We start from the raw sequence: 236,492 nt of genomic DNA, 5'->3' as shown, positions 1-236,492 counted from the left end.
TGAGCGCTCCTGCCCAGGGTCCAGGGGAAGCAGCGGCTGCTGACGCTCCTGCCCGAAGCTCCGGGGAAGCAGCGGCTGCCAGTGCTCATGCCTGGAGTCCTGGGGAAGTGGCCACTCGACCACTTGCAAATAATTGAATTAGCAAACATTAAATTCGCAAATTGTGAGACCCTACTATAATTTTATGAATATGGGATCCCACATTAGGGCTAATGAGCACACTGGGGAATTGTTCAGACACATTAACTGGTATTAGAAAATGGAATCTGTCTAATACAGAAATGTAGGCTCTGGAGTTTTCTTTCTGTTTTTCTGTGTAACCTCTGTGTCTATTTTTCTTGCTCTTTCACCTTTGACTCTGTAGTTTTTCTGTTAAATAAACCTTCTGTTGAATTTACTACTAACAAATATCTGTGGTGCAAATTATGTGGAGTGTGTGTTGCAGAATGAACTAAAAACTGATGATCAGGTTTCACTTCTTGAAGGGGTGACAAACCAGAGGAGAAAAGTCCAAGCACTTGCTCTTAAAATCTCCAATCTCTTTGAAACAATAACTATTCATTTAGAAAAAATGGTCTGTGTCTTTTATAAAAATAATAAATATTAACAGATAAGCAAAATTTCCAAGGAAATGTCTTTTAAGCAGACTACATCATTAAATTTTTTCTCTGGCTCACATATCTTCCCATCAGATTACAATGTTCTAATTGTCTACGACTCTGGCAACTATTGCTACAATAACTCCGTAAACCCTAACTATGCTGGAGGGAGTAACATAAGTGGACTACAAGGTCTGTGGAATAACATTGAAGCAAGAAGAGCAATATAAATGCTCTTGCTTAGGACATTTCAAACTAAATTATGCAGAGAACCAGAGATTACACTGTAGGCAGTCTCCAGTCCTGTTCTGGCTCTAACTTTTATTAAATTACTGTAAACTAGGCTCACAAGAAACTTTGGGAGCTGATCTCTGGGGATAGCCAGACAGTTAGGGACAAAAAGCCATGGATTAGAGTGCAAAGTGCCATGTATTATCTATCTACCTTCCTACCTATCTAGGTAGATAGATAAAAATAAATATATAATACATGGCTCAATGCACTCCACCTCCCCCAGAGCCAGGCACTCTCAGCCTCATCGTTCTAACCCTATACCCCTCCAGAACCAGGTACCTCCAGCTCCCCACTATAAGCCAATCACCACCCTTCCCACATAGCCAGGCACCCCAGCTCCCTCTCCTGCTCTAAACCAATGCCCTCCCCCAGAACCAGGCACCCCCAGTTCCCCACTCAGACTCAATGCTGGCAACTCACCGGAGTCACTGCAACCACCAGGCACATCTCCCACCAACTGTTAGGGTACGTGCACAGAGCGGCAGATGGCACTCCTGACATGTGTCTCCAAGCAGGAGCTGCATTTAATTGCTCAAAGAGCTGCATGCAGCTCAAGAGTCACGGATTGGCCACCCCTCCTCTAACATAACCGTTAAGCCCACTCTGATGAGCATAGCTATGACCTCATATCCTACACCACTTAGTTTTTATTGGTGGCTTCCAATCCAAGCATTGACCCAGTTCCACTTAGCAGGTGATATTTAGCAAGGCCACAGGCCAAAGTGGTACAGTTGCAGGGATAAATAAATATTTATTTTGGGTAATCCACTAAATAAAATCTCCCTTCTTCTGCCTCCAGTCACCCATAATTAGCATGCAGATGTGAGAAGCCCCAGAGCCTCTACACTGGAACATTCACAGACTGAAGGTTTTTCAGCTCTCTGATCATTTTTATAGGGTTATTTGGGCACATGCTCCTATGTTTAATATTTATTATTAGTAAAGCATTGTTCATTTGGATTGATGACCCTTTGTCCAAAGCAGTTAGCCAATATTTGGGGCCTTGGATTGTTTTTAGGATGAAAATTTGAAGAGTTGGGTACTTCTTTGGTACAATACTGTTCATTTGCAAAAATGTACATAAAATGCTGTTTCTCTAAGCACAATATGAATAAATAAATGAAGGTGGTTTCCATGTTCAGAAAGCTATGTGTGTCTTTCCAGCAAGTACTGTACCCAAAAAGAGTTCTATCTCTTGGCTGCCTCCCACAGCCACACTCACCATTGCTTCTCTGGCTGTCTCCTGGCTTTCTTATTTCTTTCTGACTCACACCCAGCTGCTGCACACAATCAGTCATTCAGACCTTGTGTGTGCAATCAGTCCTGATGAATCCGTCCAACCTATGTAGCTTAGCTTCTTCACAAACCTTGACATGTTGGCCAATATCTTGGGTGATAACTAGTATTGTTTCAGCTACTGCTATGCAAAGGGGCATGTAATTGCTCTTATTTACCCTTGAAAGAAAAGTACATAGTACACCCATCAGCTTTAACTAGTTCTGTGACTGATAGCAGCCATTAACCTCATCAAGCACAATAATATTCTGGTAGGACAAGCAAACAGGCTATGTCTATATGGCAGGTGCTATTTCAGAACACAAAGGTATGCAGCAAGCCCGTTGTCTTGAAACAGGTTTCAAGATCATGGGCACACTGTTCTGGAATCCCTGTAAACCTCATAGCAGGAGCAGTACAGGGATGCCTCAAAATAGGGCTTTATTTTGGCATGTGGCACCATTTAGATAGCACCACATGCTGAAATAACCTATTTCGGTGAGATTAGGGCACCATCTAGACATAGCTTCAATGTGCTAGGCACTGGTCTTTTGCACACAAGAAAACAGTCCCTGCCCTAGACAGCTTCCAGTCTAACCAAACAGACAAAGGGAGGGTAAGAGGGATATTTTTTAAAATATCAACCAACTTCATCATTTGATTATTTTTTTAGCCTTGGCAGCAGAGATAAATCTTCAGGAGGAATATGAAAGAGCAGAGAATTCTAGCTTTACAAACTATTATTTGTATTAAAATGTGTTACCTTTATAGCTAGATAGATTTTTTTATTATTAGTGGTTCAATCTTAGCTTGTAATAAAGTAGTGCAACAAGAGTAATCAAGCTTGATTGTCTTTATTACTAAAGTTCATTTTATTGTTTAAGAATAGTGCACAATAAGAACAGATACCCAATACTCAGTCCTTATGGGAGCAAAGCTTGAAGTTAATGACAGTCTGATCCTAGTCTTGTCTGGTTCAACCAATAACTCAAATTTACAGTTATTTATCAATTGTTGACAGCATATAACTTCCTTTTTTAAAACACACAAGATAGTTGTGCATATCCTCTTTTGTCTGTTTCATATTGCAGATTTCCAAACATATTGAAATATCATCCAGATTTTCCATACAAAGGCAGTTAGTGCGTTTATGGACAACACTTATTCTGATCAACAAGCTATGATATTAAACAGTAAGTCTACTGTGCGACTTTGAAAGGCACCTTCTGAAAGATCGCCTTTCGAAAGAGAGCATCTACACACAAAAAGTAGATCAAGGTCATGAACCACTCTTCCAAAAGCTACAGGCACTCAGCTATAGCTACAAAGCTACAGGCACTCTTTCGAAAGAATGGGCCAGAAAACACTGCAGACGGGATTGCATAGCAGACAATCCCTTCTTGGCCCTGAAACCAGCTGCTCCCTTAGAGGGCTCCTGCCAAGCACCCTCGCCCTGCACATGCTGTGGGCTGCTTTGCCACACACCACACTGCAGAGCCAGTGCAGGGACCAGACACCCTTCACAGTGGCAGATGGAACCCTAGCAGCTCCCTGTTGGGGATCTCTTCGAGGCTGTGGTCAGCCTGCAGGCCATGGTGCTCATGGCTGTCCTACAGTGGCTCTGGGGTCCACATTGATAGTCACCATCCTGCAGGCAGCCCTCACGGGGCAACATCTGCACCTCCTCCCCCATGTGATCCAGTGTCTGTGGGGCTATCCCACCAGCACCAAGGAGTGGGACTGGCTGGTGCTGGAGGACTGGGATGACAATCTCTGCCTGCAGAATTTCTGCATGACTAAGTGAATGTTTCTGGAGCTCTGTCACTATCTCACCTCAACCCTCTAGCACCAGGATACCTGGTTGTGGCCCATCATCCCCATGCAGAAGAGAATAGCCATCGCCCTATGGAAGCTGGCCACCCCAGACAGTCAGTCACCCACCAGATTGGGGTGGGCAAAGTCACTGTTGGGGCATCCTCATGGAGGTAAACCATGCTTGGGTCATACAGCCACTAAAGGGAGGGGAAGGGACTCCCTGGCAAGGGGAACCCTCAGGGACTGGGGGCAGGGTCCCTATAGGGGACAGGTGAAGTGGTGTTGAACACCCAGCCACGCACTCACGGAGGGGGTTGGCCCCCAACCTAAGCAGGTCATCAGGGCAATCAACACCCTCCTTCTTTGCTGGGTCACTTGTGCTGGGGACCTCAACGTCGGCCTCAAAGGCTTCCTGGAGCTGGGCTTCCACAATTGCTTCAGGGCACTGGATGGGACCCACATTGCCATCTGGGCCCTGGACCACAGTGCAGATGCATTTATCAACTGCAAGGGGTACCACTCAGTGATGCTCCAGGACCTCGTCGACTCCAAAGTCTGGTTCATGGACATCTGCCTGGGCTTGTTGGGCAAGGCCCATGATGACTGGATGTTTAGGAACTTTTGGCTTGGCCGCAGGAGCAGCCTATACCCGCCCATGGGACCTCCCAGTTGGGGACACCACCATGTCCCTCTGCATTATGGCCGATGCTGCCACCCCCTACCCCCATGGCTCATGCGGCCCGACACCGGACATACTGACCCCACCCAGGACATTTTCAATGAGCACCTGAACTGAGCCTGGAACACTGAGGAGCAGGCATTCGACCATCTAAAGGAGTGTTTTCAGTGCCTCTTAAAGTGCCTAGAGGTCAGCCTCCACAATGTGCTGGCTGTGGTGGGGGCATGCTGCACTCTCAACAATATTGTGGAGAGAAAGCACAAGCCATATGTGCAAGGATGAGCTGCCAAGGCCGGCCCCGGCTATGAGCAGCTGGCCACTGCCCCATGCCTCCAGGAACACCAGGATGGAGTGCAGATCAGGGAGGCCTTCATGTGGAGGCACCATTGACCCTCTCCCAGGCACCCTCCACCATGACCCCTCACACACACCGCCCTGCTGACCCCACGCATGCCCCTCACCACTGTGCCCCACACACACCCCCTCACTGCTGACCCACCAATCACACAAGACACAGGGTAATTGAAAATAAAATCTGTAAATAACTTGTTGAAATATGTTTAAACCACAAACTAAACAAGAGGGTATATACAGGGAGAATGGTGGGGGGACTATGTACAATGTGTTGGGTGGGAGCAGGAGCAACAAACTTGGAGGGAGGTCCTGGGGCAATGGTGGGGGGCCTTAGTACTCCACAGGGGGAGAGGGCCATGAGCCTTGCTGGCCACAAGACCCCTTCTACCCCAGGTCCAGGGTCCCCATTGGGGCTGAAATGGGGATGGGACTACAGGAAGGTAGAGGTGCAGCAGAGGTTCTGCATCCATGGGCTCAGCAGGAGGGCATGAGGGGGAAGGAGTGGTGGGGTGGCAGGGGGAGCTGGCTCACCCTGGCCCACACTAGCCATGAGTCACTAGCCAAGTGCAAGCTGGGTGGCTGGGGGGGAGGTTGGGAGGGGGCAGGGCAGAGTGAGGTCAGGAGCAGCCAGGGAGGGGGCTGTGGAGGGTGGCTTTGAGGGGAGCTGTGGGGCTTGGCTGGCCCCCAGATGGTAGAGCTATGGAGAGAGAAGGGGACAGAGGGACAACCCATCAGTCCTGCAATCTGTCCCCACAGACCATGCCCCTTGCCCCCCATAGCTTCTTGACCCCCTGTCTGGTGGCCTGGGGGCCCTGAGGGATCCCAGGCACTGTGGGCCCCTGCATGGGTGGAGAATGTGCAGGGTTTGGTCAAGCCCTCCCAGCTTCCCTTTCTGGGCATGCAGCCTGTGGTGCTTTCCACGGGGCGGGCACTGCATGCTGCACTTGGCCCCCTCTGTGGCCCGTGGAGTGCAGCCATCTGGGGTGCATCCACACCTGGGCCAGTGGCTGTGTGAGTGGCCCACTGCTGGCTGGGCAGAGGCAGGTGCCCCATCCCAACACACCAGGGCATTCAAAATGCCAAGGACCAACCTGAGGGTCCCTCCAGGAACCTGGGGGAGGCCTGAGTGGAAGGGGCCTGGCTGGATGTCTCCGAGGGTATAGCAAAAAGGGTCCTGTCACTGGAGCCATCATCATCGCTGGTGGGATCAGTCTCATGGCCTGTCTGCTGGGGGATGCTGGTGCTGGGCTCTGACTCCAGCTTCAGCCTGGCAGTGTCCAACACCACGACAGGCACGTGCCAGGCCTGGCAGTACATCTGACATGGTTCTTTAACTTTGCTGTGTACCTGCTCTGGCATGCGGTGGGGTTGCCCCCATGTGGTGGGGTTGGTCCCAAGTGCTCTAGCCGGTGGATAGATGGCCAAATGCTGCAGCATTCCAGCGCCATCTGCCTGTCTGCAGAAGGACCTCCTAATTGCCCCAAAGCCCTACAAGCTCCTTCACCTATGCATCTGTCTAAGAGGGGGGCCTCTTCTTGGGGCCCCAACTGGGCTCCTGAGAGCCCTCCACCAGCTCAGAGGGGGACCCCTGGCTAGTGCAGAGGTTGTAGCCACTGGCCATGGGGGCAGTGTGGTAGCTCTTGCAGATAGAGTGTCAGGAAGAGGGCATGCTGCTGGTGACTTGTGCCTCTGCTGCTGCTAGCACGCTCTCAGCTTCCTTCCACAGGGTTTCTGGGTCCATGTGGTTTTAAACACGGCCGGACACAGAGACCATAGAGCTCCACTGGTGCTGGCAGTGGCCTCTCTGCACTCTAGCTGGCCAGCACCATGGAGCACTGCTCTTTCGAAAGAGCGGCCCACGGACTGTCTACACACATTTTCTTTTGAAAGAGTCTTTCAAAAGGGGGTGCACTTCCTCATATGGGAATGGAAGAGCGATTTTGAAAGGCAGGCCACATTCTTTCGAAAGCCTTCTCGAAAGAACAGATTTTGTGTGTAGACACTCCACAAGATCTTTTGAAAGAGGCCCTCCTTTCAAAAACTATTTCAAAAGGAGTTGCTAGTGTAGGCATGGCCTAAGAGTAGAAAGTTTTGTGACTAAATAAAGGTTAAACAACTTTATACCATTATTACAAAATATTCCCAAAGCTTTCTAGGAATTTGATTCAGTTAACAATAGGTCATTCATTACTCAGCAATAATCACTTTGGTTTAATGGACAGCAAGTGGTGCCTAGAAGCTTCAACTGAAATCAGGGTCCCATTGTTCTCTGCACTGTAGGAATACATATTAGTGGGCGCAAGGTGATTAATTTATGAGTGGCATTGTAAAAATGGCCCAGAAATCCTTGTGGAATTACTGATTTAATTATTGAAATTATAAATATGCTCTTCAAACTCCCTAAGCACGTTTCCTAAACAATAAAAAAGATGAGCAAATGGTCTTCATGTCAGTTAAAGGAGTCAGAAAAAAAATCCAGTGACGTGACTTATGAAAATCCCTACCCTGTAGTATTAATGAATTCTCAGGAGATGGGTTGATTGCTGTGAAAGCATGGTACTTTTTATTAACTACTGCACTCAGCTTGGTTAGCTTACTCAAGCTCCAGGCAACATCTACATCATGCTGGACACAACCCTTAGCTTAAGTCACTCCCTATGCCAGTAGATTGACACTACTCATTAAATATCCCCTTAAAAGAAACCTCTTTCACCTCAACTCACTACATCAAGGAAAAGCTTTGGCAAACAGGTAGGTCTTGCAGTTATACTCTGAAGGTCTACAAACTTCAGGGGAGTAATGGTTAGGGTCAAATGCCTTTCACAGTCAAGAACCTACCAGAAGTTATAATCTGGCTGCTATTAGCACAAGAATTTTAAGCATTCTCAGCTGATGGAACAGGTCAGTAGGAAAGACACACATTTCTGAAGTAGCCAAGAGTCACACCATAAAGTTCTTCAAATTTAATACCTGAAGTTGTACCCAGATATCTTATGTCAAGTGCCTATTTCACTCCTAATATAACAGAAGCAAAGGAATTTGCAGTACCTTTGAACATTTCTATTCTTACTTAACTCATCTGGGTTCTTTACGGGTTGTTACAAGTTTTCTTTTCTGTCCCCTTGGGATGGTAACCAGAAGGAACATAAATGGAGATCTGATGTGCTCATGTACATAGTGTTCTCATTTGGAGTCTCAGTAGGCAGCTGGAATGCTACATGCATAAGGACTTAGGTTTCACATGATTCCCAGAGCCTTAAAGTCGAAATATAAATTGCTGAAAAAATCCTGAAATATTTTTCCTTGCCCTAGATCATAGATGTAGCTTTTAAAATTGGTGTTATCTTCTTAGCTCAAGAAGGAGCCTGCATTAAGAACAAAGCTGTTATCTGCTTAGCTCAAGAAGGAGCCTCCATTAAGAACGAAGCCCAAACATTGGCTATCCTTGAGTTCAAGCCCCACCAACGAAAATTGGCCTTTTCTGTGACAGCAAACTGGAGGATACTGTCTGAATAGTTTCTGTACACACTATCTCTTCAGAAAAGAAAAGGCAACATCTTCAAAAGTACTTAAGTACCAAGTGAGTAACCCTTCTCTGCTGGAATGAGGCCCTGCTAATGATGCAGAGAAGAAAAACAGCCATTTCTGGCAGAGCCTACAGGATCTCTCACGCCAAACAAAAAAGTCTAAAAACTCCTGATAAAAATAAATATTGCTTGGAAATTCTGGCATAGGAAACATTTCTGACAGCCAAGGCTTAGCTCATCCTGGGGGGTAACCTAAGAAGGTCTGTACTTTTCATTCTTCATTCTTGACTGTTGAATATTCCCTGCATCCCTCAGCAGCCTGGACTGAATATCTGCTCTGTGTGTGTGTGTGTGTGTGTGTGTGTGTGTGTGTGTGTGTGTGTGTGTGTGTGTGTGTGTGTGTGTGTGTGTGTGCGCGCACATGCACACATGAAAGAGATACAGAGAGAGCGTGAATGCGACTGTGTATGAGAGAGATTCAGCTTCTTGGGTTGTAGTAAGGCAGTAATTCTGATGGATTATGCAGCCTGTCTTGGAAAAGAAGCCTGTTTTCTACATACAGAATGGAGAATGCTTAACAATGTAAAGAGGACAAAGTAAGGAATGTTCATTGCCTCTCCTGCGGGTTACCCAGCACCTGAGACAGTTTCAAGAATGACAATATTTGTAGTGCTATATGGAGAGAAAGTGGGAGCCAGAAAGTTTGATATTAGCAGTGGAACTTAGAAAAAAGAAAGTAATCTGCACATGCAAGAAAGAATAAGTTGTAGATAAACAGCTATTCAGAAAAGAAACTACAGTGATAGGTAAGGGAGCCAAGAAAGAGATACTTGAAAAATAATTCTAAAATGGAATGCGAAAAATAGATTTCTCATATGAAATAGAGAATCATTTTTATGGTTTATTTAAAATTAAAATGAAAATGTTGGCAATTGTATTTAAATTTCTCCTTGTGAACTCAACTGGACAATTAAGGTAGCTCCAAAAACACAGAAAATGAAACTGACTAGTGCAATCCTCTTCCAAAATTGAGAGTAAAATACAAAATAATAAAGAAACCCCATTGGGGTGAAAAGTCAGTCCAAAGTTTATAATCTTTCTGTGTTAAGTCTCACAAAAACAGAGGTAACATAAGAACATAAGAATGGCCGTACTGGGTCAGACTAAAGGTCCATCCAGCCCAGTGTCCCATCTGCCGACAGTGGCCAATGCCAGGTGCCCCAGAGAAGGAGAACAGAAGACAATGATCAAGTGATTTATCTCCTGCCATCCATCTCCTGCCCTTGTACTGAAGGCTAGGGCACCATACTTTACTCCTGGCTAATAGCCATTTATGGACCTAACCTGAAAAAATTTATTGAGCTCTTTTTTAAACCCTAATAGAGTCCTGGCCTTCACAGCCTCTTCCGGCAAGGAGTTCCACAGGTTGACTGTGCGCTGTGTGAAGAAAAATTTCCTTTTATTAGTTTTGAACCTACTACCCATCAATTTCATTGATCAGTGTACAATATATAGATTATGGCAATACTTCTGTAGTTAATGTATGTGAAACAAATAGACTGCTTGAAAAACACTCATCAATTCCAATGATGAGTATTCATTCCTCCCTGGCTGGAGATGAGTCGAAACAGCTTAAAAATTGGACACAGGAAGCAGCGAGTTACTCTTCAGAAAGAACAAGTGAAGTTCAAATAAACTGTGAATTTGTAGAGAAAATCAAAGATAGATGGGTAGTTCATCTTTTTGATGAGCAAGGTATGATACCCGGGGATTTGATTAATGAAACCTTTGCAGTGAGAAAAGACTCTCATTCAACAGGTAAGAATTATCAGGTGATCAATATTACCATGCTAACCCATTGGGACCCCTAAGCAGGAATATTTTTGGTGCCTGCCTCGATACATAGAGGTCACAAAAATAGGGGCTACCCAGAGCTCTAAGCAATTACTCAGTCTGCTTATGCATAAAGTGCCAGGTCTGCTGATCAGTATCTATGGTGCTGTGCAAAACAGAAAAGATACAGCTCTGCCTTGAAAGCTGGCAGTTTGCACTAAGGGATTGATCTTGTTCCCACTAAAGTCAATGGCAAAGCTCCCACTGATTTCAGGATCTAAACAATATATGGAGATATACCTACCTCATAGAACTGGAAGGGGCAGGTCACCAAGTCCAGCCCCCTGCACTCACAGCACGATCCAAGACCAAGCACCATCCCCAAGATCCCTAAATGGCCCCCTCAAGGATTGAATTTACAACTCTTGGCTTAGCAGGCCAGCTGCTCAAACCACTGAACTATCCCTCCCCCCAACAAGCAATGCAGCACACACACACAGACACCTGCACACACAGAGTCTCGTATTGTCAGACTTGCAGTACATGTTTTAAGTATGCAGTTTTCACCCACCACCCTGACCAAAAATATAATGGGAAGGATTATTTTTGCGCTCTCCTCATTCTCAAAAGCAGGTCAATTACTTATGTTTAAACAAGCCAGAAACACCACCTTTGGAGATGAGGCAAAACATGAGTATTTTGCAAAGTTATGAGTGCCTAACATAGGGCTTCATAATGGAAACCTTTCTGTGCCTTTAACTACAATGGCGACTGACTCTCCAACTTTGAGTTTTATGTGACAGGATTTGTATGGATTATGCAGAGGCCAGGAAAACTTCTCAGCCACAGAGAACAGACCAGTAACACAAAAGAGAGAGTTCAGATTTGTTAGTACAGATTGAATCTCTCTAGCCTGGCACCCTTGGGACCTGACTGGTGCCAAACAAGAGAATTTGCCAAACCATGGGAGGTCAATGTTGTTTAGCAGCATTACCAAAATTTCCACTGATTATTGGGCTCTTAGAAGAAATTTAGAGGTAAATTACAGCTAAACAAGAGCACAGAACACTGAGCCAGGTCTGGTTGCTATAAACAAACTTATGAGACTACAGGAAACTTGGCCACAATCATGATAAGTGGACATCCAGCTAACTAAAATCATGTCAGACCATAGATGTTACTGGATAAGAATGTGCCGGACTAGGGAGGTTCAACCTGTATTAGCCCCCTGCCCCCATAATAGTTTTATTAACCATGTCATGTTTAGTCTTTCACCCCAGGTCACCTGTTGAATTGTAGTCCAGATCAGTAATCAAAATTTACCATTGGTATTCAGTGGCCTGTATGAAATAATGCGAACAGAATAACCCCACTGAACAGGTAGCCCAATCACAAAATCTTACCACTATAATCAACATTTTAGCCCTCCTGTTGCAGAGAGACAAATAACCAAATTGAGCCATGGAGAATGATTTTTTCCCCCGTTAGAGGTGGGCCTACTCTCCTTCAGGGTTCAGTCATGTTGCCAGGGGAGTAGAGGTGAAAAAATATGCATTACTGCCGCTGTCTTTTCTGTAGGTAAGCAAATCATCCCACCTCTAGGGTTATCCAGATGGTGCCTTGCATGACCGCTAAACTGAAGTACTGTATATTTTAAATAATAACAATCAGACGTTTTAATATTAACCCACTAGTGATCTCATGTTTGCATGTAATGAAGTCCCAACTTTGCATTGCCTTGTATGAACAGAACATACTGGACGCAGGTATAAGTGGGTGTGAGGGTGGTTTGATATGTGGGGTGAGTGGCTGATCTCAGAGTACTGTGGAGACATAGCGGGAGTGTGCAGTTGTATAACTTACCTTCATTCATGCCTTCATGCAACTCCAATTTAGCGCAGGCAAGAAGCAGTTAGTTGGTTCCGATCTTCCCTCAACCACTTTTGTCAAGAGCTAAGGTGACAAATGGGAGAGATATGAAAAGGCATCTCTGAGACAACTATCTGATAGGGAGGCAGAAGCTTCACATGCTACATTTCTATCAGACATACCCAAAGGTTCCGTGTTTTACACGGTGTTAATCCTTTCTTGTGTACCATGCCAAAAAAATAAAAGGACTGATACTTCTCCAAGAAAGCAAACACCCCTCTCTTTCTGTCTACATTTTTACATGTCCCTAATCACCGAGTGGCTGAGCTCTTGCTAATAAGGGAAATAGCTCTATCTTACACAGCAGATTTGTGGGGCTGAGAGAGTGACATGTTTGTGTCGTTCACATACCTTTCCTTCCCTTGTGGATTGATGGAGCAACCATTTTCCTCTGAGACCCAATTCATATGCATTTTGGGAATAGGGAACGCTTTCTCAACAGGCATAAGTGCACCCTGCATCAGGTGCTTGCTTAGGGTATGACAACCCATCTTCTCCATGCAATGTGATAGGAATTCTACCAGTTAGCTTTTCAGACTACCACTGTGACCAACATTTACAAACTAATTCAGTAGGCTGAAATTCAAGAGACTTCCAGGTGCTCATCTCCTGAGAAAAATCAAACCACTTTTCTAGGTGCTCGATACTGGAGTTCGAAGACCAACTTTATTGCCATACATTTGAATGCATAAGTCTGAAAGTTTAGGCACAGTTGGGCTACAGTTACACTACAGCAATCTGTCAACAGAAGTCACTGTTGGAAGAGATTTCTCAACAGCACTTCTGTCAACAGAATGTGGCCACATGCAAAGGCCAATCGGAAGAGCTCCTCGCTCTGTTGACAGAGTGGCGGGACTTCCTGTCCGCGCTCTCAACAAAACAGGCACCAGGAAGCACAGAATACAGGGCTGCCCATCGTTCTTTATATGTCCTGTCTGTTTAAAGAAAGCCCCCCCAGCATGTCCACACAGCTTTTTGGCCAACAGAATCTATAGATAGCAGCATTATGCCTCATGGCTGAGAGGCAAAATGCTGCCAGTGAAACTGCTGAATTTTGTCAACAAACTGACGACAAAATGCATTTTGTGTATGGACATTCCACCAGTTTTGTCAACAAAACTCACCAGTGTAATCATAGCCTTGGTTATCCATTCCTAAACCTAAGTTCCCAGGGTATCACTGCTACCACTTAAAGAGACACCACTTCCTTATTCACTCTTCTCTTTTTGCCAGGGTCAAGTCAGTCACTTCTGTTGTTCCTGAGGCTAGACTTCAGGCTGCATTTGCAACTTTGAAGAACCTGAGTAATCATCACTTCACTGCAGGGACGAGTCTAATCAGCCATACTAGAGGGTTACATGTAGATTATTTTTCACAAATAATTTAAGGGAACAAGTGCTAGAAGGAGAAGAGAACCAGCCTGGGAAAGAAAACTTGGCGACAAATAAAAAAAGCCTGTGAAGAATTTTTTTATTTTAACATTCAATCTGTTCCACTTCTTTGTGGTGACCATAGGGTGAATGGGCTGGTGGGCTTGCCAAAGCCCCATATTTCCATACAGCAACAGATGGATAAGTTCACATTAATTCTAGCATTTTGGTTATTAAGCTGCAAAGCTCTGTCTGTAAGATTTATTATATCTCAGACTGTGAATAAATACACTTAATACATGTTTGGAATTGCAGCTCTGCACTGTAAAATTTAGTGATGGCTAAAAGTAGTACACAGGAAAGTAGTAGAGTTTAACTCACATCCAAAAGCACATCTGGGTAAAATTAAAAAAAAAATGGTTAGAAAACTTCAGGGAAAGCAATCAAGAGAAAGGCAAATCCACTGTATAAAATATTCACATGAAGATGTCAGAGTCTTATAAATTTCACATACTCCTGGAGGAGTGGAACTAGAACCTTGCCTCTTTAGCTCCAAAAGCCTAGGCCACTCAAATACGATCTGCTTGGATTACCAGATATGTCGTAGGCAAAGGAGTGAAATGCGTGTTGTAGTAATGCAATAATTATAAATAATACTGATAACAAAAGTAATGCAAGAAATTTTGCATTTTGACTGTCTAAGAGCCAGATCACTTTCTTGACCCATCTGCCCTATGTGGAACAACTTTTTTCTTTCCTCATAGACTCATAAACCTCTCAGTTAATCAGTGCCCCACCCACTGAGGAACTGCTCATGACAAGTCACAATATAAGATTTCCTAATAGCCTATCTAATTAGCTACATATATAGGACATATTTATTACCATTCCAGGAAAGGTTTGTACACATATTCCAGAGTGAGACCTGTAAAAATATTTTGCCAGATAAAACAACAACAAAAAATACCTACTTCATCTCTTCTTTCCCTCTTCTTACCAAGATTTCTCTGTAAAGTTCTTACTTATTTGACAATGTTTTCCATGGTGCTCTCATTTCTCTGGCAGCGGCCTAACCTTGTTATGGTTCTGTCCTTTCTTTCCAAGCCCTGGAGATTACCCTCTTAAGCTGTGTCTACGCTGCAAAGTTTTGCCAACAGAAGAGGCCTTTTGTTGACAAAACTAGGGAGTGTCCACACTACAAATGTGTTCTGTCTAGAGAATCTGTCAACAGAATGCAACCTTTTTCCAGGCAGAGTTCTGTCTTGAAAGTTTGAGGCATAGTGCCTCTGTAGACAGATTCTGTCAACAGAAAAATAGTGTAGATGCTCCGAGGGCATGGGGTGTCTCTGTCGACAGAGAGGGCTTCTGGTTCACCAGGCAGCCCTGTTTGCAGAGCTTCCAGTTGGTTGTTCTGTCGACAGACGTCTGGGAAGTCTGGCCGCTCTCTGTAGACGGAGGGTGTCAACAGAGGGAGCCTTTATATGCTGGGTCTACACAGAGCCGCTCTCCTGCCAGCTCCGTGCTAATGAGCAGCCTCGTAATTGCAAATGGCTGCTCATTAGCATGGCCCCATGGGCTCATTAGCATAGCCACAAGAGATCTCGCTCTTGGCAGAGTGGGGGTGCCAGCAGTAAAGAGGCTGTCTGGACATGGCCCTGCCAGCAAAAAGCCCCCCTGTCACTAGCCACTTATGCCTGTATGTATTTCCTAAAAGGATTTGGTTTCATGCACAGGAAAATGCTTTCACCTCAAGCTTTAGGAAACTATTATACAGCCAGATGCATATCGCCATCAGGAAGTTCTACGTCCCATCTACGTACTTTTATGATTCTTAGCATCTTAGCGCCTTGCAAACTTTTGTGGACCTGTAACAGAGAGGGAGCCATGCTGGTCTATATACTATCAAAACAAAAAAGCAGTCAAGTAGCACTTTCAAGACTAACACAATAATTTATTAGGTGAGCTTTCATGGGATAGACCCACTTCTTCAGACCATAGCCATAGCAGAACAGACTCAATATTTAAGGCGTAGAGAACCAAAAACAGTAATCAAGGTTGATAAATCAGAAAAAAATGATCAAAGTGAGCAAATCAGAGAGCAAAGGGGTGCAGGGGGAAGTCAAGAATTAGATTAAGCCAAGTATGCAAAAGAGCCCCTATAGTATCCCAGAAAATTTGAATCCCAGTTCAAACCACGTGTTAATGTGTCGAATTTGAATATGAAAGAGAGTTCAGCAGGTTCTCTTTCCAAAGCAGAGTGAAAATTCTTCTTCAATAAGACGCAAACTCTTAAGTCATTAACAGAATGGCCCATTCCATTAAAATGTAGACTAACTGGTTTGTGGATCAGGAATGTTTTGATGTATGTATGTGTAGGGAATGTGGCAGAAGGAATGCAGTGCTGCTGAAGGCTGGGAGGAATGAGTCTCCCAGAGGTCATCTGCATAAGAATGCAAAAGGTGTGCATGTGTGATACCTTTTCAGGCAAAGCCTAATGGGTAGCAAGTAAGCCATGAGATTTGGTCTATTGTAAAAATGTAGTTGTAAAATCACAATTTAAGCTGACACTTAATGCGGGAGTTGTGAGATCTCACCAATGCTCTGGGTTGTTGTGGGGGACAGGGCAGTCGCCTTAGCTGTGTAAGACATTGATTACACAGGGCTCCCTGGTTTAAAGCATTGTGAGAGAAAGGAGAGGGGTATTGGTTGAGCCAGCTTGCTGAGTGCCTTGGCCCTGCCTATGCCTTGGCCATATAGCTATAAGCCTGGCTTGACTAAGCCTCCCCACCTGTTAAAAGATAGAGCTGGATACTAGGGTGTTTGTGAAACCCCACACTAGAGATACTGAGAGCTGAAATCACAGAGTGGCAGCTGAGGCCACACAGAGCTGAAATCACTGGGTTCTGCCTTAGGGCAGTCCCAAGCAGTGGGGTTAGGACCGGCAGACAACAGCAGGACTAGCGGGCGGCCGGTAGGAGCGGCGGTAGATGACGGCAGGCGGCTGGTAGGAGCGGCGGCAATGGTAGATGACGGCGGGCGGCTGGTAGGAGCAGCGATAGACGACGGCGGGCGGCCGGTAGGAGCGGCGGCGGCGGCGGTAGACGACAGCAACTGGCGGGCGGCCGGTAGGAGCGGCGGCGGCGGTAGACAACAGCGACCAGCAGGCGGCTGGTAGGAGTGGCGGCAGACGACAGCGACTGGCAGACGGCTGGTGACAGCAAGGGGAGGCTACAGACAAGTGGACAGCTAGTATTGCCCTGGTGATGTATCTGTGGGCTTTGAGTTTGGGACTGCACCGCAGAGGGTACACCCTGTAACTGTGTGTGTGTGTGTGGAAAAGGGCCAAGAGCCCCAGCAAGAGACTGGGTTCTACTGCATATGGGGATGGTATCTGGGTAAAAGGGGTTTTGTCTCTTCTGTGCTGAGATATGCTGCATCTGTCGCTGTAACCTTGGGGTAGGTTACGGTCATTAAACAAGCCATTTCTATCTCAGACTCTGTGCTTGCAAGCGGGGGGGGAGAACCGCCTTACAGGCACCCAGCACGGGGGTGAAATTGTCCCAGGCCACTGGGTGGGGGCTCGAGCCGGTTGGTTGTATCCTTGATAGGAAAACCCCACAAGAGTTGAACCCGGCCCTTCTGGCAGGCATCTGGCGTTAACAGAAGGGTTACATATGTACATATGGATGTAGAGGCTCTGTACACTAATATTCCACACACAGATGGATTACAAGCAACCAGGAATACCATCCCTGATGTCACCACAGCCAATCTGGTGTCTGACCTCTGTAACTTTGTTCTCACCCACAATTATTTCTGATTTAGGGACAATTTATACCTCCAGATTAGTGGAACTGCTATGGGCAGCCGCATGGCCCCACAACATGCTAATACATTTATGGCTGACCTGGAACAACGATTCCTCAGCTTTCGTCCCCTATTACTCCTCCTCTACTTAAGATACATTGATGACATCTTTATGATTTGGACCCATGGTATAGAGACTCTAGAAGAATTCCACAGAGACTTTAACAATCTACACCCCACCATCAACTTATGCCTCGATTACTCCACGCAAGAGATACATTTCCTGGACACTACAGTACAAATCAACGATGGCCTGATCAGTACCACACTGTACCGGAAACCCACTGATCACTATACTTACCTACACCCTTCTAGCTTCCATCCTGCACACATAACTAGATCCATTGTTTACAGTCAAGCCCTTAGGTACAGTCGCATTTGCTCTGATCCAACTGACAGAGGCCAAAAACTACAAGATCACTACCAAATATTCATAAACTTGAATTACCCACCAGGAGAAATAAAAAAACAAATCGACAGGACCAGACGAATACCCAGAGACCAGCTACTCCAAAATCAGCCCAAAAAAGCCAAGAACAGAACACCACTGGTCATCACCTACAGCCCCCAACTCAAACCACTGCAATGAATTATTAGAGACTTACAACCTATCCTTAATCAGGATGCCACACTCCAGAAGGCCCTAGGTGACAGGCCTGTTCTCTCCTACAGACAACCACCCAACCTTATGAGGATTCTAACCAGTAGCCACAGTCTATACCACAGGAATACCAGTCCTGGGACTTTCCCTTGCAACAAAGCCCACTGCCAGCTTTGCCCACATATCTATTCTGGTGATACCATCACTGGACCTAACTAGGTTATTCACAGAATCACAGGCACATTCTCATGTTCCTCAACTAACATTATATATGCCATCATGTGCCAACAATGCCCACATGCTTTGTATATTGAACAGACTTCAAACTCTCTCAGACAAAGAGTTAATGGGCACAAGACAGACATAAAAACACTCCCGATCCACAAACCTGCCAGCCAGCATTTTAATGGAGTGGGCCATTCTGTTAATGACTTAAAAGTCTGCGTCTTACTGAAGAGGAATTTTCACAACAGTCTGGAAAGAGAGGCTGCTGAATTCTCTTTTATATTCAAATTTGACACATCAACACGTGGTTTGAACTGGGATATGAATTTTCTGGGACACTATAGGGGCTCTTTTGCATACTTGGCTTAATCTAATTCTTGACTCCCCCCCCACCCCCTGATTTGCTCACCTTGATCATTTTTTTTCTGATTTGTCAACTTTGATTATTATTTTTGGTTCTCTGTGCCTTAAATATTGAGTCTGTTCTGGTATGGCTATGTTCTGAAGAAGTGGGTCTGTCCCACAAAAGCTCATCACCTAATAAATTATTGTGTTAGTCTTGAAAGTGCTACTTGACTGCTTTTTTGTTTTGTGGACCTGATCATGGAAGTCAATAGAGCTATGTTGATTTGCGAGCTGAGGCTCTCATCCTATAGATCCTTCAGGGAAGCCAAACATAAATAAGCTTTAGGTCAGTTCTGTCATGAAGTGACCAGAATTTAATTCAGTCTTTCAGGTGAAGTTGTACTAGACCCACACAGAGGGAATGTATACCCTCACTGCTCAGGGCTGTGTTGCTTTTACGAATATAGGCAAAACTTGCATTGGACCATGTAGTAGCCACACCATATTTAAAACTTGTCTGACTTGCTGCTTACTGTGTCTCTCAGCCACTCCTGCACCTTAGTTTTCTCCTCCCTGTTGGAGATCTTATTTAGATTAAGTCTTTTAAGATGTATTAGCTTACCTTGAGCAGGATTAGTATGTTTTTTTCTTTTCTTACCAATTTTCTAGTATTCTTTCTCCTCACTGTTTCCCCCACCTCCCCCAGTTCTTTCTAATTTAGCATAATTGGCACATTTCATGGTTATGCTGGTTACTTACCGTGGCAGATCACTAGGTCTTGATCCTTAGAAGAGTTGAGCATCTGCAGCTCCCACTAAATTGATATTAACAATGCTGAAGATGTTAAATAAGACCATTCAAACTGTTGATCCAGTGATACTAATTTGACACATCTCTCACCCCAGCCTGCAGCTCAGACCCTTTGTTTGGGGTCTCTTATTAAGTTATCCATTTGCATTAATGCCTTAAAGCCAACTGAGATTGATTTTTGAACTAAAGTTTCTTGTATTGTCAATCCCATGTGTTTAAAAACCCTGAGTCAGGCACCCAAACCATGAGATTTGATTGAACACTGAGTTTTCTTCTTCTATATTTTGGGTCTTTAGTGGGCATTTGGACCGTTTTTAAGAATTTCTCCACAACTGTGAAGGCTAGAAAGATATTTATTTTAATGAATCTCAGATTCTCACTTCTCTAGGATTTGGTGCTCTAAGAAAAACACTGAATATCATTAGGATTACCATATAAAAAAGAGGACAGCCCTGAGAAGGAGTGTATCTTTATCTATTAACTCATGTTGTGTTAATTTGTATTAATGTGTATACAGAATATATTAATACAACAAGAGTTGGTAAATAATGATACAGATACACTCCTTGTCAGGGGTGTCCTCTTTTTTGAAAGGTCAAATATGGAAACCCTAAATCTTATTAGATTCACAATAGAATAAGAAGATTTGGCAACACAGAGTTTCTTGAAACACAGTATCAGATATTTCCCATGAGGACATTGGAGCACCCACTGGGTAATGGGTCTGTGAAAGGAATGTATGGGAAAGGGATGGAGAGGAATATTCATCCTACAGATGGCACAACATTTGGTGAGATGCACTGCGGGACACAGGGAGAAGTGGCATGATTTTGCAAGATAACCCAGATAAGGGTAGTATAAGTGCACAAATCTCAAAGCATATGGGATATTGCTGTGATAGTAAGATGGGGCTCTGAGGGATGGAGAGACAAGGCAACACACTCATAAACTAGAGATGCTCTGTGGAAGAGCTGCAAAGACTGCACCATAGAGAGAGCTCAGTGCTCTGGAGGATGGGAGGTGCCCTGAGAGATGCACTGTTGGAGGACTAAAGGGAAGCAGTCAGGGGGTTGCTGGGGACTGGAGATACTCCAGAAGGCTAGGGAAAATGAGGATTAAGGCATGGGGTTTAGCAGGGTAGACCTGGGAGCTTTCCTGCAAGGATAAGGGTGGATGGGGACTGCCCCAGGCCAGGGACTGGGCTCTACCACCCGCTGGGGTGTGTGCTGAGGAGGTGCGGCGGAGGCTAAGGCCTGCTGCTGTGGCGCGGGTCACAGGCAGCCTGGGAGCAGGGGAACTGCCTTTTGGGCGGATACGAGGCGATGGTAGCGATGCGGGGCTGCCCGCCCTAGGAGGGTAATGGGGACACCGGGGCCCGCCTCGGAGGGAGGCTGGTGCGGCGCCAGCGCCATTTCCCGGGTGACTGGACGGCGCCTGGAGACCGGCTCTTTGGGGGCTGCCAGGTCCGCCGCAGCCCGGGGACTCGGCAAGTTGATGAAGTTGCCCAGTGCCGCAGCTGTGGGGCTTTGGTCTGGGAGAGCGCGGGCAGGGGCTGCCCCGGCAGGGCTCCGCCTCTGAGGGCAGGGCCTGGGCCAGGGGCGGGCTGAGCTGGGAGCCCCCAGCCCTGGACTCCCTCGGCTGCGGTCGCGCTGGAGGAAGCTGCACGAGCGAACGCAGTCGGGAGCGAGACTCTAAGCCAGCCCAGTTCCAGTGCCTGGTCCCAGCAGAGCGCGGCCGGCCGGGGCTGCAGCTAGCGCCCAGCCCGCAGGAGGAGCCGCGGCTGCTGCGGAGCGACCCGGAGAACTTTCTGTGCCCCCGAGGCCGGCGTGGGGCTGGAGCTGCGGCGGGGGGGCGCCGGCATGAGGCGGCTCAGGGGCTCCCTCCTGCCGCTGTTGCTAGGAGCCCTGCTCTGCGCCCGAGGTAAGCGCTTGCTTGGGGATCGCCTCTTCCCCACCCCCCTCGTGCGCGCGAGGCCCCTGGCGGAGGGCAGCAGCGGTCGGTCCTCCAGCGCAGTCCGGGCGCGGGACTCCCCCTGCGGGGCGGCGCAGGTGCTGGATTCCAGTGCCCAGCTTCTCGGGCCGGGATGGGCTGTATACCGCCCGGGCGTAGCAGCTGCTCCGTCCCCCGGTGGCTGGAGCCCCGAGCACATGTGCAGACTCTGGAGCCCCTTTCCCTCCGAGCCGCGTGCCGAGTTCAAGGGCAGCCCCTCGCTAGAGCGCTGCAGGTACCCCGCACCTGCCCGCCTGCCCCGGGCGGCGGGGAGCGCGAGCGGTGGATTTCAGAGGCGCTGGAGGTGGCTGAGAGTTTGCCTGACTCTGGCGCGGGGGCATCCGACGGGCTTGGATACCTGGGAAACCTCGTCGCCTTTTCCCCAAATGGGCTTTGTCTGCTGTGTCCTCGCCCCATCCCCCGCCCGCCTGCCCCAGAGACAACGGGCTGGTGACAGTCTGCAGGGAGCCCTAGGGCTCCTGAAGCCCACTGGGCCACTTTCCGAGTAGATAATGTTGCAGCCGTGGAGCCAGGCGCTTCACAAAACCACAGGCAAGGAGCCCCGCTCCCTTGATCACGGCTTTCCAAAGGCCCCCCTCCCTTCGGTGGCACATGCAGCTTCCTTCCTCCTCTCTCTGAAGTTTGGTCTCTAATGGATTTAGCCCTTTGTTTTTGTCGCGCCTTCTGTTTCCTCCATTCTGTGTGTTTTGAGTGACTGTGTGACATACAGGGTGAGTTCTGAACTGGAAGGTTGTATGTTTGCCGGTTATTTCCAGCTTCTCCTGCATGTTGGGACAGCAGCCCTTCCTGAGCAGGAATGCAGCTGCTCATCCTCTTACACGGCCCCTTAAAGGTACAGTCGTGCTTTGGCGAAACTTCTCCTAACTAACCCACTCTGCTCTTGAAGGAATTAAGGTATTTCCCCCGCAAACATGCCTTCTTGGAAACACCGAGATAGAATGTCAGTATAGGGGAACTGCCAAACTAGTGAATGCAAAACTGTGTGTAATGCCACCCTCTGTAGTTAGAGATTGTGGAGCAGCTTGAGAATTAGCCATGAGAATTGTGTCCACCTAATTACTCTGTTTAAATCCAGTCTAGCGAACAGGACAAAATTCTCATGAGTACTTCCTACCCTGTACAAAGATGTATTTAAAGAAAGCAACTGAGGTAGCACTAGTGGTGGTGAGGAAAGGGCCTCTGAGTATCTTTCAGTGCTCTTTACAAGGGAAATGTAAATGTTATGAGCTGGAGATTATGGTAGCCAGAAAGCATCTTACCTTATTTCTTTTCCTCTACTCTTTTGGCTGCTACCAAGCATTTTTCTCAGATGATGCGTTGGAAGTTGTAAGGAATCATTGCAGTCATTCTGCATGCATTGTCTCTGGGGTTCAATCATTTTTAGTTTACTTTTCAGGCAGTTTTAGTTTTTAGTTTTCCCTTTCTATCAAGAACAGTAGTTGAAAACTATTTGAAGAAGATGCTAAAATGGTTTGAAGGTGCTAGGTAAACAGGGTTGCAGCTTTATACCTCAGAGAATCTGGTATTAGTCACCAGAGACGACAGACGTTCCTTTGGAATTGCCCTACAGGTGTTCAACTGGAATCCACCTGGAGTGGAGAAAATCTTAACCGTACAGATTTACATAGGTAAAAAGCTGAATGGAATTTTATTTTGTCCATTACCAAGGTGCTCCTGGTTAATGTGTATTGGTTGTTAATGGCTCTGTAGGGGGATGTTTCACCATAAAGTTCAAGTCGGTTGCTTTTTTTGCTCTCTCTGTGCTAGTATGTTGATGCCCATGGGAAGTTTTATGGGGCAGTTTGTAGCTGCACAAAATAGTATCTGATACTGAGGTTCCATGCCAGTGTTCATTCCTGGGTTTCCATATGTTGATGAATGCTGGCATTTATGATGGATTGTGCCAGGTGGAGTTATGAAGAGTTGTATCCTCTTTACCACATGAACATAGACCATATTTGTTTCAATAAGGAAATACTTCCCAAATATTTTCCCTCTTTATGGGGTAGGTGTGAGGAAAGGTGCAGATGCTTACTTCTCAAAGGTCTGTCCTGCAGTCTCTTTCCAGCATTGCATCTGAGCAGTATCTGGGTGAAAGGCTTAAGTTTCAATCCTTTTATTTACAAAGCAACCACCCCGAGGTGCTCAGGGTGCCACACAGTTAAAAGTACAACAGCAATTAAAACAGCACATTTACTGCAGCGTCTCAGCACAGGGACAGGAAGAGGGGCTCTTATCCAAACAGTAAGCATGTCAGATTGAACTCTGACCTGTTATTAATGGAGAGTGGCTAAGGAATCTTGGAAGGTTTTGCACCAAATAAGTGTGTATGGATATGTTTGACTCAGGTGAAGAGAGGAGAGGCATAAGGAGAGATGCTTGCTAGTTTATATCATACGTTGATACTATTGTTGGAGAAGGAAGGATCTGATGAAGCAATAGTGTATTTGAGAATCTTTCTGAGTGTTGTGTCTGTAGGTTTATCTTTGCCAGTAGAATAATATCTTCATTTAAAAGTTTTACTTCACAAACCCACTCACTGATCACATTTTGAGTTCCAAATTAAAATGAAACTTTCCATTAGATGAAGCGAGGTTTGAACACAGAACTTGGAGTCAGGATCCCTAGTTTCTGGTGCTGGCTCTACTATTGACTTGTGTGATCCTGGATACATAACTGAAACTAACTGCTTTACCTGCCTACCTCACTTGCAGGGTGTGCTGAGTGTACACAGGGATACTGTTGGCTTCATTACTTGGCACTGGAAGTTGTGAGGCAACCTCCCTGAGGCAAGGATATCTGTAAAGGCTGATGTGGTTTGTAAAGGCTGCTTCTTTATTGTCAGAGTAATGAAAAATGTTGCAGGTACAATGAAATAATTCTCCCCCAGCTTTTTCCAAATGAAGATTAGGTGCTGCACAAAGAACAGGGGTCTATTTTTATGTACTTCTGACAGCAACAAAACTTCCTAATGGTAGCAAAGAAACTTACATTTTCATGGTGAAGTGAATATGGTTGGACAGTTAATACAGGAGACCACAGTTTGTTTACATTAAACAAACATTTTGATTTAGTTTTGTGCCTTCACTAACATTTTCTTCAGTGGAGACTTCGCCTTTCCCTAGTTTCATACCATGGGAATTAGGGTGTATACTCTAACAATATTAAAAGTACTTTAAAGACACTAAGTATTTTCATCTTAAAATGGGAATTGGCAGGCCAATTTAGGCCCCAAACTAGATTCTATAAAAAGAAGGCTTTACAAAACCTTAAGGGTGATAAGTGTTTCCATACAATTTCTTGGATATTTGAAAAGAGAAGCATTCAAAAGCTCAAACCTGAGAAGTAGTACTTTAAAATATCCATGAAACGGGAATACTGACTGATTGTATGGGGAAATCAGTGAACCTGACTATACTGAAACTACAGGAAGTAATTAAATTACAGAAAACAGATAATTTGTTTCTTCAGTTTCCTGTCATCTTTACTTTAGCTATTGCATGTAGTAGGTAAAACATTTTCAGACAGGTGTGTGTGTTTTAAATTTATAGTCTCCCTTTAAGGTGTTTTGTCTTTGCCTGGTTTTAGAATATAGCAAGAGTTTTGGCATGTAGTGTGTGAGTGAGCAAGCTTTTTACATCAGTCACCTTTTTTTATCCTTACAATTAACAGGCCCCCCCCAGCCTGTATAATGTGATCCAAAGCGATGGAAATTTTGTTTATGTTCGTATAAAAAAAAAAAACCTTTTGGCATGTGTAAGAAAAGGGGTAAGCAGAATGTAAAAATGTCATTAACTGGTATATAAATTTGAATGCACATACCTAAAAACAGTACCATATTTCAACATTTTAATGAGATGGATGAGCCTGAGATCCAGCAGCCGATAGTGCTGTGCTCCCCTTTGGAAATTTCACCACCTTACCACACTTTGCACACCCCGATGTAAAAAACCAACTGCATCAATTGTCATTCTGTGTTTAGTGTATGTTTGTATTTCATGGGGACCTTTGCGATATACAGTAATAGCAGCTGCCATCTATGACTTTAAAGTGCCTGACAGGCTCTTAGAATTGGGTTTGGTGGGGTGTATGGGGTGTCCAGGGAGGGGTAGCATCTCTGGTGTGGGGACTTGTCGTGTCTCTTCGGGGCAGTTCGTGCACCTTTGGTCCGCACCTGGCACCCAGCTCTCACCTGTGGCTCCAAGATGCTGTAGCATGCAGTGGCCACACCCCAATAAACCTCTTCGACACGCGGGCTGAACCAGGTGAGGGTAGCTGGCAGGTCTGAAACCTGCGGTGAGATAGGGAATTGCCTATCCCAGCATGCACAGTTGGCCCTGCCGGACTGGGCGGATGAGATCAACAGCAAGATCCAACAACAAGGAAGGCGGTTCTGCAACGGTCTGTGGAGAGTGAAGGACATGACAAGGCACCAAAGGCTACGTCTACACGTGAAGCCTACATCGAAATAGGCTATTTCAATGAATAACGTCTACACGTCCTCCAGGGCTGACAACGTCGATGTTCAACTTTGATGTTGCGTGGCACCACATCGAAATAGGCGCTGCGAGGGAACGTCTACATGCCAAAGTAGCACACATCGAAATAAGGGTGCCAGGCACAGCTGCAGACAGGGTCACAGGGCGGACTCAACAGCAAGCCGCTCCCTTAAAGGGCCCCTCCCAGACACAGTTGCACTAAACAACACAAGGTACACAGAGCTGACAACTGGTTGCAGACCCTGTGCCTGCAGCATGGATTCCCAGCTGCCGCAGCAGCAGCCAGAAGCCCTGGGCTAAGGGCTGCTGCCCACGGTGACCATAGAGCCCCGCAGGGGCTGGAGAGAGAGCGTCTCTCAACCCCTCAGCTGATGGTCGCCATGGCGGACCCTGCTATTTCGAAGTTGCGGGACGCGCAACGACTACACGGTCCCTACTTCGACGTTGAACGTCGAAGTAGGGTGCTATTCCTATCCCCTCATGGGGTTAGCGACTTCGACGTCTCGCCGCCTAACGTCGAAGTTAACTTCGAAATAGCGCCCGGCGCGTGTAGCTGTGACGGGCGCTATTTCGAAGTTAGTGCCGCTACTTCGAAGTAGCATGCACGTGTAGACACGGCTAAAGAGAGCATGGCCATCCACTGCAGCCTAGGAAGTCCCAGCCGTGATGACTTTTCGTACCACTGGAACCAGGCTTCTGAGGTCAAGAGAGTGGAACTGCCCCTGTTCAGTGGCTTTTCCACTTCAAACATTTCTCCCGCACAGGTTCTTCTTTGGTTCTCTGTCACAGCTGGTATGTTAGGGTCATCCATCGATGGGATTTTGTTGTCTGTACTGGCCAGAGACTATCTACAGTAATATTTCTTTAATCCCTTCTTTTTGTCCCTTCAGCAAGGAATTGCATTTACCAATATTGAAGGCAAAAATGAACAGAATTTTTAGGTCAGGGAATTTCTTCAATCTCTTACGATAGTGAGCTTATTCATTCTGTGAATCTGGTGGTTCAGTGACAGTGTTATATTATTTTAACCACACAGCACTACCCATTAAATGCTGGGGTGCTCTGGTTTGTACACCTAGCCTCTGAGAGCTTTGACCCCAGACAATTAGTTCTATTCTTAACAGAACATATTTTAAGTGTTACAAATCCAGGTGAAAGGTGCATCACCCTGGAAATGGAATGCGTATATTTTGACTTTATTTCAGGTACTTGACATTCTCCAAATCTGATTATTTTCTAGCAACATCAGAGTTTTTGAACTGACATGAGACTTACTTTTAAATGGTAGACTGTGTCATAGGGCAGGCACAGGCCTGAACATGGGGTTTGTAAGTGAGTTCAGCTTTAAAATTCTAATAAATTATATTGGAGCTTTCAGATTTCTTTTGCATGTTGGTCTGGTAGTTCTCAAATATTTGGGTTTTTTTAGGTTTATGGGCAATCAGCAGATCCACAGTCTAATGGTGTTCATTTAATGGCTAACATATATGTGTATTAAATGTGTGGTTTATAAATTGCAATTTAATAGTATGTCAATTAAAAATAGATATGACCAAAGACAGTATGCTTTTGCTCTCGAAATATTCCTACATCTCAGTGTAGCTCGCTGGCGTATCAGCTGTGAGGCATCTCACAACATCAGTTCTGCAGTGAATTATGTTTGATTCCTTACCCATCTCTGGTTTCATGGAACAGGCTTCAGCCAGAAGCTGTGCTGAGGCAACAGGTTGCACTGAGCACAATTCCACATGCTATAACCATTGACTGAGTCTTGTGTCTAAGAGTAAAGTTATCAGCAGTCCCTGGGACTATGGGCATTAGAGACCCCTCCCTTGGTTACTAGTATAGTGAGTTCTTTAGTATGCCCAAGTAGGGCATAATTTTCTGTGTCCTTTTGTAACTGCCTGACAGCCACTCCCGGCTGTTGGAGCTGTCTGTCCTTGTTGCGCTGAAGCAGTTCTTTAATCAAAGATCTTGTTAGTATTCAGGGATAATTGATCCGACTCTGTAGTAGGGGGGTGGGTGCCTCTTTTTCCTACTTGCCTCCCCCACTCTGACCCCTGTTGTCTCTTTGTTTTCTGCTGTTAAATTTGTGCCAGTGATGTAGTGTGTGTGTTGTTTTTCCAAGCAGCCTGAAGTTGGCTGTAACCAAGAGCCACAGTTAAATGGAGCCTGATTTCCCTGCTTCCTGGAGTTCAGTTGTTTGACTCCATTTTCTAGTCTTCTGTGTTTTTGATTTACAGGGAAGTGAACCTCCTTCTTGCCCCTGGGCATCTCTTAAATCCAGTAGAACAAACTCTGTTATTTCACTATACTTAGAAATTCGCCTCTTTAGTCCCAGCATCCATCAAAATAACATATCATCTGTAAGACCCCTTGAAAAAAGTTTAATAGGACCTTTTCAAACTCAAGGACAGTTCCAGGTTAGAAGGGGGAGGGGATCCAGGAGTCAGACTAATGGAAGGAATGATTCTGACTTGCAATGAGCTGTTTGGCTTGTCAGCAATCCCTTCACCTCTGTGCAGAGGGAGTTGTATACTGAGCAAGTCCAAAACGGGGATCAAAGCTGGAAACAAGAGACTTCCGGAGAAAAATTTCCCATCTGGCTAAGAGGCAGCTGCACAAGGGTGCTGCATAATGTATCATGCCAGGTGTTTTTCCCATGCTTCTTCTGGAAAGGCAAAAAAGTGACTGGTTACTTTTTGAGGGAAAAAGTGGTGGCTGTAGTCCTGCTAGCGAGAACTAGAGAGGCACAAGGGGAAAAAAACCTTATTTAAGTAAGTCCAGTCTCAATCAACCTCTTTCCCCACTAATGGAGCCTCTTCTTGCAATGGAAACTGCCCTCAGCTGGGAATCTACTCTTGTCTTTGGACCTAGCAGAAGAGCCAGTTTCTTTTCTTTTCCCACCCATCCCCAAAAATTGGTGTTCAGAATGAAACTGGAGTTTGCAAAGCATAATATTTTTTGGTCTCATATATATTTTTTAACCAGCAGATGAGGCAGAGAGCTGTGGTTTTGCACAATACAGGGGAGAATGTGGTGCCTGCCCGAAAGCAGTTGTGTTCTAAATCAGTGTTCCTTAAACTTTTTGAGACCATGAAACACAGAGCAATAGTATTTTTAATGCAGATCACCTATGAACATTTTCTTCAAAAAATACAGTTGTCAGGTGAAAAAAAAAGAACAAAAAAAAACCCCATCGACATACATAAAGCAAAGACAAAATGAAGGAATTTATTCCGCTATCATAGCAATGAAGAAGTAACATTGTATCTGGTTTTAAGAACAGAAAATATATGCTATCAGTGTATGATATCAAAAATCTGTCAGATGCTTGCGACAAACCTGTGAGTTGTTTGGAACATGAGTGTTCCACAGAGCATAGGGTAAGAAACACTGATGTAAATTAGGTGATACAGATTAGACACAAAGGATGCTGATGGGGCAGATAAGGTTAATTATTCAAATGGCACAGCCTTTTAATTTTCTCTGGGTTTTGGATTAATGGAAGCTGTGTTTTAGGGTGGGGTTGGAATTGAAAGAGCACTCTGTTGGCAAAAGGGAGGCGATTCCAAGGGTAGGAGGTGCCATGGAAGACAGCGCAAAGCTGAGAGTGGGAGTAGATGGATGGATGGAGGGTTTTGTTAGGAGGCCAGTTTAGATGCAGCATCTGCAGTGAGACAAGTCTTAGGTGGGAATAAGAGCGGAGGGGTAAGCAGCAACCAGGATATATACAGTCTTGAAAGTGAGGACCAGAACTTCAGCATGAGGCTTGAAGTGGGAAGTCAGTCAAGGTGATCCAATCTTAGGGGGAGATAAAAGCCTATGAATGGCAGAAGAAGGTGATTAAGTCACAGCATTTTGAAGGATTGTATGGGACTTAGGTCGGAATCAGGGAGGACAGAGAAGAGGAGGCTGCAAGCTGAGAATGACTGAGATGTGGGTGATGCCAACTGCTGGGCTGGAGGGACAGAGCTGATCTGAGCAGTGGTTTAAAGCAGGGATTCTCAAACTTCATTGTACCCCTTCTGACAACAAAAATTACTACACAACCCCATAAGTGAAAGATCAAAACCTGAGCCTGTCTGACCCCTGCTGCCCTGGATGGTGGCACACCTGGAGTGCCATCACCCTGGCTGGAGTGGGATGGTGGGCTAAGCCAAAGCCCAAGGGCTTCAGACACAGGTAACGGACCTGTAACCTGAGGTCTGCCCCCCAAAGCTGAAGCTCTTGGGCTTTATCTTTATCCCTTGATGATGGGGCTTGGGTTTTGTCTTCAGCCCTGGCCCCAGCAAGTCTAAACCAGTCCCTAGTACCCCAATAAATGGCGTTGTGACCCCTCTGGGGTCTGACTCCTGGCCCATACCTTGAGAACTGCTGCTTTAAAGGAAAAAGTGACAGTGACTGGCAGCTGAGCAGAGAATGCATCTCTATATTTATGCAGCACTTAGAGCAGTGGCCCCCCTCCTGTTTGGGGCTGTGGGTGATACTGTAAAATAAGTATTAAGAACTGGGTAGTGGGGATGGAAGGAGAAACAGATGTTGACTATAGAACTGAAGTTGTGATTGAGAATTGGTGGTGGAATTGTGTGGTGGAATTACTTACCAAGGTAAAGTGAGGAAGGCTTGGCAGGATCAAAGAGAAGTTAAGTCACAGCCATATAAGGTTTGGGTTGGTGGCAAGATGTTCATTGGAGGGTGTTTGGAGGACAATTTCATCTGTAACACTGAGTGGGATGGGGTGGATGGGAGGCACTGGGTGGTGGTGGGGTAATCTTGCATGTGATCATTTTTGGGGAAAGGCCTGTGGTGCTGAAGAGTGGGGGGGAAAGGAGAGAGGTCTGCAGGATAATCTGGACGTAGAAGGGTGGTAAACAGTCTTGGGTAGAAGAAAGTTGCTTTTCTTCATCCCCACAGCTTGGAAACATTCTAAAAAGGAGTACACAGGAGAGGGGACTACTGTGGAAGGAATAGTATCGGAGGGGTAGCCATGTTAGTCTGGATCTGTAACAGCAACCAAGGGTCCTGTGGCACCTTACAGACTAACAGACTCAAAACTTTTCTGTTAGTCTATAAGGTGCCACAGGACCCTTCTTTGCTGTGAAAGGAATGTGGTTCATCTCAACCTCTTTCTGTAACAGGGACAGGATGGGGTTGTGAGCACAGCAGAGATGCACACCTTGCTCTGCAAGCCTGAATCGCCGCTTCTGTTAGCTCTGTTGGTTTGGTGAAAGCTGTTGCTGCCCAGGTGTTGCTTTTGCCCCTGCACAAAACAATAATCATGCTAGGTTTGTGTAGATAGTGTTCCCTGAGAGCTGTGTGCTTGAGTGACTGCTCAGGAGAGGTTCAAATGCTGCCCAACATTTTTTTTCCTAGGTAGTTATAGTGCCTGTCACCATAGACCTGGAGCATCAATATGATGAGAACCTAGGCTTCCCTGGCCAGGACAGAAGTGTGAACAGGTTGGAGGAAGGGTGAAGGTTGTCATTCCTGGCACTAGAATATAAAAAATCAAAACAAACAAACAAAAACAAAAAAAACACCCAACAACTTGTGATAGATGGAGAAATATACACTTGAGCAAGTAGCGATGCCAACAACTGTGCCTAGAGTATGGCCAATGATCTCAAGCCAAGTGTAGAATCGGTGGAACTCCTTGGAAGTGTACAGTGGAAGAAGGTAAGGAGAAGGTTATTCAGAGTTTGAAGAGGCCTCATTGAGCACTAGCTGACTCCCACAGCTGTCCAGACTGCCTGTCTGAATGACAAAGAGCAATTAGGAATACTTATCACCAATAGGGTGACCATCCATCCTGTTTTAGGCAGGATGGTCCTGTATTTGGGGCGCCAAAAAGGCATCCCAGCTTATTTTTTAAAAGGGACTCATTGTCCCGTATTTGGGCCGTTTCCTCTGTTGACCTTTTCTGCTAGCAGCTGCGCAGGTGCAGGTGTTAGTGGGACTCACTTCCCAGAACTTGAAAACAGCGTGAGTGTGGGCAGCTGCCATGTCCGTGCCGCTTCCCCAGGGCTCTGGAGGAGTGCTGGGGGCTGCCACTTTCCTGGGGCTCCTGCGAAGCACTGGCAGCTGCAGCTTCCCTGGAGCTCTGGGGCAGGGCTGGTGGCTGCTGCTTTCCTGGGGCTCCTGGGAATTGCCAGCGGCTGCCACTTTCACGGAACTCCTGAGGAGCGCTAGTGGCTGCTTCCTTCTTCCTGGCTTCCCAGGGCTTAGTGGAGCTGGGAGGAGTTGCCCTTACCCCTGTATATCTCCCTGTCCTGTATTTGGGACAGGGAGATACGGTTGTCTTACTTATCAGGGGAAGACAAAAGAATCTGTTCCCTTCCTTCCCATTGCTTTGCTATTATGCTTTATGCCCTTTATCTGTATTGATTGTGTGCCCACCCAGTAATATGCCTAGGGAACAAACTCTCTAAACAAACAATATTCACTCATTCACTCTACCTATAGCGGGAATTTCACTCAGAGAGGCAGAGTCTTTTGAGGGAGTCAATTAATGGTCTTCCTGCTCCTGAGCAAACCAGGGTTTGATGGTGTGAAGTGAAGAGCTTGAAGTTGAGAAAGAGAGGAGCAAGGCTGAAACGGGCTTGTCGTGGCAGTGCAGAACATGGGAGAGGTTTTTTCATTCAGCTGCTGTCTCCATCTGGTCTGCGTGTTCATTTATTCTTTCTGCTACTTTAGGATTTGCTTTAGCTCAGAGTGCTGAAACTTCCAGTCATCGTTTCTCTAGCAAACGCTTATTCTCCACCAGTGTTTCCTATAATGTTTTTCCATCCAGGGGCAGAGTAAATTTTGATATGTGCGCTGAGGCAAGGCACCTGCTTACTGAGACATGAACTCTGATCACATCTTTATATTACAGGTGCTCATTAACAGATATACATATATGTGGTGGTGGAGAGGGGAGAATCATAACAATGGAAGATATCTGCTGCCCTGGATTGACTCATTGTAGATCACAGGACTGCACCTTACTGTTCTCCAGAAAGAAACTGCTGGGAAATCATGGCATGACTGCATCCACATACCAATCCATCAAAAGCAGGATAAAAATAAACAATATGCCAACAGGCTTTAAAGCAAGGAAGGGGAATGAGACAGAGATAACAGCTTCAATTTGTACAGCATGACTTACCTCCTCTAACAGAGCAGCTTCTGAGCTGAGGACTCATATTAAATGAGTGTGACAGCTGCTAACACACCTACACTTGCTAGAAATGTACTTTGGGGCATGGGTAACCTGGAAAATATTTTGAGAAAAACCTCAGAACAAACAAAATGGATACAGCTACACACTCTACACCGTACATTCCAGGGTTTTAAAATAAATGTGATGGGAAATTTCACACTGGCTATTAGGTTTTACTAGGAAAAAAAGGTCTTGTGAGCCAAAGCATCAAATAGTCCCTCTGCCTAAAAATACTTGAGGACTGCAAATTCAAATGAAATGAAAAAGTAATCAGCTTCTCTTATATAAACATTGCATGTGGGATTTAGCACTCCTCTCTTGGTCAATGGAGCAAGTAACTTCTTCCAAAATCATACAGAGCTTCGTAAGACTCTAGACTAAACCTACCTTAGTTACGAGGAACAGATCAAAAACAATAGCCAACTAGACTGTGACAAATTCTTATGCAAACATCAGACTGGCAGATACTTCAATACAGTGGAAAGTTCACAACGAAGGCTGTCTCTCACTAAATACAGAACTGGTCATGGGAAAGTGAAAAATGGAAGCTGGGGTGCAGTGGGTGCTAGAGCACTTTCCAGGTTTTGCACCCCTCACCAGGATCGCAGACATCAGCCTTTTCGCAGGGGCCTGCTGCTCCCCAGAGTCCCACCTGCCAGCTCCATGGGATTGCAACAACTGGTCCCACTGCTTTTGGGGGTGCCAGCCACCACGGATCTACTGCTGCCCAGGAGGCCGGATGTTGGCCCTATGCCCAGGGTTTCACAGCCACCCACATTTGTGGCCCCTGCCTAGGTCAATGAGGGGCATGAACAGGTTAAAGCAAGAGTAGGGCCAGCTCAGCACCCACCCTAAAAATCGTTTCATCAGCACTTGGGAGGAAAGCTTCATAAGCCCAGCAAAAAATGATTGTGCTGCTGAAGTGACAGATGAGAAATTGAAGTTGAGACAGACTTTCTGTTCATGTGTTCAAAGAGAGAAATTCCCTTCCCTTATCAGAAGTAAGACTCTTTCCTTTCCCCTAGACTGTGTTCTGAATGGTTTCCTCATCATGTGTCAATGGAGTCAGAATCCATAAATCCCTTTTTATGTATCATGTTAGGTAGCCTCCTGTCAGCAAACCCACCAACACATTGAAGCACTGGCCAGGGCAGATACTCCGTGTATTAAATCTGTCTCTTGACAAAATTCCACTGTTCTATCTTTTACAAGTGCGCAGCACTTGTGTACTTGTCTTGCCAATAACGTATCTTTGGATGGAGTTTAGTAGGATGGGGGTACAAGTTTTGAGACAGTTTGTGTGTGCACAGGGGGACAGATTTTTATGAGAACTTTTAAAAACAGTTAATGGAGGTTTTACTCTTATCACTCTAGTAGCGCTTTCTCGGGACCTCTGTTTCATGGCTTATCCAACAAGTTTTCCTTCTTTTGAGGAGACGTACCTGCAGCAGATCACTCCTTTGCTCTCCCCCATCACTTGAGCTCTGTTTGGTTGGCTTCCCTCCCTGGTGTTCTCTTTCTACTTACAGTTAAAAAGAGTCTACTATATTATCTTCAACAGGGTTTATCTGAAGGTTACTGGGGTTGTATATGGGTATGGAGTTTGGTCTTTATCTCATACCTCAGTGTTGCTGCTCAGGTAAATATGGAATTCACTTGCAAATTGCTTGTGAGATTGACTGACAACAGGGCGCAAGTTCCAGCTGAAACACTACCATGACTAGGTGTTAGTGCAATTTTTGTTGTGGCTAATGTATTTTAAAAAAACATGTCTAGAAAGGTACAGGTCTCATATTTAGTGACCCAGCAATGGGAGCGCTATTCTGTTTCTCCTATCACATACCTGGTATCTGTGTCTACATTTTTAAAAAGTGAATTTCTTATTGTTGAGGGCGTCAGGCTGACTTTGCTGAGAACTATCAGGGGGTAGCCGAGTTAGTCTGTATCTTCAAAAACAAGAAGTCCTGTGGCACCTTATAGACTAACAAGTATTTTGGGACTCCCTCCTTTTCATTAGCCTTTATATTTAGACCCTCCTCTGGAGCTGTGTCTACACGTGCACGCTACTTCGAAGTAGCGGCACTAACTTCGAAATAGCTCCCGTCGCGGCTACACGCGTCGGGCGCTATTTCGAAGTTAACTTCGACGTTAGGCGGCGAGACATTGAAGTCGCTAACCTCATGAGGGGATCGGAATAGCGCCCTACTTGGACGTTGAACGTCGAAGTAGGGACCGTGTAGACGATCCGCATCCCGCAACGTCGAAATTGCTGGGTCCTCCATGGCGGCCATCAGCTGGGGGGTTGAGAGATGCTCTCTCTCCAGCCCCTGCGGGGCTCTATGGTCACCGTGGGCAGCAGCCCTTAGCCCAGGGCTTCTGGCTGCTGCTGCGGCAGCTGGGGATCCATGCTGCAGGCACAGGGTCTGCAACCAGTTGTCGGCTCTGTGTATCTTGTGTTGTTTAGTGCAACTGTATCTGGGAGGGGCCCTTTAAGGGAGCGGCTTGCTGTTGAGTCCGCCCTGTGACCCTGTCTGCAGCTGTGCCTGGCACCCTTATTTCGATGTGTGCTACTTTGGCATGTAGACGTACCTTCGCAGCGCCTATTTCGATGTGGTGCCGCGCAACGTCGAAGTTGAACATCGACGTTGCCAGCCCTGGAGGACGTGTAGACGTTATTCATCGAAATAGCCTATTTCGATGTTGCTACATCGAAATAAGCTATTTTGATGTTGGCTTCACGTGTAGACGTAGCCTGGAACTCCCACTCATGGGTCTGATGAAGTGGGTCTTTGCCCTTGAAAGCTTATGCTCCAAAATATCTGTTAGTCTATAAGGTGCCACAGGACTTCTTGTTTTTGCTGAGAATTGTACTGTTTATCCCTGGAATACATATTGTACAGCCGATTGCCATGCAAACTTCCTCAACTGACTGTGTCTCAAACTTAACCTGAAAGGACTAGACTGTGAGGGGGAATTCAATCACCATTTAAGTATTCACCTGTCATTAGTATTTATATATAGCAGGAAAAAAACTGTTATCTTATTGATGCATTCTACTATTCCTCTGAGAAAGTCTAAGGATCCTTACATTTCCTTGTTTTCCATCAGTATGTTCATTAATTTATTGGTTTTAATTACTGGTTATGGGGCATTCCTATCTATGAACACAGCTCTTCGGTAAGTTCTCTTTTCTAGCTGTAGTGGCTCTGATAGAATGGATCATTGGATGGGCCGGAAATTGTGTGTGGAGGCTATACCGTTTGACTCATTTTGTGGCCTCCAGGTGTTAAACCTAACTTGGAATCTTATGGCTGCAGTAAAGGTCAAACAATAACTATTAAATGGCCCCTGAGTTCTTTGTAGCATTAAACTAAATTTTTACTTTAAAGGTCTGTAAATAAGTGATTGGCCTTGGCAGCCATATTTACTCAACAATTTAAATGCCGTTCTCTGGAGTCTGAGGATTATTTGCGCAAGACCTATTTTGAGAATGCTTTATTTGCAGATTTCCAATTTGATGGCTCTGTAGGGCTGTTTTAGTGATAGTATTGATGGGGCATAGGCCTAGATCTTGTCCAGGCTGTATAGTCTTTTCCCTGCATACAGGGAGGCAGAAGGCGTTATTATTTTGGAGGATGCTGGAGTTTTCCCCAATCAGGGATAAAGAATTCCAGAGCCGGAGTTGGTGCTTTCCTCAAGTTCTGTACTGAAGTTGGAGGTTTATTTCAAGATTAGAAGATTAAATTTTTAAACATTCACTGTATTGAAGTGTAGAATGAACTAATACATGTGTATCTGTCATCATCGTAATATCAGGCTTTACAACAAACTCCTCCTTTCTCCATATTCACAAACATTTGGTAAACAGAATGTAAGAAACCAAATAGCTCTTGGGTCATTGCAGAAACACATCTGTGAAAACTTGGACAGGAAATGACCCTCTGCTCTTTGTCCTGGCACTTAGTTTCTGTATAAAGTTCTACTCCCTCACAGCCTCCTTCTCCTCTATTTATACACCACATTTTTTGGTGACCTGGGAGCTGTTTTGTCACTTAGGCATATTCAAGTCAGTGTTATTCTCCCTGGGTGAGGAAGGTTTGTCATGGAACAGTATCTTGCACAGAAACCAAATGCTGGGATATGGAGTCAGGAGTAAAGGATTGTTTCTTGGCCATAGAAAGTAAGTCTGCACAACATTGGTGACTGAAGAGCTAATTCGTCTTCTGTATTTGTTCAAATCCAAGTTAATTTTTCAAATTACTGAGCATTTGTGCTTGAGGGGGATGGGGCATATGAAGTATGGGGAGTCATGACAACAATTTCCAGAGCATGCTAAGAAGTAATGCGTGTAATTCAGTATCATTTTAGTACTTCCATTTAGAAAAAATAAATGCAATTTGAAGAGGGATTAGGTTACCAAATTGAACCTATGGATAAGAGACTGGGAACAGGGAAAAATGACTTGAGTTCAGCCAATAAGAAGGAATGTGTGGCACAGCTTGAAAGGAGTGATAAGATGATCCTACCTCTATCTTGTGTCTGGTTTAGTGGCATCCCTCTACTTAATTAGGTTTGACCCTGACCTCACAAGGTTCACTTCCTGCAAGTTTAGCCATTGCACATGTTCCTATACAACAGAAGGTGCTAGGCTTACTTTTTCTTAGACCATTTCTGTTGTGAATTAATTTCTAAATGTATTGTTTTAATTAGAACCAATCACAATTTGGGATGAGAGGAGCTGTAGTTACGTAGCACAGAAAGCACTTCACAAAGTTAATTGAGATGTGAACTGCACATAAAGGTCTCTGTCCCACCATGGAAATACAGCTGCCTCTAAGTGAAACAAAACAGCCTTTTTAACAGCTACGTGGTACTCTTAAGAGTGGAAGTGAAGACAAATCCGCACCCAATTGAAAAAGCAAGAAGGATTTAGAGAGATAGAATCTAATGACTTGAGTTGGAATGTTGCCAGGACATGAGAGTTAACACCCCAGCTAGAGTAGGCAGAAATGCCAGGGGATCTCTAATGATCACAAATCAGTTTTGTTTCCTTTGAAAGATAGTAAGTCCAGCAGTATAGTGCCTTGTAAGACTGGAGAGTGGGGGAAGGGGAGGGAAGGAGGAAAGGGAGTGCTTGGGTCATTCTTGGCTCACTGACAGGAGTGCACTCTGTTAAACCACTAGCACCACTTTCTTTTCAGCATCTTCAGTTTCTTGAAGGCTTTTCACCCAAGTGTTGACTCCGGCAGACCCAGTCTAATATGTGTGGCCTAATGGGGTTGCAGCACAACGTGGTATATCCACAGAAGTGGGTGAGCTTTCTTTTCTCTGAAAAGGTTCGTAATGAGAAGAGATGAAATTGTTTAATAAATGAGAAGAAAATTGGGTCTGGATCCAGTGTTCTTTGATGCTAATTGGAGTCTTTATGTAATATACACCTATGTGTGGTTGGTTCATTGTCCCACGTAGCAGCACCTAGACCACTTACACAAAGAAAGAAGAAGCTTCCTCTACAGCCTTAGCTGAGCAGCAGCTGGCTTTTAGCTCAAAACTGTAGAGGTTCATGCATTAAGCTCCCAAGGGCCCAGGTTTAAGTCTGCCTGTGAGTGGTTACATTAACATTTATTTAAATGGGCTTTTGATTATGCCCAGGGTTCTTTAAAAAGGAGAGTCTAACCACAGTGACTATGGCCTTATCCATTGGTGGGGGTGGGGGTGGGGGCTGCCTGCCTTTTGGTACTCCAGTTTGCAAGTCAGAGGGTTTGCTGGATACCTAGGTGCTTATAGATTCCCATGTAGAAAAAGTGGCTCCGCTTTAAGACCCGAACTTACTGTTCTAGTTATAAAAGCTGTAGGAGCTGCTGGTTTGTGCCCAGGTGAAATTGGTGACATTTTAATTTTAACCTGTAAGGCTCTAATCAGGTTGGATCTTACATGTCTATTTAATTCCTTGCACTGTTCTTATCATGGAATAATCCGAGGGACTCGGTCAATTTAGCTTTCCCAAGTAAAGCAATGGCCTTTGGAAACTTCTAAATCACTAGATAGATCATTGTCCCATTTCATTTGGGGGAAGGCTGTGATGGCACAATGCTCTTTTCCCTACTGGAACTTACATTAGTTGATTTTTGGGTCACCACACAAGGCCTGCTTCTTAGCTTTTTTTCTGGGATCAGTGCTGACACCTCAGTTAGAGTAGGGAAAAGTTATTGTGGAAGTGGGAGGGCTTTTCCTCTTCCCTCCCCAACTCTAAACACTACATCTGTGTGGTGACCTGTAGTTTTAAGACTGTGCCTACTCTCAAAGCCTTAGATGAGCATATATTGAAACCAGCTCTGAAGGTGGGGTCCCTGAACACACAGTGAGTGTTGCAGTTGCAAAAGACTGTGAAGCTTTATTGCTATTCATGATAGATTTGCTGTATTTTACTTTGGCACAAGGTACGGCTTGTTTTCCTCAAGTCATCATCTGTGTCTGGTTTGCAGGGTCTCTGGTCTGTCTGTCTGCCTTCCCACTGTGGCAATGTGACGTCCCTTCTTTGCTTTCTGAATTCACCTTCCAGGCTTGGTGCTTCCTTAGAATCTCTCATTTTGTTTAATACTGTGAGAAAAGGTCCTTCTGAAAGCAGAAGAATTAACTCTCAGCAGTATCTGCTTGGAGGAGGAAGTGTGTTTGTATGTAAATGGAGAAGATTTAAAAGAGTCCTATTGGCAAAAGAGCAGTTTTTGTGGAATTTTTAAAGGAATATTGTTGTACCAAGTTGGCACTTGGAGGCCCTTTGGAAATGAGGAGATGAAGAATTCTTATTTGCTTTTTGCTTAATCAGAGAGGCCCTGTACTCTCATGAGCTGCTGCACTGTCCTTTCGAATCATTGTTTCCTCTCCCCTGCCTAGATTGCAGAACAGTCACTCTTTTTTTGTTGTTGTTTATTAGAGAAAAGAAACATTCCGGATTTTTTGACCTTTAAATTCTGTACTTTTCTCTTTTTGTTGTGCTTCTCCCCTGTCGAGCATTGTGGGAGAATCGTCCCCTCTGCAGGGGATTGTGGGAACAGTTCTGGCCTCACTTATCACCAGTGACAAATCAATGGAAGCCTTCAGAAAGCTGGCCCCCAGGATTCCAGCTCAGCCCAGCCCTGGAGCAGTGGGAGGCTTCCTTGGTGGATAAAGGACTCCTTGCAGCTCTGACTTGTTGCCTTAAATCTTAACTGAGGAAACCTTTTCTCTCTCTCTTTAGAAGCAGCCCCCTCCCACCTCGATTTGTCTTGAGGAAGGTGGCAGCTGAAGGGTGGGAGATACTAAGGGGGGAAACTTGAAGGGGGTTGGGGCAGCATTTGAGTTTGTAACAGCTTTTCTGTTTGTTTCTCTTTCACAATAGTCTGGCTAGTGCATACAGAGCTGGGCTCATAAAGCCTCCCTGAAGCTGCTGGAGTCCTGCCGTGCTCCTCACAGTGCGTGTTTGTTGTGTGTATTCCCACCAACAATACAGCCGGTCCCAGCAACGGGCTCCAGCGTTGGGCAAATATTTCTACAGCTTTTCCTTAATCGCTCTTGAGGTGCGGGGGGGAGGGGGGTGGGTGAAGATTTGTTGTGTGTGGGAGGAGACGGCGGGGATGAGTGGAGGGGCTTATCCCCATCCTTTTGGAGACATAGGCCTCTTAAGTGGGCTTTAGTCAGCACTTGGCTTCACAGTTGATTCTGTGGGTGAGTGACTTTTTTGGTGCATTAGCTGAGAATTTATACCCTGTAGTTGGAGCTAGCTGTGGGCAACCTGCGCCCCTCAGGGTTGTATGTGTGTCCAGCGAGATGTTTTTTTTTCCCATTGCCCATGCTTAGGGTTGCCAGATTCCACTGGTTTCTATCCGTATGTTTTTTATCCTACTGGTGTTGCTGAAGTGACATGCATGTGAAGCAAGGGCACGAGAAGTGGGTGTATGCTGGTTGTACACAACTCTGACTATAAGAGCCATGTGCTCCCTCTGCCTCCAATCAAAACACTAGGTAGGTTCAGTTGCCTCATCCCGCAAATTCTAGATATTCAAGAACAATTAACAAAACTGCCCTGTTTTGGGCGACTTTTGGTTACAGCAATATTGTGGCCCATTGAGTGGCCCTTCTTCCTCTCTTGCAGTGTTCTCAGTAGCCAGTGTGGCCCTTCACTGAATTGAGCAGTTTGGACAGAAGGTTTGGCAATGATGTAATGTCAAAGCCTGATGTTTTGACTGAGAACCCTATAAGCCTTGCTTCTCCCATTCCTGTGTGAGCATGTTTCTTCCAACCTTCCTGCCTCCTTTGCTCCTAGTTGCTTGTCTTTCGATTCCTGTTTTTCTGTGTGTGTGGGCTTCAGAGGCTGAAGAAACAGCAAAGGTGATTATATATTTAAAGCAGATGGTTCCAGAGTGGCTGTAAACTGCTGAGCTTTACACTGCAATGGGGTACTGGTACACAGCTGTGCTCAAGTGGGTGGAAGTATTTAGCTGGCAAAAGTGCACAAGGGTAGGGAAGAGAGTAAGGGTATGTCTACACAAGGTGACTTTTAGTGACAAGTGTCAACATAGCCTTGTCACTAAAAGCTGCAAAATAGAGACATGCCCTTATTCTCTTCCTATACCACAGGGGTGGGGAACCACCAGATCCAGCGGGTGACTTGCCTGGACCCAGCTTGCAAGGCTCAGGGTGTTGACCTCCCCATATTGCTGAGAGTCTGCACTGGCACTCTATCCCCACAGACTCCCTCGCATTGCTGGCACACAAGTGCTGGCTCCTCACTGCAAGGAGGAAAGACTTGAGCTTCGTGGGCTGGATCCAGGCAAGCTGGGGCTGGATGCAGCCTGCGTATTCTGCTTAGCAGGAGAAGGAAGTGGGTCTGTGTGGTGCTGCTCCCCTGCCAAGGCTGGGGGAATCATACCACGGAGAACTGCTGGCCTGGAGGCTTTTCCCCACTTCTCCTATTGGCCACAATTTGGCAGGGGAAGAGAGGGTGTTCCTGGGCGCTGTGTGTGGGAGCGTGGAGCCATGTGCACCCCATGGGAGCCACTCAGGTAAGTGCTTCATGCCTACCCTCCTGCTCAGACCCCATACCCCCACTCCCAGCCCTCCACCCTCCCTCCCACCAGAACTCCCCACAACCCCATCCCTATCCTGTTCTGTGCTTCTAACCTGGGACTCTTGCTGCCATAAAGCTCCATTTTAGCCCTTCTCTGCACAGACATCCCCAAAGAGGCTAACAGGACTATCATTTGGATGGCCTGTTTGGGTCATGCTATTCCAGTCATGCTGTAGGGTAGGGAACAAGCTGAATATGTAAATAATATTGGGCTGGATTCTAACCTTGGCTGCTCCGCATGGCACATTCTGTGAGCTGTGCATTACAAATTACAACGTCTTTTTACATTGTTTCTCTGAACATTGTGGGAGTGATGCAAGGGGCTTATTTCAACTCCTGACACATCTTAACTAAACCTGACCAGGAGAAGCGTCGGAATGTGGCTAGTGGAGAGGTTTCTGTGGTATATGGACACTCCCTCTGTAAAGATCACTATTGTTAATTTCCTGCCCAGGCTCAAAGAACTCAAATTTTCAGCTAAATAAATTTGGAAAAAAACAAACCCACAACACAATGCTGATCTTGGGGGTCTGTTCCGATCAGCTGAACTAACATGCACTAACAATAAGCTGATGGACACTTGAGAAATGTCAGAGTGAGGATGGCAGGTTTGTGACTTTTGAGCAGGCTTGAATCCCAGACCAGGAAAATGCATCTTGTCTCTGGAGTTTTCATACCTAGGCACCCACATGTTGTGGTTATGGGAACTGTGTTCCCTTTCCATTCCCAGAGAGCCCAGGAATTGCTGACAAGCAGCCTGTACATAACAAAGAATTGTGCATATGAGTTCCAGGTTCCTCAGTGCAGGCACTGGAAGGTACTTTGCGGGGAACAGTATCTGCAGTTGCTTGAAGGGTGAAGTTTGATGCTTTTTGCATGTATTGGCTGAGCTGGTGTTGATAGAGCCCCAGGAAAGGTAGCTGAGCTTATGGTTTTAAGCAGATTGAAAGGGGGGAGTCTATCAGCAACACGCTTAAACCCCTTCTCGGTCTTACATACCCATTTTGTGATGGGGGAAGTATGCGAAGGAATCAGTGAAAAACAGCTTTGACAATTAATGTGTTCCAGAGTCTGCGTTTGTTAACTGAGACTGAACCTAAATGTGAAGGGTGAGGAATATTGTTTGACTTAGATTGTAAGATTCTCAGGCAGAGATTTCTTTTTTGTGTTTATTCCTCACACACTGTAGCCTGGACTATGATTTGAGTCCCTGGATACTACCAGAGTACAAATACAAGTTGAACATCTCTGGTCCAGCAACATCCATCGTCCAGCCTGGTTTTAGTTAGCCAAATGTCCACTTATTATGGGTGTGGCGAAGTTTCCTGTGGTCCCATAAAGTTTGTTTACAGTCATCAGTCTTGGCTCTCAGTATTCTGTGCTGTTCTTTAGATCTGATTTACCCCAAATATCTTCTAAGAGCCCAGAAAGCAGGAGAAATGTTGATAATGCTGCTGGACAATATTGACCTTCTGTGGTTCGGCAAATTTTGTGGTTCAGCACTGATAAGGTCCCAAGGGTGCTGATCTAGAGAGGTTCAGTCTGTAATACTGCAGAAGTATTTTGTGGATAGTCAGGTGCTCCCTCTGTCTCTGGCTCTTTGAGTGATTGATGCATTTGGTTTCTGGGTTACTCACATAGTCAGAAGAACACTTCCCACCTTCTTTCATTGTGCCTGGTAATGGTCACTGAGCAAGGAGACTTGTGCTGTGTCTCTCCTGGTTAATGGATATGCTAGTGGTAAAGAGGAGCAAATTCACTTTGCTGCCAACCCGGCTCTTCAGAATCTTGTGTCGCGCTGGGATGTGAGAGGAGGCAGACCTGGTACCTTGGTGGCTGTGGAAAATGCATTTGTCCTTCTGCCCGCTGATGTATGTAGGTGCAAAGAGACCAGTGGAAGTAGAACAACTGCTAGTGAAGTTTTACCTAGACATGGTACATTTGTGCAACTCCTTTAAAAAAAAAGTCTCCATTTGTTATTATTTTCTATGGCGGAACCTGCTGCCTCTGATAATAAGATGTGAGTAGGAGAGCATACAAATATCACAGACAGGAGATGGGTTCTGGGGAAGCCTAAATATTGAATCTACGTATGTAGATTGTGTTAACACTCTCACTATTGCTGTGCAAGTGCCTTACTGAGAGATGGTAAGAATTTACTCCTCCTTGTGACCTCCCTTCCCTTATACATTATGAACAGAACTTGCATCCAGACCTGAAGGTAAGGTTGTTGAACATTTTCCATTATAAACCCTTCTTTTCAGTTGCTTATCATCTTGGCAAACTAACCATTCAGGCAGAAATTTCACAGGCTGAATGTGTGCCTCAGGTTGAATCTTTCTGGAAAGTTTCAGCTGAAAATGGCTCAGTCATCTTAGAGCAAGGTTGGGGAAAATGTTTAAACCATATGAAAAATCTTACAACTGTTTAGTTGAGAAGTGGTAGGACTTCCATGCTCTGCAGCAGAGACTAGAAATAGCCAGGGGGATCAGCATTATATTAAGGAGGCGGGGTCTTGCTGTCTTTGTGAAAATTCATACATATTTGGCCAAATTATAAACATATAAACATTACCACTTGCATTTGCTCAGTAGTTTGCTAGAGGCTGGCAGCAAAAATCTCCAGGAATTCAGTCTGCACTGAGCATGCCCTGGGCTAGGGCTTCAGGGCTGAAGGGGACTTTAGTGACAATTGTTTGTTCGGGTAGGTGTAGGCTACAGTGGTACCATGCACTAGAATTGAAGGCTGGGAGGCTTTCTCTACTGTGTTGGTACCCATGGAGCCTAATAGAGGAGGAGGAAGCAACCTGACTTGAATGAAGATGAAGGAGCAATGAAAGGACAGGCTGTGGGTCAGAGGGTATAGGAAGAGTGGAGGGCAATGAGAAGGATGAGGAAGCACGGAAGCAAGGGACAGAGCAAAAACAAACTAGGCTGTGGGTGATAGATAGAAGGTGACATAATGAGGAAGAGGGGCAGAATAAAGGAGGCCAGTTCATGCTCTTCCAAATCTTCCATTTCTTCACTCTCCTCCCTTCAAGCTTTCCTACAATCTGTTCCTGTTTCCTCCTAAGTTCTCCAGGCTCCCCAGTCTCTCTTTATGTCCCATATCACTCTGCTTGTGCATGGGACTATGTCATCCTGGGATGGGCAGGAATAAAGGAGCTGTTTCTTATAGATGAGAAACATCTTATGGAAATCTTTGTTTCTGTTTTTCTTTATTTCTAACAAACTTGATAGATCTGCTGCATGAAATATCTAGGGACTGATTTTTCTTTTCAGAATACTTAGCATTTTGAGAGCACTGTATATTCAGAGTACAGGCCCCAACCCTTCTGTTGCAGTTCTGAGTACTCAGCATTTATGCAAATCATTCACAAAGCTTCTCAAGTTGAGTACCAATTGGTGGACATTTGGCCATAATCTTTCTGTGTCTCGGTTCCCCACTTGTAAAATAGCCACAACAATACTTCTCTACTTTGCAGGGGTGTTGTGAAAATAAATCTATAATGGTTGTGGATCACTCACATATTGTAGTACAGAAAGCTCACGAGGAAATGTAGTAATTTACTATTCCTTGCAAGGGTTGGGTAGTATGCAGTAAATCGGGTATGGAGACATACATTGAATGATGAAGCTAAAAAGAAATGTTCAGTAACTGCTTATTCTGGGCATACCATCTGTTGTATGTATTAAAGGAGGCTTGAGTACAGTGGAAACATAATGTATGTTATCCTCTAATGACATGATAATTGTGTACACAAACACAAAGAGGCCAGTTAAGACTGTACTGGCGACCCTAATCTATCCCCTTCTTAATTTTTTAGTTCCTGATTTTGCAGTCTGGTTCTTTTGTACATAATCTACTATGTAGTGTAGAGAGTTGGACTGTTTGATCAAGAACTCTTCTTAACAGTAAGAGCTAGGACCACGAAATTCAGTGTACAGCTTCCTCTTATCATAACTTAAGGGTTGAGGCTTTGGCTGTGGCAGGAAACTGGGTTGTGCCTGGTATGGGATTGCTTCTCATAAAACCAAACAGAAAAGAGACAGAATCACCAACTCAATTACCATCCTAAAAACTGACATAACTAAGTGAAGGTTGTAAAAGACTGAACCAAGATGAGCCAGAAAAATCGGATGAACCTGGAATAGGATTGCTTTTCAATAAACCTTACAGAAAAGAGATAAAACTGAAACATTTGGAATAGTGCTCTGTTTTGGAACAGCTGAATCAGTGCTTAAGGTTTGAAAACTAGAAGAAAATGGCATTGGAAACTAAACTGACTAGCATTTTTTTTGAGACATAGCAAATGATAAAGAGTTTATAGGGTTGAAATAAAAAAACACTTGATGGACTTCCCATTTTAAAAATTAGTAAAAAAATTAAACAGACAAATTTTATCACTCCCTTTTTAAAAGAAATCTGAAATAAAAATTAATTTAATAAAAATAACACTTTTTGAAAAATACAACCATTTAAATAAATCATGTATGTTTTCCTTTTGCTTCCAAAATCCTCCCTCCAACCCCTTAACTGAGCTAAGGACCCAGACAATGCCAGGTAAATCTGCTAGTTTTATATTCAGTTCACTATTAATAGCAGTTTGTTTCGATTTCTCTGAAGCATGCAATGCAAGATACCAGACTGTCCTGCTGTGGCAAGTACTATGTGCTAAAGAGAGCACTTCTAATTCTCACTTATGAAGAATTATTCTACAATCTAATGAGTTCTTTAGCCAGGACTCCAAGCGTAATAGTTTTTGTTCTGTTGGGAGAGGCTGATATTGGGGAGCTCAGAGTGGCTCCATACTCAGTGATTCTGGTATGCTGTTCTCTACAGTGCCATCTCCATGGTCTGGGTGACTAATTTACTGCTCCTGTTAAAGTGAAGTAATGGTGGTGCCTGATGTTACATGGGCAACTCCTATTCTAATGAATGGAGGTGGGGCTTGTGTTGTTTCTCAGGGTCTTGTCTGCTATTTTTTCCTTTTCCATTTTTGAATTGTCCTGTAGCCTCCTATTTTTGCTGCTTTAATGCGTAGAGAAGGTTCTGAGTCTTCATTTACCCTGTGTTCACATCCTACATTCCCTTCTCTGGCCTGAGGCCTGGTAAGGGATGCGGGGAGAGGATTAAAGGCTACATGCCTGCATGAGAAATACACAGAGAACATAAGCTGGGATCCACATGGATTTCCACCAGGAAACTGCTTTTCTGCAATTATAGCTCCAACTTCCTACAGAATAAAAGTGTTTTGTCCCCTCACCCCAGTACTCCCTGCAGCAGGCTAACAGGATAGGCAGTGGACTAGGTCAATGGGAGCCTGAGAATGTTTGGGTTTTGTGTCTTCATTGTGCTACATTGTGGAAGGGGGCCTGTTCTCTTCCCCTTGCCCCCCCAACCAAAAATAAATTTGATTTTATTTCATTGCATTGCAGTTGGTTTTCATACAAAAAAGGGTGGAAGGGCAAGGAGGAACGAAAGGCTCTGGCAACAGGGGGAGATGAATTGCTGGAGAATGACACTGGCAGGGACTATTGTTCATTTTAACGCTGGAGCAGGGGCAGAGAGGAACGTTCACACGCCATTCTTGGGCATCCTGCTGGGCAGGCTAGGAAAGGGGCATTCCAGCTGGTCATGAGATTTGGCCAGCCGGATTGAATCAGGCTGAATAGAGTGCTGGCCGTTCATTTTATTTTTTAAAAAGCAGCTCGCTGATTAACTGCAATGGAACCTGATTAAAGCGAGACCCTGAAACCCGCATAGACCATTACAGACATAAAACTGTCAGCCTACCAGCATGTGATAACCAGGCCTTAACTCTTTGCAGGCTAAGAAGTTTGCAGTGAGAGCCAGCATTGGGCAAGAGATGTGTGTGTTTGAGAGAGAAGAGTGAGAGAGAGGAGTACATACTAGCATTTGGGGAAGGGGCTGCAGGCAGTGTAGGAGGCCTATAAACAGCTGCCCCCCTCATGGAAGGCAAGGGGCTAGGAAGTAAAAATGGGGCAGCAGACGGCTTCACAAAATAAAGGCTGCAGATCAGAACCAAACTCCCACTATGGTTTTAATTGCTGAGAACTTGTTTTAGTAGCTGTGCAGCAGTCTGGTCCCCTAGCTGTGTCCTCCTCCGTAGATTCATGAACGCTTCAACTGCAAAAGGTAAGAATTCATAGAAAAAAATTCCCCCTTTGGTACCTTTACAGGGGACCCATACAAGACTCATCTCTTTATGACCTTGGATATTACCACAATGCATTTAGCATAAAAACGGAGAAAGACAGAACACATACTAGTGTCTTGTAAGGAGGGCACTTCTTTAAATGTTTGGATCTCCCCCCCAGCCAAGAACACAGGAACAAAGCTGCGTTCCAATTAAGCCTACTGGTTGAGAGGGGTGACTTCAGGAGGGCTGCTTGAAACACAGCTCCCTGCTTCTGCTTACAAGTGTCTAGTCTGTTATAAGGTATGGCCTCTTTACTGATGGGACTGGGCTCTAGATCAGTGGTTCCCCACCCTTTCAGTAGCAGGGAACGCTTCAATGAAACAAACTTTTCCATGGCAAACCTGCTTTTTTCAGCTGAATTGAGTGCTTGTAAACATCACATTTACTTACATTTACTATGGTTGCAGTCTTACTAGAGAGGTTTGTGACATAGTAGTGCATATGACAAGCTAAACAAAGATCAAACACATTAATGCTTCCATTTACCACAGAATACACTGTCTTAGACAGTGAGCACGGACACATTGTCAAAATCCGCTCAATTACGTGCTAGGAATGTTGAGTAAACAAGTAACTCCTGAATGCAGGCTCTTCTCCCCACCAGCCAGTTTGAGCGAGAATGCTGCATTTAACCCACACCCCAGCTCCAACAGGCTTCTGAACCTCTCTCCCTTCTCCTTGCCACAGCAGGGAGTGGGGGCTGGCTCCCTGCCAGCTTGTTTGGGCTGGGAAGCAGCATTTCAGCTTCCTCCCAGTGCAAATGAGGTCCTGCAGGGTCGGCATTTCTCCTCACATTAGCTCTGCAAATACCCACTGCGAGGGGAAATTCACAAAATTTCAGGGCACACTTGAAAAGTTCTCGCGGCTTACCAGGGTGTCACACACTGGTTGAAAACCACTGCTCTGGGGGTATGTCCACTCTGCAATTAAATGCCCGTGGCTGGTCTGTGGCATTTGGCTTGGGATATGGGCCTGTTTAATTGTGGTGTGGATGTCTGGGCTTGGGGGGAAAGGTTCCAGAGCCTGTGCTCCAACCTGAGCCATAACATCTACAGTGCAATTAAATTGCCCTCTAGCCTGAGTTGTGTGAGCCTGAATCAACTGACAGGGGCCCACCATGGGTGTTTAATTTCATTGTAGACATACCCTGTGCCCTTTACCATTGGCTCTCCAAGCAGTCCTGTGGAACTGGATGTTATTTCTGTCCTGCCATTGTACCCTGGGGAGTGTGCTCTCCTATTTGTTGAACCTTTCCCCCACTTCATTTGAATTCAAATAGGAAAAATTAGCCATAAGAATAGTTCTGGGGTTCTTGCTTGTCTTGTTACCATTTGAGTGACATATTTGGTACTTCTCCCTTGAACCCTCCGTTAGCAAGCTGATGCTGTGTCTGTAGGCGTCCTGAGTCAGCAGGTGTCCTGTTCTGCTCACCCTGCTGCTTGTTCAATGTCATGGTTTTTTTCCTTTTGAGCAGCACAGCTGATGTCTCCCAGAGCCTGTAAGGGGGACTCTGTGCTCTGGTGTGGGAAGGGAGGGGGATATAGGACATGCTGGCCCACCCTCACTTCTCAACGTGCAATAAGGAGCAGGGAGGTGGTAGGCAGCCTGAGTGTAGAAACTCTTATCAGTAAACTCTTCAGCCATTTTGCCTTCCCCTAGGACAGCCTTGCATGTGCAAACCCACTGGCTTGGAAGTATTCCTGCGGCAAGGTGAAAGGACTGGAACACGACTGGGAGGAGAACAAAGGACTGCTTTTTGGGGACTGTTTGGGAATGCACTTGAGGGCTTGCTTTTCAGTAGCCTTGCTTGGGGAGGGTAAGTGGATGTGGTCAGGAGGCGGATGGGGGTTTCTGCCTGGGTGCTGGTCTCTTCCCCCTCCCCCTATACTTGCTCTCCTCCCTCTGCTGTTGCCCATCCAAAAGAAGTAATTCAGCTCGCTCCCTTGCTGCTTGGTTCCACAGGAGGCAATGTCCTCGCACTTAACCTCTTTCATTGGGCTATATTTGTTGTGGGAAAAAGTAAAAATTTCTCAGATGGGTAGAAGAAATATCTTCCTGCCTGCCCCTCTACTTCATCCCCTTTGCTGTGGGTTGGACCTATACTCTACGGAAATGCTATCTTTGCATGCTATAAGGAGCATCTTGGACGGAGAGGCCCCCTTCAGCCTGGGTCATTGGATCAGTAAGCTGGAGAACAGCATGGTGAGAATGTGTTCTGGGGGAGAGGGACTTCTTGTTTCCCCCCATCCTTGGAAAAGACTGCTCTGTATAGCTCACTCCAGGTGCCCTCGAGAGATTTAAATCCTAGTGAATGAGATTGAAGAGAACAAGAATTTGTCATTAACAGCATTATTCAGTCTGAGACTGGGAATAACCACCCTGCTTGTGGGTGCCCTGGAATTCACTGTCTGCATGGTTAAGTATTCAGGAATAACACAGTTTCCTCTGACTTATGCTCTGTCTTCATGGCAAGTGAGGAAGGAGGGGGTAGAGAGCCATGTAAAAGCAGCCAGCTGTAAGAGAACCTGATCTGGAGTGTTGCTCCCCGCAATGTTCCCACCTTTCTGTTCTTTTTTCTCTTGTCCAGGAGACCTGCTTCTCAGTCCCAACCCTAAGGTCTCCCTACCTAGGAAAAACGCTCTTCATTTCTGATGGCTGGTTTCCTCCCCCTCCATCCCACACCCAGTAGTCCCCTCCTGTAGTTCTGTTAACATTTAACAAATTTCCCTCCATGTTTCTTTTGGCTGTGGATCAACGCAAACTCCCTAGATCCAAAACCAATTTAGGGCTCTGGGCAACAGTAGCGTTTAAGCATTGGCTTCGTGCCAGCAGGCCAGACAGCCTCTTCACTGAGAAGAAATCTAATTCCAGTATTTATTAGATCAACAATGGCTTCAGAGCAGGGCTTGCTTTAATGCTAGCCTCTTGATAATCATAAGACTACTATAGGAATTTGGAACCCCAAGGAGTGACCCAAGAGCCTAACTCAGGTCTTCATTTGGATCAGAAGGCATAAGGGGAGAGGGTTGGTTATATCTCAGCTGCTGAAGTGGAGGAGGAGGCTTTATTTCAGTTTCTCGAATGGACTGTGTAAACCCTGTCACCTCTGTGTGACAGTGATTTGTTTTCCAGAGTGTGTGTGTGGTTGAATCATCAGTTTAGGGGCACCAGCCTATTCTGGGGGAATGGATGGTCTTGTGGTTGAGGTGTTGGGCTGGAACTCAGTTAGGATCTGGGTTGGTTTCCTAGTTCAGGCACAGGTTCCTTGTTTATCACTAAACAAGTCACCTAGGACTTGAGTTTCATAGGGTTTGAGCATTTCCATTGCTGGTTGAAGTCAGTGAGAAATGTGGATCTCAGCGAACCTAAAAATCAGACCTTCCTCTATTCCCTGTCTCTAATGTGGTGGTAATACTTTCCTAACTCCCAGAGGTATTGGAGATAGATTCATTAATATATGTGAGGCCCTCTGATATTGCAGTGACAGAGGACTTAGGAGTATCTAGTACATAGGCCCCTGACCAAATTTAGATCTCTAGCTGGTCAGCCTTTTTTCTTTCATTGTCTGTGTTGCTGTTCTTTCCCTTCAGGTTGATGTGAAATCGAGTTTCTGGGCACAGACGTGGGGTGTGTGAGAGGGCTGTTTAAAGGTACCCCGGTGCTCCTGAGTAGCCTTGGAAGAGGTTCTGAGTGTGAATGAGAATGAATGGGAGAGGTTGCAGGTGTGTGGACACAGAAACCCTGATCTGGGGCAAGGCTGGAGAGATTTTCTTGCTGCAACTGAAGCTGGAGAATTTAATAGCCCCTTTCTAAATATTGCAAAGCACACTGAAGTCTAGGCGCAGTGGGAGTCTTAGGATGGTAGTTTGTGAGTTGCCTAGAAAGCAAGCAAGCGCTTGCAGGGGGGCTGAATTGGGGCTGGTATCTCCTGCTAAGAGCAGGATGCAGGGTATGGGCACCCTGAAGTAACCCCCACTGCTGAGGTTCTTGGTTTTTCCCACTGGCAGTTCTGCTGGAAAGTGCTGATCCTATCTGAGCTGATAGAACATTTGTGTTTGAATATTTTTTGAACTGGTCATGGTTTCTTTTTACTTTTAAGTTAATTTCTTCCAGTTTTCTGGTAGTCAACAGGGTTGCTATGATGTCTTTGTGGCTGTGAGGTGCTGTTTCTGCCGGACCCAGCCCAGCTCTGCCAGAGCCAGCTCAGTGTGGGCAGTTAATAATTGTCCGCTTGCTGCTCACCCTCTGAGGGTCACATCATACCAAGTGTTTGCTTTTTTTTTTAAACAAAACAAAACAAAACAAAACAAAACAACAAAAACAACTTTATGGAGCAACGCTCTCTCCCAAGATAGCTCAGTTTATCTAGTGGTTCTTGCTTTTGAAGTCCCTCTGCCTGTGGGATTGCAAAAATGAGCTTCTGCCTCCTTCTCACCACAAAACCACACTGCGTATCCTATCCTTTCCCTAGAGAGCTCTTTTGCTAAGCTGGGCCGTTGTGGTCTGTGTTCTAGTCTCTAGTGTGGTAGAGAGCTGGGGAGCTACACAGCTCAGATGCTCCACCACCAACATGATGGCCTCTTCAGAAAACACCAAAATAACCCCCTTCCACCAGGCCTCTAAGAGAACAGTCTCTATCCTATCCCAGGAGCCTGGCCTCTCTGTATCATACCATAATGATGGGAAGAGTCTGACTGAAACCCACAAAAGCCAAAATAGGCTGTTTTGAGAGAGAGCCCCTGTCCTCTCCTCACCCTGTGGGGCAGGGGCATTGCAGTCCTTGTGGTGTGTAGGATTTCCACCTCCCCACCCACCCACCCACACATTAAGGGTCCTGTATGATGAGCTTTATCCCCAAAAGAAGGTGGTGGTTTGTTTTTTAAAGTGTTTATGAGGGTAGTAAAACCCGATTTGGGGCTTGAATGGGGTAAAACAATCCATGAGTGTTCCATATTTCTTGCTGTGGGGAAAAGGCAGTCACACGTCCTGAAAGGGAAGACAGTCTTTTAGCATCAAGACCCATGCCTGGGAACACCTGCTCAAAAGAGTCAGCTCACTGTAAGAAGAATTTCCTTTTTCTTTTTCTTTTTTTTTTTTTTTCGACTTAGGATTCCCCAAGGAGCCAGTTTTCACAGATCCATGGGTTCAGTACTATACCCACAGCTCTGGAACAGTCTCTCAAAGGAACCCCTTGGTGTCCCAGACCCACAAAGGGTCTGACTCTTCTGTCAGGGTAGGCCTTACTGAATACCAGGAGGCAGACAGGCCACATCAGGATAGGCCACACAGCCTCATCGCCTTCTAAGAATGAATCTCTGGAGCATTAGCACTCATGCTTCACATCAACTGTTCAGCCAGTCCGGCTGAGATAGCCTCCTGATAGAGGCCTGTATGCTCTCCTGAGACTACTGAACTTCACTTTGTGGCAACACTCCAACAGCATTGTCAGAACAAGGGGTACCTTCAGCAGCTACCTCTTGTCTCCCCGCTCAGACCTTCCCTGTCTTTGGTTCTCAAACTGGGATCTTTGCTGCTGAGATAGGGGGAAATCCGTCCCCTTCTGAGTCATTGGCTGCTAAATGTCAGTGTCCTGGGAAATGGGTTGTCCATTATTGTCTTGACTTTTCCATTGATTTGAGGTTGGCCTCAGACAGTCTTTTTTAGTGATCCATTTAGGCTCAGCCAGCTAGGTGAAATTTGTCCTGAGGGTGAACAGCAGTCTGTTTTCTGTCACTGAGTAACTGTATGAAATTTAGGAAGAGCTGAGGCATGCATAGGTGTCATAAAAATGTTACATAAAATTCCCGTTACATCAGTGTATCTGGAAGCTTGATAGCTTGATCAAAAACTGAGACTCCCCACAGCCTGTGTAACTTACAGATGCTCTTAAAATGCAAATAGAGAGGTGTGATGGCCTGAACATCTTAAATGCAGATTGCTCTTCCACTGCTGAGACCTCCAGGAATGTACCAACAAGTACTGCTGAACTGGAAAACAGGATGAACAGGAGAGAGTGGAAATTTGGGCGGGGGGGCAGGGGGACAGGAAGCTGAAAGTGACAGAAGCCTGTGGGCCTGAAGAAAATGGAACCAAATCTTTCAGAGTGTGTGCAATAAATAACTGCTGGCAAGTGGAATGAATGACTGAGAGAGGTGAAAAACAGATGCGGGCTAGAAATATTAGGCTATACAAATACTCTCAGGAAGGTCCTGCGTTAACCAAAAGGTGAATGAGTTGGTGGGATGTAACACAGAAAAAGAGACAAATCAGTTAGATAAACGTTAAGGTAGAAAAGAACTGGACTGGCAGCACCTTCATTCTCATAATAGGAGATAGGCTGCAAAAAGATCTTCTCCAAGAACTAAATGATGTTACCAGATTTCATGCTGGCAACCACAGTAATAGGAGATTCATCCAAATGCTCAAGAGAGCTAAGAGGAGAAGCAATTTTGAGCCCAGCCAGACTAAGTGTGCTGTAGAAGTATACATTCTGGGAGGACAGGAGTGCCTCCTGGCTGTTGACCAAGGTAACTTGTGAATACCAGAGAGAGACTGGCAGCTTGGAAAAGACGTGTTCGATAGGGATTTTGGGGAACAATTCCATTTTGGAATGTTTGTCTTATAGGCTATTAACAGGTAAGTAAGATAAACCAGCATAGTGATAATACTGCCTTTCAGGCGGAAGTTCTAGAACTATCCTGAACATAAATTCTTGAGTGTTTGAGAAAAAGAGTGGCTGAGATAGGAGGGGGATGAATTCATGTATGTAACTCAAACTGTCAGGCTCCTATAGCTAAAGACCCATCAAAGGGCATTTTCTTGAGTGTTGTACCCCTCTTGCATTCAGTTCCTGAACCTCATGTGAAACAGTGGTGGACCAGAGCTCTAAAGTTTCCTGACTTGTGAAATAACTCTGAAACTGATTTTTAAAAGAGACAAGAAATGATCCAATAATGGATAGAAATGGGAAGTGACTGCTGGTCATTTGGTCAGTCATGATAAAAATAGCTGCTCTGGGAGTGGGTTTAGTCCCTAGGTGGGTAACAGAAGATCAGAGAAATCCAAAACTCAGGATCCTTTTTGGCACTGCTACAAGAGGCAAGTAGTTTTCCAGATCTTTGGTCTATAGTATGTTTGACCTCCAGGGGTTTGCAGAGCCTTTTCTGAATGAAACAGTGAGATCCAAGTATGGGATTTTGAGGTCTGGAAGTAGAGAGGAGTTGGGTCTGCCATAGGTCTTGCAAAAATGGATTAGATCAGTGGCCAGTATCAAACACTATAGAGGAATTTTCTTCTTAACCCATGGCAGTCAGTGGTTGGCTTTTGCCCTGACTTATGAGGGTTCTCAAACTCTTCCATTATGTGAACCTCAACAGAGATTCTTGGGGTATCTTTGGTCCCATTTCCTTCTCCTATTGGTGATCCCATAATCTTCCCTCTAGCAACCACAAATGTTTACAGAGGGACATAAATACAGTAAAACTCCAACTTATGCACAGGTTATGTTCCTGGGAAGCCATGCATAAGTCATATTTTGTGTAAGTTGGAACAGGGATGAGGGAGGGAAAAAGATCTAGCCCAGAGAGCGGGGAGCCCTGCTGCTTTTGGGTCCCTGTGGGCCAGAGCTGAGAGTGGCGGAAGGGCTCAGCAGGCGCGGTGAAGATGGTGGCAGCTCCGTGCGCCCATCACCTGGTGTGGCGGTGCTGCTCGCAGCACTCATCCTTCTGCTCTCACCACCCTGGTCCTGCTCCGTGTATCCACCAGTCCTGTGAGAGTGGCAGGAGGAGTGCTTGCCGTGAGCAGAGCCGCCACACCAGCTGGCGGGTGCACGAAGCCACCACCATCTTCACCACAGCTGCTGAGGCCCTGAAGTTTTCAGATGGGCAGCAGCAAGTAGAAGGAGGTCGGGGTGAGGCAGGGCCTAGTGGGAGGGCGCAGCAACCGGGCAGTAGTTGTTGATTTGGATTTGCATTATTCCAAGAAACGTGCAAGTCGAAATCACGTAAGTCTGGGGTCTACTGCATTGGAAAAGTCTTTAATTTATTTTTATCTTCTAATATAGCTTGTCAGCTAGAATCTGGGGGGGAGATGATACCATGTTTGGTCCGCCCAGCACAACAGGATAAGCACTTCACTGAATCCTGAGAACTTATGACCTTTATGAAGTGCTCTGCAGAATGGAAAGTTTGGAGGAGTTCCTCTGCCTATGGATTATGGGAAACATCTCTGTGAAATACAGATAAGTTGAAAGGTCCTGGGAGTGAAACCTTGGCGCCATAAGTCTAACAACTGGGGAAGCTGGGGAGGGTAGCATGTGGATGGAGCTAAGCGCTGCCCACGTTCTGTTGGGTGGAATAGGACCTGTAAACCAGAAAGAGGGCTCCCTGTATGAATGCCCAACGAATTTCATTCCTTAAGGAGGGAATTCATGAAATTCATTAAGACATTACCCACTGAAGGCAGTAAAATATATCTGAAACACCTCCTCATTCTGGTCTTCTGTTACAGCAGCATGTTGCTTCTCTCTCACTGTCATCTAGCTGGGACTTGAGCAGTTGTCCAGGGTCTGATAAAGTCACCTGCAGTGGAGGTTGGAAGAACAATTAACTGTTAATTTAACTTCACTGTGTCATTTCTTGAATGGGAATGAACAGTGGACATCTTCAGTGTTTGCTGTCCCATGATGGGTGGGAGGCTCTGTCTAAATAAACAGCATTTGAATGGACGAGATAGATGGTCATTGTCTCATGTTGATGAGCTGACTGGCTAACTTGCAGGGAAGTTAGTATTGGGTTAGAGTCAGGAGGCATTCAATTATGTTAAAATTTTCAGGGATTGAGTCATGTTCTGTCTTGTCAGTGATGTTCTGGTCATGAGTTCTCTGGCTGGTGTTTCTTGAGGCTGATGATGACAGCTCTGGACCACATTATACAGAAGCAATCTTTCCATGTTACCTCTTTTCAATTGGTGTTACATTGCCATTTAATATGTCTGAATGGAGTGGTCCTGTGAAAGTCATTTATCATTTTGGGTGGCCATGTTAGATCTGTCCCTTATATGGTCAGTTGAAAGTCTGCGTTTGTGTTCTAGGAAATAGTTACTTGTTGCATTTCCTAGGTGCTTGCAATTAAGCAAGAAAAAGCCATTCAAGACTAAAAAGCAAAAGGTGTTTCTCTGCAGTATCCTTCAAGAGTTGCTGGCGGCTTTGTGTGAGCTGTACGTAATAAAATGATCTAAGCTTAAGTGAATGCAAAGGCTGCAGCAAACCTGATGTCAAAATAGGGATGTGTCTAATAGTAACAGAAAGTACATTTTATATGCAGGAAGAAGAGTGCCCTTGCTCTCTGGAACTCAAGGTTCTATCTAGGATAAAGCAAGTAGCCACCAGCCGAGTCCTTCCTCAGTGAATGGATGGAAGCATGTGGTGTTAAAAGGTTGAAAATGGTAGACCACATTTGTACCTCCAAGATAGTGAGTATCTTGGAGGTACAAAACAAAATATTAAACTTGATACAGAAGTTAATTTTCCCCACTGTAAGTTTTTGAGTGATGCATTCTGCAATGAAACTGTGAGGATATAAACTGCCTTACTCAGGACCTATTGCTATCAGAAACTCTTAAGAAGAGAGTGACGAAAGCGTAGTCTTTAAGACTAGGGTATTTCAGGAATTCCAAACCTTCTCTGAAGGATACAGGTTCTGGTACTAGAACAAAGATGTGCTCTCTGATACTGTCATTGGATTTATAACCCCCCAGGCTCATGATGCTTGAAGGTTGATCCAAGAGACAGGTATCATGTTTGACTGCTTCGATGGGGAGTATTCCTTGGCAAGCATTTGGAGTCAACTGACAAGACCTGGGTTGTTGTTTGTGTGACATTTAGTTGTATTTGGCACAATCAGAATAACAAAGGATAGCGGAGGCTTCTGATCACCAGATAGGAAGAAGGGCTTTCGAAAACTGGGCGGGGGGGGGGCCTTTCAGAAGGTCCCATCTCCACAGGCGGTGCACAATTCGAAAAGCTGCACTTTCGAATCGCCGCGGCCGCCATTATGCTAGTGAGGTGCTGCATATTCACTGCAGCACCTCATTAGCGTCTTTCGAACCCCCTCATTAACATGCCCCTTTTGAAAGGAAGGGGCACGTGTAGACCCAGCCGAATAGTTTTGTTTCTCTCCCCTGTGAAAAGCTGGGCTTCATTTTGCATCATATAATTAGTCTCTTTCAGACAGGGCAGTTCCCTGATTTTTTGAATTGCCTTGAGCTTAGTTAGGCTGGAATGAAATACCCTTCATGGTCTGTGGGAAGTTTCTTCCCTCAATCAGTTTATGTAGCAAATGGCTACACTTTCTTTACTGACCTATCTTGAGTGAGAATGAAAATTTTGGATTTTTCCTCCCTTCCCTAAATAGCAGTTTTTTACTGCAGAAAAGTACAGCTAATCCAGCTTTAGAAGAAGGATTTGCTGACCATTGTTTAGAAAGAGAGCGCTACTGGCAGACACTAGAGTAGGAACGTTACACCAACACATTCTGATGTCCAAAGGGGCACTTCAATAAAGGCCATCAACATATTTTAGTAGTGGGAGAAGCTGAAATTTTGCCTGCGTATATCCTGGCCTCCAGAGATTTGAAATTTGATTAGAATGCAAGTTATGCAGACTTCTTAATGTACCATTTGTAGGGACAGGCCAATAGTTCAAAGATTTCAAGTACCACTGCCTCAATTTTGTGTCCTGAGGTGTGTGTAAGAGACATTCTTGCTGGAAGGATTGCCTCCCTTGTAAGGCAGCTTTTGCTGCATCTACTTTGAGGTTTCCCAATAAGGGATTCAGAGCCTTCAGCTATTTTAGAGTATTATCTCACTGTTGCATCCATGTGCCTCTTCACAGTACGCACAACACTGCAACGGCTTTGCCTCAGTTTCCCTGATTGTGTCACAAGCATGCCCTAGTGGGCTCACTTTCCAGCCAGGTCATTACAAGTGTTCAACCACCATCCAGAATAGCAGAGCTCAAAGTCATAGTTGAAAACAAATATGAAATGAACGACTCTTTTTCTCAGTTGGGCCTAATAATTGAAAAGGGCTGTTGGATTTCTAGCCTTTCAAAATCAGTTGTGTATGGTAGTTCATCATCACAAGCGAAGGTGGTCCTGTCTCTCATTACTGTGACAGTTAGCCTGTGACACACCCTGACATTCTCAAAGATTTATACATAATCTTTTTTTTCAATTTTTTCTTTCCATTGGGGAGGATGTATGTGTATAAAGCCAGATCTGTGTCACTCAGTCCTGGGTCTAAAGAATGATTGTTTTTCCTAGAGCCCTGTGCTTCAAAATGGAACAGTTGATACAGGCAATAAACGCAGGTAGATATTTTCCTCTGGGTCTTGCTCCTGAAAAAGGGCACCTCTAATAAAACAGAGGGCTGCAAAATCTAATCTCGGTGATTTACTTTCTGACTTCCTGAATTCCTCTGCAATGGATGTTGTATTTGTGGTGGATATGGAACTGCTATGTACTAATCCAAGAATACTGAAATGTAATAAGTTTTATGATCACTGTTTGTGACTTGATCAGTAAGGGAAAGTTATTGTATATTGGGGTGTATGAATCTATTGATCTACCTTGATAGGAATCAGGGAGTACAACAAAGACGTGATGTGTGTGTTTGCGCATGTGTGTGCTAAAGTAGTTTTCCAGAGGGACACTGATGACTTTTACTTAAGTACACCCCCCAGCAGCTGTACCTTTACTCAAGTAACTTTTTGGGTACTTTCCACACCTCTGAACCTACCAACACATAGTGGAATGAAATTACAGGATAACAGCATGTTTCCAGGCTTCAGCCTGATGTTGTACCATGTTTTGCGAGGCTGGGTAATTAGAGAGCAACATGATCCTAAGTAGTTAAAAAGCTCCCTCAGGAGAGGAAGAGGGGATCGGTTGTCAGGGACTGTTCCAGGAGATTGGTTGATATAAAGAAGTTCCGAAGAAGCTGGGCCTGCCAGACTAACTTGAGAGTGACAGAATCATAGAAATGTAGGGCTGACAGGCACACTGAAAAGTCAAATCCAGCCCCCTGCACTACAGAAAGATCAAGTAAATCTAGACCATCTTTGGCAGGTGGTTCTGTTATGTAAAACCACCAATGATAGGGATTCCATGGCCTCCCTTGAAAGCCTGTTCCAGAGCTGATCTACCCGTATAGAAAGAGTTTTCTAATATCGAACACTAATTTCCCTTGCTTCAGATTAAGGCAGGTACTTCTGGTCCTACCTTCAGTGGACATGGAGAACAGTTCATCCCAGTTCTCTTTATAAGAGCCCTAACACAGAGGAGGAGTGGAATCAGGTCCCCACTCAGTCTTCTTTTCTCAAGATTAAACATGTCCAATTTTTTGTAACTCTCCTTACTAGGTCAGGTTTTCTAAACCTTTTATTATTGTTGCTCTCCTCTGGACTGTCTCTCCAGTTTGTCCATATCTTTGCTGAATCTGAATGTGGGGCCCAGAACTGGACTCAGTACTTCAGCTGAGGTCTCACCAGTGCTGAGCAGAGTGTAACAATTATATCCAGTATCTCACATATGACACTTAAGTTAATATAGTCCAGAACATCAGACTTTTTTGCAGTGTATCACATTGTTCATTGATATTCAGTTTGTGATCTGCTGTAACCCCAGATTCTTTTCAGAAATACTACCATATAGACAGTTATTCCCCACTTTAGAATCATTTGCTGGTCAGGAACCTCAAGAGTTCCTCTATTCCAGTCCCCTGCCCTCATGGCAGAGCTAAGTATTCTCTTCTAGACTAGTACCTAGGTGTTTGGCTAATTGGCTGTTAAGAATCTCCAATAATGGAAGTTCTACCACCTCCCTAGGCAATCTAGTCTGGTTAATCACCCTGACAGGAAGTTTTTCTAATGTCTAACCAAGACTGCACTTGCTGCTGTGTAAGCCGGTTGTTTGTTGTCCTAGCCTCACAGGTTAACACATTTCTTTTCTTTCTTCCTCTCATAAGGACCTTTTACATACGTGAAAACTGTTATCATGCCCCCTGCGTGTTCTCTTCTCCAGACTAAACAAACCCATTTTTTTTCAATCTTTACTCATTGGTCTTATTTTCTTGAGCCGTGATCAGTTTTGTTGCTCTTCTCAGGACTTTCTCTGGATTATCCACAGATTATGTAAAAGATGGTCCCCAGAACTGAACACAATACTCCATATGAGGGCAAATCAGCATGGAGTAAAGTTGAAGAATTGTATCTTGTCTTTTGCTCACAACATTCCTGATAATGCATCCCAAAATGATGTTTACTTTTTTTCTCAGCAGTCTTACGCTGCTGGCTTATAATTAGCCAGTGATTTGTAGTTGTGCATTTGATTTTTCCTTCTCAAATAAAGTAAAGACAGGTTCAGTATAAGCTTTATTATCTGGCACCACTGGGGAACAGAGGGTGCTGGATAATCAAATTTGTGGGTTATTGGAGCGGATTCTGGGAGCCAGTCCCACGCCAACTGGCCCTGGCCTTGGCCCCACCTGGGCAGCTGGCTCCTGGCCCTGTGGTTGCTGATGCTAGCCAGATAGCTGGTCCCATGGCCACTGGCCCCAACCCCAGCTGGCCCTGCAGCCACTAGCTCTGTTTTGTTGGCCCCAGCCAGAAGGCTGCTTGTGGAGCAAATGCTGGTTAATGGAGAGGTCCGGTTATCTGAATTTCGGACAACACGGCTTTTACTATACTATGTTTGCCATTCTCCAGTCTCCTGGGGCTCTACTCTTAACGTGGCTACCTCTCTGTTACCCTTCCAAGAGTTTTTGACGATAATTACTCTTGGTTTCAAGATTGCTTCAGCTAGTTCCTTAAGTACCCTAGAATGAATTTCATCAAGCCCTGACAACTCAAATACATCTAACTTGTCTCTGCAGTCCTAAACCTGTTCTTCCCCAGTTTTGGTTTGTGTTCCTTCTCCCTTGTCATTAGTATTAATTGTGTTGAGTAGCTAATTATGGTAAACCTTCATTTTACATGTCTTCAGGTTGCGCAAAACTTGCTTTACTGTGAGTTTCACACAATTTGAAGATGTGTGGCTGTCAGCTTGCCTGGCTGCCCGAAGGCGCGAGAAGTTAGATAGGCTAAGAGCCCTTTCCGTACACCTTCCCAGAGCGATGCTAGGTGCCACTCTGGGAAAGTAGGGGGAAGGCTTTTAGCTCACTTAGCTGCCTGATGTTGCGGGCAGCCTGATGGGCTAAAACCCCCTTCCCAGGGTGGCACTGCTGTCAAGCTAACAGCAGCGCCGCTCTAGGAAGGTAGGGAGAAGAGTTTTAGTTCCCGCAGCTGCCCACTGCTGCAGGCAGCTAGGGGGGCTAAAATCACTTGGTCCCCCACCAGGATCTGCTTCCCCACAGTTGTGGCTCAGCCCCAACCTGTGCATGGGGCTCTCAGCCCCTGGTGCACTACAGCCCCGCACAGGCCTCGCGCTCTATCCCCCAGCATGTTACACAGGGCTCGAGCTCCAGCCCCTTGCCCACCACCCTCGCAGACCCTGTTCCAACCTCCGCAGACCTGGCTCCAGCACCTGCACATCTCAGCTCAGTGCCACCTCCCGCCCCCCCCGCCCCGCTTCCCTAATCCACCCCAGGCTTAACCCCTTAGCTCTAACCCATCACCCAACCCCCCGACTTACCTGAAATTCGGGATATGCGAGGGTTGCGTTCCACGCAACCCTCGCGTATCCTGAGGGACTGCTGACTGTTAGCCATTTCAGACCTGGCTGAAGCAAAAGAGTCATTAAATACCTCAGCTTTATTGACAGCATTAGTTTTTTATCCTTCTTTCCCTGATAAGTAGAGGCCTATACTTTCCTTCATCTTTTTCTTGCTCCTACTGTATTTAAAGAACTTCTCACTGCCTTTGTGTCCGTCACTAGGTGCAAATCATGTTGTGCTGTATCTACATGCCTGTGATATTGTTCTGTGCTCCTTACAAATCATCCATGTTTCCACTTTTTGTATAATTCCTTTTGGATTGTCAAGCCATTAAAGATCTCCCAATGGAGTGCTGCTGTCCTCTGACTGCTCGTCCTATCTTTCTGTTGCATTGGGATTCTTTGCAGTGGTACCTTAAATAGTAGCTACTTGGGAAACTGTTAGCTCTCCTGAACGCCTTTTCACCCCAGATAGTCTTTCTATGGGACCTATCAGTTTTCTGAATTTGTTAAAAGCTGCTTTTCAGATAATAAATGCTTTTTTTATAATCTGTTTTTTCGATAATAACCTGCATATAAGCTGGTTAATTGTTGTAAGATCTATTTTCTCTCCAATACTTTTGTTCTAAACAAATAAGTTTTTGCTTTAAGGACTGTAGGCAATGAACAGAAATCAATCACAAGGTCACAGGGACTGCAGTCCAGGTCTGGGAGTGGGAAATTGCCTACAGAAGTGATAGCTTGAGCTGACTTGAGTAGGTGCTCTCAAAGAGAGCAGGAGGGGTCAGAGATGCAATTAGCCACTAACAGAGTCAATATTCTTTTGATCATCCTATGGTGAGGGAATTTCTATGCGCTGCTAAACAGCTTCTGTTTTGCTTCAGAGGCAGGTCAAGTGATTTCTCTGAATAGAGAGTCAATGGAGTGTCTCAGTCTGCTTCACAGTGAAAAGTTTTCTTGGTAAATGTTTAGCAAAGTTAAAAGTGGGTGTGCCAGTGTGTAGTGCCTTGCTAATCTGCAGATATCCACTGCATCTGGAGCTATGGATGAGGATATTCACAGATCATTTTTGTGTATGCAGATACCAGTTTTGTATCTGCACAGGACTCTACCAGAACAGGAGTCTGTTCTGGTCTGGCTATGGTCTGAAGAAGTGGGTCAGTCCTACGAAAGCTCACCTAATAAACCATTTTGCTAGTCTTTAAAGTGCTACTTGACTGCTTTTTGTTTTTATAGGAATCTCAGTGTGTGTTCCTGCTGCAGTCGCCCAAGTGAGTGACATTCTACTGTGGTTATAGGGGGATGTGTCTTCCTGGTTGCTTATTTAGTTGCCGGGAGGGGAGATAACCTGATTTGCAGCTCATTTCCAGATTCCTCTAGCTGATTGGGATTGAAACATGGGCCATGGGATTGAAACATGAGACAGCACATGTTCCAGACCAATGTGCACTTGGTTAGTTTCCTATCACACTTGCCCTATTTTTAGAGGGAGCTCTCCCTAGCAAAGAATGACATTCCATTGTCTCCTCACACCTCCTGTACTCACACTCGCCTACTTTCCCTGAAGGTAACTTGGTGCTTTAGCGAGAACGTTCTCCTAATCTCTTGTGGGTATTTCCTGTTACAGAGGAGAGCAGCAATACAGTTCTAAGTGTGCTGTCTGTGACAGGATAGAACATAGTGTTGGATGCTGAGGCTGAAATCCTGTCTCATTGAAATCCAGAGCAAAACTTTCAGGCTGCATCTACCCTACCCCTTTCGTTTGGACACGTCATGTAAATGCAGCCAATTGAAAATGGAAACGAGGTGCTAATTTGCATATTGACACCTCATTTGCATGATGACAGTCACTCGCTGTTCTGGAGGAGCTGCTTTCGAAATGCAAAATGGCTGTGTAGATGGGGTTCCTTTGGAAGGTGCTGGATATGCAAATTAGTGCCTCATTTGCATTTTCAATTGGCTGCATTTACATGTCCCTTCCGAAAGGGAGAGGTAGCGTAGACACAGCCTCATTGACTGTGGGGTGGGGTGGGGTGGATTTTACCTCTTATACATGTAAATGAGATAGTGTCCATCTGTTTATAGTTAGTTCCTTGACATACATAAATTGTGATATAGTTAAGTATACAAATTCAAGCCTGTTTCTCAGTGTCTACGGGAGGGGGGTGCAGTTTCTGTAAAACTGTGCAATGTCTTCTGCTTGCAGTGTCATCAGGATAAAGCAGGGTTTATATAAGGCACTATTAGAAATAACTACAAGGCCAGTAAAGCTAGAGATAGAAAATTACAGAGTATTAGGCAACTGCCAAATATTAAGGTAATATTAAGATTTCACTGTATGCTGCAACTTAGCCTGCTATATTCCCAGTTGTAGTATTATATTTAAAGTTAACATATGCTATTAATCATGGAACTGCAAAAAAGAAGGGTGAGGAGGGACCCCAAGAAGTCAAGTTCAGCCCCGCCCTGCCACTCTGAGGCAGGACAACATGCACCTCGATCATTCCTGGCAAGTGATTGTCCAAGTAAATGTACTTTGCTTGACCTAAACTGATCCATAAAATAGTAGGCACATGCCTTAGTCCCAATGTACCATTGATGGTTTAGCGGCCCAATCAGCAGCACTGCAATGAGCTGCCAGGCCAGGATCACTTTTCAAGTGGGCATTCCAGCTAGAAATTAGACAGCTGTCAACCCTAGCTGAGCATTGTTTCTGATGGCCTCCTTCGTTTTCTTGCCTACTGAGTCATTTTGAAGTGCTCTATGTGTATGAGAGGAGGCAGAAACATCTGCACTCAGCATTCAGTATTACAAGCCCATCTGTTCAAAATCACACATCAGGATGTGCCTCCCACCTTCCCCACCTCTCCCCACCCCTGAAATTTGTAAGATGAATTTAAAAATTGAGATATTTAACAATGAATAGATTGTCAGTGTTTTTGTCTGTCTTCGGGTCTTTACCTTGGTGAAAAGTACCAGCTCTCAGCCCAATTTGTCTGCCATCATCTTAGGTTCAAAATTCAGCCTTAAGTATATCCCCACCCAAATGCAGGCCTTGCTGCTCAGAAGAAGCTCTGTTTATATGCTCCTGTTGCCGAAGGGATGAGGATCTGCCACTCTGTCCCTCTTGGTAGCTTGTCAGGCTAGGCTGCCGGCCCTATTCACACTCTCTCTGCTTTCCCACAGTCTGGTGTTCCCTGCCTGGAACTACACTCTCTCGCCCCTTCTACACTTCCCTTCCTTTCCCTTCACAGACTTACCAGTTGCATTCTTCTCTGCCATGCTGCGTTCCCCCTAGGTATGGGAAGTAGGGGTGTGGGATCGGCTGCAGTACCTCCAGGTTTTTTCCCTGGCCCATCAGAGGCCCAGCCACGAGATCTGCTGCTGTCTGGGGGCCTGGCTGCCAGCTCTGGGGAGTGGTCAAGGGTGCAGATAGGGATAAGAACAGGGGATGCAGCTCAGCACCTCCACTTGAAAAACTGTTCCAGCACCCCTGGTGTTCTCCTGAGCACACCCCTCAGTTCCTCCTGCTTCCCATGTTCCCCTGACTCCATATAATTTTCAGTACTGCCAAACTCAAATGCTCAAAATCATAAGCCAGGCCCCTACAGATCATGAGACTTGAAAATAAAAGTTGTATTTATATTTCTTTCCTGGTTTGTGAGCCCTTAGGATGCACTTGGGTTCCACGTCAACACTTCGCTCTCCAGAAGGCTGGACACTTCCTTTTTAAATAACTCAAACAGAGATACTCATGTAATTGAGACTCCCAAGAGGGTTTTAAGTAAAATATGAAATATTACAAGAGTAGGTGACACGCTGTTATATAACAGATTCTCCCTCTCTGCTTTCACTGTGGTTTCTTTCTGACCTCCTTTGCCTCCTCCTGGGAGGTAGCGTTGCTGACCATCTTTGCTGGGGGTAACCAGCCTCACTTTTGCACGCAAAGATTAAAGGGACATGGTGTCCAGCTTGCTGAAAGCAGGCTGCTGTGTCACTTGCCATTATTATCAGAGTGCTTGGAGCCCATTTTTGATAAAGGTAAAACGTTACAAGACTGAAGAAGTCAAAAAATCATGTGAATATTTTGCACCCCCAACACTGGTGTGGGACTTGAGATAAAATTGGAAGAGTTACTTCACAAATCATAAAATTAAAGATGCAAATGCTTATGAACTCATCTTGTCTGCCCGTTTCTTGAGATCTAATGGTAGAATGTTCCCTATAGTCTCTTCTCTTGTGGCCTTTGTCTTCCCATTTATGGTCTCAGTGACAGGGATCCCACCTTATCCTTTGGAAGTTGATGACCATGTTTACTTTTGTTTCATTTGATCTTAAATGGGTCTTGTGCTCTCATTTTGTATCCATGAACTCCACAGTGATGTGTGGCAGTAAATGTCAGCAGGTGAATTACACTGCACAGTTTTAGATTCAGAGGGGTCTGCTCTGAGATGAACTAGATTCGAATAAAAAACAAAGATGCACTGGTGACAAGGTGGCAGTTGCAATTAAATTTAAGGAAGCTGAAATATCCTGATCCCTAGCCTGGCTGTTTGCTTTGTGCTTTCACCTCCAGAAAGTCTCCCTGACTCATTGCATGTCATTGAGACCAAAGAGAGACAGTGTCCTGTACCTTGTCCCAAGGGCTTATACAGATGTGTATGTATGTGGGTGTGTGCTGTGTATTTGAGGGATACTTGAGATGTTGTTTGGAAGCTGTTGCACTTACTTTAAAACAAAGGGGTTCTTTCTGCCTCCCTCTGATGATTGGATTATTTTTTTTCTCTTCTCCTGCAGGTGTACCAAGCAGCATTGACTGTTCCTGCGGACGCAATCACTTTACTTGTGCAGTCAGCGCCTTTGGTGAATGCACGTGCATCCCTGCTCAGTGGCAATGTGATGGTGACAATGATTGTGGGGACCACAGTGATGAAGATGGCTGCAGTAAGGAAATAACTTCTCTTCTGTGTACATGTGGCTGCACACACTAGTGAGCATGTGCTGGCAGAAGGTGTTGTGTGAGTTTGTGAGTGTCAAGGCTGAATATGATGGCTTCACCTTTCCTCTACAGACCTGAGATCTCTGTGTCTGATTTTAGAAGTTACAGTGAGTTCACCTTGCTTTATTTCCCAGCCGCTATCTGACCTTTTTGACTAAGGCCTATTTCTGGAATAGTTAGCCGTGTCTACACGTGCACGCTACTTCGAAGTAGCGGCACTAACTTTGAAATAACGCCTGTCACGGCTACACGCATCAGGCGCTATTTCGAAGTTAACTTCGACGTTAGGCGGCGAGACGTCGAAGTTGCTAACCCCATGAGGGGATAGGAATAGCGCCCTACTTCGACGTTCAACGTCGAAGTATGGACCGTGTAGTTGTTGCGCGTCCCGCAACTTCGAAATAACGGGGTCCGCCATGGCAGCCATCAGCTGAGGGGTTGAGAGACGCTCTCTCTCCAGCCCCTGCGGGGCTCTATGGTCACCGTGGGCAGCAGCCCTTAGCTCAGGGCTTCTGGCTGCTGCTGCGGCAGCTGGGGATCCATGCTGCAGGCACAGGGTCTGCAACCAGTTGTCAGCTCTGTGTATCTTGTGTTGTTTAGTGCAACTGTGTCTGGGAGGGGTCCTTTAAGGGAGCGGCTTGCTGTTGAGTCCGCCCTGTGACCCTGTCTGCAGCTGTGCCTGGCACCCTTATTTCGATGTGCGCTACTTTGGCGTGTAGACGTTCCCTCGCAGCGCCTATTTCGATGTGGTGCTGTGCAATGTCGAAGTCGAACATCGACGTTGCAAGCCCTGGAGGACGTGTAGACGTTACTCATCGAAATAGCCTATTTCGATGTAGGCTTCACGTGTAGACGTAGCCGTTGAGAGCTGCTGGGCCGGACTATGTGTACCAATAACTCAGAATGGGAATAACGGAGGCAGCTGTATCAGAGAGGAAGTAAAGGGGGAGGCTGGCTCTGTACTATGCCCATGTTCAGTTTATTTTATTTTTTTTTTCACTTTGATTTTATCCTGGTGAAAATAATGTTGAACTAAAATGTAAAACCTGTGAAAAGACAGAAGCACCAAACGAGCCTACCTCTCTGTTCCACCTTTGCTTCAAATCATTTGCCCATGGGTAGTGTGTCTTCTTTGCCACCTGGCTCCTTTTTGGGAAACCCAGTGGCTCAGAGTGAGCCAGAATCCACTAACTCAGGGTATTGTGCAAGCTCATTCTTGCTTTGGGGTTTGGTTGGGGTGATATGTGAGGAATTTGTGTTTGTGTTGGGGTGGGTGGGGGAGTGTCCTCTTCCACATGTGAAAGGGGCAGCTGCCCACTAAATTGGTTTGTGTAGCTGAACTGTAGAGCTATAGAGGAAAATAAATGTGCTGTGTGAGTATGTTCTGGACTAGTGTGACCCCACCCCCAGTCTTGCAAGCTGCAATTCTACCAGCTCTGGGTGCTCTGTTGTCAGGGGAGGGGAAAGGAGCCCTTCTAAGCTACGCTCCTGTCATTCATTCACCTGTTGCTATGGGATCCTGTGAGCAAGATCATCTTACAGTTGATGTCTGTGTCCATTTAGCTGTGTGCACAGATGAGAATGGATGAAAAGCTGGGCTCCCAGTGGGCCTAGCAGGAAGGAAAAGAACTAGAATGTAGAAGTCCTCTCCCTAGGACCTCCAGCAAATGCAGCTGCTTCCTTTACTCAGCCCATAGGATTGCACAGATGCCACTGGGGGTTCAAAGCTCTACTTGAAAAAATTACTTTTCTTCAAATAACCTTGTATCGAAGGGGAATCCAGACCACTCCCTCTCGTGAGTGTGGTGAAATCTTTCTCCATTGAGATGTGTGTCCCACCCCGACGATGTGCTGGGCCCACTGTTCTGACAACCACACAGAGACAGTTTAATTCCCTACATGGAATGGAGTACTGGGGATTCCCACTGACGCATCTCTGCCCTCTTTCTCTTTTCTGTACATGTGTGGGAGGATCCTGCACTACTATAGGGATGTTCCCTTCGTCCCCAGCCTTGGTTTCTGCATCTCTGGACAGAATATTTAGAAAAATGGAGAACTCACAGAGTGAAAATAGACCCTCAGGAAAAGAAAGGGAGGAGGATTCTGACATAAAGGTGGCCAGTGGGAAGAGAACCTGAGAACCCTATGCAGGAAGCAGGGAAGTAAGCAGAGAAAATTTTTGGAGAGTCCAAGAACAAAGGTGGATGTGGAGCAATGGGGGTGCAATCTGCCCAGACCTGCAGGACTGAAAACAAGAGAGAAAAGCACTGAATTCCTGAGAAGAACCTTCCTGTGCTGCAGGGGTGGGGCTGGATGGAGATGAAAGGAAGACATGTCTACTGGGCTTCACACAAGGAGTGAGGCTTCGCACAAACTGCGGGGTCTTCACACAGACTGTGATCAGACTGGTTGAACTTATGATTCGGAGAGAAAATAAATACATGGGGCAGTTGCAGACAGTGACCTAGAAAGCCTGGGAATCTCAAGCCACGTTTATGAATCAGTCTGAATAATTAAGCATTTTACACTACATTAGAAGAAATAAATCAATTTAAGGTATGCAACACCAGCTACAAAAATTGAATAGCTGCAGTCAATGTATCTTATATTGGTTTTTGGCGCCATCCCCACAGCAGGAGGACTGCCTGATACTTCCATTCAGGGTGGATCCACTGGGCATGCTTAATCAAACCTCAGAAGATCAACTGCCAATGCAACAATCGGTAAGTATAGACATGGCCTCAGAGAAGGAAAATAAAATAGCTGCAACCTGGGGAGGGGAAGGAGAGCTCTCTGGAAGACAGCAAGTCATAGACAAGAGTGATTAGATCCCCTGCTGCCAGACTATTGTAGTTTTGGTCTCCACTATTTAGGAGGAGAATAGCAAACTGCTAAAGCAGGGGTGAGCAAACTTTTTACATCAGGCCCCGCTGTTTGTCCCTGAAGTTAGCAGGACCCCCACAACCTGTCTAATGTAATCCAAATGGATGGAAATTTCTGTTATGTTCATATGAAAAAAAAAACCCAGCCTTTTTGGCATGTGTAAGAAAACAAGAACGTAGAATGTAAAAATGTTATTAATCGGCATATCAGTGTGAATACACCTACATACAAAGAGTAACACTTGAACATTTCTAATGACATGGATGAGCCTGAGACCCAGCAGCCGACTGTGCTGCGCCACCCGTGGGAAATTTCCCTCCCCCCGAGGGGGCCTGCCCCCCACTTTGTGTACCCCTGTGCTGGCGCATACAAAGAAGGGTAACAAAATTGGTAAAATGGGAGAGGAGATGTATAAATTTAGCTCCATCCAGGGTAGAAATAACTTGTGGGGAAGGGTTGGAAAATGATCTGCTTCTGTAAATACCTGCAAGGGAACAGTGTAGATAAAGGGAAAGAATTCTCAGGTCGCAGCCAGGATAGGAAGGAAGGCAAAGCAGAAGCTAGATGCTCTGACAAAGAACTTTAAAAGAACCCACCAATTCTAGGCCTATGTGAGCGTTTTCAGTCACCAGGCTTATGCTTTGTCTATACACGAACGTTTAAAGTGCAGCCACACCAGCAGTGTGGTCACGGTTCTCCCAATGCTCAATGTAAAACCACTTCCAGGAGGGAAATAGCTAAGTGCTACAAACAGCGTAGCCCAGTTCATACAGGCACTTTACAGCATGGTAACTTGCTGGGCTCAGGGTGTGTTTGTGTGTTTTTCACACCCCTGAGCCAGAAAGTTGCAGTGCAGTACAGTGGCAGTGTAGGCTTACCTTAGGGAATGTCTACACTATGAAATAAGGTCAGATTTGTTAGTTGATTTTCTAGCACCTGATTTTAAAAAGTCAAGGGTGCATGTCCACACTGGCACATAAAGTCAATGGAGTGTTTCCCCATTAGTGTTGTCAGCTTCAACTTTATCAGCGATGCTTTGTGGGTACCTATCCTACAGTTCCCTGGCATTGTGGATTTCTGTTCCAGAGTCTGACAGGACAAAAATATGTTGTGGGTGATTGTGGGTGTGTATCATCAGCATCCCACAATGCACATCTCTCTTCCTTTTCCATTTGGAAAGCAACGGCAAAAAGCATTTTCATGCTTTTTTTCGTATCTGTGCAGATGCCATTGCAAGGGCGAGCATGGAACCTATCCAGCTTAAAACTGTTGTGGCAAGTATTTTGAGCACCTCACACATTGTCCTGTGGTATGTGTATAGCCTAAGCAACCGTGAGAGCGATAAAGACTCTGAGGAGGATGTGAACATATACAAATGTGAGACACTGGAGAGGAAGAGTGGGGAGATGCTAGCTGCACTCAGTGCTTTGTACACAGTGGAGCACTGGTTCTGGTGCTGTGAAAACCCTCAGATGGTGGAAGTGCATTGTTTTGCAGGTATAGAATGATCAGCAGTGGCTACAAAACTTCTGCAAGCATAAGAACACTTTCATGGAACTTTGCAAATTGTTTTTCCCCCACCCTGAAGCACTGCAATACCAAAGTGAGACCTGGTCTGACAGTTCAGAAGCATGTGGCAGTTACTGCATGGAAGCATGCAATGCCAGACAGCTACCAGTCAGAGCACACTCAATTCAGAGTGGGCAAATCTACAGTGGGGGCTACTGTGATCCAGGTGGCCAGAGCAATCAATATCCTTCTGCTACAAAAGACAGTGATTCTGGGAAACGTGCAGAGGATGGTTTTTCTGCAATGGGGTTCCCTAACTGTGCCAGGGCAATAGCTGGAATGCACATCTATAGCTTGGCACCAGATCTCCTTGCCACAGAGTACTTAAACTTCAAGTTATATTTCTCCATGATGTCGTGGGCTTGGTGGATCACAAGAGTTGTTTCACCAACATTAGCATGGGATGGTCAGGAAAGATCTGTGCATCTTTAGGATCTCTGGTCTATTTAGAAAGCTGCAGAATGGGGCTTTCTTCCCATCTGGAAAATCACCATTGGAGATGTGGAAATGCCAATAGTAATTCTGGGTGACCCAGTTTACCCCTTACTCCTTTGACTCATGAAGCCATACAGAGGCAGCCTGGACCACAGTAAGGAGCAGTGCAGCTACAGGCTGAGCAAGTGCAGAATGGTGGTGGAATGTGCATTTGGCTGATTAAAAGCCAGGTTCAGGTGCCTCCTGACTCAGTTACACATCAGCGACGGCAACATTCCCTTCCTGGTGGCAGCCTGCAGTGTGCTTCATAATTTATGTGAGAGAAAGGGTGAAAATTTCATGCCAGGCTGGAGCACCTTGCAGAGCCACCCCCATTACAGCTTAATTCTTTCCTTTCTTTTACTTTCTCACAGTTCGTCCAGCTTCTTCAACTCCATCTGTTGTCCCAGTTAGACTGCTACTGCCTCCTCCTCCTCCTCCTCCTGACAAACAATGTTTGGTTCTAGCTCCCTTCTCTCATCATTTCCTATTCTGGACTTGCCCTGTTCCTCATCTGCTCATTTTTATTATGTCTAAAACTCCTGATATCCCAAATTAAAAAGACTGGGACTTTTTAGCTTATAAAAGAAGCAGACTAAGAGAGTGTGGAGTGATATGTTAGAGGTCTATAAAATCATGACAGTATGGAAAAATGAATAAGGACAAGTTATTTACTTGTTCCCATAACATAAGAACTAGTAGTTACCAAATGAAATTAATGGGTAACAGGTTTAAAACTAACAAAAGGAAGGCTTTTTTCATGCAGTGCACAGTTGGCCTATGGAATTCCTTGCCAGAGGATGTTGTGAAGACCAGGACAGGAGGGGGATTACTTGATCATTACCTGTTCTGTTCCTCTGGGGCATCTGGCATTGGCCATTGTCAGAAGACAGGATAATGGGCTAGATGGATGTTTGGTCTGATCCAGTATGGCCAGTCTTATGTTAAGTCATACAACAATGAAAGGGGATGTACCAGCCCAAAGTGCATGCAGGAAAGGGATGCACAGAGGAAAATATGTAATCTTTTAAGAATGGGCATTGTCTCAGACTTTCAGCTCTGATGGTGGCACCAATATCCTCTGTCAAATTTTCCCCTGAATGAGAGAAATCTCGTGGTCACCCCAAACTGAAGTGCATTTATTTTCCCCTTTGTATTTCTAGTTCAAGGACAAGGAATGCTCCAGTGAGTAAAAGTCTTGGAGAAGCCTTTTTCCCAGGGTGAAACAAGTTTGTATGGGTTCTGAGTCAGTCAGCCTCCGTTTGCCCCCCTCCTCCCCCCACTCCCTATTGTTACACTTCCTCCAGCCCTGCCTGCGTGTCCTGAGGACTTGCTCAGTTTTACTTCATCAGAGTAGCTGGTATATCTGATTTACCCAGGGTCTCCCCTGGCCCTGAGAGTTAGCATTCATAGGCTGGGCTAGGAAAACTTTCCCTCTGCCAGCATGTGTTCTCTGTCTACCACTTTGTGGCAGGGACTGCTTCCCTCCCATAGCTGAACCCCTGCTATTATGGGAGCCAATTAGTTCATGTCATATTTGTTTCCTTCTCTGGATCATATTTACAAGCCAAAGCACTGTAGTAATAATAGTAATAAGCATCCTTGCAGCTGTCATACCAGCTTCATAGGCTTTCAGATGGCAGCTCTTTGGCTCTATGACAGCTTCTGTTTTGGAACCACTTTCTACCAAAACATCTCATCTGCCTACACTCCTTGTGCCAGCAGAAGTGGCCTGAGATTGTTGCTAACGAAAGCAAAGCAGAGTGTAGGCAGGAGACTGGTCTTCACATCTGCATTCATTTGCAATGCAGCCTGGCCCTTTCCTAGTTACTGGGAATATTTTTATCTTTTTTGTACACGATTCCCACTTTGTGAGACAGGTGGTAAGAGAACTGAGTAAAGTCAGCCTCAACCCTGAGAAACAGGCTGCTCCTTCACAGGATTTGCTTTGTTTCATCCCAGCAGTTGCCTTTTTCATGGAGTCTTCCTGCTATCATGAATATACTCCACCTGTGTTTGTGTTGGCCCCATACTACCTTTGACTTGTCAGATCTTTGGGACAGGGACTGCTGTGTAACACTCTCTGGACATAAGGAAAGTAGGGTTACTTTTTTTGCCCTAGGTTATTGAAAGTGGAATAGAAGTGCACTGTTCTGAAAACTGGAGGATGTGTAAAGAGCTGCTCTTGAGCTACCTGAGTGTGTACCTTATTTTGTTTGACATATTTTCCTGGCTTCTGTGTCTCCTTTTACTTCTGAGATGTGGGCTGTTTGTGACACTGTTAAATTAATCTGTCCCAGATCAAAATTGTGAGATGATGCCAAGAGTAAAAAATCCTTAAGGAGCCTTTTTCTGTAGCTAGCATAAACAAAAATCAAATAAACACTCCACAAACCACATAACCATTGCTCAAAAGTCAGGAATTTGAAACTTAAAAGAATCCTCTAACTTTTGAAAGTCTGGAAATTCAGAGTAAAGTCCACAACCTACATTAACTCTACTCCTGAAGAGACACCAGCCCCATATCTCCCTACTTTGGGGATTTTGGCTTTGTGTTGGCTTAATTCACATCTTCTAATCTTTGAGACAAACCACATCACAGAAGACATGGAGCTTCCCAGGCACTGACCCTTGTCACTTCAGTACTGCAAAGGATTTGGTGCTGATTTCTGTCTTACCTTTGCACTGCTTGTGTTAAGATTCCAGATGCTCTGACAGTATGTTTCAACATCAGGTTTAGTGGTACCACTAGAGGGAGTATTTTCTGTTTTGGGTTTTGGAGAAATAACAGCAAAATGTAGTGGCTCCTGCTGAGCATTCTGATTTCTTCTCTCTGACTGGATTAAGAGTCTCCACCTCAATCTCGGTCTTGCTGTGCACACTGCTGGTTTCTTTTAGCGAGATAAGCATCCACAACAAACAGAGGCATAGTGTCCCTGGCCTTTGTGCATGGAACAAATCTGCGTGATGGGCTGTTGCCTTCCCTCTCCCACAAATTGCCATTGGTGGTGAACTCCTGGAAAACATTGAACATTTTCCTTATTTTGTGTGGGAGATGTGGCTACCAGCTAATCCTGATTTGGATATCAAACATAGGATCTGTTTTGCCACTGCTGCCTTCAGAATGTTGCTTCATTGTGTCCTTATTGGTGGAGCTCTGTGATGGAAACTAAGATTCTGATCTACAATACATTAGTCATCCCCACTCTTCTTTTTTGGTGTGTGAGATGAGTGACATACCAATGCCATCTTAAGTGTTTGGAGTGGTGTCATCAGTGCTGCCAGAGGAGGATTCTCTGTATTAGGTGGGGAGATTGCACACCAGTGGCAGCATTCTCTTTGCAGCTAACATCACTACTGTTGAGACAAAGATTATGAAACTTCAACTTTGCTGGGCTGGCCCTTATGTGCAGGTGACTGGTACTCATCTTCTGAAGCAAGTCCTCTCTTCTCAACGTAGTCATGGTAGGAGAACTCATGCGGGGGAGACAGAAATGCTGCAAGAATACCCTGAAGGTGTATCTTAAGAAGAGAGGCATTGACCCCGCACATAGAGACGAGCTGGCTGGTGTTGCATCAGACATCAAACCTCATCCTATTTTGAAGAGAATTACCTTTCTTGAGAGGCTAAGTAATAGCAGAGGAGGAAGGAAAGTGTCCAGCGCAATTGTACTCTGTAAATAACCCCCTGTCGTATGTGTGGAAAAACCTGTAGTGAGCGTGGACTGGACCCCTCAGCCATCTTACATCTCAGCAGTGTCTTTTTTTCCCCCAGTAGACATCCATGCTTGTGTCTGCCCATGACAGTGGGTCTGAGCTGGAGAGCAGCATGGTGTGTTATTTGTGGCTCAAAGCCAGCCCGGAGACAGTTACAAAATGTTAATGTAGATTCTGTGAAGAATATAAAATGCAATCTCTTGTTCTTGGTGTCACCCCAGGCACCTTCAAACTGTACAGACAGTACTATTCAAGCAAACAGTCCTTCTGGTAAGGAGGTGAGCCTACGTGCTGTTTTCCCTTACAGCTGGGGATGCTACTCCATGCCCCCACTCCACCTCCGCCTAGGGTGACCATATCTCCCACAGCCACACATCCCCCTCCGAGCCTCAGGGAAGTGGCTGGGATGGACCAGTTGTGGCGCTCCCCCTCCCTTCCCCAAGCCTCAGGGAAGTGGCACAGACTGAGCAGCCATGGTGTTCTCTCTTCCCCAGCTAACCTGCCGGCTCCCTCTGTTGGAGAGCACATACTGACGCACAGTAAGGGCTCTCCGGCAGGCAGCTGCACCTGCGCAGCAGATACAGGGCAATTAGTCCCTTTTATAAAATAAATTGGGAGGCCTTTTTGGCATCCCAAATATGGGGGCATCCCACCGAAAACGGGATGGATGGTCTCCCTACCTCCACCCCAAAGCCCCATCTCCATTCTGCCTCTTCCTGCCTTTGCTCCACGTCCACCATGCATCTTCCCTGCCTCCACCCTCAGCACGCCACATCCCTGCTCTTCCTCTTCCTTCCTGGAACCTCCTGAATGGCGCAAAACCGCTGTTTGTGACAAGCAGGGGGTGCTGGGAGGGAGAGGAAGGAGTTGGTCAGTAGGTCTGCTGGTGGGCAAGAGGCACTGGGGAAAAAAGGCAGTTTGGCTGCAGGTGGGTGCTGAGCACCTGCTAATTTTTCTCTGGGGGTGCCCATGGAGTCGACACCTTTGCCTTTGAGGCACTCGCTTTCCTGGGTGCCAGCCAATTGCTGCCTCAGCACACAGCAGGGTAAACATTGTAAGGGCTGTGGGACAAGATTCAGCCTGTTAGTCTTTTGTGACTTCCCTCCCATGACCACAAAAAGCATCTCTGTGTAATGGGAGGTAGTGGGTATAGCAGGCCTAAGGTAGATCTAGCTCTGCTGAAACCTTGGGTGACTCCCAGTGTGATTGTGTAATAAGGATAAGTACAGGGAAGAAGTCAGGAGTTCAAAGGCCTTTGGTCACTGGCAGTAAGCAGAATTAGTCTGTGGAACTCATTGTTACAAGGTACCAACTAAGGCTAAGAGCCCAGAGGGATTAAAAAAATGATTAGAGGGCCTCCAAAGTAACATTAGAGAGGATGACAAATACAGGATGTAAAATTAATGCATAAAATTAGCTACAAGGAGCAGAAGGGAGTGAGTTTAGGAGTAAGTTTACCCTGTGGAGATGCTTTTGCATAATGACACATCTGGGGTTTCCTACATTTTCCTCTAAAGCCTCGTCTACTAGTCACTCTCAGGGTAGGTCTACACAGCAAAAAAAGGTGTTCTTCACTTGGGTAGCTAGCTAACTTCAGTGCTGGCTAATCCAGGTTAAAATAGCTGTGAAGCTCTGGCAGCTTTGTTTTTAGGCTTGAATTCAAACTGCTAGCCTGAGTGAAAAGCTGAGTCTCTGTTTTTGCTGCTCTTTTAAATTCAAGTTAGTTTATGTGGGTTGGCTAATTTATTTTTTTTGTCATCTAGCCCAGGGTACTGCACCAAATGGTAGGGATATTAAAACAGTTCACCAGTATGCAGGGAAGCGTGGTACCTGGGACAACCCTCCACCCCCTGATGTGGGATCCAGGGCGCCTCTCTGCTGAAGGCTCTACCTGCCTCTGCTCCCCATCTGTTCCACCCCTTTCCCAAGCCCAATCCCTGCTCCATCCCTGCTGCAGAGAAACGGGGCTCGGTGGGGCATAGTGGAGCAGGCTGCTGGGCCACTCTGGCTCCCACTGCTGTGGTGAGTGCGGCGGGGGCAGGACCGGGGGGGTGGAGTCGATCCTTGTTGCTGCCTCAGGTCAGGTCCTCCAGTAGGCCCCTGGGTCCCATCCACGGGACTGTTGAAGTGACCACCATGAGGCCCCCAAAGAGTGGGACCTGGGGTGGCTACCACGAACTGTCCTATGGACTGGGTGGCTCTGCCGCTATGCTTCCCAGTTAACTGGCCCCTACACTTGGCCAGAACAGCCCCGCTTGCGCAGGGCTGGTGGGCTGGGCAGCAGGACCCCCTGGCTGCAACCAGGACAGTAGTGAGACCTTGCAGCATCCGAAAGGCTGGGAGGCAGGACCTAGTTTAAAATGGTTAACCAGTTAAGTGCTGTTAACTGGTTAACCATTTCAGCATCCCTACCAGATGGACTCTAGTGAGCTGAGCTCGCAGTTCCTACATTCTATGAAATTCCAGCCTGTCTTGGGTTTCTTTACAGGAAGCTCTTGTGGAAAGTGGGGCTGTATCCGTGCTCTGGTGTTGTGTGTGCTGGCTGATGCATGTGCTGCCTGTGGGGAATGGGGCCCTTCTTTGCATGTAGCATTTTCTCTTTTCCCTAACATTTTTCATGTTTCAGGAGAGTATGAAGTTGGTTGAACTGCTCCCTGTAGGGGTGAAATTTCATTTTGTGCAGTAAGCTCGTGAAGAGAAGCAGGAGTTGAATGGGATGTTGGTATCAGCTCTGAGCCGATGCTAGTGGCTAAATCTCAGGGAGCCAGAAAAATTCTTCCCTGGAGAGTGTGTATGCAAATTCCCTTCCAGGCAGCTCCTGCACAGCCCTTTGGTGATTAGTCATGCTGAGACTGGGGAGAGCAGACGGTAATGCATATGCTGGGATGGGGGGATGGTTTTAGCCTTGAAACTGTTGCTGAGGCCAGGAAGGGTCTGGTTTGTGTGCAGTTTACAGAGGCTGCATTGAGGGGAGGGGCAGGGAGCCATGGGGTTGTCTTGTCTCTCAAGATCCAAGAACCCACACTTCCTGGTTGGTGTGGGGTTTTTCAGCGGGGGATGCATGTTAAAGTTTGGGGAGGAGGCTGTGATCCTACTTCCTGCCCTAGGGCATGAGGGGAATTCCAGTCTCCATGTTCTGTCAGCACTGGGAATTCTCTAGAAGGAGGTCGTCAGAGGTGCGCAGCCACTCTTTAAAAAGAACGCAAAGGAAACAAGTCAGTAGCTAGAAAACTTGCTCCTCTGTTGAGTCTCTGGGTAGACTTAGAGAAGTGTGTGTGTGCTTTCATCTCCATCCAGGCCTCACAGACAGGTGGGGAGTATGTTTGTCTACACAGGGAGTGGCAACTTGTGGCAGCAAGACTTAGAGCCTACATCTGAAGACTCATAATGGTGCTACAGCACTAAAAGTAGCTGTGTAGCCTTAGAGCTCTGAAGCCTCTGAGAGTGATGGGCATCAGTGCCTGAGTTCCTGTCTGAGCCACAACCTTTATAAAGGTATTTTAAATGCCATACCATGAGCCCTGTGAGTCAGTCTGTTGGCCTGGGCTCAGAGACTCAAGGTGGCAGGCTTTCTAGGTATACCTTAAGAGGCCAGTGTGATTTGAACAAGTTGTCGTGGAATCCTAGGCTGTAAAAATGGAAAAGGCCTTTTGGATCCTCAGGTCTGTCTCTCTGGAGCCAATACAGGACGGCGTATTGAGATTTGTCCAGTGCTGTCTTAAATGCTCTGTGTGGTGGGGCTTCTGCTCCTTTCCTGGGGAGAATGGCCTACACACTGGGACATTCATTGTCAGGCAGTTTCCTTCATATTTGGCAAATTTGTCCCCCTCTTAATTTCAACCCATCGCATCTGCTTGTCTCTCAGTGCATGACTCTAAATCAGAGTGAATGAAATATCAGTAGTGAAAGTTCTTTTCCGCAGATGTCTTGTTTTGGGTCTCCTAAACTTCTGTAAAGGTGTATTATACCTACATCCTTTGTTGAATTATGAAGTATCTCTAAGACCAGTCAGTGGCCATAGGGAGAGTAGAATTCAGATCTTGGGGGCTTTCAGCCTTGTTCCTAATCTGCCATCCCATATGGCTTTTGCTGTAATGGGAGGGGGAACTGTTTGGTTTTTTTTTTTCATTTTGTTCCCTGGAATGGCACTGTCAGCTGGAGGGATTGGTATTTCAGTAGATGGTGTTTAAGGGTGCGGTTGTTGTGATTAGCTCATATAAGAAGCTAAAAGTGGAATGGAAGATGCACGTCTCAAGAGATGGTCAAAAAGCATACTTACACTTTCGTAGCATGATGCTACCTCCCTTAGAAATACTTTAGCTAGAGGTGACAAACAAGCTGGAATGGGGCGGGGCTATGCACTGCCACTGAGGAACCGTGGAAGATTCAGAGAGATGCCCTGTATTAGGAGGTGAGCACTGCCCAAGTGCACCAAGTTGAAAAAGGACCTGAAGTTGCCCTGAGGAAACGGGAACCATGTGTCTGTGTGAGGCAGAACAGGCCATAGGACTCTTGCATTTTTGTGCTCTCAGATTGGGAGCCCTCTGGGACAAGTGCCCACTTCTTTGCCATTGCCCAGCTATAGCAAAGGGACATGCCTGCTTCTGGGTTTATGTTCATAATATCCCTGCAGAAAAGGGAGAATGCTTTGTCACGCAGAGATGCCTCTTAGGAGGGTTAGTGAAGCTGTGGAAGATAAGGGTGCTGGCATTTGCTATGGGGAGTCTGCAAAGCTTCAGGAGGTGCTCTGAATTTAATCCTGTTGCAGTCCCAGGTGGGTATGATTACTAAAAGAGTTCTGGGGCTCCCTGGTCTAATGTGCACTGGTTACACAGGATGTTGGCAGCAGCTCTGAGCTGTGGGGGCCAGAGAATCAAGGGGGCTGGGAACACAGAAAGTGGGACCCTCCAATATGTTTTCCCTAGCATACAGAAGAGCTGCCCCTTCCCTTGTCTATTATGTTGCTGCTGTATTCACTCCCACCCAGCGTGTTTGGCAGGGGAGGAAGGAGTTACGAGCCTAGCAGAACAGGACTGGCCTGGCTGTTGATAGCTGGGAGATGCTATCAGCAGGATGGGCTGGGATGAAAGGGTTTTGGAGACACAGACTCTCCCTGCTCTGCTCCTCTTTGTATCATTAAGGTTACATTGTTCTTTGGAGAACACACCTGTCAGGAGCAGAGCCCTGTGTCGTCTCCTTACCACAGCAGCTGGCAGCACTTGAAAGCATGAGCCTCCCAAGGCTGTGAGTGTTCCTCTCACTGGGGAGGGAAGGGCAGGGTTGGGCATGTGCTCTTCCTCAGACTGCAGCCTGTGGATGTGCACAGACCCCTCTGCAGCCACAGTGCTGTGAAGGTTGCAAGGTTATTGTAGGGGTGGAATTGTTACACTGTTACCCTGACTTCTGTGCTGCTGTTGGTGGTAGCACTGCCTTCAGAGCTGGAGAGCAGCAGAGCTGCTGCCGGCAACAGCACAGTAGTCAGGTGGTATGGTGTGGTATTGCCACCCTTATTTCTGCACGGTTGCCTGCAGCGTTGGGACCTTAGTCAGCAGCTGCCACGCACTGAAAGCAGCAAACAAAAATAAAGGCAACATGGATATGGGGTTGTCACTCTTACTTTTGCAGTGCTGATGGTGGGGCGCAGCTTTCAGAGCTGGGCACTCAACTAACATTATAACAACCACTCTCCAGTTGCCCCGCTCTGAAGACTGCACAGAAGTAAGGCTGGCAATACCGTGACCCTCCTAAACTGGCCCTGTGATTCTCCTGCAACTTGCTCTTGTCAGAACCCCAGTTTGAGAAATGCTGGTTTCCCCAGGGAAATCTCTATAGTAGAAGGTAAAAGCACACTGAGGTCAGATTTCATGAGAGGACACCACATTTCATGGTCCATGACATGGTTGGCATGGCTGTGAGTTTGGTAGGGCCTACTGATAATATTAAATGCATCTTCACTACCTCTGGGGAGTTTGTCCCTCACTAGCAGGGGTGGGGGAAATGGTCATTATAGGAAACCTGCAGCAGGCACATAGTGAATTGTCTCCTTTCTCCTTTGTCCAGTGCTGCCGACTTGCTCACCCTTGGATTTCCACTGTGACAATGGGAAGTGCATCCGTCGCTCTTGGGTCTGTGATGGAGATAATGATTGTGAAGACGATTCTGATGAACAGGACTGCCGTAAGTTAACGCTTCAGTGGCAGGATGAAATGCTGCTGAAAAGATGAGTGCCACGGTCCACACAATTCCATATGTTGCATCTTGCAAAGACCAGTACCTGGTGCTTCAGGGAGGGCGACCATCCCCCAGTGCACCTGGCCAGCCAGATGTGTAGGTCTTAATCCTTGGGAGGGGGGATGTTTCCCAGTCCCAGATGGAGAACAATTTATGCCCTGCAGCCTGCTAGTTAATGTCCCATGAAGCATTTCCCTAAGCTTCCCAGAGAGCTGAGCTTCTCATATGCTCCTTGTTCGTGGAAATGCCTAACCCCTGCTAAATCCCACTAAATTGTTTGTCTGGCCAATTTCCTCTGGCCTCTCGTTCCACTCTCTGACTCCGCTGTTGTGTGGGGCCATCCTCAGGGTCCTCTCCTTTCAAATGGCTTCATTACTGTAGGGACATTGGTCTGGCCAGAGGCCCAGTTACCCTGGGATGCAGCAACCTGGCACCACATAATAGAGCGCAGCCTGGAAAGCACCCGGCCTACCATACTAAATCTGGCAGGACTGAGAGCTGTTGTCATGCCAGTAAAGTGGATAGACTGTGACTGGAAATACACCTGGTCTCTTGCAGCTCCACTCTCTCTCTCTCTCTCTCTCTCTCTCTCTCTCTCGCTTCTGTTCTGGGGACAGGTGTTATTTGGGGATGTCTTTTGTTACTAAAGGCTATTCAGTGATGGAAGTGCCCCTCCCTGCTTCCTGGTTAGTGTCATTGCCCCCATCTCAAGGCTGTCAGCATGTGCCACAGAACCAGCTTTTCCAGCAGCACACATCAGTGACAGCTCTCTGGAGTTGTCCCTGACCTTAGGTCTGGTGTCTGGCTGCTGGGAGCTGAGCTGTGTGCTTTCAGGCTAGTGCTCTCAGCTCCCTGACACACACTTCTTCCCAGTACACTGAGCAATGGGGAAGGAGCGTGCAGGCTCATCCTTGCGCATGTATGTGGTCTGGAGCCCACCTCATGAGCACTTGACTTGATGCTTTCACTGATGACCCCCTTCCACTTCCGAAACAATAGCTGAGCCATTTTGCCAGACCTCAGAATACTTCAAAGGGACTGGAGCTATTTAATGGGTACTGCACCCCGATCACCGTCCCTTGTATAGACTGAGGGCAGGGGTTTGTGGTGCTAGGGCTCTGTTGGTTCGAGATTTTTCTATGCCAGTTTTGTCATCCAGCTTTGCAATATCTTTTCCTTGCCCTTTTCAATCCATAAATCTCAGCAATAAGAGCCAGCTCACATGGACATTCCTCTGGACAGAGACTGAGATGCCCATAAATTTAGTGTGCACATGTTTGTTCATGTTAGGCAGTATTCTCTGGTTCTATCCCCGATGCCATCTTGGGAGATCAGAGCAGCAAGGCATTGGTGGTGATTTTAATGGGAATAGTGAGCCCAAATCCAGTGCCACTGAGAGGAACCTTTCCACATGACTCTTACATGGCAGCAAATCTAGGAGAAACAGAAGACCCAGCAAACCAATATTATGCATAGGACCCAGCAGCAAGCTCCTACTCGGATGTGGGGATAATGCAAAAGAGGGAAGTGTTGAAGAGAAATGTCTTTATTCCCTGTTCTGTGGCATAAGGGTGATTTCTCTGGGCCTGAAGCCAAGACCTTATTCAAGGTTATCTCTGTGGTGGGCTTTGATGCCTACTATTGCTAATTTATTCAGGTCTGAGGCGGCTGCTTACCTTTTGCCTTCATTTGAAATGTTGAGCTGGGTGCTGGGGGAACATGGGCTGTGGACAGGTCTTTTTCAGTGGCAGGAAAGAACAAGGAGGAAGATTTGGAACTGTAGGAAGGAGAAGGACATGGGTTTTGCTCAGCTACTGGGAAGCATAGGCTACGTCAGTGAAATGAACTGCCCAGTACGTAGCACAGGAAATTCTTGTCCTAGCTGAAAGTTTCTGTTGGATTTGGTTCTTCCTCAGTGAGGAAAGGGTCCACTTCCAAAGATGCTGTCCTTTCCTCCTTGTCCTGCAAGGACAGCTCTCGGAGGGGATCTGAAGAGATGACTTGGGCAGAAGCAGATTGACACTCCTAGGCCTGCAAAACTGGGAGAAGTGAGCTTCTGCTCCTGCTTTTCGTCAGCATCTCCTTCCCTGTTAGGGCAGCTTTTACCTGGCCATGGGAGGTAGGTAAAGCTGCAGTTTGACCGGTGTGTGCTTATTTTAACCATGATGAAACATATTAATTCCTTGAGAAGGGAGCCAGTATTGCCCTTTGTTCCATGCCAGGATCATTCAAGTCTCTTGTTGGGTTGTGAAAAAGCCCTAGCACTGGCTGCACACCAGACGTTTCCTTTCCATTTTTCTTGGGGCTGCAGGGTTTGGGAGAAAGTGACAAAACTTGGAAGCGAGTCTCTCCTGGAACCCTGGGCTGGCTTTGACTCTCTCTAACCTCCTCACCATATTGTGTGGTGATGATGGTAGACGAGTACCTCTTAGTGGTGGCACCCCCTTGGAGGGTATTGCTCAAATGGGCCCCTTTGTGCTGGGCTGAAGACTTGGCTCTGTAAGGTACCTAAGCCTGTCTTCAGCTCACTCTCGGCTGTGTACTTGCAGCACCACGGGAGTGCGAGGAGGATGAGTTCTCATGTCAGAATGGATATTGCATCCGTAGCCTGTGGCACTGTGACGGTGACAATGACTGTGGTGACAACAGCGATGAGCAGTGTGGTGAGTGGCATGGCCATGGGAATTCCTTGAAGGGGAATCGGCCTTGGACAGCTTCTTACAAAGGGACTAGCATATGCTCTCGTCCACTGGGCGCTAGTGGTCTCCTAAATGGTGGTAAGCCACACAGGTGGCTTGTCAGAAATGGGCAGGTGGGGTTATGCTTACTAAAGTTACTACTTTGGTCTGAGGGGATGGAGCTTCCCTTCCAAGCAGCCGCCCAGCGTGGTCTCATTTGTCTATGCTGGGACCTGTTGGTCCTTGATGCAGAGCTCTGAGTTCTTGGGGATTCATTTTTAATCCAACATCCAATGCTAAACAGAACGAGCACTGCTGCTGTGCCCAGGCAACAGAGGCCGTGTCCTGGGGGATTCTGTGGCGGGCACCGATGGGTTTGCTTACCCTGGGTGATCTGGGCTCTGATTGCACTGCTGTCTCTGGCCTGCAGACATGAGGAAATGTTCAGAGAAGGAATTCCGCTGCAGTGATGGCAGCTGCATAGCTGAGCACTGGTTCTGTGATGGTGATACAGACTGCAAGGATGGCTCAGATGAGGAGAGCTGCCGTAAGTACCCTCCTTCCCTTATAGCCTTGAGAGCTAGCTGCTTGGTCCTGCTACCAACCTGGGACCTCGTGTGCCTTCTGTCACAGAAGTTGGAAATGAACTGGTCCTGTTTGTGCTAGTAGCCTCACTGCGTTTCATCCCTGGGGCTAGGGTCATCATCGGCCTCATGGTGCAGACAAACACTGTGCGTCTCTCCGTAAGTGCTAACCTAGGCTGGCTGCTTCTCCCTTCTGCTCTCAGGCTGGTGTGCGGTTGAGCCAGAGCCACAGATCCTGTGCACCACACACTGACCACATAGTTAAGTGGAGAAGGGTTTGTCCCCTCTCCAGCTTCGATTCCTTTACAAAATTCTAGGCGGGGCCCCCCACACCTGCACACCCTTGGGGGCCCCACCTGACCTTCATCTCTTCACTTGGATCTTCTGTTGGAGATTTTGTCCTATAATAGCTAAGTGGATAAAAGAGCTGGGAGCAGATCCTGGAGCGTGGGTGAGCCAGCAGTAGCTGTCCACCTTCTGTGAGCCTGGAACAACGGGGTCAGGATCCTGTTACTCCTCTCACCCCCTTTTTCTTCAGTATCTGAGTGGTAGTTGGTCTCAGAGGGGTGGCCATGTTAGTCTGTAGCTTCAAAAACACAAGCAAACAAGCGATCCTGTAGCACCTTAAAGACAAGCAATTTTATTTATTAGGTAATGAACTTTTATTGGTAATGGTCTTACCCACAAAAACTTATTATCTGAAAAACAAAATTGTTCGTCGTTAAGGTGCTACAGGACCGCTTGAGTGGCAGTTACTGACTGCGGAATTTGCTGAGCTTCCCTTCCCCCGCCCTGCTCTCAAGGGCATTTTGCAGAATTTGTTCTAGATAGGAGGAAACTTCAAAAGGCTCTGGTGGGGCGGGGGAGGGAATCAGGGCCAATGAAGGGAGGGAGGGAATATGTGGGGGAGAGGGAGGGGGAGTTGTCTTTTATCTTTCCAGATAATGAGAGCTGGCAGGGAGCCATGGCTGCAAAGATTTCTGAGACGGGAAAGGGCTCTGAGAGGAAGCCAGCCCCCCTCCCTCCTTCCAACTCTCTTGCCTGTCTCACCTCTGTTGGCCCCGGGGAAAGGAGAGGGAGATGCTCCAACATCCCTCTGCATGGCGGGGTGGGTAGAAATAGTGCACTTCCACGCAGGCTCGGTTTGTGATTCCCAAAGCACGTCTAGGCCCCTTCCCTACTCTCTAACCATTTAACAAAGAAGGGCTTTATTTGGACAGCAGGGTCAGCTTCCTGCCCTCCTTCCTTTTATCTCTCTTCCCCTGGCTGTCAGCTGCCCTCTCTTCCCTGAACCCCACTGGTTGCCTGTGCAGCAGCCTAGAGAAGCATCTGGAGCCAGACAGCTGGGCTCATGTCCAGCATCTGGACATCAGACACTGGCATGAGGTAAACCTCTTTTGCATGTCTGTTGCCTTTGTCCCCTGCTGTCAGATGGAGGGGCAGTTCCGTATCAATCCCCAGCAGTGGCAATTTTTGGTCCAGTCCCCATCCCAAAGCCTGTCCATGGTTCTAGGGATCTAGCTGGGCTCCTTAGCCTGAGCTCTGACTGTTGAGTGCTGCCTTTCCTCCTCTGGACAGTGTTCTGCAGCTCCCTGCCCAGGCCAAGAAAGGAATTCAGTCTCCATTGCACTGAACTTGCCAAGAATTCCTTGGTGAGGGCACCTCCCTGTGCAGCACTTGTGGGCTGTCCCACAGCAGGGCAGCAGGCAAGCCCTTGACTCTGAACGTGCCAGGTCCTGCCCAGGGTCAGAGTCTGCTGGGAAGGATTTTAATGATTAGGAGCAGTTTGTTTTGGCAGCATGTCAGGGGGAAGCGACACTTCAAAGGCTTGGCGCCAACCCGGGCACCTTGCTGCTCCACTGCTTAGCTTCCCATCCCATTTCTGAACCCTTAAAGGAGCAGTCCCATACTTCAGACCTGCAGTTTGACCCACCTCAGACCTCGGGAAGAGGAAATTCACTGTGCTCCAAAGGCTGACTGTATTGAAGGAATATAAGGCAGAGTCAGAAGGGGAGAATGCCCTCACTTCTGTGATGACATATTGCTTTGAGTCCAGCCCTCAACCCCCATTCCTTGTGGTATAGTATAAGCCTAGGCGGTATGAACTTTCACTCCGAGCACAGAAGGAGGGAATTAGCATTCCTAGGTGCTGTCCCTGGCTTTCCCTCTCTATACCTCAGGTTCCCCCCCATAACACAGAGCTAAGGTTATCGCTCTGGTGAGGATTAAACTTGGCAGGATGGATCCTGTGTGGTGCTGAGCAGGTTAGTTCCACTGCATGCACCTGTCCACCGCTTTCCAGTGAGTCATCTGAGTCCCTGTCAGTGCTGTGTACACCCGGAGAGCTGGAGAGAGCAAGTCGCTCATGCACATGCACTTTGCCTGCCAGGCCCCTCTTTGTCCCTTCAACATAAGTACACCCTGGTTCGCGCTGTGCCCTTAGCCTTGCTTTCCCCTTGGTTTCCTTGTCAGCATCAGATGTTCCAGCCACAACCTGTAGCCTCGAGGAGTTCCAGTGCGCCTATGGACGCTGCATCCTGGACATCTACCACTGCGATGGGGATGACGACTGCGGGGACTGGTCTGATGAGTCTGACTGCTGTGAGTCAGCAGCAAGGGAGGGTCATCCCCTGGGTCCTTCCAGCTGGCACGTTGATCTAAATGGAAGGATTTGGCTGGAGATGGGAGTATCCCTCCATACGGTCCTGGTTGGGAAGGGACATTGTCTAGAGGGAACGTTTCTGTTGGTGGAACCCAAGCTGGTTTTGTTGGCCTGGGTCCTGGTAGCAGGCTCATCATATAGCCAGGAAGCATTCCTGAATGGGTTAGTAATCTAAGAGCAACCATACTGGGTCAGACCAAAGACCCATCCAGCCCAATGTCCTGTTCCCAACAGAGGCCAGTCCCAGAGCTTCCTGGGCAGTGTGCAGCACCAGCCAGCTGGAGTGATTCACCCAAGTTCCCTTTCTGGCTTCTGGCAGTCAGAGATTTAAGGTTGCCATGAGCATGGGGTTCAAAGTTCTTGCCAGTTTGACGTGCGGATGGCGTGGGTGGAGTTGGAATGCTGGGGGACTAATGTGCCGTGCCCTCTCTGCAGCATCTCACCAGCCGTGTCGCTCCGGGGAGTTCATGTGTAATAGTGGCTTGTGTATCAATGCTGGCTGGCGATGCGATGGCGACTTTGACTGCGATGATCAGTCAGATGAGAAGAACTGCAGTGAGTGTCTGGAATGCGAGGCCAAGGCCTGGTCTGTGGGGATAATATGAAGGGGAAGGAAATTGGGACGTGAAACTGGTGGGTTGGATTATAGTTGTTCTGCCTTGTTGTTTCCCCAGCCACATCCATGTGCACAGCTGACCAGTTCCGCTGTAAATCTGGGCGCTGTGTCCGTCTGTCATGGCGTTGTGATGGAGAGGACGACTGTTCTGACAACAGTGATGAGGAGAGCTGCGAGAACACAGGTGGGCCTTGACAGAAGGAAGCAACACCCTCATAGACATAGATGGCTAAGCATTCCTTCCTCTCTTCCCCATTCTCCACCCTTCAGCAACAGCATCTGGTATGGAGACTGCGCTCCTGGGCACTCTGCCTCTGTCTGCCCAGTGTTCCCACTAATCTTTTCCATCCATGTGTGGAATGCATTTTTGTAAGTGCCCAGGGGAATGTGCGAATGTGCACCACCGGTGGAAACAAAAAGTCCTAGCTGTGGGTGCTCTGCAAGGCTGCAGGACAGAATTTGAATCTTCCCTGACCCCCCGGTGCAGCTTACAGGGAACACTTCTGGAGACTTGCTGTCCTGTGCAGCAAACCTCTGAACTGTTCTTATGTGTACCTAGTTCTGGGCATAGACTTCCCTTCTGTCCCCACAGGGAGTCCCCAGTGTGCCTCTGACCAGTTCCTCTGTGGGAACGGGCGCTGTATTGGCCAAAGGAAACTCTGCAATGGGGCAAATGACTGTGGAGATGGCAGCGATGAGAGTCCCCACCAAAACTGCCGTAAGTCCCCCCCATCCCCATCGCTGCATGCTTGGGCCGGGTGAAGTGTGGTTCTGCCCCTGTGATGTTATTGGGAGCCACGTGCCCAGGGAAATGACCCGAGGGATTGGCAGAGGAGTTACAGGCTGTAAGGAAGAGATCCCGGCAGTGGTACCTGCGTGACTGATGCACAAGCTTTGGGGAGGGGAGGAGCAAGAGGAAGATCAATCAAGTGCTGTCAAACACCTGCCTCCCTTTGCAGCGAGTGATCTTTTTCCAGTCGCCAATGCACAGATCTTGGGAGCAGCTGTTTCCCTTCCTCTGAGCAGAATGTGACTGCCACCTGAGGGGATGCAGGCTTCTGTAGGAGTCTCCTCCCTTCAGACAGGGTGGTTGCTGTCTAACAAGAGCCAAATATAATAGCTGCTGCTTTGCCTCAACTCTGTTCTCTTTACATGTTGTTGCCCTTACAGGTCCACGGACAGGTGAGGAGAACTGCAACCTCAGCAACGGGGGTTGTTCCCAGAAGTGCCAGATGGCACGTGGGACAGTGCAGTGCACCTGCCACACAGGTTACAGGCTTCTGGAGGATGGCCGATCATGTCAAGGTGAGCAGGCAGGGCCACGGTCATTCCATCTCTCCTCACTGCTGCTCTGAGTACTTGCAGCTGGAGGTCTGTGACAGGGTGGAAGTTGGAATGTGGACACAGAAACAGAGCAACAGGGAGATCTGGATAGCTCCTGGTGGGGATGGGATCATGGTGACCTAACTGTGACTTTGTTCCTTTACCTTGTTGTAGATGTGAATGAATGTGCTGAGGAGGGTTACTGCAGCCAGGGCTGCACCAACAGTGAGGGGGGCTTTCAGTGCTGGTGTGAGCAAGGCTATGAGCTTCGCCCAGACAAGCGCAGCTGCAAAGCTTTGGGTAAGAAGGAACCGTCAGCTCTTTCTTGTGTGTGTGTGTGCATGTGTGTGCCTAATAATCACTGATCCGCCTATGTCAGAGATTCAGCCTCTGGATTTACTTCCCATTGTTTGGTAGCTGTGTACCATCACAACTCTCCCTCTTGTAGTGTAAGGCCCAGCTTCCCTCCTTCTGGCTCCTTTGTGCCCCAGACACTGCAGCAGAAAGAATTTGCCCGTCATGCTGGTTGCACAGTTGCTCCTCTATGGGTTTGGAGCCCTGCTTTGTAACCAGAAAAGGAAGTAGACTCGTAATCACTGATTCTTGATTGTCAAGACTCTGCTTTGTATTTGCATACATCATTCTCGGTCGGCGGACACACCATGTCCTTTTAAAGACACATACTGTTTTCACCTTAGCTTTCCTTAGCTCCCCTCATGTGACCTGGTACACCTACTTAGGAGACAAAACAAAGAAAACAAAAAGGCAGCCCCTGTCTGCTAAGCTTGCTCTGTCTGTCTAGGACTGACTGTAACCATTATCTCATCTGTCCTTTCAGGCTAAGCTGCGTGAGAAGCTGTTTTGGAGAGGGGCAGGGTGGAGCACACCATATGTATGTGTGTGGAGAGTGAGGCCAGCATGCTGTGGCAAGTTCCTGTATCTGGGAGAATGGCTGCTGGGGTTGATGGAAAATCGCGGGCATGGGATGCGGGTGATCGGCTCTTGGGGAACATTTGCAAAGTGCTTCAAAGCTTCCCATCACAGCACCATCAGTCTGAACACCCACCCTATCTCCTCTGCCCAGTGGTTTACACCCACCTGTTGGCTGTCTGGTAACCACATAACAAAGTAATGACATTGTGCTCGGGGGAGACCATGCCAGGTTCCCCTTATGCCCTCTTCTGTGTTCTCCTCAGGGCCGGAGCCAGTGCTGCTCTTTGCCAATCGGATTGACATCCGGCAGGTGCTGCCTCACCGCTCCGAGTACACTTTGCTGCTGAATAACCTGGAGAATGCCATTGCCCTCGACTTCCACCACAACAAGGAGCTGGTGTTCTGGTCAGATGTCACACTGGATCGCATCATGAGGGCCAACCTCAATGGCAGCAATGTGGAGGAGGTGGTGTCCACAGGGCTCGAGAGCCCAGGTGTGTGGCCAGCAGCTGAGGCAAAGGCATGAGAAGCTGATCAAACCCCACAATGTGGGAGTGGAGGAAGATAGAAACAGCTGGGATGTGTGCCCCTGTGTATGGCTCTCCCTGGATGGGGATGGGGAAGGGTACTTGCTCCCTGGCTGGGCCTCTTGAGAGATTGAGGGCGAAGAGGAATTGTTCTTAGCAGCATAATCTGTCCTTCTTGGGTTTGGCCTGTGAATAATTCTCCCCCTTGGCTAGGTGGACTTGCCATTGACTGGATCCATGACAAGCTGTACTGGACAGATTCTGGGACATCTCGAATTGAAGTGGCAAATCTGGATGGCACCCACAGAAAAGTGCTTCTGTGGGAGAACTTGGAGAAGCCACGAGCAATTGCGCTCCACCCCATGGAGGGGTGAGTGGAGGGCATGGGGTGCACCTATTGGGAGAACCCTCCAAAGTAGTGCTAATTTGTGCCAGGGCTGACCCTGGGACCTCTAGGCCTGGCAGTTCATAGCCCTGACATCTCTGGGATTGCCTCCTCAGTTACAAAAGTAGAGACATTGCTGGTGCCCTGACATCTCTTTCAGTCCAAATTAGATGTTGTTCCAGGCCAGCATGCATCCATCCAACGAGGTGCTTGTCCTTCCTTTGGGTCCCTGCAACTTGAATCCAAAGAGTGTGGCATGGCAGGCTGTGGCTGCTCTTACACCCCCTGGGTGATCAGACCCAGCCAGTCCCATAGCCTGAGGTTACAGTGCCAGCTTGTTCTCTCCTTAGCTGCTAAGTAAGGCCTGGTATCCTTCTTAGGGCCTCTTCTTCCCTCCTCTAGCACCATCTACTGGACAGATTGGGGCAACACCCCTCGCATTGAGTACTCCAGCATGGATGGCTCCAATCGACGCATCATTGCTGATACGCACCTCTTCTGGCCCAACGGGCTGACCATTGACTATGCCGGGCACCGGATGTACTGGGTGGACGCCAAACACCATGTCATTGAGAGGGCTGACTTGGATGGGCGGAACAGGAAGGCTGTTATCAGCCAAGGTGAGAATTTGGTTTCAGCTGTGGGGGGAGTTATGCTGCATCAGGGAAGATGCAGCAGCACTGTGCACTTGGGCACAACCTGTAGGGGCTGCTATGCTTTAGGGGCCTAGCTACAAGTGATCTTGGGTGGGCTGGGGTCCAACCACTTAGCATACAGGCCCACCCACCCCCAGCCCTGCCACTGCTCCTGCTGGAGTGTGGGGGCTTGCCTCTCTCCACCCAGTGTTCCAGCTGGGCCAGGGGAGTGGGGATTGCCCTGCTGCACTCATCCAGGGCTCTTGATAGAGAGTGGAGTAAGGGGCTAGCAAGCCTCCATGCCCTGACCCTGCTCTCTGGCTGGAGCACTGTGCCGGCAGACCAGTGTAAGCCCCACCACTCTGACCCCACTCCCCAGCAGAAGCGCCTGGCAAGAGAAGCAGAAGGGTAAAGTGGGTGGCGGGTACAGGGTACATATTTTTACAGGGGCTCCCGTTTTTACAGCAGCCCCTGGCCAGAGCATCTACCCCTCCCCATGTCTCCCAGCTGGAAGGGGAGAGGCAGCCCTGCTGCGCCCACCCGTCTCTCCCATTCTGGCTACACCACAGCTACATTTACTTTTCATTTTCATCAACTCCCCAAACACCACCATGGGGTGAGTTGGCCATACTGCTCCCACCCTTTGGGGACAGGCTCTGCCCTCCTCCTCGCCTTGTAGAGAAGCAGAGCTCTTTGGATTTGGCTCTGCTGAGTCTGTTAGGGTCAGAGACCCCTAGATGTGTAGGAATGTGCCCCAAGAACAGGCTCAGGAGCTTCCCTCTGCTTTTCTGCTAGTCTGGCTTTCCTGGGATCTGGATTTACCTTCATGTCTGTGTTGGACTCTTGCTGCAGGCCTCCCACACCCCTTTGCTATCACAGTGTTTGAGGATAGCCTATACTGGACGGACTGGCACACAAAGAGCATCAACAGTGCCAATAAATTCACTGGCAAGAACCAGGAGATCATCCGCAACAAGCTCCATTTCCCCATGGACATCCACACTCTGCACCCTCAGCGCCAGCCAGCAGGTAACTGCAGAGGGGGCAGGGAGACATGTGCAGGGGGAAAGCCAACCAGCTGGGAACATGTCACTGTCCAGCATCTACAGCAGGGAGAGTCCAGACCTGGGCTTCAGGACTCCTGTTCTATCTACTACTCACCTCCCCCATCCAAGCCCAGGCACCTCCTCAAGCTTACTTCTCTTACCAGAGTCCAGTGCAAATGTCTCCATGAAGAAATGCTTGGTTTGATGTTATTTTCAGGCTCTCAGCACCAAGTGCTGGAAGGGTGGATCTTAACTGCCCCGACTGCACTGGGGGACAGTTGCTTTCTGATGGTGACTATTTAGGGCAGTGGTCCCCAAACTGTGGGATGTACCCGTCTAAGGGGTGCAGAGGAACATTTGGGAGGGGGAGCAGTGGGGCCTGGGCTAGCCCCCCACAGTAAGTGGAGAGAGAGCTCAACCCTGCCCTGCTACTGGGATCCACTCTGTCCCTGTCCCCAGCCACCGGTGCCTGACAGCAGTTCTACGCTTGGCTGCCGTCCCAGCTGCAGCTCTGATCCTGGCCACGGTGCAGCTCCCAACCCTGGCTCCCTGCTTCAGCTTCAGCTGCAGCCCTGGCCCTCCTCCTGACCACCATTCCCACCCCTGACTGCAGCTCCTGTGGGGGTGTGGAGTAGGTGGTGGTGGTAGGGAATGCAACCAAAAAAGTTTTGGGACCACTAGTTCAGGGCTTGTGTACATAGAAGTTGTTCTGAAATAGCTGCAACACTTTACAAAAACAACAAGAAGTCCTGTGGCATCTTATAGACTAACAGATATTTTGGAGCATAAGCTTTTGTGGACAAGGACCCACTTCGTAATCTGATGAAGCAGGTCTTTGCCCATGAAAACTTATGCTCCAAAATATCTGTTAGTCTATAAGGTGTCACAGGACTTCTTGTTGTTTTTGAAGATACAGACTAACATGGCTACCTCTCTTACACTTTACAAGCATTTCCTAACCTACTGAATAACTTCCCTGTGTAAGTCCTCTGGGCCCATGTCCTCTGTGAGGCTGGTTTACTTGAATGGGCAGGAGCTCCAAATAGCTACCCCAGAGAAAAACTTTTCCCAGCTCTGATGTGTGTGTGTTTGTGTACTCTCTCGGCCCTTGCCACCTGTCCTCACCCCTGCTACATCTCTTGCTCTCTTTCCTGGTTGCCTTATGTGTGGTTGTTTTTGTTTTTGACTATTTGAGCAGGGAAAAACCGCTGTGGGGCCAACAATGGGGGCTGCACTCACCTGTGCCTGCCAAACAGCAAGGATTACACCTGTGCCTGCCCCACAGGCTTCCGCAAGACCAGCAGCCACACCTGTGCTCAGAGTAAGTGGGGTGGGAACAGAGCCTGCATGCCACAGCCCCAAATGCTCCCCGTCTCGGATGTGCTCAAGCAGCCCCGCATCCCAAGTGGGTCAGAAGTCTGAGCAAGCAGCAGCTGTGTCACTTCCAGGCATGGGGTGAGAGAGGTGCAGCAGAAAAAGCCTTTAGAGGAGAGTAGAGAAACACAGGGGAACTACTATAACCTCCCATCACCATTTTTGCACCTCCTGCTGCGTATCAGGTTGGCGCAAGCTGATGCATGCTTGGTTTGCATACCCAGTCCAGCCTGCTTACACCTGCAGTGATACTAAGGCCGCAGTGTCCACAGTTGAACGTGCATGTCACCTGGGAACTCCCGCATGAGCTGCATCCTTTGGTTTTGTGAGGCATGAATAGCTCAATTCCATTGACTGCAGGGGAGAGTTACTTCTGATTTACAATGTGCTCACTTACGGGAGAATTAGCCCCTCGGTCTCCTGGAATCGTAGATCGTGGCAAAGCTACCTGCTCTAGGTCAGATCTGTGCCGTCTTTTGAGGGCCATGATGGGCTTGTTCCACGCAGTGTGATTTCCCACACTCCAGGAAACAGCTTCCCAACATTATGTTTTCCTCCTTTCATTCCTCCTGCCATACTATTCCCAGCAGCAAGGGCCCGGCCTATGAATCAGCTTTGAGTGGTGTGTTTGCAGTGGTGCTCCGATGTAAGAGGAGAATAGTCTGTGTCTGTTACCATGTTGTTGAACTTAGAGAAATTAAAAGAAGACCTTTCGACCTTTGATCAGGTCTTGACAAGTTCCTGCTTTTTGCCCGAAGGATGGACATCCGTCGGATCAGCTTTGACACAGAAGACCTGTCCGATGACGTCATCCCCCTGGCTGATGTGCGCAGTGCTGTGGCTCTGGACTGGGACTCAAAGGATGACTATGTCTACTGGACAGATGTCAGCACTGACTCCATTAGCAGAGCAAAATGGGATGGATCAGGCCAGGAGGTACAGTATTCTGTGTATGTGGGGACACCAGTTTCTGGGGTTCTGAGCCATCCGTCTGCGTTGTGCTTCTGGCTTGAGATGTCTGTATGATCCAATGGTGCTGTGTCAGCCTTCTTGAGTCTGCTGCCCTGGTGCTGTCCATGCCCTTGCTAACTTTGGCTCATGCTAATCACTGCTGATCCATGGTTAGTGCTCAGACTTTTGTGTGTGCCATGTGTGCACATCCTTTTCTGGGACCCCCTGCAATTAGGGCAAGAAATAACACTGATTTGTAAAGAGCCATTGTCAGCTTTGACTTTTCACAGGTGGAGTTCCAATAAAGCGCAGCTGAAAAAGGCTCTAAATCCCCTTTTCCCTGGCTCAGCAAGAGCAGCGTGTGTGTCAAGCATTGTGTTCGCCCTTTGGCTTATGCTCAAGCTGCCAGTGACAGAGCTCAAGAGTTTGGCAGTGGGGGAATGAAATAATAGTAGAATATGGGGGTGTCCAACAGCTATTCTTTAAATGACATGTTTGAATTCTGATGTCCTCAACACTTCTTCTCCTGTGGATTTTTCCTGCTTGGATTTTATCAGCCTGAATTATTTGCGTTGCAGGCAGTGAACAGGTAGAATTCCAGGCTTTGAAACTTTTCTCACTGAAGTTTCCTGTTTGGTGACTTTTGCTTTGGTTCTTGCTCAGGTTGTGGTGGACACCAGCTTGGAAAGCCCAGCTGGATTGGCTATCGATTGGGTCACCAACAAGCTGTATTGGACTGATGCAGGTACTGGGGTCTTCTGCTTTCTATCAGGTGTAATCTTTGCTGTTCATAAAAACTCAGTATCAGTTAGGCTGCCCAATCTCTGGCTCTCTCAAATTAGTCTTTCTCTATTTGACAAACATGGGTTCTCCTTTCCCACCTTCCTGATGAAGCAGGAACCTGCTGATGTCTGCAAGAACGTGTTTCTGAGAACAATATCTGTGAGCTGCTTGCTGTAGAGTCCACAGGGTGCTCTCATTTGTGCGTTCCAACGAAGCATCTCAGCATCACCATGGTTAGAATCTGCAGGCTATTCCTTCCAGAGAATTAGGGCTTTGAGGTATGTTTGGAAGATATCCTCCTAGACATCCTCAGCGACTTAGCTAGATCCCCGTGATGGCCTGGCAGAGCACTTTCTCCCAGCTGCACAAGGTTTCCATAGTTGAGACATTGAGCATCCAAGTTGTCTGCGAGTAAGTCAGTTTGCTCCCCTCTCTCTTGCAGGAACAGACCGGATAGAGGTCTCCAACACAGATGGGACCATGAGGACTGTACTAATCTGGGAGAACCTAGACAGACCAAGAGATATTGTGGTGGATCCTGTTGGAGGGTGAGAACTTCTTTCCCCTGAGGATTACATGTGTGTCTGAGTTGGGGTTTGAGTCATTGTACCATTGCTATTGGACACCTGGGAGCTTCAGAGAGACCCCAAGGCTTCCATAACTGGTCTACCAAGGTCTGCAAAGAAGGATTGGCTTTCTGATGGCATTAGCAAGACGAGGAGCTGGCATGTCTAGAATAGGCAGCTCTAAGTGATAGCTGTTATTTTGGGCCTTATCCCATTCTCACACAGCATAAATCATGTGTAACCCACGGAAGTCCATATTGTTACGCTAGTGTAAAATGAGCTTGAGAAGAAACTGAGGCTTTTATTGATTTATTTTTTGTTCAGTCAACATCTAAGATGAGTTCTTGTGAGGCCTCTGCTGTTTGCTGGGGTATTAGGTTAATCTGAAGTCAGAAGTGAATTACAGTGGATTATCACCAGTTAAATGAGTGCAAGCATTGTAGGTTGCACATTCTTTGTAGAATCAGTGGGCCCTTGGTCCAGGAATATGCTTTCCAATGAGAATCTCCAAGGTTTCACTCTTCCACAGAAAGCAAATCTCAGAACAAGAGGTTTGTGGGAAGTGAATGTTGTCATAAAAGCTTCTGCCTTTGAGCCACAGCACCTTGCAGAGCCAACCATCAGGCTAAGATGGGTGGCTGAGCCCAGTCTTGGCAGCTCTCCTTCTCAAGCACTGGAAGACTGGAGTAGATATTGAATGTTCTCTTCATTGTTCATTGGGAGGCTGGTACAGAACAGCTCTGCCTCCATTTCATGATTGGAGGGATTTGAAGACAATTAAGAAATCTCTTCTAAAGGCAGTAATAAGCCAACTTGCTTCTGCATCCTATTTGAATCTTACTATCTCCCTCCTCCTTGCTAGGCTCTTGACAGAGGAGTGGGTATGGGTGCTGGACCAGGACAATGTGCATAAAAAGGTGGCAGGGCTCTGGAGATGGAAGTACAGGTCATGTTAGCCTGACACTGTTTTCCATGGGCTGCTGAAGGCACCAAGCCACTTGGCTCTGTGGAATGGTGAGCAGGGGTAGGAGTGCAAGTGCTCACTTCCCTTTGGGCTCTGTTTTCAGGTTCATGTACTGGACGGACTGGGGGGCCAACCCGAAGATAGAGCGTGCTGGTATGGATGCCTCCAGCCGACTGGTGATCATCTCCTCCAACCTGACATGGCCCAATGGGCTGGCCATTGACTATGCATCTCAGCGCCTGTATTGGGCAGATGCTGGCATGAAGACCATTGAGTATGCCAACTTGGATGGCAATGAAAGAAAGGTGAGAGAACCCAGGCAGTAGGAAAGGGAAGGGTGGGGTGCTGCATGCCTGTCCTAGTGGGCAAAGCACTGGCAGGAATGAATGGCATGGGCCAAATTGAGGTAAAGTTCCCAAATTGAGATACTGTCATCTATTTGCACAGAGAGAAAAGAGCCTCATTGATGTGGGCAGCCACCTGCCCCACACCAACCTTTCCCCACCTCAATGCTACCGGTCAATTTCCTTCTCACCTTTGTTGTTCTCCAAGCTTCCTCTGTTCTAAGGGATGTTTGGAGGGGTGAAAGGAAACACCACCATGTGATTTCCTGGGGACTCTTTCTGGTGCGGCTGACAGGTGCTGATTGGAAGCAATCTACCCCACCCATTTGGACTAACTCTTTATGGTGAGCGGATCTACTGGACGGACTGGCAGGCCAAGAGCATCCAGAGTGCAGAGAAGAGGACAGGACAGGCTCGCGAAACACTGCAGCACAACTTGGAGAACCTCATGGACATCCATGTTTTCCACCGGCACAGGCCTACAGGTACAGAGTCAGCCTCCCAACACCCCCCGCTCCACCCACCCACCCACACACACACACACAGAGGGAGCTCTGAACTCACCCAGGCTCTGGCTGCCCTGCACATCTGATGAGAGTGTGAGTGTATGATTAAATCCCTACTGGCCTCTTAATGACAGTGTGTGCCCACATCCCCATCCTATGCCTCTCTTACTGTTGCCCCCATTGATAGTGGCCATCCCTCCGGGAGCCCAGTGCTGAGCTCTCAGGTGTGTGCCTGCGCCTCATGGTTTTCTCCTCTCTCCCCTCCAGTACACACAGCATGTGGCATTAATAATGGTGGCTGCAGCCACCTGTGCCTCCTCGCTCCACTCCCTAAAGGTTATAGCTGTACCTGTCCCACTGGTATCAACCTCCAACCTGATGGCAAGACCTGCTCACCTGGTAAGTGTCCCCTGTAGAGTCTCCTCTGCAGCTGGATTTCAGGCTCCACATTGCATCTCTGGCCCCTGGGCACTAGTTACTGGAACCCACTCATCACGGGACTGGGGTGCAACTCCACCTTCCCTAGTCCCTTGAGAAGCACATGTAGTGCTTGTGCTCTCAGGACAGGTGGTGAAAGTCTGTGGGTTGGATTGGGGTGCCACAGGAACGGTTTGGGGAGATTAAATTGTCCAAAAAGAAAACTTCACCAGCATGATTCCATGTGGTTCCTCTGTGTGTCAGTCTCTCCCACAGATCTGTCTGAGTTCGAAGTGGGCTAAGTCCCTTCTGGGAAAGTTGCTACACTCTATAGCAGTGGTGTCCAAAAGCAATTGAATGAATTGCCACATGCTCCCCAGCCAGGTGACTCCCCACCCCAAGCCAGGCACCCTACCGCCTCCCTACCCCCTGCGCAAATTGCTGGTGACTCACTGGAGCCACCTGAGCCCTGAGCCACATGCGAGCTGTGTTACCCTGAGCCACCCGAGGCCCAAGACAAGCTGCCCGGCCCTGAGCTGCCACGCTAGCCATGCGAGCTGCCTGAGCCCCGAGCCGCTGTGCGAGCCGCACTGCACTGGGACACCTGAGCCCCGAGCTGCTGCACAAGCTGCTCGAGCCCTGAGCTGCCCTGCCTCGAGGTGCCCGTGTGAGCTGTCCCATGGCCCAAGCGAGCCACAGAAGAGCTGCCTCCGCCGCTGCTGCCATGCTTGTCCCACCAAGTGGTAGGGCGCTAGCTAGCGCAGAGAGGCAGAGTGTGCTCTAACGAGCCGCTTCGCCACACTGTGCTGTCCAGTTCGCCAGGTGTGGCAAACAGATAGTGCATTAGACACCACTGCTCTTTAGTGGGGCTGCACAGAACCTGCCCCTCCACCTCACGGCCACCTTCCTCCTTGGTACCATGGAGACTCCTGGCTTCAGGCCTTTGAAGCAATAGCTGCACGGGTCCGTTCCTGCTCTCTTCAGCAAGAAAACTGATTTCCACTCCCTCCACAATTAACACTTCCATGAGGGCTTTGCCCATCTCACCCCACTGGTAACTAGAGAACTGTGCTGTGTTACTCAGCAGAACTCCAGCAGAGTTGCCAAGTTTTTCTGCTTATGGTGTTTCAGGTCTAAGACCTTCCCTCCTCTCTTAAGGCTGAAGCTGTCTCTTCAGTGGCTCAGGGATACGATTCAGCAGATGGTTTCTCAGGGACAGTTGGCTTGACCTTGTCCCTGCCCTTCACTGACACCATTGGTCTGTCCCCAACTCTCTGCAGGCATGACCAGCTTCCTGATCTTTGCTAGAAGAACAGACATCCGCATGGTCTCCTTGGATATCCCGTATTTTGCAGACGTCGTTGTCTCAGTCAATGTCACCATGAAAAACACCATTGCCATTGGAGTGGATCCCCAAGAAGGTCTGAACTGCCTTGTATATCTAACCACCTTCATCATGTTTTGCTGCAGGGCTGCAACTCTCCAGTGGCAGTCTCTCTCTGAGGGCAGGCACTGCCAGTGTTATCACTCAGTGTTATAATCATGGGACAGATGTAGGGCTCTTGTTTCTCCAATTGCTGCCTGCTGCATAGAATCTCTTTCTCCAGCACTGTTGTAATTCTAAGACAGGCCCCAGTTGTTTGACGTGCAGGGCTGCAACCCCAGCTAGCTGGAATAAGTGGCTTGGTCCTCTCAGACAGGCTCACATAATCTGAATTTAAATAATTTGGCCTCCTAGCTAAATTGTGTTAATGTAAAAAATCCTGTGCTAGTGGCTGTTGAGTTACGGTGAGGGCTTGCGTACACTCAAAATGCTACAGCAGCACAGTTGCAGCTGTAATGCTTCAGGTGTAGGTGTTCACTCCAGAGGTGGGAGGGATTGGCCCGTCTGCACAGTTAACCCACGTGGCCAGGAGGCAGTAGCTAGGTTGACAGAAGAATTCTGTCCGTGTCTCTCAGAGATGCGGATTTTTTGCATCCCTGAGCAATGTGACTGGGTTGACCTGGCCTGAGTATCTGGCATTATATGTCTGGGTTGAAGCTCATTTTGTATGGTGTGTTAGAATGTCTGACTTGTTGCCTGAGAGCCTCCTGAAACCAGAGGTGGGTCTGATTATACTTTAGTCAGTAACATTTTAATAATAAACTGTGACGTGCTGTGCAGGGACTGTTTCAAGAGCAGCTGCGATCTCCCCAGAGCCAGGGCTCCTCACCATTCACTCTGGCACCTCCCAGCTGGAATTGGAGGAACTGTGACTTTTCTATCCCTTCCATTGAATTACAGTGCCTCTGTGGCATTGGATTCTGACAGACCACTGATTGCATGACTCTGCTGCTGTAGAACCTCAGGGAGGACTGGCTGATTTAAAGGAGTTTGCGGGTTTTTAATTTTTCCTATTTCCCTCCCAGGAAAGGTTTACTGGTCTGACAGCACATTGCGGAAAATCAGCAGGGCTGCCCTGGATGGCTCACAGTATGAGGATATCATCACCACAGGTGAGGGCTGCTTTGCTGAAGTGCACTGGGTCTTCATGTGGCAGCCTTACGGGGGATTACTTGGGGTTTTCAGCTGTATGGGGGCTGAGGTAGAAATTCTATAGGTATTACAGGAGGACAGCTCCCAGACCTAAGGAGTGAGCAGAGGTAATCCCCTGGGTTATTTGACTGGTGTTGAAGAATGAGAAGTTACCTTGGTACAATTCTACTTTCTCAGGTCTTCTGACCACAGATGGGCTGGCAGTGGATGCTATTGGCCGTAAGGTCTATTGGACAGACACGGGAACCAATCGGATTGAAGTGGGCAACCTGGATGGATCAATGAGGAAGGTGTTGGTGTGGCAGAACTTGGACAGCCCAAGAGCAGTTGCCCTGTATCATGAGATGGGGTTAGTGCTGGCAGGGGACTGTCTTAAGGGAATGGGCCTGGAAGCATTAACCTCTTTACTGTTTCCCTGATGCATGCTTGGTTTTCCCCTTTCCCCTAGATACATGTATTGGACAGACTGGGGGGAGAACGCCAAGCTGGAGCGCTCTGGCATGGACGGCTCAGGACGCCGGGTGCTGATCAGTCACAACTTGGGCTGGCCCAATGGGCTGGCAGTGGATAAGGCCGGATCACAGCTGCTGTGGGCTGATGCACACACTGAGGTTCTCTTTAAAGATTTCTGTGGGATTACCACTGCAGCCCTGGTTTCCTACAGGCTGTTTCTGAAGTCCTGGGGAAAGACTGCAGAAGAGAAAGGGGCTGTGAGGAAGCAGGCTGAAGGTTCCTGTGGGCAAGGGTTGTTGGGAACAGTAGACTGGGAGTCATGTTGCTTGCTTGGATTCTAGTCCCAGCGTCACACATGCTCAAGATACTGCCTAAAGGAAAGGACTGAGCAGAATTTTTGTTCTTCTTCGAGTGTCCCCGTGGGTGCTCCACAATAGGTGTCGGGCTTGCCCGGCGCCGCAGATCGGATCTTCCAAGCAGTTTCTGCCGGACCGCGCATGCGCCGGCGCGCGCCGCTCCCTTGCGCGCTCCTGGCCATGTGCGCGATCCGGTCCCCGCCAGTTCCTCTTAATCGCCGTTGGCTGCAGACGGAATCCGACTAGGCTAAGGCCAAGTTAGCGTATTCAATAGGCTTTAACTGTTTTTCTTTAAAGTTTTCAAGTTCTTAGGCTACTGCAAGTTAGCCGGTTGTTATTTTTCAAAAAAAAAAAAACAAACAAACAGCAAGCGGGACAGCTTTCAGTCCAGTCCCAGTAACAAGCGCCGGAGGCCAGGAGCATAGGGCCATCAGCCCTCCTGCTGCGGCAGGCCATCAGAAGGGGAAAACAGCACAGAGAAGGTGCTAAGTACCCGTTTAACAACTGAAAGACTCACCAACAATGTCCTCTTCAGGATTTAAGAAATGTGAGTCCTGCCGAGAGGCAATGCCAGCATCTGATGGGTACAGTCTATGCATAAGGTGCCGTGGGGAGTCCCATGTTGCACAGAAATGCTCCTTCTGTGCAAAACTAACAGCCAGAGCAAGGAGGGACAGGGAGATGCGGCTTAAAATGCTGCTCTTCGACAAGGCCCTCCAGCCAGATGTGCCGGAGCGGCCGCAGCAGGAGGGACCCTCCGGGGCCCGTAAAAGGAAAGCTGCCTCCCTCACCCCATCAGCGCGAAAACGGAGGAAAGCCTCCCCAGCCCGATCCCTGCCGGCAGCAACAGCGAGCGGGATGGGAGGAGCGAGCAGCCCCAGCCGCAGCAACAGCTGATCGGCGGCGGCACGGAGAGCCACGTGGCAGCGGCTCAGCCTCCGATAATCAAGCAGCTGCCCCGCACCGCAGGCAGGGCGGCGGCTAAACAAGCGCCGGTACCGGCGGCACCGCAAGCAGCGGCACCGACCCCCAGGGAACCGGTGGTGCAGAGCGCACAGGCACGCAGCCTGCAGGCACCGGAGGACACCGCACGTGCGGCACCGCCCTCGAGCGTGCCGAGCACGGCGCAGACGGGGCAGAGATCCCCTTCACGTCAAGGGGCGGAGTTACCCCCTCAAGGGAGGGGGAAGGCTACACACAAGACGAGGCATCGCAGCCCCTCTCCAGACAGGGCTGTGGAGTTGCTTTCTCACAGCCCTCCGCTTATGTTGCAGACTCCAACTAGAAGGCAGGGGTCCCCCCTAGCCTACCCGGAGCCCCCTTCTCCATTTTTGCAACCAGCCTCACCCTGGCTGGGACCACCTTCACCCTTCCTGGGGTTTGAACCGCTGGAATACTATTCAAAATCGCTCTCTCCAGTGTCCCAGATCTCTCGACGATCTCGCTCCCCCAGACGCAGAGGGTATGCACCAAGGGAGTGGTCTAGGTCACCTTCCCAAGAACAGTGCCTATACTGCCATGGTCGCCCCTATCATGCGGGGCATAGACACCATCGGCAATCTACTAGGCAAAGATCCCCACAGACGATCGCGTATCCCCGAGGGCAGTTGCGACCGGGGACAGAGACTCAAGCATCTCAGGGGGGACTGGTTATGGAACCCCGAGATTTTCCCTCGCAAACCTCTAGTGAGAGGGTGTACCATCACCAACAGGAACCGGAAGGGTCCAGAGAGACGTACCCCAGCGGTTCCTCACTCTCCTCCCCCGACGAGGCTACGGCCCCGGGGGACATCCATCCCCCGGACGATCTCAAACAGTTTCAAGAGCTTTTTAAGAGGGTGGCCTTCATGCAAGGCATCCAGACAGCAGAGGTGCAAGAGAAACACCATAAGCTCCTCAAAAATCTGAGACCTCCGGCCTCCTCCAAAGTAGCAATACCGCTTGATGAAGCAATCTTGGAGTCCGCCACTATGATATGGCAGACCCCTGCGACTATTCCGCCTGTCCACAAGAGAGCGGATAAGAAATACTTCGTGTCGGCGAAGGGCATGGAGTTCCTGTTCAGCCACCCACAGCCAAATTCCTTGGTGGTGGAGTCGTCGCAACAAAGATCAAAGACATCTCAATTCAGGACAGGGGGAACAGACAAAGATGCCAAGAAGCTAGAGCTGTTCGGCAGAAAGGTCTACTCCTCCTCCACTCTAATGTTGCGAATGGCAAATTACGCAGCGCACTTAGCGAACCATAATTTCGACAACTATTCTAGGTTAACCTCCCTCATGGACTCGCTTCCAGAGGACAAAAAGCCAGTGCTCAAGGCCATCGTGCAAGAAGGCTACGCAGCCTCGAGGACGGGAGTTCAGATCGCCCTGGACATTGCGGACACAGCAGCACGTTCCACAGCTACGGCAGTGGTGATGCGAAGGGAGTCCTGGCTCCAGACTTCGGGTATACCGAGGGATCTGCAGGCGAAGATAGTTGACCTTCCCTTCGACTCGCAGAAGCTGTTTGCTGAATCAACTGACTCGGTCCTTCATTCCAGTAAAGATTCAAGAGCCACACTTAGGACCCTGGGGATTTACACCCCTCCATACAAAAAGAAAAAGTACTACCCTCAACAAAGACGGTACCAGTACCAGCAACAGCGTCCCCAGTACCACAGGGGTTACGAGCAAGGGCGACATCAACAGCACCAGCAGTACAGAACTCCCAGGCGACGTTCACAACAGAGCCGTGCGTCCTCGGGGCAGGGCCAAAGGCCACAAGTTTGACACACAGATCCAGGGCTGCGCCATCACTACCATCGCACAAGGTCATCTGAAGCGGCTATTCCACCATCGCCTCCGACCATTCTACGACCAGTGGCAAAGGATCACCACAGACAAATGGGTGCTGGAGATCATAGCCACAGGGTACGCTATCCCCTTCCAGTCACTCCCACCGCCACGACCTCCACCCAGGCCCCACCTCCAGGAGGCCTCCCAAGTAGCGAGGCTCAAGCAGGAGGTAGACCATCTCATGCTCATAGGGGCAGTGGAAAGAGTGCCGGAGCAACTGCAAGGAAAAGGGTTCTACTCGAGGTACTTCCTCACGGAGAAAAAGACAGGAGGCTGGAGGCCCATCCTAGATCTTCGCGGCCTCAACCGGTACCTGCGCAAGCAACGCTTTCGGATGATCACAATCGCCTCCATCCTTACAGCACTGGACGATGGAGACTGGTTCGCAGCCCTCGATTTACAAGACGCGTACTTCCACATAACTATCCATCCGGCTCACCGGCGATTCCTCCGGTTCATGGTAGGCAACGAACACTTCCAATACAAGGTCCTACCGTTTGGCCTCTCCTCGGCCCCCAGAGTCTTCACCAAGACCTTGGCAGTGGTGTCAGCCTACCTGCACAGACAGGGGGTATTTATATTCCCGTATCTGGACGACTGCCTGCTCAAAGGGGCCTCGAAGGGGGAGGTACTACGCATGATACGCGTCACAGCAAACACGTTCTCTTCACTCGGCCTGGTTATCAATCTGCAAAATCAAAAATAGACCCCACACAGGACATAGAGTTCATAGTGGCTCGCATAAACTCTGTTACAGCGAGAGTATATCTACCAGAGGCTCGCTTTCGGGCCATCGGCTCCCTCGTGCAGGTCATCACCTTCAGCCCTACGGTGCCGGTCTTGACGTGCTTACAGCTGCTGGGCCGCATGGCATCGGCGACGTTCGTAGTACAGAACGCCAGGTTACACATGCGCAGCATGCAGCACTGGCTGGCGAGCGTATACAAACCGGCAGTACACACCGTTCACAGGGTGGTGTCGCCCACACCGGAGGTGCGCAAATCCCTCCAATGGTGGGTAAACCCCAGGAACTTGCTAACAGGGGTACCCTTCCACCAGCCACAAATATCGTTTTTTCTCACTACAGATGCCTCCCTCATAGGGTGGGGAGCGCACATGGGCGAAGAGGTGACTCAAGGACTGTGGTCATCCACGGAGCAGTCACTACACATAAATATACTGGAGCTCAGAGCAGTGTTCAATGCCTGCAGACACTTTCGAGACCATATACAAGGCAAAGTCGTCGGGATCAGTACAGACAATACCTCCACCATGTTTTATATAAACAGGCAAGGAGGAGCTCGATCCCGTGCCTTATGTGCGGAAGCAGTCCACTTATGGAACTGGTGCATCGCCAACAATATAATCTTGAAAGCCTCATACTTGCCAGGTGCGCACAATGTGAAGGCAGACCAGCTAAGCAGGCATTTTGCACTCACACACGAGTGGCAGATCCGTCCCGATCTGCTACGGCCGATTTTCCGCGCATGGGGTTTTCCCCAGATAGACCTGTTTGCCACTCAGCACAACAAGAAGTGCCCACGATTCTGCTCCAGGGCAGGACTGGGATGGGGGTCCCTGGGGGACGCGTTCGCGATCCCGTGGAGGGGCCCCCTGCTTTATGCTTTTCCTCCCACAGTGCTGATCCACAAAGTCTTGCAGAAAGCCAGGAGGGAAGGGGCCCGGATGATCCTGATAGTCCCAACGTGGGATCGACAACAATGGTTCCCCCTACTTGTGCGCATGTCGGACCGTCCACCGATGCCTCTTCCGGTGGCGCCGGATCTGCTCACGCAAGCCCAGGGGTCCATAGTGCACCCGCACCCCCAAAGCCTGCGACTGCAAGCGTGGTTAATCCATGGCTCAGCTCCCTAGAGAGCACATGCACAGAGGAAGTGCAGCAAGTCCTAGAAAGTAGCAGGAGGACTTCCACCAGGAAGACCTACAAGCAGAAATGGACTCGCTTCACGGCTTGGTGTTCTACCAAACAGCTGGCCCCCCTTTCGGTGCCTATACCTACAATACTAGAGTATTTACTGGACCTCAAGAGAGGAGGACTCTCACTATCCTCGTTGAAGGTCCACCTTGCCGCCATCTCGGCGTTCAGACACGAGGAGGAAGGGCACACGGTGTTCGCCCATCCTATGGTTACCAGGTTCCTCAAAGGGTTGGTAAACCTATACCCCCCTCGGAAACCGATTCCACCTTCGTGGAACTTGGACCTGGTGCTTACCGCGCTAATGGGACCACCGTTCGAGCCCTTGGCCACGGTCCCCCTCAGCCTCCTTACAATAAAGACGACCTTTCTTCTTGCAATTACGTCAGCTCGTAGGGTGAGCGAGCTTGCGGCAGTCATGGCAACGCCACCCTGCACTGTTTTTTCCAAGGAGGCGGTAACCATACGGCTGCATCCAGCCTTTGTTCCCAAAGTTTCTTCTGAGTTTCACATTAACGAACCTATTGTTCTACCCTCGTTTTATCCAAAGCCTCGTAACTCCAACGAAGAGGCGCGCCTACACCTCCTGGACGTGAGGAGGGCGCTAGCCTTCTACGTAGACAGGACCAAGTCCTTCCGGAAAACGGATAGACTCCTAGTCTCCCTCGCTCCCAAATCAAAAGGAGAAGGTCTCTCCTCGCAGAGAATCTCAAAGCACATTGTATCCTGCATAAAAATGTGCTACGAACTCAAAAAGACTCCTTTACTGGCCACGCCCAGGGCTCATTCCACTAGGGCGGTGGCGGCATCAACAGCCTTTTTCAAGGGCGTTGCGTTAAAAGACATTTGCAGAGCGGCGACCTGGTCATCCTACGACACCTTCGCCAAACATTACGCCCTTCACAGGGTATTCCAAGAGGATACCCGTCTCTCTACAGTGGTCCTCTCGGGGACAAGCTGCACATAATCCAATTACCCACCTCCTATCTTGGGTTACTGCTGGGTAGTCACCTATTGTGGAGCACCCACGGGGACACTCGAAGAAGAAAGACAGGTTACTCACCGTAGTAACGGTGGTTCTTCAAGATGTGTCCCCGTGGGTGCTCCACTACCCGCCCATCCTCCCCGCTTCGGATCTCTGTTAGTGTTTTGCAGGGGCATCCGAGGTGGTTGGTCGAGGAACTGGCGGGGACCGGATCGCGCACATGGCCAGGAGCGCGCAAGGGAGTGGTGCGCGCCGGCGCATGCGCGGTCCAGCAGAAACTGCTTGGAAGATCCGATCTGCGGCGCCAGGCAAGCCCGACACCTATTGTGGAGCACCCACGGGGACACATCTCGAAGAACCACCGTTACTACGGTGAGTAACCTGTCTTTTCTTTTTGCCCTTTCTGCAGCGCATCGAGGCTGCAGATCTGAATGGAGCAAATCGTCACACCCTGCTGTCCCCAGTGCAGCATCCCTATGGCCTCACCCTGTTGGACTCTTACATCTACTGGACTGACTGGCAAACCCGTAGTATTCACAGGGCTGACAAGGATACTGGTGCCAATGTCATTCTGGTGAGGGCAAACCTGCCCGGCCTGATGGACATTCAAGCTGTTGACAGGACACGGCCTCTTGGTGAGTTTCCAGGCTGTCTTGGAGCAGGACCATTATGGTTCAAGGGGCCCTCCAGAAGCTGGTATTGAGAGCGCACTTCTGATGTTACATTGGGAGGCCACACATGGCCAAAAAGAAGTTCCTCCTCCAGTCTCACTCCCTTCGCTCTTTAACTAACTGTTTCCCTCATCCACTCAGTTACCCAGGTGCACAGTCTTGGGGTCATTTCTGACTCTTGTGTCCTCTGCTCTCTTCCACTGAGGTTGTCACTCAGTGCAGCACATTCTCAAACACAAATAGCTAGTCTGTAATGCTGGGTGAGGCCTCTTCATTGGGGCCCCAGAGAAATTTGTTGGTTTGAGAAAACACATTTATGGTAGTAAAAACTCTACCTTCTCCGTCCCCAAAATCTCTCTGCTGCCTTTCTCTTCTGGCCACTAAAATCTTGGGTCAAGTCTTGGTCATCTCTTGCCACAGCTACTGCAGCCTTTGCCTCCCACCTGTCAGCACTCAAGCCCGCTGCTGCCTTTTCTCACCCTCTGCTTTCATCTGTCATCCTCCTCCAGTCCCTCCTTGGTAATGTAAAATTCTTCACCAGCCCTTCTTGGGCCTTCACAGCCGTTTCCTGTCTCCAGCTCCATTCTCCTCCTCACTGTTCCCTCCCTCTGCTGCTCTTGTCCTCTTTTCACACGGCTCCCTAGTAGCTGGAACAGTCTCCTTAAAACTGTATACTACGTAACTTCACTCCTTCCTCAAGATCTGCTGCTTTTGGTCACCTGCCAGCCCTATTGCCTCATATTTGGTCCTACCCTGACACCCCTCACCCCCACCCAATTCCTGTTGCCTGATCCCTTGCTTCTTTTGGACTTTGCTCCCTCACACTAAACTCATATAGCCCCATCCATAAAAAAAGTCTAACTACTCCCATGTTAAAACAAAACATATAAACCCACTAAGAAGCCATTTACTTAATGTGGGTCTACCTAACACCCCGACTGCATGTGTCTGACTTAGAATGGAAGCTCCTGGGTCAATCTGGCGAGGGGTGGCTTATGCCACTTCTGTACCCCTCCCAGTTGGGGTCTTGTTGCTGCTATTGCAAATAGCAGAGCTAAACTGAGTCTCATGATTCTCAGCTGGGCAATGGAAACCAGCCACTTGTTGTTTCTTCCATTGGGATGTTCTGATATCAAGGGGTACAGGCTGGGAGACTGACTCTCTTGGACTGCCTGTGCCCACTCCCTGCAGAGCAGTGTTGAACCTTTGGGCAAGTGTCCCTCTGTGGTGATGTACAATCTAGCCCTAGCTGCAGGTGAGTTGCGTGTTTGTGCCCTGCGAAGACATGGAAGGCTCAGGTCCTCTCCCTTCTTCCCAAAGGCTTTAACAAGTGCAGTGTAAGGAATGGTGGCTGCTCCCACCTCTGTCTACCCCACCCTGGGGGCTTCTCCTGTGCCTGCCCCACTGGAATCCAGCTGAAGAATGATGAACAGTCCTGTGACCCTTCTCCGGAGACCTACCTGCTCTTCTCCAGCCGCGGCTCCATCCGACGCATCTCACTGGACACAAGTGATCACACCGATGTGCATGTCCCAGTCCCAGAGCTGAACAATGTCATCTCTCTGGACTATGACAGTGTGGATGGCAAGATTTACTACACAGATGTCTTCCTTGATGTCATAAGGTAGGTGCCCAAGAGTAAGTGGCCACTGGGCACCCAGCCTCTCATGCAGAGTTTGTCTTTGCATTGTTGGCTGCTCTGATAGATCAGAGTTTTCCAGTAGGTTGAGGTACTTTCTGCCTGGAGAGCTGGTGATATGGTGATGCTCACCAACAGCACATGCAGCAGTTCATGGTATTGAATTAAGTGTTGCAGAGACATTTAGCCTTAATGGGAACTAGGATTGGGGGCTGGCGCTAATGATGGGTTCCCACTGACAGAGAGGAGAGGCAAAGGGAGATTTGAGGGTTCATGAGGAAACCTCAAATGCCTTATCCTGTTTGGCACTGATTCCCCCAGGCGGGCAGACCTGAATGGCAGCAGCATGGAGACCGTCATTGGTCATGGGCTGAAGACGACGGATGGGTTAGCAGTGGACTGGGTTGCCAGGAACCTATACTGGACAGACACAGGACGCAATACCATTGAAGTGGCCAGACTGGATGGCAGCTGCAGAAAAGTGCTTATTAATAACAGCCTGGATGAGCCAAGAGCCATTGCTGCCTTTCCCAAGAAGGGGTAGGTCTAGGGGCAAGTGGAGGGGACTATGGGGGAGGGCAGGTGTTACGAGGCCAGTTCGGTAGGAAGGAAGGATGCGTGGTGTGAGTCTGGCAGGTTCCTGGGTCCTGGGCTGCCTGGGTGTGGAGTGTGATGATGATACCGACTGGGAAGTAGTAAAAGGCGATTGGAAGTGACAGGGGCTAAGCTGGGGGGGAAATGAGTGCGATGCATGAACAAAACTGGAACGGTTAGTGGGAAATGTAAGTACAGCTGTTTTGGTCCACAAGTAAAGCTTTTAGTGAGCTTAATAATGGACTTAATAATGTGATGCTTCATACCTGTCCCTCTGTCTCTTGCATCTGTCCTGTGTCTGGTCAGGTACCTCTTCTGGACGGACTGGGGTCACATAGCTAAAATTGAGCGGGCAAACTTGGATGGCTCTGAACGCAAAATTCTAATCAACACCGACCTAGGCTGGCCCAATGGACTGACATTAGACTATGATACTAGAAGGTCAGTGGAAGAGTGGGAGTGATGCTGTCGTACCTTAGGAGAACTGAGTAAGATGTAGTGCACCTAAGCCTTTTTAGCTTGATTCTCTGAAGTGTTTTACCTAATATGAGGCATCTTGGGCTAGGCAGTGACCCAGAAGCGCATTGTGTGAGCATGGGTGAAAAACTAACAATGAGGCTTTGTTTCACTTCTCTTCCTTGTCCCCTTACAGGATTTACTGGGTGGATGCACATCTTGACCGTATAGAGAGTGCTGATCTCAATGGGAAGCTACGCCAGGTGCTCGTCAGCCAGGTGTCACACCCCTTTGCTCTGACACAGGTACAGAGGAGCCCATGGGTAAAGGTGGAATGCAGTGACTGCTGGATATCCAGGCTTCCTGGGGGATATAGCAGATTGCTTGTGTTTATTTAAAGGGTAGTGGGAGATCACATGTGTGCCTCTCTGGTTTGGGATTTACCTAAGGTCATTCCTGGAAAAAGAGTGAGGCCAGGTGGCTTGAAGGAGTGGGGGAGCTGCTGCCTGACATTGAAAAGAAGAAGATAAGGTTGGGGAGGGTCTTTGTCTGGACCCCCAAGGCCCATGAATGCTCTTCATTGCAGCTCCTGTACGTACTTGGTCAAGTGCTCTAATGGCTCTGATTTTTCCCCTCTGAGCAGCAGGACAGGTGGATCTACTGGACTGACTGGCAAACCAAATCTATCCAACGAGTGGACAAATACTCAGGCCGGAACAAGGAGACTGTCCTGGCCAATGTTGAGGGGCTAATGGATATCATTGTAGTCTCCCCACAGAGGCAGACAGGTACATGGGATGATCCTAATTGCTGAATCTGCTAGTTGGAGCCACGCAGGCTGCAGGTACCCTAGGCCCAGCAGGACCAATGGGCATGTTTAATAAGTGCATAGTCTCACCAGAGAGCCCTTTCCCTCCACTTACCCCCTTCTGTGTGCCCTACAAACTGTAACCCTTCTCTCAGTCTTGTGAGGGCACAATCTCTGCCTCTTTGATGTTTCAGCTGAGGAAGCCATGTTTGTAACTTCCTTATAACGGCTTATCTTTCTTCATTCAAGAAGGGCAGGCAAGGAGAAAAAGGAAGAGGCATTGCACTGTACATCCAGAGTATGTATTCTTGTTCTGTGATCCAAAAGGAAGTAAGAGGAAGGACAGCTAAACTCTCGGGTGAGGTTGAGAAGGAGAAAACTAGAGGTAGTGTCATGGTAGGAGACTACTGCACACCACAGAATCAGCAGGAGGAGGAGGTGGTGGAAGCATGTCAAGAGCAAATAAAAGCAATACCAAAATACAACACCTGGTAGTGATGGGAGAATTAAACTACTCCTATTACGTACTACTTTTTCACTACTGTTGGAAAAAGTAACTCAGAATGGCCAGTAATCTCTTTGAATATGGTTGGAAACACCTTATTTCAGAAAGTGGAGGAAGTAAGCAGGAGGGCAGCCAGTTTAGGCTTGTGTCTTACTAATGGAATAATTGGTTGCAAATCTGAAGGTGGAAAGCAACTGGAGCAAAAGTGATCATAAAATGGTGAATTTTGTGAGTCTAAGAGGAGAAGTGAGAGCAGATGAATAATGATGATGAACTTTACCAAAAAAATCATGCTTTAATCATAAGAGCAGCCATACTAGGTCAGACCAAAGGTCCACACAGCCCAGTATCCTGTCTGCCAACAGTAGCCAATACCAGGTGCCCCAGAGAGAGTGGACCAAACAGGTACAGTCAAGTGATCTTTCTTCTGCCATCCATCTCCAGCTTCTGACAAACAGAGGCTAGGAACACCATTTCTTACCCATCTTGGCTAATAGCCATTAATGGACCTAACTGCCATGAATTTATCTAGCCCTTTTTTAAACCATGTTATAGTTCTAGCCTTCACAGCCTCCTCTGGCAAGGAGTTCCCCAGGCTGACTGTGCGCTGTGTGAAGAACTTCCTTTTATTTGTTTTAAACCCTCTGCCCATTAATTTCATGTGGGCTGTGTCTACACGTGCCCCAAACTTCGAAATGGCCATGCAAATGGCCATTTCGAAGTTTACTAATGAAGTGTGGAAATGCATATTCAGTGCTTCATTAGCATGCGGGCAGCAGCGGCGCTTTGAAATTGATGCGGCTTGCCGCCGCGCGGCTTGTCCAGATGGGGCTCCTTTTCGAAAGGACCCCGCCTACTTCGAAGTCCCCTTATTCCCATGAGCTGATGGGAATAAGGGGACTTCGAAGTAGGTGGGTTCCTTTCGAAAAGGAGCTCCGTCTGGACGAGCCGCGCGGCCGTGAGCCGCGTCAATTTCGAAGCACCGCGGCCGCCCGCATGCTAATGAAGCGCTGAATATGCATTTCAGTGCTTCATTAGTAAACTTCGAAATGGCCATTTGCGTGGCCATTTCGAAGTTTGGGGCACATGTAGACGTAGCCATGGTGTCCTCTCAGAGAATAAATAATTTTTCCCTGTTCACTCTCTCCTCACCACTCATAATTTTTGATAGGTATATCATATCCCCCCTTAGTCTCCTCTTTTCTAAGATGAAGAGTCCATTCTCTTCATATGGGACCCACTCCAAACCCTAATAACTTTAGTTGCTCTTTTTTTAACCTTTTCTAATGCTAGTATATCTTTTTTGAGATGAGGAGACGGTATATGTTCGCAGTATTCAAGATGTGGGCGTACCATGGTTTTATATAAGGGCAATAAGATATTCTCCATCTTATTCTTTATCCCTTTTTTAATGATTCCTAACATCCTGTTTGCTTTTTTGACTGCCGTTGCACACTGTGTGGATGTTTTCAGAGAACTATCCATGATGGCTCCAAGATTTCTTTCCTGATGAGTTGCAGCTAAATTAGCCTCCATCATACTTGATGTATAGTTGGGGTTATTTTTTCCAATGTGCATTACTTTACATTTATTCACATTACATTTCATTTGCCATTTTGTTACCGAGTCACTCAGTTTTGTGAGATCCTTTTGAAATTCTTCACAGTCTGCTTTGGTCTTAACTATCTTGAGCAGTGTTGTCTGCAAATTTGGCCTCTTCACAGTTTACCCCTTTCTCCAGATCATTTATGAATAAGTTGAATAGGACTGGTCCGAGGACTGACCCTTGAGGAACACCATTAGTTACCCCTCTCCATTCTGAAAAATTTACCATATATTCCTACACTCTGTTTCCTGCCTTTTAACCAGTTCTCAATCCATGAAAGGATCTTCCCTCTTATCCCATGTCTTCCCTCTTATCACATCAACTCAGAGAACTGGTAGATAAGGTTCCATGGGAAGAGAAAAAGGAGTTCAGGAGAGCTGACAGTTTCTCAAAAAGTTTGCTGCTGTTCTTTTAATATTGTCTATCCTCATGTGAAGGAAGCATAGGAAGGACAGTAAAAGGCCAATATGGCTCTTTCATGACTTCTTTAATAACATGAAACCTACAAAAAGTGGAAACATAAACGAATTGCTAAGGATGACTAGGGAACACTACCACAAACATGTAGGGACTAAAGCAGAAAGGCTACGGAATAAAAAGAGTTACACCTAATGAGGCATAAAAAGCAGTAAGAAGAGATTCTATAAAGACGTTAGGAGCATGGGAAAGATGAAGGGAAGTGTAGGCCTTTACTTAGTAGGGAAGGAGAGCAAATATTAGACAATGCAAAGAAAGCTGAGGTGTTTAACTCCTGTTTTGCATCAGTCTTCACTAAAACAATTAATTATGACCAGATGTTTCACCCAATTACTATTAACAGGGAGGAGGAACGAATACAAGCTAAAACAGAGAAAGATTAGGTTAAACTTTAAAGAACATCTAGATAAATAAGATGCATTCAAGTTGGTCAGACCTGACAAAATTCATTCTAGTGTCCTTAAGGAATTAGCTGAAGCAATTTGGGAACTGTCAATTATTATTTTTTTAAGAGAGTTAGGTCCCAGAAGACAGGAAAAGGCAACTATAATACCTGTCTTTAAAAACAGGCACAGAGAGGACTCGGAATTATAGACCAGTCAGTCTAACTTTAATACTCGGAAAATATACTGGAACAAATTTCAGAATGGTAGGCATGTTAGTCTGTTTCAGCAAAAACAATGACATCTCCTATGGCACCTTAAATACTAACACATTTATTTGGGCATATGCTTTAATAAGCTGGAAATGGGTTCCACCCCATGAAAGCTTCTGCCCAAATAAATGTTAGTCTTTAAGGTGCCATGAGAGGACTCCTCATTTTTTATACAGGAACAAATTATTAAACAATCAAGTTAGACTTTAAGGCCAAAAGGGATCATGCAATTTGACCTCGTGCATATTCAGTCCACAGAACCTCACCCACATGCACAGAGCCCAGAGCCTCTGGCAGAGCTATTGAAGTCCTCACTGTTTGATTTAAAGACTTCAAGTAACTGAGAATCACCTTTTACTATAGCTTAAACCAGCAAGTGCCCCACGTGCCATGCTGAAGGGGAGGGCAACCCCCCCACCCCAGGTTGCTGCCAGTCTGCTCTGAACATTCCTTCCAACTCCAAATATGGTGACCAATTAGATTCTGAGCATGTGGGCAAAACCTCAAGTCAGAGAGCCAGGAAGGAATTCTCTTCAGCTGCACAGAGATTGATTTGTTTGGTTGCATTGGTTGGGGGTCCCCATTCTGCTGATTTCTGGAACATTCTAGTCCCTTTTTTGACATGGTTATTGTCATGCATTGGTGTCTGACTCTCTCCATGGTTCTCTCAGCACTGGGGGAGTGTGGGGGTAGAGGGGATGGTTCATTTGGTACCAAAATTCCCTGACCTTCTGGGCAATGTGTTTTGATTTAGAGGGAATTGAGGCTCCTGCCCTTGTATACTGAACTCCACCATGGTCTCAGCTGCTCCAGGTTTAATGCGGTGCTTGTCTTCCTCAGGTACAAATGCTTGTGGAGTGAATAATGGAGGCTGCACCCATCTCTGCTTTGCCAGGGCTTCTGATTTTGTTTGTGCATGTCCAGATGAATCAGATGGACGACCCTGCTCTACTGGTGAGTTCAGAGCATGAGCAATAGCATTCATAGATGAACCACAGCCAGTGCTCCCATCCTGGCTTTTAGCATCTCCCATTGAGAAGCAGAGTATTTGGGAGGTCTCCACAGCCTACAAAAGTACCTACATTGTTCTATACCCTAAGTGAAGCAGCTGTGAGCTGCAAAAACCTGTCATACTGCTTTCTGATGGAGAGGATAGGCCTGGAGTGTCTGAGTTCTGCATGCTAATTTTTGGTCTCCTTTGTTAGAAAGTGATCTGTGTCTAGCAGACTTCTCCACCTGTCTCACAAAGCAAGGCTCCTGCTTATTTTTCTGTCTGTGTTGTTTAGTTCCTGGCATGGTGCCTCCCATTCCCGAAACAACCAGTGTGAGCCAGAAGAGCCAGACCTCACCTGTCAGATCAGGCTCCTCTACGACAAAACCCCACACATCCCTGGGAGCCAAAGAAGGAAAGTGAGTGACTTTGCAGCTTGTAATCTGGACTTGAGAGTAAAAATGTGCATGTCCCTCCACCTTCTTGCATCCTCCCAAGGTAGAGTGAAACTCTCCAAGCAGCAGACACCCTGTAAATAGTTAGAGGAGACTTTGGCTATGAAGGCAGAGGCCCTTACCAGAGGCCTGCCAATCCATAGATATCCAAGGACTATTTTTACAGGTTGTTTGTGAATACAAATTTTGGCTCTAACTAGGATCTCTGTATTGCAGAGAGGGGGGAGGAACATAGGATCTGAAAGGTGGGAAGCAGTCTCATAGCTTGTGGGCTGCATACAGCTGCTTCCCTCCCTCTGAGATCCTATGTACAGTACATATGTGCACACAGAGATACTGTGAGATGCAGAGACAGATAAAAGACAGAGTCCAGATCCACAGTATTGTCAATGCAGGACTCTGGCCAGCACTCTGGAGTTAGCATGGGCTGCATAGGCCTCTTTGCCCACTTCATTCAAATGTGCATGCTAGCCTGTGCAGGAATCTTCTTGGCCCTCCCCACTGGTGCCCTGTGCTTCACATGTATGACTACTGAAATTGTCACTTGGGAGAATGGTTTCCTGTGGGTTGGGGGGAGCAGCTTTGCTTTGATCATTTTAAACTAGACTGGGAACAGTCCCGCCTTGGCCCTGAAGGGGTGGCTGGGATGGAACCAAACAAGATGTCTGTAGGTGTAACTTTTATGATTCAATGCATAGAAAGTATTTTCTATATTCTCCCATAGCCCACATTTGCCATTCGCCCTTGGCCCTCTTTTCTCCCTGCCTATTGGAGTGTTAACTACAAGCAAAGACATGCCTCTTTCTCTGGCTGGGATTAAAAATCTTCGCAAATTTTTTTTTCTCTGCTGGCTTTTCTCTTATCCATTTCCTAAGAGGTTAGATTTACGAAGTCTCACTGCATTGGGAAGGGGAAGAGGGACTGCTTATCGCTAAGGCCTGTTTTTCAATGTGTCCCATGCACAAGCTGTCCAGGCACCCCAGCTTCACTTTTAGCAAGATGGGTGCCCACACTCCTCTAACTTCCTTCTAAGCTGTGTGGCTGCACAGTCTATTAAGCACTGCTCAGAGCTGTGGCAGGGAGAGGTGTCTCTGCTCCAGCCCTGTCAAGGCAAGGAAGGGAGCCTCTCTTTGCTGGCATCAGCTCAGCCTTGGATCTGCTGCAGCTGGGGGAGAAGTGACTATCCTGTGGTTCCTGGAGTTGCTGCACTTATGAGGAGGTTCCTCTCCTCACAGCCCAGTTGCTGATACAGGGAGAGAGTGCTAGAGGGAGTACTCTCTCCCCATTGTGGCCCTAGGGCAGCTTACATCCCAAATTCCTCATATCTGACTTCATCTCAGAACCTACACCTCCTGCCAAAGCCCTCAGCCTTCCTCCACCCCAACCTTTCGCCCCAGGCCTGAGCCCGTGTCCCAGTCCAAGCCACTCACTCCAGCCTACCACGTGAATTTTTATATGCACATAAAAAATTTATTACACACATGGATGGGGAAAAAATTAGAAGGAACCCTGGTGGACACTCTAGGATCTATGGAGTTAGGTCCAGAGAAACATCTTGCATCTGGGTAGAAGGGTATATGTGCATAGGTAAAGGAAGCTCTTGTCATAGTACCCCTGTTCTACCCCACAACTTACCTTCCATGCCCAGCTGCAGCCTTTCCTATCCTGCATGGCTCCCCCTATACCCAGAAGATGACTGGCTGCTCTGTGAAGTGAGATGGTAACTCTGTGTCTTTGTGCCCTTCAGCTGCTCTGACAATGATGCTGGCCTAGGCCTGTGTACCCGGAAGAATGGGGCAGTACTAGCCACCACAGGTGAGTTCTTCCTTTCCCTCTGCTAGCAGGCCCTTACTTTGAGCTCATGCTAGGGCCTGTCCCTCCTGGGTGTTTGGGACTCTAATGTGACCTTCCCCAAACTCATTCTGAGCAGGACAAGGCATGTCCCAGGATGAGTCAGTCATGCTCTCTTTCAGCCCCCCACAGGGCATTCTGCAGGTGGCCACAGGAGAGGATTTTAGTTTCAAGGACACCAGCATTCCCCAACTCTCACATTCATCACTCGGGTGGAACAAGCTTAGCTGCCGTAGGGTGCTTTCCTGCTTTAGTCTGGCTGGTGGGGAAGACTGACTCCATAGCTGGGAATAACTTGGGAGCAGAAGGGCCCTATCTTTGAGAAATAATATCATGTCTACATCCGAGATCTTCTCCAGATCCACTGAGGGGCAGGGGATGGGCTCAAGTTGTGCCAAGCTCCATCCTAGAGTTGGGCTGCTAATACCCCAGTATATAAGTTTGTACATGCGTGCGTACGCAGCTACACTAGTTTCAAATGTAATTCAGTGGCAAAGAAAGGTCCTTCTCTCACCATGGCTGTTCTTTTTCAGGAGAAGGGCTGCACGTCAGCTACATTACTGGAGGCCTCCTCAGTGTCTTGGTCATTTTGGTGCTTATTGCTGCTCTAATCATATACAGGTATCTGATCCCCACTTCCCTGTTGCTGGTGAATTTAGTTGTTTGCAGAAACCTCTGGCTCTCAGCCAAAGGGTCTTCATTACTGCGGCTACAAGTATCTCACTGTCTGGAAACAGTAATAACTATTGCATTTTATTTACAAACCCTCCTGCCTCACGTGGGCCTTGGGGAGGAGACTGATCTGTTGGGCAGCCTAAAGTTCTCTGACTCCCTAGAAAAAGCATGTGAGAAGAGCAGTCCCCTGCATGTGAACCCAGCCTTCCCTCTCCCACTCTGCGAAACCCTGTTTGGCTCTATATTTTTAGAGAGTCTGGAAGATCATACTGGAGTGCGATGGAATTTGTGTCATTCAGCATTGGACCTCATCTAGTACAAGGAGTTCTCAAACTTCATTGCACCCTGACCCCCTTCTGCCATCAAAAATTATGACACAATCCCAGGATGGGTGACCAAAGCCTGAGGTCATCAAGTCCAGTCCCCAGCACTGAGGGAGGGCCAAATAAATCTCAGAAGTCTAGACATGTGGCTTCTAGGAACAGGTTAGACAAACTTCAGTGATGGCAATTCCTCAACATCCTTTGATAACTTATTCCAGCACTTAACTAGTTTTATAGTTAGAAAGTTTTTCACACATCAAGCTTAAGTCTCCCTTGTTGTGGATTAAGCCAGTTATTTCTTCACCTACCCTCAGAGGGTGTGGAGAACAATCAGTCAGAGTCCTCTTTATAACAATCCTGATCATATCTGAAGATTGTTACCAGATATTCCTCTGAGTTTTCTTTTCCAAGACTAAACATACCCAGTTTTTGAAACCTTTCGTCATTGATGAGGTTTTGTAAACATTTTGATGCTGTCTCCTGGACACTCTCCAATCCAACTACATTTCTTAAAGTGTGGCACCCGAAACTGGTCACAGCTGCAAAGGAAGCCTCACCAGTTCCAATTGCCTCCATCTCTTACAAATGACATTCCTGTTAATAATACACTCAAGAATAATATTAGTAGATCTTGCAGTGTATCACATTAATGTCTCATGTTCAGTTAGTGATCTCCTATAACTCCCCCCTGTCCATTTGCATACTCCCAAAGCTCATTGCCATAGCCATCCGAGAGTTCGGGTGCTGGCACTGCAGAGGCCGTGTGAATGTACCTCTGCTGGCTAAACCCCTTTCTGTTGCCAGTTCCTTATGCTCACTTTGCATAGCTCTGCCAGCAGCGGTGCTGGGCAGAGCTCCATGTAGACATAGCCTAGGAGCAAGAGAAAGACAAAGTAAAGTGTAGGTCTTCCACTTAATGGTAAAGACTTAGCAATGCACAGCTCGAGAAAGCAGAGGTATTTAATGGTTACTTTGCCTCTGAGGCATAAGGGACTAGCAACAGATGGGGGTTTAGCCAGCAGAGCACCTCCAAGTGGCCTCTGCAGTTCCAGCGCCCGCTTCTGCCAGCACCAAACTCTCGTGTGGCTATGGTAATGAGCTTCAGGAGTATGCAAATGGGCAGCCATTTGCAATCCCGAGAAGCTCACTTTGCATAGCTCTGCTGGCAGCAGTGCTGGTAGAGCTCTGTGTAGATCCAGCCCTAGTGTATTGATACACTCTATTTATTGCCTTTTATGTCCCTTGCTATGTGTAACTCATTTTGTGTCTTAACCTTTCAGACTTTGTCCCCACATGCTTGTGCTCTTGTTTTGATTTCCTCCTTGGAAATTTCTTCATATTTCCACTTTTTTGGGTTTCTTTTTGATTTTCAGGTAATAAAAGGCCATATTGCCCTCTTTCTAGTCTTCCTGTCTTTTCTTGCCATTGAGATAGTTTGCTGTTGCTCCTTTAATATTGTCTCTCTGAGAAGCTACCAGCTCTCCTGCACTTCTTTTTCCCTTAGAACTTCTTAACTACCAAGTTCTGAGTTGGTTACAGTCTGATTTTGAAGTCCATCATCTTCATTCTGCTGCCTTCACTTCTTCCTTTCCTTTGAATCACGAAGCCCATAATTTCATGATCCCTTTCAGCCAAGTTGTATTACACCTTCAAATTAGCAACCATTTCTTCCTGTTAGTTTGAAGCATGTCTAAATTAGCTGTCCCCCTAATTACTGCCTTTGTCTTCTGAAATAGGAGGTTGTCCTCAGTACACTGTGTGAACTTACTGGACATTTTGTGTTACCTTGCCAACAGATATCTGGGTAGTTAAAGTTTCCCATTACTACTAGGTCTTATGTTTTGGATGCATATTATTCACTCATCCACCTCCTCCTCCTGCTGGTTTCTCCCTCTACAGACACAAGAAGTCTAAGTTCACAGACCCGGGCTTGGGGAACCTGACTTACAGTAATCCATCATACCGGACATCTACCCAGGAGGTGAAGATTGAAACTATTCCCAAGCCGACCCTGTACAATCAGCTGTGCTATAGGAAGGAGGTAAGAGCTGCCCTTAGAGGCCTTGGGGACCAACTGAAACTGCCCAGGGTGGTGTTAGGGTAAGTGGGGTAGGACAAGGCTCAGCTAAGGAATATGGGTCCAAAGGTACTCTGGGCCCTTTTGAAACACCGTGGCAGTGCTGCTGTGCTCCTCTGTGTGGCTGTGAAGGAGGAGGGAGGCCCAGTGTCATGGTCTGGGCGGCACTAAGGGCTGATTGCCCTAGGCCTTTGCCTCTCTCACCCTTGGCCCTGCCCCTTCCAGGTCACAGATTTGGGGCCCCCTCCTTCCCTTGCCCTGGGGCCCACACTGGCCTGCAGCTGGGCAGTCATGGAGGAAACCAAGCTGGCTAGAAAGGATGCAGCTCTTTTCTATTCACCATGTGGATGGTCAGGGTGGAGAGAACAACTGAAAATCCTGATGACTTGGGCATTGATGTGGGCCCCATATAAGTCTGTATCTAGTTTATCATGTAGCGCTTAGTTTCTCCTCTTTATTTCCTCCTCAGCAACTTTCTCATCCCCCTGATAGCTTCTCATCTTTCTTCTTCTGATTTCTGCTCACATCCTTATGTCAGGTATCACTGCTCTGCATGTATGTGTGACTTCCCTCCCTCCGGCAGTACTAAAGGCTCTAACGCTGTCATGTATTAATTGCTGCTTAGCTGGCTTTCCCATGTATCCTTGTTTGTGCCTTTGAACTAGCTCAAATACGTCCCATTGCTGGGGATACAGAGGGAATTTTCTACTAGGGGTCCTTTGAATGTATGGCTAAGGGTCTGCAGTTTATGCTACTTAAAGAAAATCATTTATTTGGGGGTGTTTGTTATAATTCTTGCAGACCTTGGAGACTATATTATTGACTTCCTTTCCCTGGGGCCAGAATAGGATTGTTCCATATAAGACAGTTTTAATGGTTTTCTTTTAAATGCTCTAAGAAACAGACTCTCAAACCCAGCCTCCAGTTTACTCTAAATCTTTCACTTTTTTTCTTTGTCCCATTCCTTACATATGCTCAAATGTGTCACATAAATAATTCCTCCCCCTCTCAGGGGGTTTAAAAACACCTTGTAGATATCTACACCTGTGCCTCTTTAGTCATTGCTGAGCCACGGTAGACAGAAATCACACTTTTAATCTGTGCTCGTAACTCTGTCCCTCTGGCTTTCTGACCATTTCTTTCAATCTTTTGTATACTTCCTCCATTACTTTAATTGCTTTGAGGGGCTCAGACCCAACACAGTATCTAAGATGGGCTGTCTCAAGTTTTGCATACAGGGCAACTAGCTCCTCCCTGCCTTGAGATATAAAGCTTCTTCACAAGAAGTGCCCAAACCATTACAACACTTTTAACAGCCCTAACCCATTGCAAACTACTGTCCAATTCCCTGCCTACTCCTGCCCTTGAGTCTCCACTTTTTCCCATGGACTGAAGGAGCCTGGAACTCTGGAACGGGAATTCTTTTGGGGAGGACCTAGGTGTGCTCAGCTGAGCATTGTGAAGGGAAGCCTAGAATGGACTCTGCTGCTGTGATGGCAGGAACCGCTTACTTTTCCCCCTTTGCTTGCTTATTTGCTTGTCCTCCTTCCAGCCTCTGCTTTTATTCCTTGACTAGATGTGACTGTGGGTATTTTCATTCTGTTGTCTCCCTGCTAGGCTGGACATGATCATAGCTACACCAAGGAAAAGATTAAGATTGTGGAAGGGATATGCCTCTTGTCCGGTGATGAGTCCGAGTGGGATGACCTTAAGCAGATACGGAGCTCTCGGGGAGGGATACTCCGGGACCATGTCTGCATGAAGACAGACACTGTCTCTATCCAGGCCAGCTCTGGCTCATTGGATGACACTGAAACTGAGCAGCTACTGCAGGAGGAGCAGTCTGAGTGCAGTAGTGTCAACACAGCGGCAGCCACCCCAGAACGGCGTGGCTCACTCCCAGACACAGGCTGGAAACAGCAATGCAAGCCCTCCACGGAGAGCGAGGTTTAAAGTGTGCACTATCTTGGAGATGCCCAGCTCCTCCCCAGCCCCTGCTCCATACGAATGAGAGAGGACTTGTTCTACCATGCAGGGAGAAGCCCAGAGACCAGCCTTCCTGTTACAAGGAGCCCAGCGACTGACTGCCTTTTGGCAAGGACTCAGGGTCCGACGGTGCCCTAATGGCAGGGGGAATGGACCCCCGAGACCCTTTTGGCTTATTCTCACTGTTTTGTGGTTTATTTATATGTTCCCTTTTCCTGGAAACTGCCATGGTAACTTCTGCAGTGACTCCTCTGGGCTGAGTCTAGTTCAGATTCTGTCCCCTCTGGCAATCTTCGAGTCCTGCACTGGCCAGCTCACAATCCATGCCTCTGCGAGAGCAGAGCTCCTCCATTGCCAGCTTCTGATCAGGCTCAGCACCTTTTGCCCCTGATTCATTCAGAGAACAGCTCTGCTCTCTCTCCTTTGGGGAACTGGTGGAAGGTAGATTTCAGGATGGCAAGCTGGGCAGTGTAGCAGCAGGTCACTTCTAAAGGGATAAAGAGAACAACTGCAGCTGCTGTTTCTTGTGAATGATGTCATTAAAATTTACTGCCACTTTCCCCAGAGTGATGAATCCTGGTGCTGGAGTACTATGTCTGTTGCTGGCAATGGACACTGCTCCTATTCACCTTGTTGCAATCACCCACTTAGAAAAGTAACTGAATGCAGACAGGACTTTCCTTAGTGCTTTCAGTGTGTATTGGAGTTGGAGCTGCATATCTGGGCACAGAATATATATTTTGCTGCTCTTAGCTCCACAGGCCTACTGAGAGGAAACTCAGCTCAAAGGGAGAGAGCCTGGAGTTGATTCCTTCTTTTACAGCATCAGCAAAACTGTTTTTAAGTTCCATTCAGAAAGCCAATCAGTTACACTTGTGCAAACCTATGGAAGGCCATGGGGCGGACTAGGTGTTGCTGAGGGTCTGTGGCCATATACCCTTTTATTACTAGAGATATGTGAAACGGGATGATTCGGGGTACTGTTCTCATAGGAAACTGAGCCCATTTGAAATGGGATCAGAGAAAATAACCATGGAGCTCTAGGGGCTACTTTTGAATAGTCACTTGTCAAATAGAGCTGGGCTTTAAGTCCATTTTTTAGCTGGCAAATAATTTTTGATGCAGAGGTTTATGTTGTCTTCAGCGGTATGAGGACCCAATCCTGTTCTGTCTCCACAGGCTATGAGGCCTTTCCCTTATACTTGGCTCCCTATGCACAGTGCCTGGCTTCTTTTCTGCTGGGTCCCCATAACTTTAGGGGGTGTCTGGGACCTGGGTGCTGAGTGGTGTCCCAGGCACAACATAGGCAATAGACATCCACATGGAATTAGGGCCCATGGGAATCCACAGACAAACCATATTTGAACTAGTCTCTGAAAGAAGGGCAGAGGGGAGCAGGGAAGGCAGGGAGTGGAGAACTAATTATTTGAGCTGCAAGACAGACACCCCTGGCAGCATTTGAACCTTCAGCTCACTCTCATCCCCAAACCCCTTTTTTTAATATTCTCTTGACTTGCCACATCTAAGGGGAAAAACAGTCCCCCTTCCAAAAGAGGGTTCAGTCTCCAACTTTCCTTTGTAGGAGTTTCACCTAAGGTGTTTGGGAACAGAATTGTCTGAAGGAGGGATCCCTTGCAACACTTCCAGCCTTTTGCTGTGGAAAGGCAATGTGTAGTCCCCTCCAGGATGCAAGGAGGACATGGCTGGCAGGAGAGGGACTGCATGGAGTGGTGACTTGGAGGAGATACCCAGGCCATTTTTTTCCATCTAGTGAACAGAGGAGAGTCTCTCCTGCTGCTGTGTAGCCTAACTCAAATCCCAGAAGTCCTGGTACTGCCCAGAAAAGCGGCAGTTAGCAACAGGCTGGCAATATGACTTATACCCAGAGATACCACTGCAGTTAAGGGGGTGTTTCGTCTTAAATTTGCAAGCTACGTCTGAAACTCCATCTGTAACCCGCCTCATTAGGCTTTACTGCTGTGTACTTGTGTGGGAAGTGAGTTAGGGCATGTTGCATGTCATATGGGATATTTCCCTGCTCCCAGTGACAATATTTTAAAATTCTATTTTAATTATTTGATTGAATGCAGGCTGAGATTGTGGCACTAGTTGCAGAGGCATTTTGGGAGTAAAGCCCCAAGGCCTAGATTCAATGGGCAGAAAGAGCAGCAGGAGGCAGAGCCGCTTCACACAGGGGCAGGAGCAAGGACTCAAGTGTAGAAGGAAGACCTCAGTTGGAAGGCAACCTGTGTGTAGGGGTTCAGGAGGGAAGCAGAAGCAGGATGGGGAACTAACCTGTGTGGGAAAAGACACTTACATCCTGAGAGAAAAGCCCTCTCTTCTTCCCTGATGAGCTATGTGAATACATCAATCTGCACAGCCCATAAACATCCAGGCGTGTAGGAAAAAGGGACTATACACATCCACTATACACATCCCCCCAATGCCCATAATGGGGACTCACTGGACCTACAGAACTAACAGCTGCTTGAGTTGAGAATGCAGAACAGAAGGGAAAACACCATCAGCCTAACAGCTACAGAATCACAGTCTCTGAACTCTGCCTGAAACTATGCACATTCCTACCCTATGAAGGAAATCTGAACATTCCAGCCGCAAGACCATTATACAGCTGCCCTCTAGAACTTGCCCAGTCCCTTTCCCTCAAACTCTAACAGGGGTCATACATCTGTAACACTGGGAAGAGAGAGCAGTGAAAACTCCGTCAGCCTTTCTTCTGCTACTGATATGAGTGGACCTAAGATTCCCCAATGTGCACAAACAGTCCTTGTGAGATGCTGCATAGGGGATGCATTGAATTTCCCAATGCTGGGGAGGAAAAGATCTTAAGTGCATGAAGGCTGTACAGAGTATAGAAAGACTAGAACTGGGGGATGATCTCTTGAGCACTGATTTACTATGTAAAAAAAAACAAACTTCTTTCTCCTATCTGTCCTGAGCTAATGGCAGTGATTCCCCTGCGTTCCTGTGTAATGATTTTAACAGTACTCACTGGAGAGATTGGACTTTCTGGAGTTATTTAACCACTATGTTCAGTATTTTAGGGGTTGATAATTTAATATAAATTTAGCTTTTCTTAATCATTCTGCTTGGCTTTGGTTGTGAATCATGCATGTTACACTGGCTCCCTCTGGAGGATGAGATGGTCCATGCCCTGTTTGCATAGAACTTTGTGTACTGAGCTTTGTGGTGTGAGGGAATGAGAAGATGAAAATAGAAGCAGTGTTCTGTGGATAATCCAGCTGACTGTGACACACACATTCTTCAGCAGCAAAGGGTGAACAAAGTCCCGCTGCCAAGAAAGAAACAGCTGTGGCTCACTTGCCATTAGCTCACCTTCATTCAGCTGTTAGACAAGGCTGCTAGCCCCTGTTGCCATACCATTCTGAGGAACTCTTTGACCAAATTGCTGTGAGCTGCATATGGGTGTTGTTGCCTTTTCTAGAACTGTGGCAGGAGTTTTGTCTTCATCCATGCCTTGCTTAATGGAGTGCGATACTTTAAAGTCATTCTTGATGGTAGGCGGTGTGTAATAGCTCTAATCATGAGACAGAATTGACTCACACACAGTTTACTGAAAAAAGTGGGATTTCCATCTTTGGTTTTAGTAACATTTTAAAACTGAAAGAAAAGGACACTCAGGATTCTCTATGCAGAGATCCATTTCTGTACCAGCCCCCATATGGTATTCAAGCAATGAGAGCAAAGACATCTGGTCTTCCACAGCAGCCCACAACAAGGTAATTCAGGCTACATCTACACGAGAACATAAAGTGGATTTTAAGGGAATTAGGTCAGTTTTATAATTAATTTGTCTTCACTACAAATATCATTAGGTTGATTTTAAGGGGTCCTAAGGTTGACTTTTGTACTTCAGCTTTTTCCATGAGGAGTAATGCCAAATTCGAATTTTCAACATTGACTTAATGCTAGTGTAGCCAGCATTATTTAATTTTATCTTACCAGCCTCCAGAAGTATCCTCCAATGACTCCATTCTCACCATCACTTTCACCTCCACTTAAGCTAGATGTGTGGAAAAACTTCCACCTCTGCTGCTCTCCAAGTGAGCAGGAAGTAGGAAACAGGAAGCAGGAATCAGCCTGGGCTCTCAAGCTGCCCAGCTCTCAGGGTCGACACCCCCACCCTGCAGCTGCTGAACTCTCTGGCTCAACCCTCCTTCTCCCCCAACCCCATGACAGCTGCTGGGTCAAAATGAAATGAATCAAAATAAATATCAAAATCAAGCATTTCAGCAATACCAAAAAACAACTTTTCAAATTTTTATTTCTGTATTTTACATTTCTCAGGACTGGCCCACTAGCCTTATAATGGCATGTGCCAGGTGCAGGGTATATTGAGGGAGCCTGGTCCAGCAGGACTGATCTTCTATTTACACATATTGGGCACAGTAAGTTTTAGTTGGGGATAAAAGGCAGAATTCTCTTTTGTTATAATGTTGGTGAGTAACAAATCACCTACGATTCAATGTTTGTATGCTTGTTGCTCTGAAATAGCATTCGTAGAGTTTCAGCCCCTAATATCTTGGACTCAGTCCTAAGAGGTTTTATTTTCTCTCTACATTCACCTAAGGTGAACTGTTAAGAGTTTGGATTTGTTCTGAGGAGACTGTAGAGGTATAGGTGTATCACACCTCAGGTAGGTACTCAATTAGATCAAGAGGACAAAATGGGTTCTTTTCTATTATTTACATTTGTTTTCTTAGAACAAAACAGAGAAGTTAAATACAAAAAAAAAAGTGTAAGCTTAGAGATATGGCTTTGAACACTAAGAAATGACCGTACAGAAAGCTCACATCACAATGTTAATTTGTCACATTGCATACTCATATATTTTAAGGTCTTGTTGAACAGGCCTGGCTGCTACAGAAATATATGCTGCTCTAATATCCTTTGATGCGTACAGTAGAATCCTGACTAATAGTAGTTGCACTCCAAGGATAGCTGCCAGAACGAAGTGTGATCACATAAACCCCCGGGCGGGGGGGGGGTTAATTACCATATTTGCAACTTCTCTTGGTTAGGGACATTTAAACTTCTACCATAACCATTTCTGTTAACCTAGAGAACAGCATTTAATAAGGCAGTGCAATAAGAAAGTGTTCAAGAATTCATCAGAAAAAAAATCACAATTTTGTTTATAGTAGGCTTCCCACGAAACAAGAGAGGGAGCCTTAAATGCTTGAACACTGCACTGCAGAGTACAGTATAAACGCTGTATCTACTGATGGTTCTGTCTTTGAATTTATACTGTGGTTGGCAGGAATATTAGAGCACTGAGGGTTTTTGGGAGAAAAGGACATTAAAGCAGGGTGGACAAAAATAGATGTTAAATTGGATTTTTAAAATTTTACTTGGATTTTTTTTATTTTATTAAAATCAATAAAATACTAAAATTTCTCATTTAAAAGTAGCAGTTACAATTAAAGCTCAAAACCTGTAGCACATGTGCTTACAAGTCTCGTAAAAATGAATTAATGGTGCTAGACTGTCCAGCCTAATTACTAGCTTTTTCTTCTTGAAAGTTCTGGGCTTTCAGTTTCTGCTTCTCAGGGGCATCAAAACTAAGGAAGTGGGTCCTTGCCACGAAAGCTTATGCTTCAAAATATCTGTTAGTCTATAAGGTGCCACAGGACGACTTCTTGTTCTCGAAGATACAGACTAACACGGCTACCTCTCGGATATGTGCGAAGACAGTAGCACCTAGCAACGCGGTCTGGAACCCAGCTAACGCCTGACAGCTCCTTAGGGGAGGGAGTTACACAAGCCAATCCTACATCACAAGAACAGCCACACGGGCTCAGACCAATGGTCCATTCAGCCCAGCATCCTGTCTGCCCACAGTGGCCAATGCCAGGTGCCCCAGAGGGAGGGAACAGAACAGGGAAGCAGTGAGTGGCCCCTACATCCAGCCACTGACACGCAGCCACTTAAAGGCTGACAGATTTACTTATCGGGTCCCGCGGGTAAGACAACTACCCCTCCGCGCCTCTAACAAGCAGCTTCTCCGCGCTCTCGCCTGGCCTCTCCCGCGCTGCGCACGTCCCCTCTCCCCAGAACACCACACGGAGCGCGGCATAGTCCGTCCCTTTCTCCACCGCAGCGCCTGCCTCACAGTGCCCGTCAGCCGCGGGCAGGCGCGAGCCGAAGAGCAGGCCGCACGGCCTTCCTACGCCGCAAGCAGCAGCGCGGCCTAGGCGCTGGAGGCGGAGCTTCCCCTTTAATGAACGGGGACGGTACGAGGCGCTGTCGGATTCAAACTACCCAATAAAGTGCCAGGTGGAGGGCATAGGCGGGGCTGGCAGTGACCAATGGGTGTGTAGGACACTGCGAGGTGTGGGGGGCGTTAGTGATTTCAAACCCCGCTGAGGAGCGGCCTGGGGTTTGCTGCACCGGCTCAGGTGAGAGTCTCTAGCGCTTCCCCCGTGGCCTACCTGGGGTTTCGCTGCGCGTGTCGCGAGTCTCTCCCGCTAGGGGCGGCGGTTCCCCCCTCCTGCCTGAGAGGGCTGGGCGGCTTATGAAGCCCGGGGGTATTTTAACGTCTTGGCGGCCCCGGGGCGCGGTCTCGAGGTGCGCCCGGCCCAGCCCAACCCAACCCGGGGATGTTGGTGAGAAGAACAAGGGGAATCTCCCGCGAGCCGGAGCTCGGGCCCGGTCACCCCCTGGCACTGCGGCTGTAGGGATGCGTAGCTGTTAGCCAAGTGGCCTGGCAGCGGCCCTCCCTGGAGTGGCTGGGGGTATGTGCGCTCAGGCGGCGCCCATGGGGAGTGTGAGGGACCCACATTAGATTCCTGCCAACGCTACATGGGGTCGAGCGTGTGGCCTGCAGAGACGAGCGGTTCGGGCTCTGAAGTCGCCGCGCTCCCCTGTACTAACACCCCCCCGCCCCCGTACTAGAGGAGCACATGAGTGAAATAGGCCGTGTTTGAAAGCGTGCAGGATGAAGCCCTTGGGCTTTCTGCGGGTTGTCAATGCTGGACTTGGTTAGCACTTTACATCCTTAGCTTAGAGTGCCCAGGGTATCGGCCATTACTACCTGCCAGCATTAACCTGCACCAGGACCCAAAAGGGCCTTTATCAACTACTCCCCACGCTGAGCTTTATCTGCACTCCACAGACTTCCAAACAACCAATCGCAACTAGATCAGTTGAGTTTTTTCTCTTTAGAATTTAGATCAGGCCAGACTAGTGGGAAAATAGTGTATGTGGTGATGTGTACATGGTGAAGTTCTGCAGAAGTGGGTCTGTCCCATGAAAGCTTGTCACCAAATAAATCATTTTGTTAGTCTTTAAAGTGCTACATTTCTGCTGCTTTGTTTTGTTGGAGTACAGACTAACACAGCTACCTCTCTGTTACTAGTGTATATGGTGATTGTCAAATCCTGCCTGCAGAAGGTATTGGGGAAAAAAACTGGTGTTATGTTTCAAGAACTCCTCTCACAAAACTCTTGGAAATCTGTTCTTTTCAGCCTTTGATACTTGGTTTAAGAGCTGTTGTGGATTCTGGTGATCTAGCTTATAATGAGGAAGCCTGTGGTAACATTAATAATATATTTATTCGGGCATAAGTTTTTGTGGTTTGGAGCTTATGCCCAGACAAATCTGTTACTCTTTCAGGTGCCACAGGACTCATTGTTTTGCTGAGCCAGAGTAACCCTCTGAGAAACAGCTTCAAAATGAGTTTGCTGCTGACTCTTAAGTGGTCACAAAGTAGCCCCTGAAAATAATAATCAGATTTGCATCAAATCTTTGGTATTGATGTTAAATGGAGAAAGATCTTGTGACCCTTATCACATCACCAGCTAGCAAGTTATCTTTTGTTAGTCTCAATTTGTAAGGTCTTTCACCTTTTGTAAGTTTCACTTTGGCTGACTCTCAGTGACAGTCTGAAAATGCAGCACAGATTTGATACTGTGCAGCAGAAGAGGCTGTGAATTGTGTGTGCGCATATATATATAGCATAAGCTAGGACTGGATGCTACTATTGCAAGCAAATCATTCTGCCCTATTTTTATGGAATATGTTTACAGTGCTAGATTGGTGCCTATTTTAATCCCTGTGTAGGCTGCCTCATTATGCTGCAATCTCTTTTCTTGGCTGATTTTTATTTTGTATACAGAGGACCTGACAGTGTTTGAAATGGATTGTGCGTGGAGGTGGTGTTCCGTTTGTTATTAAAACATGGCTAGTTTCTGCAATTGCATACTCTACTTTTCAGCATTGCAGATGTTGAGCAAAATATTTTTACTGTCGATTCACAATTCAAAAGTTCAATTTCTCTTTGGGAAATTGGATTGTCTACTATAGGACAAGTTCTTCAATAATAGAAGGAGGTCACATGGTGTCACCTCTACTAACTTAATTAGGACATTTGTCTTTTCAGGCCATGAAACTTTACCTGCCAGTGTCCTTTTAAAAATGCATCTTAAACATCAATGTTTAGATGTTAAACTATAGAATCTAATACTTACAAGTTAGCTTTTGTTTTGAAAAGCAGATGCTCAAGACAGGAAGATGGTGATGCAGTGTACTGAACGTAAGCTCCAACACTGGAGTAGCTGAGCTTATAAATTCAAAAGGTGATCTAATTCTGTTTTTTCTCCCTCCATCCACATAATTTCTCTTTCCACATTTGGCCTTGTTTAGGTCCTTTTCAGTACAGGTAGTTTACCTCTTTAAAACTTGGTGTTGCAGTTAAATTAAAATGCTTTCGTTGCATTGAAAGAACATGTTTACAGAGAGGAAGATGCCAGTAAAAGTTGATTGCACTAATGTGGCTCTAAGGCACTTAAATTTGTGATTAGTACTTTATTGGTGAGAATTCTCAGCAAGACAAAGTTTAGAACAGTGGAAGGGAGTTCTGATGTGAATAGCTCTGTGTATGAGAGAGAGGTGTGTGTCTACACAATTTCAGGTTAAACTTGAACAGCTGGATTTCTAAAGTATGGAAAATCAGAGAGGAGATCAGACCTTCTCTTTTTCCTGTAGAGATTCAAGAAGCTCATCTTTCCTTTTTGTCGGAACAACAAGTATGTACAGGAGATCCCAGAGTTACATTATTGCAAGAAACACAAATTGAAATCATGGAAGTCGAAATTATGAGTGGTGGGGAGTTGTGAACCAGGCGGCAACCTGGCTCCCAGTTCCTCTCTGCTTATGGGAGCCAGGAAACTGACCAGTGCTTATGCACCTGGCTCTGGGCTCCCTGCTGCTCATGGGAGCAAGGAGCCAGGCGCAGCCAGGACCGGGGGGACCCAAAGGCACCAGGGCCCCTGCCCCATTCAGTTTGAACTTACACAAAAGTTGACTTACTCGTAGTTGCCCATGAGCACAACCTATGCATAAGTCAGAGGCCTACTGTACTCTCTAGAACATCAAACATTTTCATATGTACATGTCTCTTATTTTAAATGACTTATTTCCATGCTTACCTTTCCTGTCTGCAGTAAACCCCACCATACACAATTTTGACTTGTGTGTTCCTTGTATTAACATGAGTCAAAATCAACAATGGAATTACAGTACAGGAAGCAAGGCTAAGTCAGGGTGAAGCAGCACTGGGTTCTTGGTACCCCTGATCTGGTTTCTATGGCTTGCTGATCCTGGTTGCATCACATTCCCCTGGCTGCCGTGCTGAAGTCACTTCCTGCCTCAGGCGCAATCACAGATGGCAAGTCACAGCAGCACCTGGCAGCCCCCTGCTCCACCACTGCTACCTGGCCTAGCCTGTCTCCTCCCCGCGCTAGACCATCTCCCTCCTTACACACCCCTCCCTCTGCCTGCACCTGCGGGGGCTGCAAGTACTGAGCTGCTACCTGCACTGTGCTCACCAGAGCTAGGGGCTCTTGCGGCACATGAGACACACAGCATCACTGCCCCCCTGCCAGAGGGAGACACTGCAGGGAAGGTCGGAAGGGTCCCACCTCTCTGTGGTGGTGGGACACAGCCAACCTGGTGCCAGGGGTGGGTAGCCAGCCCCCGCCAGTCACGGCGCATTGTGTTGTGGGAGTGGTGGAGCAAAGAAGCTAGAAGGTGGGAGGGACAGTTGCGTGCCAGTGGGTGGGGAGTGTGGGGAAGTGGCAGGACGGGATCTTAAATGCAGGGCCAGTCCTAACTAATTGGCAACCCCAGGTAAATGGGTGGGGGGGCCCATGGAGGCCGAGGCAGGAGCCAGCTGCAGCTGTGATTTTTTTGGAGGGGGAGGGGGTGCCTGCCTACTGAACCTCCTGCCAGGCCATGCTGCACCCACAGCATGCCCTGGCTGCCAGGCCACTCAGCTGCAGCCCTGCCCCTCCCTCATCCCTGTCCCTGTGTGGCAAGACTGGACAGAACACCTGCTGGCCCTGCAAGTGCTGTGTCTCCTCAGCTGGACACTTGCAAAGTGGGACCTTGACTTACGTGTGGTTCCCCAGGAACAGAACCTGCATGTAAGCTGGGATTTTACTGTATATTCTAAAGCTTCATGGCCTGGGCATGGGATGTGTTTTGGAAGACATGAAGGCAGAGCTGGATACTTGGATGGAAAAAACAGCTATCAATTTTTTGAAGTGCCAAGTAGCTTATGTTTTGGTCTTGTAATGAAGAATGCAGAATAGTTGGCTTCTGTGTAAGAATGTGTAAGCTTTTTTTTATGTATGACTGAAGAGCCATAAGGAATTGGAACTATGTGTATTGTTGTATAAAAATATGGTTAATGACACTCAGTTATGGCCACAGTCTAAAATAAAGGTGTACATTGGGTCAGCAACCTCTCCAAGGCAGAGTGCTGAAACTTGACTCTTTTGACCTCTGTGTATGGTCAGAGTGCCTGTTACACTTTATTAAGTCATTAACAGTCCTACTTACAAAAACTTAATTAATAAATTAAGATGCAGAGCTTTGCCGTCTAGGTGGTGGTTGGTAGCATTAGCAGGTCTTTTGTTAATCCACAGGTGGCATGGCTTTGAGCAAGCTCCTTGCTGCATGGGGAAGAATGGGAGAGGCTGAGCTCCCAATGAAGATGAGCTCATGTGCCACTCTTGGCACACGTGCTGGGGTTGCTGACCACTGGTGTATATTCTGGATGGATATGGTTGTAGTATGCTTTTCATTCATCTCTCCTTTGGGGAATCATTAATGGCAGAGGTCAAAGGTAGCTTTTTAAAATCTGAATTTCCTATGTTCATAGTTTTATAGAATACTAGATTTTAAACACTGATGTACTTTGATTTTGGTTTATGAATTTTTATGCAGGCTTGAGAGGGAACTGATTTCCTACTAAAAGTCCTGTTGCATCCTTAAGGATTGAATGTCAGTCTTCCTTCCATAGTTGAATGAAACTGATCAGATTTGTATCATTGTACAGTGTAGGAGGAACTGCACAACTGTAATATATCTCAAGATATTCTCTCACAAGGTGAGATGGTATTAGGTCCAGATGTGTGCTGCACGAAAATCAAGTATGTTTGTCTAACTTTAACCCTGTCTGGACCAGGTGGGATACGGCAGTTTTGCTGTGGATGTCTATCCAACCTACGTATCAGAGATAGCTGTTAGTCTGTATCTTCAAGAACAACAAGAAGTCCTGTGGCACCTTATAGACTAATGCTTATTTTGGAGCATAAGCTTTTGTGGGCAAAAACCTGCTTCATCAGATGCATGTGATGAAGCAAGTCTTTGCCCATGAAAGTTTATGCTCCATAATATCTGTTAGTCTACAAGGTGCCACAGGACTTCTTGTTGTTATCCAACCTAAGTCTCTTGAAGTGAGTCATTGCAAAGGTTCTTGCCATTCGGTTGGGATTGTGAGCTTCGAAGCAATGTATCATAGAAGTGATTACTTTGCAGCTTGGTTACAGTGAATGACAAACATTCAACCGAAGAAAATGCATGCTCTTGAGGGATCTGTAACTGTGGAAAGGTATCTTCAGAGACCTGTTCTGTGAGCACAGTTTTGATACTCCAGTGCCTAAAGCAGACTGGTTTCTTCAAGCTACATGAGCAGAAGGCTCAAAATGGCAGCACTTGACTTGCTTCAATACATTTTTGAGGAGGAAACCCTTTACTGCTGACTTCCAGTATACACGGCTTTGGCATAAATGGAATTTTCTCATTCTAGAATAGTGGTTCTAAACCAGGGATTTGTGTATTCCTGGTGGTATAAAGAGATCTTCCAGGGGATAAATCAACTTATCATTTGCCAGGTTTTAAAACATGCTACAGAAGGACTACTGAAGTCAGTACATCCTAAAATTTCATGCAATTATCTGTTTATACTCTTCTGTACACTGACTCTTTGTTTATATGTTAAAATGAGAAGGTAGGCAGTTGTTTTTAGTAACAAGCTGTGACTTGTGTTTTGTTTTAAATTTTTTTTTAAAATGTGAGATGATACACAAGACAGATCATACTACTGAAGGATGTATAGTAGTGTGGAAAGGTTGAAAGCAACTGGTCTGGAACATGCATCTCAATATGTCAAGCAACAAATCAGAAGTGTTACAGGTGAATTTGTGCCACGTGGTAACCAATTGTATGTCCTGTACTAGAGTATGAAAGTACGATCTTGCAAGTTACCACCTTTAATGTCCCACAGCTCCAGCCCTTGGCTGTTACCCTGTTCGTTCTCTGTATCCTGGGGCTGGGCGCAAAATACAGTCCGCAGGTTGGATCTAGCTGGTGGAAGCCTCAGCCACTGCCCCACCTGCCCCTGTCCCTGCTCAGAAAACTTGGCTGTGGGGCTCTGAATACTGTGAGCCCAGAGAGGCAGGGGAAGGGCTTCTCTTGCTGCCCTCACTCCCAGCATAATTTTAGCTCTGACTAGCTGGTTTCCAGCCAATGGGAGATGCCTGTTTGCAGGACAGGCAGCATGTGAAGTACCCCTTCCACTCTTAACCTTTCCCCTGCCAAGTTCCTAGCATTCAATTCAGAGTGGTATACATGGTCCATGCAGCTATTCTGAGCATGTGTGGGGGCATGGAAGGCAGGGAGCCTGGCTAAGGAAGAGCCTAGAGAGCCACCATGGTAAGTGCCTCCTGGCCAGAGCTTGTCTATGGAACCCCAGTCCCTTCCCCCACCACACTGTGCCCCTACTTCACATAATCGGAACACACTACCTCTGCTCCTGTACACATCCCCCTTCCTGGACTCTGCACTCCCTCCAGGTCACAACACCCCTCCCACACCTTATACCTTTCCTCCTTATATACCCCCTTCTGGACCCTTCACCAGGTGATAATTCCCTCCTTTACCCAAATGCCTTCCAAGATTCCACCATCCCTTCTGCAAGCAAGATCCATACCAGACCCTGAACCTCCTCCATTAATGTGGAAGAGAGTGGCCCTTGACCACTTACCAAATTCTTGGAGTGGTATGCCGCACTCCATCAGAATTATTGCCATCTTTGGCTTTAGCAGGGGTAGGCTCTTAGTAAGGAGAGAAAATTGAGGTGGAACCTGATAAGCATTCACATATGTAGAAGCTTCCTTATAAAGAGGAGGATGATAAATTGTCTTTGATATCCAGTGAGGAGAGGACAAGAAGAAGTGAGATTATGTTTAAGCAAGGGACACCTAAGAAGTTCTTCCTAATGTCTGACCCAACTATAAAGGTAGTTAAGCACCAGAATAAATTTTGTAAGGAGGCTATAGAATCTTTCTTTGTCTAAACCAGTTCTTAAAAACCTCCAGATGCTTTTCGTGTTTGGTGCCTTATTTATGACACGGGAGTGCTACACAAATCTAACACACTTAGACTTGTGTGGGCCAAACAGATTCTACACACTTCCTTATGTAAACTAAAATGATGTAAATATGACAATAAGCAAACAAATTGTCATTAGAATATTGTGTTGAAGCAGGCTGCAAGCCTTATGAAATACTCTGGTGAACTGTGTACCGCCTGCAGGTTGTAGACTGGGAGCCCAGGTCTGGAGAATATTTAATTATGCTTCAATTTAAGGGACTAGACTGGATGACCAATCAAGGTCCCCATCTGGTCCTACATTTGTGACTAAATTCCAATTAGTAATTGATACAAAACCATTTTTATTACAATACCTATTCATCATTTGGCCAAGGTCCTGCAGATAAAATGCTGTGACTTGGTATCAGAATTCAGCGTTAATGGACTGGGACCCAGGTTACCTGGCTTCTACTTCCAATCTTGCCACTGGTCTTTTGTTTGAACTTGGGCAGGCCACTTCACAGCTCATATCCATATCTGTGAAATAGGGGTGATATTCACCATTTTATAAGTATACTTTGAGATCTACATAGGAAAAGTAGGATATAGAAACAAGATATTTGTGAAAATCAAGCATCCCAAGGGCCAACCTCCTGGCTCATCCACTGCATGTTGTTGGTTATCTACTTCAGTGTCTGGCTTATTAAAATCTGAGGGGTGCCTAGCCTGCCCCAAGCTTCTGCTGCCAAAGAAAGCAAGTGGCTGGGTGAAGCACATCCTCTCTCAAGAATCAAGCTTTGACTCTTCAAGTTCACAGCAGAGGAATTCAGGCCCTGTAAGGGTGGGAATGGAGAAATACCTCACCTTGTGCCCCAGGAAGGAAAGTGGTCTTGATGAAGAGTTGGAGGAGACTTGGTGCCCTTGGAACTGTGGGCCCAAAGCTCTGCCCGGGAAGGAAGTTTGTGGAGAATCAGGTGTAGAGAAGCTGCGGGCGACTCTAACCTCTGAAGCCGGTGGGGAAAGGGAGCATCGAGTTCTAGGTACGTCGGGTCCTGTTTACGCTGAGCGTCTTTGTCTGGCACTTAGAAGGGGATGCTTCCCTCCCGGGGCGAGAGGAGGCGGGGGCTGATGGCGTCGGCTGCCGCGTTCTGCGCCCCGCCCTTGGAGAAGGAGGTGCCTGGTCGGCGGCCGGGGATGGAGCTCTCCGCTCGCTATTGCAGCTGAGCCGGGTCGCGGCCGCCCGGGTGAGTGCCTGGCTTCCTCTCTCGGGGCTGAGGCCAGCCGAAGGGCTGATTGCCCGGCCGGAGTGATGGCGCGGCTGGCGGGGCCTAGCGTTCGGGAGGGGGCGGAGGAGAACGCGAGGATAAACAATGCCGGGCGGCCTGCTCCGCTCTAGCTGGCCTCGGAGCTGAGCGTCAGGGCTTGCAGCCAACCGGAGCTCCGGACACGGAGACTTTCCATCCGTGGAGCCGCTCAGGCTTGGCTGGAGGGGGATTGCTTTTAAAATGTCTCCGAGCTGCGGCATGTGGAGGAGGTGGACGCTGCTGGAAGGTTTGGCGGGGAGCGCGGTTATGGCCCCCGGGTGCGCTTAGGGTGGGGGAATCTGACGACAAAACGAGTTTTTGGCGGTTGGGGGAAGGTTAGGCCAGAGGACCGGGCAGATTGAGGGTAGATGCTGAAAGGCCTAGGTGAGAGGGGTTAAGAAGTCCAGCAGAGTGACAGTTCTAGCTATTGTGGGAAGGTGGCTGTGAACTAGGCTGGTTAAGAGAGTGTCTCCATATGGGGAGGGGCAGCTGACGATCACTTCGGGGTGATGTTTGTTTGTTTGTTTGTTTGTTTGCTTGACGTATTAGTGAAAAAGGTTTCAGTGCCCTCAGCTTAACACTTTTGAGGTTTTCATGGGCCTTACATTTGTAAGGAATCAGGTTGGAGGGAAGTGGGGAGTCTGTAAGTGAGTGACCCATCAGCATTTTGAGCTCTCCTATCTAGCATTAGAATTTAGCTTACTTTTCCTAACCTTGACCACATTTTGTCCTTCCGTCTTACTGCCCCTTCTATTTATTCTCGTAGCACAGGTCACTTTTTCGCTTTTAGTCTCAGCTCATTTCAGTAATTTGCAGATATTCTTCAAAGAGCGCATATGGAAAGAAATTCAACAAAATGTACCACTTCAAATTCTCATTCTTGAGTGACATAGGTGTAATGTTGATTTCAATTTACACTTTTGCTCTGTTGGTGAGTTTTCTCTTCAAGACCAATGTAGAACAATGTTGTTAAATACTAGAGAGGAGTCTTCTGGTGACTTCTCATTGCTCCTATTGGAAGCATTAAGAGGTCAGGACTGGTAATAGACTCCAGTCTCCCACTTGAGTTGCACAGACCCTGCTAGACATGCTCAAAGAGTTCTAGCTAGTTATTACTTTGGTCTGATTCAGCCGACTGCAGTTCTTGAGTTAGCCAGATTTTTATGCACTTGAATTTTTTTGGTTGCTCATTTTGAGTTGTAAAATGAAAGCTGGGCATTTGCTACTCTGATTTCTTGGGTTTTCTGAAGAACTTCATATGCAGCCATCTTATTATGTTCAGATCTTAGTTTGGGTGAAGCTTGATGTGCTCCGATGCTGTGGTGATGAAACTAAAAAATATTGTAACTGTGGTAAAACTTAAATGTAGTTGAAGTAAAACTTGGTATTTTCAATGCTAGAAGTTAAATGTGACTTGAAACTGCTACAGAACTACAAACAGGAAGGTAATCCTGTCCCTTCTGAAAGGATGACTGCACACTGCTTTGACAAAAGGAAACAACTTGAATTGGCAGGTCTGCTCTCAACTGGTTCATTCAACTAATATTAAAGCTTGCTTTATACAGTAAACTTTCATACCCAATAGCCCTGGGACCGGGAGGTTGCTGGATATTCAAATATTCTGGATACTAGATGGGTATACTTAGCGATGCATAACACTAAAGCAAAACAAGATTTGATATTAAGAAATAAGTGTATGCAGAGTACTTTATTTACCAGCAACAGTAGTACTGTACACTGTAAACTTATCCTGTATTTGCTGTATTTATTTGTATTTACTTTCACTATACTGTACTTATGGAAACCATGACTGAAATTTACTTATGGTTAAAATGCTGGTTATTTGAGTTCCAGATGATAGAATGCTGGATATGAGAGTTTACTGTGGTAGACAAAGCAGTACAGGTTGAACTGTTCTAAGCTGGCATGCTCTGATCCATCAACATCCATAGTCCAGCATGATTTTAGTTAGCCCTCTATTCACTTATGGTTTCCCATGGTCCCATAAAGTTTGTTTACACACACAAGTCCTGGTTCTCTGTGTTCTGTGCTGCTGTTTAGCTATTTACCCCTAAATATTTTTTAAGAGCCCAGTAATAAAATAAAGTACTCTGCGTACACTTTCCTAAGAGCCCAGTAAGTAGTGGAAATGTTGGTAATGCTAGCTGACGATATTAACCTCCCCAGTTTGGCAAAGTCTCTTGTTCGACACTAGTTACCAGAGTGCTCGACTAGAGAGGTTCAGCCTGCACCTCCACTGTAGGACACGCTTTAGCGGGCATAATTATTTCAAGACATCAAGGAGAACATCCTCAGAAATTGACTTGATCTGACCAGTTTTTCAGAACTTGAAATTTTTAAATGAACTTGTGAAAGCACAACAAAACTATCTGCTCCTGTAGAACAATAATGTTGGGGAGCCATATAAATACTGAGTAGCATCCACAAACATCAGTTCCAGTAATATGTCCATTTTGGTTAAGAGCAAATTAGTCTTGCTATTTGTACTTGCTATGGAGAGGTCTTCTGGAAGCTGAGGTGATAGTGCTTATTCAGCAATACTAGTATGTTTCTATACTCCTCCAAACTAAATGTGCTCACTGCTTGCATCTTCTAAACACGGCTCTTATTAAAATTTTGATAACACAACTAAGGTTTTCACTACACTGAAGACTTATGCTAGCCTAATTCTGTTGCTCAGGGAGGTGATCTCTAACTAACATACCCGCATTGGCAAAAGTCTCTGGTGTAGATGCCGTCAACCCAGTCAAGTGAAGTTTTGCCATTATAGTTGCAGCTGCCTGAGGAGCACTTTAGTAGCATACTATACCATGCTGTCACTCCTACTGTAGGTGTGGCTTAAGTTTCTACTTGCATTTGGCAGCCAACTATTGCTCTTCATTGATACTTTACAGTCATCTTCCTCATTATGTCACAACAAGCTTTGTGCAATTTATTTGCAGCTTTGTAATGTTCTCCCAGCATTTCCCACTTTAACACTTTTGACTTTCTTATGTCTCTTTGAATCTTGCGAGTGCCAGCCTTGTGTAATGGATCATAAGATCTGGTCTCTGTCCCAGCCTGTAATCAGCCTCAGGGGGAGTTATGGGGGAGGGCATATAGAATGTTGGACTACGAGGACCCATGCAGTTCCACACGGACAGGCCTTTGCTCTCCGGGATCCAAGACTAGGCCTTTGGCACCAGTTGTCCCTGTCTCTCTGTGATGCCTTGCAGTAAATCCAGCCAAACCAGTGTCCTGCACCAGGCTTTTACTGTACCCCTTCAGGGCATGATGCCCTCACTGAGTATTTACATAAGAAACAGGCAGCCTTTCAAAACCAAGTAACCAGTCACCTGGCATGCACAAGATGAAAGTCACAGAGAAGCAGAAGTTAAGCCGTAGTCCACCCTGATCAAACCAGTGCCAGGATGAGCAAGCCAAGCTGTGATGGACTCCATCTCAGGCTCTCCCTATCCTCTTCATCTTCCCAGGGTTTTCTGCTGTTAAGGGTTCAGTCACTGGAAACTTAGGCCTCTGTCTTGCTGGTTGTTTTGATTTCATCTAGTTGTTGGCTTGGCTAGATTTAGTATTCATTCTACTCAGATCCTGTCAATGCCTTCTGTGCTCTCTGGGCAAGAGACAAACTTTTTAACAATGTGATGTTTAGAGAGAAACTAAGGTATGCAGGTGTCATAAAAATGTTGCAGAAAGTTCCCAGGTTGTCACACTTTCCCCCTCCTCTGACCTATAAACTAACCGTGAGGTCTTTTGACATACTGTTTTCCTTGGTATCCTTTATACATCAACTGCTCTGTGCTATAGGAGCTTGTCCAGCCAGGTGTTGGGAGGGAGGGTTTACCTTTCACTTCTGTGGCATCTGGCATTGACCACTGTTGGAAGACTGGATCCTAGGCCAGATGGACCTTTGGTCTGACCCAGGATGTCCATTCTTTATTCTTAAATGTATAGTAGGGTCTCAACATTCATGAGGGTTCTGTATTGAGTACCCTCACAAGTGCTGAATTTTGCACATATGGCAGCTGCTCCACTTGGAGTCCAGCTGCTGGCGCTTCCCACCCAGGGGAAGCGGCTGCTCACGAATAATTGAATTCGCGAACGGGAGGTTCACGGATGTTGAGACCCTACTGTATTTTCCAAACCCTTATTCGTGCATTGTGGAAAAGGTGGGTTGTGGCTGCTTAGAATATGAGTTGAGAGGCTGTTCAGAAATAGTGCTTGGTGTGTCTTGCTGAGTAGTTCAGACAAGTTTTGATGGGAGGGAGAGTGTGCGTGCATGTTTTAAATAATGTTCCTTCTGTGAAGTGCTTCTTTTATTGGTACCTCTTTAAAACAAACCTTGAAAACTTAATTCTACCTTTTTAGATACAGAATACCTTTTTGTGTTGAAGGTGATGTCTTCTACCTTTTTATGTGCCAAGGGAGGAATTTAGCCAGAAAGTTGAAATTAACCTCTGGTATAAAGGGGTGAATCATAGATGATTATGGTTAGAAGAGACCTCAGGGAGTCATCTAGTCCAGACCCCGTGCTTAAAGGAGGACCAACCCAAACCAAATCATTCTATCCAGGGCTTTATTAAGCCTTGCCTTAAAAACCTCTTCAGGATGGAGATTCCATCACTTCCCTAGGCAATCTATTCCAGTGCTTCACTACCTAGACACCCCTGCCCCTGGCACAACTTGAGACGACAGCTCTGTGCTCTGTCATGTGCCACCACTGAGAATAGCCTAGCTCCATCCTCTTTGGCACCCCCCTTTCAGGTACAGTAGGGTCTCAACATTCACAAGGATTCTGTGTTCAGAAATCACAAATGATTTTTGTGAATGTGAAGGGGGAGGGCTGGCTCTGGTGCCCCAGGGAAGTCGCAGCAGCTGCAGCTGGTGTGGCCAGCTCCAGAGCTCCAGGGCTGGCGCTCCTGGCCCTGGGGAAGTAAGACCACTCATGTAGAATTGAATTCACGAATGTGGCACTCGCAAATGTCGAGACCCTACTGTAACTGACATTTACTATCAAATCCCTGTCATTCCTTCGCAGACTAAGTAATACCAGTCCCTTTTGACCCATGAAGAGAGGCTTATTCCTGAGCCCCCAGATTTTCGTTGTCCTCTGCTGGACTCATCGAGAGGATATGGACAAACTGAAAATGTATAGTGGAGCCTAAACTGGACACAGTATTCCAGATGTGGCCTCACCTGTGCCAAAAAGAGAGGAATGATCACTTTTCTTGATTGACTGGCAATGCTCATACCAGTGCAGCCCAAAATGCTGATTGCCTGCTTGACTCATATCTAGCTTCTTGCCCACTGTAATCCCCAGATCTCTACAGAACTGCTTCTTAGCCGTTTGGTCCCCAGTCTATAGGAGTGCATGGGATTCTTCCATCCTAAGTGCAGGACTTGGCACTTCTTATTAAACCTCATCAGATTCATTTTGGCCCAATCCTCCAATTTGTCTAGGTCATTCTGGACCCTATCCCTACTTTCTATCATGTTTATCTCTCTCTGTATCTTAGTGTTATCTGCAAACATGCTGAAAGTGTAATCTATCCCATTAGCTGGGTCACTAATGAAATGTCCATTTAAATTGGTAGGAGTTGTATCCACTTACAAAAGACTATATGGGCTAAATTAAGCTGGTAAAAGCAAGGTGAAAGTAAACCTAGCCATTGTTGGCCCTTCCCTCCTTGTGCATAAAGAATCAAAATAATCTTGGGATGGCCTCTCTCAAATAATCCTTTTTAGTTTAAAGAACATTATTAGGGTAAGTCCTCCTTCTTTTTTTTTTTTTTTAAACTGGCACCTTGTTTGATTTGTCTGCTTCTGTAAGAACAAACTTGCCCTATTTTCAGTACCACTTAAGTAACTGTGCTGTTGCTGAAAAGGAGGAAAATAATCACATCAGTGTTTGCAAAAGGGGAAAGACAAATCTCAGAGCTGCACTTTAGAATAGGTTTGTTACTTTGATTCTGTACGTAAGTCTAATGTTGAGTCTCTTGTTATGGAAACTGCATGCTAAGTAGTTGGTTTATGTATCCATGTTGAGAAAAATTTAGAGTAATCTCTGTAGAAGCCAAGAGTATTTAAGTAAATCTTCCTGACTTACTACATAATTTTTTTTAATTATCTAACAGATGATCCAACAAGTATTAGCTATTCCTGTTCTGTACATCCTAGTCACTGTTCTGGATTCTTTGCTGCCACTTCAGGTGATTCCATTTCCATATTTATTTCATCTGTTTATATACAGAGCCCTTCCTGACACTGAATTGTCATTCTACTGATTTTCTTTTACTTTGTAACAGTATTCTTGACTATTTGCTGAGCAGTCACATTATATATCCAGGATGGATGTTGCCCTTGAGCTCTGATTGCAGGCAGCACTAGTCTGCATTATCTGAGATGCATTCCTATTAGATTTAAGAAACTTTTACAAATATATGTGAATTGACAGTCTTAACTACAATTTAAAATTTGATCCACTGACAACATAGTCAAATTATGAGGGAAGGATATCTCAATGGTTTGAGCATTGGCCTGCTAAACCCAAGGTTGTGAGTTCAGGCCTTGAGGGGGCCATTTAGGCATCTGGGGCAAGTAGATTTAAGGAGGGGGGAACTGTCCAGGATAGTCCTCCTGTGAGTTCAGGGGACTGGATTTGATGGCCTCAGAAGGTCTCTTACACCTGTCTTATAGACCTGGAGCTCCATATATGCACAGTTTTATCGTTGGTTCAGGGGCACTTGGTGCTAGCATATATGAGGGATGTAAGATCTTGTTTAATTAGTTCAGTGGTTAAATGTTAAGTTTAACCAGTTAACCAATTAAATGGGGGAATTACTGGGGGGGGGCACTTCAGCCTGGCTGTGCTGGAATTCCCCCCCACCATGGGGCAAGGGGGGGCATAGGGCGCTGCTCTGGCTCGGCTGGAGCGCCCCTGCCCACGGTATGCAGTTGGGCCTACTGCAGATCAGGGCTGCTCTGGCCCACTGCAGTGCCTGCAGTGCTCCTTGATTGGGCCCGCTGCAGATGGGGGATTATCTGGCTGGGCCAGAGTAGTCAGCCATGTTTCCCCCTTCCCTGTGGCAGGTGAGAAGCTTCTCCAGCCACCCACCAGTTAACTGTAACCAGTAAGCCTCATCTTTAGGGTGATGCTTACTGGTTAGCCATTAACATCCCAAGCATAATTTGGTCTTCCCTCTTTCGGCACTGTTCAACACAGTCATACTTTTCTGTAAAAATCCCTGAAATGGCTGTCGTTCTTATTCTAATGATACATCTGACTAACCGGATCCTTACCCACGAAAGCTTATGCTCCAAAATATCTGTTAATCTATAAGGTGCCACAGGACTTCTTGTTGTTCTCGAAGATAGACTAACACGGCTACCTCTCTGATTCTTATTCTAGCAAGTCATCTATTTTCAGGGTAGCTATTGTTGACAGGTACTGTCAGCAGTTAATTCAGCTTTCTCGTGGCTGGGCACCTCGTCCTTCCTATCCTTTTTTAATTAAAGCTGGGGCGGGGGGACCCTTTAGTCTTACTTTTTCGTGTGTCCAATTAGAAGCTTTCCTAGACTGAGGTTTCAGTCCACTGGAATATAACAGGTTACAGCACTGATGTTTTTTATCTTACAATAGTTCAGCTATGTACGTTTAAAGGTCATTAATCGAAAGAGCAATGGAAGTTCAAAAGGATATATGTTTGTTTCATCGATTATGAGAAAGCATTCAACAGAGTAAAATGTGAAGAAATGATGAAACTGTTGGAAGAACTGGATATATAGATGGGAAGGATTTGAGAATAACTAAAAACATCTACTGGGAATAGACAGCAGCCATCAGGGTTGGAAAAAACCTTAGTAGATATGTGAAGATAAAACAAGGAGTGAGGCAAAGTTGTGTTCTTTCACCTGATCTCTTTAACTTGTACAGTGAAAGAATAATGTGCAAAATAAAAGGTCTGCCAGGACTAAACATTGGAGGATGTAACATCAACAACCTGAGGTATGCGGATGGTACTGTTTTAGTATCAGAAAGTGAAAAAGATCTTCAGGAACAGGTTAACGTCAATAAAGAAAGCGAGCTGAAGGGACTCAAGCTGAACATCTCAAAGATGGAAGTAATGGTTATTACGAAGACAAAGGTACTGCCAACATGTGAGGTACTAGCAAATGAAACATTTCTTCATCAAGTGACTAAATTCAAGTACTTAGGATCCTATATCACATCGGATGGTGGGTGTTCAACTGAAGTGAAATGCAGAATCACTCAAGCGAAAGCAACATTTCAAAAAATGAGTCATTCTCTCAAACAGATCTTGATCATTGGAGGTTAGGAAAAGAGTGCTGCGATGTTATGTACAACCTGTCCTGATGTACAGGTGTGAATCTTGGACTATAAGTAAACAAGTTGAGAAGTACGTTGAAGCCACAGAAATGTGGGTTTTAAGAACGATGTTGGACATCTCATGGACGACCAAAAGGACGAATGAGTCTGTCTTAAATGAAGCCAACAGCAAAAGAACGCTGTTAAATAGAATAAGAACAAGGCAGTCAAAATTTATAGGCCATATAATTAGAAAGTCCGCACTTGAAAATTTTAGTGACAACAGGAAGGAATAATGGAAAGCAAGGATGAGGTAGACAATGTGAGAAAATAGTGAATAGTATCACGTTATGGTTCCGTTGCCACAGTACTGTGGAGATGCTCCAGAATGCTCATAATATGGAGGAGTGGAGGGCCATGATCGACTTTGCTAAGCAGCATGGCATGAATGAATGAATGAATGGTTCAGCTGTCTGTCTTTCATGGCTAGAAGAATACCATGGTGTTAGTGGTTGGTACCTATATGTAATGACTAGCTTAATAGATTTTTTCCCACTTAGCTACAAGGATTAGAAAGTTCTTATGGGATGCTGGATTTTATTTCTGTTAAAAATAATAACTTGTAACTAGATAACACCTTGTGAAATTGCCTGGCTTGTTGGAGTTAACTTTTTTTTTTTTTTTAATTTCTTTCTCCAGGGACAACTACAACTATAGAAAGAACCTGAGGCACAATGGGAGACGATAGCGAGTGGATGAAACTATCAGTTGACCAGAAATGTGAACACAAGGTAAGGGAACTTGACCCTGGAACTGGCTTGTTCCATGTACTTAGTGTGGATAGTTCAATGTGGCTTCTGTACCTACTGATTGCACCAAAGTGGGTAGTCTCAAAAACTCATGTTAAAGCATATACCCTTATTTAAAACTGCCTCCTTCCCTTCATAATAAAGGGACCTGAATGCTGAATAGGATTTTTAGAGCAGAGTTTAGTTTATAGCCTCTTTTGAACAGGGCAGTCAAAGCATAATGTCCAACATATTAATATTCCATGAAAATGAAATGGATTTCCCTGTGAGCTCCTTTGTAACTGAACTGCTGCTGGCACCCTTGAGGAGTGATGGGGGAGAACAGACATCAACCCAACAGTCATTCTTTTATCAAGAAGAAAAATGGGTATGTTATTATCTTCATGAACAGTAGAATGAATACCAGAATTACTGACTAGTTAACCACACACCTCATTTGGAACTGGAAATACACAATCAGGGAGCAGCAGATATTGGGTTGTGGGAGGAAGCAAATTCAATACTGGGTTAAATGTAAACCACTAAAATAAAAAAAAAAAATCAGCATTTTTCTTTTATATAATAGTTTCAAAGCTGCATTAAGTGAATGTTTTGTTGTAAAGGTTTGAAAGAACCACCATAATAATTTTGAGTTGTAAAAAACCCTCAGAATGGAGGGTGTTCATAACTACATTCATTATATTATTGTCTTGATGCTCTCAACACAGCATAGATGTCTTGATGCATAGAGGAGGGCTGGAAATTTGCAGAATTTAAATTGTTTGGTTTACCAAATACTTGAGCCTGTCAGGTGTTCAGTATGTGCTAGCAGTTGGTGTTTAGGTAGACATGTAGCTTTATGCATATGTGCATTTAGTGGCTATTTTTATTCCTACTTCACTCCTCTCCTCTCAGTCTAATGTGGAGAAATTGGGTCTGGTTCCAGTTGGCTGGCAAGTACACTTGAAATGGGAGGTCCTTAAGGTCAAAGTGAATTGTACTCAATCTGTCAAAATAAAGAGTTTTTGTGCCCTTGCACGTCATCTGCTGAACAAACTGGAAGAAAGGTAACCAAGCACTTTACGGAAATACAAAGGATGATGAACTACTTAAAAGAAATTTTCTTAAAATGAGTCTTCCATGCTTTCCTAACTTTCTGAACCTTTCCTATCTTCAAGAAAAGCTTCATTGGAATATAAAATACTTCCAGATTCTCAGTCCAGGTACAATGGACATAGAACTGAAGGTGGAAAAGACCTGTTAGAATCACTTTGCCTCTAATCCAGGGTTGGTCACTCACAGAGATGACTTAATTTTTAGGTACAGTAAACCCTCAATGTACATTTTGGAGTTGCACTTAACTTGCATTAATGTGAGTTAAGCACAACTCAAAGCTGTTCTGCAGCTGTCTGCCTGCCTGGCTTCTCCTAGCTGGGGGAAGCCAAGTGGGCGAACAGTCACCACTGCTGCTAGGGGAAGCCAGGGAAAAGCAGCACCTGGTTCCCCACTCCCTGCCGTTCCGGGAGCCAGGAAACTGACCACACCACCAGGGCTGGCCAGTTTTCTGGCTACTGCCAGTGGCAGGGAGATGGAAACCAGGCTGCCTCTTGGTTCCCAGCTCCTCTGTGCTGGCAGGACCCAGGGAAGTGACCAGCCATGTTTACCTTGTCCCACTAGCAGCTGGGAGACAGGAACAAAGCGGCAGCCTGGTCCCCGTCTCCCCTGACTTATGCAAAAATTGAGTTACAAGGTATTCAAGCTCCACTTAACTTGAGGGTCTATTGTAGTACACATTTTAGAAGTTGAAACAATGAGAAGACCTGTGGCACTTTATAGATTAGGAACCACTAATTTGGGGTGTGTGCACCCTGCTGGGGGTGAGTAATGCCTTTTCTGAGGGTGAGACATGCCAGATTTTTTTGAAGGTAAATAGTCAAAAACACAAATTAAGCACAGGCACAGAAGTACAACTACTTTGTTTCATCAAATCTGTGTACGAATTCAGTTAGCTGCTAAGTGTTTGCATCAGTTACAGTTTACTTCCACAACATCTGAGTAGTACTTGCGTATTTTTGTATGCCTGCTGTTCTATTTGTGGTGAGTAATAACATAAAGCTATTTTACATATATTTAATATGCATTTAAATGTGTACAGGCACCCCATCTCTGTTTTTGATTTTTGGTAAGGGGTGCCAGAACATATTTTGAGAACCAGAGGGGTGCAGGCTGCAGTAATTATATCTATATAGGAGCATGCATTTTTGTGGACAAAGACCCACTTTGTCAGATGCATATATCTGTTGGTTTGTAAGGTCTTTTTTGTAGATACAGCCTAACACAGCTACCTGTCTGATATGTGTAATTGTAGAATTTTGGTTTCTTGTGAATTCATGAAGTGGAAGGCATCTACACTTAGCCTGACACATCAGTATGTGAATGAGAGATTTCCATAGCCAGATTTCCTCATCAAGACTTGGATGATTCACCATATGTAGTCATGAGTTTTCTTTTATTCAACCAAAATGCCCCCAATTTTTTGGTTTTTATTTTTTTCCTCACTTGGAAGTTTTGAACTGCACTTCAGGTCATGTCTTCACAACAGAGAAGATAGACACTATTGCAGTCCCTCTTCCAGAGTTTAAATTTAGTGCATCTGGTAGGAATGTGCTTAAATTGAATTCCAAGGGTACCCCCATTGGTGCTGGTACACTCATCCCTCGCTGTATGAGCACAATTGGTTCCTAATGCTTTGCTCGTAGCCGAAAAGTCGTAAGAAGGACACTAAAATGCTTGTAAAGGACTCTGATTGGTTCCAAGTGCTCAGAGTGGCAGCAGGTGGCGCTGCTTTTGAAAAGTAAGTGAACCTGGGGTTGGGAGGGAGTTAAAGGCTGGGTGCAGTTTGGGGACATGAGCAGGAGGGAGAGTGGATTAAAACCTGTGCGTGGCTCAAGTGGAGGAGGTGGCGGCTTGTTCCTCCTGGCTGCACCAGAGGTACCTGGGGGGTGCAGGGGAGCCAGGGGTTTTGGAAGGGAACAGGATGGGGGTGGGTATTGTGCGGGGAGCTATGGGCTGAGGGAATGTTGGGTCGGGGCGGGGGGTTTACTGGTCTCCCTGCCCCCCACCAGGAACCCCGTGACTTGAGTGGAGCTAGCCATGGGGCTGCTGCTGCTTTTGTTGTCACCGCGCAGGCTCTGCCCACCCCCCACCCCCGACCATGTGCATGCCAGGGACCCTGCAGCTCAAGCAGAGCCAGCCATGGGGCTGCCAGTCTCTCTGCTCTGCCCCCTGCTGGGGACCCCATGGGGCTGCTGGTCTTTCCGCACACCCCACCCCACCGGTGACCCTGTGGCTGGAGCGCAGCCAGCCACAAGGCTGCCAGTCTCTCCATGCCCCCACCAGGGATACAACGGCTGGAGCGCAGCCAGCCACAGGGCTGCAGGACTCGCTGCCCCTGCCCCCGCAGAGGACCCTGGGGGGATGCTGGACTGACCCACCCCCCACCATGGGGACCCAGCAGCTGGAGCAGAGCCAGCCATGGGGCTGCTGGTCTCGCAGCCCCCACCAGTGGCTGGCTCATATTAGCAGGGGACGTTCACTCATCTGGTGAACACTGGTAGGTATGTCTCCCTCATTTTTAACAAGTACTCGTAAGTCAAGTACTTGTTAAACGAGGGATGAGTGTACTACTACTTCTCCTTGCAAGGAATAAGGGAAGTCAATGGCAGTATTTGTTCCTGTTGGCTTCCTGCAGTGGAGATGGCACAGAAGCTCAAATTAAGGTATCTGGATTTCAGCTATGTAACTAATATAGCTGGAGTTACATATCTTAATTCAACTTTCCCCTTAGTGTAGACCTGGCCTCGACGTTGTTTTGATGTATGTCATCAAACTGCATTCATTTTATGTTGAGATCATTATTGGAAAGAGTGCATCTGGATTAAATTACTGCCTAGTTCATACAGATGGAGAAGTTTTAAAGTACGCTTTCAGAAATACTATTCTAAAATGTTCATGTTTCAGTTTGTCTAGTCTAAGTAATCTTGATATTATTCATAAGGTATCAGTGATTTTTCCCCCCCCCCCCCAAAAAAAAAAAAAGTTAAATGTCACCTAATATATACACTTCACTACATACAGGCTAGGGCAGAATAAACAGTGTCTAACTGAATAAATGTATTCATCATAGCTCTTGTCATGATCAAAATTAAATCAATTATGGAAAGAGAGTACATTGCATATTAGAATATACTTAGGAGCTGAATCTGAACAGAATTCCCATCGAAGGGACATAAGAATTGTGCGCGTGGTGTCCTTGCAAGATTTAGCCCTCTTAAAATCCTCAGGTCAGTACCACGTAATACCAGTGAGGGTAAAAATGATGAACCTACTGTTTCTTAATGAGCAATAGGCAGATTAGCCATAGCTGATGAATCTACACAGATTTTGCTCACAACTTATCTTCTGTCTCTTTGCTATTCTTATCCTGTGTTTCCTGTGGTCAGAGAGAACCACTCAAGCTGTGTACATAAGAACATAAGAATGGCCATACTGGGTCAGACCAAAGGTCCATCAAGCCCAGCATCCCATCTGCCGACGGTGGCCAATGCCAGGTGCCCCAGAGAAGGAGAACAGAAGACAAGTGATTTATCTCCTGCCATCCATCTCCTGCCCTTGTTATGAAGGCTGGGGCACCATACTTTATCCCTGGCTAATAGCCATTTATGGACCTGACCTGCAAAAATTTATCAAGCTCTTTTTTAAACGATAATAGAGTCCTGGCCTTCACAGCCTCCTCGGGCAAGGAGTTCCACAGGTTGACTGTGCGCTGTGTGAAGAAAAATTTCCTTTTATTAGTTTTGAACCTACTACCCATCAATTTCATTTGGTGTCCCCTAGTTCTTGTATTATGGGAAAAGGTAAATAATTTTTCTATATTCACTTTCTCCACACCATTCATGATTTTATATACCTCTATCATATCGCCCCTCAATCGCCTTTTTTCCAAACTGAAAAGTCCCAGTCTCTCTAGCCTCTCCCCATATGGGACCCTTTCCAAGCCCCTAATCATCTTAGTCGCCCTTTTCTGAACCTTTTCTAATGCCAATATATCTTTTTTGAGGTGAGGAGACCACATCTGCACGCAGTACTCGAGATGTGGGCGTACCATAGTTTTATATAGGGGAAGTATGATATCTTTTGTCTTATTATCGATCCCTTTTTTAATAATTCCTAACATCCTATTTGCCTTACTAACTGCCGCTGCACACTGCGTGGATGTCTTCAGAGAACTATCCACTATAACTCCAAGATCCCTTTCCTGATCTGTCGTAGCTAAATTTGACCCCATCATGTAGTACGTGTAATTTGGGTTATTTTTTCCAACATGCATTACCTTACACTTACCCACATTAAATTTCATTTGCCATTTTGCTGCCCAATCACTCAGTTTGCTGAGATCTTTTTGTAGTTCTTCACAATCCCTTTTGCTTTTGACTGTCCTGAACAACTTGGTGTCATCTGCAAACTTTGCCACCTCACTGCTTACCTCATTTTCTAGATCATTGATGAACAAGTTGAACAGGATCGGTCCCAGGACTGACCCCTGGGGAACACCACTAGTTACCCCCCTCCATTGTGAAAATTTACCATTTATTCCAACCCTTTGTTTTCTGTCTTTTAACCAATTCCCGATCCATGAAAGGACCTTTCCTCCTATCCCATGACCACCTAATTTACATAAAAGCCTTTGGTGTGGGACCGTGTCAAAGGCTTTCTGGAAATCTAGGTATATTATGTCCACTGGGTGCCCCTTGTCCGCATGTTTATTAACCCCTTCAAAGAATTCTAATAGATTAGACAGACACGACTTCCCTCTGCAGAAACCATGCTGACTTTTGCCCAACAATTCGTGCTCTTCTATGTGCCTTGCAATTTTACTCTTTACTAGTGTTTCTACTAATTTACCTGGTACTGATGTTAAACTTATCGGTCTATAATTGCCAGGATCTCCTCTAGAGCCTTTTTTAAATATTGGCGTTATATTGGCCGTCTTCCAGTCATTTGGTACCAAAGTGGATTTAAAGGATAGGTTACAAACCACTGTTAATAACTCCGCAATTTCACATTTGAGTTCTTTCAGAACCCTTGGGTGAATGCCATCTGGTCCTGGAGAATGTAATGTGAAGGACAGATCTAAACAAGTAATTAGAGTTAAATGACAAGCTGTTTAACTAAATGCAATGTCTAACTTATGACTTATTTGTTTTTTAGCTGTGGAAAGCAAGGGTAAATGGCTATGAAGAAGCTCTTAAACTTTTTCAGAAAATAGAAGATGAGAAAAGTCCTGAATGGTCCAAGTATCTGGGACTAATAAAAAAATTTGTAACAGATTCCAATGCGGTGGCTCAGTTGAAAGGATTAGAAGCAGCACTTGCCTATGTTGAAAATGCTCATGTAGCAGGAAAGTAAGTCCTTTCTCCTTCCTAATGGTATATTTTTCTGGTAATTAACATGACATTTCTAAGTGCTCTGTTGTCCTCTGCAGCTACCACTTCCCGCATGTCTGCCATATTACCCATTTACTCCGTGATCTGAAGAAACTGTTTGTTTACTGGATGGCCAATTGCTAATGAATGCTGTGTTGCAACTATAATCAAACTCCGACAAAACGTGTTTTAATATTCCAAATCCAAAAAACATTTTTTCAGAAACGGGAAAGACAAGTGAAATACCAATATGAATTGAAGGGATGGATGCCATAAACTGGTATTCCTTTTCTCACTTGATCATAATATATTAAGCAGCATTTTCTAGCTTGAAGGGTGGAAGTGGAAGAAAATTTCAAAGTTAAAAATTCTTCCAATAAAACTGAACTCCTCAGTAGAGTTATATGAAGGGAACAGGACAGATACAGCTGGAGTCAAGTTTTAGATGGCCTGGATTATGTATGATTTTTACTTTTAAAGTACAAAATCCTAGCTAATGAGCCATCTTCGTATTGTGATTCATTGGCCATGTAAATGAAAAATCATTCCAATGCGTTGAATCCTCTAGTTTTATCATCCAGTATTTGTGTACAGTGCAAGGTTAAAAGAAATCAGGAGCTGCATGGAACATGGTTACTGTTTCTAAAACTCAGTAGATTTGAAGTAACTGCCACCTGGGTTAACTTGCTTTCCCCTGGAGGCTAGTAAAGGGCTTGTTTCCTGATATCCTGATTTCTCTTTTATGGAAAGTAAAGTAGATGGATGAAGTGTGGTAGCCTATCTGTTTGTTGATTACACTCAGTTTAAAATGAGTTTGTGTATTTTACTCCTTGTGATAAGGAATTTACAGGGAATAATGTGGGGTACCTTTATAGTTTTTTGATTTTTTTTTTTAATGTAGTGAATTTTATTAGCAAGGTAATCATTTCTAAGCTGGTGCTCTACTGTGTTGTAGAAAAAGTAAAAGTAAATGAGATGGGGGTGGCCTGCAATTAAAGAGACAACTTCGATAATTTAGCTGAATGATTCTGTAGGCTCTAGAAAGATAATAGAAATCAATCAAATGGACTTTATCTTTAGTTCAAATCTAGCAACCCAGTTCACCATGTTTGTTTTTTCTATTGCTACATCTATTAACCTTAACTCAGCATGTTAACAAAGCATACCAATCCATTGTAGGTGATCTCCTCTTGCATACTGGAGAAGTTAAAATTACTGGCTTCTTGGGAATTGCTCCCTCAGACCAGAGAAGAGCCAGAATTGCTTGTATAGTGAACAGTGGTGATCTAATATTGTTTTTTGAATTAAATAGCGCACAAGTCTCCATAATTGTCCTTCGCAACCAAAGTGCAGTATTGCTAGCTGCAATTATATATATCCTGCATCTTATCCTTTTCTTCTAAAGCTTAAGGGTATATCTGCACAGCAAAGGAAACCCCATGCTGGTCCTTGCCAGCCGCTTGGGCTCATGGGGCTTCCACTGTGTGGATGTTTCATTGCTGTGTAGACTTCTCGGCTCTAGTTGCAGCATGGACTCTAGGTCCCTGCCACTCTGCAGGACGGTAGAGCCCAAGCCAGCTACAAGTTTTTATTTGCTATGTAGCTATACAGTTGCAGTACAGATTTCAAGTGTTGCACGCTTTCTCAAGAAAGAGAGCATCTGTGATGGAAATTTTTACTCTAATTTCAAATGATAAAATTGAAGGTGTAAAAAGTTAGCAACTTACAAGTGAGTTGCATGAAAAGTCCTGTCTATCATTCTAGAACAATACTATAATTTACTCCTAAATAGCAGCACTTGGAATATCCTTCCCTAGTGTGCATACCAGTATACTTTACCATACTCTCTTGCAAATCCCTCCTGCAATCTTCCCGATCCCTCAAACCCGTTTTTCTATATCAACTTGCTATATTAAATAATTTTAAAAAGAAAATGAAGGCCAGAATATGTAATAGCCACAATAACTGGTGAATATGAACCTTCCTCTTTTCCCTAGAACTTTTGTGCTGTTTCTTGGGCATGAATTTGCATCTTTATTTTTCTATATGAAACTGTGTACATTTATGACTGGACAGGATGTGTATATGTATTCTTTCCCTCACATACTCAGCTTTTGGTTGGTGCCTTAGAACTCTTAAACCTAGTCTCCCCAAGTGACCTTCCATTCTGCATATATCCAGAGACTGGTGTGCTTGTGTTAGTGGCCCATAGTAGGGAAGGGTCTGATTGTATTAGCACTGCATAGTTCCTGTCATTTAAAAGCTTACGGTCTTGGACTAGGCATATCAAACACATGTACTAGCATAGAGGAGGGGAATACTCTTCAGCAGGTGTAGATCCCAGCCAAGTTCAGTAGTGTATTGGTGCAAGCCTTTGGGAATGTTACTGTGATGGCCTAACCTAAATATGATCTAGCTTTTAGAAAATGAGGCTTGCTCAGTAATAGTGAGACTACTTGGATAACTGTGTGTATCCCTCAGTGTTCACAGAACTGATCACATTTGCTGTTCTGTCTGCTGAAAACTACAATTGTCATTCTATTTTCAGGACAACAGGAGAAGTGATTTCTGGAGTTGTAAATAAAGTATTCAATCAGCCTAAAGCCAGAGCAAAGGAGCTGGGTATAGATATATGTTTAATGTATATAGAAATTGAGAAAGGGGAGCCTGTACAAGAAGAGCTGCTGAAAGGCCTGGACAACAAGAACCCTAAGATCATAGTAGCATGTATAGAGACACTGAGGAAAGCATTAAGGTGAGTTCTCATGTTTTATACTCCATATGCTCTTAAGTACCGCATAATTTACATAAGGTGCTAGGAGCTGGAATTTGGTATTGCTGACTCTTCTAATTGTAATATAACTTCAGTGAAGTGATGATTTTTTTTTAAAGGCAGTATGTGCCCTTGATAGGCAGTGTGGGAATTAGTCAGATGTGAGTATTTTCTCTGCAGTTAACAGTTTTGTATCTCAGTCAGTTTGTCTTGACGATCTGTTTGCCAGACTTTAAGTGTGAAGATTTTGAGTGATAGGAGCAGGGTTATTGCCCAGCAGAACTGTTAATTCTAGGTTTGGGAACTTGCATCTTCTGAACAGATAAAAGCAATTGTGTTGGAGTAATTAAAGATATTACTTACAATTGTTCTAGAGTTTGAAATTTAAAAATGGCTTTCTGCATCCTCCCCCTTGCTCCTTGATAATGCATCAAGTAATATAATATATCAGTGTGATGTTGATGAAACAACAGTCTTCGCTTGGGATAGTCACAGCTTTCACTAAGCAAATTGATACAATTCAGACCATTCCTGAAGTAAACTTTTAAATGCCTTTAATTACATGCATACCCTGCCAAAGAAAATAATGTCTTACATTGTGTATTCAGTTTATTTTAAAGCTAGATCCAATGGGCAAGGAAATATGTTTAGTGTAGCCTTTTTTACTTAAAAAAACAAAACAAACAAAAAAAAAAAAAAAACCTTAAGCTGTAACGTTAACTCAGTAAGTAAAAAGTTACATTTAATTTTAAACCCAAAGCATGTCTTGGGCACAAATGTCATGAAGTATGTTAAATATGTAAAATCTACAGAAAAATTCTAATTGCTTTTTATACTTAAAAATTTGTAATCTAGGAGTTCCATGTTGCATCATTTACTTAGTTATTCCCTTGATGTGTAGAAATCTGACAGTATCCTCTTGAAAGTCTCTAACTTTACCTGTCCATGGAGTTTGCCTAATTCCTGTAGTACAGGTTGAAACTTGTCTGGTAGGACCACAGATTTTGCTGGACCAGACTGTAGACGAGCCCGCCCACAGCAGCCTGGGGGTAGGGAGCTGGGACCAGTAGGGGCAGCCCCTCCATGCGAGCCCTCGTTTGGGACCGCTCAGGTCCTGTGGGAGGTACAACCTGTAGTTCTCTTTGCTAAATGTCTGCTTGTTTGGGTTTTTTCCCTATCCCCTCATCCCCCCCAAGATAGGTTTTTTGTGTTCTTTTTGTTTTCCCCCCTTTGTCAGTCTAATGCATGATTCTGGCAGTAGTTTTGCATGCGAAAAGCAATTTTAAGCGCAGGAATCTCTAGAACAGCTGTAAATGGCCAATATTGGGTTCTTATGAAGAAGGCAGCCCCTTAATAATCTGCTTGTGTCCTGAAGCATGAGGATGGTTTTGTCATCCCATCTAATGTTACTGCAGGTATTGTCCTGTGTCTAAAGCCTTTTTTAATGCTAAGATATGTGCCTCAGAATCCTGTAGTAGTGTCCCAGATTAAGAGTAAATTATCAATTGTACGTTGCATTATTTTAATCATATGCCATCTTGCACAATAAAACAATGTAATTGAGAATCCCGATGAGCCTTCTGTATCACTTAGGCATGTTTCAGCTCTAGCTCCTTTTATAGTTAAGTTCGCTTCTTTCAACCAGTCTGGAAAATTCTTCCAGAGATGAGATGGTAAACTAAAATTCAAGGGAGAACTCTGTTGACCCATAAGATTGGAGAGAGAGAGAGAGAGAGGTTTTTTGCACATTTGCTGTATTGATATAAGAACAGATCTGTGTATTGAGCAGGCATCCTTGAACTTTGTGTCAGGACCTATATATGTCAAGTGGTGTACCAACTGGAATCCATTTGTTTTTAATTAAAACGTTCCTTCAGTTTGCATTCCCTCGCATTTCTAAGGTTTTAATCTATTATCCTGTTTAACTATCTAAATTTTTCCATAGTTATTCATAATCATCACTAGTTTTGACATAATCATGTTGTAAGCTTATGTATGGGCCACATTTTCCCTAGTTGGCTTTACTGGGAAACTCTCTGGTATATAAACCTTTCCTAGCACAAGATTGGTTACTCAGTTGTAATCTGTATTTTAATCAATATTTCTCCTGCAGCTAATGTTTCTTGCAAAGCTTCTTATGAACATCTATAGCATAAGAGTATAATTGCATATGACTACTTATTAGCTGAGTATGGAAAGAGTACTGATGTGCTCCCAATTCAGTAGTGATTTGAAAGCTGTCATGATTGAAAGATGAGATTTTTGTGCAACAGGCACCACACACAATTTGTAGAATTTGCTACCAAAGGCGGGGTGGGGGGGGAAGAGGAGAGAGTGTGTGTGTCTGCGTGTGTCTCTCTCTTTCTCTCTCTCTCTCTCTGTCAAAGAGCATATGTTGAGGTGCCCTATGGCTCTCTAATCTGTGGCAAAATTACTATTGCTTTTCTCCAGTGTGCTCCAAGAATAGTGAAAGGAGATTCTAGGGTGATCAGAAAAATAGGTCACACAGTCTCCAGTCTAAGGAGATTTGCCCCCTTCCCAGGGGGTAGCAGACTTAAGCAGCAGGTTGGATTACAAGCTTTGAAGTGGTTTCAAAAACGTTTGTTTTGTTTTTCTTTTTAAATTCCAAGCTGGGTTCAGGAGAGTAGGACTATTGATAGCGTAACTGTTCCTTAACACAAGAAATGAATGGCTTGAGACTGGTGAATGACAGCAGTGCATGTTAATACTACACACTTATCAGCAATACAGTAAACCCTCAATGTGTGATTTTTGAAGTTTGTGCTCAACTTGCATTAACAAGAGTTAAGTGCAACTCAAAATTCTGCCGCCTGCCCGCCCACCCTGACCCAGCCCCACACAATGTCTGGCTCACCGCTGCGCCTGGCTCTGGCTCCAGCTCACCACCCTTCATGTGCACCTCCTGTTCAAACCCTCTTTGCTCCCAACCCCCTGTGGCCTGGCTTACCACCCGAGTAGGGGTCTGGCACGACCCCCACCCCATACACGACCCCGGCTCAGCTCTACCCCTGCAGCCCTAACCCACCCCAGGCTTAACACCCACCCCCTCCCCAGCTCCATCCCACCACCAGCCTTAACCCTCCCCAACTGCCTCCCCCACACCCTAGGACTCACCTTTCAATAGGAGCTCCAGGTGCTCCTGCTGCTTCCTTGGCTGCAGAATGTGCATTCCACCAGGACAAAAAGCCGCCCCAATGTATGTGAAATTTGGGTTATGCGAGAGTTCATGGGAATGGAACCCTTATGTAAATCAAGGATCTGCTGTAGTTCTGTGTATGAACAATGCTTTGTACCGGACACAGCCTACAAAAGGTATGACCTGTACGAGCAACTCTGCCTAGGAGTCAGCTGTGTTGGGATAACAGCTAGCTAATGTTGATGGTCTGTATGTGTTGTTTTTAACTTTTCAGTGAATTTGGTTCAAAAATAATCTCATTAAAGCCAATTATCAAAGTCTTGCCAAAACTCTTTGAGTCTCGAGAGAAGGCTGTTCGAGATGAAGCCAAACTCCTTGCTGTAGAGATCTACCGCTGGATAAGGGATGCTCTCAGACCACCATTACAGAACATAAACTCGGTTCAGGTAGGCTACAGGAAATGTCTGAGCAAAGTGTTTATGAATGAAGGTTCCAGTGTTCATACTCGTAACCCCTATGTTGCATAGTAGTATGGGATATTTTTTTACCCAATTCTGTATTTTAATGATCTTTTCTGTCTTACTGAAAACTGTTGTGAATACTCTAAATTTATCTTCGTAAAACATAATTCTTTTTTTGCTTCTGTGGCTGTAAAATGGTAATTAAGCATCATTCTACTCAAAGATGCGTAACATCTGTTTTGCTATTTCTGAAGTGAGAAATGGAAAAGTTTGTTATCCAGTTACAGTTAATGGGGAATTTATGTGGGTACAAAGGAATTGCCTTGTTAGGTTCTGCCCACCTCTTCTTAGCAACTACTGTTTACTACCTAATAGGTGGTGGTAATTAGGTATTTAGGGTATCCTTTCGCTCTTGGCAAAGGAGAACACTTAAAATGTATTATAACAAATACATTCTGGTAGTGTCCAGGATTTGATAGGCATTGTCTATGCACAGGAAGATCTAATTATAATAGCAAGGTATTATGGAAACTAAATACAGTAATCCCTCGATTTACGTGGAGGTTGCATTCTGGGTTTTTCTCAGCTAATGTGAGTTAAGTGCAAGTCGAAATTGCACTTGTTGAGGGATTACTGTACTCATTCGTCAGTACTTTTCAAATGCCAACATATCTGTTCCCTGTTTTGAGTGTCTGTGATCAGATGAGAAGTTGTTGCTTTTAAACATATACAGAGATATACCTCTCCCTGAAGAACTGAATTACCAGCACTGCTTGCTACAGCTAGATATTAAGAGTTCGCCTAGACTAACCCTGGCTTACCCAGTGAACCTTACCAGTGCATATGGTGGCATGGCTGTAGCATAAAGACTTTCACACACTGGGTCAGCCATTTTTCTCTTTATTAGGTCGTAGCCTTTTTCTCTTTTTAGTAAACATTCCTCTCACTCTGGTTATATTTCTAAACAACACAAATATAACTAAAGGTTGTACCTCAAAAAAAAAACTGGGATTCTCTGGTCAGGTAACATTTGTGGTCCACAGGACCATGCATGTTGCCAGACCAGAGAACCCTAGGCTGGAGCCTGGCTGCACGATTTGATCTGGACCCCTTGGTTGTGGCTGTGGAGCAGCGGGTCTGCAGTCAGGGCCAGAGCCTTGGCCAGGCTGGAGCTGTGGAGCTGCAGCCAGGGCCAGAGCCCTCAGCAGTGATGGGGCTGGAGCCTCCAGCAGGGGGTTGTAGTGGCAGGATAAGTAGCGGGCAGCATCCAGGCTGGGACTGGAATCGGGGTGAAAGCAGGCTGGGGGCAGACAGGGGTAGCCCCCTGTCTTAGCAGGGGACCTCCCCCTGGTCCAGCAAATCTCCTCATTTGGGACTGTTCAGGTCCCAAGGGTGCCAGAACTGGAATGTTCAACCTGTAGTCGCAATCCTAAGCAGTAGGTTTGCCATATCTCTAGGAAAAAAGTTTAGCTTTCTTGCCCCTGGCCATCCCTACTATAAGACAAATACTGTAGGATTATAATATGATTACATGAGAACTGAAAAGATGTCCCGTGCATCTTATAAGCTTAAAACCTAAAGAGGAAAAGCCCTTTCAAGAGAGGGTAATACCACTGCTTTTAGTAAGGTGGAAGCTTGCCTGGAGTAATTGTCCCTCTGTGGATGGAATGTTTTGTCTTATGCTTTAGGTCTTGAGTTATTCTTGTTCTTGTAGCTAAAAGAACTTGAAGAAGAGTGGGTCAAGCTACCATCAGCAGCTCCTAAACAGACCAGATTCCTGCGTTCCCAGCAAGAGCTAAAAGCAAAGTTTGAGCAGCAGCAGGCAGCTGGGGGAGATGCAGATGGAGGTAACCAATGCAATTTTGCTGCTCTGCTAGGAAGAAGCATTCTTTTTTACAAGACCATAAGAAATAGATCAGACCAAAAAGATGTTTTAAACTTAAAAGGATGTAAAGTCAGTAGGGCACTCGCTATGTTCTCTGGTGGGGGAGAAAATATTATCAACATCCCAGTACCAAAGTAGCAAAAGTGTTGCCCTTCATTGTCCATTTCCCCTCCTGTGTTTGAAGGGAGCATGGGGATATACATAAGAATAAAATTAGACACTGGCATGACAAGCCTATTTTATTTGCATACATCCACTAATCTTTCTTCTCTTGACCCACAGGAGGAGATGATGGGGATGAGATTGTCCCACAAGTAGATGCTTATGAGCTGTTGGAAGCAGTGGAAATTCTTTCCAAACTTCCCAAAGACTTCTATGACAAAATAGTAAGTCTAAACCACTAACTTGTAATTCTGCAATATTGAAGGCTGAGGGACTTTAACTGACCTACATCCTGCATATAAACATTAATATTACACAAAATCAAAAAACAGGATAGAAATTGAAATGTTTAAGTACATTCCAATGGTTAGCTGTGAGCACCAAGCTTGGATTATGTGAGGATGCTTAAAGTATTTGAATTTCTTCATATGAAGTTAGGCTCTAGGGTATGTAGCCTGTCCAGAGTGAGCTTCCATAGAGCTGTTAGGTGTCTCGTGTACACAAATGAAGAATGCTTTGCTTTGCAGGAAGCAAAAAAGTGGCAAGAGAGGAAAGAAGCTTTGGAAGCTGTTGAAATGCTGGTGAAGAATCCCAAACTGGAAACAGGGGACTATGCAGACTTGGTGAAAGCTCTTAAGAAGGTAAAAGTCTTTGTACCAGTTGTGTGTTTTTGCATAGGTATACTGCAGTTAACTGCTTAATGCCAGAAGATTTAGATTTGAAGGCTTGAAAGGCTACTGCTGGTCACAAGACCAAATACAGTAAGGTCTCAACATTCGCAAGGGTTCTGTGTTCAGAACCTCATGAATGTTGATTTTTTTTTTTTTTCCACCAAGAGGGGGAGAAGGGGGCTGGAGACCCAGGGGAGCGGAGGTGGCTACAGGTGCTCCCCACCCCAGGGAAGCGAGGCCATTCGCAAATAACTGAATTTGCGAATGTGGCACTTGCAAATGTCAACACCCTACTGTATTGGCACAATGTTTGTGTCCAAGTTTATTCTTGATACTGTGCCTTGGACTGACTTAAATATTATTGGCTTGTGCCTGTCCTGTTGAACATTTGGACCTATAGTTTTAAATAGTATGAGAACCCAATAGACCTTTCCTCCAGTCATACATTTGGATATGTACCTCTTCCAGCAGATACTTGAGAGCAGTTTAGAAAAAAATGGATGGCTAAAAATATTGAGAATATATAAATCAGAGCTGTGCTCCCACCTTGAATACTGTGTTCACTTGTGGTCACGCTTTTTCAAAAAGAATATGGTTAGTTAGGGAACACATTCCTGTGACGAGTGGGAAATGTTTTGCAGTGTTTGCATTCAAGGATAATAAAAGGGAATTGGATAAATATATATATTCAGAGTAGTGTGGTATAGGAAAGATAGATTGGATGGTATTACTGTGAAAACAGAATGCTCAGTGATATTGACAGATGGCAAATATTTTTATGCAGTTAGCCAGTAGAACACACAGCAATGTAACATCCAAGGCCAAGAGCTTAACTGGATTTGGGAAAATTGGATAGTCATGCAAATAAGAATATTCAGAGGTCCCGTAATTTTAAAATAAAAGATACGGTACGGCTATAAACACTATTTTTCAGAGTAAAAACAACCACCTCTAATAGATGTTAGGAAGAAATTTCCTTTTTGTCCTGTAACACTCGGGGTAGGTTATTTCAGTAGAAAGGTGTGCAGAGCTTCTTGCACTTTCCTTTTGAAGCAGGTGGCTCTGGTGCTGTCAGAGATAAGAATTGTCATATTGGATCAAATAAGTAGGCTATGGCCAATGTTCCTAGCTTTGTCCACAAGTCTCTAGAGCTTGGCTATATTCCTGCTACCTTTGCACCTTCATGTGCAGACAATTTAGTCTAAAATATAGCAACGGTTTAATGCTTTCACTTGATTTTTATTGCAGTCCTAATGTTCAAATTTGAATTTTTTGAGGGGGGAGGGGACATAGCCTGCAAAAGTCTTTTCCCTACTCAGCTCTCCCTTACACTGCAGTTTGCTAGGGGTTTTGTTGGCTGTTTTCTTCTCTACTTGAGCTTATGAAACACACCAGAAGATGAAATTTTTAACATCTCAAAGGCCACTACCTGATAATAGGAGCAAATATTGGCATTGTGTCCATATGATACTGTGTCTGCTACCTACAGCCCTTCTTAAAACGGACACTTTTAGACATTGCATATGTACAGTGTAGTGCCATTTTGTATGTGTTCATGCATTTAGATGTGTACTTTCAATGTGCCTTTTTATCTCTCCTTCCAAACATTTGGTCTTGAGATAATTCCAGTCTGTATTGATTTTAAGTATAGATCTGCAAAACAGGGAAGACTTTTCTCTCATCCAGCACTTGATTTACTCTTCCATTAGAAATCCCTATGGCTTCCTGACTGAGACCTTGAAGTTTGCCAGTAACGAAGCGTGCCTTGCTGAGTGCATCCCTTTAAAGGCTATTCTGAAGTGAACCTCTTTGAGATCAACCACTACTGAATAATCCTCCCCCCCCGGACACGCTTTCAATTGATGTACATTGAGTTAGAGAATAGAATTCTCTGTGGAAAGCAGTAGACTGAATTCTGATAGTCTTTGAGCTTGGGTTTGTCATACACTCTGCGCGCACACGCGTGCACACACAGACACCTCATTGAGGTCTGGGAATGTGGTGAAAGCAACCAAATGTCTCCATGACAATCCAGTTCCTATTTCCATGTTGTTGCTTTTCTTGGATGCTCCAGTCTAGGGATGAATCTTGCACGCTAGCTGAATGCATCTGGGTGTGGTGGGGTTGATAGGGAAGGGGACTACCTCCTTAGCCCGTTACCTGCAATTCTCATCCCCCAGAGATCCAGAGAGGCTGATGCTGGCCTCAGAAATTGTATGGAGTTTCCTGCACACTGCCTTCTTCCTTCAAGGCATACTGGGAACTGCAGTTGCCTGGAATCCTCTAGCTCCACTTCCCCATCCCTTGGCAGGGCACTGAATTTACAAACTGGATAGCTGGTCTCCACTAGGTCCAGTGGCGCTGCAGCACCAGTTCTGCAGGGAAAAATAAAATTCTGCCTAAATTTGGCACTGCACAGTTGCCTGTAATTCTGTCCCTCCTTTGCAGGTTGTTGGAAAGGACACAAATGTCATGTTGGTTGCTTTGGCTGCCAAATGCCTTGCTGGACTGGCTACAGGCCTTAGGAAGAAATTTGGACAATATGCAGGACAAGTAAGTAAAAAGTACTTCCCTCTGCATTTCTTGCTTGGGTATATAGTGACAATAATAGAACTGCTTTTAAAACTACTGCTTCTTTTAAAGATTGCCAGAACTTAACATTTGTTTTTTAAACTAAGTGAACTTGATATTCATATGTTCTTGCTACTGTTTTTGGTAGTTGTTGGGAGTGGGGGGGCAGTTAAAGTTTTTCTAAGTTCTTTGATATTTAATTTACAGGGTCCTTGTTTCCTGTTCTTCTTCACTACTAAGCATAAAAAGGTCCACTGTCACTGTAAAAATAATTTCTTAAATTGCCTGGTAATGTTGATTTATTCTACTGCCCTCAAATACCCTTTATTCCTATTTTCTCCTAACCAGAGAAACACACACTGAAACAGATCTTATAACTCCTAGATGAAAATATTCACTAACTTAAAATACCAAATACCAGGGAAGAAGGGGAGCTTGTAGTAGACCAGTAGCATGACTCTCTGTTATCTCAGGCCTCAGCTGATATGCTGCTCTCTAGGCCCTTCAGCTTGCTGACCTAAGTTTCTGACTTCTCCTGCTCTCTAGCTGTCTTGCTTTTACCTGGTTCCATGATGTAGTTCAGGGAGTATGCACTTCAGTTAACTCTCTTGTCGAGAACAAACAGCTGCAGGTACTGTCTAGCAAGGTAGAGGAAGAACTGAGGTACTTCTGCAGCAGCAGAAAATTGCTGAGTACTTTTGACACTGGGGGGAAAAAAGGTCAAAACCACTCTGCTGGAGAATCACTTGAGCCCAGAGGGCCGTGACTGAAATGTTGTCTGAGCTTGAGTTTCAGGCAGATGCAAGCAAACATTATTGCATCTGTTTATACTTGGCTCATGTTTTAGAGGCTAGTCCTTAATAGCTGCAGACAAGATAACATAATTTAAAAGAGGTGAGATTGTGCTGCTAAATTCTGATGCAAGGAATACATTCTGTAGTGGAATGTATGGGGTGGTAGAGTTGCCCTGGATACATGCTCTGTTCAGTGCCATAATAAGCACCTCTGAATTGCACAAACTTAGTGTGGAGGCATTTGATAGGGAATTTGGTTTGGCTAGTATAATAAATTGGACCTTTCCCTGTGAGTTGGCCAGCATCTTAATAGTGCATCTGTTAATCCTCCAAAGAACAAACACAGTAGGAACACTTTTTCAGAGTCAAACATACTGGTGTTCACATGTAGTTTGATTTTAATCAGCTTGTTTGGGGTTGTGAGCTATCAACCTCCACTCCAAACCATACTTCACCTTCACCATTTATAATAATGCTTAAATGAAAAAAAAGTCGTCTTTTATAAAGAGGTGAGGGGGCCACACTCAGGCTTGCTGTATGAACACAGCAAGTACGGAAGCTCTTAAGAGCTGCTCCTCTACATAGAAATCTGTTCTTGATCCCAGCTGGGTAGGTTTTGAACTCAGGGTTTAGCAATATAGTGGAAATATTATTTCACACTAATTTACAGCCTAGCTTACACTGGCTTTTCAGTTAAATAACTGTCTTCAGTTTGTAACACTCATTGGAAATAATACTGTACATGGAACTCTGCAGGTTCCAAGAAGGAGGGTGAAAAGGAGATCTCACAAGTGAATTTCTTCTTTTTTATTTCACCCTAGATTTTGGGGCTTTGTCTATGAACTGGGTGTCCATAACACATTTAGCCCTTTTCTGAGGTACCGAGATCCTCTTTCAGTTTTTAAACTTGAGTGGGAAGTGCAGTGTAAGCATTTTCCAGTACTACATTAAAAGTCGCACCTTGGCCATTCTCTCTCCCTATGGGGAGAAGTGTGTATCACAGTAAAGTGTCATGTTTTTGGTTAGTTTTTAGGTATGTGTGCATTTATGCAAAATAAATATTTAAAGTATTTTCAAAGTGTTATTGAAGGCAGCTCAAAGAAATGGGCCTTACACTTGGAGCATCAGTTGGTAAGGTTTGTAATGGTCCTTTGTTTCTGGGGGAATTCAGTCTAGCCTCAGGCTAGGCCCCAGAGAAAGTATTGTCTCGCACACAGGTTTTAACCTTATTGTAGAAAGCTTCCTTGCATCAGTGAACTAAAGGTGTCAACTTGTCTTTACCTAAATCTCTAGGATGGTCTTTAGATATCTGGGGCCTTGGCCACAGTGCTTTGAACACCAAATCAAGGTTTCTGTTCTTATTTTCAGTCAGTTGTGGGGGTGTGCCTTCAATCAAAGGAAACTGTACTGTGGCTGCAAACTCGTAAATGCTTTCCTCTGTCCATGAACATCAGCCTGTCCTCCTCTGGTTTGGCTTTAACCTATTGTCCATCTGCGAGCTAACCTTCATGCAAGTACTGGGCTGTGTTGTTGGTGGTTATACGGTCTTGTGATGAAGAATGGATGAATAAAATTGTTTCATCTGTATATTGCTGGTGCTCGAATCTGTCATCTGACCAATTCGCTTGGTAGTTGCATGTAGGTGTTGAATGGGACTGGAAAGAGAATTGATCTTTCTGGACTCCATGCATGGTCTGGTGGTGGAGATGCAGTGTCCCATCACCATTCTTAAAATGTGTCCCTTCAGGAAGAGTCCAGAGCCTTTTACTACATTAACTGGAACTCCTGTGGCTGATTAGATCAGGTGAGGTGAAAATACTTTTATGTTCATCATCATCATAATCAGATATTGCAGACACCCAGAGAATTGTCTAGCAAGAGACAATACGAGATCATCCATCTGGTGCTACTGAAATGGTTTCAGTTTCATGTGTTGGCCTTAGTCCAGACTCTGCTAGGTGTAGAATATTTGCTTCAATTTATTGATCTTGAGCTCAGCCTTTTTGGCTAACTTAACTAAGAGCTTGTTCTGTAATCCAGGGCTTGATGCTGAGTAGTAGCTGGCTAAAATTGACATAAGGGTGAATTAGTGCTGGACAGACTATTGCTTGTTTGAAGAAGGGAAAAGGTCCTTCTCTGAATGACACATTGGCTGTTTCAGTCAGGAGTGGTATCAATTGCTCATGACTTTTTCACAAGCCAGGAACGGCCTGGGTCGAGACTTTGGCACAACACTTCTTGCCAAGTTAATGCGCTGACATTCAGGAATACAAGCTGGGCTGTAGATAGGTAGGTCTTATTGGGGCAGATCCAGATGTTCTTAAGAAGCCTTCCTGAATGTGCACAATCTTTTTAGCCAAATAGGATGACAGTTCTTCACAGCATTTAGCCAGCATCAGAATTGTGCACCACTGGCAATTAAGTTTGAAGCAGTTTATTGCCATTAATGGCTTCTTTGGATAGCATTTAGTAGCTTTAGTGGAGGCTGATAGGAACGTTCTCTAAGCTTGTTATAGCTGCTTCATAGTCTTGAAGGAATTCCCTGTTTTATCTTGTTTATTACCCATGTTCAGCTACTGATGTTTCTACCCTCTCTGTTCATCTGATGAAGTTTCAGAAAACCAAGTGATGTACCAAAGGCCTCTTCTAGTATTACCCATTGTGTTAATGTTCCAGGACAGCGTACAATGATTCGCCAAATCGTCTGTTCCTTGTCTTGAGTTCAGCTATTCTTTCATATATATTGGAATTTGTTCAAATTCATGAGTCTGTGGCCAAATTGCAATCATAAGTCTTGTTACTTGGAAGCTTAAAAGTCCCTGACTGTAACTTTAATGATGGTAGTTTGTTCAAGATGAATGGATTGTGATGACCTTGATACTGATGTTGAGGATGAAGATAGTGATAAGGGTTAGCCTAGAGATGACCTGTGAGATCACTACATAGTGAGCAAATGAGGTTTTTTAGCTTTTTTTTCATCTGCAGTCTTTTGACAGGCATGATGAAATTGCCTCTTTGGTTTTACTTTGTGCTGTCGTCTTCCAGTTCATGCTAAGATATAATAGTCCTAATAAGTATATAGGTATTAAATGACTGGAATCTAGGTTCTTATGTCTGCTCTGCTGATTCTTTGTATGCTTCCTCCCTTTTTGGACTGATAGGGTGGAATGGGCCATAAATTGATCAGAATGGACAAACAAATTTGTTCGTAGGAAAGACCAATGGCATTTTTCTATCTTCTGGATACCTTGCTAGCAACTGTTTACTTGGCTGACTGACTCAGGGGACTGTGTGGTGCTGGAGCAGTGTGTTCTGGAGTAGTTGTAGGTCTGCTGGAACCATGGTGGCATAACAGTGGAAATAATGACAAGAAGTTATGAGCCTAGCAAAAATGGGAGATACTGATGGCATCTGGCATCCATTTCCTTGACACACCTTTCCTGGTATCAGTCTCCCTAATGTTCTTGCCTACTTGGCTGAAGAGATGGAATGGAGGGAAGAGGGGTGGTTAGTACATGTATTTAGCCTGACTTACTACTGTAAAGTGGCTTTTTGACCACCAGATGACAACAAGAGCTGGAAGAGCAGAACTTGGGCTAGGGGCACAGGACTACATCTTCAGCAGTCAGCTCTTTGGCAGCCTTGTAATCCTAGTGGTGGCTCTTTGCTGGAGGGAGGTGTTGGGAAAAATATCTTAGCTTCCCTGACACAAGAAAAATTTTGTTTTTTGTTTTTTGTTTTTGCCAAAACAGTCATATGAGTAAAGGCAAGTGTCCTTTTGTTTCTGGTGGTGGTGGTCTACAGGTCCAGCAGGAGCTGATTCCTGCCACTGCTGCTTGTGTGGCAAGGGAGGGAGGGGAGCTGAGGAGGCCTTTAGTACATGTATGCACTAATGAATTACATTGGGGTGTATGTGGATACGGGGTGGATTTTTTTTTTTTTTCCCTGCAACTAGGCAATTGAAGTATTGTCCTTTTTCCTCCCTACCCCCTTTCTTTACACAGGTTGTCCCAACTATCCTAGAGAAGTTTAAAGAGAAGAAGCCTCAGGTCGTGCAGGCCCTGCAGGAAGCCATAGATGCAATCTTCCTTACTGTAAGGACAAATGTTATAAACCAGTGTTATGCGGGCTAGTGGAATGGGCCAACTGAGTGTCCCTCAGTTTCATTGGACCACAAGATGGTTGTAACAGACATTCTCCCAGAAAAAGAGTAGTTTTTCTAACTGTGCTTGCATACCTAGAATTTGTGGGGTGTGCTGATTGAACTGTAGCAGCACTTTGATTGGATGCAGAGGGGAGTGCACAGCACTCAATGTTGTGTCCAGTCAGCATGCACCTCACTTCAACTGCTCTTGATTAACATCTGTCAACTTGGTAATATCAGCAGGAGTTTTAAAAAAAAAAAAAAAAAAAAAAAAAAAAAAAAAAAAAGGTACATGGAAACCCATGGAATCTGGCAACCCTGCATATGGGCAATAGTAAACATGTCTGATGGGTCATTCATAGAACATGGATGTGCCTCATGTGACCCACAGGCTGCAAGTCTCCCACCATGGTTATAAACTCTGTCGGTGCTGTGCTACTGAGACTTGATCATGCTGGTTGTTTTAGAAGGCTCTTCTTCTTCTGTCCCTCTGTTTAAAGCCAATCACCTTTTCCCAAACTTTTAGACTACATTGCAGAACATAAGCGAGGATATTTTAGCAGTGATGGACAACAAAAACCCAACAATCAAGCAGCAGACATCCCTATTCATTGCAAGAAGTTTTCGTCACTGTACACCTTCCACCCTGCCAAAGAGCCTGCTAAAACCCTTCTGTGCTGCGCTTCTTAAGGTAACACTGGATGGATTGATAATGCACTGTTTCCTAAAGCAGCGTGTTGGATTAGGTTACAGAGTACCTTGTAGTGAAGCGTTGCATACTCTGGTACGGCAATTAGGTTAAATAGGAGGGTTGGAAGGCGCAACTAATCTGCAGCATTAGTAAATGATTTCCTCCATTCCAGTGGAATAATGTTCTTTGGCTGTGTTTAGTTTCCTGCATGGAAGAGGAATCTTCCAGGGGAACAAGTAGTGTTTTAGGACTAGGGAATTCACTGATTTACAGACTCCCAGTATTAAACTTACGTGTGACGTTGTATAAGCTTTTTCCTTTAAACTAAGCTTTTACCACGTTTGTAAAATGAATCGGAGGGGGCAGTAGCTTTAAGGTAAGTACTAGCCAGGGGACTAAATACATCCTCCTTTCCTAAAGTGAACTCTTCATCACAAGTACTTGTGGTAAAAATAGGGTATTATTTATTATAAAAGTACTTAGGGCTCACTGTTTTGTTTGTTTTTTTCTTTGCAAATGAATCCTTTCAACAGCATATCAGTGACTCTGCCCCTGAAGTTAGAGATGCTGCATTTGAAGCACTAGGCACAGCTCTGAAGGTAGTTGGAGAGAAGGCTGTGAATCCTTTCCTAGCAGATGTGGACAAACTCAAACTTGATCGGGTGAGCTTATGTATTTGGACAGAATGCTGTGCATGTATAGTGGCTTGTACAGTGCTTTCCTACATCTGCCGTGTCTTAGAGTGTTGTGTTGTGGATAACACACTTCTCAAAACTCATTGCAGGAATAATCTATCACTACGGTATATTCTCTCAGGCTTAATATGGCCCAGTATTTAGAGGGGTAATGTTCGCTTCTTCCCCTCCGCCCTCACCTGCCAGCCGTAACTTGATCAGTTTAAGATTGCTAAAGAGATCTGTTACTTAACATCTGTTACCAAACAGTGCAACTTAAAATCTTTATCTAGATACAAGACATCTATTATGGACACCACAACCTCCAACCCAAAAAACAGAAGTCTGCTTTTTTTTTTTCCTGACTGCAAGATGGAGTTTGGTACTCTATCTTATTGTGACCCTAGGTAAACTTTAAATCCTGTATAACACTATGAAGGGGTGAGGAATTCCCCTATGTATACATTCTGACAGGCTTGTTAAATAAGCTTAAAACGATATAGTCATTTATTAATACATGCTCTAAAGACTGACTTTGCTTTTAACCTCCTTTATAAGACCTTTTCCCCCATATACACATCATCTTGCTTAAATGGGTGGTGTTGTCTGCACATATTAAGAGACTGTATTTAGTGGTTCCCAACCTTTTCAGTAACGTGGCACACTTCAGTGAGACCAACGATTCCATGGCACACCCGCTTTTTCCAGCTGAATTGATTGCTCATAAATGTCATTTACTTACATTTCTATGGTTATGATCTTAGAGCTTTTCAACATGGCAGTGCAAGGATCAAATGGGATCTTGAGTAAATGAGTAACTGCTGAAATGTTCAGTTACTTGTGGGCTGGGGAGGTAGGTCCAGCAAGCAGGCTCCTCTTCCAGTCAGCCTGCTGGAGAAGGGACATGGCATTTAAACTGCATCCAAGCTTCCACAGGCCTCTTCCCTCCCCCTTGCCATAGCAGGTAGGGAGAGGCAGGCTTCTTGCCAGCACATTTGACTGGGAATCAACATTTCAGCTGTTTCCTGGTGTGAACAAGCTCCTGCAAGGTCAGCGTTTCCCCTTACAGTGGCTTTGTAAAGAGCCCCTGTGGAGGGAATTTGACCAATCCCATGCCAGCTGGGTCTCCCATGGTAGCTCTGTAAAGAGCTGCAGTGAGAGGAAATTAATATTTTGCAGCACACTTGGACAGTTCTCATAGCGCAGCACACTGGTTGAAAGCCACTGGACTAAACTGATGCCACAGTCCTGTTAAAAGTATGTGCTGCTTAAATAGTATTAGCTTTTTGGCAGTAAAACAACTTATGTGCTTTTCATGTAGCTGCTAGTGCTGTAGTGACTCATGGCTGGCCCTGGATTGGTGACTTTGGTTAGATGCTGCAACTTTAGTTAAATGGCTTTGATCTCTTTATTGTTTCTTAGATTAAAGAGTGTGCTGAAAAGGTGGAGCTGGCTTGTGGTAAGAACACAGGTGGAGCACCTGATAAAAAGGAATGCAGACCTGCTGCTGGAAAGACACCAGTTCTTTCAGGGGCTGCTGGGGACAAGGATACAAAAGACACTTCAGCCAAACCGGGACCTCCAAAAAAGGCTCCTGGTGCCAAGGTAAGTGCAATGTAGACAGTCTGCCTTGCACATGATGGCCTGAAATAGTTACTATGTGAAAACCTAAGGTTGGCCTATTTAAATTTCCTCCTATTCCAAGCCTTCTGTGAACCTAATCTACTGATAAAGCAGAACAAATTTTTCTTCTGTTGTTCAGGAGTAGTTGGTATACTTTAAAAGAGAGCCAGTCTGGTGTGGAATTGAGAACTCTGCCATCTTTCTGTCTCCTTAAATGATTTCTTGCTTGCATTTTAATGCCTCATGGCCCATTGAATACTTTTCAGGGGGCTCTGTAAACAATAATACAACTGGGTGTACCACTGTAGTAATAACGTGGCTGAAGAGAGAACACAAAATAAGCAATCCTGTGGCACCCTGTGTGTAACTTCTTGTTGCTATTTGACCCAAATACGATGTCTGAGCTAGACTTTTCATAATTATCATTCTAGCTATTGCACACCTGCCAGCTAAAAGTAACAACTTGTTGGTTCAATTATATTGTTATAGAAAAATTCTATCTTTAATGCAGAGATAGTCAATAGGCCAAATCCAGACCACCAGAAGCTTTGGAATGCAAAACTTTATTTATCATCACTGTTGCAGTGTGAAAAATATATATGCAGAGTTTGGGGCTTGACTATATCTTGTTCAAGAAGTGTTGCATCTCAACAAAAATAGACTCTCTCCATGCCTTAGAAATAGAATGTTAGAAATCAAAACTCTTGGTTTTAGGTACTGATTCTGAGCTCTGGTGAACTAAGAGCTTAAATTTTTTGTTTTTGTTTCTTCTTTAGTCTGGGGGCCCTCCCAAGAAAGGCAAACCAGCTGTAGCTGCCGGTGCAGGAGGAGCTGGAACTAAAGGAAAGAAAGGATCTGAGACAAAAGAGATATTTGAACCTGAACTCTCGGTATGTGCTTCACTGTATTATGAAATGAAAAGTGCAATGCAGTAGTTTTGTAAGCAGTGCTAGTTGGGTTAGTCTCTTGACCTTGTAGAGTTAATGGTTCTGAAGTTGCAGTAGAAGCACCTTGAAGCAGGGAAGAACAGTGGGTTTAAATTGGGACAGTATATGAAGAACAATACAGAACCATTAATACTGAACTGTGAAGCCTCTAAATGACCAGTGATTGCGTAATCTATTGTATAGAGAACAAATATTTGTGGACATCTTTTATGACTTATGTTCTTATGACTTGAGTGTGGCCTAAGGGTGAGTGCTTTAACCTTTCAGCTGTAATGAGCTCTTTGAAGGAGTGGGTAGAGCCTTACAGGGATCAAATAGAGCCCTGCATGTACACAAATTGTTATACACATCTGCAAAAATTATCTGTGGCTGTCCTCATCCACGGATGTGGATAACCATGTTTATAAAGTGGCATCTACAGATTTGCAGGGTTCTAGATACAAAACTTGTATCCTCATCTGCAAAAGTCAGTTATGCATATCTGTATCCACAGATGTGGATGCAGATACTTACACAGGGCTTTGGAATGATCTAATTTCTGTGGAAGTACCAATTGTGTAACTAAATTTTATTCTGGAGTTGAAAATCTTTGGAAACAAGAAACACAAGAGTACCTTGAAGCTTGACTCTGAAACCTAGACTGAAATACATTAGATAGTCCAGTGACTTCATCAGGTCCACTTTTTGAAAGCCTTATCTGCTTGTGGGCTATTCAGATTAATTTGCCAAACTCTCTTGCTGAAGTGTTTTCAGACTGAGCTGTAGCGTGTAGGAAGGAGTACTTTTATTCTGCTGAAACAAAGGAAAGGTTGAATTGGTTTCTGTGCTGAGTGTTGATAAAAAGAATATAGTTAATCCTTCAGCATACTCTCAGCAGCGCAATAAGGATGCGTATTGTCACTTTTCCTGTTCTTGATCACAGTGGACTGGATTCTGAACAGGATAACAGATGGCCATCAGTGGCATTCAGTGGACACTTTTTTTCAGGTAGCTAGAGGACATTGATTTTGCTAACAATGTTGCCCTTCTTTCACACTGACATGAAAGCATGGGGAAAAAAGGTGGCAACACTAGAGAACTGCCTCAGTGACTGGACTGAACATTAACAGGAGAGAGACCAAGATCAAGGAGTCCAACAACAACACCATCACAGTGGGAGGGGGATGACCTGGAAGATGTGGATCAGTTAACTTATTTGGGGAGTATTATGGGTAGAGATGGAGGAACAGATGAGGATATCAATGCTAGAAAAAGGAAAGCAACAGCTGCATTCAAGACTCTTGTCCCATATGGAGCTCACAAATAATATCTGAGAAGATGAAACAGCAGATCCTCAACACAAATGTGAAGAGTGTGCCCTTGTATAGATGAGATATGAAGACTTTTTATTACTCCAGGTCTCAAGTTACAGACATTAATAAACAGATGCCCAAGGTGCATCCTTTACATCAAATGGCAAGATTTTGTCACAGGCGAGGAACTTTGGAACAGAGCAGGACAAGAACCACTTGACATTCAAATCAAGAGAAGAAAGGGGGATGGATAGGCCACACTGTCCAGAAACCATCAACCAGCATAGTCCATCAAGCTCTCAAATGCAAAAGAGAAGACCTTGGGCAATGTAGAGATGATCCACTGAGACTGAAGGACAACAACTGGGATACTCGTGAAGTTGGCTAAAAGTTTTGTCCTGAAACAGTGTGAAATGGAGTGGACTTGTAGACGACCTATGCTCCTCTCAGAGTACAAGCGTTTAAGAAGTTAAGGGTTTGGCCTTCCCTTGAGTATAGCCTTTATGCTTCAGATGTGTATGGAGTGTTCTGAAAATTAGTCTTCCTAGTCATTTGATGCTACTGATACAAGAATTGAACATGTGTCACAGGCTGTCAGATATGCAGGAGGGAGATGTGGGTACAAGGGCGGAACATAGTGGGAGTGAACTAATGAAAAAAGATCATTCCATGTGGATAATGTACTAAGATAATCTTGCTTAGTGCTGCTCTTCCATTCCTAGAATGGACGTGTAAAAACTGCCTTTTCCTGCATCCCATTAACAGCCCTCCTGGGAGCTGACTTTTTGTCTCTGCCTAGCTAAATATTCAAAATATTTGCAAAGCTATACTAACATTCGCTTAACCCTAAAACTAAGAGCAGATGGCATAAGATTATGGTTTGCTCTCCTCCCAGTGTGTCTGATTTTAACTCTTTCTGGTTTCTATCTGTGGATTAATCTCCTGTCACAGTGCACTGCTGTCCTTTCTCAGAAACTCAAATGTTTCCTGAATATTGCTTCCGCAAGGCCTACAAGCCTTAGTCCACATCAGTCATCTCAACTAATAATAAAATGTTGTTCCTCCTCCTGGATCTCTGGTGCCAATCTACTAATTTGCCCAAGTGCCTTAGGGCATAGTTATCTCTGTGTCTGCCTACACTTTAATAATCAGACTATTGCCTCCTATACAAGGGAGCATGCGATAAGGTGTCAACCTTATTGTACTCTGTCTGCAGATAGAAGTGTGTGAAGAGAGAGCTTCTGCTGTCCTCCCAGCTTCTTGCATACAACAGCTAGATAGTGGTAACTGGAAGGAAAGACTTGCCTGCATGGAGGAGTTTCAGAAGGTAAGTTCTGTTCAGTGGATAGTAAGAGGATGACTTTAGAAGGCAGAATGAAAAACTGGGATGAATGACTTTCTGCTGCCATTTAGTCTCAATCTGTTACCCTAACTACTGCAAATGTCTACCACGTTATATCAAAATCCCTCCTGGCTCAATGCTAGACAGCAATTAAAATACAAAATGCTGGCTGGGAAACTTCTGCAGATTCAGATGCCAGCTGATTGCACCCTATTACATCAGCTTTTACAGCTGGGAATAAGAGGTGTCTCCATTGTCTCTGTGGAAGGACACACAGTAAGCATTATAAGTTACAAACACTGCTCACTTTTACGTTCAGGGGATATCTGGCTTTCTTCCCTTAAAGCATCCCTACCCTCTGATGCTTTTGGACCTAGCCTTACTTTAAAAGGCAGCTACTCCACATGTGCAACTATTTTATACTCTATTAAACTCTTTTGAGCTTCAATTTTTGGCATAAAACAGACCCAGATGTAGTGGTGTATCACCTTTTACCACAAAGGGCTGCGATTCATAATCTAATGGAGTTTGGAGCAGCATTTAGCTTCTGCCCAATCATTAATCATTTAATCAGTCAGGTTTTCACTAAGATGCAACTCCCCCTCTTGGAATGAATTAAAGAACAATATAAAAGCTACAGAGTACACTTAAGTCCATTAGGTCTAAACTTCATTCTTAAAAGTTGCATCAGACAACTGCTTTTTTTTTTTTTTTTCCAATGAAATGGTGCTGGGTATCTGATCAGCTCTCAATTACGGCATTTCCCAAAAAAACAAAAACAAACCTGTGTTATTTGTCCAAGGCAGTGTTGTCAGTTAAACAAAACTTGTTGGGCGTAGCTACTCATGTGTCCGGAACTTTCAATGGGGACACATTAAATAAAATGAAGGAAATAAATGCAAATGTATTAAGAAGGCCTTTTATCTAAAGGACATATTGGCTTATGTCCGTTGGTGTGAAGTGGAATTCAAACTAGTCCCATTATCTTCCATGGAAGCCTAAATTACTTTCATTTTGTTTTGCATGTTTTGGACCTAATGGTTAATTTTGACTCTTTAGGCTGTAGAACTGATGGAGAGAAGTGAAATGCCTTGCCAGGCTCTAGCGAGGATGTTGGCCAAGAAACCTGGGTGGAAGGAAACCAACTTTCAGGTAAACCACTGTCTTAAGCTAAATATATGTGTTTTATATGTGATTGCAGATTACTGAGACAGCAATTCATTGTAGACCCTCCTAACTTGTACAAGAAATGCAGATCTTAGTCTTTTTTTTTTTTTCTTAAAAGCAGCTGCTGGTAGACAGTTACTTGATTGTGTAGCTAATACATACTCTGATTTCAGCATGAGAGTTTCTGCTGCAAGATCCATAGTGGGACACTTCATTCTAAGTAACTTTTTTCTTCACTCCCGCCCCCACCCCAATGCCATTGCTCACCTATTAAAATCTAAAGGTCTTCATATTTAGAGACCACCTTCAGAGAAATGTTGTTAGCTTCTTTCAGGCCTGCACTTGGGTTATTGTAGAAAATATTTTTGGTAATCAAGCCTGGTTGGCATTAGGCTTTTTTGGCAGAAAACCAAATCCCTGTCATTCAGGACTGCAGCTGAAACCCCAAGCTCCATCACTTGGGTCAGAAACCAAAATTTGAGCAACTTAGTTTCACAGTGCCCCCTGTGATGTGGGGCTCCTGACAGTTTCCCTAGTTGCTACCCTTTAGTGCTGGCCATGGCTTTTATGTGCAGTTGTGGTGGCACAGCTGAGCTGCAAAGTTTTGGTAGACTGTTGGACAGGGCACCTCAGAAACAAAGGTTGAACCCCCTTGCTTTAGAAGATCACCACACTTTTGCTTGATGTGTATTTATTCATCTCTGAGATCAGTTTGAATTATGGAGCACTGTTCTTCACAACAGTGGAATGGCTAAATGTTTGTGTATAACAGTACCCCAGGGCTTGCAGTAAATTGCTTTCTTAGTCAGCTGACATGCTGCTGCTATTGAATTGCTGTATTACTGCTGTTAAGTTACGACCTCCCTATACTACTTTCTACCTCTATCCTTTTTTGTAAAGCACTTTGAAATATACTGATAAATTAAGAAGGTGATCTAGAAAGAGACCCTGATTCTCTTGGGCTATGGCTACACATGCCCCTCCCCCTCCTTGTAGAGGGAGCATGTTAAGAGGCACTTTGAAAGATGCTAATGAGGTGCTGACATGAATATGCAGTGCCTCATTAGCATAATGGCGGCCGCGTGTGATTCAAAAGTGCTGCTTTCGGAATGCACACTGTCCATGTAGACAGGGAGGCTTTCAAAAGGACTCCCCTGACTTCAAAAGCCCCTTCTTGCTGGTTTTGGTTTTGGTTTTGGAGAGGGCTTGTGTAGACACAGCCTTGGTGTCTAAACTGAGTGACTTACAAAATCTTAATAGGGTGCATTGTAAGATTTTTTACAATGCTTTCAATGCTACGGTAAGTTGTTACTCTAGTTACTAGTATCCTGCTAGTTAATTTTGACCCTCTCTAGCATAAACATTCTTTGTTATTTTTCTACTGGGATCTTCGGAGATGGTTTGCCAGGACTTTAGACTACACCGAGCTGCATGTGGTTCAGGCAAAAACCATGGTGTCCCATATATTTGCCACTTGCCCCATGTGGCGAATAGGACACTGCATTGTGGCAAATACACGGTGGCCACTCTGTGGCTCTTGAGTTGCATGCAGCTCTTGGAGCCTTTTAAATGGAGCTCCTTCTGAGAGTCACACACGAGGAGTGCCATCCCCCCTCTCCACGCATGCACTCTACCGCTTGGTGGGAGAAGTGTGTGGTAGCAGCCCCGGCGGCAGCTCCAGCAGCGGCTCTGGTGAGTCGCCAGCATTGAATTAACCTGGGGTTGGGAGGGAGGCTGGAGGTGTCTTGCTCTTTGGGAGGCTGTTCAGTTAGTGTGGAGGAGGGCTGAGGAGCCTGGCTCTGGGGGAGGGCATTTATTGGGGACGGGGTGGGTGCCTAAGATAAAGATTGCAAAGTGTCACACTGATTTCTAATATTAATTGTTTGTATTATTTAGTATGAAATACCTACCAATATTATATTTAATTTTTATATACTATGTGGCAAATATGGAAAGACAAACACAAGTGTGGTGATCTTTGAATTCCTATTAGAAACTGCTGGGCAAGAACATATATCAGGACACAACTCTGTTTACTTTCCTAGCATTATGGTTATTACCTTTGTCCCTCCCAGGTAATGCAAATGAAGCTTCATATAGTTGCCCTGATTGCTCAGAAGGGGAACTTTTCCAAAACATCAGCTCAAATTGTGCTGGATGGTCTTGTGGACAAGATTGGTGATGTGAAATGTGGGAGTAATGCAAAAGAAGCAATGACAGCAATAGCAGAAGCATGTCTGTTGCCATGGACTGCTGAGCAGGTCAGTGAGGAGCGAGTTACCTAGTGATGCTTATAACTGTCAGCTTTGGATACATACCTTATTGTAATACACTTGCCTTATAGTTGAGTGTTTGTTTATTTTGCATATGTCCCTGGCTGACTTGGTTTAATAGCACTGCAAAGTCTTCGCAGGTGCTCGCACTCTTTTTCTGAGGGTGTTGTATCTGATCCATTAGTAACAAAGATTCACGTTTTTTTCCTTTCTATTTCAGGTTATGTCCATGGCTTTCTCTCAAAAGAATCCTAAAAATCAATCAGAAACACTGAATTGGCTTTCAAATGCAATTAAAGAGTTTGGCTTTTCTGGGTAAGTCTTAGGATAAAGTATTGAATAGAAAAATTGATGCATGTTTTTATTGTAAGGAAGACCGATACTGCTTCTCCACAGAACTCATAATGACTCTAAACTGTTCTTTGAAAGACTTGCGAGACAAGTACAGCTAAGCCTTTGCTCTCAGTGTTTTATCCATGAGCATCAAAAAGTATTAAAACGTAAGCAAATGCATCTGGCACAGAAAACCTGCAGAGAAGAATGCTCTACTGTTCTTTTTATAGAATCCCAAAGGGTGCTAGGCATCTCACAGCAAGAAAGCTGCCAACCTAAATTTAGACATAAGGTGAGTGAAGACAAGATTAACAGCAGCACAATATCATTTACTCAGGCATACAGACAAGTGTTTCTCAACAAGGGGTACATGAAACCTTGGGGGTACACCAAGGTCTTCCAGGGGGTACATCAGTTCATCTAGATATTTGCCTAGTTTTACATAGGCTACATAAAAAACACTTAAGTCAGTATAATCTAAAAGTTCATTCAGAAAGACTTGTTTCTACTGCTTCATATGCCTTATGCTGAAATGTAAGTACAATATTTCTATTCCAATTCATTTATTTGATAAGATGTTAGAAAGTCAGCAAGTTTTCAGTAGTAGTCTTCTATTTTTTCATGGTTTTTGTAAGTAAGTAGCTTTAAGTGAGGGGTAACTTTTGGTGATGTAGAAAACAAATCTGACTCCTGAAAAGAGTACAGTAATCTGGAAGGGTTGAATGGTGCTTGTTTCAAGACCTCACATTACCCTGCTTAAGACCATGTTTCTCAACCAGTGGTACAGGTACCCTTTGGGGTACTGGAGAAGTCTGGGGGTACTTAATTATTTTTAAGGGGTACTTTTTTATTTAAAAATTTGAGAAACCCTGGTACAGATATCTTGGTGTGTTCAGGTTAAGTGTTTAATATATCTTTATAGTAAAAATAAGGACGCAGTGAGTGAATGTTGAGTAGCGTCCCTGTGGGTGCTCTATGGTAGAGCAGTCTGTATTTCTGCACTGCTGATAAGAGAACTTCAGTAGCAGTGTCTTTTTGGGCCCAGATATGCCCTAATCTGTCCTTGTATGCTGCAAGACTTATTCTTCTATGTAGCCATCTACCCAACCCACTGAAAGTAATTGTGTTTTATGGTTGGGACTCTACCAAATTCTTAGTTTATTTTGGCCAAGTTCACGATCATAGGATTTTTAAAATAACGAGAATCACAAAAAATTAAATTGGAAATCAGGGATCCTGACCAAAAAGGAGATGTGGGGGAGTCACAAAGTTACTGTAGGGAGGGTGAATGTGAGGGTTGTGGTATTGTTACTTCCACTTCTGTTCTGCTGCTTCTGGTGAACTCTTTCAGAGCTAGGCACCTGGACAGCAGTGGCTGCTGGCTGGGAACCCAGCACAGAAGGCAGAGCTACCGCCAGCAGCAGTAAGGATAGTATGGTATTGCCACCCTTCTGTGCAGCTGTCTGAGGGCCTAGATCTGCAGCTGCCACACTCCAGCCAACCAGTTATGAAGGTAGCAGCACAGAAGAAGGGCAGCATGCTAACTTCCCTCTGAGCTGCATGGCCAGGTGGCAGCACAGCTGCCTAACAACAAATCCCATGTAGGGACTCAGGGTTCCTGCAGCATGCTGGGCCCCACGGAGAGGGTGCCTCATCCTCTCCCCATTCCTCCCTGCCACAGCTGCTCCATGTTGGGGCCAGTGGGAAGGAGTGCCTCCCTCCTACTCCCCATGGATGTGGCACCCAGCCCAGAGCTACCACTGCCAGGGGATAGACGCCCTTCCCATGGCTGCACCTGCTGCAGTTGCAGCAGCCATGTGAGAGGCATCTCCTCAGAGCCCAAGCTGCTGCAGTGAGACAGGACTGAGGGTAGTCCTCCCTTGCTGGGACAGCCTGCATTCTGGTCCCCCTCATTCCCCAGCACGCCCCCCGCCCCCAAGCCTTCGTCCCTTCCCCCAGCTCTCTGCCTCAGCCCTTCAGTGTACCATCACTCAGTCATTCCACACCTGGACTTTGTGAAACATCACCTCCATGTAAATGCATATAATGAGTCATTCCACACATGGGTATAGAAAATTAGAGGGAACACTTGTGGCATGGTAGGCTTTGCCACTTCTGTGCTGCTGCTAACTGGCAGAGGATTCAGAGATGTGCACCTTGCCAACAGCTGTAGTGCTCGGCACCCAGCTCTACAGGTAGCGTAGTAGTAAGGATAGTGATACCATGAATTCGTGCCCCCCGCCTCCCCCTCCCCCTCCCCCCCCCCAAAAAAAAAAAAAAAACTTTTGCATTAGGATCTCCAATTCAAGAAATGCTAGTTTCCTCTGCAAAGTCTGTTGTATAAGGTAAAAGCACACACAAGACCAGATTCACAGGGGAGACCCAAGTTCAGTCTATGAAGCATTTTTCATGGCTGTGAATTTTGTAGGGCCAGATGATCAGATCACAGTTGGCACAAGGTACTGCCACTACCACAAAAGTTTTTAATGAAATGCCTCCAGGTGATGGTGACCAGATTTTGAAGGAGACAAGGCATTCATATCTACCACGTTTAGATGACTGGTTGCTTTGAGGTGAAACACTGGATATATAAGGTCCCAGTACCAGCATGTCCTGCTTAATTGACTTGGTTGTTGGAACCCCTTTCTGTGTGTCTGTGGGTTTTTTTTTCCATCCCTCTGACAGACACTAACTACTGATGTCAGGAACATGTTCTGGAGCTCCTCTAGACCATTTGCAGATCTGAGGAACTTGGTGCGCATGTGACATGTGGTTATACACCTGTCCCAGAGCTCTGAGCCATTGGATTAGACTGTTTTATGGCATTGCAAAATTTGAACAGGTATAGCACTGTGTAGATCTGCATGCTGACCTAAATGCTTCCAGATAGCGAGGAAGCTCCTAGCTTCAAGTTGTGCGTGGCTATCATCTCCTGGATTTGGTACTATTAGAGTAAGATAGCTCTTCAACTCCTGTAAGTCAACAAAAACTGCTCTGCTTTCAGCAGCCATCAATATTTCTTGCATGGGTCTGCCATGGAAGTGATATTCTATCAGTGGGGCTGCCATGAGAGACTTGTTTGACACCAAGAAAAATGCATATAATCAATTTCTATTCCAAAGAAGGCCTGTGTCCCAAGTCTGTACCCAGTTCCTGCATTAGAACATAGGCTTTCTTTAGGCCGTTCCACCAATAACCCTGACTTAGAGTGAATTCCAAAATCAAGAGATAAAATTGATTACTCCAGTGGCTCCACGTTTTCTGAAGTAGTTCTGATTTGAAAATCCAGCTCCTGGATGGTTTGGATCTGGTTTGGTAGTGATGGCATAAAGTTCTTCATCGAGACTTAGTCATGGGAGAGGAGAGAGTGCCACTGTTGCAGCAGGTGCCAGGCTCCCACTAGTCCTTGGATGTACAGGAACGCTGGCCCTGCTGGCAGGCCCTTTTCCTCTCCTGCCCCTGGTGGGTGGGTGGTGCAAGTATACATACTCTTATATTCCCCACCCCTATTCCATGTGTTGCACCTGCCTCAGGAGAGTGGCTCGCAACTTGAGTATGTTGGTGAAGGTCTTGGAGGAGACTGACCTTATGGTGGACATTCTGGTCTGAAAAGCCCTTTGAGCTTGGCTTTGACCCTCCTTAAAACTAATACCACAAGGGTGTTGTGGCAAATACTTGCCTTTCTGCCCCTCCACCCAATTTTGAAATGGGTAGAGAGGAAATGCTTTGTGCTGCTAAGGCGTACGAGGTCTTATTTACCAGGCACTCCTGGTAGTGGCCAACCAGAAATTAAAAATCAGGACAATGAAGACTAACCACTGAAGTCCAAAGAGACAGGCTGGATCTCTTCTGGATAAGAAGGTGTATTCTACCAGGGGCTCCAGCTTTGCATGTGCCAGCCAGTAGGTGGTCCTTAACCACTACAGCTACAATTCCTGAAATGCATTAGCTAAGTTCCAAGAACTGCGGCCGGCAGACTCCCACTCTGAATTTGTAGCTGTCCTGGAAGTGGGCAGGGTAGTCATCAGGACCCTCCTTACATGCCTTCCTGTACTTGGTGGACTCAGCAACTCAGTCCATGGCAACTGTGATAGCTATGAGAGGCTGCTTGTGGCTCAGTGTTAGGACTTGTCATCAGTCAAGATTCATTGCAGTGCTGTCCTGGCAGGTTTCCTACTCAGTGATGATAACCTTTTGGCTGTGTACATTTGTTCTCAGTCTTGTGTGCTATGTTGACTTGCGCAAGCAATCAACATAGCAGACTCAGAGAGCCCCCAAAGCCCACAGAATCGGATAAGAATCAAAGGTTCCAGGCCAGGTTTATTGTCCAGTGAAGTAGGCTGTACTCAACCATTATACATATGTACTCGCTGCAAAGGATTGACTCAACCAGCGAGAGAGTCTCCCCTCCATTACCCCGTAAGTCAGCCAAAGACAATTTACCCCCCTTCCCCCACTACCTTATATACAGATACATGAGGAGTGATGTGTAATTTATTTGTATCAGGATGCCACCGATCTCTGTCCATCATGCTATCATTTTAGACCTTTTCCTGAACCTGGGTCAGTATCTGTTAGGAGTGTGGATACCAACGTCCTTTTTAATGAGCTTTTACCATCCTTTTGAAACATATTTTCCACTTATCTCCAGTACTAATTACCCTCTTACAGTTGGTACCTAGTTCCAATGACTGTTCTGCACCTGGGCCCATTACCAATTAGTGTTTTACATTATCAGCACTGTTAATGCCAAGGTCCGTGAGCAGGGCCCTGCCTCTTGCTCACAGCTTATCTTTGCTTTTTAAAGTCTTGACCGTTGTCAGCTAGGCCTTACACCAGGCCTCTGTTACATGGACTTATGTTTCATATGCTCATCTTAATACACGTTTTACACAAAGCCCAAAACACCATGTAGGATACAATTCTGAACTGTGTTCAGAGCAGACAGACACTAGGCTCCACAGCCCAAAAGACTTGTGGGGAGCCCTGAAGTTTCTCTCAGTCCTCCTCTGATCAGAGCCAGGGTGCAGCAAAGCCAGCATCTGCCTTTAAATCACACTTCTGAAGATGATTAAAAGTGAGAGGGGTCTTAATGAGCTCAAGGAGGGTACTACTGGCTGTTACCTCAACTTTTTCTCCCCCCGCCCCCCCCCCCGTCACAGAACAATTGCTCAAAGGTGTATATACAATTTATATCCTGTCTGGTATTGAGTCCTCAGGTAGGATCTTAACCTGGTTCTTGGGTTCAGAGAGGGCTCTACGTAATGCTCTTTGGCTACCTGCGCTCTCCTCCACCTCTGCTTTACAACTTGATTTCTGGTCACCATTACTTCAACAGTAGGAGAGCTGGGGACGCTCTTAGCTGATATACCATATACCACCATTTTATGGGGGCACTTTTGTGCTGTGCCCTCATTTCCATGTTCTTCCAAAGGTCTCATCTGTATAACCCATTAACCAAGAGATTTGCCTTTCTGTATTCTACCCAAAATCTCATCCCCCGAGAGAAATCAAGCCTTCATTGGCTTTTAGATCATGTCTATTTAGGCAAGTAAATCCTGTAGGTCTTCTCCAAGGCCACTTGTATCATGTACAAAAAGAATGAAGAGGCCAACTTACTTCTGTGCAAGTGTTTGTCTAAGTGGGTTTCAGGTTATATTTTGACTTGCAAAAGAATTGAGACACATCTTCTGCACAGTGACTACATCTCATGAGGGCTCAGTCCATGTCTGTTGCTCTATTGAAAGATATTCCTGTAGCAGAAATCTTCAGGACTCTCACTTTTGTCTTCTGTTCATGCCTTTGCCAAGCATTGTATTCTTACCTGCATCCAGATATGACATTGTCTTTTGATGCAGTTTTCACATGGTTCTTAACTTACCTCCTCTTTGAGGCCCTCAGGCACCCTCCTTTTCTTTGAAATACTGTTTGAGGGTCTCCCTGTGGTGGAGTAATCATGGGGAGCATATACTTGAAAGGGAGGCTACATACAGAAAAAATTTCTAAAATGTTTTTTTGTTCCTATGGACACTCCATCTCCATCCTTCTCCTATGAACTCTCTGGTGCTGTGACTATTAAGGAACTGAATGACAACAGACTTATGCCTGTCTGTATGCCCTCATTTGGAATATGAGGTGCTGTTCTATCCAGGCATAGGCCTGGGAAACACTGCTTTAGTCTCTGATCAAGCGTTCATGGCTGTGTACGCATCCTATGGTGGATCACTTATAGGGAGAAAAGCATCCTGAATTTGTATTATTGTAAGATGGGGTGGGGAGCCTTTCTTCTGCCTACAATGTCTGGTGTTCTTCAGTATGTCGTCAGTGTGACTCGTGTGTTCCTGCTTTTCAGAGTCCTTTGTGATCTACCAAGAGCCTAAATTTCTTAACTTAAAGGGCAGGGATGTCCATAGCTGCTGTCATTTAGGATCTTGCATAGGATCACTCAGAGGTTCCTGATACTCTATTAGTCTAGTCTCAGCTGCATTGGAATGACGTGCAGCTACATTGAGATGCATATTGATAACACCTAGACCTGTTGTTGCAGTGAATGTTACCTTTTTTGTTTAATGGCCTAGCTTTTCTGGCAACAAAAGGGCTGTCTTTATATTTATGCTAAACTGATTTTAGGCAATATTTCACTGGAAAAAAAAATGCAACTTTTCAGTTAACTTACATTACCTTCAGGTTTATCTACAAATGTAAATGATGTCTTGGGGAATTTTGTTAATACTTCTTTAACGGATTAAACATTATTTTTCTTCCATGACTTTTAATTGTAGCTGCTTTCTTACTGATGTGCTATGTTGATTTCATGATATTTATATTTTTTCTCAGATTGAATGTTAAGGCTTTCATCAGCAATGTAAAAACAGCTCTTGCTGCTACTAACCCAGTAAGTAAATGTGAATTAATTTTGAAACTTCAGCACTGCCTGTTTTAGTTTGAAGTCTATTAAGTACTTTGTTCTATTTTTGCAGGCTGTAAGGACTGCTGCTATTACCTTATTGGGTGTCATGTACTTGTATGTGGGACCCCCTTTGCGAATGTTCTTTGAGGATGAGAAACCAGCTCTTCTCTCGCAGATAGATGCAGAGTTTGAAAAGGTAAGAACTCTTTGAGCCTTAGTTTCCATAGTACAGGTTGAAACTCCTAAATCTGGCGTTCTCTGGTCCAGCAATATCCCTTGTCAGGTAGGACAATGGCTGTCACTGAATCAGAGAGCTGGGCAGGAGGGTGCACCTTGTGGCCTCTGGCAGAGCTGAGCGGGGGAGAAGGGGTTGGGGATTGCTGCAGCACATGATATCCTTGCTGTTTTGGCTTTGATAATGCGGTAGTTTCTTTGAGTGATGTCTCATATGAGATGTGAAGGTGTGTGAACAGCCCCAAATGTAAGATTCTGAAACATCCAAGTTCTTCCATTATGCATTCATCTGACTTTGTGTGTGTGTGTGCGCACGCGTTGTGCTTACAGATGCAAGGACAGACTGCACCTGCTCCAACTCGTGGCACTTCCAGGCCAAGTGGGGGCAGTGGGGATGATGGTGATGAAGGAGAAGAGCAAGATGATGTAGGGAATGATGTTGTGGATCTTCTGCCAAGAACAGAGATCAGGTGTGTTTAGATTCAACAGATTCTTTTCTGCTGCATATTGTAAAATGAACAACTGTATCCTAAGTAATCTCCTCTGTTTTTTGTTTCACTAATGGCCTTTGAAGGGCATTCACTGAGGAGTGTAAGGTTCATATGTTGTGCCTCTATAATACAAAATGATACTGAATATTAGGGATTGCTTTTTTTTTTTTTTCTACAGTGATAAGATCACGGCTGAACTGGTATCTAAGATTGGAGACAAAAACTGGAAGATCAGAAAGGAGGGTCTGGATGAAGTGACAAGCATCATTAATGATGCCAAATTCATACAGCCAAATATAGGAGAACTTCCGGCTGCCTTGAAGTGTCGTCTAAATGACTCCAATAAAATCTTGGTATGCTATTAAAAATTCTCACGTGTGAAGCAAATTCCTGTTGCAGTCCCTTCAGACTATTTTTCAACCTACTTTGGTTCCTTTGGGGAATAGAGTGAGGATTGAAAAGTAGATTAGTGTTTCACCCATGAAAGACTTTATTACTGAAGTCTGAATAATAAAGTGTTAATATAGACATTACTCAGTTAATGAAGTAGGTAGTTCCAGAGCCTCCATCTGTCACTTTCCTGTTTCTTAAAGGTGTTTTTTGTTTTTTTTTTAATTTTTATTGCTGTGTAAAAGACCTCACGAGCTGGAAAGATAATGCAGCTGTCTTTATGTACAAAATAAACTAATTTTGTTTTCAATAATTCATAATAATGCAACACTGGGAGATTAAAAGCATTTTCAGGCAAAAGTGGCTTAAATCTATGTGAAACACAAAAATTAAATTCACTCATACATGCTATCAAATGGAAGCAAATGCAGGAATAGGCATAGTCTGGTAGCCCTTCAAGAGAGTCTAGATAAGCTGGGATGGGGAGCTTATGGTCTGTGGACTGGCTTGGGGCTCAGCCCCACTCTGCAGTAGGGAGCCTGAGCTGGTACACCAGCCCCACATCTCCCATGTGACGCTGGAGCACTAGGGCTGGCTCCCCGCTGTTGGGGTGGGGGAGGCCTAAGTCTTGCAGGTCAGAGCCAGGCAAGACTAGGCCAGATTGCTCCAACTGGGGAGCCCATGGACCCAGTGGGGGAAGACCCTCCAGGCAGCGCTTTCCTGAGCTGCTGTTCCCTCAGGCTGTGAGGAAGGAGAACTGGCAGAACAAGCAGTACTTGCTCCTCAGCCATGTCTGTCTTTCTGGGTCAGAGGAGACAAGCTTCCCCATCCCTGAGATAAGCTGTAATAGCAACATGATGTTGCTACTTCTTCAGTTTGTTTGTATGGTGGTGGCGGGTACTTGAGCAAAGGCACCTAATAACTAGCTCATTTAAAAATACTTCTCCTTCAGGTTCAACAAACACTGAGCATTCTCCAGCAGTTAGCTGTGGCAATGGGCCCAAACATCAGACAACATGTGAAAAACCTGGGCATTCCCATCATTACAGTCCTTGGGGACAGTAAGGTAGGTCATTCTTATACAGAGAGAGAGCGTGCACTACTAAATGATACACTGGGAGCAGTCTTAGTGTTAAATTGGCTTAGATATTCAGAGAGAGATGAATATTTAGACAAGCTTCAGAAGCTTTTGGGATGCTTTTCTGAGCTGTCTTCTAAACTGCTGTACTTTTCTTATGCTGATATGAATACCGACTGTGCTGTGGTTGAGAGAGTGGTTTTCTTATCACATGTCTGTGATGTACATTACAATAAAGTCCATCTATCCAGTGTGTCCAGCTCTTCATCTTAAATAGACTTTTTTTTCCATAGGCTTGTCACACTTTTCAACATAGACCGTATGGCCCAGGTGTTAGCGGTACTAGGCTAGCAAGTCGGTTTTGCTGGGCAGGAATCGGTGCCAGGCCTAGCTCTCTAGGTAGAATAATCACTTATGCTGCTCCAGTGACTTGCATCCCCCAGCTGACTTGTAGCTTTCTGTCCATTCTTCAGTTGTGAAGAATCCTGCTGACATATGGCCCTCTTATAATGTGGTGGGGGGAACCACATCTTGGTTGTCCTAAACATGAGTCTAGTGAAGGAATATCAGAGAAGAGTTTATTTTTGACACGGCTGTGCTTTAAGTATTTTTCTGTTTGGAATGATGTGAATAAGATTGAAGTTGATGGACACTAATACTCTTTGCCAATCTAATAGGGCTGTAATAGAGCAGCTTTCTTAAATGATAAAGAATGTTATCAGTACTATTTGTGGTGCATGGTAAGGGAGTATTGGGGGAATTTTCTAAATTTATTTTCTCCAAAGCTGCTTGGGGGGGGTGGAGAAATCTGATTAAATAGAATGGATGCAAATAGAAAAAGACGAAAAGGAGACATTACATTTCTATTGAAATAGTGCTAATTTTATTCTTTCCTGTTAATGGGAGATGTGGGGTGAAGTTTTTCTTTTACCCGAATATCCATATCAATATCAGTGGTGGTGGTGGTAAGTCGAAAACATGTACTTGATGAAAAAACACTGGATGCTTACTCATATGAGTTAGATGTGTGCATGTGCGGGCATGGCTGTCAGTTAAAGTCCATGCCAACTAGCAACTCTCATGACTCTTGCCTTTCAGTAAAGCTCATCCAGCTAAGTGCCATATCTGCAGGGGTTTCAGGCCCCTGACTTGAATGCAGCCTGTGCAGAGCCTATGTATGACCCTGCCACTCCCTCCACAAGCCTCTCTGTCAGCAGTCCAGGGCCAGTTGGAGCCAGTCCCCTGTCATCGTCGTCCTCCAGGGCCAATCTCTCCTTTTGGTCACACACTGGAGACTGGAGTATCCTCAGTACTGGATCCTACCCTGCCTTTCCTCAACAGACTCTGTCCCTTCCTCCTGGCCTGGCCGGCCATTATGTCAATCAGATGGGTCCTCTGGACAGTTGCCTTGGGATATGCCATCACTTTCCACTCCCCTGTGCACTCCACTCCTCTTTCAGGGACCCTTCTCATGAGTAGCATCTCCTCCGGGAAGTGCAGTCACTTCTAGACTTTGGGGGTGGTGGAAGAAGTGCCCCCTCTGTGCAGGAGCCGGGGGTTCTATCCTTGCTACTTTCTGGTTCTAAAGGCAAACGGGTCTGCAACCCATCCTGGACCTCAGTGAACTCAAGTTCACTGTTACCTACAAGTTTCTTATGGGGTCCCTAGACACCATTTATCCCCTCCCTGGATCTGGGGAGGCTTATATGCTGCTCTCTGTGTAAAGGACACTTAATTCTTCACTTCCATCTGTCACTCTTGTTGTTGATATCTACAGTTTACTGTGCGCCACCTGCACGTGAGGTTTAAACAGCTCTCCACAGCCCCTAGGGCATTAACCAAGCACATGGCATTGGTGGCCACCTTCCGCCACCACAGTGGTATCCAAGTCTGCCCATATCTGGACAACTGGCTCCTGTGGAGTCATTCTTTTCTCCAGGTGCAGGCTCAGTTAGCTTTCACCAGGAAATCTCTGGACAAGCTGGCTGCTGCTCAACCAGCCAAAGTCTTTGCTGATCCTCACTCAACACATTGAGTTCATCAGGGCAATTCGCAGCGATGTCCAGTCCAGAGCATTCCTCCCCGATCACCACTTCCAGGTTCGAAACCAGTTCTACACTCTGAGTTTCCCATCACCATGGTCCACACGTCTCCGGCTGCTGCATTATATGGCAGTAGGTACATTTGTGGTCTGTTTTGGCGTGCTCTCTCTGCTCTCTTCAAGCATGGTTGGCTTTGGAATACCATCTTGGCTGGGATGGCTTAGATACGTATCACACTGCCCTGGCATGTATCCAATGCCCTCTGCTGGTGGCTGTGACCACAGAATGTTCTTGTGGGTGTTCCCTTCCTCATCCCTCAACCTATCATGTCTCTGATCACAAGTGTGTCCCTTTGGGCTGGGTGGCCCACCTGGGATACCTTACTACTTAAACAGTGTGGACAGTGGAGGAGTTCTCTCTCCACATCAATGTGTGTGAGCGCCAGGCCCTTTGCCTTACTTGTCTGTCACTTCTTCTACCTTTTCTTCACACCTGCTGCATAGTGGTAATGATGGACAATACAACCACCATGTATTACATCAACTGGCAAGGGGTGTGTGCAGTCCTCCCTGCTCAGTTCAGAGCTCTTCCCCTGTAGGAATTCTGTATAGGATGCCTCCAGGTTAATGGAGTGGGCTATGTCTTGGCAGTCCAGAACAAGCTTGTGGAGCATCTTGGTCATCGGTTCCTCCACTCAATCCCCCATAAGTGGGGCTTTCTGCTTGTGAACCTTTTTGCATGCTGGAGCAACTACGAGTGTCCTGCATTCTGCTCCTTCTGGGCCCTCAGTCTGGGGTCCATAGTGGATGCGTTCCTCATTCTGTGGACTCTGGGACTGCTCTACGCCTTTCTTCTGTTTCCCTTTGTGCACAAGGTGCTCCTCAAGATTTGCAGGGACAAGGCAGACATAATCTTCGTAGCCCCAGCATGGACTCGCCAGCCCTGATACTCCATGCTGAAGGAGCTCTGTGTTTCTGCCCATTTGACTTCTCCTGGTTCCCAACCTCATCCTGCAGAACCATGGTCGCCCCTGCCATCCAGACCTCTGGTCTCTTCATCTCATAGTGTGGTCACTTTGTGGTTGACATCTGCCAAGCAGGCTTGCCTGGGGCCAGTACAGCGGGTCCTCCTCAGCAGTCTCCAACTGTCTACACGATGGTCCTACCTGACCAAGTGGACATGCTTCTGCTGCTGGTACACTCAGCATGATCTCATGCAGGTGTTTGGACTACCTTGTTTCCCTGAAGCAGCAAGGACTTGCTTCTTCATCCATCAACATACGCCTGACAGCCATATCAGCTGTCCATCCTGGAGAATGCGAACATTCTGTGTTTGTGCACCCCATGGTGGGGCACTTCCTCAAGGGCATGGACTGACTTCACCCACTGGTTTGGTGGCTGAGGCCTGAACCTGATCCTCTTGGTGCACCCTGCACCCCCCGCCCCCCGCTGCTACTTGTTTTGTTCTCTCCTCTACCTTTCCTGAAAAGTGGCTTCCTCACAGGTATTTGTATGACTTCTTCTTAAAAGCCTCCAATTATTGTGATTCCACTACCTCCCTTGGAAGCCTAGTCACAGTGCTTACTATCCTTATACTTAGGTTACATTGTTCAGAAAATCTTTCTAAATCTTATTTGCTTCAGATTGTTCTCCATATTCACTGAAGGTGGAAAGTGGCAACAATCAATCAGTCACATCTTAATGTATTTGAAGACTGTCATTGGGTATCCACTGAGTCTTCTGTTCTCAAAATATAAATATGCACAGCTTTTTAAACTCATAGGTCAGGTTTTCTAAATACCATTTTCGTTGCTGTCCTCTTCCCAGTTTATCTGTATCTTTCTTAAAATGTGCCACCAGAATTGTAAACAGTATTCCAGCAGAGCCTCACTGGTGCTAGGTAGAAAGGGATAGTTTCTGTCAGTTGTTTGTAATGTGCCCCAGAATCATAAGCCTTTTTTTCACAACTGCATGACGTTTGTTGGCTCATAGTGAGGGGCCTTCCGAATTCACAGTTCATTTCGGTCAGTTACACACGCAAAGGATTTTAAGTCCATACATGTCATTACTTCAGCTGTTTTAAATCTAAAATTTCATGGTGTAATTGTTGGGGTCCTGACCCAAATCTTCAGGGTGGGGTGATCACAAGGTTATTGCAGGGGGACTGCAACTTTCTTTTGGATCAAGATTCCTGATTTGAGAAATACAGGCCTCTCAATGGAATCTGCATAGTATAGGGTAAAAGCATGCAAAAGACCAGATTTCATGGTCCATGATGCATTTTTCATGGCCATGAATTTAAGGCCCTACTCATATTCAGTTTTGCAATCCACAATAAACTGGGTTACTGAGAAGGTCCTGGAGGTATAGTCTGATCCTGCCTGGATTCGTAAATATGCTAAACCTCTGTTTACATTTAAGTAATTAAACTCATTCTTTAGCTCCCTCTTGTGAGCTCTGGATTTGAGATGCTTTTCATGGGGATGGGAAAGAGGAAGAGCAGACAAAAATTCTTTTCAAAATGTTCCTGTTCCTTTTTTCCGTGTAAGGCTTTAACTAAACTTGACTGCTGACAAGTGTATTCTGCCTACTCTTCAGAGACTTCTCCATGTGTGCTAGACTGAATTTCATTTGGTGATACTGGGACTTGGGTTTCCCAGTGGTGAATAAATATGTGAATTCTAGAGTCCTTTGATGCAGGATGATTCAATCTTTGATGAAAAGGGTGATCCCAGAATCTCCCATTTCTATCTTGTGGCTACAGAACAATGTACGTTCTGCTGCTCTGGCAACTGTGAATGCCTGGACAGAACAGACAGGTATGAAAGAATGGCTGGAAGGAGAGGACTTGTCTGAGGAGCTCAAAAAAGAAAACCCTTTCTTAAGGCAAGAGGTAAAAATTGGTACTGTGCACGTTTGTTGCTCGTACCTTTTTGAATTGCTTCTTAGTCAGTTTTTAAGCATAACTATAGAAATAAATGGGTGAGGGTAGTGCAGATTGCAATAACTGAGCATTGTATCATGAAGATAACATATAATTTAGTTTGTATACAACTTGTAACAGTAAAATTTTAACAGGGATGGTGCTGAAATTCAAACTTCAGTTTTGCTCAAATTAAATCTTTGAAAAGACAAAGCTTAAATAATGCTATTTCACTCTAGTGAGTCTTTCTCTATGCTTAAGAGCAGAGCTGAGGCTTTTGGATGTTGCTTGAGCCAGGGATGCCCAAATTACAACTCACTGACCAAAGATAATTTCACAAATCTGAAATGCTGCCCTCACCTTTAACTTGGAGTAATAACCATAATGGAGCCTGGCCACTTGAGTCAAATTACTTCTTATTGGGATCCTGTAGTCTTTGTGGGCTGCACTTGTATGTTTGAAGACCAGGATGGTTGCAAATTGTAAATATCTGAGTGGAGTTTTGGTGCCCTCAGCTAAGGCTACATGCAACTGATTCTGCTCCTAGTAAAAACTTGTGGTTACTCCTTACCATGACGCATATTTCAGACATTAGTCGTAGTCATTCTGAAGAGCAAAACTAACCTGTGCCATTTCCTTCCAGCTTCTGGGCTGGTTGGCTGACAAGCTGCCTACACTCCGTTCTGTTCCTTCTGATTTGCTTTTGTGTGTGCCTCACCTGTACTCCTGCCTGGAGGATCGAAATGGAGATGTGCGTAAAAAAGCACAGGATGCCCTGCCATTCTTTATGATGCACCTTGGTTTCGAGAAGATGGCCAAAGCTACTGGCAAGCTGAAGGTATTTGGTGTTAAGACTCTTGCTGCTTGGTTGCATAGCACATAGATGAGTTTTGAGTGAAAGTGAGCATAATCCCCCTGGCAATAGTCTGTGACTTCCTCACAAGATCACTTTCTAGTGTTTTGAGCCATATAAACTCTCAATCTCTGCTCGACTTCAAGGGTGAAATAGCTTACTTTCAGTGAGTGCAGCTGGAGCTTACATGTGTTTCAACTGCAATCACTTCTCATTCTCATTCTCAAAGCACTGGTCTTTTGGCTAAAATATCTTGCACTTGGCCTCTTGCACATTGCACTTTTAAACTATAATTTATCTCCTGTTCATAGCCTGTGACATAGCTGTCTGTATGATTCTTTTTCTCTAGCCAACGTCCAAAGATCAGGTATTGGCTATGCTTGAAAAAGCCAAAGCTGTTATGCCAGCCAAACCTGCTGCTCCTGCTAAGGCAACTTCCAGAGTGGGGGGAGGAGGAGCAGCTCCAGCCAAATTCCAGTCTGCATCAGGTAAGCTAATCCCATAATGCTGGGAAATGGATGGGAAAGAATTTTCCTTAGAAAAGTGATTGGAAGGCAGACGCTGAATGTTGATGTTCAGTTATTCTAGAATGAAAAGTTGGGGTGTGTGCACACACTGGTAAGACACAGGCCCCTTTGAGTATGGGGACTTACAGGGGATAAGAACTAGTTTGTAATGTCTCCTGTCAGGATAGTACATTGAATGTTAGTGGAAGACACGTTTTGTCTGGGGTGGACACATTTCACTGGAATACAGAACCAAGCCATTTTAATCACAGCATCTTGGTGTGGTACAGGGAAGTCAAGTAACTAGTTCTACGCCAGAGAATCTTTGTCATTCCATAGTCTGAAAAACTTCTACAGAAGCCCTGTGTTGAGGGGGTGGAGCTGCAGGGTGCCAGGATTTATGTTTATAGCTTAATATGCGAAAGTCTCGCTGGTCTGAGAAACAAGACTCTTGGATTAATCAAACCACAAGCTCTCAGAGGCAAGCTGCTTTGTGCTTGAAAAGTTGCTATGTCAGCCTGGAAAGGGTATTGCAGCCTTCCTCAATTGCCTTTTTGTTGTGGCACTCTGAGCAGCTTTGCTGGGAGCTCTCTGGGAGTCTGCAGGCTTTTGGATGGTATTGATGATGTCGTCATTTATTTTTGTTCCCCTCTCCACAGCTCTTGCTTCTCCTTAGTACTTCCAAATTAATGTACAAGAGAAGTTACACATAGTCAGTTTTGAGAGCTGTGAACCAGCAATGGTAAATTCTGATAGTTGTGCCCTGGCCTTGTCCCATTCCTTATGCACCAGATTGGGAAATCACTCAGTCTGAATGTCTGTCTGGATTTATCCCTGCTCCTCTTTAGAGTGCCTGCATGGCAAAGCTGTTGAGAGACCAGCGCCTATTTTTCAGCCATGTGCCCTGCAACCCCACCCCCCGCCACAAACAGGAGGGAATAAACCCTGTTAAAGCTTGCTGTTTAAGACCAAACACATTTAAGATTCAGGAAAGAAGAAAATGTGCAGCAGTTTTATGTGCAGCAATTTTACATACAGTTTACGTCAAGAGCAAGAAACTAAATCTTGTAAGTACTTGACTCTTGTGTTCTGCATTAGGAGCTGAGCAAGCTTCCTTTATGCATCTCTACATGTAATGACAATAAAATCCTTCATCACAAGCACCTTGCCTTCTCTGCAGTGAAACTAAACAGGGATGAACTGAATGTGCTGTTTGTTAATGGACTCATTTTTGCAAAACATGTTTTGAAATCTCTTGTTTCCAAGCACCTGCTGAAGAATCAGGGTCCAGCACCATGGAGCCCAAGATTGACCCCAAAAAGGCCAAAGCAGGAGGAGCTGCCTCTAAAGCTAAGGTATAGTGATGCCATCGCACGAGACTCATGAGATGGGTTCCAACTGGGGAATGATATAACTTGGTAACAAAGCACAATAATGCTTCTACAGAGGTAGCCTGTGCAATCCTGTAAGAATCTCTTTTAATTGTGCTGCTATCCTTGTTTGTGCTCAGTCCTACTTAATTGGCTTGGCACTGTCTGAAATTCAGATCTTGTGGTCATCTCCAACTTAATAAAATCTAGTTATGAATGGTAAGTCTGAATCTAAACACCAGAGACATTCCCTTCTTAGTCCACTGCATCCAAGGGTATATTTCAGCACAGTTACACAATGGGGATGCTTTAGCTACCTTTTGCATTCTTCAGTTGGGCTGTTCCTGAACTGTAGAGTTTGTTGTACTCCCATTAGTGTGGGTTTTATTTCCTGTTCTGTCATTTTGATATTAAAGTTGCCAGATAAGTGCTCCGTGTGTTGAGTGCTGTTGTAACTATAGCAGGCTATCTTAGCACAGATTTGGAAGAGGAAAAGCATAAGTTCAAGATGTCTTTGTAAACCAGCCTGCAGCCACTGTATTTCTTCGTGTGAACTCTTTCAAATAAGCTAGGATTAATGCTGTTAAGGCTTGGGGACTTCAGGGTCTAATGGGAGTGATTTAGGTGTATATGTTGAGCTGTCTAACCACCAAGCCTTCTCTGTGGACTTTGCAGCAGTCTGATGGTGGTAACGGTATGTCCAAGGCTAATACAAGCCTCACCAAAGGCAATACCAGTATGACAAAGAACAAACCCATCAAACAGGTACTTAGTTTAGACACCCCTAGGTGACTGGTGCACTGGCCAAGTTTGAAGTGTCCTGTCTCACAAGACTATTGCACACTTTGCCATGGGTTTGCTTCCACGCTACTAGAGCATGCACCTAAGGAGTCTAACCACTGTTACCAGCTTCTGTCTGGGTCTCTCAACACTTCACTAGCATGAGGTCAAGGTTTAGTGTCTGATGTCTGGCATCACTTGGAATGAAGGCCTATGTGTACGTTTTGCAGTGATTTCTGCTCATTTACTACATTTGCTTTTTCAGGGCACACAAGGGAAGAAGGTACCAAGCAAACCCAACCTGAAGGAGGAGGATGACAAATCAGGTCCTATATTTATTATAGTTCCAAATGGGAAAGAGCAGCGAATGAAAGATGAAAAAGGATTGAAGGTGAGAGGGAACATAACAGCATGCTTAATTATAGAGTCTATGGGCACTAAAGAAAATACTTCCTGTTATCTGTGAGCTTAGTATACCTTATGTACCATGGGAATCCAGTCTTCATTTGATACCTAAAAGCTGAGGACCATCTATTATAGGCTGTTTACAAGATCATCAGTCTCCACAGTGTGTGTAAAGAAAGCAAAAACTGTCTTCTAAGAATTGGCAGAAGCCCCATTGCTTTAAAACGAGAGAGGACCAAATAATAGCAAAAGTACAATATGTAACAAACCTGACCAAGCCCTGAAGGATGGACAGGATGCCCTAATAGGTCTGTTCCATCTCTGAGCAGTAGAATTATGACTCCCTTGTTTTGGGTTTTTATTCTAACCCATACCTATTGCCATACTTATTTCTCCTAACAAATCTTAATTTGCAGGCTTTTCTTACTGTGAAACCTATACTTTCTCAGTTACCTGATAATGCTTAGGCATCTGAGTGTTTAAATAGTTATATATTCATAGATACAGTTTGAAGATGAGGTGTTTTGACTTAAAGACAGCCTACTGTTAACACTAATATGTTAGCAAATACACTGAGAAGTAGGGCTGGTTCCATTCCTATGGAAGCAGAACTCTAAACGTTCATTTTTTTGGTGCTCAGAGAGAATTTACTATTTTCTGAACCCATTCTCCTAGTTGTGCCCTGTGGGTCTTGGTTATCAGCTCAGTATCAATAGTATATTGCTAGCCTTGACTTACAGGTACTCTGTTTTTGTCTCTTTGCCTTATAGGTGCTGAAATGGAACTTCACTACTCCCCGTGATGAATATATAGAACAGCTAAAGACTCAAATGTCCACCTGTGTTGCTCGATGGCTACAAGATGAGATGTTTCATACAGACTTTCAGCACCACAACAAGGCGCTGGCTGTGATGGTAGAGGTAAGTTGGGAACCTACAGCAGATAACATGGAACACTGGATGTCCTTTGCCACAGTCAAACACTACAACAGTGAAATATCAAATTAGGAGGTCTTCCTAAATGGGCAGTAAGTTATAAAAATTCAAGGTACTAGTTTGGACGCACAATTCAAGTTAGCAGCTTTAATGAGCACTTTTCCAGAACCATATAATTGCAATTAGTATTTTGCTGGGGAGTGCTTTGTTGAATAAACTTTTGCTACTCCTCTGCATTTAATTAACTAAATCTAGCAGCAGATGCTGGCTGCTATTGTGTGATGTGGGACAGCTGCATAGTGTGTAATAATTGAGGGGATCTCATCAGGCTTAAAACTCAAGAACTTCTTTTAAAAATCTCTACAACAAGAACTCACCACCTACAAATATATTCTACTGAGTCAGACATTACTCTTGCTTTGTACTTTTGCCCTTTCCTCCCTTTTTCTCTTCATGGTCCATGCCATTTATGTTTGATCTTGCACAACCTGATGCATTTTTTTTTCCTTCATCTCAAGCACTTGGAGATCGAAAAAGATGGAGTCATCAGCTGCCTGGATCTGATCTTGAAGTGGCTCACCCTACGGTTCTTTGATACCAACACAAGTGTTCTGATGAAGGCCCTTGAGTACCTTAAATTGCTTTTCACCTTGCTGAGTCAAGAGGAGTATCACCTTACTGAGAACGAGGCATCCTCTTTCATCCCATATCTTATCCTGAAGGTATTATATCCTGAGGGAAATTAGTGTCATGGCTAGCCAACATCCAGGAGCAAATGCTGCAATTATTTTGTTCTGTACTGCTTTGCTATTCAGAGGCTACTGCAACAAAGGTGTATATGTAGTTCTGTCTTTTGAGTGTAAGTCTAGTATCTTACAAAGTATGCTGATAGTGATGTGAAGTATTTCTGTTCTGCTTTGTTTTCTCTGATTATTGCAACCTTCCTCTCCCTGCTTCCCCCAAGGTTGGGGAACCGAAAGATGTTATTCGCAAGGATGTGCGTGCCATCCTGAATAGAATGTGTCTAATCTATCCAGCCAGCAAGATGTTCACTTTCATCATGGAGGGGACAAAATCCAAAAACTCCAAGCAGCGGGCAGGTAATGAATAGCATGATCTGGTGCAAGACGTTTAGTATTACCATTAGACTCACCCCAAACTAATGTCAGAATGCACTGTGGATCAGGATATGCTAGCATAACACTTTCTGAAGTCTGAGTTTTACTCACCCTTGATATTTTTCCCCAAATGCTCTAACCAATTTTGGGAGGACAAGGAGATTATGAAGAAATATCAAGTCTCATTGTCATCTCATGCACACATGCTCCCTGCCTGAGCCACAAACTGTGCCTCAAGCACATAGCACATTCATAGTAATTTGGGAGGGATCTGCTCTGGACTTAGTGATTTAGATTTGAAAGAGTTAAAAGCCAGTTTTGTCTAACATCACACATGCACAAATGATTAAACTGTGCAGCTCTCATTGATTTATCTACTTTTCACCTGCCAGTTGCTCTGTTCCTATCCTGATGTAGGGAAGGCTCAGTTGTTTCCCTTAATGCTGCAGAACTGTCTCACATCAACCCCTCTCCCAGCACTGAACCATGCATTGTATTTGTGGCTTCACTTAGATTTTAGTCCTCCAATAGCGAAGAGAACCTCCAGAACATAACTAGTGCAAGGGGGTGGTCCAGATTCTGCTAGCAGCTTGAAAGAGCTGTGTGAATGGTCCCTATTTAATCTCTGGTGGGCATTAAATCATTGGTGCAATTAAATGTTGCTATGAATGCTTTCACTGCTGCTCCATTTTATCAGCTACCTAAACTAATGTGAATATGGATGGTAGTATTTAGGCCCCCTTCAAAACTAAGTCCCCTCTAATAGTGTTCCCAGCATGAAAAGAATTTCCAGTTTGTTGCCTAACTGAGAACTAGAATGCCAGGGACACCAGAGGCATTGCCACAGAATATAGTTTCAGTAACTGTGGAGCACATTGGAGTGGGACACATGTCTATCAATCTTGGTTGAGCATCAATTAAAAATAAAATCTTTCTGCTTCCTTAGAGTGCCTGGAAGAGCTGGGGTGTCTTGTTGAATCATATGGCATGAATGTATGTCAGCCAACTCCTGGCAAAGCGTTAAAAGAGATGGCGACTCACATTGGTGACAGGGACAACACTGTCCGCAATGCTGCACTCAACACCATTGTCACTGTCTACAATGTGCATGGGGACCAAGTATTCAAGCTAATTGGAAACGTGAGTGATTGGAAATGGGAGGAGGTAGCCTGAGCCAGCTTTTTGTCTTGTGTAAGGGATTCATTCATACTGAAGTAGTAATACTGAATCACGGCACATTCTGCCACTGATAGTGGAATAGATGCCAGGAGCTATATTTGTGGTGTCAGAATTAATCTACTGTGACACACTCTCTTTAAAAAAAAAAATTAATTGGTTAATTCCAGATTATGGGACTCCAATCTCCTGTAACAATAGGTGGCAAACTAGAATTGAAAGAGTAAGTTCTGACTATAATTCCGTCAAAGAGAACTGTATTGTTTGTAAATAGCGAGTTGCATTAGAATGATGTTGTGATGCTTCTGTTGATTTTTGGAGGATTTTGGATGATCTAAACCCTTTTGCATCTTCCAAACCAGGAATAAAACCAGTTGGAACAATTTGTCTTGCTGGGGCTTTTTAATCATTTAATTTAACCTTCCACTCTTGCACTGCTCCTTATATGCTGATTCAGTAAACCCTTGATTTAACGGACTAATTGGGGGAGCAGTGTCTGCTATTCGCAAAAATTGGTTAAATCCAAGGGTTTACCGCCCGCCCAGCCCCAGGCTCCTCCCCAAAAAGAAAAAACTACTGCCACTCAGCAAAGCTGCTGCTGCTGGAATTGCTGCTGGACTCTGCTCTGTGGCTGGGATGCAGCTGTGCACAGCTCAAGGCGCTGTACCCTCCCACCACATGTGGCTGGGAGGACCTCTGTCAGAGCCACCACGTGCTTGTCCCGCTCCTGGTGGGAGGAGCATGGGGTGGCTCTGGTGGAGGAAATGGTGGTTTCTCCAGGCTGTGGCAGCATGTCAACCTTTTTTTGGGGTTGGGGGAGTGATTTTTATATACCCCTGCGGACTTTGTGAATAATGGGGGGGATTTGCTGTATAGACCTCCTTGTTTTCCCCTGGGTTCTTTAGACTGTACCACTCATTCAACTGATGTAATATTTTCAGAGGACTTTGGTTGGTTGGCATTCTTTGTATGTCATAGGTGACATCTACAATTCCTAAAACACATACCGTTTGCAGGCTGAACTGAAGAGTTGCCTTTCTCTCACAGCTTTCTGAGAAAGACATGAGCATGCTGGAGGAGAGAATAAAGCGGTCAGCTAAGAGACCAGCTGCTGCTCCAGCAAGGCAAACAGAAGAGAGACCTCAGCGTGCTCAGAGCACTAATGCAAATGCTAGCATACTGCGGAAGGGACCGGCTGAGGAGATATCTTCCAAACTCAAGTATGTAATGAAATAGTTACACTGCAGAAGCCTTAGAAGGATGTATGTGCTAAGAACATGTTCTGCAGTGTTACTTTAGTTGTCATTGTGTTTGCATGTTGTGAAATCTGTCTAGGCAAATATTGTAAAACAAAGTATTTGAACCTCTCTTCGTTGTTTTGTCTTGTCTGCCCATCTTGAATCCTTTCTAAATGGTCTTGTGCCTTCTTTCACTGCTTCTCCATGGACAGAATTATGTATCGCACTTATAGGATGTAAGTACTGTCCACTAACTCCTTGGTAGCAGGGCTCTTGTATCTATCTATCTTTCTAACTTGATCATCCTCTGAGTGACTGACTTATGCTGGCCAGTTCTAGGTATTTGTAAATAAATTAGATTAAAACTGCAAGAATAGAGGGCCTCTACCAAGAGCAATTACAACCCAAACTGCTAGCAGATGTGGCAACTCCATGCTGGGTAGCTGCTGGAAGTAGTGGGAGAGCTCATTCCCATGTGTTGCATTACACTTGGTATTGACGGGACTCCATTCTTAATTTGATAGGGCCAATGGAAAGAGGCCCAGCTGCATGAGCATTTTGAATCTGAGTTTGGAGGTGCACAGATCACAAACAAAGCTTGGTAACTGCACCTTGTACCACATTTCAGTGTATTTTAGATCATTCTGATTTGTTTGGAGACAAGGCCCCTGGTGAAACTTATACAATAAAATTTTTCACAAAGGGAATTTAATTTCTAACATTCAAGTGTCTCAGGAACTGAGGGGGAGAACTGGATGTTCACTGGCTTGCTAATTGTTAGCATACCTTCTCTTAGTCATGAGAGAGAGGACCTAAAGTTCAGTAAAATGTCCCATCAATGCCATGTTTGGTGCTGGATTTCAGTCATGGGCCGAGGAGTGCATGCCTGTCACAACTTGTGGTGTTTTAGTGATCTTATGGGGAAACCAGCAGCTTCTCAGGTGAATTATGAAAGGAAGTGATTGGCAGCTTGTATAAGCCTTTACTGCTAACAGCTGGGGGAACTGTAAAGGGTTCAATTAGAGGTCTAAATAAAATCAGATCTACAAAAGTACTACCTTGATATGAGAGCTTTAGGGCTACCAGTGGATGCTAGTGTTACCATGCCAGCTTAGTGTGCATAGACATAAACACCTTTCTTCTGGTTTCCACAGCCAAGCCCGCAACATGAATGTCCATTCTGAGACAACACACATAGTTCCACGGGAATTCCAGCTGGATCTAGATGAAATTGAGAATGACAATGGCACGGTTCGATGTGAGATGCCAGCACTTGTACAGCACAAACTAGATGACATCTTTGAGCCAGTCCTGATCCCAGAACCCAAGTGAGTTTTTACATGTACACCTGCTTACATGAAAGCCAACCAAAACTGTCTGGGACCCTCCTGAGCAGCAACATATACCCAAGCAAGGGGAAGTAAGACTGTATCCAAGAAGTAAGACAGACTAGTGTGAAGAGTCAGACTGTCAAGGTAGTGGTCTATTGTTGGCTACATTCTGGGATATTAGTATGAAGAGAGATGTTGTTAGACTGTCTTAAAAAAAAAAAAAAAGAAATTAATTACGAGCAAGGGGAAGAGGTGCTGAAAGGGCAGAGTGTGGAGTGTTGTCCATAAGTTTACAACACAGAGGAAGAGGAAGCCTGGTCTCATGGTTAATGCCTGGTCTGGGTGAGGTTAGGTTGTTGTCTTAGTTCTTTTGCAGGTGGGTTTGTGTGTTTAGAACAAATCACTTAACATGTTTTTCCCATCCTCTGTAAATGAGACTGAAACTTTCCTCGTAGAGATGTGGTTGGAGCTATTTTTTTTCCATGAAAAAACCTTAAGACTTTTCCTCTCCCAACTGTCTAGAATCCGTGCTGTTTCCCCCCACTTCGATGATATGCACAGTAATACGGCTTCCACCATCAACTTTGTCATCTCCCAGGTAGCCAGCGGTGACATCAATACTAGCATCCAGGCTCTGGCACAGGTAAAGGAGCTTTTTATTTAGCAGCTACACTGCATTGGGGCCCAGTCATCTGCGAGAATGATGAGTTGCACGCTGGTGGAGTTGCCATGTCAGGTGATGTGGGCACCACTCAGAATATCCCTGATGACAAAACTAAGTGCACAGGGGCCATCTGACTCGCTAATTCCATAGGTGTTCCATCAGACAAAATGTAGGACACCTTTTGTAGGTGGCAACTTGCACTACAAGTGGAACCACTTGGGGCTTGACCAGTGCCAGAAGAGAGAATTTGTCTGGCGACGGGAGGTTGGTATTTTCTAGCACATTGCCAACACTTTCACAGCTTACAGGGCTCTTGAGACATTTAGGGGGTAAATTACAGCTAAAGAACAGCACAGGACACTGAGCCAGTGCTGGTGTCTGTAAATAAAGTTGATGGGAGCATGGGAAACTTGGCCACACCCATGATATGTAGTCATCCAGCTAACTAAAATCACGCTGGATTACAGATGTTGCCAGACAAGAGAATTATGGATAAGAGAGGTTCAACCTGTAAATCAAGCTTAGACTCTAGCTCTTATCTGGTGATGGCTGGCGGTGAGGATGGGGAGGCGCTGATGTCTTAATCCTCTTATTTCCACTATGCTTGTACAATGATGTACATACAGATACTGGATTTCTCACCTCCACGCTGTGCCAAGGAGGGTTTGTATTTTGATGAAACTGCCTTATATACCCCAAGTGTAATAGTTGAATGCCCTGCCTCCTAGCGTTTGAACCAATCTAACCACTAAGGCGGGAGTGCCATGGCCACAATCCATACAAGACCAGTAATTGCAAAATCTATATTATAATCTGTTTGTTTGCACACAAAGTTTTGTTCAGCTCAGTGAGTACAGAATACAAGTCATAGCTAAGCAAGGGCTCACTAATGCCACTGAATGGACTGGGATTAGTTGTACAAGTCCAAAGTTGCTACTTTTTAAATGGGAGCTTTAGAAAGCAGATGCCTTCATTGATGAAACAATTTTGGGAGAAGCCAAGTTAAACATTCTTCTTGTAATGTTTGCAGAAGATCAACTTTAATGTGTCTTGGATGTTTTGCTCTTAGATCGATGAGGTCCTCAGACAGGAGGACAAAGCAGAAGCCATGTCTGGGCACATTGACCAGTTCCTAATAGCTACATTCATGCAGCTCCGACTGATCTACAACACACACATGGCAGATGAGAAGCTGGACAAAGATGAGATAGTCAAGCTCTACAGCTGCATCATTGGGAACATGATCTCGGTAAGGCTGGGAGGAAAGAGAACAAACCTTGTGCACATGGTGGACAGAAATGATAATTGTTCTTCGCTGGGTTTGCCTTCTTTACCAAGTCTTCTGGCTGTTCTCTTAAATTACTCATTTGGAGCTAGTCTTAGCAAGAGATGTATGCAGGAAATCAACTTTGACACAAAGTACCTGAGGCATAGTGGCAGTGAGTACTTCATGTCTGTCTCCAGCCAATGCTCGGATTAACTGCAAGCCTTTTGGCACCGAAGGGGCTAAGGAATTTTATTCCACAGAGGAACATAGTGGGATGTGTCCTTTTGGCTGGGTTAATATGATTGATTTGTGTCTAGTACTGTACAGAACATATGTACATTTTGTGAAGCTTGATAAATGGTAGCTCATTCCGGACTGTACTTATATATGAGATATTGATTGAATAGTGAACTTTCATTCTGCAACAAATACCAGAGCTGTGCCCACCGACAGGAGGCGGGGAGAGAGGGGAAATTGCACAGGTGCCTAGCATTTCAAAGCAGGGAGGACCCAGTACCATGTTCTAGGCAGCACTGAGGGTTGACTGCCCTTAGCCCTGCCCCTTCCAACTGGGGCTCTGCCCCTCCTGGGCTTGCAGAGCAAGGTCCTCCCTACATCTTGCCTAAAATGGCTGTTGTGACCTCCCTGAATAGCTCTAGCGCTGAAATTGAGTAGGGATGAAACCTTGCCTAAAGGAAGTAAATTTGACTGTTGGAGATGGGGTGTTGTAGTGTCCCTACTGAGGGGAATTGAGAAATGTGTTTTTAAGCCCAAAAAACTCCATTCTGGTTTAGTCTGACTTCCCGCATTAGACTGCGGAAACATATGACTTTTATGTTAAACAGACTTCTAACCAGCCTAAATGAAAGAAGGCTAAGTTGTAAAATAGGTCTGCCTCCTCCGCTGTACACTGAAGTCAGGCAGAGACTGTGGTACCTCAGTTCAGTCCCCTTGTGTGTATGCATTATGACCACTAGTTTTTTTGGGTTTTTTCCCCCATCCACCCGCTCACCTCTCAATGCACAGGATGGATAGCTCTAACTTTTGAGATGCTCTTATTTTTTTCCCTTATTCTTTGTGCATCACCCTGAATGCATACTGTTAAAATTTTGCACTGAAGACAGAATTATGTGTATCTTCATGAGTGTTTTTTATGGTGCTTATCTTTACAGATGGGAGTTCCTCACAAATTCCTCTATGACCCAGTGCCTCATGTTTAAAATCTTTTAATTTTTTAACATGAGGCACCGGAGCATAGAGGAATTTGAAAGGTCTATCATGACATTTGGGTATATACATCATTGTACAGCCCTTCATATAGTCAAAGCACCTCTCCATTGGATGCAGTTGCAATTCTGAGCATTCAATGTTTTCTGCAGATCAGACCAATATCTGAAGTCAAGCACTCAAAAAAGGGGAGGGGGAGAGAACACTCAGTTAGTGATCACCTGTTTTAAAAAAAAAATGTAATTGCAGTGATTTGCTTAGCATCACATAAAAACTCCTGTGGTAGATGTAGCGATAGAATTCAGTTTTCCAGGCAGCGTTCAACAGCCTTAACCATGAGACCATCCTTCCTCTTCCTGCACAGTTTTTGCAACAAGTGAAGCAAGAGTCCTATAGACCCATGTTCTCAAGCACTCATTTCACAAGGGCACAGGCCATCTCCATGGCTTACCTGGCCCAGGTGCCAGTTCAGGAGATCTGCAGGATGGCCATGTGGTGTTTGATATACACTTTTGCCTTTCACTAGATGACGCAACTTTCAACAGAGCTGTGCTCCAGTGCATTTTTCTATAATTCCAACCTGACCCTAGATATGGCTTGGGAGTCACCTAAGTGGAATTGATATGAGCAGTCCCTCTAAGAAGAAATGATTACTCATCTTCCTTGTAACAGCTGTTCAAGATGTGTTGCTCCTATCCACTCCAGACCTAACTGCCTACCCCTCTGTTGGAGTAGCTGGCATGAAGGAAATGAGGAGGTGCCAGGTTGTCAGGCTCATATATTATTGAGCACCACAGCCAACCCAACAGGTTCTGCTAGAATTTTTTTTCCAAATGGGCTTGTGGCACATGCCCACCGAATTAAAATGGATATGAGCAACACATCTCAAACGAATTACAAGAAAGTGAGTAACCATCTTATCTTAATGCATGCACCTAAGGATACATAATTAGAGTACAGTTCTGTTTTGACGGACTAAAAATAGTGTCTTGGTTCTTCATTCATAAATGACTCAGTTTACAAGTAAAACTGGGGGTGTATGGGGGTATATAGGGTTAATAGCACCAGCTAAGGCCTGCAGGGATCTTTCAGACCCTTATGGTCAGTGGAGATGCAAGTCAAACCAGCTGTTTGGAGTTCAGCAAAACCTCACTTTTTAACATGGGTTTGCACACGTCAGATTGTCTGTCTGGCTGTATTTTAACCATTCTTGACACACGTGGTAGAGGGAGAAGCAAGACTTTGAACTGGGCTGGCTCAGGAAGGTCAAGAGTAGGAAATGTAGTTAATACTCATTTTAGTCATTGAAATCAGTAGCTCTCACCAATACATGTAGGGAATGGACCTTTTGGGGGTAAAAAGCCATTTTACACACTCTATTTTTAAAATTAAACTATTAAGATTTACACGTATAGCCTTAACTTCCTGGTTTCAAATGTTTAACTCTACAACTGTAATGTTCTTCATACACGTTTTAATAGAACACATGAACATTTTATGAAAGAGTTGCATTTTTAGAGAGGGAGTTGCAAGTGGAATCCCAGCTGACTCCCTAAACTAAAATTAAGGCGTGCTGAAAACATTTCTAATCCTGGCTTTGGTTGGCAGCTATTCCAGATGGAGAGCCTGGCCCGAGAAGCCTCCACAGGGGTGCTGAAGGACTTGATGCATGGCCTCATTACGTTAATGTTGGATTCACGTGTTGAAGACCTTGAAGAGGGGCAGCAGGTCATCAGATCAGTCAATCTCTTGGTGGTGAAGGTTCTGGAGAAATCTGACCAGACCAATATCTTGAGGTAAGTTAGATTTTGTTAGACTCAGACAAGTTCTAGGTACGCAGTTTGACTAACTCAATAGTGAACCTGTATCACTGAGGCAAAGCTTTACATGAAGCATTCCACAGCCTAAGTGTTTAATCTGTGCCATTGAATATCAATTGACCAACATTGATTTGGTATGCCCTTCAGAGATTCAGCTCTACTAGTACGATACTCAGGGCAGAGAGGAGGTGCACTGCACTGTATGAAAGTTAGACTAATCTTGGTCTGCTGCCTCTGGTGGGTGTTGAGTAGGGCTGTGCTAGTCCACTATTCCTTTGTAGCATTTATCCATCTAATGCTATTTGTTCTCTCCAGTGCCCTGCTTGTTCTGCTGCAGGACAGTCTGCTAGCAACAGCCAGCTCTCCCAAGTTCTCAGAACTTGTCATGAAGGTGAGCCTATAATGGGGGTTGTGTGTATAATGGGGGTTTGTTTCTTCTCTGAAGTGTCTGTTCTTACCTACTGTTGGCTCAAACAGAAACGAGGTGCTCTAAGGCTATGTCTACACTGAGAGAAATTCGATTTTTCAACCTCATTCTTTATGCATGCGAATTTGTGTCCACAAACCTTCTTGAAATTCAACCCATCGTTTTTCCATGTCAAGTTTCCACGTCTCCATTGCCCCATGCAAATTTGACAGTGTGAGCAGTGCATTGTGGATATCTATCCCACAGTGCCTTAGCCCCAGTTGCTTGTGAGTATTTCAGTATTGCAGAATGCAAAGCACTGTCCCAGAATTCAGACATCCCCCAAACCTGCCTGGGTTCCCTATGTCGTGCATCTTCTGCGGATGTTGGCGTAGCAGCAGGCAGCTGTGCCTTCAACTCTGCCCGCAAACCTGTCCGTGTTCCCTGTACTGTGTGTCCTCTGTGGACATTGGCATAGCGGTGGGCAGCTGTGCTATCAGCTGCGTGTTTGGGCCTTTATATTTGCAGGCCTGGGTGCTGTAGAATTCTAATTCAATCAAAAATTCATGGGCTTCCTGTGACCTTCCTGCGCACCTGGATGGAGAGCAGCATACAACAAAGTGACCATACACGGAGGGTCACCGCGTAGCTCTGTGGGATACATACAGGACACTTCTGGAGGCTCATAAATTCAAATTGAAGACATGGTGCTTCCACAGTAGCCTTTATCCAAAATGGATGCTACGCCTATCCAATAATATCAACTTTTTGTTGTTGGTATTAGGGCTCACTAATTTGACCTGATGATATTTACAGTGAAGACAGTGACATTTTAATATTGAGCTAACTCCTTCAAATTTGATATTATCTCAGTGCAGACACAGCCTAAGTTTGCGAACATAACTTGAAATACTACCCTTGCACCTAGTCTAGTTTTAGCATGTTTAGATAAATTTGGTTTCTGTGCTAGGGTTCTAAAACATGCTAGTTAAAATATTGATGTGTCCCTTTATCCTAAGATAAATAAATATACCCTTAGTTTGAGTAGTAAGCATCCACTAGCCTATAGCAGTACATGAATCATGGTAGTGTATATATGCTAATAACTCAATTGATCTCCTGCTACTCATAATATAAACAACTGCAACACTTATTATTTTGGGCATCTAGAACCAGATGCAGATACCTCAAGTACAGCAAAACTTGCACCTCTGACTTGAGCAGTTGTTTCTTCATAAACTTTTTTTTTTTTCTCCAGTGTCTGTGGAGAATGGTGCGGCTTCTTCCTGAAAACATCAATAGCATCAACCTGGATCGAATTTTGTTAGACATCCACATTTTCATGAAGGTGTTTCCCAAGGAGAAGCTGAAGCAGTGTAAAAGTGAATTCCCTATAAGGACACTTAAGACCCTGCTTCACACCCTTTGCAAGCTGAAAGGACCCAAGGTGAAAGCAGATGCCAACTTAAGTGCTTTAATTTAAGAGTCTCCAGCTGTCTTTAAAGCTCTTTATTATGTATTTCTCAGATTTTGGACCATTTAACAATGATAGAAAATAAGAATGAGTCTGAGCTGGAGGCTCACCTGTGTCGAGTAATGAAGCACTCTATGGATCAAACTGGAAGCAAAACTGATAAAGACACAGAAAAGGGGGCTTCTCGAATAGTGAGTAATGTGAAATTAAAAGTGAAGGGAGAGCTGGCAAATGGACTGTTTCTAACTAGCTCAGGTCAAATGCAAAGTTAGGTTGTCAACTGAAATACATAATCAGTGTCTAAAATTGGTCACCCTAATGCTGTACCTCCTGAGATGTGTTAAGGCTCATTAGTACACCCTCTGGCTTGCTGAACTTGAGCTTTGATAATGGCTGGTCCATTAAACTCTAACTGTGATGAGAACAGGTTTAAACACTCTTCTCTGTCGATGAGACTTCTAGTCCAATATGTCCTGCTCCATACCTGATGTCTCTGTAGACCTCGGTCTTGTAAGGCAGCTTCTTTGAACCAGCTAGTCTGTGCTGTTGTAAGTCTGTCTGTCCCTGAAGCTGCCCAGGCATCTGTTTAAGCCCTTGGTCCTTTAGTGTATTGTAAATTGTTGAGTACCTCTTTTTGCTGTGCTTCCATTTCTTATTTAGGATGAAAAAGCTTCAAAGGCCAAAGTAAATGACATTTTAGCAGAGATATTTAAGAAAATTGGCTCCAAGGAGAACACTAAAGAGGTGAGTGCTTTCTTACTCTCTGAAGAAGGGGAAAGTGGCACATGAGGGGATGTTACCCAAACTGCAGCATACAGATGGAAACTTTCCTCCTTCTCCAGGGTCTGGCAGAGCTGTATGAATACAAAAAGAAATACTCTGATGCAGATATTGAGCCCTTCCTGAAAAACTCGTCTCAGTTCTTCCAGAGCTACGTGGAGCGAGGCCTCCGGCTCATTGAGATGGAAAGGGAGGGCAAAGGACGGATTCCTTCATCTACAGGTATAGAGCTTGACAACACAAGTGAGCTGGCCTTGGGACTTAACATCCTGAATCTAGCTACAATGGGGCAACTCTAACTGCTCACCTTAAGTGCCACTGTGTGAGACCCTTATGGGCTTCCAAAGTGACCCCCTTATTCTCAGAGCACTTGTTAGTGGCACATTGATGAAAGTCGCTATGGCACCTAGTGTGAAGACCACTCATGCTTTGCAACTTACAGGAGAAGTGCTGTGGTTACCGTACCAAACTAGTTGGGAAGGGTATAAAGGTAAAGGTCTGAAAGGGTGTCCATGCATATCATTCTGGTCATAGAGAATTTTAAAAAAATTTAAACTTTTACTCTGAAGGAGTGTTGTGTTCTGGGTCCTGTGTCAAAGGCCTGGCAAGCAAGTTCTCCTTATCCTGTGCTAGCCTTCCTTTGTGAAGCTTATTATCTGGACATCGCAGCTGCAAAATTCTCTCTCCTTATTTTTGGGCCACTAAAATAGTGTCACAGGATCTTTGCGTAAAACAGTCAGACTGAAGCAAGGCATAAACTTCGCAGATTTCACATCAGCATAGCTTTTCTTCTAAGTTCCCCACTCTTGGCTAGAAGTAGTCTTGCGACACTTAATAGGAGCATTGTGTCTCAGGTAACCTGTAAGTCACAGGACAGTCCCAGTTTTCCATTCAGGACTTAAGCACCACAGAGGCTTGCTTAATGGGCTGGCTTTTTTTTTTTTACTAGATCTTTGCTCCCATCAGTTCTGAATTTTGGATGTCTGAACTTGCTCAGTGAAGTGTTCCAGAACAGAATTGGGAAATGTTGTTCATAAGTGCCCACTAGTAGTTTTGAGAATACAGCATACTTAACCTACAGATCCTACTAGTGAATGATGAAGCACAGCAGTAAAATAGCTATAGGAAGGGGCACATAGTTTGGCACTTACTATGTTCATTCTTCTGCTCTTGAAAGATTCAACACCGTGCTCATTGAGGTCTTTCCCCTGACACCCTCTTACCCCCAAAGTAATTTGTGACAACATTTCTGAAAGGAGTGACAGACTCTCAGAACCTCTGAAATGTTGCAGGTAATGCAGAAGTAACTTCTGATACCACCTTGAAAAATTTGTAGTCAAAAGATGACCTGTTGTTGTCCAGTACTTCAATAACATAGCCTTTGAAACTGTATTCATCGTACTGCTTTGCTTCATTTAAAAGCTAAAAGGACATGCCTGACCTCACTGTTTATTTCTTGTGGATAGAGAGCATACTTGCACCTATAATCTCCTCAGTTTTAAAGGTCCAAGGCCACCTTTTGCCTCAGTCTTCGTTTATCCATTCCATATAGAGTGAGAGCTTTTTTCATTATTTTGCTAATCCTACCTATACATGGAGGCTAGATGGAAAGAGGATCTTTGGAAATTTACTTTCATCTCTCAGCTGCATGGAGAGGATTTAGGAGAAACACGCTATGACCCATAATAGACTCTTCAGTTGTTTCACCCAATGACCAGAACATGTTAGCTTTTAGAGCTGCATTGTTGATCACTTTGTAGCATGACTTTTCTAGAAAATAAGCTAATTAGCATCCACCCTCTCAGACCCATTGACCCACACTTGAAAGTCCCGTTAGTTATATATACTGGCAGGACAGCATCTCAAACTCTGGTTGGATACAAGAGTCTAAGGGGCTTAAATATGTTTTTTTTTTTCCTCCCACTCTTTCTTAGGAATTTCTCCTCAGACAGAAGTAACATGTGTCCCTACTTCCACCAACACAGTGTCTTCATCCATAGGAAATACAAATGGGGAGGAGGTGGGGCCTTCAGTCTACCTGGAAAGGCTAAAAATCCTCCGGCAGCGTTGTGGCCTTGACAATGCAAAGGTATTGTATTTCTGAAGACTCCTATAAAACCCCACAAGGGAAGTGTCCCACTTGAGGATGAAAGCTGTTGTTTTGGAGATATTCTGTGCAATGCCCAGACTGTAAACCCAATGAGGCTCACTGCATGTTCTTACCATCTCATTGCGTGTCACCGTTTCTGGTGTAAATGGCTTTAAAGATGTTATCTGGCTGAGTGGACTCTCTTTAGTGCTTCAACTTCCTTTTGTCTATTACATTGATGTAGATGCCACTAGCTGATACAACTGTGGAGTTGCCAGGTAATTGTGAGTTTCAGGAAAAGGCTAAATGACTTACCTTTTAATTGCTCCTCTCTAAACGATAGTGCATATATTAAGACATGCTCTGAACTTCTGTATCCTCTCTCTCCAACTAAAAACTGCATGAATGGAAGGCTGTGGGGCTGGGCTACATGGGAGTCTACCAGTAATGCTAAATATGCACAAGAGTTTGTTGGGATCTTTAGAAGGCGTCAAACCTTCAAGACGTCTGGTGCTCTGTGTTTGGGAGTCCTGCTTCTCACTGGAAAATGGTTACCACCAGCCATGTTAGATATACCGGTGATTCCAGGAATAGCCAAAAGGCTTAGACGTTAGAGGTACAATACTCCCCTGATATTTTCAGATAGGACATCATTTTACAGCTGAGCACAAAATTTCATATGATACAGATGTAAACTGTCACTGACTTGTGAAGCTTCAGATTACCAGGAGAGCAGCGACTTGACTCTGTAACATCTGACAGGAGAAAAATCTCAACAGGCAATACCAAGTTTCTCTGCTCAGTTTCTTCAGAATTCCTTACTCAGTTCTCATGATGCCATATCTTTGAGCAGCCTTTGCCTATACAGAGTGTAAAAATAGGGAGAGAGACTGTCTGTCTGGATTGCAGCAGGCCTTCCCAATGAAACAGGGACTAAATTTCTCAATCTCGTGTGAGAATGGATTTTGTGCTAACCCTAAGTAATAAGGAGCAGTAATAAAGCCATTGGTGTCCTCAGTAATGCAGACATTTGACTCCTTTTAAGATAGGAAATATTCTTGAGATAAGCAGTGAGTGATAACCAGATGTGGCTAGTGTGAGCTAGTTAGGCCCAAGCACTTGGAAAATTTGCTAGATACAGCTGATCAAGAAGACTTGTGCATACATGAGAACCATGGGATTTACTCTGGTCACTGCTAACATAAAATGGTGATCAGTTGGTTCTAGGTAGCTAATGCACCATTGCAACAGTTTCAATATAATTTTGTGCTGAAACTGTAGGAGTTGGAATATATACACTGCTTAGTATTGTATGGTGCCCCAAAACTTATCACTTCACTTTACTGTTTTGCTCCTTTTCTTCTTCGGTTCAGCATGTTCTTCCTGAAGTTGACACCATTTATTATGTCTTGCACAGCTTTGTCCTCCAGTGTCTTTAAATAACATATTTCATTTTCCCCACCCCATAGCAGGAAGACAGACCACCACTGACATCATTACTCTCCAAACCAGCAGCCCCCACAGTTGCATCCTCCACGGATATGCTGCACAGTAAGCTCTCTCAGCTCCGTGAGTCACGGGAGCACTACCAGCATTTGGACCTGGACTCCAATCAGACTCACTCCTCTGGCATTGGAACCACCACCTCTTCCTCCTCTTCCACAGCAGCCAATATTGATGACTTGAAAAAAAGACTGGAGAGAATAAAAAGCAGCCGCAAATGAAGCTGCTTGAGAGCATGGCTGCTGCTTAGCTGTCTTCAGCTTTAGTTTACTAAACTAGAAGTCTTCATAGTTTAAAGGGGCCTCATTTAGGCCAAGTGTATACAAACTGGTTTATGTATAATACAGTGGATTTTGGGGGGGATGACCTGAGTCATTGTGGCACAAGCATTTGTACATACTCTGCTTCTCAGCGAGCATCTCTCGACAATAGACTGTCTGTGTGTTAGTTGTAGTGTACAGACCTGTAAACAGCCGTCGTCCTGCTCATACTAGCTTCTTATAACTTGTTTTTTATTTGTAAAATTGTCTTAAGATCTTTTCCTAGCTCTTAACTCTTAGAAGATCTTTAGTGCTTTTAATTTGTGAATTCTTCTCCATGTAATCCTTGAACTGTTTATTTCTGTATGGACGCATGGCATGGAGTAACTAATTTAAGTGTCTTTTGTAAATAAAGTTTGCATTAACTATACCAGTCCCTGTAGGAGCAGCAGTGACTGTCCATGGGAATAGAAGCCACTGTATAGTCTTGAATGCTAGTGAATGGGTATTTTTGAGCTCAGTGCAACAATGGACAGCTTGAGCTGCTGCTGTTCATGGAAGGGAACCCTTGACTTTTTAGCCTTTCACTTCTTTGAATAGCATAGTTGCTGTTAATATGGCTTTCAAGTTCTTACTAAGAATATTCAAGAAAAGGAGTTGACGCCTAGACGTATTAGTCTAAATCTAGCAACTTCAAGTTGTAGGCCCTGTGAAATATCTACCATGAGCAAGCATAATCTCAGTTGTGATTGTGGTGGCATATCTGCCTCTTCAAGAGTGATTACTAAGGGATAGAAATATTCTTAGACTAAATAAGGGGCATCTGATGTTTAAAATGCTCTCTGTGAGCTATCTCAGAGTTCATGCTGCTTTTCCTTATATAACTGCAGATGCAAGTGGATCCTAGCCTACAGAACCCCTGTTGCAATTATAAAATCTGCTTAAGTGGCTGTAGCAATCAGTTTAAACATTTCCAAGTTCTGTTGTTGGACCAGTTTTTGAAGATAGTTGCTGTTGGTTGTGATTAGTAAGGGGCCAGAGAAAATGTCTTTCCTCTGAAAATCCTGGAGCATAAAATTTGGACCCATACTGCATTGCCTTGTTATTTAATGTGATTGTGTTCATCACACATGTTGTGGAATATGGCTTGCACATATGTTTCTGAGCTGTAGTCTGTGATCCCTGTGGCACAGGGGGTTTCTTTTATCTGCTCCATGCTGATCTCTCCTCCCTCAAAAGCTGTTGTTTCATGATCTTTTCTAAGCCAGCAGTCCCTATAACAGAGATGGCATTGAACTAATCTTGGCTGAATTTTAAGGCATGGGTGATGAATAGAGTTTGAGTCATTACTGCTATACATCAGTTCTGTGCTTCAGCCTCTGAAACATCTCTCAAATGATGGGGCTGGTGTTCTACCCAAGCAGTAACCTGCTACTCAGTGCCTTTAGCAGGTCTGTGTAGTATGGAAGGAATCACCATCTTAAGGTAGTGGCCAGCCTGTGTTGATCACTTTCCACCCCCATTCTACTACTCCTGCCAGATTTTGTCTAGTTTGTCTGATGACAATTCTAGGCACAGGGTGGTCTCACTCTATTCTAGTGAAAAGGGCATCCCAGAGCACTCAGATTGTTGCTGGGGCTGCACATTGACAGGCTGTAACTGGATAGCTTGTGTTTGCTGGCATTGGAGCCACTGCTGTTACCAGTCAATTAGTGCTATGTTCCAATGATTGCTAGTTACTACTTGGGCTTATGGTTTGCTTTTTGCACAGTCTCTGAAAGCAGCTGACAGCCTCAGTTCTGTTACATTACTCTGTTGTAAAATGCTGCATCTCTTCTGTTTTTGTAATTGCTAATTGGTGCAGTAGTGAGTGAAGTATAAGGAATACCTGGAAACTCGTACACCACCTTAAAGTCCAGAAGCAATTAAATATCAATAGCAGGAACCAGCATTAAGATTTTTGTGCTGTTTGTTCAGGATAACTTATTCTTGTCTAATGGTAGTGGTTAGCTCCAGGAATTGCTTGAGGTAGACTTTAGGCTGTTAATTTTAAAAACTATGTTAATCAGCCAGATACAATATTCCCATTTCATTTAGATTTCAAAACAAGTGTGTAACCAGTCAGCCTTTAAAGTGACTGTGCTAGCTATGAAACTAGTCTATTGCCTCATTTCTTCTCCCTTCCCCCATTACACTAATTACACTACTATTGACAACTGTTTCCACAGTCATGAGACTGACTTTAGACCCTTGTAACTAGAGGCCATTAAATGTATAAAAACAAGTTGTGGAACTTGACTATTTCAGTGTTTTCCCTTATTACACCAATGAATCAGGAACATTCCTACTGCTGTAGGAAGGACTTCTAGCATACAGCAACTGTTCTGCTGGATTTAATTACATCCCAGCAGTTCTAAACAACTTGATTAATTTTTGAGTGACCTACCTCTTCCCTTTTCAAAAATACAGTTGCCTGTGCAGCACAAGCATTTACACTGAGTTGACAATGAAGTGGAGAACTGCCTACTGTGGGACCAGGTGTGGTGAGGTGCAGAGTGGTGAAGCAGATAGCTTTGTAGGACTCCTGGCAAGAGAAACCAGCTAGTAAATTATCTGAAGGTGAACCCTAGATATTTTATCCTAGGGGTATTGATTGAGAGTGCTTCTGTTTTCCTCTTCTCAAGACCCTGCCATGAACCAAGGGTGAATTTAAGTAGCATTTTAAACAATCCTGTCCCCATAGTTTAGTGTTTCCTGCACTATAGGCTCAGTCTAGTTCCTAGAAGCTGATTTTTTCCACAAAAATCATGGTGCATAATCAGTCTCTTGGTTTGTAACTTCAGGTATTAGCCCAGTTTTGGGAAGAGTGAGACTTAATCCTCCCCTGGCAAGTTTACTTTTGTGTAACACTACACTCTTATTTCTAATGCTCAAATGCTAGTGTGCTGGTGGCATTACTCAGATAGGGGAGGAACCAAGTAAAATTCTTTCAGCACTGCCAAAAAAAAAAGGGCACAAGTCTGCTACCACCATTTTATTAGCAATGTTTCCAGAGACTGCCTCTCGCCATTTACTTCGTTTTAGAGTTCATGTTCGTAACAATTAAAGTAGATGTAAGAGCTGAGGTTTGGCAGATGCTTTCGTTATTGCCCATATTTGTCTATGATTTTTTGCATCCATTTCTTCAAGCGGAATACGTGTGTATAAAATCCATATTTACCATCACGATCACAGCCTTCTCCCCATGAGACGATCCCCACCTGATACCAACGTTTGGTTGTTGGGCTCTTACCGAGACAGACAGGAAAATTAAATTAGTGCTTTACCTTTTGTTTTACCCTCAGAACAGCAGCAGTATTATTCTCCTGCCATGGACAACTGTGCCTCCAGCTGGGCTGGGTAGAGGGTCAATGATTGTAGCCCAGTTCCAGAGGAGCACAACTATAAGCACCTGTTGGCTTGGCCTAAGCATATCTCCACCAACTCAGCATCCAGCCATCCCTCCCTAAGCCCTTGGAGGTGGCTTTAGACTACATGAAGCTAGCTCAGTGTAGAATGCGGCTGGACTATTTCAGGATTTATCTCTCCAAGTCAAGAAATGGATCTGCTATTTAGAATAACTGGAGCAGCAGGAAGCACCAATAGAACATTATAAGGCTGCAGCAGCTCTGAGACCCCTGCCAAAGCTTCCCCTGAGCAAAGCCACTGCTCTAATGCTTGTTATACGTACCTTCATAACAAAAGGGCCCCCACTGTCCCCCTCACAGGCATCCCCTCTCTTGGAGTCTTCAGGACTATATCCTACGGAAGAAGAGGCAAAGGGTATCTGGTAAGAGGGGAGGGGCTGTTTTTCCTAGTGTTCTTTTCATTTATACCTTTAATGCTTGTGCTATTTCCCAGAATTTCTGTAGTTAACAATATGACCTTTTAAACTGTCCTTATTCCTCCTCTGAGCATGTCCTAAAGCTACAGGCTTATTTGATTATTTTTGAGCTTTTCACTGGAAAGAAACTGAAGGTGCTTCTTTCTAGCCACCCCTACCTTCCATTTCCTTTGTTGCTGTAATTCCATCTCCTCTCCCTTGGCATAGTACATAGCCGCAGACTTCCACGTAGTGTGATTATTCACTACGTGGAAGTCTGGTTTGGCCTGGGATATTGCAGATTCCTCCACTGAGCTGAATCCACTGTCAGGCTGGTCATATGTGCATTTAGCTTACTTGTCTAATACAGGATCCAGCTGCCCTTGCTTAAGCTCAGCTCTAGCTTTGATCTACTCTACCCCCCGCAAAGACTCCACTAATCTCACCTGATTTCTTCCTATGGTATTGGAATAGCCACTGGTGGTGTCAGGGCTCTCTGCAGCAGTTCTGGAACAGCCTCCCTCTCTTTTCATTACCTGAAAGCCTTTCACTTTGCTCCCATGTAGTGCAGTCTGCCCATGGTGCTAAGTAACTGATAATTTCAGCAATGTGAGTCAGATGAAGCATCATGTAAGATGATATTGTTGTGAGAGCTGGTGCTGGCATTACTTCATTACACATTATCCTAGCTGTAGTGGTCAAATCCTAAACCCTCACACTCCACTAACACTCAACTTGGCTAATTTTGTACATTTACCAGGTTGTAGGGAGGAGAGAATTCCATGTCCCTTCTTGTCTCATCTCCCAACCACCTGATCCTTAAGTTCACCCCTTACATAGGTTGGGAATTCCAGAGGCTCATTCATGCAGTGGCTATGTGACTTTTTACATAGATGGAGATTTACTGGGCAGTAATCAGACTGCATGGGCCCTGGGATTACAGCATATAGTACCAAGAGCAGTTTTGCCCCCCAGCCCATCCATCACTGTTCTCATGTGCAGCAGTTAACTCTGCACGCTCAGCACCACTTACCTGCACAGAACATGTTGTCAGTGAGTCTGATGTTAGTGGATGCCTTGCAGGTTTCCTGGCTGACAATGGGGAGGTTCACCTGTTGCAGAATCGAGGGCAGGGTGGCTGTGCTAGAGCTCCAGGTCTCCTGCAGATTTCCCCATCCAGTGACCCGCCCTTTGTATCCTGTCAACATCAGGCTACAGGAAGAAGCAAGGTTAAAGCACATGGAAATATTACATGTCATCGCTATAGCCTAGCAGTAGCCAGAATCTGGAGGGACACCTCACCAACTGGGTTCCCTGTTGCAAACCTGCATAACAGATGCATCCTACTTTTTGCTAGGACTTTCCCAATCCTCCAGAGGAGACAGTTACAGCCCTGCTCCCTGGCATCTGGGACTGTTTTCTCTCTCCCTCCAGCCTCCTCACCTCTGTACCAATTCCCTGGTAGGCAAGCAGATGGGGTGGATATAGTCACTGAAGGGAATGGGTTTCTTCAGGAGCATCAGTGCAATGTCTCGGTCCAGGTTCTCTCTCCAGTTGTACTTGGGGTGGATGATGATTTTATCCAGTAGGGCAATTTTCTCTATGTTCCGCTCATACCTGAAATGATTCCCAGGGGAAGAGAAAGTGGCTATGCAAAAGCTGCTGTGAGCTCTGGGAGGTGGTGTGCCGCACCATCTATCTCACAAGAAGGAAAAACAGCCCTGAGAGGGGTACAAACTGTCCTCCCTCTTGGCTGCAGGATCAGCAGAGCCTCAGTAAATGGCATCTCCATGGGAACTCACTATAAACTGGGGAAGCACAAGAGCCAGGTTTGCCACAGGGTTTCCATAATGCCAAATGATGTACTTCCCAGACACAGCTTTATTTTCTCACTAAACTCATAGAGGGCTCCCACCTGCTTTCCTTGCCTCCATAGCAGCAAGTTCTTACTTTGTTCTCTGGTGCTTCCCAATCCGCACTAAGATGTCATCTGTGGTGAAGTTCTTGTCCCAGGGTGGGTAAAAGAGGCAGTGGGCAGCAGTAAGGATCCAGCGATCGCTGATGAGGCTGGCACCACACAGCAGCTGCTGGGGACTCTTCCTGAAAAGCATCACCTGCCTGGGAAAGGAAGAGAAGGTGAGATATTTACTCATGCCACTGACTCACTGGCTGCATATTCTTTCAGGGACAGCTATTTTGCATGACCAGGGAAGCCTGCCTTCACTGCCAACCACCAGAATTGCACCCCCAGTCATGTCAGCTCTAGGTCTTGGGACCCTGAGATCTAGAACTGAGGATAAGTATTTGCCTTGCAGTGCTATTGAGGGGTACTTTCCCCATCTAATTAGCCTTGTAATCGCTCCCATGTCCAGCAACACAGACACGTGCCTGCAGGACTGGAACCAGAAGGATGAAAGTAAGACACAAACGGCAGCATGCTTCAGAGCGTCTGTGACAGTTGTACTGTTGGCTCCAAAGGAGAGAAGGAGTCTCTACAGCAGGGATGGGAAACTCTACGTCCCACCCTGGTGTGGCTAGAGCACCAGCACCAGCTCACCCCACTGTAGAGTAGGGGGGCAGTGAGGGTGAGCCTTACAGACCTGATCAAGGCAAGCTGCTAACTAGATCAGGCCCACAGGCTCAGCATGGCTGGGAGGAGGAAGCAGCTCTACTTGCTGCTGTTCCCCTTCCCACCTCCAGCTGGCGAGCTGCAGCAGTGCAGGGAAGCTCTGTCCCAGTGCTGGCTTTCAGATTCAACCTTGGCTGGGAATTGTGGCCAATGAGGGTGAGGTGGGAGGAGAGCTATGCCTATGTGTGCAGGGTGGCATGGAGCCATCTGTACCTCCACTGCCAGGAACTGTACCAGGTAGGTGCCTCATCCCCTGCCCCCTCACACACTCCTGCCCAGACCCTGAACTCCACCCATGTCCTGCATCCTACTTCCTGCCCATACCCTGCACCCTCAGCCCCACCAGTCCTGCCCACGCAATGAACCCCTCATTTTGGCCCTACCTCAGAACCTAGGGAGGACCCACAAAATCTACTACCCCTGGCCCCCAAGAAAAGTTTATCCAGCTTTGGGGCAAACCCTATGTTTTAGCACCTCTCCAAGGGTCTGGAGCGCTGGAGGGGGAGAGGAACCCTCGCACCTCAAGTTGCATGAGTGAGGTAAATGTCTTTTTTTTTTTTCCCCTCCCCAGTTTATCAGTTGGAGACCACCTTGGTGAATTTTTTTTCCCACACTTATAGGTGCCCCCTGATTTTTCTGTAAAATGGTGGCCCCTGACCCAAAATAGGTTCCCCACTTCACCGCCCCAGCTCTACAGTTGTCATAATGCTGCCAAGTCAGCCCTCAAAAGGGCAACGAGTAGAGGATACGCCATATCAGCTGACGGGCTCCCGATTTCCTGCTTTAAAAGGGAAGACTAAAGAAACTGCAGCAACAGTACTTACCAGGGAGCACTGCCAACTTCTGCATCTTCCCCCTTTACAACCCGGCCCCCAGCATAGGATTCCAACAGCTCCAGCTCATTCTTGTCAGTAGTCTTTTTCTTCTCAAACAGAGGACGAATGCCACAGTCTGAAAAAACAGGCAGCCTGTCCGTTACTCTACCTGATTTGCAATGCAGGGGTCCCAAGCCCCTCCACAGCAACATTCCTCACTGGTAACTGCATGCTCAGCTGTTGTTCCTGCCTCATTCTTCAGATTATCACCTGGCTGGTATTTGATCAGACTGGACTTTTTTTTTATGAATTTATCATTTACCAGAAAAAAAATTTAATCTGCCTGTTTGGTTTTTTCCCCAAGTGGGCTAAATATTTGAATTACCACCACCACAATACACGGGGATATCTAATATTAAAAGTTGTATCAGGCTAAAGATGCTGCAGCATTCCCACTTCCACAGTTTAAGCAACATCAAAACTGTTGAAAATACAGTTGCCTGCCCATCACCATGCAAGCACACTGTGTGCGCGTGCCAGGGAGGGTTTGAGTCACAAGAATGAGGTGATTTGCAAGGCGTATTAAATAATGGATGATCCAGCCAATGGTGCGAGTGGTCCTACTATGTACCCACTCCACATAAAGAAAATCACATCAGAAACTGCATAGTGACAATGGGCTAAATGAAGCAGACTAGTTGCTGGCTAGCAAAAAAGTGCTGATAAAACAAATGTCCATTTGTTATCAATGATGTTTTTGCTCTAAATACTAAAAGCATCTGTTGAAGGGAGCAGGGGTGCATTTTGCATTTCAAAGATGGCAACCTGACTGACTCTCTCTTGTGCTTTTTGTTGTATGAGGCTGGGACTGGAAGCTCCCCTAAAGCCAGCAGCTTCTGCACCTTCTCTTCCAGCACTTCTTGCTCTGAAGTGGGGTTGAAGTAGCAGGGGTAACCCTATGATGACACCTGGTCCTGTATGGACTGGGAGCTTTTTCACAACTGAAGGCTAGTTTTGATGATTTTATTTAGATTGGACTTAGAGTAGTTTTAACATCCACTTCCTCTTTCAGATGTAGACATTTAATAGGCTGGATTTTCTGAGGAACAATGCATTGTGAAAGAAGCTTCAGCCTTTGCAGTATCCTTGGTACTGTGTGTGTGCCTCCTGGATCCTTTACTCACCTGCTTCTCCTGAACCAAAAGTCTTAACATCAAAGAAGATTTGGTGCTGCTCAGTACTGACCCGTCCTCCTCTTACATCACCAATGTCCTCCAGAGAGAGCTCTGAGACAGAGACAGATATCGAGAGGTAAGTCTCCCTCCAGCATTTCATGTAGGACTTCAGAAATGGCACCATCCCTTCCCACACACAGTGGGGCTGGAGGAAGTATTTTATTTTAAAGCAAGAACACTGGTTAATGAATTCTTCTCTACCTCTGGTCAGCAGATAACATAATAAGTAGCACCTCATTGTCTGGAATATGGAGGCATGTTTTGAGAGGAATAGGGGAATGTGGGTGGGGGGTCAGTCACTAAAGGGCCCCCGTGAATCTCAGGCATAACCTTACGTGTGTATACATACATGGCAATGTCTACACAACAGAATTATTTCGGAATAAGCTATTCCAGAAGGCTACGGCTACACTGTACCCCTAACTCAAAATAACTTATGCAATTCGCACTGCATAAATTGTATAACTTATTTTGAGTTGATTTATTTTGAACTTTGGTGCCATCCGCATGCTGCTGAAGTTCAAAATAAGCGGCTATTTCAAAGTTTCTGCTACCCCTCCTATGACTAGGGGAACCAGAATACTGCACTCGAAATAGCACTTCTATTTCAAGCATGGTGTTTAGCAGCAGAGTTGCTATTTTGGGATACCCTTGTATCGCAAAATAGCAACTATAGTATAGCCATAGCTGAAGAATTTTCCAGAATATCTCATTTTGAAATAGCGCGTCCACACACAAAGTGTGTATCAAAATAGCGATCAGCTATTTTGAAATAATGCTGCTGTGTAGACATAGCCCAAGGCCCCCTATTTCAAAATAGCCCCTATTCCCCATCTATACAGCCCCTGTATCATCTATTTCAGAATAGGCTATTCCTGGTAGAATGAGGTTTACAGAAATTGACATAAGCCATCCGCTAATAGCGGTCTTGCTGTGTAGAGGCTTGCAAGGTTATTTTGGAATAGCAATTGTTATTCCAAAGTAGCTTTGCAATGTAGACACACACCATTTGACTCTCACATGCATGATTTCATGTAAACACATGAATCTCATCTATGTAGCCTCCAAGAAGGTTGTGGCCCCACCCACTCTTCCCCAGAGGATCCCTTAGCACAGTCCTGCATGCTGCTGGTAACTGTGACTTTTTCCCATCCTGCAGGCCCACATTCTCCATTCCAGCCCCATACCCACTGACACTCCTCACCACAGTAGTGCAGATCACAGTACTCAAAGGTGGTATTTGGATGATCCACATAACACCAGACACCTTCATCATCCCCATCAGGATTCCGACAGTAATTCTCTACCAGCTTCACTTCTGGGAGAAAAGTAGTTCCACGATTCAGTGCCTTTGCCTTGTCTGAGGCCCACGGCAAACACTTGGCCCCAGAGACAGTGACAGAGAGTGTCCCACTGTAATGCAGCCCCTTTTCCCTTTCACATGGCAGGTTTGTTTTGTCTGCTGGAGGGACCTGGGGAGTATACGGAACTGTGGTTTTGTCCTGACCTGAAAAAGGAAGAAAGAGTGCTGTTACCACACTCCTGGCCCTATGGTGGGAAAAGCTGGTGTCTGGCTACAGCCCAGATTCCAGAAGGCCCCAGAGCACTTCATTATGTCCCATCAGTCCACTGGACACTCCACCATGTCTGGGAGTCCCCATTCTGAATCCCAGAATACTCTACACAGCCCAGGAACCTCTTGCTCACTTAGGGATGCTGCAGCACTCAAAGTAAAAGGAAGCAAACTGTCATCCCAGTTCTCTGTGCGGTTTCCAGATGCTAATGGAACTTCAATGTGTTTGCATTATCAGGGGAAGGCTCCCTGCGAGGCAGTTATACTGGTGCCCCATGCTGTGCATGCGCGTGCACACACACGCACACACACACACACACACACACACACACGGGACTGCACAGCAGAAATAGGCATCTCACTGCAGTCCTACACTCATGCAGCAGCCTAGCACCTTCAAGGAGACCTCAGAGGTACTTTTGTTAACGAGCTTATGGGGGATTACCCAGAAAACCACTTACAGTTCTGAGCGAGAGCTACCGCTGCCCTGCACTCCTCTGGGCATGCGAGGGGGTGGGGGAGTTGCACTTTGTCCATTAGTTCTATTTTCTGCCTGTCACAGGTCTCACTCGGTGGCAAATCATGGAGAGCAAGGCTCCAGTTCCCTGAGCAAGCCGGCAGACACCAGGAGAGATACTGTGCAATAGTCAATTGGCTTCACCCTCCTTTCTTTCTCCGTGGGTAATACTGGAGCCCTGGAGGTGGCAGCTGCTGTGACAACAGCAGTGGTATGGTAGCTACCTCAGTGAGCAGCAGCAAGGCCAGTCCTAGCCTCTGAGTTGCCCCTTCCTGGCGTAGCTGCTTTCTGCCCCGCATGGGCAAACAGTGCGCCATCCATGAAAGGAACCGGCGCTTCTCTAACGTGCTCGTCCCTCAGTCTGTACACAAGATGATGGCTAATGGCGAGTGAGCTGCTAGAAGCCTCTACCATGGGTCAGTAACTGGCCAAGGAACAGAGAGCAGCGCAGGAATGAGTGGCTGAGTCTCCACCAGCAAAGGGGAACAGTGGCACTTAGATGTCACCATATTTAGGTTATTAAATATACATATATATATTCACATGGTGTTATTCCTAGTGTCAGTCTTGAAAGCTTCCCAGCCACAAGAACTGCTCTTGCCTATTGTCAGCAGGGCTGAAGTATGGCACAAAGGCTGCCATCTCCTAACAGCCTCTGTGTGTAGAAGTTACACTGCTCCTAGCAAGATGGCAACCACATCTCATTGTGATCACCGAGACTAAGGTCAGGCTGCTCTCAAGACAGTCGCCTCTCTAGAGGAAGTTAGCATGACAGGGTAGAGAGTGATGGGATGGGTAGGGAATACAGGAGGGCCTGTGAGAGCAATGGCAGAGCATCAGGGAGGCAGTTGCCCAGGGAGGGTGGGGTAGACAGGCAGGGAAAGGACATAGCAGCACTGCCTTCGGGGTCTCCTGCCTTTGGCCAGGGCTCCAGCCAGGCCCTCAAGTGTCAGCTCTGCCTGAGGTAAAACCCTCTCTCATTGGCTGCCTGCCCCACCTCCTGGGGAAGCAGGCACATTTATTTCCCCTCAGGAATCCAGGCCAGTCTCACAGGAGGGGAGGAGAGAGCCCAGCAGCATGGGGTGGCTCTGCTCCCCTCCTGCGAGGGAGGGGAACAACTGGGCTCCTCTGTTCCTTCCCCTCCACTCTCCCTCCTTAACACTTGGGGTAGAAGGGGGAGGGGATGAGGAATCCCTGGGGTTGGAGGAACAGCTGTGGGGATGTAAGCTTTTGCAGTGGGGTGCCAAAAATCACCTTATTCAGCGTCAGATTGTTGGTATCACTAATGGTCTCAGCCTGGAGAGGGGCAGGACTTTAAAACATACCCCAAAGCCATATTGTGTGTTTTGGTCTCGCTCTACATTTAATTATTTTGAGGAGGCTAATCTCAATTGTTTGACGTGGCACATGATCTTTGAACCTCCGGGGCTGGCAATACTAAGAACCGCAGTTCTGTGCCCCCCTCAGTGATGAGAGGGTGCATGGACTTCAAGCAGGGAGACCTGTATTTCTGTGTGTATTCAAGGCTGAGTTTTGAAGCTGAGATGATCACATACAAAAGGAAGAGGGATGGTTTTGCCTTAAATGTTACTTAAAAATCCAAGGTAGGCAAAATTTGATTTCACAACAACTTTTTAAAATTTGTGTGTTTTAGGAGGAGTCTGACTCATGGTTTATGAACATTATTTAAAACAGAGAAGAATGATGAATGAGAACTTCAGAGAGACCTAACCAAGCTAGGAGAATGGACAGCACAATGGGGAGACCTATCCTGCTCAGTGTGCCTTCTCCTTCCAGTATCCTCCACCAGTTCCCATAGAATCTCTATCTTCAGTCCCTCCCATTTCTTGAGGTCCTTAGTATCAACATTAGAGCAAATTATTCCGTCTTAGGGAGCAGAGTATCTTATGGCCCAGTGTTGAGGCTCACCACACACTGGAACTGCACATTCCTCCCGTCGCACTGTTGGATCTCGGGTATAGCACCAGGGGCCATTTGGGTGCTCATCGGGATTCCTGCAGTAATTCTGGGTGAGACTGGCATTCGGATGGGTGGTGGTGTTAAACCTAAGAGAAAGGAGTGATGAAGTAGCTAGCAGCCTAGAGAACCCTTTCAATCAGGGTTATGGTCTTCCCTACAATCTGGCTTCTCCAACCAGTGCCGGGATTTAGTGTTTGGGAAAGAGGGTTTCAGACTTACGCGGGTTTGTGAGGGAATTTGCTTGACCAGGGCTGACATTCAATCCCTGACTTGGTGACAGAAACATTCCCTTGATAGTTCTGCCCCTTGTCTGCAACACAGTTTCCTGCCAAAGTCCCAACAGAGGACAAGTCAGACCCAGAGGGAAATCAGAGGAAATTATTTTCATGGAGTCCATAGGTATCAGCCTACAAAGCCCAGACTTGGATTCTCACACACATGCATAGATCCAACAAAAACAAACTTTACACCCCCACCAGATCATCCTGATGGACTTTGCTTCTGTGTATCAGTGCCTCGATCTGGAGCTAGGGACAGCAGTGAATAGTGGCGTGGCACTGGCTCCTCACTGAGACAAGGGGGCCACTGGGCATCTGTCCTAAGCTATTCCAAGGGGGACCTCCAGGATATCAGGATGTTAGTGAAGGACGCTTTGGGAGGGGGAAAGTACGGCAGGGGGAAATCTAGAGGCTCTACCTCACCCTATAAGTGCTGTTCCTCTTCCTGATATTGCCCATCTGATGATGTCCCCACTTCTTTAGCACTTCCTTCCAGATTCTGCTGGGAGCACACTTTTGGGAACTCAGTAACCCACTCTTACCTTTCAGACACTCATCCAGAGCTGTCCTGAGTGTCCTCTGGGAGTTACACACTAACAAACAAGAGCAAGAAACCTGTCAGTCAGGTCAAATGGACTCAAGTGAGCAGTGCAGCTGAAGTCGGCATAACGTTGGAGGGGACAGAGCCCTGGGGTGAGAGCCCTGCTAACAGAGCTGGAGAGGCAGCTCTCCGGGGTGCAGCTGTGCAGCACTTGAACTGACTTACCTACGTATTTCCTCCAGAATTCATCCTGCAAAACAAATGCAAACATTTAGAAGGAAGTAATGGAGACCCAGCCCTGCCTTGACTTCTGCTATTCAAACCAAAGCCAGCCACGTTCTCAATGCAAGAATGTTCCTTCTTGGCAAACAGAGCAAACTCCGACCATACTGAGATCAAAGATACCAGAGCCTAGCAGGAAGAAAGTGACACTGAGTCACAAGCTTTCCTGTCAAATGCTGGAGCTACGTCTCTTATCACAGCCCTGCCTTGAATGGAGGCCATTTGAAAGCAGGCCATTTCATTTCTGGCTGACCTATCTCAGCATGACCAGTTTCCAGCATCAGATCCTCTTCAAGCAGAATGCTGCCTTAAGAACTACCCACATGGGTGGTGGTAGTGGACTAGAGACAAAGCAATTCAGTAGAGCTCAGCGGCAACAGTGGCCTTTCAGTTATATTCCCACTACATTCACGGCTCAGGTCCCTAAGTTTACATCAGCTAGTCACAAACTCCTCTGCTTCCATTCTTGCAAGGGCAGGCACCAGTAGCAGGCATTATTGCTATGACTTATATTACAGTAGTAACCCAACTAGGTTGGCTGTTGTCTAGATGTACAGTAGCTGGCAATCTCCTGAACTGGAGAAACAAATAACTGACAATGTGGGGGTGCAAGGAGTACCTCATAAGCAAGAGTAAGGGGCTGATTGGTAGCAATCTTGTAAGGGGTTATCCACAAGATACAATGGCCCTCACTACAAGGGTAGTGCACACCAGTGTGCTGCAGACTGACTGGCTTGCGGGGCCCCTGCCAGTTGCGCACCAAGAGCTTCCTAGTATGAATTAGTGTAGTCCTGTTTCAAACAGGGATGCCAACTTTCTAAACTGCACAAAAATGCACGGTCTTGCCCTACCCCACCTGCCCCTTCTCACTCCTGCCTGACTCCCTCTGTTGATCGCTCTCCCCCACCCTCACTCACTTGGGGCTGGGGCAGGAGGTTGGAATACAGGAGGCGCTGAAGTCTCCAGCTGGGAGTGCAGGCTCTGGAGTGGGGCCAGAAACGATGGTTCAGGGTGTGGAAGGGGGCTCTCGGCGAGGGCAGGAGTTTGGGTGCAGGAGAGGGCTCCAGGCTGGGGCAGGGAATTGGGGCACAGACTCTGAGTGATGCTTACCTCAGGGGTCTCCCCCAGAAGTGATGATATGATCCCTCTGCTCCTAGGTGTACCCAGCCAGATGGCTCTACAGGGTGCATGCTGACTCTGCACCAGGCACTGCCTTCACATCTCCCAATGGCTGCAGTTCCCGGCCACTTGGAGCTGTGAAGCCAATGCACAGGGAGGAGGCAGCATGCAGAGCCCCTTTGGCTGTCTCTGTGCCTTGGAACCAGAGGGATATATTGCCACTTCTGGGAGTCACAGGAAGTCAGGTAGAGAGCCTGCCAATGGTACCAGACTTTCAACAGCCCTGTCAGCGGTGCTGACCAGAGCAACTGGGGTTTCTTTGCAACTGGATACCTGGCAACCCTAGGTTCAAAGGTACATGAAAGAACTTTAATATGCACCATCATGGACCAGCTAGTGTGTGATACACTAGCTCGCACTGGAATTTACACCCTTCTGGCGTGGACTAACGCATTTTGTAGGCAAGCCTGTAATTTCACTGATTTCAAATATATATAAACCAGCCCCAGCTAAAGCATAACTAGACCTTTTCAGGCTTGTTCTATTTTGCTGAATGCCGCTGTTATTCACAATGTAAAAACAAATGAAAGAATTTGCCAAGTTTAGCTTAAGTGGTCTAAAAATTGGAAGTAGACCCGGAACCCCACAATACGCACATGCTCCAATGGCCCTAGGAGGAAGTCAGAAGCAAGCATGTGACATGCTTGCAGGATGGAGGCTGTGCTCGCATGGCTGTCTTCTGTGTGAACGCTCACTTGCTTAGTTATCTAGGTTTTTAAAATGTCTGCTTTTTTTTTTTTTTTTTTTTTGAGGTTCCCAGCTTTCAATCAGACTTGCTAGTGCCACCCCCAGGCTCTGCACAGATTGTATTTTAACCTAGACCTAGTTCCTCTGGACACTGACCTGTTTTCAATTATCTTTTCATTTTTAGAATATTTTGTTCTTCCCTGTATCTTTGGGTGGCCAGCCCCCCAGGATTGGCCTTAACTCTCCTTAATTCAGTATTATAGCATGTTAGGATATCTCTAGGAATACATACAACCAAAATTGGCAACCCTAATATATCAACTATGACTTCATTTCCTTGTACAGACTTTTCCCAACCGTCTTGTGCCCTGCCCCCAAAAAGTGCTGTTTTATACTCATTGTGATGTTAATTTTTTCCAAATAGAACTAAACATACACAGTTTCCCTCATAAACAATCCAACCTCTTACCCACAACCAATAATAAGGGTGGTGCTTGTCATGCACCTCCCTAGCGTTTCTCCCTCACCACTCCAGATCTCTCTACATAAGTGAGGACTTGTCAGACAAGCCAGCTCTTAGGACTGTATGAGTGTGCTTCCACCAAACCCTCTCTCTGACCTTCCAGGAGACAAGGGAAATTCCTGCCCCAATTAGAAAATATGGTATAACAACAGAATCTTTCCTTGAAATGGGTCTTGGGTCTCTTTAGGAATACACTGGACCTCACCTTGGCAGCCCCAGCATGAACCCTTCAGAAACTATGATTCTTGACTTCCTGGTCTCTCTTCACAGTATCCATATGAGGGAACATTTTCTGGAAGTGTCTGTACATACCGTGAGAGTTATGGACTCAAGGGCTTCAGAGGCCTCCTCGTAGCTACAGGTCTCCTCTAGACATTCCCGTTCCAGGTTGCCTTTGAGCAGTTCTTCCAGGAATCCTTTGTTGGCACGTCGTGAGCGCTTGAGCAGGGAAAGCGCCTGCTGCTGCCCAAGGAAAACTACCAAACCAGAACACCAATCAGTCATTCGACACAGAGTTGGGAGAGAACTGTTCTCTTTGCAGGCTCTGCATGTGGTCATGGATCTGAATCAGTGAATACATACAGCTAGTGAACCTCTCCTGCTGCTTGTCCTTTAGTGAAATATCTGGGATGGAAAAGGCCCAAGCAGGACCTATACAGTCCACCCTGATACCCTGTACAGGATTAACCTTTCTGCAATCTATGAGCTAAGACCGTGACCAGTGCTAGATGTTGCACTGGATGGCTCTCCAGTCCTGCCCTACAAATTTCCTTTGGCAAGGCCACTCAGCTAGTTCACTACTGGGACAAAAGCTGTCTGCTTGGAACATCAGCTGATTCGCCTTGTGGTGCCCCTTATTGGCAGCTGTTTCTCTCACTCTAGTGTGCATCTTTTTGCAAACTTCAGCTCAGTGGGATATGCTGGGAAATCACTTCACGTGCTTGTTCATAGACACCCAACTTCCAATTCAGTTTCATTTCTTTCATTCATGCATAGCAATAGGGCCGAGGAGACAGTCAGGAGATCCTGTCCAATGGGACCCTGACCTAATGGGGAATACCATGGAGAGACAGGAAGAAGGGAGCAGAAGACCTAATGGGAAACAAAGGAGGCCCACCAGATGCAGGTACACAGTATTGTGTATGCTTTGGAAACAGGGCCTAGTCTGTTCTATATGTGTTGCTCTAACAGCCAGAGGGACAAAGGCAAAGTGGAGAATAGCAGCCCCCACAAATAGAGCAGTACACTAAAAGGAAGTGTTCCTTGCCCAAGAAACTCCACATATAGCCAGCAAAAGGCACAGGACTGATTAAGACACTTCTCCCCACCCCCAGGTTTTTTAATGTTCCAAAACAAAGGGCTTTGAACTATACCGTAAGAATAAAACAACAACATCTACAGAGCTGTAGCAGCCAGCCACTCTCCCCCAACCCCACTCCCTCCTGGCCTTGCTTCAGAACATGGGGACTGCTGTTTCTCCCTATACAGCAATAGGGGAGCCCTAGGTTTGCTTGCGCTCAACTTTTTAGCATGATAACACTTAGTGTCCAGTTGGTACAAACCCCTGGCTACTCCAGGGACCTTCAGCACCTGATACAGGCTTCCCCTTCCAGCTTCAGCTTGGGAATAACAGTTCTATTTGTTTTCCTCAGCCTCCCACGCTGCCCTTCTTCCCCCGAATATCCAATGAGCCCTTACCCCTGTCATGGCTCAGTGCAAGGTGCAGGAGGCAGAAAAGGAGCAGGCTGGCCAGCACTCTGACTCTGCTGTGCCTCATGGTAAGCGGCCCAGCAGCAGGGGAAATGAAGAGGGAGCAGGACAAGAGAAGTCCCAGTCCTGCCTGGGTTAATGTTGAACCAACATGAAGTAACATGACCCAGGAGGTCACTGTGTGTCACGGCCAGTGAGGCTGAAGCTCCTTCCTCTGCTCTCCCTCCCCTTCACACATTCTCACTTTCAACCATTTTACTGGTCTGAGCAGAACAGTTAAACCTTGTCATCACCGCTACCTAGTTCTGATACAGCACTGTCATCCCCTCCTCCACACTGGGCAGGTCAAACACTCCCAAGACAAGTGACTGCAGCCTCACAACTGCCAGGAAGCCAGGGTGAGCACACTATGTCCCACACATGGAAGCAGAAGCAGATGGAAAGGGAGTGATGCTCCCAGGCCATCCAGAGAGGCAGCAGGAGAGCCTGGCCCACTTAGGTGAGGTCACTGCCAGCTC

At 45.7% G+C, this 236,492-nt stretch overlaps 3 protein-coding genes and 1 non-coding gene across 13 annotated transcripts; 3 read left to right on the top strand and 1 right to left on the bottom strand.

Moving 5' to 3' along the window:
- Window positions 1-21,229: 21,229 nt before the first annotated feature.
- Window positions 21,230-128,417, top strand: LRP4 (LDL receptor related protein 4). 7 transcript variants are annotated; one of them, XM_074997615.1, is made up of 40 exons: window positions 21,230-21,443; window positions 68,071-68,217; window positions 82,976-83,092; window positions 85,696-85,809; window positions 86,255-86,371; window positions 88,881-89,009; window positions 89,506-89,625; window positions 89,745-89,870; window positions 90,279-90,404; window positions 90,857-90,991; window positions 91,184-91,309; window positions 92,206-92,436; window positions 92,683-92,839; window positions 93,257-93,474; window positions 94,342-94,518; window positions 95,731-95,856; window positions 96,637-96,845; window positions 97,524-97,605; window positions 98,086-98,191; window positions 99,277-99,478; window positions 99,813-100,002; window positions 100,291-100,422; window positions 101,721-101,861; window positions 102,850-102,936; window positions 103,154-103,325; window positions 103,425-103,587; window positions 109,953-110,178; window positions 111,535-111,838; window positions 112,175-112,393; window positions 112,754-112,888; window positions 113,100-113,208; window positions 113,547-113,691; window positions 117,795-117,908; window positions 118,241-118,364; window positions 119,125-119,277; window positions 120,148-120,215; window positions 120,785-120,872; window positions 123,149-123,290; window positions 123,796-123,864; window positions 124,944-125,079. In XM_074997615.1, exons 1-39 carry the CDS (start codon window positions 21,383-21,385, stop codon window positions 123,838-123,840), a joined length of 5,583 nt encoding a protein of 1,860 aa, XP_074853716.1. In that variant the 5' UTR covers window positions 21,230-21,382; the 3' UTR covers window positions 123,841-123,864; window positions 124,944-125,079. The 7 variants fall into 7 exon arrangements, with proteins under 7 accessions (XP_074853716.1, XP_074853713.1, XP_074853712.1 ...); XM_074997612.1 differs by lacking the exon at window positions 123,796-123,864 and having other exon boundaries at window positions 95,734-95,856; window positions 124,944-128,417; XM_074997611.1 differs by lacking the exon at window positions 123,796-123,864 and having other exon boundaries at window positions 124,944-128,417.
- A 3,302-nt stretch (window positions 128,418-131,719) lies between these two features.
- Window positions 131,720-220,450, top strand: CKAP5 (cytoskeleton associated protein 5). Of its 4 annotated transcripts, none has more exons than XM_074997605.1 (45): window positions 131,720-131,752; window positions 149,361-149,452; window positions 155,720-155,913; window positions 158,483-158,689; window positions 162,139-162,310; window positions 164,040-164,172; window positions 164,493-164,596; window positions 164,900-165,013; window positions 167,492-167,596; window positions 172,413-172,502; window positions 173,079-173,243; window positions 173,777-173,905; window positions 175,340-175,522; window positions 176,317-176,430; window positions 178,996-179,106; window positions 180,181-180,273; window positions 182,364-182,549; window positions 182,782-182,876; window positions 189,732-189,789; window positions 189,875-190,000; window positions 190,369-190,508; window positions 190,708-190,882; window positions 191,872-191,985; window positions 196,803-196,931; window positions 197,605-197,799; window positions 198,164-198,302; window positions 199,587-199,675; window positions 200,366-200,455; window positions 200,736-200,861; window positions 201,646-201,795; window positions 202,329-202,532; window positions 202,775-202,910; window positions 203,875-204,068; window positions 205,152-205,324; window positions 206,497-206,670; window positions 207,196-207,316; window positions 208,407-208,586; window positions 211,440-211,627; window positions 211,967-212,042; window positions 213,316-213,504; window positions 213,585-213,722; window positions 214,192-214,275; window positions 214,374-214,533; window positions 216,246-216,400; window positions 217,870-220,445. In XM_074997605.1, the coding sequence occupies exons 2-45, from the start codon at window positions 149,396-149,398 to the stop codon at window positions 218,122-218,124; spliced, it is 6,210 nt and encodes a 2,069-aa protein (XP_074853706.1). In that variant the 5' UTR covers window positions 131,720-131,752; window positions 149,361-149,395; the 3' UTR covers window positions 218,125-220,445. The 4 variants fall into 4 exon arrangements, with proteins under 4 accessions (XP_074853706.1, XP_074853707.1, XP_074853705.1 ...); XM_074997606.1 differs by lacking the exon at window positions 131,720-131,752 and adding an exon at window positions 140,203-140,257 and having other exon boundaries at window positions 217,873-220,450; XM_074997604.1 differs by lacking the exon at window positions 131,720-131,752 and adding an exon at window positions 140,203-140,257.
- On the top strand, window positions 207,367-207,477 carry LOC142015519 (small nucleolar RNA SNORD67). The gene has a single exon (XR_012646174.1). It is a non-coding gene; the product is annotated as a small nucleolar RNA SNORD67 (small nucleolar RNA).
- A 199-nt stretch (window positions 220,451-220,649) lies between the features above and the next one.
- F2 (coagulation factor II, thrombin) lies at window positions 220,650-236,056 on the bottom strand. The gene is made up of 14 exons (XM_074997610.1): window positions 235,963-236,056; window positions 234,577-234,740; window positions 231,819-231,843; window positions 231,595-231,645; window positions 230,994-231,099; window positions 230,724-230,860; window positions 227,909-228,211; window positions 226,654-226,755; window positions 225,479-225,605; window positions 223,976-224,143; window positions 223,469-223,642; window positions 223,059-223,237; window positions 221,894-221,964; window positions 220,650-221,450 (listed from the first exon to the last, which is right to left on the bottom strand). The coding sequence occupies exons 1-14, from the start codon at window positions 236,039-236,041 to the stop codon at window positions 221,307-221,309; spliced, it is 1,830 nt and encodes a 609-aa protein (XP_074853711.1). The 5' UTR covers window positions 236,042-236,056; the 3' UTR covers window positions 220,650-221,306.
- Window positions 236,057-236,492: the final 436 nt, after the last annotated feature.

This window comes from Carettochelys insculpta, chromosome 6, assembly GCF_033958435.1.
Source record: "Carettochelys insculpta isolate YL-2023 chromosome 6, ASM3395843v1, whole genome shotgun sequence".
Taxonomy (NCBI): domain Eukaryota; kingdom Metazoa; phylum Chordata; order Testudines; family Carettochelyidae; genus Carettochelys; species Carettochelys insculpta.
The sequence above is the reverse complement of the archived record's forward strand: the minus strand, read 5'-3'. Positions and strand labels throughout refer to the sequence as shown.

Coding starts and splice junctions, on each gene's coding strand:
- CKAP5 (XM_074997605.1), top strand. CDS start 149,396: ATGGGAGACGATAGCGAGTGGATGAAACTATCAGTTGACCAGAAATGT. Junction 162,311..164,039: donor AGAACATAAACTCGGTTCAG/GTAGGCTACAGG, acceptor TTGTTCTTGTAG/CTAAAAGAACTTGAAGAAGA. Junction 208,587..211,439: donor TCATTGGGAACATGATCTCG/GTAAGGCTGGGA, acceptor TTTGGTTGGCAG/CTATTCCAGATGGAGAGCCT.
- F2 (XM_074997610.1), bottom strand. CDS start 236,041: ATGAGGCACAGCAGAGTCAGAGTGCTGGCCAGCCTGCTCCTTTTCTGC. Junction 226,756..227,908: donor CTGTGATCTGCACTACTGTG/GTGAGGAGTGTC, acceptor TCTCTGTCTCAG/AGCTCTCTCTGGAGGACATT. Junction 223,643..223,975: donor GGGAAGCACCAGAGAACAAA/GTAAGAACTTGC, acceptor GAATCATTTCAG/GTATGAGCGGAACATAGAGA.
- LRP4 (XM_074997611.1), top strand. CDS start 21,383: ATGAGGCGGCTCAGGGGCTCCCTCCTGCCGCTGTTGCTAGGAGCCCTG. Junction 68,218..82,975: donor CAGTGATGAAGATGGCTGCA/GTAAGGAAATAA, acceptor TCCTTTGTCCAG/TGCTGCCGACTTGCTCACCC. Junction 94,519..95,730: donor CCCTCAGCGCCAGCCAGCAG/GTAACTGCAGAG, acceptor TGACTATTTGAG/CAGGGAAAAACCGCTGTGGG.